At 45.3% G+C, this 286,668-nt stretch overlaps 5 protein-coding genes, 1 non-coding gene and 1 pseudogene across 11 annotated transcripts in view; 5 read left to right on the top strand and 2 right to left on the bottom strand.

Moving 5' to 3' along the window:
* Positions 1 to 2,088, bottom strand: part of CDS2 (CDP-diacylglycerol synthase 2) — a 69,290-nt gene extending 67,202 nt beyond the window's left edge. Inside the window, exon 1 of the mRNA XM_050745233.1 lies at positions 1,700 to 2,088. Coding sequence (XP_050601190.1) covers positions 1,700 to 1,756 — 57 coding nt within the window. The 5' untranslated portion in view covers positions 1,757 to 2,088. The remainder of the gene's footprint in view (positions 1 to 1,699) is intronic.
* Positions 1 to 67,790, bottom strand: part of CHGB (chromogranin B) — an 817,086-nt gene extending 749,296 nt beyond the window's left edge. Inside the window, exon 1 of the mRNA XM_050745210.1 lies at positions 67,781 to 67,790. The gene's annotated coding sequence lies outside the window, so the exon portion shown is untranslated. The remainder of the gene's footprint in view (positions 1 to 67,780) is intronic.
* Positions 2,218 to 18,499, top strand: PCNA (proliferating cell nuclear antigen). 2 transcript variants are annotated; one of them, XM_050745245.1, is made up of 7 exons: positions 2,218 to 2,334; positions 13,248 to 13,584; positions 14,297 to 14,394; positions 14,486 to 14,553; positions 15,825 to 16,019; positions 17,886 to 18,009; positions 18,091 to 18,499. In XM_050745245.1, the coding sequence occupies exons 2-7, from the start codon at positions 13,364 to 13,366 to the stop codon at positions 18,168 to 18,170; spliced, it is 786 nt and encodes a 261-aa protein (XP_050601202.1). In that variant the 5' UTR covers positions 2,218 to 2,334; positions 13,248 to 13,363; the 3' UTR covers positions 18,171 to 18,499. The 2 variants fall into 2 exon arrangements, with proteins under 2 accessions (XP_050601202.1, XP_050601204.1); XM_050745247.1 differs by lacking the exon at positions 2,218 to 2,334 and adding an exon at positions 6,491 to 6,581.
* LOC126929925 (small nucleolar RNA SNORA26) lies at positions 11,185 to 11,307 on the top strand. Its single transcript, XR_007717357.1, has one exon. It is a non-coding gene; the product is annotated as a small nucleolar RNA SNORA26 (small nucleolar RNA).
* On the top strand, positions 20,350 to 33,356 carry TMEM230 (transmembrane protein 230). 2 transcript variants are annotated; one of them, XM_050745266.1, is made up of 5 exons: positions 20,369 to 20,492; positions 21,800 to 21,905; positions 23,965 to 24,078; positions 26,820 to 26,942; positions 32,260 to 33,356. In XM_050745266.1, exons 1-5 carry the CDS (start codon positions 20,425 to 20,427, stop codon positions 32,398 to 32,400), a joined length of 552 nt encoding a protein of 183 aa, XP_050601223.1. In that variant the 5' UTR covers positions 20,369 to 20,424; the 3' UTR covers positions 32,401 to 33,356. The 2 variants fall into 2 exon arrangements, with proteins under 2 accessions (XP_050601222.1, XP_050601223.1); XM_050745265.1 differs by lacking the exon at positions 21,800 to 21,905 and having other exon boundaries at positions 20,350 to 20,492.
* A 50,614-nt stretch (positions 67,791 to 118,404) lies between the features above and the next one.
* Positions 118,405 to 131,513, top strand: LOC126964122 (40S ribosomal protein S21-like; annotated as a pseudogene).
* A 79-nt stretch (positions 131,514 to 131,592) lies between these two features.
* On the top strand, positions 131,593 to 282,922 carry SLC23A2 (solute carrier family 23 member 2). 4 transcript variants are annotated; one of them, XM_050745213.1, is made up of 17 exons: positions 131,593 to 131,708; positions 162,241 to 162,367; positions 203,178 to 203,437; positions 222,177 to 222,275; positions 232,087 to 232,203; positions 234,945 to 235,102; positions 248,505 to 248,593; positions 249,590 to 249,660; positions 250,587 to 250,768; positions 260,147 to 260,267; positions 260,756 to 260,912; positions 264,735 to 264,882; positions 266,929 to 267,034; positions 271,815 to 271,944; positions 272,644 to 272,781; positions 275,951 to 276,046; positions 278,109 to 282,922. In XM_050745213.1, exons 3-17 carry the CDS (start codon positions 203,330 to 203,332, stop codon positions 278,339 to 278,341), a joined length of 1,953 nt encoding a protein of 650 aa, XP_050601170.1. In that variant the 5' UTR covers positions 131,593 to 131,708; positions 162,241 to 162,367; positions 203,178 to 203,329; the 3' UTR covers positions 278,342 to 282,922. The 4 variants fall into 4 exon arrangements, with proteins under 4 accessions (XP_050601170.1, XP_050601171.1, XP_050601172.1 ...); XM_050745214.1 differs by having other exon boundaries at positions 131,608 to 131,708; positions 162,245 to 162,367; XM_050745215.1 differs by lacking the exons at positions 131,593 to 131,708; positions 162,241 to 162,367 and adding an exon at positions 176,810 to 177,036.
* Positions 282,923 to 286,668: the final 3,746 nt, after the last annotated feature.

Below are 286,668 nucleotides of genomic sequence, written 5' to 3'. Positions count from 1 at the left end.
GCGAGGTGGCGGGCGCCTGTAGTCCCAGCTACTCGGGAGGCTGAGGCAGGAGAATGGCGTGAACCCGGGAGGCGGAGCTTGCAGTGAGCCAAGATCGTGCCACTGCACTCCAGCCTGGGCGACAGAGCGAGACTCCGTCTCAAAAAAAAAAAAAAAAAAAAAAAAGTATCTTGTCTCTGCAAGCGACTGCTAAATCCTCAGCCCCAGTCCTAAATTTTCTCCAAAACATGTTTTTGTGTTTTGAGACAAGGTCTCAAACTCCTCGGCTCAAGCGATCCTCCTGCCTCAGCCTCCCTAGAAGCTAAGATTACAGGCGTGCAGCACTGTGCCTCGCCAAAATATATGTTCTAAAAATCAGTAGGAACAGTTATCTTTGGATGGTCCACTGTCAACTGCAATAACATGAAAGTTGTTTTAAAAAACCCATAATCTCATTATCTTTCACCCAAAACATTCCTCCTAGTGTAACTGCTCTGTTGACATCCTGTCAGCAAATCTTGTGTTTTCTTCCTTCTTCGTGTCTCCCTAATGTCCATTGCGTCCAGTCATCAAAAAGTCACAGGCTGCATTAGGGGAAGCCGTGAGCCTGGTGTAAGGCAACAGGGATTGGTGGGAACAGATAATCCTCAGCTCCAGCCAACCATTGATCGGGTGACAAAGTGATGATGGACCCTCCAATTATCTAAGACAGGCAAGAAATTTAGATTGTTAGGATAAATTTTCTGATTTTTAAGACAACATGTGGGCCAAAAGGTCACTCATGGGCAATCCCTGAGTGAACCAGTCTCGCTCAGTCTGGTCCAGGCTCCCTCAGTCTGGTCCAGGCTCCCTCAGTCCATATACATCACTGCCAGAGCAGTTTTCCAAATACAGGGCTCCTGATCACTGCTATCTCGGAAAGCACAACTACTGCTACAAAGTCCTACACTGCCATTCAACCTCCACAGCAATAAAACCAATCCCTACCTTCCTTAACTCCCCTACACAGACCTTTCACTTCACCCAAAGGAGTGTACTCCCCCACCCGTCACCCCCACCCGCCACCCAGGGCCACTGTCCCTGCCAAGATGGCCTCCTTCCTACTCTCCTCCCCTACCCACCAGAGCCCACACGGTGCAGGAAACCCATCAACCGGGAGGACGCCCTCCAACACCTGCTGATGACGGGCTGGCTCACTGCGTAACACCTCTCTGCTCAAAGTTGATGATTTCATGCCCAAGAAGGGATTTACATCTCCCAGGAGGCAAATGCTATGGCCTTGTCCTGATTCCCCCACCTCCCAAAATAATAATATTGTAAAACGGAACGGAGAGCCTAAGTTGCGCTCAGAGGAGCCGCCTCCCTAAGAAGGCTCTGCACATCTTCACCTCCAGGAAGGCCTCAGGGAGTTAGGGCAGAAGGGAATCCCCGCAGCCAGCCCAGCGAGGCAGGAGGCCGTACGCCACTCCTGGCGAGCTCCTTCCTGCGCCCCGGGGGAGCCACTCCAGCCAGACCCTGAGCCGGGACCCCGACCCGCCGACCCCTGACGCGCGCGCCGCGAGGGCCGGGCACCCGAGGACCCTTCGCGCTACCCGGGCCCGGGTCCGCCGTCGACTGCGACAAAAGGTCAGAGAACAAGACGACCCCTCTGCGCGCGTCCCCCGCAGGCCTCCCGGACGCGCTGTTATCCCGGCCGCGCCCACCCCGACGCTGCCGCTACCTTGTCCTCGGGTGGCGCATCCGGCTCATGGGCCACCCTCTGCCTCAGCTCGGTCATCCTGGAAAAACCGGCCCGACGTCGCCGCGAGCTAGCAGCGAAGCCGCCAGAGCAGGCAGCTCGGCGCGGGCACGCGCGGACTCCCTCAGCCGGCCCCGCCCCGCCCGAGAGGCGCGCGGTTCCGAGCGGCTCACAGTTCTCTTAGCAACCCAGCAGCCAGCCCTGGAGCTCGGCCCCACCCAGTGCCGTCGCCGCCCTTTCACCCGGGCCGAGCTGGGTCAGCCTTCCCTAGCCCCGACCGGCGAGCTCCCTCTCCCCAGAGGAAGGCTCGGAGCGAATGCGCATGCACAGCGTCGCCATCACGGTCCGGAAGATCCACCAATGGCGCAAATACGACAGGGAGGCGGGGCGACGGGGGCGGGGCGGAGCAGAGTCGAGAGGCGCACATTGGACGGCACCGCCAGGGCCGGGAAAAGGCGTGCGTTTCAGAGTGCGATTAGCCAATGGGAGCTCCCGCTTGACCACGGATGGCCGGAGCTGGCGCCCTGGTTCTGGAGGTGACGGGTTACTGAAGGCGAGAGGCGCCACCCGGAGGACAAATGCTTGCTGACCTGGGCCAGGTCTCTTCCCTTACGCAAGTAAGTAGATGTTATTTAGGTCGAATGGAGAGGCCAGGTGAGCCGACCTGATTAAGAGCATTTTATCACCTATCACATGATGAGAAATGAAACCCACACTTCAATCTGCGTTGCTTTGCCAAGCGGTCGCTAGTACTTATTGAGCGCTAATTGTATACTAGGCACTGAGCTGAGTAATTTCTTTAGTTGGCTTATTTCATTTAATCCACACATGGCTTGGAAGTGGGTATGATTTGCATTTTACAGTTAAGATCTTCCTCAGTGTTTTTGTTTTGTTGTTGGTTGGTTAGTTGGTTGGTTTGGTTGGTTTTTTGTTTTTTTTTTTTTTTTGAGACGGAGTCTCGCTTTGTCGCCCAGGCTGGAGTGCAGTGACGTGATCTCGGCAAGCTCCGCCTCCCGGGTTCAAGCAATTCCAAGGCGTGCATCACCACGCCTGGCTAACTTTTGTATTTTTAGTAGAGACGGGGTTTCACCATATTTGTCGGGCTGGTCTCAAACTCCTGACCTCAGGTGATCCGTCCGCCTCGGCTTCCCAAAGTGCTGGAATTACAGGCATGAGCCACCGCGCCCCGCCCTTCCTCAGTTTTTCAAATTTGTCTTCTGGACTATGGAAAGACCTTTTTTGGGACAGAAGTGCTGTCTACTTTGTTTACTGTGCATCATGTATGTCTTTGACACATCCATCTTAAGTACTTGTTGGATGGATTTAAAACTTTTAAAAGGACCTTAGCCAAGGTCTCCCAGCTAGAAAGTGCCTAGCAAGAATTAGAACACAAATAGGTTTGTTACCAGCCGACACTCTAACGACCATATTATACTGCCTGCCTGAATTTATTAAAATTTGTGTTGCTCCAGCATTGCCTTTGGTGTTTCCTGTTCTTTTCTATTCACTGCCCCGTAAGTGATGTAAAACACGTATAACATTGGGTCCCCAGTTTAAGCATATTGTAATCTCACAATGAGACACTTGCACACAAAAGAATTGCAATTTCCTTTTTTAAAAAAATATAATTTTTCTTATTTTCAATTTTTAAATTTTAATTAATTTATTTCTCTCTCTCTTTTTTTTTGAGACGGAGTCTCCCTCTGTTGCCCAGATTGGAGTGCAGTGGCGCAATCGCGGCTCACTGCAAGCTCCGCCTCCCGGGTTCACGCCATTCTCCTGCCTCAGCCTCCTGAGTAGCTGGGACTACAGGCGCCGCCAGCAGGCCCAGCTAATTTTTTTGTATTTTTAGTAGAGACGGGGTTTCACCGTGTTAGCCAGTATGGTCTCGATTTCCTGACCTCGTAATCCGCCCGCCTCGGCCTCCCAAAGTGCTGGGATTACAGGCGTGAGCCACCGCGCCCCGCCTATTTCTCTTTTTTTTTTTTTAGAGACAGGGTCTCGCTATGTTGCCCAAACTGGTCTTGAACTCCTGGGTTCAAGAGATCCTCCTACCCGGGTCTCCCAAAGTGCTGGGATTATAGGCATGAGCTACCACACCTGGCTAAAATCTCCTATTGGTAATTTTGACCTGAACTGTGAGTTTTGGGGCAGGTAGTGAGAATTCCAAAAACAGCATTATATATTCCTGGTTTCTATGTGAGTATATTCCCGAGTAGCTTGGGTTATAGGTGTGCAGCACCACACCCAGCTAAGTTTTAAATTTTTGTGTAGCAATGAAGTCTCACTTTATTACTCAGGCTGGTCTTAAACTCCTGGGCTCAAGCAATCCTCCCACATAGGCCTCCTAAAGTTCTGGGATTACAGGGATGAGCCACAGCATTCGAGCAAGATGATCGTCTAAGACAGGTGAAGATGTTAGTGTCTAGAACTTCACCTTTAGGGGCACATGGTTATGAAAGGTCATATCTAAGTGAGTGTCATGTCAGTCCTTCTAGAAACTCAGCTGTTCCTTTTCAAATCCAGCCTAATAAAAGGAGGCTTGAAGAACCAATGCACGTAAGTCAGAATTATAGAATGCACAGTGTGATTACTAGGATGGATAATATCCTAAAATGTGCTCTGAACAAACTTCTCATCCATTACACTCAGCCCTCTCAGGTTAATGGAACTCAGATCAAGTATATTCCTGAAGCCAGTGGATGGAAGTCTGGCGGAAGTCATGCTAATAGGCCTTTAGGCAAGCCTTAGGGCCTTTCTCTCTCTCTCTTTTTTTTTTTTTTTTTTCTTTTTTTTTTTGAGACAGAGTTTCACTTTTGTTGCTCAGGCTGGAGTGCAGTGGCATGATCTCGGCTCACTGCACCTCTGCCTCCTGGGTTCAAGCGATTCTCCTGCCTCAGCCTCTGTAGTAGTTGGGATTACAGGTGCACACCACCACACCTGGATAATTTTTTGTGTATTTTAGTAGAAACGGGGTTTCACCATGTTGGCCAGGCTGGTCTTGAACTCTTGACCTCGTGATCTGCCCGCCTCAGCCTCCCAAAGTGCTGGGATTACAGATGTGAGCCACCACGCCCGGTCAGGCCTTTCTCTTAATTGTAGAAAGAAATTAAAAGTAAAAGTCTCCCTCCACCTTCAGCTAAAAGAATTTTGTTACTTTACACTACCTTGCACCTCCTCTGTTCTTGATTTTTCTGTTATGTTACTTATATTAGCTTTTTCCTCCAGGCTTGGGGCACATCTTTTTTTTTTTTTTTTTTTGAGACAGAGTCTCGCTCTGTCGCCCAGACTGGAGTGCAGTGGCGTGATCTCCACTCATTGCAAGCTCCGCCTTCCCGGGTTCCCGCCATTCTCCTGCCTCAGCCTCCCGAGTACCTGGGACTACAGGCGCCCGCCACCGCACCCGGCTAATTTTTGTATTTTTAGTAGAGACGGGGTTTCACCGTGTTAGTCAGGATGGTCTCGATCTCCTGACCTCGTGATCCGCCCGTCTCGGCCTCCCAAAGTGCTGGGATTACAGGCGTGAGCCACCGCGCCCGGCCAGGGCACATCTTGTACACAGTGATTTCTTTTCATTGCACTCCTTGGTTAGTTTCATTATTTTTAGATGCTGTGTTGATTAACAGAAGTCACTAGCATGGGATTCCTGGTCCCCCAGAATATGCAGGCTGACTGCAAGCTCAGTATAACTGGGCAGCTGTTGCTATAGCTATTATAATTCTATAATGAAAACACCTTCCTTCATCTTGATACTGGAAAACTACAATGGTACAAGTGGCATGACAATTCTTCAGTTCCCTGAATAGTGATTTCCCTTCTTTTAAGAGGGGAAGAATTGTCACTAAACATTCCTTGAACACTAAACAATAAATTCATTGAAAAAGAATTTCTTTTTGTTTTTTTGTTTTGTTTTTTGAGACAAGGTGTCTCACTCCATCCCCCCAGCTGGAGTGCAGTGGGGCATGATCTCAACTCACTGCAACCGCTGCCTCCCCGGTTCAAGCTCTTTTCCCACCTCAGCCTCCCAAACAGCTGGGAGGACAGACATGTGCCACCACGCCTGGCAGATTTTTGTATTTTTAATAGAAATGGGGTTTCACCATGTTAGCCAGGCTTGTCTTGAACCCCTGACCTCAAGTGATCCACCTGCCTCAGCCTCACATAGTGCTGGGATTACAGGTGTGAGCCACCGTGACTGGTCTGAAGAATTGTTGATACACAAAATCAGGCTTTATCTGATCTGCTCTTTCTCTTGCCCCTTATATTGCCTTTCTAGTTCTTAGTTTGAGAAATGTTTTCAGATAGCTAAAACTTCTTATTCAGTTTAATGAAATGACATACAAAGTGAAAGTGAGAATAAGCTATGCAGAATTGTCTAACTCTTGTTTTTTTGAGGCAGGATCTTGCTCTGTCGCCCAGGCTGGAGTGCAGTAGCACAATCACAGCTGAACTCACTGCCCGGTCTTGAGTTACCTTCCCACTTCAGCCTCCCGAATAACTGGGACTACAGGCGCCATCACTACACCCAATTAATTTTTGTTTTTTGTATAGAGATGGAGTCTTGCCATGTTGCCCAGGCTGGTCTCGAAATCCTGGGCTCCAGGGATCCACCAACCTTGGCTTCCCACAGTGCTGGGATTAGAGGGGTGAACCACCATGCCCAGCTTTGTCAAACTTCTTACAGCTTCAAAAAATGCAAATCCTGCACTCCCATAAACCTACAGGCCTATTAGATTATGACATATAGAATCTGAATGATGTCAGTCTTCTCTCTGACAAACTGGAGGCCTCACTTTTTCGAACCAGTACTCTACATGGTGATTTTAAGCACAAATATTCATCTATTGACCACACATGCTGTAAGGTATGTCTCCGTCCTGATTATTCATTAGAATTACCTGGACAAGGCTGGGCGCACTAGCTCATGCCTGTAATCCCATCACTTTGGGAGGCCAAGGTGGGTGAATCACTTGAGGTCAGGAGTTCGAGACCAGCCTGGCCAACATGGCAAAACCCCGTCTCTACTAGAAATACAAAAATTAGCTGGCCTTGATGGTGGGAACCTGTAATCTCAGCTACTCGGGAGGCTGAGGCAGAAAAATGGCTAGAACCCAGGAGGCAGATGTTGCAGTGAGCGGAGATCACGCCACAGCACTGCAGCCTGGGCAACTCCATCTCAAAAAAAAAAAAAGAATTATCTGGACAGCTGCTAAAACTACTGATGGAGGGGCCACCCTAAAGTAAGTAAGAATTTCTGGAGGAGGGCCGAGTGGAATAGACTTTTTTTAAGCTCCCCAGGTGAGTCTCAAGTGCAGCCAGGATTGAGAATAATTCTGATACATATTACCTTGTGAAGAAATTTGCCAGATACTACATAAAATACTTGACAGCATTTTCTCTCAATATTCATTTTCTGATCAAAAATACATTTTTACTGAAGTATAGAAAACTACAAAAAGGTACAAGAAAAAATTAAAATTATTTGTGGCACCATCAGTCACAGATGTTAATATTTATATTCTTGCTTTTCCATTCCATTTACTGTACACATATACCTAGATATAACAGTCTTAGAAAATTGGAATATCTTTGTTTATTCTGTTTCATAATGTGATTTTTCTCTTTATCGTTAAATGCCTTTTGCAAATGGTACTTTAGAGGCTATACAATATTCCGTCTTACAAATTTATCATAATTTACCTAACAAATGCAAATATTGTTAGACCTTAAGGTTATGTCCAATTTCTGGGGAATTATTAATAATTCTGTAAGAGGCCAGACATGCTGGCTCATGCCTGCAATCCCAGCACTTTGGGATGCAAAGGTGGGAGGATCGTTTGAGCCCAAGAGTTTAAGATCAGCCTGGGCAACATGGTGAAACTCTATCTCTACAAAAAGTACAGAAAATTAGCTGGGATAGTGGTGTGCACCTGTAGTCCCAGCTAATTGGAAGGCTGAGGTGGGAGGATCACCTGAGCCCGGAAAGTCAAAGCTGTGGTGAACCAAGATTGTGCCACTGTACCTCAGCCTGGATGACAGAGTGAGAAACTGTCTCAAAAATAATAATCATCATCATAATTCTGTAAAAAACTTTTTTTTTTTTTTTTTTGAGACACTGTCTTGCCCTGTTAGCCAGGCTGGAGGGAAGTGGTACTATCTTGGCTCACTGCAACCTCCGCCTCCCAGGTTCAAGCAATTCATGCCTCAGCCTCCTGAGTAGCTGAGATTACAGGTGTGTGCCATCACGCCCAGCTAATGTTTGTACTTGTAGTAGAGACAGGGATTCACCATGTTGGCCAGGCTGGTCTGGAACTCCTGACCTCAAGCAGTCTGCCCTCCTTGGTCTCCCAAAGTGCTGCGATAAAAGTGCTGCGATTACAGGCATGAGCCACCATGCCCAGCCAAGAAACATTCTTTTGTTGTTGGTGGGTTTTTTTTTTTTTTTTGAGATAGAATCTCGCTCTGTTGCCCAGGCTGAAGTACAATGGCGTGATCTTGGCTCATTGCAACCTCCACCTCCCAAGTTCAAGCGATTCTCCTACCTTAGCCTCCCGAGTAGCTGGGATTACAGGCGTCTGCCACAACGCCTGGCTAATTTTTGTATTTTTAGTAGAGATGGGGTTTCACCATGTTGGCCAGGCTGGTCTCAAACTCCTGACCTCAGGTGATCTGCCCACCTGGGCCTCCCAAAGTGCTGAGATTACAGCCGCGAGCCCCTGCACCTGGCCCAAGAAACATTCTTAAGCATGCTTGATCTTGGTAAGTTCCCCTGATTTCTTCCGTAGGAAAAAAACCTAGAGATTGAATTTCTCTGTCTAAGAATAAGTAAAATTCTAAGGCTTTTGATACACTTTTCTAAGTTTCCACCAGAAAAATTATACCAATGTATACTCCCACTTGCAATGTATTAAAGTGCCTACTTCCTTGAATCCTTCCTAACACACTGGGTGTTCACATGATTTTAATAGGTTTAATTCGATAGGTTAAAATTCTGTCTCCATTGAATTTACATTTCTTTGCTTATTAATGTGGCTAATAAACTTTACTTATTTACTAAGACTAGGACTGGACAGTGGAGGCCAGATACCTCTGGCTTTTTGTTTAGATGAATAAATTTTCTTTTTCTCTTAATCCATTCAAGTTGAGTCTCTGTCACTGAAACCTAAACTACACTAACCAATATAATCCTCTGAGGCATACTGAAGTCTTAAAACTTGTATAGTCATTCATTATGTTTTATGGGTTTTTTCTTATGTTTAGAACCCATAGGAAGATCTCATGAATATTTACCAAAATATTTTTCCATTTCCTACTGGGTTAAGATTTGAATTTGAATTATTTATCTAGAATTTATTCTAGTGAATAATTATCAGGAAAAGTCTTTTTTTTTTTTTTTTTTTTTTTGAGATGGAGGCTTGCTCTGTCACCCAGGCTGGAGTGCAGTGGCGCAATCTCAGTTCACTGCAACCTCCGCATCCCAGGTTCAAGCAATTCTCCTGCCTCAGCCTCCCTAGTAGCTGGAATTGCAGGCGTGCACCACCACGCCCAGCTAATTTTTGTATTTTTAGTAGAGATGGTTTCACCATGTTGGCCTGGCTGATCTTGAACTCCTGACCTCAGATGATCCACCCACCTCAGCCTCCCAAAGTTCTGGGATTACAGGCATGAGCCACCACGCCCATCCAGAAAAGTCTACAGCTTTTATTCTTTTCTAATAGTTTTAACCAATTATCTGATCAAAATTTACTTCATTCTTCCACTGATCCAATAGTACCTTTACTCTATGTTAAAGTAGCCGCTTAAAATGTAAATTGGATCACATCAAAGACCTGCTGCTGACCACATTCCCTTGCACTTTTAGAGAGCCTACAAAGTCCTGCAAGAGCTCACCCCAGCCTCTCTGCAACCTCACATTGCACCACTCTTGCTTCAGACACATCAGTCTGAGTTCCACATCAAACTTGTCTGAATATATTCCAAGTATGCTGACCTTTATAATCATGCTATTCTCTCAGCCTAGAAAGCTTTCTTCCAACTCTCCAAACAGCTGCCTTCTCTGATAAGATGCTACCTCCTCAGAGAGGCCTTCTCTGACCACAGTCATAGGCATGTTTATGTCCTCATTTCAGTTTAACATAAAATTAACGTAACTGTACACCTCTTTATCATCTGACAGTTTTAGGAGCACATCACTTCTATAATAGCAGAAATAAACAGATTCACGTACATCGCGGGTCCCACATGGGTAGAGTTTAATTGACATTAAAATGTCTTCAAATCTATTACACTGTGATTTGGCATTAAACCAAAATGATATTATGTAAGCAGACAGAACTGAAACAGAGTAGTGGAGCATATGCATTTGTTTTTAGTGAAGCAAATGTTCCTCACTGGAGGAATGAACACATTCCACATTTTGCAAAGGAACTGAGATTTTAACGGACCCAAGAAAGGAAAATACCCACAAACAGATGATGCCGTATTATGTTTTGCTATTGAGATGTATGCAAATGGATAGTCCATCACACATAAAGCAAGAAAGTTCCAACATCAAAACTTACAAATGAGTAGCAGAGGCTTGCAAGAAATTCGAGAGACAATAGAATAGCACTATTGAAAAATGCTGCATCATCAATACCCTTGACAACACAGAGTAGGATATTATACAGAAAAACAGCAGTATCAGCAACTGAGTGGAGAAACAGTAGGAATGTCTTAATATTTTTAAAGTCTAAAAGTTATTTTAAAACAAAATAGACCTGACGTGGTGGCTCACGCCTGTAATCCCAGCACTTTGGGAGGCCGAGGCAGGCAGATCACATGAGGTCAGGAGCTCAAGACCAACATGGCGAAACCCCGTCTCTACTAAAAATACAAAAATTAGCCGGGTGCGATGGCGCTTGCCTGTAATCCTAGCTACTCGGGAGGCTGAGGCATGAGAATTGCCTGAACCCAGGAGGCGGACGTTGCGGTTAGCCAAGATCGCACCAGTGCACTCCAGCCTGGATGACGGAGCGAGATTCCGTCTCAAAAAAAAAAGGAAAAAAAGAAATTCTAAGTGATAAAGCATTGTATAACAGTTTGAGGCTGGGCACAGTGGCTCATGCCTGTAATCTCACACTTTGGGAGACCGACTGGGAAGATCGCTTGAGCCCAGGAGTTGGAAACCAGCCAGAGCAACATAGTGGGACTTCTTCCCTACAAAAACATTTAAAAATTAGCCAGGTACAGTGGTGCACCCCTGTAGTCACAGCTATTTGGGAAGCAGGAGGATCCTTCGGGCCTAGAAGTTGGAGGTGGCAGTGAGCAGTGATCTGGCCACTGCACTCCATCCTGGGTGTCAAAAGGAGACCCCCCTCTCTAAAAAATAATAGTTTGACAGTTTTCTTTCTTGTGCTACATAAAATAATTGTACACATTACAATTGAAGGCATCTTATAATAGAAATACCAGAAATGCCCTTTCCTGTTCCTTTTTAAGGCTGGCCCAGTGCTCTAAGAGGCTGATACAGAAGGATAAAGTTAAGTCTCCACAAAACCCAGGGAAGAGACTGTGAAACTCCTCTTAGAACCTTGTATGGAGTCATAGCCGAACTAGGAAAAAAAAAAAAAAAAAGGAAAGAAAGGCATTCCAGAGATAAAGAATAGACTAAGGAGAGGAGATACTTGAAGCCATAATGATTGAGAATATGTAAGACTTGAAATGAATCTTCAGTTCCTTCAACAAGATAAATAAAACTAAATCCATACCTAGATACATGGTAGAAAAACTAAAGAATTCCACTGACCAAGATATTAAAAGTAACTAAAGAGAAATGGTGTAAACAAAGCAGGAGAGAAACAACAAACCCTGTCCATCCTGTAACAATTGAAATTTTCTGGCTGGGTGCAGTGGCTCACGCCTGTAATCCCAGCACTTTGGGAGGCCAAAGCGGGTGGATCACCTGAGGTCAGGTGTTCGAGACCAGCTTGGCCAACATGGTGAAACCCCCGTCTCTACTAAAAATGCAAAAATTAGCCGGGTGTAGTGGTAGGCACCTGTAATCCCAGCTACTTGGGAGGCTGAGACAGGAGAATTGCTTGAACCTGGGAGGCGGAGGTTTCAGTGAGCCGAGATAGCCCCACTGCAGTCCAGCCGGGGCAACAGAGCAAGACTCCGTCTCAAAAAAAAAAAAAATTGAATTTTTGACACAGATGAGCAATGATTAAAAAATGAGATTGCTAATATCTGTAGTTAGGAAAATAAAGATAAATGAGCATGTTCATACACAGTCTTGGCTAGAATGTAAATTGCAAACTTTTAGAGATTTAGTAACATTTATCAAAAATTTAGCCGGGCATGGTGGCACATGCCTGTAATCCCAGCACTTTGGGAGGCTGAGGCGGGTGATCACCTGAGGTCGGGAGTTCGAGACCAGCCTGGCCAACATGGTGAAACCCCGTCTCTACTAAAAAAAAAAAAAAAAAAAAAAAAAAAAAAAAAAATTAGTCGGGCGCGGTGGTAGGCGCCTGTAATCCCAGCTACTCGGGAGGCTGAGGCAGGAGAATCATTTGAACCTGGGAGGCGGAGGTTGCAGTGAGCCGAGATCGCGCCACTGCACTCCAGCCTGAATGACAGAGCAGGACTCCATCTCAAAAAAAAAAAAAAAAAGAAAAGAAAAGAAAAAAAATTAAATGTGTACGCTCTTTGACTCAGCTGTATTACTTCAAGGAGTTGATAGCACCAAAATTGCTTAAGTGCTCAAAGGTGTTTGTAATTAACAGGAGATTGATAAGTTACATACATGTGATGCTATCTTTTAAAGAGGTACTGATATAAAAAAGATGTACGTGGCATAAAATTAAATGTACTTTATTAAGTACTTTTTCGAAGTGTTTACGGAATGAGTGCATTTTGAAAAAAAGTGTATTCGAACTTTCAAAAAAGCTTTAAAAGCTTTATACAAGGAACGATTGAGTGATTATAAGAGCTGGCAGTGGAATGTTAAGAGGTGAGAGGGAGCTAAGTTTAACATAACTCTTTATGGTGTGACACTTAGGAGCGCATCACTTCTGTAATTGAAAAATAAAGTGCATATTTGCAGCAGCTGTACTCTTCAGGCTACAAGGAGGCTTTTCCTCCCGGTAGGCTGGATTTGCTTTTCACTTTCACTTTCGTGGCTGGAAACTTTCTACCCACGGAGCTGGAGGCTGAGGAGGCACCATAAAGCTGGGGCTTGACGAACCGGTGCCTGGGCCGGATCCCCACATATGCCCGGACTTGTTCAGTGGTCAGGTTGAGGAGTCAGGCGAAGAGGCGGGGAGACCTGCGGGACGCTGCCCCGCCCTGCACCCGCTTCCTCCAATGTATGTCCTAGGGGGCGGGCCTCGCGGGGAGCATCGGCACGATTGGCCCTAAATTCTAACCCGCCCAGGCCGTGGGCCGGGCAGCGTGGTGACGTCGCAACGCGGCGCAGGGTAAGAGCGCGCGCTGGCGGACGCGGCGGCATTAAACGGTTGCAGGCGTAGCAGACTGGTAGTTCTGTTTCTAGGTCTCAGCTTCTCGTCACGACGTTCGCCCGCTCGCTCTGAGGCTCCTGAAGCGGAAACCGGCTAGACTTTCCTCCTTCCCGCCTGCCTGTAGCCGCGTTGCTGCCACTCCGCCACCATGTTCGAGGCGCGCCTGGTCCAGGGCTCCATCCTGAAGAAGGTGTTGGAGGCCCTCAAGGACCTCATCAACGAGGCCTGCTGGGATATTAGCTCCAGCGGCGTAAATCTGCAGAGCATGGACTCGTCCCACGTCTCCTTGGTGCAGCTCACCCTGCGGTCTGAGGGCTTCGACACCTACCGCTGCGACCGCAACCTGGCTATGGGCGTGAACCTCACCAGGTGAGCCTCGCGGCGCCTAGAAGCCGGCCCCGGCCCACCCCCACCTCCGGGGTTTGGCGGGATCGCTTCCGAGCCGAGCCCTCATTGGCTGGCGTGGACCATCCGCACCTTCTCATTGGCCTGCCATGCAGGGGGGTGGGGCCCAGCTGAGCGCGCGGTTCGGAAAAGCCCGCGCTGGCTGCTGCGCGAACCTGCTTTTTCGCGCCAAAGTCACAAAGCGGGTGGTGGCGGGAAAATGACTGGTTTTTCTGCAGTGCCAGGAACACTGCTCCAGAGCTTTTGCTCACTAAATCCTGTTGGCCTTGAATGGACGCTTTAGTTGTGGCTTTTTTGTTTCCGAGACGGTCTCGATGTGTTGGCCCGGGCTGGTCTCCAACTTCTGGGCTCAGGCGATCCTCCCGGCTCAGTCGCGATTGACTTTAAATGCTTTATAATGTGCCCTTGCGAGAAAAGTGTCAGCCTGTCATCCTACTTAGTGGCAGGAGATTGTTTCTATCCAGAAGGGAAACTGCTGGTGGTATTTTAGTATAAATACTGCCAGATGCATCCCAAAATGTCTGCATTAATATTCGCATCCTCCAGCAGTGCAATTACCCTCCACCAGTTCTGAGACGGCCTATGGGTGAGAGTGGTAACCCCTTCTAACTGCATTAGAAATACAGACCTTCAGTCGATGGTGTTGATTTTAAACCATGTGTCTCCTGTCTTCTAGTATGTCCAAAATACTAAAATGCGCCGGCAATGAAGATATCATTACACTAAGGGCTGAAGATAATGCGGATACCTTGGCGCTAGTGTTTGAAGCACCCAGTAAGTCGTACCTTTTTACTGAGTTATGAAGCTACAGAAGATCAAAACTCTGTGCCAGTGTTTCTCAACAGCATTTGCTTTTTTTTGGTAGACCAGGAGAAAGTTTCAGACTATGAAATGAAGTTGATGGATTTGGATGTTGAACAACTTGGAATTCCAGTGAGTATCAGTTTCTGATTGTAGCGACTGCTGTACACAGGCATGATAGTTATGTCATAGAATGTTGTTTATTTTTACAGACAGGGTCTTCCTCTTTTCCCCAGGCTGGAGTGCAGTGGTGCCATATAGCTAGCTCACTGTAACCTGGGACTCCTGGGCTCAAGCAATCCACTTAGTCTCCTAAGTGGCTAGGAAGGACTACAGATCTGTCCCACCACGCCTGGCTAATTTTTTTATTTTTGTGTGTGGGTGTGGGGGCAGTCTTGCCCAGGCTGGTCTGGAACTCCTGGCCTCAATGATCCTCCTCCATCAAGATAAGTTAATATAATTTAAGCCTACTTCATAACAGAACTTTTTCTAGAAACATATCTACTGGTGCGTGTTTTAAAGAGATTTTAGTATTTGGATAGTTGTTTACCACAAGTCTAAAACTCACTGGTTAAATTTATTGTTTGCTGCCAGTTGTCTATTTGCATTAATTTCCATGAACCTCTTTTAAAATTTGCTTCCTTCTAGGATGGTTGGTTTTGTTTTGTTTTGTTTTGTTTTTGAGGCGGAGTCTCGCTCTGTCGCCCAGGCTGGAGTGCTGTGGCCGGATCTCAGCTCACTGCAAGCTCTGCCACCCAGGTTTACGCCATTCTCCTGCCTCAGCTTCCCGAGTAGCTGGGACTACAGGCGCCCACCACCTCGCCCGGCTAGTTTTTTTTTTTTTTTTTTTTTTTTGTATTTTTTAGTAGAGACGGGGTTTCACCAGCTTAGCCAGGATGGTCTCGATCTCCTGACCTTGTGATCCGCCTGTCTCGGCCTTCCAAAGTGCTGGGATTACAGGCTTGAGCCACCGCGCCCGGCCCGATGCTTGGTTTTTATTAAGTGGGTTTGAAAGCTATCTTAGAAGAAATGTATCCAGGTTAGGTTTATAAACACCAAAGGAGAGAAGAAATGTTGGAATGTTGAAAATGCCTAATATCATATTCTCTCGTTTTCTTTTAGAAAATAGTTAGACCTGCTTGCGCCGTCATCATTTCTGTGGCATACTCTAATGTTCTCTTACTTTATCCCTGGAGGATGAGGAGGAGGAGGCGCTTGTTCCCTGGGCAGTGCATTTAATAGCCATTTATTTTTTTTGAGTGGAGTTTGTTAAGAAATTACACGAGTCAGTAATCAGAAAATCTTGATTCTGAGTTGTTTAGATGTTGCCTTTTAAGAAAGTGAGGGTGCCAAATCATTAAATTTCTAACAATTAACTTTTGGAAAATTTTTGTTCTTAATAGGAACAAGAGTACAGCTGTGTAGTAAAGATGCCTTCTGGTGAATTTGCACGCATATGCCGAGATCTCAGCCATATTGGAGATGCTGTTGTAATTTCCTGTGCAAAAGACGGCGTGAAATTTTCTGCAAGTGGAGAACTTGGAAATGGAAACATTAAATTGTCACAGACAAGTAATGTCGATAAAGAGGAGGAAGCTGTAAGTAGTTTTTAAGTAAAAAAAATAGTTTGAAGAGAATTGTAATACTGCTTATTAGGTTAATTGCTAAAATTAAAAGTAGACAGAATTGGATCCCAAGTAATTTCTGAAAATTGAGATACTGTTGAAATCTGCAACTGATTTGTAAGTGTCATCCAATTTAGAATTATATTTGCAAGAAGGGAATACAAATTCAGCACGTGTACATACCACAGAACAATGGTTTATGGATCAAGCCCACACAGGCTCTTAAGGGTAGGATTGGGAAGCTAGGCATCTAACCTTTAGCTTTCTGGAGATATTTACTCTTACGAAATAAGCATAGAACAGCAACTCTATAGAAGGGTATGGTTAGGAGTAAAAGTCTACCTGTTAGGAGCGCTTATGTAATCCTTATATTAGCGTACATGTGGGTCCAATTGGTAGCCCATTTTAAAGGTGGAGAAGCAGGCTGAGCAATCTTAAGTGACAATTTAGCCAAAGTCACAGGCGGTAGGAATCAAAGGTTAAACAGGAAGACTTCTCACTAAGGCTAGAAAGCAGACTCCGTGCAACTTTGAGAGTACTTAGAGAGCCCTTGCTTAACCAAAATAGAAAAAATTAGCCGGGCATGGTGGTGCACACCTGTAACCCCAGCTACTCGGAAGGCTGAGACAGGAGAATGACTTGAACTGAGGAAGTGGAGGTTGCAGTGAGCCCAGATCATGCCACTCCCCTCCAGCCTGGGTGACAGAGCAAGACTCCATCTTAAAAAAAAAAAAAAAAAAAAAAACTCGGTAACCTGAGAATAAATTAAAACTTGGTAAATCAAGGACGAAGGTCCTAATCTCATAAGCTTGTTAGGATTAAATATGGTAACATTAAAGAGCTTAGCATATGCTGTGTCTGGCATATTACAAGCTTACAATAAATACTATATATTGCTTTCTTGTCCCTTGAATGGGTAGTCAACATTTAGTTTAAATAAAGTTGTAAAATTCAGTTGGAAGTTGTTTTTTTTTTTTTATTAATAAAGGCTAGGAGCTGATTCTTTATCTGTTTCCTGAATCACATTTCCGCTCCTCTGCTAACCTTATTTTTTTCTTTTTCTGTTTTTCTTTGTTTTTGAGACAGGGTCTTGCTCTGTCCATCCAGGCTGGAGTGCAGTGGTGCAGTCATGGCTCACTACAGCCTCAAACTCCAGGGCTTAAGTTGATCCTCCTGCCTTGGTTTCCCTAGTAGCTGGGACTACAGGTGTGTGCCAACACACCTAGCCTGGTTTCCTCTAATTTCATTCTTCCCCTTCCATTACAGTCTATTTGTTGAAGAAATTAGATGATTTGTTAAGTTTTCCAGAGTTTGGATTTTGCTGATTGCATTCCTGTGTATATGTAAATTCTTCCACCCTGTGTCCTACAGACTGGTAGCTATAGCCCTGGAGCCTTGATGATATTCAGGATGTTTTGTTTCGGGCGGGGGTGAGAGAGCACGAATACTTTATAGGTGGTGGTGTGTGCCTCTAGTAGAAGGCACAAGGGGTCTGGATGTCTTCGCAGTGTTAGCAGCTATAATAGTCATTGTCTTAGATCCATTAAGTCATTAGAGTTTGCAGAGCTGAAATTAATACGTTTTATTCATTTATTAGCTGCTTATCAGAAGAATTTCCATAAAGAAAAGCTTTCCCATATTATATAATTCGGTTATCTAAATTATAGGAAAGACGAGCTAGATACTCGATTCTTTTGCTTTACGCATCAGTCTTCAGAATTTTCATAGCTCCCTCCAAAGTGACTAATAAAAGTGTTTGTGGGTTTTTATAAATGCAAGCTAATAGATTGCAACTTTCTTGATGTTTTTCAATGATGAATCTTCTGTTTTCTCTTGTAGGTTACCATAGAGATGAATGAACCAGTTCAACTAACTTTTGCACTGAGGTACCTGAACTTCTTTACAAAAGCCACTCCACTCTCTTCAACGGTGACACTCAGTATGTCTGCAGATGTACCCCTTGGTAAGATAATAAATTTGAACCTTGTTTTGTAGGTAGTATATGTGATACTCCTCAGTAATTAACTATCTTCCGGTCTTTCAGTTGTAGAGTATAAAATTGCTGATATGGGACACTTGAAGTACTACTTGGCTCCCAAGATCGAGGATGAAGAAGGATCTTAGGCATTCTTAAAATTCAAGAAAATAAAACTAAGCTCTTTGAGAACTGCTTCTGAGATGCCAGCATATACTGAAGTCTTTTCTGTCACCAAATTTGTACTTTTAAGTACATATGTAGATATTGTTTTCTGTAAATAACCTATTTTTTTCTCTATTCTCTGCAATTTGTTTAAAGAATAAAGTCCAAAGTCAGATCTGGTCTAGTTAACCTAGAAGTATTTTTGTCTCTTAGAAATACATGTGATTTTTATAATACAAGAGGGTCTTGACTCTAAATGCAGTTTTAGAATTGTTTTTGAATTTAAATAAAGTTACTTGAATTTCAAACATCACAGGGCAGTGCCTTCATTTTGACCAGGACTGTTGGAAGTATCCTACTGAATTCCCAGCTACAGCTACCCTTTCATGTAAATGGTTTTTCAGTTTAGAGCAGCCTGATGGAGATCAAAAGGATTTCAAATACAGTAGGTTACTAGATATTTTAGGGGGATTCGCTTGTCAAACTTGTTATTCCAATTTGAGGACGAGGAACAAGTGAGAGTAGTACAAATCCTGTGTATTTCATTTTACTTGGCAAAAGTTAATACTCTTCAGAAGCTTCGTGTACCCAAAGTCTTGTTGGCTTTATAAGGATGTTAATGGAGTGTTTCTTTTTAGCCTAGGGAGTCCTACAAGAGTCTTTGATGTTTCAGTAGATCTGTAATGGGGCCCAAGGAGTATGGTTCTGCAAAATTTCTCTATTATAAATACACTTTTTGCAACTTCACTCACATAAAGGATGAAGATGTCTTAAATTCCATGGATGTTGGATCCACCAAGAAAGTGAAAAAGCCCTGAAGTTACGAAGAAAGACTTAAAAACATTCCCATTAATAGCTGTAAGATAACTGTGCTGTGTATTAATTTTTTGCGTGGTGCAGTGCCTCACACCTGTAATCCCAGCACTTTGGGAGGCAGGCGGATCAACTAAAGTCAGGAGTTTGAGACCAGCCTGGCCAACATGGTGAAACCCCATCTCTACTAAAAATGGAAAAAAAAAAAAAAACTAGCTAGGCATGGTGGTGCATGCCTGTAGTCCCAGCTACTTGGGAGGCTGAGGCAGGAGAATCGCTTAAACCCGGGAGGTGGAGGTTGCAGTGAGCCGCGATCATGCCACTGCACTCCAGCCTGGGCAAGAGTGAGACTCCATCTCAAAAATACATATATATTTTTGGCTGGTTTGATAGTAGTAGGTTATCAGAACTTACATTAGTGTCACTAAAGTAGGTATACAACCCCCGCTGCTAAATTTGGCTTTAGAAAAAGCATTTTTTAAAATTGCTTTATCATAATCCTTTTTTCCAGTGCATTTTTGTTTGGTAGATTAAATGACTAGTTTCTTTATTAAATTAGTTGGACTGAGTTCTAGTTACTGGACATGAGAATTAACCATGTCCAGTAGTAAGTATTCATTTTCCTACAGTGTGCCTCTGAGTGAAGAAGGAAACAGGCTGCAAAAGAGGCTGATGGAATTTTGGGGTGATGGATGTATTTCCATCTAGATTGGTGATGGTTCTAGGACCATATGTATTTTCAGAGCTCATCTATTTGTACTTGTGTATAAATTATACCTTAATAAACAACTTTCTGAAAAGCTTCATGTGCAGCAAAATGTCCCTTGTGGGCAGGCCTTTTACCTGGACAAGGCCTGAAAATAAGCACAAGTTTGTGGAGCTATTGAAGGGAAGTATAGTGGTGTATTGACAGCACAGTTTACAAGTGTGCTATTCAAGGGAAGTGTGGTAGTGGGGTGTTGAAGGCGAGCGCCCGTGGAAGGCTGGCGCCTTGCAGCGGATATCTGGCCGCACTGACTTCTGGTCCTGAGGCTGCGACGGACTCGGCTTCTGCCTCCCTGGGAAGCCATGGCGCTCTCTAGCCTGGCCCGTTCTAAGGAAGGGAGAAACCACGTAGCTGGCTTGCCCTGGGCCTGACGGTGACCCAGGTGGGCGAGGACCCTAGGTGCTCGCCCGCCACAGTGGAGGTAGCCGGCGGCGGGCACAGGTCGTGGCTGCCTAAACAAAACCCACGAATCGGCATTCGGCCCGTGCAGCCCCGATGCCTCCTGCAGCTGATACTCGGTAAGTGATAGCCTGGGAAGCTGGTTGAGGAAACAAACGCTTCCGGAGACGCAACTTCCGACGCGCCTGTTTCCGGCACGCCACTTCCGGCGCACTGATCCTGGCTGGGGCAGGCTGAGTGGCCCTTAAGCGGGCCGTACCATGCGACCTCGTGCGCTGCCAACCGTGGGCGAGCTCTGGGTGTGCGGGCGGCCTGGCGCGGCGCTCCGGTAAGGCGTGTGTGCGACGGGGCGGGGACAGAACCGTCCTCTTGGGCTCTGGGCGTGTCCGAGACCGCGCTTCCCGCCTAAATCAAGCTCCGAGTCATCCGTGTGGGGCATTCGTCCTCCCTGGCACAGTTTGTTTTACGTCTAAATTCTCGTCGGTTCTTATTTATCTCTCTGGCAAGGTCTGAAGACGGGCAGGAGAATAACGTATGTAGAGACGCGTGATGCCAGGCACTGTGCCAAACGTCTTATGATGCTTTTAGAACTCTTAACATTCAGGTGCTGAGGGAGTTTGGGGGTAGCGGTGAGCTGGTAAAAAGCCTGTTGGGAACGAAGACTGATACTTTGAAAATGCTCGTTTTTCTTTTCCCCCTCTTTTAGAATCCTCTTTGCCAAGAGTAAACATTCGTCTCCCCTCTCCCTCACGCCCCTGCGGTGTGTTGTTTTGATGCGGATGTATGAATAATGTCAGGACGTACTTAACAAAAAATCTAAGTGCAAGTTAGATGTGGTTAAATTCCTTCAAAAACCACACATATTGGTAGTTTGAACTTTTATAGAATTAAATGCAGTCGGGATCACAACACTAAAAACCTAGTATTTGACGCAGTTTGATCCAATCTTTTTTGAAAAGTATAGAGATTAGCATTATGCTCATTTTTCAATACTTGATTTCTAGACCAGGATGTAATCAATAAAAAGGGACACTAATATTTAGCACCAATTATTTAATTATTTATGCTAGTTACTTTGCATTGACTGCAAGCCACTTAAAACAGTTTGTTAGGCCGGGCACACTGGCTCACGCCTATAATCCCAGCACTTTGGGAGGCCGAGGCATACGGATCAAAAGGTCAGGAGTTTGAGACCAACCTGGCCAATATGGTGAAACCCGTCTCTACTAAAAATACAAAAATTAGCCGGGCATGGTAGCAGGCGCCTGTAGTCCCAGCCACTTGGGAGGCTGAGGCGGGAGAGTCGTTTGAACCCTGGAGGCGGAGGTTGCAATGAGCCGAGATCGGGTCACTGCACTCCAGCCTGAGTGACAGAGCGAGACTCCGAGACTCCGTCTAAAAAAAAAAAAAACACCAAAAAAAGAAAACAATTTGTTAATTTTTGGAATTAAGTATGTGCAAAGTACTTAGAACAGCTGGCATCTAACAAAGACTAGGTAAGTACTAACCACCATTATTGTGATGATGATAATGATGAATTTTCAAAATGCCAACCCAGAAAAAAACTAGTCCTTTTTTTATGTTGCCCTTATGCCCTTATTGAAATACTTCATTTTATTGTTATTATTTTTTAAGACGGAGTCTCGTTCTGTTGCCCAGGCTGGAGCACAGTGGCCCGATCTCAGCTAACTGCAACCTCTACCTCCTGGCTTCAAGCGATTCTTCTGCCTCAGCCTCCCGAGTAGCTGGGACTACAGGCACCCTCCACCATGCCTGGCTAATTTTTGTAGTTTTAGTAGAAACAGGATTTCATCATATTGGCCAGGCTGGTCTCGAACTCCTGACCTCGTGATCCACATGCTTTGGCCTACCAAAGTGCTAGGATTACATAGGATTACAGGTGTGAGCCACGGTGCCCGGCCAGTTTTCTTTTTTTTAAGATATGTTTTTGAATTTAGAATTTAAAAACTTTGACTAAAATATATTTATCCATTTTGATCATACAGCTTTGTTACTTTATGGAGGAAAAGTGGACAAATAAAAAAAATTATTTTTATTTTATTTTATTTTTGACACAGAGTCTCATTCTGTCACCCAGGCTGGAGTGCAGTGGTGCAATCTCGACTCACTGCAACCTCTGTCTCCCAGGCTCAAGCGATTCTCGTGCCTCAGCCTTCCAAATAGCTAGGATTACAGGCATGTGCCACTGTGCCCGGCTGATTTTGGGGTTTTTTTTAGTAGAAACGGGGTTTCACCATGTTGGTCAAGCTGGTCTCAACTTACTGACCTCAGGTAACCCGCCCACCTCAGCCTCCCAAAGTTCTGGGATTACAGGCATGAGCTACCACACCCAGCATATTAATACAAATTGCCTTAATTTAAATGTTAGGATTTTTCAGACTTATCCACTGTCTCTTAAACTGGTGACATAATAGCCATGATTTCATTATCGCTGTCTGCTTTGAATATTTTGAACAAGAACCCAGGTTTTTATTCCATTTTTTTCTTTCTTTCCTTAAAATTTATTGTAAGATATTGTACCATGTTCCATTTCTTAAGGTTGGTACAGAAGTAATTAGGAAAATGAAGTACTACTTTTGGTGCTTGGGATGGGGCAGAGAGGTGGGCGCTTCTAGAGGCACTAGTATAGCCAGGCCCTTATCCAAATTTACAAGGGTCCTGGCATGGTGGCCTGTAATCCCAGCGCTTTGGAAGGCTGAGTTGGGCAGATCACTTGAGGTCAGAAGTTCAAGACCAGCTTGGCCAAAATGGTGAAACCCCATCTCTACTAAAAATACAAAAATTAGCTAGGCATGGTGGTGCATGCCTGTAATCCCAGCTACTCAGGAGGCTGAGGCAGGAGGATTGCTTGAACCCAGGAGGTGAAAGCAGCCGTGAGCGAAGATCGCGCCACCGCACTCCAGCCTGTGCAACAGAGTGAGACTCTATCACAAAGAAAAAGAAAAAAAGGAGTTCGAGACCAGCCCGGCCACCATGGTGAAATCCAGTCTTTACTTAAAAAATACAAAAATTAACCAGGCGTGGTGGTGCATGCCTATAAATCCCAACTACTCGGGAGGCTGAGGCAGGAGAATCTCTTGAACCCGGGAGGCGGTGGTTGTAGTGAGCTGAGATTAACCCACTGCACTCCAGCCTGGGTGACAAAGCAAGACACCGTCTCAAGAAAAACAAACAAACGAACAAAAAACCCCACAAATTTACGGCAAGAAACTTTACAAATCTTTTGCATTAAAGGGTTGATCTCTATTGAGGGGCAATAGGCAAAATGTTGATGTGAGTGTATTCCATTTCCTGCCCTCTTCTCCCTCCCTGTCAAACAAGAGAATCATTTGAATGCTCCTCTTGCTTTTTCTTAAAAGTGGGAGCAAGGGACAGGCAATACTGTGGTGTCAGGTGGACCTGGATTTAAGTCCTCATTATTCTACCTAGTCTCTATGTGACTTTGGAAAAATTAAAAGTCAGGGAATCTTAGTGCCAGAATAAACTGGAATGTGATTCTTGGTGAGTGTCTTCACTGTCATTCTACAAGGACAGACCAGACTAGATATTTAATATATAGTGAGAATGTTTTCACTGTGTCAGAGGCATATCTGGTTCTCCATATGCGTATGCCTCTGACACAGTGAAAATTTAACAGTGAAGTGTAAATTGCCCATTGCTAGTCTGACGTGGCAGCCCAGAACTCCAATGCAGAGCATCTAATAATCCTGAACTCATTGGCTCTAATGCACCTTTGTCACCTACAGACAATAACAGCGTTTTTTGTTTTCAAACCGTAGCTGTGTCAGCGTGTTATGATGCCGTCCCGTACCAACCTGGCTACTGGAATCCCCAGTAGTAAAGTGAAATATTCAAGGCTCTCCAGCACAGACGATGGCTACATTGACCTTCAGGTAAATGCAGACAAGAACTGCAAGACTGGCTGGCTGTGTTTCTGTTGAGTTAGCTGGAAGACCTTCCAAATGGAGGGTTTGCTAACTGTCCCTAGGGATTAGAGGAAGCAACAAGAGGAAAACTCAGCTCTGAGACCTTTTCAGCCATAAATGCAGAAGAGGGCTGTGGCAGGGTAGTTTCAAACCAATTCCAGTATTGTCCATCTCTAAGAATTTTTAGTTGTAATGCCAGAGCCTTGTAGTTACAGGTTTTATTTACTTTATTAAGAAACTAACTAGATTGTGTTTTGTTAAGATGGAGTTTGTTTGTTTTTTTTAAGGAACTTTAAAATTTTCGTTAGGTGAAATTTTTTTTTATCAGTGTTTATTTACACTTTAGTCAAAGCCAGTTCACCTTTTAAGGGAGAAACTTATTGCTAAAGCCAGCAGATTGTAGGAATCTTCCTTCTTTCCTGATGTCATGAGATCCAATTTATTAAAGGTATTCTTTGTGATAAATAGTAAGTAAAACAGAGTATTTATTAAATTTGTATCCTACCCTAACCATTTATAAACTAGTCAATACTATTATAGCATCTCCTTTTACGCACTTCCCCTTACAATAGAATACTCTAGGTGGAACTAGGGCCAACGAGGAAGTAGCAGGAACCCATCCTTTATAAATAAATAAATTACTCTTTGGACCCACATTTGAAGGAGAGATAAAAATAGATCTGGAAAGATCTGGAAAGCTTCCAGCCATTTTGTCAGGCACAACCATGAGCCAAACCTTAGAAAATTTGTCTCTGAATCTTAACCTTGAATTGAGTTTGTTCATAAGGCAGGTTTACTTGCTATGTGGAACAAACAATTAATGGTTTGGAATAAACTGAAATTGCCTTCTTTTCCTTTTTTTTTTTGAGACAGAATTTTGCTCTTGTTGCCCAGGCTGAATGAAGTGCAATGGTGCCATCTCGGCTCACTGCAACCTCCGCCTCCCAGGTTCAAGCAATTCTTCTGCCTGAGCCTCCTAAATAGCTGGGATTACAGGCATGCGCCACTATGCCCAGCTAATTTTGTATTTTTAGTAGAGACAGTGTTTCTCCATGTTGGTCAGGCTGGTCTTGAATTCCTGACCTTAGGTGATCTTCCTGCCTCGGCCTCCCAAAGTGCTGGGATTACAGATGTGAGCCACCGTGCCTGGCCTTTTCTTTTTTTTTTTTTTTTTTTTTTGAGACAGGGTCTTGCCCTTTTGCCCAGGCTTGGGTACAGTGGCACAGTCAAGGCTCACTGCCACCTTGACCTCCTGGGCTCGAGCAGTCTTCTCACCTCAGCCTCCTGAATAGCTGTTACCACAGGCGTGTGCCACCACGCCCAGCTAATTTTAAAATTTTTTGTAGAGACAGGATCTGTTAAATCCCCATAAATTAGTACAGCCATCTATATACCAGGCAGTTAATAAATATATGTCTACCAAATGAATGACCATAAAGTCAGTTCTGTTTTTGTTTATAAAAAGTTTCTTATGATACAATGAATGATTTATGGAATGAGATTCAAACTAGAGTGAATGACATTCCTCTGAGATTCCTTTGAGTAACTGTGAGAGCAATAACTAGAGCTTCATCTCTTGCATCTCTTGCCAGTCCCTTTTATTTCTCAGAGCTGCACTGGGTGGTACGACATACTTAAGACACATAAAGCATCTAGTTTGGTTCTTAATTACCCTCCCGTTTTTGTTGTTGTTGTTATTGTTGTTGTTTTTGAAACAGGTTCTGGCTTTGTCACCCAGGCTGGAGCGCAGTGGTGCAATCTCAGCTGGCTGCAGTCTTCACCTCCTGGGCTCAAGCCATCCTCCCACCTCAGCCTCCCAAGTAGCTGAGACTGCAGGCACATACCACCATGCCCAGCTAATTTTTGTATTTTTTGTAGAGATGAGGTTTCACCATGTTGCCCAGGCTGGTCTCAAACTCTTGAGCTCAAGTGATCTGCCTGCCTCAGCCTCCCACATTGCTGAGATTATAGGTGTGAGCTCTCCTCCCTGTTTTAAAGTGTTTGAGGCTGGGCTTGATGACTCACACCTGTAATCCCAGCACTTTGGGCGGCAGAGGCGGGAGAATTCCCTTCAGCCCAGGAGTTGGAGACCACCCTGGGTAACATAGTGAGACCCTGTCTCTACAGAAAATTTTAAACATTAGCTGGGCATGGTGGCATACGCTTGAAGTCCCAGCTACTTGAGAGGCTGAGGCAAGAGAATTGCTTGAGTCCAGGAGTTTGAGGCTGCAATGAGCTATAATTGCACCACTGCACTCCAGCCTGAGTGACAGAGCAAGACTCTGTCTCTAAAATCATAAAAATTAGGCAGGGCGCTGTGGCTCACGCCTGTAATCCCAGCACTTTGGGAGGCAGAGGCGGGCGGATAACCTGAGGTCAGGACTTCGAGACCAGCCTGGCCAACAAGGTGAAACCCTGTCTCTACTAAAAATACCCAAAAAATTGCTGAGTGTAGTGGTAGGCACCTGTAATCCCAGCTACTCAGGAGGCTGAGACAGAAGAATCACTTGAATCCAGGAGGTGGAGGTTGCAGTGAGCTGAGATCATGCCATTGCACTCCACCCTGGACAACAAGAGCAAAACTCCATCTCAAAACAAGCAAAAAAAAAAAAAAAAAACCCATAAAAATTAAAAGTAATTAAATGTTTGAACCCAGGTATTTGCATAACGTTCTTCATTGTCTTTTTTTGTCTCTGTTTCTCTTCCAGTTTAAGAAAACTCCTCCTAAGATCCCTTATAAGGCCATCGCACTTGCCACTGTGCTGTTTTTGATCGGCGCCTTTCTCATTATTATAGGCTCCCTCCTGCTGTCAGGCTACATCAGCAAAGGGGTAAGCTGACGGGCAAGTGGGAATAAGCTATGAGATTTTAAAAATGTTAGCCAAGGCTCTAGTGTGTATGTGTGTGTGTGTGTGTGTGTGTGTGTGTGTGTGTGTGTGTTTCCCCAGTGGTCTATTTTTTTTGAGACAGGATCTTGCTCTGTCATCCAAGTTAGAGTGCAGTGGCACAACCTTTACCTCCCTGGGCTCAAGTGATCCTCCCACCTCAGCCTCCCAAGTAGCTGGAACTACACGTGTGTGCCACCAAGCCCAGCTAATTTTATTTTTTATTTATTTTTGTTTGTTTTATTTTTTGCAGAGGCAGGGTTTCACTGTGTTGCCCAGGCTGATCTCTAATTCCTGAGCTCAAGCAGTCTGCCTGCCTCAACCTTCCAAAGTGCTGGGATTGCCAGTGTGAACCATTGCACCTGGCCAATTTTTTTTTTTTTTCAATTTTTTTTCCAATTTTTACGGGGACGTAGTGGGTGTATATACTTAGGGGATACATGAGATATTTTGATACAGTCATGCATTCATAATAATCACATCAGGCTAAATGGGGTATCCTTCACCTCAAGCATTCATCATTTGTGTTACATTCCAATTATACTTTTATTTATTTATGTATGTATTTGTTTATTTATGTATTTATTTTTGAGACAGAATCTCACTCTGTCATCCAGGCTGGAGTGCAGTGGCGTGATATCAGCTAACTGCAACCTCTGCCTCCCAGGTTCAAGCTATTCTTGTGCGTCAGCCTCCCGAGTAACTGAAATTACAGACGTGCGGCACCACACCCGGCTAATGTTGGTATTTTTAGTAGAGACAGGGTTTCGCCATGTTGACCAGGCTGGTCTCGTACTCCTGGCCTCCCAAAGTGTTGGGATTACAGGCATGAACCACTGCGCCTGGCTTACTTTTAGTTATACATATATATATATATATATATATATATATTTTTTTTTTTTTTTTTTTTTTTTGGAGACAGAGTCTTGTTCTGTCACCCAGGCTGGAGTGCAGTGGTACAATCTCAGCTCACTGCAACCTCCGCCTCCTGGGTTCAAGTGATTCTGCTGCCTCAGCCTCCTGAGTAGCTGAGACTACAGTGGCAAACCAGCACGGCTGACCTATTTTTGTATTTTTAGTAAAGACGGGTTTTTGCCATGTTGGCCAGGCTGGTCACGAACTCCTGACCTCAAGTGGTCTGCCCGCCTGGGCCTCCTAAAGTGCTGGGATTACAGGCGTGAGCCACCACGTCCAGCCTTAGTTATTATATTTTTAAATGTACAATAAATTATTCTCTAGTCATTTTGTGCTATCAAATACTAGAGCTTATTCATTCTATGTAACTATGTTTTTGTACCCGTTAACCATCCCCATTTCCCCCCACCTTTCCCAGCCTTTGGTAACCATCATCCTGCAATATCCATGAGTTCAATTGTTTTAATTTTTAGTTCCCACAAATGAGTGAGAACTTGGAAAGTTTGTCTTTCTGTGCCTGGCTTATTTCACTTAACATAACGTCCTCCAGTTTCATCCATGTTGTTGCAAGTGACAGGATCTCATGCTTTTTTGTGGCTGAATAGTACTCCATTGTATATATGTACCACATTTTCTTTATTCATTTGTCTGTTGAAGAACACTTTGGTTGCTTCCAAATTTTGGCTGTTGTTAATAGTGCTGCCATAAATATGGAAGTGCAGATATCTCTTTGACAGACTGATTTCCTTTCTTTTGGGTATATACCTAGCTGTGAGATTGCTGGATCATATGGTAGTTCTATTTCATACTGTTCTCCGTAGTGGCTATACTAATTTATGTTCCCATCAACTTTGTACGAGGGTTCCCTTTTCTCCACATCCTTGCTATCATTTGTTATTGCCTGTTTTTTTGGATAAAAGCCATTTTGGCTGGGTGCAGTGGCTTACACCTGTAGTCCCAGCACTTTTGGAGGCCGAGGCAGGAGGATCACTTAAGCCCAGGAGTTCGAGACCAGCCTGGGCAACATAGTGAGACCTCGTGTCTATATTTTTTAAAAAGCCATTTTAACTGGGATGAAATGATACCTCATTGTAGTCTTGATTTGTATCTCTTTGATCAGTGATGTTAAGCACCTTTTCTTATACCTATTTGCCATTTGTATGCCTTCTTTTGAGAAATGCCCATTTTTGACTGAATTATTAGATTTTTTTCCTATAGAGTTTGAGCTCCTTATATATTCTGGTTATTAATTCCTTGTCAGATGGATACTTTGCATATATTTTTTTCCATTCTGTGGGTTGTCTCTTCACTTTGTTGATTGTTTCCTTTGCTGTACAGAAGCTTTTTAACCAGATGTGATCTCATTTATCTGTTTTTGCTTTGATGGCCTGTGCTTTTGGGGGCATTACTCAAGAAATCTTTGCCCAGTCCAGCATCCTGGAGAGTTTCCCCCATGTTTTCTTGTAGTAGTTTCATAGTTTTAGGTCTTACATTTAAGTGTTTAATCCATTTTCATTTGATTTTTGTATATGGTAGGAGATTTGAGGGGTCTAGTTTCATTCTTCAGCATATGGATATCCAGTTTTCCTAATACCATTTATTGAAAAGACTGGTTCTTTCCCTAGTGTATTTTTTTTTTTTTTTTTTTTTAGAGAGAGTCTCACTCTGTCATCCAGGCTGGAGTGCAGTGGCACCATCTTGGCTCACTGCAACCTCAGCCTCCCAAGTAACTGGGACCACAAGCAGGTGCCACCACACTTGGTTAATTTTTTTTTTTTTCATTTTTTATATAGACGACGTTTTGCCATGTTGCCTAGGCTGATCTCAAACTCCTAGACTCAAGCAGTCCAGGAGTACAGTGGTGTGATCACAGCTGTCTGCAACCTCAATCTTCTGGGCTCAATCGATCCTCCCAGCTCAGCTTCACAAGTAGCTGGAGTTACAGGTGTGAGTCATCATAGCCAGCTAATTTTTTTGTTTGTTTGTTAGAGATGAGATCTCATTATGTTGCCCAGGCTGGTCTTGAACTCCTAGGCTCAAGCAATCCTCCTGCCTCAGCCTCCCAAAGTGCTGGAATTACAGGCTTGAGCCACTGCACCCCTATGGCTATGTTCCCCGTTGTGTGTTAATTATGGTCAGTGTGAGGCCCACCCTAGCCTCCCAAAGTACTGGGATTACAGGCGTGAGCCACTGCACCCGTTGAATGTAGAATTTTATCAAATGCTTTTCTAGCATTGATTGAAATAATCATATGGTTTTTGTCCTTTATTCTGCTTATATGATTTTATCACATTGATTGATTTGTATAAGTTGAACCATCCTTGCATTTCTGGGATAAATCCCACTTGGTCCTGATAAATAATCTTTTTAATGTATTGTTGAATTTGGTTTGCTAGTATTATCCTCCTTATTGAGGATTTTTGCATCAATGTTCATCAGGGATATTGGCCTATTTTTCTTTTTTCGACGTGTCTTTGCCTGGTTTTGGTATCGGTAAAACTGGCCTCATAGAATGAGTTTGGAAGTATTCTCTCCATGTCTGTTTCTGTTTCAGAATAGTTTCAGTAGGATTAGTATTCTTTTTTTTTTTTTTTTTTTTTTTTTTTTGAGACAGGGTCTCATTCTGTCACCCAGGCATAGTGCAGTGGTGCGAGCTCAGCTCACTGCAACCTTTGCCTCCCAGGCTTATGTGATCCTGCCACCTCGCTAGCAACTGGGACCACAGGCGTGTACCACCATGCCCGTCTAATTTTTGTGTTGCTTGTCAAGACGGGGTTTTACCATGTTGACCAGGCTGGTCTTGAAATCCTGAGCAAGCGATCTGCCTGCCTAGGCCCCCCAAAGTGCTGGGATTACTGGAATAAGCCACCATGCCCAGCCAAGTATTAATTCTTTAACTGGTATAATTCAGCAGTGAAACTATCAAGTCCCAGGCTTCTCTTTGCTAGGAGACTTTTTATTATGGCCTCAATCTCATTACTCTTTGTTTGTCTATTCGGATTTTAGGGTTTTTTTCCTGGTTGAATCTTTGTTTTTATATTCATGTCTAGTACAGCAGATTCCAGCAGAAAGAACAAAAAGATTTTCTTTTGCATTTTGTTCTCTGTTGGCAAAATATGTTTTTCTTCCTTTGAGCAACAGTAAACTTCCATAGTTCCTATAAGGGAGGTGGTAGCAGGTAGACAAACTTGGTCTCTGAGATATTAGACAGTTTGCCCTGTAATAGTTTGGAACAACATGGCTGAGCCTGGCATGCAAGGGTCCTGATTGGTAAAGGGCTGTAGCTGGAGCAGCATGCTGTCATTGTAGCTGTGTAGTGCCATGGACGTACCGTCAGTGTTTGGAGAGAAATAGCAATTCTGTTATATGTGTGGGGTCACTGTGCCTCATAAGTCAGTTCCTTCTTACATTATGTTTGGATGGCGTTCCTGTTGAGCTTCAATATGAAACCTTAGAAACCTAAAGTAGTTGGTGGTTATTTCTCATGGGCTGTCCCCACATACACAGTGTCTAAGTTGTCTTGAACCAATTCTGACTATAATTAACACACAACAGGGAACACAGCCAGCCAGGTGCAGTGGCTCAAGCCTATAATTCCAGCATTTTGGGAGACTGAGGCAGGAGGATTTCTTGAGCCCCCGAGTTCAAGACCAGCCTGGGCAACATAGTGAGACCTCATCTCTACCAAACAAACAAACATACAAAATTAGCCAGGTATGGTGACTCACACCTGTAACCCCAGCTACTTGGAGGCTGAGGTGGAGGATCACTTGAGCCTTGGAAGTTGAGGTTGCAGTGAGCTGTAATCACGCCATTGTAATTCAGCCTGAGCAATAGAGCAAGACTCTTACCTCAAAAAAAAAAGAAAAAAAACCCTGAAATTCTGAGAAAAACACAGAGTTTATTGTAGTGGTAGCTGTACAATACAAAAGGTGAAAAACAACCAAAGTGTCCAGCAGTTGTATGTGGGGCAGTTAAGTAAAACTGTGGCATGTCCATTTCAGTGGAATGTTACACATCCTTACAGTTTAAATATATGAAGAAGTTTTAATAATATTGGCCACAGGACACAGAGTATGTTGTGTTCACAGCTAAGAGCTTTAAAAAAAGGAAAAGAAGCTAAAATATCTGGATGAGAATGGGTCATTTTTTTCTTTATAATTGTTAGTACTTTGTAGTTTTTCTTCAATTTATAGTCAGGAGGAAACCTTTTCCCTTGGTAGTATACAACTCAAAGAAAATGTACTGAAGAGTATAAAATACTGATCTAAGGATTAGGTATGAGACTTTTTATTTTAAAATGTGTAACTCTTACGATACTAATGTGTTTGCCTCCTTCTGCCACCAGGGGGCAGACCGGGCCGTTCCAGTCCTGATCATTGGCATTCTGGTGTTCCTACCGGGTTTTTACCACCTGCGCATCGCTTACTACGCATCCAAAGGCTACCGTGGTTACTCCTATGATGACATTCCAGACTTTGATGACTAGCACCCACCTAATAGCTGAGGAGAAATGTCACAGTGGAACTGTCCAAGCTTTAAGATACCTAGCAGAAACTATAGCTAAGGACTAAGGAATTCTTCTGCTTGCAGATGTTTAAGAAAATAATGGCCAGATTTTATGGGTCCTTCCCAAAGATGTTAACTGAACCTACAGTAGCTAATTAGGACATGCTCTGTTTTTCATCCCTTGGCCCTGGCAAGAGCTCCTGACAAGTTTTTCCACAGGAATATGTATCATGGAAGAATAGAGGTTATTCTGTAATGGAAAAGTGTTGCCTGCCACCACCCTCTGTAGAGCTGAGCATTTCTTTTAAATAGTCTTCATTGCCAATTTCCTCTTGTAGCAAATGGAAGAATGTAGTATGGCTAATTTCTTATTACTAAGTAATTTATTTTAAAAATATCTGAGTATATTATCCTCTACACTTATCCCTACCTTCATGTTCCAGTGGAAGGCCTTAGTAAAATCAAAGATCGGTGAGTTCATCTGTAATGTTTTTTTTTACTTGCTTTCTTATTGACAGCAACCAGGAATTTTTTTTTTCCTGCGGAGCAAGTTTTCAAAATGTAAATACTTTCTCTGTTTAACAGTCCTTGGCCCATTCTGATCCAGTTCACCAGTAGATTGGACAGCATACAATTTGGATCATTTTGTCCCTTGTAAATCAAAATGTTCTGTAGATTATTCCTTTATTGGCTGGACTTTTGGCTGTTTCCTAATGAAACATGTAGATAAGTGGTTATTATTTCGAGTTTATAACCCTATTGCTAGCACCTTGTATGATGTCATCATTCTGCTCATGATTCCAAGGATCAGCTTGGATGCCTAGAGGACTAGATCACCTTAGTTTGATTCTATTTTTTAGCTTGCAAAAGGTGACTTATAGTCCAAAGAAATTAAAACGTTGAAATCCAAATCCTGGAATTAAAATGAGTTAACTTTAAACATTTCAGAAAACATTTTAATGATTTTATGATATCTTTAATCCCAGTACCCAGATCTACCTTAGTTTGTAGGTAGCTGGCATTATGGGTCACACTCTACTTTCCCTAACTCTGAGGTGTGGACTTGGGCAGCTAGAAGCATGGACATGCCATCAGCTGAGTTGGAAGGCTATGGGAAGAGCAAGTGTTAGATGTCTACTCAATATCCAAGTGGAGCTGTTGAGGAGGCAGTTGCGATGCATGTGTGTGTCTAGAGTTTTAAGAGTGGGTCTTGGATGGAAATAGAAATTTGGGAGTCAGTATTTGGACAGTATCTTAAAAATCAGAGGGCTGTTTGAGATCACCAGTAGAGCGAGTGTAGCTGGAGGGGAAAAAAAAAAAAGACTCAGGAAATGAGGGACAAAGAGAGGGTGACGTGAAGCAGCCTCCAAGATTAGGCACTTTTGGTAATGGGAATGTTGACTGGGGAGTCCAGTAGTCTAGAGTTCCTGATCTTTGACAGTGAATATGTGAGGTGATATATAAAGCTTTATCTTGGGGAGTGGTTGCCAAGCAAAGCTCAGATCAGAAGGTTTTGACCAAACCAAATGATTTGGTTTATTTATTTATTTATTTATTTTATTTTATTTTTTTTGAGACAGAATCTCTCTCTGTCGCCCAGGCTGGAGTGCAGTAGCCGGCTGGATCTCAGCTCACTGCAAACTCCGCCTTCCGGGTTTACACCATTCTCCTGCCTCAGCCTCCCGAGTAGCTGGGACTACAGGCGCCCGCCACCTCGCCCAGCTAGTTTTTTTGTATTTTTTAGTAGAGACAGGGTTTCACTGTGTTAGCCAGGATGGTCTCCATCTCCTGACCTTGTGATCCACCTGTCTCGGCCTCCCAAAGTGCTGGGATTACAGGCTTGAGCCACCGCGCCTGGCCTATTTTTATTTTTATTTTTTTTAAACAGAGTCTTGCTCTACTGCCCAGGCTGGAGTGCAGTGGCAGTCATGGCTCGCTGCAGCCTTGAATTCCTGGGCTCAAGTGATCCCCGCACCTTGGCCTCCCAAAGTGTTGGGATTACAGGCATGAGCTACCAAGCCTGGCCTATTCGGTCCTTTTTTAAAAAGTTGATGCTGCTGATCAAAGAAAATAAACAGAAGGGTATAAAGTGAAAAGTAAACATTTGGGCATGGAGTGGAGAGTGTGCATTCACTCCAGCTTACCTCTCAAGGTTTTCCAAATAAATTTCTTAATATACCCCTTCCTGAAATGCTCTAAGCACATATATACATACCTGGTTTTTAAAACTTGGTCTCCCATTGTATGGTTCTATAATTTTTTCCCCCCACTGATTCTATTCTGTGTATCTTTCCATATCCATGGAGATCAGTCATATTCTTGTTAATGCACATTATAAGTGTAGTTTTTCATCCTATGCATTTAGTAGTCATAGGATCAGAGCAGAAACCAACCAACTTCCTACCTGGGGTAGGAATCTCCTCTCCAGAGTTCCCTGAGGAATGGCCTTTGCTGCTCTATTTGAACATTCACTCTTGTCATCTTATTCCAGCTGGCATTGTTACAGAAGTATCATTTATGAAGCCAAACTCAGACTCCTTGCAACTTGTATGCTTTTACCATAGTTGTATTATTTGCTGTTTTATAGAAAAGACTTAAACCTCTACGGCCATACTACCCTGAATGCTCCCGACCTCATCTGATCTTGGAAGCTAAGCCGGGTCAGGCCTGGTTAGTAGTTGGATGGGAGAAAAGATCTAAACCTCCATAATAATGTTGAACATTTCTTGACCCCTTTGCCAGGTATTCTGCCAGATAGTTTCATTACATATCTCATTTTAATCCTTAGAAAAGTCCCGAGTTAGCCATGCACGGTGGCTCATGTCTGTAATCCCGCACTTTGGGAGCCCGAGGCGGGCGGATCACCTGAGGTTGGGAATTTGACCAGCCTCACCAACATGGAGAAACCCCGTCTCTACTAAAAATACAAAATTAGCTGGGCATGGTGATGCATGCCTGTAATCCCAGCTAATTGGGAGGCTGAGGCAGGAGAATTGCTTGAACCCGGCAGGCTGAGGTTGCAGTGAGCCAAGATCGCACCATTGTACTCCAGCCTGGGCAACAAGAGTGAAACTCCATCTCCAAAAAAAAATTCTGAGTTAGGTAAGATTCTTAGGTAGGAAGTAGGTGAGATATTTGGGATGAAAGTTAGTAGGCAAAGCCTGGGCCTGGCACGGTGGCTCACGCCTGTAATCCCAAAACTTTGGGAGGCCGAGGTGGGCGGGATCACTTGAGGTCAGGAGTTCAAGATCAGCTTGGCCTAAAAATACAAAAATTAGCTAGGTGTGGTGGCGGACACCTATATCCCAGCTACTTAAGAGGCTGAGGCAGGAGAATCACTTGAACCCGGGAGGTGGAGGTTGCAATGAGCCAAGATCACACCACTGCACTCCAGATGGTGACAGAGTGAGACTCCATCTCAAAAATACAATAATAAAAATTTTAAAAAGGCAAAGCCTGAATTCCCTTTACCAGATATGACAGCCAAATGCTTTTAGGTACTGGGCCAGTGAAGAAATGGGGGAGGTGGGTATGGACAGTAGAAGTAGTTGGGGGACCGTGGTCACTTGTCAGATGTATATTTTACCTGAAAGTAGCCTTCTCCCCGCTCCAAAATGTTGGCCAGACCATATATCCTAACTTTTTTAAAGGATGTTCTTATTTGTAACAATTCTTATGCCTCCTGTTAGTCATTTCCAAGGCTAAAAACCCTCTCCAGTTGCTTCAGCTATTCTGCATGTGATGGAAATTTCAGATCCATTGCCACTCTGGTGGGTCTCTTGGTTAAGCTTCACGTGGTCATATACCAGAGGCACTTCTGTTCTGCCAGGAATTGTGAGGTGCTGGAGGTACAACAGGAACAAATAGGACTTGGGTAGTGAGGAACACAGGTTGCAAACCAGCAGCCACATGTTGGCCTGCATTTGAGGATTTATTTTTTGAATTGTTCCGTTTTATCTTCTGACCACCTGTCCCCAAGTTCTGCGCATTTTGTTTCTGAAAAGGGAAATGTTCACATGATCTTGATTTTGGACTTGAAAAATCAGGTAGTCCTTCATTGCTGAGAGGCTCCAGCCAACTCAAATAAGGTAGTACAAGTTTTAGCTGAGCAGCATTCTCCAGTTCACCAAAGTTTCCACCACTCTTATTTTTATATCCAGCATGCTAATTTTCCTCACTAAGGACAAAGATTGTCTTAAACCCTCCCACAAATCCTAGCACAGTGCTTGTAGACACTTAGGTTTGTCAAATGAAGAGCTGGAATCGTGTGCATTTCCATCCCAGGACACTGTTCCTTTGAGGTATAGATAGGTAGGCAAGTACCGACCTACGTTTACTTCAGACTTTCCTAAATGGCCCTCCACCAGCTGCCTAGCGGGCCAGCTACTCTTCACACAGTTGATGCTGCCTGGTCAGTCATGCCTCTGCCTGGCACCCTCTGCCCAGGCCAAGGAGCCCATTTCATGACCTACCTATACCAGCTGGCACAGGAGAACCTCCTGCCACTGGTGTATGGTAAGGGAACCTGGTAGACGGACAGTAACAGCACTGGCTTTCTGCTTACCTTTGAAGGGTCATATACCAATCAATGCACCTTAGTTGCCTTGATTTCTCATTAAATTCCTATCCTGAGGCTTCTCTCCTAGATTCGGTCCCATAGGCTCCTGGCCTCACAGGTATGTAGTTCAGTGATGGGGCCTCAGTTTCCTTCTAAAGTGGGGATAAAACAGTTCCTACCTCACAAGGTGATTGTGAGGATTAAATAAAAACAGTTCCAGATGGTGGTTCACACAGCCTGGCACAAAGTAAGCTGCTGTTCAAGAAAGTAAAGAGGATCAATGCTTTGGCTTCAGGGAGCAGAGCCTGGGATGAGGCAGAGGTGGAGGGAAGAGAGACCATCTGTTACCCTCTTGCCATCTTGAGCCTGCTGTTCCATGGCAGAACCAACCGAGAGCCAGCGGCAGGGGCGAGGGTTGATTGCCCAGCCCAGGCAGGGCTCCTCTCCCTGACAGCTGCTGATGGAGGGTGTGAGGAGGTCTCAGGCCCCTGGTCCTTTACCAGCATTCGGCTGGGCCTGGAAGGCTGTGTGCTCCAATCCTCCGTAAAAGGTGAAAGGCCCTGCAGGGAAGTCCTTGAAGACAAAGAGGTTTTGCAGCTGGAGCATCATCAGATTGCCTCTCATGGAGCTTGTTTTTCCTCTATTTTTTTCACCTCCACTCAGTCTTGCTCCTTGCTATGCAAATACAGTCTGGTCTGTGGACTGGCAGCATCAACATCACTTGGGAAATTTGAAAGGCAGAATCTTGGGCTCCTCTCCTAAATCGGTATCTGCATTGTAGCAAGAGCCCTGTATGTCAAGAAGCCTACCTATTAGTTGCTTGTCAGTGTCTGAGAAGCACTGGCTGATGAGGGCTCACTTTCCCTCCTAGTCCATCTCCTCACCTTGAGACGACCTCCTCAGGCAATGCCAATGGGTGGCCCTGGGTGCAGGGGCACTTAGAAGGTATAGTCCCTCCTCTTTGATCCACTGTTATTCTCTAGCTAAGACAGTAACTCCCAAAGTCTGCAGAACTGGCAGAGAAACAATGCAGGAAGACTTTGTGAAGATCACTTTTTGTGATCAGTGAGAAATTAAGACAGGAGTCCCAAAGATGGGGAAGGTCAGTGGCAGGAGTGGAACATGCTTCGGTTCCCTGAAGGCCCAGGGAAGGGGACGATGTATAATTTATGGCCCAGTGAGAGGCAGGATAGGTTTTCTTTCTGTTTCTGTGGGAGGCAGGCCTGGGCTCAGGAGTTTACTCCAAACGCTGGAGGTGCTGGCTTGCCTCCATCCATGGATCTCTATTGCCTCCATTCTTTCATTCCTCTCACTAACACAAGAAGAACCAACTAGAAAATGCTCCAATCTGAGGGTAAAAGTTTCTTGGCTAAGATGCTAATCCTTCGAGAGGGTTTTCTCTAGAATTAATGTCTACAGAGTTTGCCCTGAGACCACCATCCACAGGGCTGCTTTTGCCCCACAGCTGAAATAATGGCAGCAGCAAAATCACCAGCACATCCTGGGAGGGTCTGTGGCCTGATAGGCTGAAGAAAACCAGTGCCCCTTTGTCCGTAGTTGCAAGGAGATGACTTGCATTGGGAAATAGGAGGTGACCATGAGGAACCTGGGCAGTAAGACCAACTGTCCCTGTAGCTGTGATCAGAAAAGTGTAAGACTTAGCTGACTGATGGCATTGGGCATGGTGGCCAGCACCTGTAGTCCTAGCTACTTAAGAGGCCAAGGTGGGAGGATCCCTTGAGGCCAAGAGTTCAAGACCAGCCTGGGCAACAGATCTACAAATTTTCTTTTTTTTTTTTTTTTTTTTTTGAGATGGAGTCTCACTCTGTCTCAGGCTGGAGTGCTGTGGCAGGATCTCGGCTCACTGCAACCTCTGCCTCCCATGTTCACGCTATTCTCCTACCTCAGCCTCCCGAGTAGTTGGGATTACAGGCACGTGCCACCACGCCTGACTAATTTTTGTATTGTTAGTAGACATGGGGTTTCACCATGTTGGCCAGGCTGGTCTTGAACTGCTGACCTCGTGATCCTCCTGCCTCAGCCTCCCAAAGTGCTGGGATTACAGGCGTGAGCCACCATGCCTGGCCAAAAAATTTTTTTTTTTTTTTTTTTTTTTGAGACGGAGTCTCGCTGTGTCACCCAGGCTGGAGTGCAGTGGCGCGATCTCGGCTCACTGCAAGCTCCGCCTCCCGGGTTCACGCCATTCTCCTGCCTCAGCCTCCGAGTAGCTGGGACTACAGGCGCCCGCCACCACGCCCGGCTAGTTTTTTTTTGTATTTTTTAGTAGAGACGGGGTTTCACCATGTTAGCCAGGATGGTCTCGATCTCCTGACCTCGTGATCCACCCGCCTCGGCCTCCCAAAGTGTTGGGATTACAGGCTTGAGCCACTGCGCCCGGCCTCAAAAATTTTTTTAAAAAAAAATTATACAGGTGTGGTGGTGTGTGCCTGTAATCCTAGCTACTTAGGAAGCTGAGGTGGGATCAGTTGAGCCCAGGGTTTGAAGTTACAGTGACCTGTGATGGTCCACTGAACTCCAGCCTGGGCAACAGAATGAGACCTTGTCACTTAAAAAGGCCAGGTGTGGTGGCTCACGCCTGTAATCCAAGCACTTTGGGAGGCTGAGGCAGACAGATCACGAGGTCAAAAGTTCGAGACCAGCCTGACCAACATGGTGAAACCCTGTCTCAACTAAAAATACAAAAATTAGGTGTGGTGGTGGGCGCCTGTAATCTCAGCTACTCAGGAGGCTGAGGCAGGAGAATCGCTTGAACCCGGAAGGCGGAGGTTGCAGTGAGCCAAGATTGTGCCACTGCACTCCAGCTGTGCAACAGAGCAAGACTCCATCTCACAAAGGAAAAAGGGGAAAGGAGAAAGAAAAAAACTCACTGATCGGATTTGTTGATAGCTCCAAGTTTCCCCCAGAGTTATTTCTAAGTATTTTACGTTTTGTATAGCCTTGATAAATGAGGCCTTTTAGGCTGGGTGCAGTGACTCATGCCTGTAATCCCAGCACTTTGGGAGGTCAAGGCAGGCGCATCGCTTGAGACCAGGAGTTCAAGACCAGCCTGGCCAACATGGCAAACCCTGTGTCTCTACTAAAAATACAAAAATCAGCCAGGCATGGTGGTGTACTCCTGTAATCCCAGCTAGTCGGGTGGCTGAGGCATGAGAATCGCTTGAACCCGTGAGGTGGAGCTTGCAGTGAGCTGAGATGTTGCCACTGCACTCCAGCCATCTCTAAATAAATAAATAAATCAGGCACAGTGGCTCATGCCTGTAACCCCAGCACTTTGGGAGGCTGAGGCAGGCAGATCGTTTGAGCCCAGGAGTTCAAGACCAGCCTGGGCAACATGGCAAAACCCCATCTCTACAAAAAAATTAGCCAAGTATGGTGGCATGCACCTATAGTCCCAGCTACTCAGGAGGCTGAGATGGGAGGATAGCTTGAGCCCAGGAGGTGGAGGTTGCAGTGAGCCAAAATTGCACCACTGCACTCCAGCCTGGGCAACATTGAGGCCCTCTCTCTACAAAATAACAAAATTAAAATAAAATAAAATATGAAATAAAATGGATTTTTTCCTATTCATTTTTTTCTTTGAATAGTTCTTTGTTAATGTATAGAAACACTACTGATTTTTATATGTTGCTTTTGTATCCTACAACTTTATTTAGTTCTGACAGGTTTTTGGTGGTGTCTTTAGGGTTTTCTATATATAAGATCATGCCATCTGGGCCGGGCGCGGTGGCTCAAGCCTGTAATCCCAGCACTTTGGGAGGCCGAGACGGGCGGATCACGAGGTCAGGAGATCGAGACCATCCTGGCTAACACAGTGAAACCCCGTCTCTACTAAAAAATACAAAAAACTAGCCGGGCGAGGTGGCGGGCGCCTGTAGTCCCAGCTACTCGGGAGGCTGAGGCAGGAGAATGGCGTGAACCCGGGAGACGGAGCTTGCAGTGAGCCGAGATCCGGCCACTGCACTCCAGCCTGGGCGACAGAGCGAGACTCCGTCTCCAGAAAAAAAAAAAAAAAAAAAAGATCATGCCATCTGTAAGTAGAGACAGTTTTACTTCTTCGTTTCCAATTTGGAGGCTTGTCATTTCTTTTTCTCGCCTAATGCTCTGGCTAGGATTTCCATTACTATGTTGAATAGAAATGGTGAGAGTGGGGATGCTTGTCTTGTTTCTAATCTTAGTGGAAGAGCTTTCAGTATGTTCACAGAGAATTTGTCATATAAAGTAAATTCCAAGGTACTACATCAGAGTACATTCCTTCTATACCTAACTTGTTGAGAGTTTTTACCATGAAAGGTTGTCAAATTTTCTCAAATGCTTTTCTACATCTATTGAGATGATCATGTGATTTTTGCCTTTCATACTCTTTTTTTTTTGAGATAGAGTTTCACTCTTGTTGCCCAGGCTGGAGTACAGTGGCGCGATCTCGGCTCACTGCAGCCTCCGCCTCTGGGTTCAAGCGATTCTCCTGCCTCAGCCTCCCCAGTAGCCGGGATTACAGGCATGTGCCACCACACAGGCTAATTTTGTATTTTTAGTAGAGACAAGATTTCTCCGTGTTGGTCAGGCTGGTCATGAACTCCCGACGTCAGGTGGTCTGCCCGCGTCGGCCTCCCAAAGTGCTGGGATTACAGGCGTGAGCCACCGTGCCTGGCCTGCCTTTCATTCTCTTTACGTGTGTATTACATTTACTGATATGCATATGTTGAACCCGGGATGTCAGAAAATGTCAAGTATTTTCCCCATTTAATGGGGAGTGAAACCACAGTGAGACCAAAAGCACCATGGACTGATGCTGGCCCAGGATCGAGGACTCCTCGTTCTGAACTCAAGATGGTCTTCCACTATGTATTTCTCCCTGGTGTTTTCATCTCCCCACCTCCAGCGAGGGGCAAGAAACTAACCTCTCTCTGCCAATCTTATCAGACCAGCAATAAAAGAAGGTCAGTATCTCAGTGTGTGGAAATTATGACTTTGCAATCTAGGAAAACAAAGGAGGCAGGCACAAAGTCTAGAAAGTCACATAGGGTGTTGGCAGAGTAAATTCACGTTTATATACCAAGTCCCAGGTCACCAAAACTTGAAACTTGAGAGTACTTTGGGAACAAAAATATCTCTTCATTAAAAAAAATAAACATTAACCAAAAAAGTAGACCACAGAACTTTGACTGCAGCTCTATCTTGATGTACTTAAGTTCTCCAAATGTCTTAACTACAGTGACAGCTCTAATCTAACCTTGGTTTTTATCTCTAGACTTTGATTTAAATTTGCATATCAAGTCACCTTGAATTCGATGTTTATGTTTATCCATGAATTATCTTTGGGGCATCTACTATGGACATAGCTTTGGCAGGTATCAAAAAGGAATCATCCACCATGCCCATCCTCCAGAAGTTTGCAATATACTTACGTAGAAATAGATCCATATTTGAAATAACTGAACAAATATAATAAGTAATATTAATAAATAAGTACAGTCAGCCCTTCATATCTTTGGGTTCCACATCTGTAGATTCAACCAACTGCAGATAAAAAATATTTGGGAGAAAAAACAACAAAAAGAACAATACCAGCTGGGTGTGGTGGCTCACACCTGTAATCCCAGCACTTTGGGAGGCCGAGGTGGGTGGATCACCTGAGATCAGGAGTTCAAGACCAGTCTGACCAACATGGTAAAACCCCATCTCTACTAAAAATACAAAAATTAACCAGGCTTAGTGATGCATACCTGTAATCCCAGCTACAGGGAGGCTGAGGCAGGAGAATCGCTTGAACTCGGGAGGCAGAGGTTGCTGTGAGCCGAGGTAATGCCATTGCACTCCAGCGTGGGCAAGAAGAGCGAAGCTCCATCTCAAAAAAAAAAAAAAACAAAAAACAGTAATAACAGCAAAAAAAAAATCCTTACGAAGAATAAAAAAAAATTAGCTGGGCTCTGTGACCCATACCTGTAGTCCCAGCTACTTGGGAGGCTGAGGTGGGAGGTTCGCTTGAGTCCATGAGTTTAAGGAGGCAGTGAGCCATGATCTCGCCACTACACTTCAGCCTGGGTGACAGCAAGACCCTGCCTAAAAAATTCAACAAGGCTTATCATGAAAATCAGTAGTTCTTGGCAACCACTCCTTTCTTTCTGTTGAAGAGACAACCACCTTCAGTTCTTCCAGATGAAGCTTTTAGTACTGACTTTCATGTCCATGTGAAATATTTTTATTACCATTTCACAGTTGTTCAGTATTAAGCCTTATCAACTGACTGTATCTAGTGCTGCAGATTGGGCTGCTGTTTGGTCATCCTTCATCACAGACACGTACTTTCAGTCCCTCCATTTGTCCATATAATTGTGTCATTTTGGTTGGATCAATATTAATGTTGATGTTACTAAGGACACACAAACGCTATTCATAGCTGAGCCAGAACTCTTAGTATGACTGACTGCTTTTCCTTCTGACACAACTTTTAGTTTTTCCTTGGAGTTAGTAATCACGTTTGTTTGCATGATTTTCTATGTATCTGTGTATCCCTAGTTAAGCCCAAACTGACCCCATTTGTATATATCCCCTAGTCTCCCATCCGTTTCATCTGAAAGAACTCTCTCCATAAAGGAGGGTGCTGCCCTGTCCTCTTCCTGCCCATTGTCCCTCTGAGGGGAGGAGGTGACTGTAGTGCCTTCTAGCTTCCCGCGTGACTTCTGATTCTTGGTTCTTCCTTTGTCATCATTTTTCTCTCTGGATGCTTGTAGAATTGTCTTCAGTGCTCTGAAATTTCACAATGCATGTCCTGCTATTGGCCTATTTCTATTAAGCACCCACTACCCATTGTGCCAGGTGCCCTTGGCCTTTTCAGTCTGGAAGCTCATGTCCTTTAGTGCTAGGGAATTTTCTGAAATTAATTTATTTGATAATTTATTTCACTCATACCTTGGTTTCCTATTTCTGGAATTTTTTCATTAGATGTCGATCCTTTTCTATTTTTCGTATTTTTGTCTCTTTTCCATATTTTGTCTTTTTGATCTCCTTTGTGGAAGATTTCCTCAGTTTTTTTTCTTTCAACTCCTCTGTCATATTTTATTTTATTTTATTTTATTTTTGAAACGGAGTCTTCTGCCACCCAGGGTGGAGTGCAGTGGCGCGATCTCATCCCACTGCAACCTCCGCCCCCCAGGTTCAAGCAATTCTCCTGCCTTAGCCTCCCAAGTAGCTGGGATTACAGGTGCGTGCCACCATGCCTGGCTAATTTTTGTATTTTTTACTAGAGATGGGGTTTTGCCGTGTTGGCCAGGCTGGTCTCGAACTCCTGACCTCAGGTCTCGGCCTCCCAAAGTCCTGGGATTACAGGCATGAGCCACTGTGCCCAGCCCTCTGTTATATTTTCTACTACTGTTTGGGTTTTTTTGGGTTTTTTTTTTTTTTTTTTTTTTTTTTTTTTTCTTTTTTAAGACAGAGTCTCACTCTTTTGCCCAGGCTGCAGTGCAGTGTGGCGATCTCAGCTCATTGCAGCCTTTGCCTCCCAGGCTCAAGCAATTCTCCTGCCTAAGCCTCCCAAGTATCTGGGATTACAAGCCTGTGCCACTACACCCAACTAATTTTTGTATTTTTAGTGGAGATGGGGTTTCACCATGTTGACCAGGCTGGTCTCAAACTACTGGCCTCAAAGTGACCTGCCCACCACAGCCTCCCAAAGTGCTGGGATTACAGGTGTGAGCCATTATGCCCGGCCTTCTACTCTTCTGTTACTATTTTTTTTCTTTTCTTTCTTTTTTTTTTTTGAGACGGAGTCTCACTCTGTTGCCCAAGCTGGAATGCAATGGTGTGATCTCGGCTCACTGCAACCTCTGCCTCCCAGGTTCAAGCAATTTTCCTGCCTCAGCCTCCCGAATAGCTGGGACTACAGGCATGTGCCACCATACCCGGCTAATTTTTTGTATTTTTAGTAGAGATGGGGTTTCACCGTGTTAGCCAGGATGGTCTTGATCTCCTGACCTCGTGATCCACCCACCTCGGTCCCGCAAAGTGCTGGGATTACAGGCGTGAGCCACCACCCAGCTCTGTTACTTGCTATCATGGTTTTAATGTCCAAGGACTCTTTTTTACATTTTACAGCAATCAATTTTTGTTTTATGACCATAACATTTTTATCTCAGTATATTATCAACATAAAATAGTCACTTATCAGCACAGCAGCGAGAATGATCCCTTTAAAATCTATTATACTAAGTTCCCACCCACACTCAGATGAACTTGATGTCATTAACAGTACCATTCCACCTGCTGCTTAGACCGCCTGTCGCCATTGCCTCCTCTACAGTTAAACCTGGTTCTGGGTTGGGCATAGTGGCTCACGCCTGTAATATCAGCACTTTGGGAGGCTAATGGGAGGATCTCTTGAGCCCAGGATTTTTTGTTTGTTTGTTTGTTTGTTTGTTTTTTGTCTGTTTTTGAGACGGAGTCTCTCTCTGTCACCCAGGCTGGAGTGCAGTGGTGCGATCTCGGCTCACTGCAAGCTCCGCCTCCTGGAACCCAGGAGTTTGAAACCAGCCTGGGCAACATAGTGAGACCCCATCTCTACAAAAAAATTTATTTATTTTTATTTTTTTATTTTTTTATTTTTGAGATGGAGTCTCGCTCTGTCCCCCAGGCTGGAGTGCAGTGGCCGGATCTCAGCTCACTGCAAGCTCCGCCTCCCGGGTTTACGCCATTCTCCTGCCTCAGCCTCCTGAGTAGCTGGACTACAGGCACCCGCCACCGTGCCTGGCTAATTTTTTGTATTTTTAGTAGAGATGGGGTTTCACCGTGGTCTCGATCTCCTGACCTTGTGATCCGCCCGCCTCGGCCTCCCAAAGTGCTGGGATTACAGGCGTGAGCCACCGCGCCCGGCAAAAAAATTTATTTTAATTAAGCCAGGTGTGGTGGCATGCACCAGTGGTCCCAGATACTCAGGGAGCTAAGGTGGGAGGATCCTTGAGCCCAGGAGGTGGAGACTGCAGTCAGCTGTGATCATGCTACTGCACTCCAGCCAGGTGAGTGCAGTAGGCTCATGCCTATAATCCCAGCACTTTGTGAGGCTGAGGCAGGAGGATTTTTTGAGACCTTGTGTCAAAAAACAAAAAAAAACACATGATTGCTTCCCTGTTGCTCTTCTGCTGACCTAGCTGAATTAGGAGACACGAACACAGCTTCATTTTTCAAATCTCTGTCTCCTATGGAAAATGCTGACTTTTTTTCCTTCTTTTTAAGGGAGGTTGGTTTGAATCAATTGTGTTTGAAACTTTTTTCTTTTTTTTTTTTTGAGATGGAGTCTCCCTCTGTTGCCCAGGCTGGAGTGCAGTGGCATGAGCTCGGCTCACTGCAAGCTCTGCCTCCCAGATTCAAGCAATTATCCTGTGTCAGCCTCCAGAGTAGCTGGGATTATAGGCATATGCCATCACGCCAGGCTAACTTTTGTATTTTTACTAGAGATGGGGTTTCACCATGTTGACCAGGCTGGTTTCGAACTCCTGACCTCAGGCAATCCACCCGCCTTGGCCTCCCAAAGTGCTAGGATTACAGGCGTCAGCCACCGTGCCTGACCTTGAAACATTTTTTTTTTAAGTATGTCCTGGCTGGGTGTGGTGGCTCATGCCTGTAATCCCAGCACTTTGGGAGGCCAACGCGGGCAGATCACTTGAGGCCAGGAGTTTCAGACTCGCCTGGCCAACATGGTGAAACCCCATCTCTACTACAGATACAAAACTTAGCCAGGCGTGGTGGTGCGTGCCTGTCATCCCAGCTCCTCCACCAAATGCCTCTTCTCATCTTTACCAAAGGAGCTTGTTTTTCTCTGGTGACAGAAGTTGTGATACAGGTTTCCTATTCTAATCTTCTAGTCCCAGACCAAAAAAAAAAAAGCCACACTTTCTTTGGGCCGATTTACCAGATTTAGGTGATAAGCTGAGAGTGAAGAGAAGGGCTGGACCCCCAGCTAGGGTAGGAGACGGGAAGCCAGCCTCTACCCAGGCCAGGGGAGAGGAGGTACAGGTTGTAGATCATACCACTGCTCCAACCTGTGCGACAGAATGGGACTCTGTCTCAAAAAAAAAAAAAAAAAATATATGTCCTCTTACTCCTTCCTTACTCCCATCCCCTACCTTAGCTGGGGGTCCAGCCCTTCTCTTCACTCTCAGCTGATCATCTAAATCTGGAAAGCACCTGGAGTGTACAAAGCACTGGGAAAGACCTAGCAGTGATCAGGTTCCAAAGTTCAAAACCCTGTGAGTAATTGATACTCTGGAGTGAAGGCTGGAAGGCAAGGTTGTCTTTTGTCTAAGAGGGAGACAGCTACATCTTGAAATCTGGACACAGTTGAGGCTGTGATGGTGTTTCTGTCTTCTAGGGTCAGTCTTGGGTTTTCCTATGTCATCTTCCAGACTTTGAAAAATGATTGTTGGCCAGGCATCGCGGCTCATGCCTATAATCCCAGCACTTGGTGAGGCTGAGGCAGGAGGATTGCTTGCATCCAGGATTTTGAGCCCAGCCTGGGCAAAATAGCAAGACCTCATCTCTACAAAAAATCAAAAATTAGCTGAGCATGGTGGTGCATGCCTATAGTCCCAGCTACTTGGAAGGCTGAGGCGGAATGATTGCTTGAGCCTGGGAGGTCGAGGCTCCAATGAGCCATGGTCACACCACTGCACTCATCCTGGGGGACAGAGTGAGACTCTGTGTCAAAAAAATAACTAAACAAATGAATAAGAAATTAGCCAGGCATGGCAGTGTGCACCTGTAATCCCAGCTACTTGGGAGGCTGAGGTGGGAGGATTGCTTGAGGCTAGAAGGTTGAAGCTACAGTGAGCTGTGGTTGTGCCACTGTACTCCACCCTGGGCAACAGAGCAAGACCCTACCTCAAAATAAAAAGATAAAGAATTGTTCACTTAAAGATGGAATTATATTAAGCAAAATATTAAAGACTCCATATTAACAATCTGTCATTGTATTCTTCCAGAAAAAAAGCATATATAAAAATATATACAGATACTTTTTTTTTTTTTTTTTTTTTTTTTTTGAGACGGAGTCTCGCTCTGTCACCCAGGCTGGAGTGCAGTGGCCGGATCTCAGCTCACTGCAAGCTCCGCCTCCCGCGTTCACGCCATTCTCCTGCCTCAGCCTCCCGAGTAGCTGGGACTACAGGCGCCGCCACCACGCCCGGCTAGTTTTTTGTATTTTTTAGTAGAGACGGGGTTTCACCGTGTTAACCAAGATGGTCTCGATCTCCTGACCTCGTGATCCGCCCGCCTCAGCCTCCCCAAGTGCTGGGATTACAGGCTTGAGCCACCGCTCCCGGCCTTTTTTTTCTTTTTTTGAGACAGTCTCAGTCTGTCCCCCAGGCTGGAGTGCAGTGGTATAATCTCTGATCACTGCAACCTCCACCTCCCGGGTTCAAGCAATTCTCCTGCCTCAGCCTCCTGAGTAGCTAGGATGCAGGCAGGTGAGATGTTGAAGAGTCCCTTATGTCATGGAAAGGAGCCTGGCCTCCCGTCCCCTACCCTAGCTGGGGGTCCAGCCCTTCTCTTCACTCTCAGCTCATCATCTAAATCTGATAAATAAGCTTAAAGAGAGTATGGCTTTTTTTGTCTGGGACTACAAGATTAGAACAGGAAACCCATATCACAACTCCTGATGCCAGAAAAAAAACAGGCTCCTTCAGGTAAAGATGTAAAGAGGAACTTGGCTCATGAAAAGATTCAGGAAGCCAGGCGCAGTGGCTCACTGTAATCTCAGCACTTTGGGAGGCCGAGGTGAGCAGGTCACTTGAGGTGAGAAGTTTGAGACCAGCCTGGCAACTATGGTGAAACCCTGTCTCTACGAAACATACAAAAATTAGCTGTGCATGGTGGCGCACACCTGTAATTCCAGCTGCTTGGAAGGTTGAGCCATGAGAATTATTTGAATCCGGAAGGCAGAGGTTGCAGTGAGCTGAGATTGTGCCACTGTACTCCAGCCTGGGTGACAGAGTGAGACTCTGTCAAAGAAGGAAGGAAGGAGGGAGGGAGGGAGGGAGGGAGGGAGGGAGGGAGGGAGGGAGGGAGGAAGGAAGGAAGGAAGGAAGGAAGGAAGGAAGGAAGGAAGGAAGGAAGGAAGGAAGGAAGGAAGGAAGGAAGGAAGGAAGGAAAAAAAAGATTCAGTAGCATGAAAAAAAGTGGAACAGGAGAATTGGAGGAGAGTTGCTACCAGCAACAGGAGAAACTTGTACAAAAAGAAGGTTCGTACCTATAGTCAGATCAGAGAGGTTGTTGTAGGGGGCGATCTGGAGTCCAAGAACATAGTTTTCAGATGAAATTCTGGATTCAGGGATAAACATTCAGATAACAGAATATTAGGTACAACCTTGTGTGTGAGTTAAAAAATGGAAATGAAATGAACTTTTTAAAAATAAATGAAACGGACTATTTTAAAAATAAAATATAAATTACTAAAATTGGCTCGGGAAGAAATAGAATATTGGAATAAACCAACGAACTCTGGAGGATAGGAAAAGGGTCACCAGAGATCTTACGTTGCATCAACAGTGGACTGGATAAAGAAAACATGGTACATATACAACATGGAATATTATGGGGCCAGATGCGGTGGCTTACACCTGTAATCCCAACATTTTGGGAGGCCGAGGCAGGCAGATCACCTGAGGTCAGGAGTTTGAGACCGGCCTGGAAAACATGGTGAAACCCCATCTCTACTAAAAGTACAAAAATTAGCTGACTGTAGTGGCACACACCTGTAGTCCCAACTACTCAGGAGGCTGAGGGAGAGAATCACTTGAACCCAGGAAGCAGAGGTTGCAGTGAGCAGAGATTGCGACACTGCACTCCAGCCAGGCAACAGAGCAAGACTCCGTCTCCAAAAAACAATAATAATAAAAATTAAAATAGAAAATTATGCAGCCATAAAAAGAACAAGATCGTGTTATTTGCGACAACACAGATGGAGGTCATTTTCCTAAGTGAATTAACACAGGAACAGAAAACCAAACACCACACATTCTCACTTATTATAAGCAGAAGCTAAACCTTCAGCACACGTGGGTACAAAGAATGGAACAGTTGACACTGAGGCCTGCTTGATGGTGGATAGTGGGAGGAGGGTTAGGATCAAAAAACTACCTTTTGAGTACTATGCTCATTACCTGGGTGACAAAATAGTCTGTATACCAAACCCCCACGATACGTAATTTACCCATGTAACAAACTTGCACATGTATTCCCTGAACCTAAAATAAAAGAGAGAGAAAAAGATCTTATGCCCCCAAATTTTCAGACCTAGTTGAACAATATTATGGAAAATTTCTACTAAACATTGAAGAAAGACTGGAGGTAATTTTGCATTCTAGAATCTAAAGCAAGAGAGGCCAGGCGCGGTGGCTCACGCCTGTAATCCCCGCACTTTGGGAGGCCAAGACAGGCGGATCACGAGGTCAGGAGATTGAGACCATCCTGGCCAACACGGTGAAACCCCGCCTCTACTAAAAAAAAAAAAAAATACAAAAAACTAGCCAGGCATGGTGGGCGCCTGTAGTCCCAGCTACTTGGGAGGCTGAGGCAGGAGAATGGTGTGAACCCAGGAGGCGGAGCTTGCAGTGAGCTGAGATCCGGCCACTGCACTCCAGCCTGGGTGACAGAGCGAGACTCTGTCTCAAAAAATAAAATAAATAAAATAAAATAAATAAATAAAGCAAGAGAAAAGTTTAGAAACATCACTATCCATTTAACAAGCCTAGTAGAACACTTATATCAAAGCTCATCCAAACCAATGTGTTAAGAAATGTACATGCCAACTTCATCTATAAATATTGATTTTAAGTTTGTAAATAAATTATAATAAGACAAAACCAAGCTGTGGGTTAAAACAAATAGGCAAAGTCAAAGGTCTATTAAGGAAATCTGTGTGTGCTTGATTGCCCTAATAGGTTGAAGGAGAAAAATCGTATGACTCCTTGATAGAAGCCAAAAACCGTCTGATAAAATTCAACATCTATCCCTGATTTACTAAAAAGGCATATTAAAATTCCCTAGCCAGGTCTTTCCTCTCGCAGGTCCCCATTCTCTCAATAGAGAGAGCTGTTTTTCTTTCTCTTTCTTCTATTAAACCGCCGCTCCTGGAAAAAAAAAAAAAAAAAAAATCTCCCTAACCAACTTCAAAAAGATGGGTCCTAACATCACCAAGAATATGAAGAATTAGGCCGGGTGTGGTGGCTCACGCCTGTAATCCCAGCACTTTGGGAAGCTGAGGCTGGCGGATCTTATGAGGTCAGGAGTTTGAGACCAGGCTGGTCAACGTGGTGAAACCCCATCTCTACTAAAAATACAAAAATTAGCTGGGCTTGGTGGTGTACACCTGTAATCCCAGCTACTCTTGAGGCTGAGGCAGGAGAATCGCTTGAACCCGGGAGGCGGAGGTTGCAATGAGCCAAGGTCATGCCATTGCACTCCAGCCTGGGCGACAAGTGAAACTCTGTCTCAAAAAGAAAAAAAAAAAAAAAAAAGAATATGAAGAATTAATCACAAATGCCGTAACTAATAATAAAATACCAAATGCATTCCCATTAAAATCAGAAACAAGGCAAAAATGCCCACTAACATCTGTCATTTTGATTGAACAAAGCCAGAGGAGGTATGAATGTCAGTATACAGACAGCCGTGCAAGAAATAAGGGTTTCCTTAAGGCTGGGCATGGTAGCTCAAGTCTGTAATCCCAGCACTTTGGGAGGCCAAGGTTGGCGGATCACTTGAGAGTCAGGAGTTTGAGACCATCCTGGCCAACATGGTGAAACCCTGTCTCTACTAACGGCACAAAAATTAGCCGGGTGTGGTGGTGGGCACCTGTAATCTCAGCTACTCGGGAGGCTGAGGTGGGGAGGGTTGGTTGAGCCCAGGAGGTTGGGCTTGCAGTGAGCCTAGATCATGCCATTGCATTCCAGCCTGGGCAACAGAGCAAGACTCTGTCTCAAAACAAACAAACACTATGCAGTTATTTTTTAAAAAACTAAAAATACAAAAAGTAGCCAGGCATGGTGGCATGCACCTGTAGTTCCAGCTACTCGGGAGGCTAAGGCAGGAGGATCACCTGAGCCTGGGAGGCAGAGGTTGCAGTGAGCTGGGATTATGCCACTGCACTCCAGCCTGGGCAACACAGCAAGACCCTGTCTTGAAAAAAAAAAAAAAAAAGACAGAGAGAGAAAGAGAAACAAGGCATTCCCATTTTTTTTTTCTTTTTTAAAAATTTCAGTGAATGGCTGGGCATGGTGGCTCCCAGCACTTTGGGAGCCTGAGGCAGGTGGATCACCTGAGGTCAGCTATTTGAGACCGGCCTTGCCAACATGGTGAAACCCCATCTCTACTGAAAAAGAGACACAAAAATTAGCTGGGCATGGTGGTGGGTGCCTGTAATCCCAGCTACCCAGGAGGCTGAGGCAGGAGAATTGCTTGAACCCGAGAGGCGGAGGTTGTAGTGAGCCAAGGTCGCGCCACTGCACTCCAGCCTGGGTGACACAGCAAGACTCTGTCTAAAAAAAAAAAAAAAAAAAAAAAAAAAATTCAGTGAATTTCAAACATGAGTGACCATTCTCCCAGGTGATGGAAATTTACTCCTGGCCATAATAAGAGTGTTCCCCTTTCTGACAGCAAGCAGGGAGGACTGTCACTTGGTGTCAAGGCCTCCAGAAAGGAGGAGCATCTAACTCTTGAGTGTCCACACTGGCTAAGATGTGTTTTGTTTTGTCTAGATCTTGGGTACTGGTGATACAGGTAGCTGTGGTTTTGTCCCCTGTTCTCAGCTATGAACATTCTTCTGATCTGTGTCTCTTAGCTCCTTCTGCACCCCATTTGGGCATGTGGGAGCTTTAGGTGGTGTGTGTGCCTACTTCGTGGGAGTGTTCAAGATTTTCTGCTGCCTTTGGGAGCATTTAGGAACTCCTGGACACACATCAAATTGTTCTGCTGCTCCCAGCCCATGCTGGGGTGCGTGCGTGAGAACCACGTGGGCTGCCAGACCCAGCTGCCCTGCTGTGCCCATAGCCTTTTCACTGTCTTGCCACTTACCAGACTCTACTTAGAAAAAGGGCATGGGTGCCTTCAGATTCCAGCTTTCTGGTTTGTCAAGGATATCTCTTGTTCTCCTGCTGGCAGCTCGCCCCTTCCATCCCCCACCACCCACTTACAGCAATTTTTGGGGCTTCTAGGGGAGGGGACAAGACGCAGGGGCACATCTCAGATTCAAACCCACATGCTTCTCTCTAACTCTCCTCTTTCTCTGCATCTAGAGACTTCTAGTTAAAGAAGCACTTATCAAGCAATCTATGATGGAAGACCAGTTTTGTTTTACTTCCAATTGTCATGAATTAATCTTTTTGGCCTATACACTGTTGAATGAGATGAGTCTGCCAATCATGCACTTGGATAGGGACAACATCATATTGCTATAACAGCTGCTAAATGTTCTCAATATCTGTACTTAACTCATCATGGACAGTAACAGACAGTTCATGGATCAGCAGGGGTCCAGGGGCTACAGTGTGTAACCTGGTATAGAGTCTCACTCACCTCATCTGCCATTTCAAGTCTGAGAAAGAAGCCTGGGCACAGTGACTGACACCCGTAATCCCAGCTTTGGGAGGCCAAGGTGAGCAGATCACCTGAGGCCAGGAGTTTGAGACCAGCCTAAGCAACATGGTGAAAATTAGCATGGTGGCGCATGCCTGTAGACCCAGCTACTGAAGAGGCTGAGACGGGAGAATCACTTGAATCCAGGAGGCAGAAGTTGTGGTGAGCCGAGATTGCGCCACCGCACTCCAACTTGGGCGACAGACTGAGACTCCATCTCAAAAAAAAAAAAAAAAGAGAGAGAGAGAAAGACTTTAGAAACTAAAAATTTCAAGAACTTGACTTCCTTTTTCTACATTCTGCTGTGTCATTCCTTCCCTAAGCCAATAGGCACTGAACACCCTAGCTGCTGCCAGACTGGAGGCAAGCAGTCATGGGGTCACAGAAGACGGTAGAAATTAAAATGTATTGGTTAACACAGCAACTTTCAGTCTTGCTGTAGAAATGAGAAGTATGAAATTGGTACAAAAAGAAAAAGGAAAGAAAGAATGAGAGACTAATCATAATTTGTGAACACATTCATTGCAACTTACAAAAACCAAGAGGATTTTTCTTCTTTTTTTTCAACCTCTACATTAAGGACACAGAGATTTTTTCAAACAGCTGTTTGCACTAATAAGAGAGTTCAGCAGCAGGATAGATGGTTACAAATAATATCAAAATTGAGAGAACTTCTACTCTACTAGAATAACATTTAGGAACATTGTCTCATTCACAATAACTATAAAACAAAATACTTGAAGATCAAATTAATAGAAAGTTACTGAATATGATAATCCGGCTTTTACTAGTTTTTGTTTGTTTGTTTGTTTGTTTTGTTTTGTTTTGTTTTTTGAGACAATCTCACTCTGCCGCCCAGGCCGGAGTGCAGTGGCACGATCTCAGCTCACTGCAACCTCCGCCTCCCGGGTTCAAGTGATTCTCCTGCCTCCGCCTCTTGAGTAGCTGGGATTACATGTGAGCACCACCACGCCCGGCTAATTTTTGTATTTTTAGTAGACATGGGGTTTCACCATGTTGGCCAGGCTGGCCTCGAACGCCTGACCTTGTGATCCGCCCGCCTCAGCCTCCCAAAGTGCTGGGATTACAGGCTTGAGCCACTGCACCTGACTACTAGTTTTATAAAATAATCTTTTTAAGTATCTCAGTAAGATGTTATGATTTTTTTTTCAAACAAACAAGCGAACAAAAACTATGCAGTTAGCTTTTTAAACTAAAAATACAAAAGTTAGTCAGGTATGGGGGTGCGTACCTGTAGTCCCAGCTACTGGGGAAGCTGAGGCAGGAGAATCACCTCAGCCTGAGAGGCAGAGGTTGCAGTGAGCCAGGATTGCGCCACTGCACTCCAGCCTGGGCAACAGAGCAAGACCCTGTCTCAAAAAAGAAAAGAGAAGGAGAAAATAAGGCTTTCCAATTTTTTTTCTTCTTTTTTAAAAATTTCAGTGAATTTCAGTCATGAGTGACCATGCTCCCAGGGGATGGAAAGATTATTTCATTCCACTAGTAAAAGCTGGGTGCAGTGGCTTGTACCTGTAGTCCCAGCTGAGGTGGGAAGATCACTTGAGCTCAGGAGTTAGAGGCTGTAGTGATCTATGACTGTGCCATTGCATTCCAGCCTTGGTGACAGAGCAAGCTGTCTCTAAAAACAAAACAAAAACCTAATGTCTCAATATTATAAAGAAATGCAAATTCATCTACAAATGCAATTCCATTCTAATCAAAATCACATAGAAGGAATGGGGGGATTTGACAAAGTGATTCTGAAATCTATCTAGAAATAAAAGATTAAGATAATAGCCAAGAAAAGGTCAAAGGAGAATCTTAAGAATACTTAACCTCTTTGATATTAAATGACATTATAAATCAGGCATGATGTCTCGTGCCTATAGTCCCACTACTCAGGAGACTGAGGCAGGAAGATCCCTTGAACCCAGGAGATCAAGGCCAGCCTGGGCAACATGACAAGACCCTGTCTCTAAAACAATACAATAAAATGGCATTGTAAACCTACAGAAATTAAAACAGGGTGATTCTGCATAGGCACCAAAAGAAAAAACAATGGAACAGAAACACTATGCAAAAAGGGTCACCAATATCAACAAAAGTTTTGTATATGATAAATGGGCAATTAAAATCACTAGAGAAAAGGATAGCTTATTTAATAAATAGTGTTGGAATAACGAATTAACAAATGTAGGCTGGGCCCGTTGGCGCACGCCTGTAGTCCCAGCTACTTGGGAGGCTGAGGCAGAAGGATTGCTTGAGCCCAGGAGGTTGAGGCTGCAGGGAACCGTGATCATACCACTGCAGTCCAGCCTAGGCAACAACGCAAGAGTCTGTGTCTCAAAAAACACAAAAAAACAAGTGGCCCAATTGTCTGGGCTCATGTTTGGATTGAACTTCCTCATCTCTTAAAGGAGGCTGACTTGCCATGTGACTTGCCTTGGCAAGGAAATGTGAGTTCAAGCAATATGTGTCATTTCTGAGTAGCAGCTCTAACCGCCAGTGCGTAATTTCCCTTGTTTCACTTTCCCTCTGCCACGGTCCTAGAGTGATGATGATGCACAACAGAGCCCCCCATTGACCCATAATGAACACAAAGTGTGAGAGTGAAGTACACACCTTTGTTGTGTGAAGCCACCGGATTTGGGGGTTTCTGTCATGCAGCATACCCCAGCCTACCCTGGATGACACAGTCTCTATCTCATACTTCACACCTATTAGAGGAAAAATGAGTCACATCAGTAAATTAGAAACAGGAATGATTAGCATTTGCTGGGAGTATCTGTGCTTCTAAAGAGGGCGATAGGGAGAAGGCACTGTTTATTCAAAAGAATGAAGGACCAGCTTCGTAACTTGTAACATGTGGGGCCCAGTGCAAAATGAAAATGCACAGTCCCTTGTTTAAAAACTGATTAAAAACTTCAAGAGGGTGACAGCAGAGCATTAAATCAAGCACAGGGTCCCTCTAAGCATGGGTCCCTGTGTGTCTACACAGGTCACACACCCAGGACACCATGAAGCATCCCTGGCTATGTCTAATTGATGTGTCTGCATCCTCCCTTTTCTCCTGGGCCAGTTTCTACTGCTCTGCCTCAGATTATACTTCCACGGGGCTGTGAGGTTGATGTCTGTGTGTCATTCATGAAGTCTTGATACAAATATCACTTCAGTGAGGCTAAACCCCCATGCCCCATGCTACTTATCTCTGATCCTGATTCATTTTTTTCCTTAATACTCACTACCATCATAGTATATATTTCACAAATTTATCTTATTTACAAGTATTTCCCCTAGTAAAATGGAATCCACAAGGGCACAGATTTTTTTTTTTTTAAATTAAGTCTAGCTGTCTTGCCCAGGTTGGAGTGCACTGATGCAATCTCAGCTCACTGCAACCTCTGCCTCCTGGATTCAAGTGATTCTCCTGCCTCAGCTTCCCGAGTAGCTGGGACTACAGGCTCCTGCCACCACACCCTGCTAATTTTTGTATTTTCAGTAGAGATGGAGTTTCACCATATTGGTCAGGCTGGTCTTGAACTCCTGGCCTCAAGTGATCCACCCACCTCGGCTTCCCAAAGTGCTGGGATTACAGGCGTGCGCCACCATGCCCAGCTAATGTTTGTATTTTTAGTAGAGACGGGATTTTGCCATGTTGACCAGGCTGGTCTCGATCTCCTGACCTCAGGTGATCCACCCACCTCCCAAAATGTTGGGATTACAGGCGTCAGCCACCACACCAGGCCAAAGAAACAGATTTTTGTCTGTTTTGGTCACTGTGTAACCTCAACATTTAGGCTAGCCTGTCTGACAGGCTACACATTGGTGAATCCCTCCATTCAACAGTATTTATTTTATTTTATTTTATTTATTTTTTTGAGATGGAGTCTTGCTTTCACTCAGGCTGGAGTGCAGTGGCGTGACCTCGGCTCGCTGCAACCTCCACCTCATGGGTGCAAGTGATTCTCCTGCCTGAGCTTCCCAAGTAGCTGGGACTACAGGCACCCACCACCATGCCTGGCTAATTTTTTGTATTTTTAGTAGAGACGGGGTTTCGCCATGTTGGCCAGGATGATCTCAACTGCTGACCTCAGATGATCCGCCCGCCTTGGCCCCCCAAAGTGCTGGATTACAGGCGTGAGCCACCGTGCCCGGCCAACAATAGTTAATGGTTGCCTCTCAAGTCACTGCATCATGTCATCTTCTGGGGCACAATAACACCAGACCATAGAAAGTACCCTTAGGACACTTCCTGTCCAGTAAAGGACTTGGGTGCTTGAGCTATTGCTGGAATTTGTTTTGTTTTGTTTTTTTTGAGACGGGGTCTTGCTCTGTTGCCCAGGCCAGAGTGCAGTGACACAATCTCAGTTCACTGCAATCTCCGCCTCCCAAGCTCAAGTGACCCTAACACCTCAGCCTCACAAGTAGCTAGTACCACAGGTGTGCACCACCACCCCCCACTAATTTTTGTAGATGTATTTTTGTAGAGTGCAGTGGCGCGATCTCAGCTCACTGCAGCCTCCACTTTCCTGAGCTCAAACGACCTTCCCACCTCAGTTTCCCAAGCAGCTGGGACTACAGGCACATGCCACCACATTCAACTAATTTTGTTTGTTTTTTGTAGAGATGGGGTCTCACTATATTGCCCAGGCTGATCTCGAACTCCTGGGCTCAAGCAATCCTCCTGCCTTGGCCTCCCAAAGTGCTGGGATTACAGGTTTGAGCCACTGCGCTCTGCCAATATTTGTTGAAAGAATGTATGAATGAATTTAAAGAAATAACCGGGGCAAGTTGGTTGCTATGTGGCCCAGGCTGGTCTCAAACTCCTGGACTCAAGCAATCTGCCTGCCTCGGCCCCAAAGTATAAGCCACCAAACCTGGTCTCATTGTTAGAAATCTTGACAGCAATTGCAAAACATGATCTCATAGGATGTCATGAGGTTGGGACCCTATAGGAAAAATATTATTTTTATTTATTTATTTGAGACGGAGTTTTGCCAGTCACTGCACCTGGCCTCTTTTTAGTTTTATTCTTTTAAATCAGCTTTACTGGAGTACTATCTATGTTCCATAAAATGTACCGTTTTGGGCCAGGCGCAGTGGCTTACGCCTGTAATCCCAGCACTTTGGGAGGCTGAGGTGGGCGGATCACCTAAGGTTGGGAGTTCAAGACCAGCCTGACCAACATGGAGCAACCCCATCTCTACTAAAAATAGAAAATTAGCCGGGCGTGGTGGCACATGCCTGTAATCCCAGCTACTCAGGAGGCTGAGGCGGGAGAATCACTTGAACCTGAGAGGTAGAGGTTGCAGTGAGCCAAGATAGTGCCATTGCACTCCAGCCTGGGCAACAAGAGGGAAATTTTGTCTCAAAAAAAAAAAAAAGGTACCATTTTAACTATACAGGTTGATGCACTTAGATAAATGTATATACCTACATTCTGTATGCCTTTTTTATTGTGTTAAAAAACATATAACATTAAATTGATGGCTAGGTGCGAGGCTCGTGCCTATAATCCCAGCACTTTGGGAGGCCAAGGCGGAAGAATTGCTTGAGGCCAGGAGTTCAAGACAAACCTGGGCAGCATAGCGAGACCTGTCTTTATTTTTAAAAATAATAAAAATAAAATTAAAAAATAAAAGAGGAAAAAAATGTTTTTATTATTTTTATTTTTCTATAGAGACAGGATCTCACTATGTTGCCCAGACTGGTCTCAAACTCCTGGGCTCAAGAAATCCTCCCACCTCAAGGTCCCAAAGTGTTGGGATTACAAGTATGAGCCACCACACCCGGCCAGCAAGAAAAAATTTTTTAAAACATTAAATTTACCATCTTAACCATTTTTAAGTGTACAGTTTAGTAGTGTTAAATGTATTCACATTGTGAAACAGATCTTTAGAACTTCGTCTTGCAAAACCGAAACTCTATACTCATTAGACATTAATTCCCTCTCCCTCTTCCCCGAGGAAAAGATTCTTTTTGAATCACCCCTATACAGTAAATGGAGCATTTAGTATATTTAAAGAACTCCCTAAAATAATCTCAAAATAGGGCCACTCCCAAAAAGAGCCAGTAAATCATTCAGGGCTCTTAAGGGTGCATTGTTTTTTTAATTCAACTCAAATTAACTAAGTAGTAAAAGAGGATTTGGGGACTCCTGTACCAGAACAGTCCTCTATCCAGGGCTCACATGATGACCACAGGTAGTTTCTCTTCCTTTCTGACTCGACACTGTCTCTGGATGTTGTCTTCACACACTGGCTGGGAGCAGCACCAGGGGTTGTTGTGGGCTATGTCTTTCCTCAATCACAGCCTTTTCTTCTTGGGCCTGCCAAGAAGGAAGCTTTTCATTCCTGGAAACCCCAGCAGATGGGTCCTCTGCTGGATCTGCTTGGGTTTCCTGCCCATGATGACCAAAGGAATGTCCATGATGTCTTAAACAAATCAGGGCCCATGTGGGAGTTTGGGCGGGCGTTGATCCTCCCTTACTGCATGGCTGAGAATGGGTGAGCCAAGAATTAACCAAGGCAAGTTGGTTGCAGGGATAAAAGGCGGTGGGGGATGCTAGGGAGATACTGTGATATCTTTATATATTATATTACTCAAGCATTCAGTATTCAGTGAGTTCCAGTTGCAAAATGATCATCTTGATGATGTTTGGGATGTGGATCACGCTGTCCCTGAATCAAAGTTTCAGGTGCAAATGGTTTATTAGAGAAGAGTGTGCTCCCAGGAGAAGCCTGTAAGGGGATGGAGTGACTGGACTGTGAATTATACCTCCAGGCGAAGGACCTGGGCTGTTGTCCTCCCATGCCAGTCTGGCTACTGGCCAGGGAGAAGGGGGAATTGAAAACTCCCAGACACTTCCAGCTCTCCAAGCAGTCACTGAGGCTCCTGTGCCCAAGTTGCCCGCCATTCATAGCAAGCAGACAGCAGATGGGTGCACAGAGCTTGGCAAAGATGAGGCTTCCACGAGTTGGAGGCCAGCCTGGGCAACATAGTGAGATTCCATCTCTTTAAAAAATACTAAAAATAATTTAAAAAAAAAAAAAAAAAGGGCTGGCCAGGCACGGTGGCTTACGCCTGTAATCCCAGCACTATGGGAGGCCGAGGTGGGTAGATCACCTGAGGTCAGAAGTTCAAGACCAACCTGGCCAACATGGTGAAACCCTATCTCTACTAAAAACTACAAACATTAGCCAGGTGTGGTGGTGGGTGCTTCTAATCCCAGCTACTCGGGAGGCTGAGACAGGAGAATTGCTTGAATCCGGGAGGCGAAGGTTGCAGTGAGCTGAGATTGTGCCATTGTACTCCAGCCTGGGCAACAGAGCGAGACTCCATCTCAAAAAAAAGAAAAAACAAAAACCATGTCTTCCATAGAATCTACTATAAGGCATTACCAGGGATCTGATATGAAAGCTGGTGCCAGGATGGGTGGGCCAGGGAGGCCCGGAGAGCTGGGGAGGGGGCAAGGCTTGTAGCTTGAGGTGAGTCACTGACAAAAGTGCCCACACAAAGGAGTAAACTACAGACCTGGCAGAGAGAGCACCTGGCCACAGGCCTGGAAGAATGCAGCTGTGGAAAAGAGAAGAGAAACGTGTGGTCTTGAGAGTGAAGAATGGAAAAACTTTTCCTCTACTCTTTTATTTCGAAATGGGGTCTCACTCTGTCACCCAGGCTGGAGTGCAGTGGTATAATCTCAACTCACTGCAACCTTACCTCCTGGGATCAAGTGATCCTCCCACCTCCACCTCCACCTCCAGAGTAGCTGGGACTACTGGCATGCGCCACCATGCCCACCAAATTTTTTCTTTTTTTTTTTTTTTGTAGAGATGGAGTTTTGCCATGTTGCCCAGGCTGGTCTCAAACTCCTGAGCTCAACTGATTCGCCTGCCTTGGCCTCCCAAAGTGCTGGAATTACAAGCATGTACCACCATGCCCAGCCTCCTCTACTCTTATATTCTGTAGCTGGGCCTGAGAGTTAAACTGTCAGAAGACAGATTAACAGGAGGAAAGTTTTATTTTGTGTATACATAGGGACTTCATAGAAAAGAAGTGAAAACCTAAAGAAGTGGTTAGGCCTGAGAGCTTATATATGATTTTAACAAAGGGTGATAAATTGTGGAGAGGTAACTAGACAAAGAAAAATGGGTTTGGGCTTCTAGGGGTTGTAAATTGTGGGAAAGTAAACATAAGGGGGAAACTATAGATAGGTTAGATAAGGGTTATCTAGTAAGGTTGGTTTATGCAGATTCATCTTGGTACCATCTCTAGTGATAATGGTGATTAAGAGTTATTCTACTCTTCCTGGTAGGGAGAGAAAGACACCCTTACAAATGAAACTTTACGTTCTGCTTTTAGGCAGAAACGGGAGGGGCAGTGATATGGTTTGGATGTGTGCCCCCTTCAAATCTCATGTTGAAGTGTGATCCCCAGTGTTGGAGGAGGGGCCTGGTGGGAGGTGTTGGGGTCATGGGGGCAGATTCCCCCATGAAGGGCTTGGTGCCGTCCCATGGTAATGAGTGAGCTCTTGTTCTGAGTTCAGGCAAGATCTGGTTGTGCAAAAGTGTGGCCCCTCCCCCGCCTTGCTTGTTCCCACCATGTGACATGCCTGCTCCCGCTTCACCTTCCACCATGAGTGGCAGCTCCCAGAGTCCTCACCAGAAGCTGAGCCCTGGCTCGTGCTATGCTTCTTGTACAGCCTGCAGAACCGTGAGCCAAACACACCTCTATTCTTTATAAATTCCCAGCTTCAGGTATTCCTGCAAACACAGTAACACGGGCAGAGAGTTCTTCCGGTGTCTGCTATTTCTTAATTGACTTTAGCTTAAAATAATTCTTGTGCCAATGTGGCATAGTTTGGGGTGGCATATTCTGATTCCCTTCAAGGAGGACAGTCTAAGAGTGAAGGGAAGAGAGAGGAAGCTGTTGTTCAGTCTCCCCCACTTTGCTGCATCAACTCCCACTACCCAAGCCTTAGACTAGCCCTTGGGCTTTCCTATCTCTGGCCTCCGAGCTGACACCTCGCATCACTGCTCTTCATCCAAGGCCCAGGCAGCCTCACCAGTACAGTCCCTGGTGCCAGGTATCAGCCAGGCCCTGGCTCCAGTCCTGCCCTCCAACAGCTCTGACCACACCCTGGAGTCCCAGCCAGTGGCACCAAGCCAGGATACACAGTGAAGTTCCCTCAGTGTGAGCCACCAAAGCCAAGCCCCGGGGCAAGAAAAATGCAGAACCTCCAGGCCGCTTCAAGTAGGGCTCCCTGTGTCATTGTCTTTGCGTGCTCCACCTTCAGAGCCTTCCTGGTTCTTCCCACACCTGTGACGTTCAGGAGAGTCTTTCTGGAGGTTTTGGAGCTGTTGTGTAAGCACTGGGATTTTATATTTACCAGGGTGATAGTGTGGGAGGAAGAAAGTCCAGATCTCTTACGTCGAAGAAGGATAACCCTGAGGTGTAATTGACACCCCACAGCTTCCCAAGGGACAAGGCTGAGACTGGAACTTCACATGAAATGCCACCCTAGCTCAGTTTTCTCCTTTTCCCTGACATGCATCCCTCATTCCCTTACTGTTTCCCCTGGAAGCGCCTCCTTCATAATCTCTTGGACATGGATCCTCACTTGTACATGAATCCTCACTTCACTTCTTGTGCATGAATCCTCACTGTGCTGTTTGGCTTCTGTTTCTCAAGTCATCAGTCTCCACAAGGAAGTTGGAACTAGATCTTCAGGAAACTTCAAGTTCATGTTCTTACAGTCTCACGGCCAAAAAGGAAAAAAACACTCTCCTACCAGCTCCAGGTAGAAAACTGCTGGGGAGAGTTCTTCTTGGCTAACATGGATGATGTATCCGTCCCTGGAACCATCACCATGGACAGGGAAATAGGGTCCTGCAAACTCGCCAAGAACTACATGATTCAAAAGGGGCTGAGTATGGAGGCTCATGCTTGTTTGGAATCCCATCTACTCTGGAGGCTGAGGTGGGAGGATCACTTGAGGCCAGGAGTTCAACACTAGCCTGGACCACATAGTGAGGACCCATTTCTACAAAAAAATACAAAAATTAGCCAGGCAAGGTGGTGTATGCCTGTAGTCCTGGCTACTTAGCCGGCTGAGGTGGGAGGATCACTTGAACCCAGGAGGTCAGGGCTGCAGTGAGCCATGATGGTGCCACTGCACTCTAGCCTGGGTGACAGAGTGAGACCCTATCTCCAACAAAAACTCAAAAAAGGCTGGGTCCGGTGGCTCACACCTATAATCCCAGCACTTTGGGAAGCTGAGGCAGGTGGATCACTTGAGGCCAGGCATTCAAGACCAGCTTGGCCAACATGGTGAAACCCTATCTCTACTAAAAATACAAAAATTAGTCGGGCGTGGTGGCAGCATGGTGGCACACACCTGTAATTGCAGCTACTGAGAGGCTGAGGCATGAGAATCACTTGAACCCAGGAGGCAGAGGTTGCAGTGAGCTGAGATCACACCACTGTACTCCAATCTGGGCAACAGAGTGAGACTCTGTCTCAAAACATGAAGAAGACATTTTTCTACTCTCTGTATATCTCTCCAAACGCACATATTAATGTCTATATTCACCTTGCTATATATATATCACTATAACTATAAATCTATGTACCTTTTTTTTTTTTTTTTTTGAGACGGAGTTTCGCTCTTGTTGCCCAGGCTGGTGTGTAATGGCACGATCTCGGCTCACTGCAACCTCAGCCTCCCGGGTTCAAGCGATTCTTCTGCCTCAGCCTCCCAAGTAGCTGGGATTACAGGCATGTGCCACCACACCCAACTAAGTTTGTATTTTTACTAGAGATGGATCTTCTCCATGTTGGTCAGGCTGGTCTCGAACTCCTGACCTCAGGTGATCTTCCTGCCTCGGCCTCCCAAAGTGCTGTGATTATAGGTATGAGCCACCATGCCTGGCCAAATCTATGTACCCTTACACGAATATTCATGCCCCCATCTTTCTCTGGCTTCCTGTCCCTACATGTCCATGCCCAGTTCCGCATATGTCTGTCTTTGTGTGCTCTTGATTGCCTCTGCCCTGCTTTAGGCCCCACATAGCCCAGTGATGCTGAGCTGAGGCATTCACTAATAACTAGAATCAAAGTTATCCCCACTCCCAAGCTTTACCATCATTTCTGGTGCATCTAAGGACATGGTCAGCTGACTTTTGAGTATTGAGTACCCCCCGGACAATGACTCCATTGCCATTCACGTGGAAATGGGGCATTGTTCGCTCCTAGAAAATAAGGAAAAACAAACAAACAAACAGAAGATTCTATACATCTTCTGAGAAGCCTATTTCTTTTATTCTGCCACATTTGTTTCAGAGCAACCAAAAAAAGAAAAAAAGAAAAAAAGTTAGTCAGGAGTGGTGTGGTGCTATTCCGGAGGCTGAGGTGAGAGGATCACTTGAGCCCAGCGGGTGGAGACTATAGTGAGCCTTAATCGCACCACTGTACTCCAGCCTGAGCAACAGTGAGACCTTGTCTCAAAAGGAGAATAAAGAACCAACCAACAAACAAAATCTGCCTGGTTATTTGCACAGGGTAAACAAAAATTCTTTTATGCAAATATTTGTTAGGTCTTCACCCTCTCAATAATTAAATACTGCTTTCCACTTATACATGAATTAGTGGAACCATGTAGTGAAAGGAGGCCACCTGTCACCTGCCACAGCTCTTAGCTCATCTGGATCAGGAATATGGCAGAGTAGGTAAGCTGGGCAGTGCTTTCTCACCAATAAGACTCCTGGGTGATCAAGACAACTTCCGGGTTCTCTTCCTGGCTTAGTCACTCTTCCGGTTCTCTATTTCTGCATTACAAATGGCCCCAACGCTTCATGAGTGGACAGTTGAATTTTGTGTCTTATGGTTCTGCAAGTTCACTGGGCTCAGCTCAGCAGTTCTCATGTGGGATCTCTCAGGTGATTGTTGCCAGATATTGGTTAGTGCTACAGTTAGCACAGGACTCAATTGTATGCAAATACAAGATGGCTCCTTTATGTGGCTGGTGGGTGATGCTAATTGGCTGCTGAGAACTCAGCTGGGACAATCAACTGGAGAGTTTATGCATGGCCTTTCCAAGTGGCTCAGGAGTCCACTTAGCATGGGGGCTGGGGTCTGAGAAGGAGTATCTCGAGAGCAAAGTTCCAAGACAGCTAGATGAGACCTGCAAGGCTTCTTAACGCTGTGCCCTGGAAGACACAAGATGTCCCTTCCACTCTTTTTTTTTTTTTTTTTTTTTTTTTTGAGGCGGAGTCTCACTCTGTCGCCCAGGCTGGAGTGCAGTGGCGTGATCTCGGCTCACTGCAAGCTCCGCCTCCCGGGTTCCCGCCATTCTCCTGCCTCAGCCTCCCGAGTAGCTGGGACTACAGGCGCCGCCACCACGCCCGGCTAATTTTTTTGTATTTTTAGTGGAGACGGGGTTTCATTGTGTTAGCCAGGATGGTCTCGATCTCCTGACCTCGTGATCCGCCCGTCTGGGCCTCCCAAAGTGCTGGGATTACAGGCTTGAGCCACCGCGCTCGGCCGTCCCTTCCACTCTTAAGTCACTAAAGTCAGTCCCAATTCAAAGAAAAGGGAATTTGCTGGGCGCAGTGGCTCACACCTGTAATCTCAGCACTTTGGGAGGCCGAGGCAGGCAGATCACTTGAGGCCAGGAGTTCAAGACCAGCCTGGCCAACGTGGTGAAACCCTGTCTCTCCTAAAAATACAAACAGCCAGATGTGGTGGTGCATGCATGTAATGCCAGCCACCTGGGTGGCTGAGGCACAAGAATCGCTTGAATCCTGGAGGCGGAGGTTGCAGTGAGCCGAGATGGTGCCACGGCACTCCAGCCTGGGTTACAAAGGGAGACTGTCTCACAAAGAAAGGAAAGGAAAGGAAGGGGAGAGGAGGGGAGGGGAGGGGAGGGGAGGGGAGGGGAGGGGAGGGAAAAGGGAAAGGAAAGGAAGGAAAGGAAAAAGTGGAGAGGAAAGGAAAGGGACTTAGACTCAGGAAAGGAAAGGAAAGGTAAGGAAAGGAAAGGAAAGGAGAAAGGGAAAGGAAAGGAAGGAAAGGAAAAAGTGGAGAGGAGAGGAGAGGAGAGGAAAGGAAAGGGACTTAGACTCTACCCCTTGAATTGCATTGCAGCATTCATCTATGGGGAGGGAAGGAAATGTCAGTGTCTGCCCTCTTCAGAGATAGTTTTACCTTGGTCATTTACTGAGTGACAGATCACAAACAACCATGCAATGAACAAGTACATCTTGAGCTCCTGCCTCACACAGGCCTCCAGGAAGTGTTGTGGAGCACCAAAATGCATAAAATGTGGTTTCTTGACAATTAGGAGTTTTTGAGGGTTGAAGAAGTGAGAATGGTGGAATTGAGAAGGGGTGTTTCTTTCTCAGAGTCTGGAAGCCACCTCACAGGAACAAAAGAAAGCTGACCACAAACACCTACCAGCATCCCATGGGTACATGATGGGAGGCATCAGTGGGAGGAGTCGCAAGGGAGGACTCAGTTCAAGGCTTCCAGAAAGAAGAGGAACGCAGGCGTCACCACCTGACTGAGGTTGGTGCCTCTAATTTGAGATAAGTATCTTAAGAGGGCTAAACTGAAAATGTCCTAGGAATAAGTACGTCAGCATGAAATGACTCTGATTGTAAAATGCAGCAGAGAGCTTCTCCTACTAAGAGCAGGATATGTGGAGGGAATGCTCTGTATGCCTAGAGGAGCAGGCCAAAGGAATTCCAGCTGCCCTCTACCCACTATGCAACTCCTCCTGTGAATGGTGAGAATGGTGCCGACCACTCCCCATGGCCCCACCTCTGTTCCTGAGGGTAGGAGGATTCCTGTCCCCTTCGTACCATCCTTGGTACTGAGAGCGATGCTGAAGAGACTGGGATGCTCATATTCTCACAAAGGGACTGCAGGGTGGTACAGATGGCTGGATGCCCAGTACTACATCCATTCTCCCCTTTTTCTTTAGTAATAGAACCACTGAACCTTAGCTGGATGAGTAATAAAACCACTGGATAATCTTGGCCTAACATGGTGATCTGATTTGGCTCTGTGTCCCCACCCAAACCTCACCTTGAATTGTAATCCCTGTAATTCCCATGTGTCAAGGGCGGGACCAGGTGGAGGTAATTGGATGATGGGCTGGTTTCCCCCATGCTGTTCTTGTGATAATGAGTGGCTCTCATGAGATCTGATGGTTTTATAAGCATCTGGCATTTTCCCTGCTTGCACTCACTCTCTCCTGGCATGCTGTAAAGAAAGTGCCTGCTTCTCCTTTGCCTTCCACCATGACTGTAAGTTTCCTGAGGCCTCCCTAGCAATGCAGAACTGTGAGTCAATTAAACCTCTTTTCTTTATAAATTATCCAATCTCAGATATTTCTTCATAGCAGTGTGAGAACAGACTAATACGCACAGCCATTAATAGAAAAACTACGTTTCCCGGCATGCCATCTAACTAGGTATGGTCATGTGACTAGGCTCTGGCCAATGGAACACAGGTGGAAGTTGTTGGCGAAAACGCCATAAAACGGGAACAGCTGCAATATCAGCTGCAGGATATTATTTTACCTTTCCACCTGCCTGGGACCTGGATGTGGAACTGCAGTGTGAACTTTGCAACCTTGAAGAGAACAACCTTGATAATGGATGGTGAAGCAAGAAAGAGGAGCCTGAGGCTGGGTGCAGTGGCTCACACCTGTAATCCCAGCACTTTGGGAGGTTAGGGCAGGCAGATTGCTTGAACCCAGGAGTTTGAGACCAGCCTGGATAACATAGTGAGACTCCATGTCTTGTCTCTACAAAAAATAAAAAAAAAAAAGCCAGGTCTGGTGGTGCATGCCTGTACTCCCAGCTACTACCAGGAGGTGGAGGTTGCAGTGAGTCATGATTGTGCCACGGCACTTCAGCCTGGGCAACAGAGTGAGACTCTGTGTCTTAAAAAAAAAAAAAAAAAAAAAAAAGGGGGGTGGGTAGTGGGGAGGCCAGGTGCGGTGGCTCGCGCCTTAATCCCAGCACTTTGGGAGGCCAAGGCCGGTGGATTATGAGGTCAAGAGTTCGAGACCAGCCTGGCCAACATAGTGAAACCCTGTCTCTACTAAAAATACAAAAATTAGCTGGGTGTGGTGGCGCGCACCTGTAGTCCCAGCTACTCAGGAGGCTGAGGCAGGAGAATCACTTGAACCCGGGAGGCAGAGGTTGCGGTGAGCCAAGACAGCACCATCGCACTCCAGCCTGGGTGACAGAGCAAGACCCTGTCTTAAAAAAAAAAAAAAAAAAAAAAAAAAACAGGAGCCTAAGCACTGTTGACATTGTGGCATATTCATCTGCAGCATGGTGGGCAGTTCTAGGACACCTGACGTGTTCCCACTGCAGAAACCGCACGGGTTTCTCCAGCACCACTGAAGCTTGCTCAGCCCGTGTAGAGTAGCCTGGACATACTGGGGCTTTATTTTCCTGAGGACAACCCTCAACCAGTGAGTGCCAGGGATCCGTGGGTAACTGCCCACCTGTTTTCCCCCCTCTCACCAGATAATTCTGAAGCATCTTCTACCCAACTCTGCAGAGGGTCCCTGCAGGACTGAGCCTGGTACCCGCAGTGATAATATGCACTTCAGTGCACCTTTTCTTGGCTTTCCACCCTGCCCTTTCTCACTTCTCCACTACTTGGAATCCTTTCCAAACAAACTACCCATACCTGAAATCTACTTTTACATAAACCCAAGCTAAGATGGTGAAATATTGCTTCATTTTGAAGTCAGTGGGATCAATTAAAACCTTAAAGAGGGATTTAGATGTATGTGGATTGGCAGCTGAGGACCCCAGGGGTGGGGACCAGAGACTGGAAACAGATGAGTCGGGGGATGAACACCCTCATGTCTGTGAGGGATGATGAGCATTAACCCGGGTCAGGAAAGTTCTGTCTGACCCAAGGGACATTCAAGGTGTGACCTCGTGAATCACAGGTGTGAATAACCAGAAGGAAGATCCTTGGATATGTTTGGGGTTTTGACTTTTTTGTTTTTGAGACGGAGTCTCTCTCGCTCTATTGCCTAGGCTGGAATGCAGCGGCACGATCTCACTGCAACCTCTGCTCCCCGGGTTCAAGCTATTCTCCTGCCTTCAGCCTCCCGAGTAGCTGGGACTGCAGGCATACACCACCACACCCAACTAATTTGTTTTTGTATTTTTAGTACAAACGGGGTTTCACCATGTTGGCCAGGCTGGTCTCAAACTCCTGACTTCAGATGTTCCTCTCACCTCAGCCTTCCAAAGTGCTGGGATTACAGGCGTGAGCCACTGTGCCTGGCCAACATTTTTGTTTTTTAAAAAACGTTCTCTTTCCTCCACTCCCTAGTTTTGCCTTTTCTGGGATGCTCCAGAACTCTAGGAGGACAAACAAGTCCTTCATGTCCCACATTAGGGGAAGGCAGCATCCTCCAAAGAAGAGTGACTCACCCTGACCAGCTGGCAGAGAAGCCTAAGGCCAGGTCCTGGGACGTGGAGAGCCAGTCCCAGCCTGGTCCGGAAGGAGGCGTGCCAGGGTGGCAATGATGCATCACCCACGTGGTTTACTGGCCTTGACTAACCTGACCATGACTTAGCAAAGCTGTGAGGTTTCCCAGTCTGGACCAATATGGGTGTGTGGGTAGAATACAGCCAGCAAGGGGAGGCGAAGGCCTGAGCAGCATGTCAAAACCAGGAACTTGTGGCCTCTTTCCCCGTCACCACAGCCCCTCTCCACCCTTCCTCACATCTGTCCCTGCTTCCCCGGTCATCCCAGGGACGGGGGTCTCCAGTGCAGCCCACTCCTCATCATGGTATTACTCCAGTACAGCTCCAATCTGACCTACAGTTGCGGTGTTTGGCATAGCAGGGGCATGATCCCTACTACCTACAACCAGTGAGTCACAGCCCTTTGGTCCAGTCTGTGCACTAGTCACTTCCTGTCCATCATGTGAGCTCCCACAGAACCCGGGTCCTGCCCCAGAGCCCAGGCATTAGACAGGCCTTGGCCTTAATCCGGTTGTCTCAGAGGCATCCCGTATGTGTCCAGGACACCTGGGAAGCTGGTGGTGGTGAGGAATGAAGTGCAGTAGGGGGCGTCTGCTCTGGCCCCCTGGCCTCCTGCAAGCCAGGAAAACAGGCCCCACTCACAGCCACTTCTCCCCTGCTGGCTAGTCTCAAACAGATCACTAGAAGGACTTTGCTGCCCATAACAACAAGGGTCACTGGTGAAAACAAGTAGCTCAGGGAGGTGGATCATGGAAATCACAGAAGCAGAGATTTCTCTGTTCTCATCCCCTAAATCACCAGTGCCCCTGCTCCTGACAATTGGTCACCTCTCAGCCAACATCTGAGCCTGTGGTGTCCCTTCCTAGTGACAGAGTTCATGATACTCATGGATTATTTCAACGTGTTGGGAAGTTAGTCTTTTTTTTTTTTTTTTTTTTTTTTTAAAGAGATGGGATCTGGCCATGTTGCCTAGGCCCATCTCAAACTCAAGCTCAAGTGATCTTTCCCACCTCGGCCTCCCAAAGTACTGGGATCACAGGTGTGAGCCACCACACCTGGCTGAGGAAGTTAGTCTTTAGAATGAGACTAAACCTGCTTTCCTATATTTTTCATCTTTTCATGTGCTTATTGGATATTTGCATTTCATTCATGAAAAAAATGATATCTTTTCGGTTTTTGTTTTTTTAATAGAGATGAGGTCTCCATTTGTTGGCCCAGGCTGGCCTCAAAACTCCTAAGCTCAAGTGATCCTCCCACCTCAGCCTCCCAAAGTGCTGGGATTACAGGCATGAGCCACCACACCTGGCTGTTGGTATTTTTTAAATCTGTTCAAGTATCTGTACTTTGGTTTTCTTTCTTACTACAAATGCTATGTTTGTTCTCAATTCTTTTTTTTCTTTGATCACCTTTTTCAAAAATGTCCATTTTATTATTTTTCCTTCATTGAATTAGCATTTGGTTTGATTGATAAAATTTATTATTGAGTTTTCACTTGATTTATTTTTGTTTTCATCTTTAATAATTTTTGCTTATACTTCCTTTGGACTTATTTTGCTATTACTTGTCAGCCTCCTAGGTAGAAAATTTAATTTACATAATGTCAGTCTTTTTTTTTTTTTTTTTTTTTTGAGATGGAGTTCGCTCTTGTTGCCCAGGCTGGAGTGCAATGGCGTGATCTCGGCTCACTGCAACCTCCGCCTCCCGGGTTCAAGCGATTCTCCTGCCTTAGCCTCCCAAGTATCTGGGATTACACCTATGCCCCACCACACCCAGCTAATTTTGTATTTTTAGTAGAGACGGGGTTTCTCCATGTTGGTCAGGTTGGTCTCGAACTCTCGAACTCAGGTGATCCACCTGCCTCGGTTTCCTAAAGTGCTGGGATTACAGGCGTGAGCCACTGCGCCCGCCCTGATAATGTTTTTGTTTTTGTTGTTTTTGAGATGGAATCTTGCTCTGTTGCCCAGGCTGGAGTGTCGTGGTGCAATCTCAGCACACTGCAACCTCCACCTCCTAGGTTCAAGTGATTCTCCTGCCTCAGCTTCCCAAGTAGCTGGGACTACAGGTGTGCACAACCACACCTGGTTGATTTTTGTATTTTTAGTAGAGACAGGGTTTCACCATGTTGGCCAGGCTGGTCTCCAACCCCTGACCTTAGATGATCTACCTGCTTTCAGCCTCCCAAAATGCTGGGATTATAGATGTGCACCACCGCACCTGGCCAGTCTTTCTTGTTTCGTTATCTGTGAACCTGTGGGCATGCATTTTCCTAAGTACCACTTTGGCCACATTTTCCAGATTTTGTCATACAGCTCTCTAATCATGTTTTTTTCCTGGGTTGTAATTTGTGTTTTTATTTCCCCTTGGAACCAAGAATCATTTAGAAAGCTTTTATAAACATTTCCAAGTTAACAAATTTTGGGATAATTTTTTGGATTTTTTAATAAATTCTATTTCACTGTGGTCAGAGAATACACACGTATGTGTACACCTATATGTATATGCAGCTTGTATGACTTTTCACTTTTCTGTAACTTTAATCCACCTGTCTCAGGTCTGTTCTCTGATCCCCCTCAAAGAAAGCTTAGTTCCTTTTTCACAGGGTGTGCCATTAAATATTTCATAGCAGGCCGGGCACGATGGCTCACACCTGTAATCTCAGTACTCTGGGAGGCCGAGTTGGGTAGACCACTTGAGGTTAGGAGTTCGAAACCAGCCTGGCCAATATGGTGAAACCCCATCTCCACCAAAAAATACAAACATTAGCCAGGTGTGGTGGTGCACACCTATAATCCCAGCTACTCAGTAGGCTGAGGCAGGAGAATCACTTGAAACCGGGAGGCGGAGGTTGCAGTAAGCTGAGATCATGCCATTGTACTCCAGCCTGGGTGATAGAGTGAGACTTCGTCTCAAAAAAAAAAAAAAATTCATAGCAGCTACTTAGTGATTCCTGTTGAGGGGGGTGGAGGAGGATTATGCATTCCTTCCCTGGAGACTTTTGGTCCTCTGGGACCTTCTTAAGCACTCAGATCCACCAGCCTCCCTTCCTCCTCCCCATTTACTGTGTTGAGACAGGACAGGAAAAGTTGCTCTAAGTTAGACATTCACAGTAGGACAGCCGTGGTCAGCCTTCACTGTCCTGGGGTCCATCTCTGAAGACACTGGAGTCTTTCAGTATCCCTCCCTCATAACTTATGAAACCAATATGGTGCTCAGAATGCAGGGAGCAGAGCATCTCCTCTCTTTGTCGCTGGAGACTATACTTCTCTTTATATGCTTCAAAGCTAGTATTGTCTTTTTCATAGCTCAGTCCATAAACTAAAGTCCCAAGTCAGTGTTTCCCACATTGTGTTCCATAGAATACCAGCTCTGTAGACATCAATAGGTAATATACAGTTCTGTTTAGGGACTGCTGATTTTTTATTTATTTATTTATTTATTTTTGAGACAGGGTCTCACTCTGTTTCCCAGGCTGGAATGCAGTGGCACGATCAGGGCTCACTGCAGCCTTGAACTCCCGGGCTCAAGTGATCCTCTCACCTCAGCCTCCTGAGTAGCTGGGAGTACAAGCATGCACCACCACGCCCGGCTAATTTTTTGTATTTTTGTTTTTAGTAGAGACAGGGTTTCACCATGTTGCCTAGTCTAGTCTTGAACTCCTGGACTCAAGCAATCGGCCTGCCTTGGCCTTTCAAAGTGCTGGGATTACAGGTGTGAGTCACTGTGCCTGGCCCATTGTATTGTCTTTTGTGTCTTGTCTTTTTCAGTTAACATTTTGTTTCTCAGATTCATCCACACATAGCTAGAGTTTTGTCATATCCATTATTGTGTAGCATTTCATTATGAATATACCAAAATTTATCAATCTTCCTTTTGAGGGACATTTGAGTTTTCAACTTGGGGTTATTACATGCAGTGCGTCTATCCATGGGTCTTGGTACACATGAGAATGATTACTGGGTTATAGAGTGTATGTGTCTTCAGTTGTACTGATAATACCAGATAGTTTCCCAAAGCCATATCAGTTCATGTTCAGACACTTTGGGAGGCTGAGGCAGGCAGATCACTTGAGCTCAGGAGTTCAAGACCAGCCTGGCTAACCAGGTGAAACCCTATCTCTACTGAAAATATAAAAATTAGCTGGGCATGGTGGTGTATTCCCATAATCCCAGCTACTCAGGAGGCTGACGCAGAAGAATTGCTTGAACCTGGGAGGTAGAGGTTGCAGTGAGCTGAGATTGTGCCACTGCACTCCAACCTGGGCGACAGAGCGAGACTCCATCTCAAAAAAAAAAAAAAAAGAAAAAAGACAATACACTGTACATTGTATGATTCTAGTCCATACATTTCAAAAATAGAAAAACCTATATTATTTGGTGATGTGTACACAGGTGCTAAAACTATTCTTTTTTTAAAGGCAAGGAAACAGGGCTGGGTGCAGTGTCTCACACCTGTAATCCCAGCACTTTGGGAGGCCAAGGTGGGAGGATTGCTTGAGGCCAGAGTTCAAGACTAGCCTGAACAATATAGCAAGAAGTCATCACTACAGAAGATTTTAAAAATTAGCTGGCTGGGAGCAGTAACTCATGCCTGTAATCCCCAGCACTTTGGGAGGCCAAGGTGGGTGGATTACCTGAGGTCAGGAGTTTGAGACCAGTCTGGCCAACATGATGAAACCCCATCTTTACTAAAAATACAAAAATTAGCCAGGCATGGTAGTGGTTGCTGGTAATTCCAGCTACTCAGGAGGCTGAGGCAGGAGAACTGCTTGAACCCGGGAGGTGGAGGTTGCAGTGAGCTAAGGTTGTGCCACTCTACTCCAGCCTGGGCGACAGAGCAAGACTCTGTCTCAAAGTCCTGGGCTCAAGTGATCTACCCACAGGCGTGGATTATAGGCATGGGCCACTTTGCCCAGCCTAAAACATGCATATATTTCTAATTCCATATAGCAAGTTGATTCTAACAGAATGTTTTCATTGATTTTTTTTTTTTTTTTGAGACAGAGTTTCACTCTTGTCAACCAGGCTGGAGTGCAATAGCGTGATTGATTTTACTTGTTCCATCATTCTGGATCACAGAGATTGCCCTAAACCTTGGTGTTATCATCTCTCTCTCTGTTTTTTTAGAGGCAGTGTCTCACTATGTTGCCCAGGCTGGTCTTAAGCAATCCTCCTGCCTTGGCCCCTCAAAGTGCTGGGATTACAGGTGTGAGCCACCGTGCCCAGCCATTATTATCTCAACTACTGATTGTTCCTTCAAGCTTAGAGTCATTTACAATTCGATAAACATTTCTTCCATTTTTTTCATTGATCATGCCACTGCACTCTAGCCTGGGTGACAGAGCAAGACCCTGTGTCAAAAAAAAAAGAAAACAATGTCGTAAGTCAGGCTCCCTAGAAGCAGAGCCTGAGGCAGGGATTCAGCTGCACATGATGTCTTCAGGGAGTGCTCCCGGGAGAAGGGAAGCCACATGCAGCAGAGGAAGAAGCTGAGCAAAGATGTCGTTTTCATCTAGAATCTAGCCTTAGCATAATCCCACAGAGAGCTCAGAAGTATGAACAGCATCACAGTGTTGGTCTCACTCTGGGGCAAGAGGACCAGCCTTTATGCAACAGAGTCACACAGCACTGGTTGCAGGCTGCTGGGGGTGGGTAACCTCCCAGGCAAGGCGACCCTAGTTGGCCAAAAATAACTCTCTGGAAAATGGGGCAGTTGTGAGTCATTATCAACCATCACCCCCTGCAGCTGGGGGAAAGATGCACCAGGCAGCCGTATGAGCTTAATTGTCCTCCAAAATGTCATATGTAGAAACCCTAACCTCCAGTGCCTCAGAATGTGACTCTGAGACAGGGCTTTTGAAGAGGTAATTAACTTAAAATGAGGCTGTTAGGTTGGCCCCTAATCCAATCTGACTGATATCCTCATAAGAAGAGGAATTAGGACGCACAGAGAGACACCAGGAATACACATGCACAGAAGAAAGAGCATTTGAGGACACAGAGAGACTATGGCCATTTGCAAGCCAAGGAGAGAGACTCAGAAGAAACCAATCCTGCACGTGCCTCGATCTTGGACTTCTAGCCTCCAGAGCTATGAGAAAACACATTTCTGTTGTCTAAGCCAAAGCTTGTGGTACTTTATGGTAGCTTGAGCTGACTGAGACAGCAGATAAACAGAGTCTGGATGGCACCAATGACATCCAGTACATCTTTTTTTTTTTTTTTTTTTTTTTGAGACGGAGTCTCACTCTATCATCCAGGCTGGAGTGCAATGGTGTGATCTTGGCTCACCACAATCCCCACCTCCCGGGTCCAAGTGATTATCCTGCCTCAGCTTCCTGAGTAGCTGAAATTACAGGTGTGAACCACCATGACCAGCTAATTTTTGTATTTTTAGCAGAGACAGGGTTTCACCATGATGGCCAGGCTGCCCCGATTTTTTTGTATTTTTAGTAGACACAAGGTTTCACCATGTTGGCCAGGCTAGTCTCAAACTCCTGACCTCAGGTGATCTGCCTGCCTTGGCCTCCCAAAGTGCTGGCATTACAGGCATGGGCCACCGCGTCCAGCCTCCACTACATCTTCATGTATGCTCTCCATCCAAATCATCTCTCCTTTCCTTCCCCACCTCCTCCCAAACACAGCTCATTTAAATCTGTCTGCCCTCTCTTCATGGGGAGCTACCGTGCCAATTACAGGAACCAGCTAATCTCCTGTATCAGCTGCCTGCCCCAGACAGGAGCCAACCAGTTTTCCCAGCCTCCTTTCAGCACTTTTGACCTCTCAATGAAAAGAGTGCCAATGGGCGAGGAATGGTCTTTTGGTTGAAATGAGCCATAAACCATCAGATAATTGCACAGGTTTCTGTATCTCCGCCTTTAATCCACCATTGAGACCCAGTTCTGACTTAGGGGCGCTATGTGTCCTTGCCCAGTCTGCAAAGAGCTTAAGAATTGTTGCCATGATCCCCATGGAGGGGCAGAGTGTCACAAAGGGAAGGAGACAGAGTTGGCTAAACTTTCTGAGGTGAGATCTTTAGTTTATTAAATCATTAAGGTTAATTTTCTTTCCAATGTTGGATTTTTCTTGTTGAACACTAACTCTGTTGATCCAGTTTCCACCTAACAGTGGGAATTCTGCAGCCTTCCAGTTGGCTGAACAAGTAGTGGACACCAAGTTTGTTAAGTTTAGGGTTGGTAAGTTTGAGTAAGAACTTTGGCTTTTTATCTGGGTGAAATCGGGAGCCATTGGTGAATGTAATAGTTTGCTAGGGCTGTCATAACAAAGTACCCCAGACGGGGTGGCTTAAACAACTGAAACTAATTTTCTTGCCATTCTGGAGGCTTAAAGTCCAAGACCAAGATGTCAGCAGGGTTGGTTTCTCCTCAGCCCTCTTTCCTTGGCTTGTAGAGATGGCAGTGTTCTTCTATAACTTCACACGATCTTACCTTTATGTGTGGCGTCCAATTTCCTTCTTTTTTTTTTTTTTTTTTTTTTTTTTTTTGAGGTAGAGTCTCACTCTGGCTGGAGTGAAGTGGCATGATCTTGGTTTACTGCAACCTCTACCTCCTGGGTTCAAGCAATTCTCCTGCTTCAGCCTCCAGAGTAGCTGGGATTACAGGCGCCTACCACCACGCCCAGCTAGTTTTTGTATTTTTAGTAGACACGGGGGTTTCACCACGTTGGCCAGGCTGGTCTCGAACTCCTGACCTCAAGTGATCCACCTGCCTTGGCCTCCCAAAGTGCTGGGATTACGGGCGTGAGCCACTGTGCCTGGCCTCTTCTTTTTTTTCACTGTAGCCTCGACCTCCAGGGCTCAAGTGATTCCCCCACCTCAGCCTCCCAAATAGCTGGTGGGACTACAGGTGCGCACCACCACGCCTGGCTAATTTTGTTGTTGTTGTTGTTGTTGTTGTTGTTGTTGTTGTTGTTGAAACGGAGTCTCGCTGTGTCTCCCAGGCTGGAGTGCAGTGGCCGGATCTCAGCTCACTGCAAGCTCCGCCTCCCGGGTTCACGCCATTCTCCCGCCTCAGCCTCCGAGTAGCTGGGACTACAGGCGCCCGCCACCGCGCCCGGCTAGTTTTTTGTATTTTTAGTAGAGACGGGGTTTCACCATGTTAGCCAGGATGGTCTCGATATCCTGACCTCGTGATCCACCCGCCTCGGCCTCCCAAAGTGCTGGGATTACAGGCTTGAGCCGCCGCGACCGGCCCTGGCTAATTTTTATATTTTTTTATAGAGTCGAGGTTTTGCTATGTTGCCCAGGCTGGTCTCAAACTGCTGGGCTCTAGCGATCTGCCCACCTTGGCCTCCCAAAGTGCTGGGATTACAGGCATGAGCCATTGCACCTGGCCTCAATTTTCCTCTTCTAATGAACGCATAAGTCATAATGTGTTAAACCCCACCCTAATGACCTCATTTTAATGTAATTGCCTCTTTGAAGACTCTATCCCCAAATACAGTTACATTTTGAGGTACTGGGGCTTAGAACTTCAACATATGAACTGAATTGGAGGGGGACACAATTCAGCCTGTAACAGAGGGTTTTGGACAGAAGAAGGACTTTGTAATGTCTTATCTGACTTGTTTTGCTCTGTTGCCCGGGCTGGAGTGCAGTGGCATGATCACAGCTCATTGCAGCCTTGAAATCCTGGCTCAAGCAATCTTTCTGCCTCGACGTCCAAGAGCACTGGAATTACAGGTGCGAGTCACCATGCCTGGCTGTCATCTGACTTTTTTAAAGGACCACTTAGGTTGTTGGGTAAGAAGGCAAGAGTATCAGAGCAGGGCCCACCAGGAGATGACTGCAATAATCCAGAGGAGAGAAGAGGGTGTCTTGAGTAGGGAGATAGCAGTGATAATACGCAGATAATAAGGGGAATCAGATCCTAAAATATATATATAGATACATTTTTTTTTGGAGACTGATATATATATCCATTGAGGTCAGGAGTTCAAGACCAGTCTGGCCAACATGGTGAAACCATGTCTCTACTAAAAATACAAAAATTAGCCGGGCATGGTGGTGGCCACCTGTAATCTCAGCTACTTGGGAGGCTGAGGCAGGAGAATCACTTGAACCCAGGAGGCAGAGGTTGCAGTGAGCCAAGATCAGGTCACTGCACTCTGGGCTGGGGGACTGAGTGAGACTCCATCTCAAAATCCCAGCTACTTAGGAAGCTGAGGTGGAAGGATCACTTGAGCCCGGGAGGCCAAGACTGCAGGTGAACCGAGATTGCATCACTGCATTTCAGCCTGGGCGACAGGAGACTGTCTCAAAATAAAACACACACACACACACACACACACACACACACACAAATAAAGGCAATGCATTAATCTGGGTGGAAATGAGACGCATGTTATTTAGGAATGTGAGGTAGCCATCCAGTGGTGTTTAACAGATGTTTGTACAGCCAACTTTCCAGAAAAAATTTGCATATGTATTAATATATACATTTATTACAAATTTCTCTGATATAAGGGATATATGGTATACAATTTACAGATGATAAAATACATTTATTTCTCTTTTTTCCTTTTCCTTTTTTTTTTTTTTTGACATAACGTCTGTCGCCTAGGCTGAAACGCAGTGGCACAATCTCGGTTCACTGCAGTCTTTTTTTTTTTTTTTTTTGAGACGGAGTTTTACTCTTGTTGCCCAAGCTGGAGAACAATGGTGCGATCTCGGCTCACCACAACCTCCGCCTCCCAGGTTCAAGCGATTCTCCTGCCTCAGCCTCCTAAGTAGCTGGGATTACAGGCATGCGCCACCACACCAGGCTAATTTTGTGTTTTTAGTAGAAATAGGGTTTCTCCGTGTTGATCATGGCTGGTCTCAAACTCCTGACCTCAGGTGATCCGCCCGCCTTGGCCTCCCAAAGTGCTGGGATTACAGGCGTGAGCCACCGCGCCCAGCCTGCAGTCTTGACTTCCTGGGCTCAAGTGATTCTCCCACCTCAGCCTCCTAGTAGCTGGGACTACAGGCACGCCACCACCACACCCAGCTAATTTTTTTTTTTTTCTTTTTTTTTGGAGAGATGTGGTTTCACTGGTCTGGAACTCCTGGGCTCAAGTGATCTACCCACGGGCGTGGATTACAGGCATGAGCCACCTTGCCCAGCCTAAAACATACATATATTTCTAATTCCATATAGCAAGTTGATTCTAACAGAATGTTTTCATTGATTTTTTTTTTTTTTTTTTTTTTTTTGAGACAGAGTTTCACTCTTGTCAGCCAGGCTGGAGTGCAATAGCATAATCTTGGCTCACTGCAATCTCCGCCTCCCAGGTTCAAGCAATTCTCCTGCCTCAGCCTCCCAAATAGCTGGGATTAGCCGAGATCGCACCACTGCACTCCAGTCTGCGCAACCGGAAACACTGTCTCAAAAAAAAAAAAAAAAAAAAAAAAACTAGTGAAAATGTTAATAAAAGTATGTCATATCTATAGCTGTAGCCTTTGCATTGGAATAGCATGAACAAACATTTGAGGAAATGTTCTTCCAGTGTTCATAATCTATTTTTTACAGCAAAGAAGTTCTCCTACCTCTGATTAACAAGTGAAGTTCTGAAATATATCTTTCTTGTTTTACTTTGTCTTCTTTGATAACATACATGAAAATATCAACCAACATTCATGTTAGATACCAGAGTTCAGCAAAAATCAGTGAAAGTGGCCAGGCACAATGGCTCATGCCTGTAATCTCATCACTTTGGGAGGCCAAGGTGGGCAGATCACTTGAGGAGTTCAAGACCAGGCTGGCCAACATGGTTAAACCGCGTCTCTACTAAAAATACAAAAATTAGCCAGGAGTGTTGGTGTGCGCCTGTAATCCCAGCTACTTGGGAGGCTGAGGCAGGAGAATTGCTTGAACCCAGGAGGCAGAGGTTGCAGTGAGCCAAGATCATGCCACTGGACTCCAGACTGGGCAATAGAGCAAGACTCTGTCTCAGAAAAAAAATAAATAAATTAAATTAAATTAAATTAAAAAGCTGGGTGTAGTGGCTCATGTCTGTAATCCCAGCACTTTGGGAGGCCAAGGTGGGCAGATCATAAGATCAGGAATTTGAGAACAGCCTGGCCAATATGGTGAAACCCCGTCTCTACCAAAAATACAAAAATTAGCTGGGCTTAGTGGTGGGCACCTGTAATCCCAGCTCAGCAGTGAGCTGAGATCGCGCCACTGCACTCCAGCCTGGGTGACAGAGTGAGACTCCATCTCAAAAAAAAAAAATAAATAAATAAATAAATATATATATATATATAAAAAAAAAAAAATAAATAAAAATAATAAAAAATAAAAATACAAAAATTAACTGGGCATGGTGGCGGGCACCTGTAATCCCAGCTCAGCAGTGAGCTGAGATCGTGCCACTGCACTCCAGCCTGGGTGACAGAGTGAGAGTCTGTCTCAAAAAAAATAAAAAGTAGGCCAGGCGCGATGGCTCAAGCCTGTAATCCCAGCACTTTGGGAGGCCGAGATGGGCAGATCACAAGGTCAGGAGATCGAGACCATCCTGGCTAACATGATGAAACCCCGTCTCTACTAAAAAATACAAAAAACGGCCGGGCGCGGTGGCTCAAGCCTGTAATCCCAGCACTTTGGGAGGCCGAGACGGGCGGATCACGAGGTCAGGAGATCGAGACCATCCTGGCTAACATGGTGAAACCCCGTCTCTACTAAAAAATACAAAAAACTAGCCGGGTGAGGTGGCGGGCGCCTGTAGTCCCAGCTACTCGAGAGGCTGAGGCAGGAGAATGGCGTGAACCCGGGAGGCGGAGCTTGCTGTGAGCCGAGATCCCAGCCACTGCACTCCAGCCTGGGTGACAGAGCGAGACTCCGTCTCAAAAAAAAGAATTAAAAAAAAAAAAAAATAAATAAAAAATACAAAAAACTAGCTGGGCGAGGTGGCGGGCGCCTGCAGTCCCAGCTACTTGGGAGGCTGAGGCAGGAGAATGGCGTGAACCCGGGAGGTAGAGTTTGCAGTGAGCTGAGATCCGGCCACTGCACTCCAGCCTGGGCGACAGAGCGAGATTCCGTCTCATAAATAAATAAATAAATAAATAAATAAATAAATATAAATTAAAATATTTCCCAAGCCCAGGGAGCTTATTCTTAGAGAAGGGGGAAGGATAATGGGGTGAGCAGGCATTCCAAAAAGTATTACAGCACCCTTGGAAGACAAGGAAAAACTCTGAGTCCTTTTAAACGCAAGCTGAATGTCACACATGGAGAGATGACTGAGATGAAAGGACGGCAGGATAAATTAGAGGAAAGTTGGATGATATCAAAAAGGATTGGAGGAAAACTAAAATTCAAGAATAGCGTTAAAATCCATTTTGGAGGATGACCTTTAAAAAAGTTTGCCTGGAATGCAATAAAAAAGAACAGAGTAATAGACAAAGAGGATCATAGCAGGCAGAGAACACAGAGCTGGGTCAGCGACACAGTGGAAATATCCCTTCTCTCTTTTCTTGACATTATTTTGGTTTTGTTGGAGGTGAGGCTGGTGTTAGAGAGGCCAAATTTTGATGATGATGAAAAAGCCAAGGGAATCAGGGGTTTAGGCTCCAACATCCTTATTCCACTGAACCACCCGCAACTGCTTATCCCTAGACATTTCATTATGTGAGCTAAATAAACACCTATTTTAAGCAACTGGTGTCTGAGGTTTCTGAAACATGAATTTCAGAAAATTCACGTTCCCTGAAACCCCTGATATGCTAGCATGCATATAATCAATGTTTCTCAGGCGAAATCAGAACAAAAAGGATTAGTCCTAATAATTGAAACTATAAGAGAATAAAATTATCCTGAGATAAAGAAATATGCAGATCAAAGAGCTTACTGTCTCCTGAATGAAATTAGAAGATCTACATTTAAACATGATTCACTGAGTTGGGCGGATCACTTGAGGTCAGGAGTCTGAGACCAGCCTGGCCACCATGGTGAAACCCCATCTCTACTAAAAATACAAAAATTAGCTGGGTGTGGTTGCACTCGCCTCTAGTGCCAGCTACTCCGGAGGCTGAGGCAGGAGAATTGCTTGAACCTGGGAGGCGGAGGTTGCTGAGATGGCATCACTACATTCCAGCTTGGGTGACAGAGCAAGACTCCGTCTCAAAAAAACAAGCAAACAAACATAAAGACCATTCAGCAAAGTATCTAAACTGTGAGGGAAAAATCATGAACTCCTGATAGGATCCATGTAGAAAAGATGGGAAAATCAAGAAAGAAATATATATAAGCCTGCCTTAATAGCAGCATGTACAAGAGTTTTATGGGGTAAAATATTGTGACTCAAGGATTTTATATCCAGTGTATATTTCATGTGTAAGGGCAAAAGAACATTCTCAGATATTCAAGGGCTAAAAAAAAAAGTCTGTCATATCTAGCATGTAGTAAAATACTATACAGGACTGGCAGGCGGATCACTTGAGGTCAGGAGTTTGAGACCAGCCCCGGCAATATGGTGAAACCCCATCTTTACTAAAAATACAAAAATTAGCCAGGTGTGGTGGTGTGTGCCTATAATCCCAGCTACTCGGGAGGCTGAGACAGGAGAATTGCTTGAACTCAGGAGGTGGAGGTTGCAGTGAGCAGAGATTGCACCCCTGCACTCCAGCCTGGGAGACAGAGTGACTCTGTCTCAAAGAAACAAACAAAAATTATGCACTTTTTTTTAAAACATGGAAATTTTTAAGGTAAAAATATGGAAAGATTCCCAAGATACATACTGTTACATGAGAAGAAGCAGCAGAACAGTCTGTACATCATGCTACTGTAAGAGTTAAAATCGGGGGGAAGCAAGAATCTGTATTAATATTAGCTTGTTTATTCATAAAGAAAGGAAGTGAAACATAAGATACTAAGAATTGTGGTTAATGGTTGTTGGAAAGATGGGAGACAAGGCTGGGAAGAAGGTTGACTAATTCTTCACATATTTTGGTGTGACTTTTGAAGCACGTAAAAGCATTACCCATTTGGGCCGGGTGCAGTGGCTCAGCCTGTAATCCCAACACTTTGGGAGGCCAAGCAAGGTGGATTACCTGAGATCAGGAGATCAGCCTAACCAATATGGCAAAACCTCGTCTCTACAAAAACTATAAAAAATGGCCGGGCGCGGTGGCTCAAGCCTGTAATCCCAGCACTTTGGGAGGCCGAGACGGGTGGATCACGAGGTCAGGAGATCGAGACCATCCTGGCTAACACGGTGAAACCCTGTCTCTACTAAAAAATACAAAAAAACTAGCCGGGCGAGGTGGCGGTCGCCTGTAGTCCCAACTACTCGGGAGGCTGAGGCAAGAGAATGGCGTAAACCCGGGAGGCGGAGCTTGCAGTGAGCCGAGATTGCGCCACTGCACTCCAGCCTGGGCGACAGAGCAAGACTCTGTCTCAAAAAAAAAAAAAAAAACTATAAAAAATTAGCTGGGCATGGTGGTGTGCGTCTGTAGTCCCAGCTACTCAGGAGGCTGAGGCATGAGAATTGCTTGAACCTGGGAGGCAGAGGTTGTAGGAGTGGAGTTTGCACCACTGCACACCAGCCTGGGCAACAGAGTGAGACTCTGTCTCAAAAAAACAAAAGTATTCCCCATTCAAAGATTAAACTCGAAATACTGTATATTTTTATTTTTAATTTATTTTTATTTTTGTTTTTTATTTGCATTACCCATTCAAAAATTAAACTTGAAATACTATTTTTTTATTTATTTTTTATTTTTTAGAGACAGGATCTCACTGTGTTGCCCAGGCTGCTGTGCAATGGCTTAAAATAAGTGTGAGTGTGTGTGTGTGTGTTTTGGAGACAGAGTCTTGCTCTGTCACTCACTCTGGTGTGCAGTGGTGTGATTCCAGCTCACTGCAACCTTGAACTCCTGAGCTTAAGGGATCCTTGCACTGCCTCAGCCTCCCATGTAGCTAGGACAAGCAGTCTTCCTGCCTCGGCCTCCCGAAGTACTGAAATTATACGGATAAGCTACCACACCCAGCAAATATATATATATACACATACACACATGCACACACTATTGGAATGCTGAGAGGTGGGAGGAACTCTTGACCCCAGAAGGTTGAGGCGACAGTGAGCCATGACTCAAAAATGTTTTAAAAATTATATTACTGGCCGGGCGCGGTGGCTCAAGCCTGTAATCCCAGCACTTTGGGAGGCCGAGATGGGCGGATCACGAGGTCAGGAGATCGAGACCATCCTGGCTAACACGGTGAAACCCCGTTTCTACTAAGAAATACAAAAAATAGCCGGGCGAGGTGGCAGCGCCTGTAGTCCCAGCTACTCGGGAGGCTGAGGCCGGAGAATGGCGTGAACCCGGGAGGCGGAGCTTGCAGTGAGCTGAGATCCGGCCACTGCACTCCAGCCTGGGTGACAGCGCGAGACTCCGTCTCAAAAAAAAAAAAAAAAAAAAAAAAAAAAAAAAAAATATTACTATAGTTGTATATTGTAGTTATATACATATAGTTATATCATTTATTTAACATCTGCCTGCAAAAAGTGGTGGCAGGCGTGGTGGCGGGCGCCTATAATCCCAGCTACTCGGGAGGCTGAGACAAGAGAATCGCTTGAACCCGTGAGGAGGAGGTTGCAGTGAGCCGAGATTGTGCCATTGCACCCCAGCCTGAGTGACTCCGTCTCAAAAAAAAAAAAAAAAATTATCCGGGAGTGGTGGCACGTGTCTGTAGTCCCAGCTACTTGAGAGGTTGAGGCAGGAGAATCGCTTGATCGCTTGAACCTGGGAGGTGGAGGCTGCAGTCAGCTGAGATGTCACCACTGCACTCCAGCCTGGGGCACAGAGCAAGACTCCATCTCAAAAAAAAAAAAAAAAAAAAAAAAAAAAAAATATATATATATATATATATATATATATATACACCAACTGGCTGAAAGAGGAAGCAAAATATGACTCTGAGAAATGGGGAAGTCAAGGTATAGAGTGGGTTGGAGCACACAGTCAAAGTCGAAAATCACAATTATTGTAGAGCTGATTTCAATACTCAATGCCAACATAAAAAAATTCTTGAATGAATACTCCACATCACTTTCAGGGTGGATTTTTCTGTTTTCGCAAGAATGTCATTGGGATTTTTGATAAAGACTATGTGACATCTATAGATCACTTTGGGTAGTATTGACATCTTAACAATATGAAGTCTTTCAATCCATAAACATAGAGTTTCTTTCCATTTATTTTTGTCTTTTAAAATTGCTTTCAGCAATGTTTTGTAGTTTTCATTGCACAAATCTTTCGATGAATATTTTATTCCTTTTTTTTTTTTTTTCTTTTTGAGACAGAGTTTCGTTCTTGTCGCCCAGGCTGTAGTGCAATGACGCGATCTCAGCTTACCACAACCTCCACCTACTGGGTTGGAGTGATTCTCCTGCTTCAGCCTCCCAAGTATCTGGGATTACAGGCATGTGCCACCATGCCCGGTTAATTTTGTATTTTTAGTAGAGAAAGGGTTTCTCCATGTTGGTCAGGCTGGTCTCGAACTTCCAACCTCAGGTGATCCACCTGCCTCAGCCTCCCAAAGTGCTGGGATTACAGGTGTGAGACACCACGCCCAGCCATATTTTGTTCTTTTTATGCTGTTATAAATGGAATTATTTTCTTAATTTTATATATAGTAACACAACTGATGTTCATGTATTGCTTTTGTGTCCTGCTGCTTTGCCAAATTTGTTTAGTAGTTCCAAAGGGTTTTTTTTGTGGAATCTTTAGGGTTTTCTATGTATCAGATCATATAATCTTTGAATAATAATTTTCCTTCTTTCTTTCCAATTTGGATACATTTAATTTCTTTCTTTTTTCTTTTCTTTCTATTCCCTCCTTTTCCTTCTTTTCTTTCCTTTTCTTCCTTTTGCCTAATTGCTCTATCTAGAAATTCCAGGACTATGTGGTATAGAAGTGGTGAAAGTGGGCATTCTTACCTTGTTCCTGATCTTAGAGGAAAAAGTTTGTCTTGCATCATTGAGTATGATTTAACTATGGGGTTTTCATATATGTCTATTATATTGTGGTGGTTTTCTTCTATTTCTAGTTTGCTGCATTTTTTTTTAACCATGAAAGTGTGTTGAACTTTTTCAAAAGCTTTTTCTGCACTGATTAAGATGATCATGTGGTTTTTGTTCGTCATTCTGTTACTGTTGTGTATTATACTTTCTGATTCTGGGGTTGATTTTAAAGCATTCATTCCTCCAAACACACTCCCAGGTTTAGGTCTCTTACCTCTGCATGTATTTAGGAAAAAGACATAATATGACCAACTTCCCAACTATTAGACCATGTTTGGGATAAACTGTATTTTGTTATGGTGCCTTATTTATTTATGAGACGGAGTCTTGCTGTGTCGCCCAGGCTGGAGTGCAGTGGCGTGATCTCGGCTCACTGCAACCTCCGCCTCCCAGGTTCAAGTGATTCTCCTGCCTCAGCCTCCTGAGTAGCTGGGATTACAGGTATGCACCACCACATCTGGCTAATTTTTATATGTTTAGTAGAGATGAGGTTTCACCGTGTTGGCCAGGCTCGTCTCGAACTCCTGACCTCAGGTGATCTGCCCTCCTTGGCCTCCCAAAGTGCTGGGATTACAGGCGTGAGCCACCAAGCCCGGCCTGGTGCCTTCTTTTAAATACTTTTTTTTTTTTTTTCCCGAGATGGAGTCTTGCTCTGTCGCCCAGGCTGGAATACAGTGGCGTGATCTCAGCTCACTGCAACCTCCACCTCCTGGGTTCAAGCAATTCTCTGCCTCAGCCTCCCGAGTAGCTGGGATTACAGGTGTCCACCACCACATCTGGCTAATTTTTGTATTTTTGGTAGAGAAGGGGTTTCACCATCTTGGCCAGGCTTGTCTTGAACCCCTAACTTCGTGATCCACCCGCCTCGGCCTCCCAAAGTGCTGGGATTACAGGCGTGAGCCACCGCACCTGGACCTTTTAAATAATTTTATGCTGCATACCATATTCAGCCTTTAGTATTTAGTAGCAGATGAATTCTTACTTTGTTGTTGCGTGCCCTGGAGAGCATAGTTCCTTGGAGACTCCAAAGGAAGATTTTTCCAGGAAGGTCTTCTGGGAAGGGGCCTCCTCCAAGAAGGGAGTGAGGAAGGAGGTGGATTGAGTCAATGCGCTTTTCCTCTATCTGGTCAGAGTTCCTGAAGGTATCTTTTTTCTGAACTTGGGTGGGGTTTGCCATGGGGTAGGGGAAAAGAGAAATGATTCTGACACGTACAAGAAAACGCTCCTTTGTGGGGCGCAGGGGCAGGAGCTGCTTCCAGAAGGACCCAACAAAGACTTGTAGGGAACGTTTAAATTTATCTGTGTGGGGCCGGACATGGTGGTTTATGCCTGTAATCCCGGCGCTTTGGGAGGCCAAAGTAGGTAGATCACCTGAGGTCAGGATTTTGAGAGCAGCCTGGACAACATGGTGAAACCCCGTCTCTACTAAAATTACAAAGTTAGCCCGGTGTGGTGGCACATGCCTGTAATCCCAGTTACTTGGGAGGCTCTGGCAGAAGAACCTCTTGAACCTGGGAGGGGGAGACTGCAGTGAGCCGAGATGCACCACTGTACTCCAGCCTGGACGACCAGAGCGAAGCTCCGTCTCAAAATAAATAAATATCTGTGTGAACTAGCACTTGAGAGACTGCAGCAGCCTCAGGCAGTTTTCAGCCCTGTGCACACAATGAAATTACCTAAAGGGCTTAAAAAAAAAGATGGAAGCCTGGGTCCCACCCCAGAGGCTCTGAGGGAAGTGACCTGTAGTGCAGTTTTTAACCATCCACAGGTGTTCGTAATGCAGCGCCAAGGTTGGGTAATGAAGAGCTGACGTTGATTGAGAGCTGACTCTGTGCCAAGCTCCATTCTCCAAGTTTTACTTCACAATAACCTTATGAGACAGGTCTACTGTTATCCTTCATAGAGAGCCATTGAGGCACAAAGAGGTTAAGTGCTGGCCAGGGACACCCAGTTCATAAGGGGTATTCTCTCCACTTGAACTTCAGAGCCCATGCCCCTTACCACAATGCTGTGCCAGCAAGGGTTGCATGCCAGGCCGTGCCATGATCCTGCCCCAATTACCCCTGGGGAAGAGAGATGAGCCAAAACCTAAAGGGCGGGAGCAGCTGGGCATGGTGGCTCACGCCTGTAACCCCAGCACTACGAGGGGCCGAAGCAGGAATATCACTTGAGCCCAGGAGTTCAAGACTAGCCTGGGCAACATAGCAAGACTCTATCTCTACAAAAAAAAAAAAAAAAAAAAAAAAAGTTTTTAATTAGCCAGGTGTGGCAGAGTGTGCCTGTAGTCCTAGCTCCTCAGGAGGCTGAGATGGGAGGATCGCTTGAGCCCAGGAGGTCAAGGATGCAGTGAGCCGTGGTTGTGTCACTGCACTCCAGCCTGAACAACAGAGTGAAAACTTGTTTAAAAAAATTAGAAATAAAAGCAGGAACATCTCCATCTCTATCAAACTGGTCCAGGCACCGAGGACATTGCTGATGAGCACAAAAGGGAACACAGGAGTCTGTTTTAAGCTCCTGATGCCAATGCCTCCATGAGCAGCCCAGATGTGAACACTGTACCCTGAGTGAACTGCCTCCTAGAGATGTCTGGGTGACCCTAGATCCCTTGGCTCCTCTTCAGCCCCTCCTGATTCTCATCAATGTTTGTTGCCTCCCAATCCAAAGAGCACATGGAATTCATGACGTGTAGTTTCTTACACGGGCCTGCAGGGTAGGAGACATCAACAATGCCCCAGCAAATCGAATATGCAAGCCAGAGCCTGTGATCCTACAGAGAACTGAAGCAGTTATTTTTCCCAGTCTCCTGGGGAATGTGAGAGTCGTTCAGTGTCGTCCTCACCCCAGCTGAGGATTCCTGGGGAGCCAGAAGGAAGCTGGGAATATAAAACGCTGGTGGCCCACCCACTCCCCAGCCAATGTGAAAATAAGTCCTAAGAGAAAAAGGGAAGCCGGGTGCTGTGGCTCATGCCTGTAATCCCAGCACTTTGGGAGGCCAAGGCAGGAGGATAACTTGAGCTCAGGAGTTCGAGACCAGCCTGGGCAACACAGTGAGACCTCAACTCTACAGAAAATTAGAAAATTAGCTGGGTGTAGTGGTATGTGCCTGTAGTACCAGCTACTAGGGAGGCTGAGGTGGGAGCATCCCCTGAGCCCTGGAGATCAAGGCTGCAGTGAGCTCTGATCATGCCACCATACTCCAGCACTCCAGAGTGAGACCCTGTCTCAATAAATAAATAAATAAATAAATAAATAAATAAATAAATAAAATGGAAAGCATAGAAGGCAAGAGAAAAAGAAAATAAACAGAACAAGATTATAGCTCAAAGTCCCCCAATGTCAGATCAAGAGTTTAAAAGTGAGTAATCAGGCTGGGTGTGGTGACTCATGCCTGTAATCTCAGCACTTTGGGAGGCCAAGGCGAGTGGGTCACCTGAGGTCGGGAGTTCGAGACCAGCCTCACCAACATGGAGAAACCCCGTCTCTACTAAAAATACAAAATTAGGCCGGGCACGGTGGCTCATCTGTAATCCCAGCACTTTGGGAGTCCGAGGCGGGCAGATCACGAGGTCAGGAGTTCGAGACCAGTCTGGCCAACATAGGGAAACCCCGTCTCTACTAAAAATACAAAAAAAAAATTAGCCGGGCATGGTGCCTTGTGCCTGTAATCCCAGCTACTCGGGAGGCTGAGGCAGGAGAATCACGTGAACACGGGAGGAGGCTGCAGTGAGTCGAGATAGCGCCATTGCACTCCAACCCAGGCGACGGTGTGAGACACTCAAAAAAAAAATTAGCTGGGCATGGTCGTGGGCACCTGTAATCCCAGCTACTCAGGAGGCTGAGGCAGGAGAATCGATTGAACCCGTGAGGTGGAGATTGCAGTGAGCTGAGAGCGCGCCACTGCACTCCAGCCTGGGCAACAAGAGTGAAGCTCCGTCTCGAAAAAAAAGAAAGAGTAATAAAGTGAGAAGCACAATGAACCAAGGGTTTACAAATGTTTAAAAGACTAAAACTGAAATGAAACATCTGTGATGAAAAGTTATGCATAACCAGCCTGGCCAACATGGTGAAACCCCGTCTCTACTAAAATACAAATATTAGCTAGGCCTGGTGGCGCGCGCCTGTAATCCCAGCTACTGGGGAGGCTGAGGCAGGAGATCTCTTGAACCTGGGAGGCAGAGGTTGCAGTGAGCCGAGATTGTACCACTGCACTCCAGCACCACTGCACTCCAGCCTGGGAGAGCGAGACTCTGTCTCAAAAAAAAAAAAAAAAAAAAAAAAGTTACGCATTAAAAGATCATCACTGAGGAGGTTAAATAGGATAGAGAGTTTAAAAAAAAAAAAAATCCTGCTAGCAGCAGCTGGGGAGAGACTCTTGAAAGAGGGTTTCTAGGACACGCCAAGCTTCTAGCAAGTCCTAAAATAGGCAGGAAACCCGCAGGCACTGTCAGCATCTGCAGGCTCCAACACTGTGAACCTTCACGCAGGGTCCTCTGGGCTGGGGCCTTCACTTCCATCTCAGGAGCCCTGGGGCAGAATTTTCTGGAAGGCTGCTTCTTTAAGCGGGGCCCTGGAACCAGCTGCATCCCAACACAGAAGCTTGTGAGGCTTGTAGATTCTCCGGCCACACCCCAGGCCACTGAGTCAGCATCTGCATTTTAACAAGATCCCCAGGGGATTCATTGTACATGAAAGTTTGAGAAGTGCTGCTTTAGAAAAAATACCACATCGCCTTCCTTTATTTTTAATTTATGAAGTATTATAAATAGCCAAAGAAATAATGAGAATATTATGGCAAACACTTAGGAACCTACAACTCAGATACAGCAAAAGTTAGCATTTTGACAAACTGCCTTCAGATCTATTTTCTTCTTCCTTTTGAGGCAGAGTTTCTCTCCGTCAACCAGGCTGGAGTGCCGTGGCGCAATCTCAGCTCACTGCAACCTCCACCTCCCAGGTTCAAGCGATTCTCATGCCTCAGCCTCCCGAGTAGCCGGGACCACAGGTGTGTGCCATCACGCCCGGTAAATTGTTTGTATTTTCAGTACAGATGGGGTTTCACCATGTTGGCCAGGCTGGTCATGAACTCCTGGCCTCGAGTGATCCGCCCATCTTGGCCTCCCAAAGTGCTGGGATTACAGGCAGGAGCCACTGGGCCTAGACTTTCTCTCCTTAATACAGCATTAGAGGTATAGTTTCTTCCTCTCATTGTCACCTTTCCTCACAGGTCTCTTTCCTTCCCTGGAGATTGCTGCTGCTATGATGTTAGTGTGTTTCTTCCCCAATTTGCACCTTTATTACAAATGCAAGAATCAATAAAGACAGTGTCACTCTGTGCATTTGATTTTACATAAATAGTCGCATACCCTATGTACCTTTCTGCAACTTTCCTCTTTAACTCAGCATTATGTCTTAAAGGTTTATGCATGTTGATAAGTTCACTCATTTTAATAGCTGCATAGTATTCCTTTGATTGTATGCTGTGAGATGTATTTATTAGTTCTCTTATTGAGGGATAAATAGGCTATTTCCAGTTTTTTGCTATTGAAAAAAAAAAAAGCTGAAATGAACATTTGCAGGTATCTTTGTGAACATGTATGAGAGCTTCCCAGCTGCAAATCTCTGGAAAAGCCTAATCTGGGTTGCCCACTATCTAGATAGTTATATTAACTAGTATTGGCAAATTGCTTTCCAAAGTGGTTGAGGCTATTTACACTCCTGCCAACCACGTATGAGCTTTTTTTTTTTTTTTTTTAAATAGAGACAAGGTCTCCCTATGTTGTCCAAGCTGGTCTCAAATCCCTGGGCTCAAGGGATCCTCTTGTCTCAGCCTCCCAAAGAGTGCTAAGATTACAGGCCTGAGCCACCACACCCGGCCCCTCCTTTTTTTTTTGAGAAAGGATCTCACTCTGTCACCCAGGCTGGAGCGCAATGGCATGATCATGGCTAACTGTAGCCTCAATCTCCCAGGCTCAAGCCATCCTCCCACCTCAGTAGCTAGGACCACAGTCACATGCCACCACCAGCTAATTTTATTTATTTTTTGTAGAGACAAGGTCTCACTATGTTGCCCAGGCTGCTCCCAAACTCGTAGACTTAAGTGATCCTCCTGCCTCAACCTCCCAAAGTACTAGGATTATAGGCATGAGCCACCACACCTTCTGAGCATTCTTCCATATCCAAATCCTCTCCAATGCTTGATTTTATTGGTGTGTTAGACACTGTAGGCTGGCTAACTCAACACCTGTCTAACTCTTTCTGCTTGGCCTACCTGTATTATACATATTCGAAAACGGAATACTCACATTCTCATCTCCCCTTCATCTGGGGTGGCCACATAATGCAATCCTGGACACTGTATCTCTCGTGTTTTATTAAGGAAAAAAATTAGAAGCACAATTGGTAAAACATCAGTGTTTGTTCAGAATTAATCATAGGTACACATGTGGGGGTTATATTATTTTCTGTTCTTTTCTGAATGTTTGAAATATTTTGTATAGCAAAAGTTGGCTAGAAGCCATTTAAAGCTTTTGCTTTTCTGACAAAGCACACTGATGCCTTTAGTCTTGCTCTTCTCTGATTGTGGCTTTAAAATAGGTGTGATGTCCGGGAGCACACCAGGTACCTTGACAGCATGTGGCTAAGCCATTGAACCGATGCCCACGTCACTTACCTCCAGACTTTCTTGTTTGTTTGTGTGTTTGAGATAGGGTCTCACTCTGTTGCCCAGGCTGGAGTGCAGTGGCACGATCACAGCTCACTGCAGCCAAAACCTCCCCGGGCTTAGGTGATTCTCCCACCCACCTCCTGAGTAGCTGGGACCACAGGCTCCCACTACCGTGCCCGGCTACAGACTTGTTATGTGAGAAAAAGAACTTCCTATTTGTCTGAGTCATTTAGTTAGATCTTCTACTGCTTGTAGCCTAATGCATTTCTTTTCTTTTCTTTTCTTTTCTTTTCTTTTTTTTTTGAGACAGGGTCTCTCTCTGCCCAGGCTGGAGTGCAGGGGTGTGATCTCGGCTCAGTACTGTGTCGATCTCCCAGGCTCAAGTAATCCTCCTGCCTCAGCTTCCTGAATACCTGGGACTATAGGTGCCCACCATCACACCCGGCTAATTTAAAAAAATTTTTATTTCCACCCAGCACAGTGGCTCACGCCTATAATCCCAGCACTTTGGGAGGCCGAGGCGGGTGAAGTGCTTGAGCTCAGGAGTTTGAGACCAGCCTGGGCAACACAGTGAAACCCTGTCTCTATTAAAATACAAAAAAATCGGCCAGGCATGGAGCGCATACCTGTAATCTCAGCTACCTCGGAGGCTGAGACAGGAGAATCGCCTGAATCCAGGAGGTGAAGGTTGCAGTGAGCTGAGATTGTGCCACTGCACTCCAGCCTGGGAGACAGAGAGGCTCTGCCTCAAAAAAAAAAAAAAAAAAAAAAAAAAAAAAAAAAATTTCTAGTAGAGACAAGGTTTTAATATGTTGTCCAGGCTGATCTCAAACTTCTGAGCTCAAGTAATCCTCCCCTCCCACCTTGGTCTCCCAAAGTGCTGGGATTATGGGCATGAGCCACCATGCCCAGCTGCCTAATGCATTTTTGATTAAATAGGCAGGCTTGCTAATATTTGCCGATCTGAAGAATGTAAGATGGTATCTCGGTGTGTTTTAATATACATTTCCCTAATTACTGCAGAGGTCGAGCTTCTTTTTGTCTGTTTATATGTTTCGTGTGTTTATTGGTCATAGAAATCATTCCTTTGTCATTTTCCTTTTGGATGGTTTGTCCTTTTTGCATTATTTGTAGGGTTTTTTTTTTAGGTGTGGTTCTGTTTTTTTGTTTTTGTTTTTTTAAGAAAGAGTCTCGCTCTGTTGCCCAGGCTGGAGTGCAGTGGCACAGTCTTAGCTCACTGCAACCTCTGCCTCCCGGGTTCAAGTGATTCTCCTGCTTCAGCTTCCCGAGTAGCTGGGATTACAGGCGCCCATCACCACGCCTGGCTAACTTTTGTATTTTTAGTAGAGACAGGGTTTCACCATATTGGCCAGGCTGGTCTGGAATTCCTGACCTCGAGTGATCTGCCTGCCTTAGCCTCCCAAAATGCTGGGATTAAAGGCCTGAGCCACCACGCCAGGCCTATTTGTAGGTTTTTAAAATATTTTGAAAAAAAATAATAAAAAACAAAAAAAGAAAAGTTTTGGATATCAATTCTTTCTTAGTTATATACGTTACCAATGTCTCTTAATTTGTAGCTATTTTTCTCATATTATTTATAGTTTTCCATGAAAATGTACAAAAGGATTTACTTTTTTTTTTTTTTTTTGGCTTTTTTTTCTTTGAGACAAAGCTTTGTTCTTGTTGCCCAGGCTGCAGTGCAATGGCGTGATCTCAGCTCACCGCAACCTCCGCCTCCCAGGTTGAAGCAATTCTCCTGCCTCAGCCTCCCAAATAGCTGGGATTACAGGCATGTGCCACCACACCCAGTTAATTTTGTATTTTTAGTAGAGATCAGGTTTCACCATGTTGGTCAGGCTGGTCTCAAACCCCTGACCTCAGGTGATCTGCCCACCTCAGCCTCCCAAAGTGCTGGGATTACAGGTATGAGCCACCTTGCCCGGCTTATTTTTTATTTTTTATTTTTCTTGAGACAGAGTCTTACTCTGTCGCCCAGGCTAGAGTGCAGTGAGGTGATCTTGGCTCACTTCCACCTCCGCCTCCTGAGTTCAAGAGATTCTCCTGCCTCAGCCTCCGAAATCGCTGGGATTGCAGGCCCAAAGCACTATGCCCAGCTATATTGCTACTTACTTTCTTTTCTCTTTTGAGACGGACTCTCACTCTGTTGTCCAGGCTGGGGTGCAGTGGCGCGATCTCAGCTCACTGCTGCAACCTCCTCCTCCAGAGTTTAAGCAGTTCTCTGCCTCAGCCTCCCAAATAGCTGGGATTACACTATATTGCTACTTTCTAATGGTAAAGTAACGGCCTTGCCTTCCTGGGATAAATACCAATTGGTAATGTTTGTTTTACGCATTGTTGTATTTGACTAGCTAATGTTTTATTCATAATTTTTACATCTGTGTAAGTGAAACTGAACTATTGGTTTCCTTTTCTTCTTACCCTTTTTTAATGTTTTTGGTTAGGTGTGAGATTTCCACTTACAGTAGCTAGTGACTAGATTCACATGGGTTATTGAATTTTGTTTCTTAGTTTGGGTAAGATGGAGGTTTTCTGTTCCTCAAAGTTATAGACGTTGCCTGTGAGGACTCCTGGGCTTGGTGAAGTGTTTTGTGGTTATAATTTTCTATTCTTGCTAGAATTTTTTATTCAGGTTCAATTTTACTTATATGTAAGTCTGTTCCATTCCTTTGTCTCCCAGGTTCAAGCAATTCTCACACCTCAGCCTCCTGAGTATCTGGGATTACAGGCGCCCGCCTCCACATCCAGCTAATTTTTGTATTTTTAGTAGAGAAGGGTTTCACCATGTTGGACAGGCTGGTCTCGAACTCCTAACCTCGGGTGATCAACCACCTCAGCCTCCCAGTGCTGAGATTACAGGAGTGAGCCACCACAGCTGGCCTTCTATGTTTCTTCTTGAACAATTTTGGTAATGATGTTTTTCCATGTAATTGTTCACTTTAATTTTTCACATGTAAAGTCTACCATACAGAGTCCAAAGCTTTAGAAGAATTCCTTATTTCCCTTCTCTTGTAGGGACTGGCCCAACACGGACAGGTGGCAAAAAAAAAAAAAAAAAAAAAAAAAAAAAACCTAAAAAAAGATGCTTTTATTTGTCTCTGATGAGTCATAACCTCAAAAAGACACGGGAAAGGAGCTGTTAATTTCCCAAATACTCCCACTTACATCCATTAAACACTATTGTTGGGCGCGGTGACTCACGCCTATAATCCCAGCACTTTGGGAGGTCGAGGTGGGTGGATCATGAGGTCAGATCAAGACCATCCTGGCCAACATGGTGAAACCCTGTCTCTACTAAAAATACAAAAATTATCTGGGTGTGGTGGCGTGCACCTGTAATCCCAGCTACTCGGGAGGCTGCGGCAGGAGAATCACTTGAACTCAGAAGTCGGAGGTTGCAGTGAGCGAGCTGAGATCGTGCCACTGCACTCCAGCCTGGCAACAGAGTGAGACTCCGTCTCAATAAAAAAAAAAAAAAAAATATTAAATTTAAACGCTCTGTAACTTTAACTATCTTGGCTGGGTACAGTAGCTCAGCCTGTGTAATTCCAAAATTTTGGGAAGCTGAGGCAGGAGGATCACTTAAGGCCAGGAGTTTGAGACCAGCCTGGGCAACATGGAGAGAACCCCCCCAACACTCCCACCATCTCTTTAAAAAGTAAAAAAATAATCTGGCCGGGCGCGGTGGCTCAAGCCTGTAATCCCAGCACTTTGGGAGGCCGAGACGGGCGGATCACAAGGTCAGGAGATCGAGACCATCCTGGCTAACATGGTGAAACCCCATCTCTACTAAAAATACAAAAAACTAGCCGGGCGAGGTGGCGGGCGCCTGTAGTCCCAGCTACTCGGGAGGCTGAGGCAAGAGAATGGCGTAAACCCGGGAGGCGGAGCTTGCAGTGAGCTGAGATCCGGCCACTGCACTCCAGCCTGGGCGACAGAGCGAGACTCCGTCTCAAAAAAAAAAAAAAAAATAATAATAATAATAATCTGGAAGTGATGGTGCATGCCTGTGATCCTAGCTACTTGGGAGGCTGAGGCAGGAGGATTGCTTGAGCCCAGGAGGTCGAGGCTGCAGTGAGCCATGATCTCACCACTGTGCTCCAGTCTGGGTAACAGGGAAACAAAACAAAACAAAATAAAAACCATTGAATATGGCCGGGCATGGCTCATGCCTGTAATCCCAGATCCCTGACAGGCTAAGGCAGGAGAATCACTTGAGGCCAAGAGTTCAAGACTAGCCTGGACAGTATAATGAGACCCCTGATTCTGCAAAAATACAAAAATTAGCCAAGTATGGTGGCGGATGCCATAGTCCTGACTGCTGGGGAGGCTGAGATGGGAGGACTGCTTGAACCCAAGAGTTCAAGTTTACAGTGAGCTATGATTGTGCCACTGCACTCCAGCCTGGGCAACAGAGTAATATCCTATCTCTAAATAAAATAAAAATTTTAAACCAGCTGGGCGAGGTGGCTCACACCTGCAATCCCAGCACCTTGGGAGGCTGAGGCAGGTAGATCACCTGAGGTCAGGAGTTCCAGACCAGCCTGGAACCCCGTCTCCACCAAAAATATAAAAATTAGCTGGGTGTGGTGGCACATGCCTGTAATCCCAGCTCTTTGGGAGGCTGAGGCAGGAAAATCACTTGAGCCTGGGAGGCAGAGGTTGCAGTGAGCCAAGATAGTGCCACTGCACTCCAGCCTGGGCAACAGAATGAGACCCTGTCTCAAACAAAACAAAACAAAACAAAACCTCATTAAACAAGGACATTCTGAGCATATAGGAGATGGGGTGAACAAGGGCCCCCGTGGCCCCATGGCAGGCAGGAAAACAAGGGTGAATTCAGGTGAAGGTGAGCACCAACTTGGCAGGAAGGAGGCTTCCCTGGAACGGGCAGAGAGATAAGGTAAAAGCTTACCTGGCAGAGATTGTGACCACGAGATGCCGACCTGGAGACCAGGTGGTCAAGGAGGGAGAACTTTAGCCTGGAGTAACCTGGTCTTCAACCTTTTGCCAGTTGTATCCCGGAGTAACCTCATCTTCAGTGTTTTACCAAATGCACCATTTTGTGTCACTCCTCCGTTCCCTGTCCCCCACCTGTCACCTTGTCTAAGATAAATGCACCATTTTGGAGAGAATTGGAGGGCAGAAGAGGGGGAAGAGACACCAACTGCCTTTTCTTACTACTTATAAACCCTGTTTTGTTGTTTTTTGTGTATTTATTTTGAGACGGAGTCTTGCTCTGTCACCCAGGCAGGAGTGCAGTGGCACGATCATAGCTTACTACAGCCTCCTGCCTCAGCCTCCTGAATAGCTTTGACTACAGGCACACACCACCATGCTCAGGTAATCTTTTTCTTTTTCTTTTTCTTTTTTGAGACAGAGTCTCACTCTATCACCCAGGCTGGAGTGCAGTGGTGTGATCTCATCTCATTGCAGCCTCCACCTTCCAGGCTCAAGTGATTCTCCTGCCTCAGCCTCCCGAGTAGCTGAGATTACAGGTATGCGCCACCATGCCTGGCTAATTTTTCTATTTTTAGTGGAGATGGGGTTTCTCCAGGTTGACCAGGCTGGTCTCAAACTCCTGATCTCAGGTGATCCATGTGCCTTGGCCTCCCAACGTGTTGGGATTACAGGTGTGAACGACTGTGCTCGGCCCAATTTCTTTATTTTTTAAGAGACAGGGGTCTTGATTTGTTGCCCAAGCCGGTCTTGAACTCTTTCAGCCCCCAAAAGTGCTGGGATTGCAGGTGTGAGCCACAGAGCCTAAGCCTGTTTGAAAATACAGTTTTAACTGGCAGAGAGGTGTTTACTCTCAGGTGTGAATAAGGCAAGAAAAATCAGAAAGTGGGGGATCTGGGCTGGGCTTTGGTAGGAAATGCTGTGACTATAGCCTTAGGACAAAAATGCAAAGGGTTTGGGAAATCCAGGGTTTTGCAGCTGTGTAATCTTGAGCAAGTTACTTAACTCCGAAGGCCTTGGAATACGAGAATAAGATCTCTGATTTTTAGCTAAGTTCCACAGTTTCAAATTCCTGTGGTTTGGACACAGGGACCTGGGGATCAGGGAGTCGGCGGGTGGATTTCAGAGTGATATTTTCCAGGGCCTCCTCTTTGACTTCAGTTAGCACCTATTAGATCTGACTTGTACACTGTGCACAGGGATCCGAGCAGTAACACCGTTTGGGAAGCCAAAAGATCCTGTGGTTTAAAAACAACAAATAGTAAACAGTAACTGCCATGGATATTCAACAACCACTGGAATTCTATAAACATAATGTACTAGAAAAATAAATCCCAAGTGATGTGCAAAATGGACGGGGGAGGAAGGAGACTGACTCACCCTGCTCCTCAAGGTGTGGTCTGTAGACCAGCAACACCAGCATCACCTGGAAACTTGTGAGAAATGCAGAATCTCATGCCCCACCAAGATCTACTGAATCAGAATCTGGGTTTTGTTGTTGCTGATGTTGCTGTTGTTTTTAAGAGATAGGGTCACCCAGGTGTGGTGGTGCGTGCCTGTAATCCCAGCTACTTGGGAGGCTGAGGCAGGATAATCACTTGAACCTGGGAGGTGGAGGTTGCAGTGAGCCAAGATCGTGCCATTGCACTCCAGCCTGGGCAACAAGAGTGAAATTCCATCTCAAAAAAAAAAAAAAGATAGGGTCTTGCTCTGTGGCCCAGCCTGAAGTGCAGTGGTGCCACCATAGCTCACTGTAGCCTTGAACTTCTGGCCTCAAGTCATCCTCCTGCCTCAGCCTCCCAAAGTGCTGGAATTAGGATCTGCATTTTCACTTTAGGTAATAGAACTACTTCAAGCTTGACTGGGATTGTTGGCTCACACTTGTATTCCCAGCACTTTGGGAGGTCAAAGTGGGAGGATCACCTGAGGTCAGGAGTTCAAGACCATCCTGGCCAAATGGAGAAACCCTGTCTCTACTAAAAATACAAAAATTGGGTCAGGCACAGTGGCTCACGCCTGTAATCCGAGCACTTTGGGAGGCCGAGGCGGGCAGATTACTTAAGGTCAGGAGTTCAAGACCAGCCTGGCCAACATGGTGAAATCCCATCTCTACTAAAAATACAAAACAAAATCAGCCGGGTGTGGTGGTGAGCACCTGTAGTCCTAGCTACTCGGGAGGCTGAGGCACAAGAATCATTTGAACCCAGGAGGCGGAGGTTGCAGTGAGCCAAGACTGTGCTGCTGCACTCCAGTCTGGGTGACAGAGTGAGTCTCTGTCTCAAAAAAATAAAATAAAATAAAACAAAACACAAAAATTAGCCGGGCATGGTGACAGGTGCCTGTAGTCCCAGCTACTTGGGAGACTGAGACAGAAGAATTGCTTGAACCTGGCAGGCAGAGGCTGTAGTGAGCCAAGATCATGCCACTGCACTCCAGCCTGGGGGACAGAGTCTGTCTCAAATAAATAAATAAATAAATACTTCAAGTTTGCGTTAATAAGGACCTGAACCAGGTGTTTCACATAGAGTCACCTGCTGGGCCAGAGAGGTCCCATAAATAAGTGAGGAGGCCTGTTTGTGGGGAGTGGTGAATGGCTAAGAGATGCCCCCACCCCATGGGGCCAGGGGATCCTTAGCTCTGGCCCAGGGGATTGTGACTGTGGTCATGCCAGAACAGAGGCATTGCTGGGACTGATGATTTTTTTCTTTTTCTTTTCCTTTTTTTTTTTTTTTTTGAGACGGAGTTTCTCTCTTGTTGCCCAGGCTGAAGTGCAGTGGTGCAACCTCGGCTCACTGAAACCTCTGCCTCCTGGGTTCAAGTGATTCTCCTGCCTCAGCCTCCTGAATAGCTGGGATTATAGGCGCACGACACCACGCCCAGCTAATTTTTTGTATTTTTAGTAGAATTGGGATTTCACCATGTTGGTCAGGCTGGTCTCAAACTCCTGACTTCAGGTGATCCGACCTCAGCTGACCTGCCCACCTTGGCCTCCCAAAGTGCAGGGATTACAGGCATGAGCTAACGCACCCAGCCTAATTTTTTTTTCTTTTTTTTAATTGAGACTATCATGAAACAGCATTGATTTTTCAAGAGAAGCATAAAGTCCAGATTCCAATGTGAAATCTCCTAACTTTTAAATCCTGATAGCCAATGTTTAAAGTTATGTTTAACTTTGAGAAATTAAAAAACTGAAAAGAGAATACTCAAACTTTTGTTCTTCTAACCTGGGATCAGGGTAGGGGGCAGATAATAGGAAGGAAGGAGGGAGGGAAGGGAAAAAAGAGCAAAGGACAAGTAAACTGTAGGTAAGACAGACGCAACTGGGAATGCCAGTCTGTAGATGAGGTAATTTACAGACTACACGCAAGAGTATGGGAACGAGTTAGGCAAGCCTCCCAGATTTCGGGAAGAGGCGCCTGGGGGAATGATGAAAGTAGAAGAGGTGGAGGGAAAGCAGGCCGCCCTCTGCGGAAGGATGGCTGGTCCTGTGTTAGGTATGAAGAATGACTTGCAGGCCATCTGGTTCCAAAGCCCAACTCTTACCCACATCCACGGAAGGGGATACTGTGCTGCCCTTAAAAAGAATGAGGCTTATGTCTGTAATCCCAGCACTTTGGGAGGCCAAGGCGGGTGGATCACTTGAGCTCAGGAGTTTGAGACCAGCCTGGGCAACTTGGAGAAACTCCATCTCGACAAAAAATAAAGAAAGTAGTTGGGCAAGGTGGCGTGCGCATATGGTCCCAGCGACTCAGGAAGCTGAGGAAGGAGGATCGCTTGAACCTGGAAGGTTGAGGCTGCAGTGAGCCCTGATTGTGCAACTGCACTCTAGCCTGAGTGACAAAGTGAGACCCTGTCTCAAAAGAAAAAAAAAAAAAACAGAATGAGGAAGCGTTGGTGTCGGGATAGGGGAGTATCTCCAGGTCATGTTAAATGAACCAAGCAACGTATAGAACAGTGCATACATGGGCTTCTCTTTGGGTTTCTCTCAAAGCAAACTCAGACAAGGATTCGAGTGCAAGTACTTAATTTGGGAAGTGAGCTGGCTAAACAGCAGGAAAGGAGTGGGGAAGTGAGACAGGGAAGGGAAGGCGGCCAACAACAGGTGGGTGATCCTACAAATAACTACTGAAAGCAACTGAAGGTGAATCCGGTGGAGAAGCGTTGGGCACTAGCGTAGAATTGGCTTCCCAGAGTTATTTTGCCAGAGGGGTGGGCAGGGGAGCAGGGGTGTTAAGATGCCACCACCTGAGAGCTTGGATGCAGGCACTCCAGGACGGGAGGGGAGTAATCTCAACCCCCACCCCCATGCACTGTCTGCCACAAGGCTGCTGAGGGTCTTCCTAGTTCCCATCAATCCCTCGGGTGCAGGGGCAGGTGCATACCTGCTGGCAGGAGAAAATCTGTAGGAGCACACTGCAAAGGTGACGGGAGAGCAGCCACAGCATGTGCTGCCCTATTGCTGTGTCAGGAAGTTCTTTTTCCTTGGCTATGCAACCGAATGTTTTTGTTTTGTTTTGTTTTTAGAGCTGGGGTCTCGCTCTGTCACTTAGGCTGGGGTGCAGTGGTGTGGACTCCTGCACTGCAGCCTTGAACCCCTGGGCTCAAGTGGTCCTCCCTCCTCAGCCTTCTAAGTTGCTGAAATTAATTATTGAACTGCATCCAGCTCAAGAATATACGTGTATAAATATATGTATTGAGAAGACAATACAAGAAAGCAGTAAGAATGGTTGTTGCTGGAGAGGGGAAAATGGGCAGGAGGGAGGCAGGGATGCTACAGAGACTTTCATCCTGGGCTTTTTTACCTTTGAATTTGGAACCAGGTGAATGTATTCCTTGTGTTTTTTGTTTGTTTGTTTGTTTGTTTGTTTGTTTTTGAGACGGAGTTTTGCTCTTGTTGCCCACGCTGGAGTGTAATGGCGCAATCTCAGCTCACTGCAATCTCTACCTCCCAGGTTCAAGTGATTCTCCTGCCTCAGCCTCCAGAGTAGCTGGGATTACAGGTGCCTGCCACCATGTCCAGCTAATTTTGTATTTTTAGTAGAGACGGGATTTCGCCATGCTCGTCTGGCTGGTCTGGCTGGTCTCGAACTCCTGACCTCAGGTGATCTGCCCGCCTTGGCCTCCCAAAGTATTAGGATTACAGGTGTGAGCCATCGCACCCGGCCCCTCGTTTTTAATCAGTACAATTACAGCATATAGTTTTAAAAAGTGGTCTGCAGGGGAAAAAATAAAAAGAGATAAAAGTGACTCGCATGTAGCATCTGAATGCAGGAAAACGAAGGTAGGAGGTGGGTCAGGAGAGCAGAGAACAGAAACAAACAGAAGTGTTCAGATAAACTGAAGTTATGTGTGTGTACAGAGACCAGATATCTCAGATCTCTGATTCCATGCTATTTTGTAGGTTTGTTTTTTCTTCTCTCTTTTTTTTTTTCTTCCGAGACAAAGTCTTGCTCTATTGCCCAGGCTGGAGTGCAGTGGTGTAATCTCGGCTCACTGCAACCTCCACCTCCCAGGTTCAAGCGATTCTCCTGCCTCAACCTCCCCAGTAGCTGGGATTACAGGCGAGTACCACCACGCCCGGCCACTTTTTGTATTTTTAGTAGAGATGGGGTTTTGCCATGTTGGCCAGGCTGGTCTCAAACTCCTGACCTCAAGTGGTCCGCCCACCTCAGCCTCCCAAGGTGCTGAGATTACAGGCGTGAACCATCGTACCTGGCCTATTTTGTATGTTTTAATAAGTTAAATATGTATAGCATATAACTATGTAATGTAATGCTTTTACCTTTATCAGACCATGCATTCTATTAATATTTCTTAGTACAGACAAGACAGTAGGGTCACCAGACCCATGAGATGGGCCAAACACAGCCACAACATTCTTCCTCAAGTATGTAAACGGTAACTGTTATAAATCATCCTTTCCTTGGTACCCCTAGGAGTTCTATTTAAAAAGTACCTGCATTCCTCAAATAGTCAAAACAACATTGAAAAAGAAGAGCAAAGTTGAAGGACTCATACCTCCTGATTTCACAACTTACTACAAAGCCACAGTAATGAAAGCAATGTGATACTGGCATAAGGACAGACACATAGACCAACAGAAGATAATGGAGAACCCAAAATAAACCCTTGTATTTATGATCAATTGATTTTCAACAAAGGAGCCACCTTTTAATGTAGAAAAGACAGTTTCTTCAACAAATAGTGCTGGGAAAACTGGATATCCACATGCAAAAGAAAGAAGTTGCATCCTTACCTAACACCATATATAAAAATATTACCCGGAATGGATCAAAGGCCTAAACATAACAGTTAAAACTATGAAACACTTAGAAAAAAATCTTTATGACATTAGATTTGGCAATAATTTCATAGATATGACTCTAAAAGTATAGGTAATGAAAGAAAAATAGATAAATTTGACCTCATGAAAATTAAAAAGTTTTGTACATCAAAAAACACTATGAAGGCCGGGCGCGGTGGCTCAAGCCTGTAATCCCAGCACTTTGGGAGGCCGAGACGGGCGGATCACGAGGTCGGGAGATCGAGACCATCCTGGCTAACACGGTGAAACCCCGTCTCTACTAAAAAAATACAAAAAACTAGCCGGGCGAGGTGGCAGGCACCTGTAGTCCCAGCTACTCGGGAGGCTGAGGCAGGAGAATGGCGTGAACCCGGGAGGCGGAGCTTGCAGTGAACTGAGATCCGGCCACTGCACTCCAGCCTGGGCGACAGAGCGAGACTCTGTCTCAAAAAAAAAAAACACTATGAAGAGAGTGGAGCCAGAAGGCGCATGTTCTTAGGAATTCTTGAGGCTGTGCCTCAGAAAAAAAAAATAGAGAGTGAGGCTGGTCATGGTGGCTCACACTTGTAATCCCAGCACTTTGGGAGGCTGAGGTGGGAGGATCACTTGAGCCCAGGGGTTCCAGACCAGCCTAGTCAAACCCTCATCTCTACAAAAACTAAAAAATATTACATATATATATATATATATGCCAGGCATGGTAGGACATGGCTGTAGTGCCAACTACTCCAGAGGGTAAAGCAGGAAGATTGCTTGAGCCCAGGAGGTCAAGGCTGCAGGGAGCCGTGATCATGCCATTGCACTTCAGCCTAGGTGACAGAGCAAGACTTCATGTAAAAAAAAAAAAAAAAAGAAAGAAAAGAAAAGAAAACAACTAGAGGTGGAAGGATCGCTTAAGCCCAGGAGTTCAGCAAGGCTGCAGTGAGCCATGATCACACACCACTGCACTCCAGCCTGGGCAACACAGTGAGATCCTGTCTCTAAAATTTTTTGTTTGTTTGTTTGTTTGAGACAAAGTCTGGCTCTGTCGCCCAGGTTGGAGTGCAGTGGCGCGATCTTGGCTCACTGCAACCTCTGCCTCCCGGGTTCACATCATTCTCCTGCCTCAGTTTCCCGAGTAGCTGGGACTATAAGCGCCCGCCACCATGCCAGGCTAATTTTTTGTATTTTTAGTAGAGATGGGGTTTCACTGTGTTAGCCGGGGTGGTCTCGATCTTCTGAACTTGTGATCCGCCCGCCTCGGCTTCCCAAAGTGCTGGGATTAGAGGCGTGAGCCACCGTGCCCGGCTTTTTTTTTTTTTTTTTTTTTTAATGAGATGGAGTCTCACTCTGTCACCTGAGCTGGAGTGCAGTGGCACGATCTCGGCTCACTGCAAGCTTCGCCTCCTGAGTTCAAGCAATTCTCCTGCTTCATCTTCCTGAGTAGCTGGGATTACAGGCGCCCACCACTACACCTAGCTAATTTTTTGTATTTTTAGTAGAGACGAGGTTTCACCATGTTGTCCAGGCTGGTTTTGAACTCCTGACCTTGTGATTTGCACTCCTCGGCCTCCCAAAATTCTGGGATTACAGGTGTATCCCACTGTGCCCGGCCTAAAAAAATTTTTAAAACCACACAGTAAGAAACAAGACAGTGAAAAGACAATTCACAGAATGGAAGAAAATAGTTGTAAAACATGTATTTGATAAAATATTAATATCCAGTATATATAAAGAAATTCTATGATTCAACAACCAAACAAACAATCCAATTCAAAAGTAGACAAAGAAGCCAGGCATGGTGGTAAGCGCCTGTAGTCCCACCTACTTAGGAGGCTGAGGATTGCTTGCTTGAGCCCAGGAGTTCGAGGCCAGCCTGGGCAACACAACAAGGCCGGTCTCAAAAAAAAAAAAAAAAAAAAAAAAGCAAAGCCTTGAATAGATGTTTCTTTATTCTTTTTTTTTTTTTTTTTTTTTTCCGAGACAAGGTCTCACGCTGTCATCTAGACTGGAGCGCAGTGGTGTAATCACAGCCTGCTGCAGCCTCCATCTCCTGGGCTCAACCACTCCTCCCATCTCAGCTTCCCTAGTAGCTGGGACTACAGGTACACACTATACCCAGCTAATTTTTGTATTTTATATAGAGACGAAGTTTCACCATGTTACCCAGGATACTCTCGAACCTCCTGGGCTCAAGCAATCTGCCTGCCTCAGCCTCCCAAAGTGCTGGGATTACAGGTGTGAGGCACTGTGCCTGGCCAATGTTTCTTTAAAGAAGATATAAAAATGACTGGGCACGGTGGCTCACGCCTATAATCCCAACATTCTGGGAGGCCAAGGCGGGCAGATCACTTGAGATCAGGAGTTTGAAACCAGCCTGCTCAACATGGTAAAACCCTGACGGTTTGAAACCATCTCTACTAAAAATACAAAAATTACCTGGGCATGGTGGTGCATGCCTGTAGTCCCAGCTACCAGGGAGGCTGAGGTGGGAGAATTGCTTGAACCGTGGAGGCGGAGGTTGCAGTGAGCCGAGATCAAACCACTACACTCCAGCCTGGGAGACAAAGCGAGACCTTGTCTCAAAAAAAAAAAAAAAAAAAAAAAAAAGAAGATACAGAAATGGACAACAAATAAGAAGATGGTCATCGTTACTAATCATTAGGGAAATTCAAATCAAAACCACAATGAGATGCCACTTCACACACACTAGGCTAGCTATTATAGAAAATAGAAAAATAAGTGTTGGCAAGAATGGGGAGAAGTTGAACCCCTTGTGCATTGCTGATGGGAACATAAAATGGTGCAGCTGCTGCAGAAAATGGTATGGCAATTCCTCAAAAATCTAAATCTAGAACTGTCATATGAGTCAGCAATTCCACTTCTGGGTACATGCCCCAAAAAAGTGAAAACAAGGTCTTTCAGAGATATGCGTACACCCACATTCATAGCAGCATAGCCAAGGGGTGACAGCAACCCAAGTGTCCATCAATGGATACACTGATGAAATGTGATATATGCATACAGTGGAATATTATTCAGGCTTAAAAGGCAAGCAACATGCTCCAATACAGATGAAGCTTGAGGGCATTGTGCTAAGTGAAATAATCCAGTTACGAAAAGACAAATATTATATGATTCCACTTGTATAAGGTGCCTGGAGTCACCAAATTCATAGAGACAGTAGAAGGAGGTTGCCAGGGACTGGTGGAGAGAGAAAATGTGGAGTTAATGTGTAATGGGTAGAATTTCAGTTGGGGAAGATGATCATGTTCTGGAGATGGATGGTGGTGATGGTTGCATCACAATGTGAATGTTCTTAACACCACAGAACTGTACACTTAAAAATGGTTAAAATGGACCTGGCGCGGTGGCTCCTGGCTATAGTCCCAGCACTTTGGGAGGCCGAGGCAGGTGGATCACCTGAGGCCAGGAGTTCGAGACCGGCCTGTACAACATGGAGAAATCTGGTCTCTACTAAAAATACAAAAAATTAGCTGGGCGTGGTGATGGGCGCCAGTGATCCCAGCTACTCGGAGGCTGAGGCAGGAGAATCGCTTGAATCTGGGAAGTGGAGGTTGCAGTGAGCCAAGATCACGTCACTGCACTCCAGCCTGGGCGACAGAGTAAGACTCTGTCTCAAAATAAATAAATAAATAAATAAATAAATAAATAAATAAATATATAAATAAGACAAAGAAACAAACAAACAACATACACATTGCAGTGAGTTGTGACTGTGCCACTGCACCCTAGCCTGAGTGACAGAGAGAGACCCTGTCTCTAAAATAATAACAACAATGAAACAAAACAACGATAATTTTTCCTGATATGATTCATTGGGAAGGATATGACATCACATCCTTGATTCCTGTCATAAATATTTAATCTAGATCATGATGAGTAAACATTAAAAAACCCAAATTGAAGGACATTCTGCAAAATAAGTTACTTGGAGTTTTCAGATACATCAACATCAAAAAGAGGTGGCCTGGCATGTTGGCTCATGCCTGTAACCCCAGCACTTCGAGAGGCCAAGGCAGGCTGACCTCATGAGTTCCAGACCAGCCTGGGCAATATGGCAAAACCTCATCGCTACAAAAAACACAAAATTACTAGGCATGGTGGCACGTGTGCTTGTGGTTCCAGCTACTTGGCAGGCTGAGGTAGGAGAATCACTTGAGCCAGGCAGAGGTGGCAGTGAGCCAAAATCACACCACTGAACTCCAACCGGGGCAACAGAGCAAGACCCTGTCTCAAAGAAGAAAAAAAAAAAAGAGGTAAGGTAACTGGCCAGATTAAAGATATTAAAGAGACATAGCAACTAAATGCAATAGGCGATCCTTGATTGGACTCAGGACCAAAAAGAAAACAAATCGGCCGGGCGCAGTGAATCATACCTGTAATTCCACCACTTTGGGAGGCCGAGGCGGGTGGATCACGAGGTCAGGAGATCGAGACCGTCCTGGCTAACACGGTGAAACTCTGTCTCTACTAAAAATACAAAAAATTAGCCGGGCGTGGTGGCGGGCGCCTGTAGTCCCAGCTACTTGGGAGCCTGATGCAGGAGAATGGCATGAACCCAGGAGGTGGAGCTTGCAGTGAGCCGAGATCGCGCCACTGCACTCCAGCCTGGGCGGCAAAGTGAGACTCCGTTTCAAAAAAAAAAGAAAATAAAAGAGAACAAAAGAAAACAAATCTACAAAGGACATTATTGGGACAATTGGAGAAATTTGAACGTAGACTGAATATTAGAGACCAGTGCTAATTTAACAATGATAAATTTCCTATGTGTGATACTACGGTTGCATAGGAGAATGTCTTTGTTCTTTTTTTAATTTTATTTTATTTTTTGAGACAGAATCTGGCTCTGTTGCTCAGGTTGGAGTGCAATGGCGTGATCTTGGCTCACTGCAACCTCCGCCTCCTGGTTCAAGAGGTTCTCGGGCCTTGCCCTCCTGAGTAGCTGGGACTAAAGGTGCATGCACCACCACATCCAGGTAATTTTTGTATTTTTTAGTAGAGACGGGGTTTCACCATGTTGGCCAGGATGGTCTCAATCTCCTGACCTCGTGATCCACCCACCTCGGCCTCCCAAAGTGTTGGGATTATAGGCGTGAGCCACCCCACCCGGCCCTGGTTAATGTTTGTATTTTTAGTAGAGACGGGGTTTCACCATGTTGGCCAGGCTCGTCTTGAACTCTTGACCTTGTGATCTGCCCACGGGTGACGGAGTGAGACTCTGTCTCAAAACAAACAAACAAATACAAAACTGGTGAAAAATGTAAAAAAAAAAAAATGACCACCTCTCAGGAAGGTACTAACTGGGAAGAGGCATGAGGAAAATTTCTCGAGTGATGGAAACGCTGTATGTTGAACACCGTAGTGGTCTCATGGGTGTATACAGGGATAGAAATTCATCCAGATGCACAAATTGAGCCTCAACAATAAAATGAAGTATTAATAGTATTGAAGACTGTTCTTGGGCTTTGATCCACTGGCCACAACTTCTTGTTGGCCTAAGGCCTTCATGCTTTATGTTTAAGTGTAGTAACACTCATGCTCTATGTTTGAGTATAGTAATACTCAAAAAAGGGTGGCTATTGCACCTTCGGAGCTGGGTTATGGCTGACCTCCCGGGCTCTGGGCAGCTACCGTGGTGCCCCACCTACAGGAAGAAGAGAGGAGCCAAGATTGAAAGGGAGTATTAACTCACGGAAAGGACAGGATTTACTAGCAGGAAAAGGAAAAGTTTTATGTAAAGCACATGGCACAGGACTGGGAACCTTGCGCTTCCTCCTTAGGGCTTTCTGACTCACGCTTCCCTCTACTCCGTTTCAAGGTCTTTGCACACCTGCCTCTTCTTGGTCCCAGGGCCAAGGTGCCGCCTTAGAGAGGGCTTCCCTGATGCTTCACCAAACATGGCACCCACCTCTACTCACTGCCATCCTGCTTCATTTAATTCCTAAGTCACAATTTGCAATGATCTCTCTTTTGTATTTGTTGACTTGTCCCTGACTCTATTTTAATTGCAGCCCCCTAAAGAGCAAGGACTTCAGGTACCACTGGGCTTAGCACGGTCCCCAACTGGAAGTAAGCACTCTGCCAACATTGATGGCATCAGTAAATAGTATCTGTTAATAAACTGGGGAAATTATTGCTATGGTTGAATCAAAGGAGTAGAGGGTGGTTTTGTTTTTGTTTTTGTTTTTTCTTTCTCTCCCTTTTTTTTTTTTATCCTGAGACGGAGTCTTGCTCTGTAGCCCAGGCTGGAGTGCAGTGGCGCAATCTTGGCTCACTGAAACCTTGGCCTCCCGGGCTCAAGCGATTCTCCTTCCTCAGTCTCCCAAGTAGCTGGGACTACAGCATGCGCCACCATGCCCTGCTAATTTTTGTATTTTTAGTAGAAACAGAGTTTCACCATATTGGCCAGGGTGGTCTTGAGCTCCTGACCTCAAGTGATCCACCTGCCTTGGCCTCCCAAAGTGCTGGGATTACAGGGGTGAGCCACAGTGCTGGCCTTAGAGGGTAGCTTTGAGAAAGAGCTTAGAGGAGACTGAGGAGTGGTAGAAGTCAGGGATTCATGGAGGGAAGCAGAGTGTGGAGGGGAGGGGAGTACAAGGGCGGCGAGAATGAGAACAAAGTCAGCAGGATTAGTGCGTGTTGACGGAGATTCAGGTTGATGGGAAATTTCAAAGCTTAGTGAAAATAGTTCCAGATCAACAAAGATGGGGGTCTTACTATAATTCCTATGGTGGTCTCAAACTCCGGGACTCAAGGGATCCTCCTGCCTTGGCCTCCCAAAGTGCAAGGATTATAGGTGTGAGCCGCTGCACCCAGCCAATAAGTATTATTTATGGCTGCCATTTAGTGTTTTCCACAATCTTTTGAGGAAAGGACTACCTGTGGGACCTCAAGCAAGTTGTTTATTGATTTCTTTATTTTGAGACAGGGTCTCACTCTGTCATCCAGGCTGGAGTGCAGTGTCTTGAACATGGCTCACTGCAGCCTCAACCTCCTGGGCTCAAGCAACCCTCATCCCCCCGAGTAGCTGGGACTACAAGCATTCACCACCACGCCCAGCTAATTTGTTTTGTAATTTTTGTAGAGACAGGGTCTTGCTATGTTGCCCGGCCTGGTGTTGAACTCCTGGGCTCAAGTGATCTGCCTGCCTGGGTCTCCCAAAGTACTGGGATTACAGGCATGAGCCACTGCACCGAGGCAAATTATTAACCTCCCTGAGACTCACTGTCTCCGTTTGTCACATAGGGGCAATAAACGTGCCTACCTCATAGGTTGTTGCGAGGATTAAGCAAAAATAACAGTTGCAAAGTCTTTGGAACAGTCTGTAGCTGGATCACAGTAAAGTACTCAATAAATGTCACTACCACTATCATTTTTTTTTTTAATATTTTTTATTTTTTAAGACTGAGTCTCCCTCCATTACCCAGGCTGGAGTACAGTGGCGCGATCTTGGCTCACTGGAACCTCCCTGATTCAAGCGATTCTCCGGCCTCAGCCTTTCAAGAAGCTGGGATGGACTACTGGTGCATGCCACCACACCCAGCTAAGTTTTGTATTTTTAGTAGGGACAGGGTTTTGCCACGTTGGCCAGGCTGGTCTCGAACTCCTGATCTCAGGTGATCCACCCGCCTTGTCCTCTCAAACTGCTGGGATTACAGGCATGAGCCACCGCACTCGGCCTTACTATTATTATTTTTTCACTATTATTGTAATTGACCCATTTTACAGGTGAATAATTTGATGCCCAGAGAGGCTAAGTAACTTTTCCTAGCTCGTGTAGCTGGGTTTTTTTTTCCAGTCTGGCTCGTCCTGTCTGTCCCCACTGCCACAGAATTAATTCATCACTTCCCACCCATACTTTTGCTTAACCTTTTCAGGAGTCTTCTTTCTTTTTTTTTTTTTTTTTTTTTTTTTTTTTTTGAGACGGAGTCTCGCTCTGTCGCCCAGGCTGGAGTGCAGTGGCCGGATCTCCGCTTACTGCAAGCTCCGCCTCCCGGGTTCACGCCATTCTCCCGCCTCAGCCTCCCGAGTAGCTGGGACTACAGGCGCCCGCCACCTCGCCTGGCTAGTTTTTTGTACTTCTTTTTAGTAGAGACGGGGTTTCACCGTGTTAGCCAGGATGGTCTCGATCTCCTGACCTCGTGATCCGCCCGTCTCGGCCTCCCAAAGTGCTGGGATTACAGGCGTGAGCCACCGCGCCCGGCCAGGAGTCTTCTTTCTATCTGTCTCTTCCACACCTCTCCACCCTCCATAGTGCAATCTTGGCTCGCTGCAACCTCCACCTCTTGGGTTCGAGCAATTCTCTTGCCTCAGTCTTCTGAGTAGCTGGGATTATAGACATCCACTAGCATGCCTGGCTAATTTTTTTTTTGTGTGTATATATATATATATATATATATTTTTTTTTTTTTTTTAGTAGAGACAGGGTTTTGCCATGTTAACCAGGCTGGTCTCGAACTGCTGACCTCAGGTGATCCATCAGCCTCGGCCTCCCAAAGTACTGGGATTACAGGCATGAGCCACCGAGCCTGGCCCCTAAGAAACCTTTTAAATGCCTACATGGAGCATTAGTGGACACTCCAGGTGCACCCTCCACATGCCGAAAGGTCCCATGACGATTTCTGTGGATCGCTGCCCTGGATTCTCTGAGCTTTTGTTTCCAAAGGCTTACATCTATATTCTCTTTGAAGAATCGTCCTCAGGCTACTTGAACTGCTCTGCCTAAAAACACAGAGAGGCTAGGAGCTGACTGTCTTACTGTCTTACTTGTCTTGTCTGACTAGTGCTGTGATATGAGGCCCAGCTCCCTTGCCTTGAGTAGGAACAAACTTGGAGATACAATTTGTTCTCCAGAACTCCATGCAGATCAGGCTAAGGCTGAGACCTTACCTAAAATTACCCATCTCTCTTTTTTTCTTTTTTAAGACAAGGTCTCACTGTGTCACTCGGACTGGAGTGCAGTGGTGCAATCATGGCTCACTGCAGCGTTGAACTCCTGGGCTCAAGTGATCCACTTGCCTTGGTCTCTCAATGTGTTGGGATCGCAGGTGTGACCCACCACACCCAGCCCATCACCCTCCTTTTAGCTCCTTCTCCTTTCCTATTCTACTTTCCTTACTGCTGAGAAATTCCCTTACCAGGGCAGGCGTGGCAGCATGCACCTGTAATCCTAGCACTCTGGGAGGCAGGAGGATCTCTTGAGTTCTGGAGTTCAAGACCATCCAAGGCAGCAAGAAAGACACTCCCTTACCAGTTTCTCTTGGGAGCCTTTTCTTTATATATCACTCACAACAAACCTTTATCTCAGATCTGCTTCTGGGGAATTTTATTTTATTATTATTATTTTTTTGAGACGGAGTCTCGCTCTTGTTACCCAGGCTGGAGTGCAATGGTGCAATCTTGACTCACTGCAGCCTTTGCCTCCTGGGTTCAAGCAATTCTCCTGCCTCAGTCTCCGAGTATCTAGGATTACAGGCATGCAGCACCACGCCCGGCTAATTTTGTATTTTTAGTAGAGACAGGGTTTCGCCCTGCTGGTCAGGCTGGTCTTGAACTCCCGACCTCAGGTGATCCACCTGTCTCAGCCTTCCAAAGTGCTGGGATTACAGACATGAGCCACAGCACCCAATCTTTTTTTTTTTTTGAGGGGGACAGAGTCTCACTTTGTTTCCCAGGCTGGAATGCAGTCATGCGGTCTTGGCTCACTGCAACCTCTGCCTTCCGGGTTCAAGAGCTTCTCCTGCCTCAGCTTCCCAAGTAGCTGGGATTACAGGCATGTGCCACCACACCTGGCTGATTTTTGTATTTTTAGTAGAGACAGTGTCTCACCATGTTGACCAGCCTGGTCTTGAACTCGTGACCTCAAGTGATCCATCCGCTTCGGCCTTCCAAAGTGCTGAGATTACAGGCATGAGCCACTGCACCTGGCCTAATTTTTAAATTTTTGTTGAGATGGGTTCTCCCTGGTTCTGCTGAGAGAGCAAAATACGGAACAAAATTAAAAAATAAAAAGAGCAAGATAAAACAAAACAGAAGCAGACGGGGTCTTCCTATGTTGCCCAGACTAATCTCAAGGTTCTGGACTCAAGCAATCCTTCTGCCTCAGCCTCCCAAAGTGCTGAGAGGACAGGCGTGAGCTACCTTGCCCTGCCATGAACCCAGTTTTGCACCATCATTTTCCTCTTTACTCCCTTTATCTGGGTGAGTACTAATTTCTGTGGCATGTGTTATTGGTGAAGTGTCCCCGTCAATGATGAAGATGGTGTCCTCCAGCATCTGGTGTTCTCTCCACGCACTATTCTCTCTCCGCTTACTCCCAGTCTCCTTTGATGAAGGAGTTCCCAGGCGCTCCTTCCTGAGCTTTTAGTGCTCTCCATCTGCACGCTCTCCCTAGATGATCCTTTTGAATTTCTTGGCTTTAAATATCACATACTGTTGATGACTCCCTTGTATATAACCATAACCCTAGCCCAGTCTCCTCCCTGTGCCTGTGTGAATGAATCTGGATGCAGATATTGAACTTCCTACCCAATGATCCCTCTGGGGTTGTCACACATGGAAGTCTTCTAGGCTGTCCCCCATCACAGCTGCATCTCCCTTCATGCCCCTGGTCTGTAAAATGGCCCCTCATCTACCTGGCCGCTCAACTCCAAACCATGAAGCTATCCTGATTCCTCTTTTTCTTTCATCTTCCACGTGTAGCCTATTAGCAAGCACTGTCAGTATTATCTTTTTTTATTTTTACTTTTCTTGAGACAGGGTCTCGGTCTGTCACCCAGGCTGGAGTACAGTGGTGTGATGTCAACTCACTGCAACCGCTGCCTCCTGGGTTCAAGTGATTCACCCGCCTCAGCCTCCCGAATAGCTGGGACTATAGGCATGTGCCACCACGCCTGGCTAATTTTTGTATTTTTAGTAGAGACAGGGTTTCACTGTGCTGGCCAGGCTGGTCTCGAACTCCTGACCTCAGGTGATCTGCCCACTTTGGCCTCCCAAAGTGCTGGGATTATAGGCATGAGCTACCACACCCGGCGTGTCTTTAAAGTATATCTTGAGGCTGGGCGTGGGGGCTCACGCCTGTAATCCCAGCACTTTGGGAGGCTGGGGCCGGTGGATCACCTGAGGTCAGGAGTTCAAGACCAGCCTGGCCAACACGGTGAAATCCCGTCTCGACTAAAAATAAAAAATTAGCCGGGTGTGGTGGCACGCACCTATAGTCCCAGCTACTTGGGATGCTGAGGCAGGAGAACGGCGTGAACCCAGGAGGTGGAGCTTGCAGTGAGCCGAGATCACGCCACTGCACTCCAGCCTGGGCGACAGGGTGAGACTCCGTCTCAAAAAAAAAAAAAAAAAAAAAAAAAAAAATGGCCAGGCGCGGTGGCTCACGCCTGTAATCCCAGCACTTCGGGACGCCGAGGCAGGCAGCTCGCAAGGTCAGGAGATCGAGACCATCCTGACTAACACGGGGAAACCCCATCTCTACTCAAAATACAAAAAATTAGCTGGGCATGGTGCCTGTAGTCCCAGCTACTCAGGAGGCTGAGGCAGGAGAATGGGTGAACCCGGGAGGCAGAGCTTGCAGTGGGCCGAGATCATACTACTGCACTCCAGCCTGGGCGGCAGAGCAGGACTCAGTCTCAAAAAAAAAAAAAAGGTATATCTTGAATTTGTTGCTTATTTCCACCTCCACTGCTCTTACCCCAGGCCAAACCACTGTCTTCCACCTGAACTCCTGTAATTCCTGTTCTATTTGCTTTACACTTGTCCCCTTCAATCCATTCTCCCTCCCCAGCAAAAGAGATCTTCTCAAAACCTAAATAGGTCAGGCATGGTGGGTGGCTCACACCTATAATCTCAGCACAGCACTTTGGGAGGCCCAGGCAGGTAAATCACTTGAGTCCAAGAGTTTGAGACTAGCCTGGGCAACACAGGGAGATGCCATGTCCCTATATCTTTAAAAAAAAAAAAAAAAAAAGTTTTAATTTTTTGTTTTGTTTTACCTTGCTCTTTTTCTTTCTGTTTTTGTTGATTTTTTTGTTTGTTTGTTTGTTTGTTTTTGAGACAGAGTCTCACTCTGTCACCAGACTGGATTGCAGTGGTGCGATCTTGGCTCACTGCAACCTCCGCCTCCCAGGTTCAAGTGATTCTCCTACCTCAGCCTCCCAAGTAGCTGGGACTACAGGGGTGCACCACTACACCCAGCTAATTTTTGTATTTTTAGTGGAGACGGGGTTTCACCATGTTGGCCGGGATGGTCTCCATCTCTTGACCTCATGATCCGCCTGCCTCAGCCTCCCAAAGTCCTGAGATTACAGATGTGAGCCGCCATGCCTGGCCTCTTTCTTTCTATTTTGTTGTTGTTGTTCTGTATTTCGCTTTCAGCAGAATCTGGGACACTTCATCTGGACAAAAATTAAAAATTAAGCCAGGTGTGGTGGCATGGACCTGTAGTCCCAACTACTAGGGAGGCTGAGGTGGGAGAATCGCTTGAGCCCAGGAGTTCGAGGCTGCGGCAAGCCGTGATCACACCACCGCACTGCAGAATGGGCAATAGAGTGAGACCCTGTAACAGGAATGACAGCAAAACATAAACCCCTGCTCACACCCTTTACCCACTCCCTATCATATTTAGGAGACTTGCTTTTCCTGGCCTTTTCATTACCTCTTCTGTAATCTCATCTCATCCCATTCTCGCTCCTGTCTTCCATGTTCCTATCACACTGACTGCTTTTCAATTCCTCGAACATGGAAAGTTCTTTCCTGCCTCAGGACCTTTGCTCTTGCTATTGCAATTCCTGAAATGTTCTTCTCCCAGGTCTTTGCATAATTGGCTTGGATGAGTCTCAGCAATAATCTCACCTTCTTCATCCTTTATCATCTTACCTAAGTTGCCTCCCAACTTTGATCAAAGCCTGTTCTTCTTGTTCTTTTTAAATTTATCACTAACATAGTAATAATAATTATTGTTTTTAGGTTTTCACTATTTATTTATGACAAATAGTCCACATTCAATATTCTCTCCAGTCAACAGTTATTTGAGGCCAGGCACAGTGGCTCACGCCTGTAATCCCAACATTCTGGGAGGCTGAGAGGAAGCATATAAGAGCCCAGATGCTGGTAGGTATGGGAAGACAGAAGATAACTCACTGCATAAGCAACACCTGGTGGGGCTCCTGGTACTCGGTGGACTTGTGTTCTAAGACATGAGATGGCAGCCAAGAAATAAACAAAAAATAATTATGTGCTTTCTCTGCTCATATGCGTTGTGGTGGCAACAGCTGTGGCCTCAACATGCAGAATAATGCTAGTGAGTTTGTGGACGTGTATGAAATGCTCCACCAGCAACTGCATCATCAGCATCAAAGACTACGCCTCCATCCAGATAAATGTGGCTGAGGTTGATAAGGTCATGAGCAGGTTTAACGGCCAGTTTAAAACCTATGCTCTCGGTGGGGCCATTTGAAGGATGGGCAAGTGAGATGATCTATTCTCTGACTGTCCAATGCTGATGACATTGTCTCAAATAACTTTTTCTTGGCCGGGCGCGGTGGCTCAAGCCTGTAATCCCAGCACTTTGGGAGGCCGAGACGGGCGGATCATGAGGTCAGGAGATCGAGACCATCCTGGCTAACACGGTGAAACCCCGTCTCTACTAAAAAATACAAAAAACTAGCCGGGCGAAGTGGCGGGCGCCTGTAGTCTCAGCTACTCGGGAGGCTGAGGCAGGAGAATGGCGTGTACCCGGGAGGCGGAGCTTGCAGTGAGCTGAGATCCGGCCACTGCACTCCAGCCTGGGTGACAGAGCATGACTCCGTCTCAAAAAAAAAAAAAAAAAAAAAAAAAAAAAAAAAAAAAAAAAAAAAAACTTTTTCTTTTTTTTTTTTTTTTTTTTGAGACGGAGTCTCGCTCTGTCGCCCAGGCTGGAGTGCAGTGGCTGGATCTCAGCTCACTGCAAGCTCCGCCTCCCGGGTTCACGCCATTCTCCTGCCTCAGCCTCCCGAGTAGCTGAGACTACAGGCGCCCAGCTATTTTTTTGTATTTTTTTAGTAGAGACGGGGTTTCACCGTGTTAGCCAGGATGGTCTCGATCTCCTGACCTCGTGATCCACCCGTCTCGGCCTCCCAAAGTGCTGGGATTACAGGCTTGAGCCACCGCGCCCGGCCTCAAATAACTTTTTCGAGACACCTCGCCCAGTCCTTCTTCGGTCTTCCCATACCTACCAGCATGCAGGCTCACTGGGGGCAGACCTAGTAAGTCTGTGTTTTTTTTTTTTGAGATGGATTCTTGCTCTGTCGCCCAGGCTGGAGTGCAGTGGCGTGATCTCGGCTCACTACAACAACCACCTCCTAGGTTGAAGCAATTCTCCTGCCTCAGCCTCCCAAGTAGCTGGGACTACAGGCGCCCGCCACTATGTCCGGCTAATTTTTGTATTTTTAGTAGAAACAGGGTTTTACCATGTTGACCAGGCTGGTCTCGAACTCCTGACCTCAAGTGATCTGCCTGCCTCAAGCCTCCCAAAGTGCTGATATTACAGGCGTGAGCCACTGTGCCTGGCCAATAAGTTTCTTTGTGTTCATTTGTTTGTTTCTTTTGTGACAGATTTTCACTTTTGTTGCCCAGGCTGTAGTACAATGGTGCAATCTTGGCTCACTGCAACCTCCATCTCCTGAGTTCAAGCGATTCTCCTGCCTCAGCCTCCCGAGTAACTGGGATTACAGGCATGTGCCACCACGCCCGGCTAATTTTGTATTTTTAGTAGAGACAGGGTTTCTCCATGTTGATCAGACTGGTCTCAAACTCACGACCTCAGGTGATCCACCCGCCTCAGCTTTCCAAAGTGCTGGGATTACAGGTGTGAGCCACCGCGCCCTGCCCAGTAAGTTTCTTATCCATCATTTTGTCAGTGGTTCTAGCTCAGTGCCTGCCAGGTAGCACATGACCAATGAAGAGTGGCTGTACTAACTTATAGGAGGTGAGTGAGTGGTGCAGCCAACCATCTGGGCACAAAGGACCTAAATTCCAAGTGACCTTGCAAACTAGAGACCTTATCAAAAACAGAATGGAAAAATATCACCTAGGGAAAGACTGAATGTTTGATATCATGGCTCAAAAACCAATTGTGGGCTCAGTTATACAGCTAGATTAGGCTTCTTATATGGTGTTTGTAAAGGGCTATAAAAAAAATCTGCAGGAAGCACATTCACATCAATTACCTCATTTAATCCTCATACCAACCTAGGCAGTATATAGGGTAGACGAAATTGTCTCAAGTTTACATACTAGGAAACCTATGTGTAGTTTGGTTATATGATTTCCCCAAGGTCACTGAGCAAGGCAAAGGCAGGGCAGGGACCCCGTGCCTTTTCTCTCCAAGGCTGCATGAGTTGTATAACCCATTTATTCTAGGATCAAAGAAATATTCAAATTTAAACCTTCACATCCTGCAGTCCAGACACATCCCTCTTTTCTAAAGCTCACATTCCTGGAGACAACACCTGTGACCCATTCAAGTCCCTGAGCCTGTTCTTGTGCCCCAGGCCCCACCTCAGAGAGAGACCAAGCTGTTTGAAACAGGGAACAAGCCCAGCCGCAATGACTCACATCTATAATCCCAGCACTTTGGGAGGCCGAGATGGGCGGATCACCTGAGGTAAGGAGTTTGAGACCAGCCTGGCCAACATGGAGAAAACCCGTCCATGTGTGGGCGCCTGTAATCCCAGCTACTAGGGAGGCTGAGGCAGGAGAAACGCTTGAACCTGGGAGGTGGAGGTTGCAGTGAGCCAAGACTGTGCCTTTGCACTCTAGCCTGGGCAACAAGAGGGAAACTCCATCTCAAAAAAAAAAAAAAAAAAAAAAAAAAACTTTTGTAGTATACATACAGAAAAACTTAAGTGTGCAGGTTAATGAAATCTCACAAATTGAATATGCCTGTGTGCCTAGCACCCATATCAAGACATCACACATGGCCAGCTCTTCAGAAGACCCTTGTGTCTCTGCTTAGTCACTATGCCCCTAGAGGGTGACAGCATCCCAAATTCCAGCAGGTTAGATTAGTTTGCCTCTTTTCTTCAAAAACAAAACAAACAAAAAAAAATTTGCTGTTGTCCACTTCCTGTTTGAACTTCGTTTCTTTTTTCTTTTCATTTTACCTGCTGCTCCCATTCAACCTCTTTTCTATTTTACATAACTACTGATGGAGTTTTGTTCTTTTCCTTATTTCCCCCTCAAAGGCTAAATGTGTCCATGAGGGTCAGGTTCAAATGATTCCCTTATTGAAAAAAGCCCGGTTTCTTTATTTTGAGACAAGGTCTTGTTCTATCTCCCAACCTGCTAGGCTGACGCAATCTCGGCTCGCTGCAACCGCCACCTCCTGGGTTCAAATAATTCTCAGCCTCCCCAGTAGCTGAAACTACAGGGCTGCACCACCATGACTGGCTAATTTTTTTTTTTTTTTTTTTTGAGATGGAGTTTTGCTGTTGTTGCCCAGGCTGGAGTTCAATGGCACCATCTCGGTTCACTGAGACCTCCGCCTCCTGAGTTCAAGTGATTCTCCTGCCTCAGCCTCCTGAGTAGCTGGGATTTTTGTATTTTTAGTAGAGACGGGGTTTCACCATGTTGGTCAGGCTGGTCTTGAACTCCTGACCTCAGGTGATCTGCCCACTTTGGCCTCCCAAAGTGCTGGGATTACAGGTGTGAGCCACCGCACCCAGCTAATTTTGTATTTTATGTAGACACGGAGTTTCACCACGTTGCCCAGGCTGATCTTAGACTCCTGGGCTCAAGCCATCTGCCCACCTCAGCCTTCCAAAGTGCTGGATTATATGTCTGAGCCACAGTGCCCAGCCCAAAAGCCCCATTTCTGTACCCTGGCATTGGAGCCTTCTTGTTTAGCCTGTAACCTATGTTTTCCACTTGGCTTATCTGATGGTTAATTATATGTATCAACCTGTCTGGGCTAAGAGATGCCCAGATAGCTGGTAAAACATTATTTCTGGGTCTGACTGGGACAGTGTTTGCAGAAGAGATAAGCATTTAAATCAGTAGACAGAAAAGTTCTGCCTTCACCCATGTGAGCAGGCATCATCCAATCCACTGTGGGTCCAGACAGAACAAAAAGGCAGGGTGAAGGCACATCTGCACCCTCTTCTGGAGCGGGGCCATCCATCTTCTCCTGCCCTTGGACATCAGAGCTCCAGGTACTCAGGTCTTCAGACTCAGGCTGAAGGACGCCACCAACTTTCCAGGTTCCCCAGCTTGCAGACGGCATACGGTGGGACTTCTTGGCCTTTAGAATCACGTGAGCTAATTCCTGCAATAAATCCCCTCTTCCATATGTCTCATATATGCCTCTGTATATCCTGTTGGTTCTGTTTCTCTGGAGAACTCTGGAGAACTAATTCAATTTCCAATCCTCCAGGACCCTGGGGGTTAATCTGAGTTCTTTCCCCTCACATTTCACCTCTCATCAGTGGGCAGCCCCTGTTGGTTCGGTGGAACAAGTGAAGTCATTGAGTACTAACTGAGTACTTCAGTACTAACCGAACTGAGTACTTACTGTGTGGTAGGCACCACATGAGGAGCTGGCATACAGAATTAAATAAACCAGGACCTCTGCTCTGGATGCCCTGACAACTAGTGAGGGAGAGAAACAGAAAAACAACTCATTTGCATACATTTCGTTCTAAACGCCGTGATGCACGGAGGGAATGTACTTGCACCAGCCTAGGGACTCAGTGGGGGTTTCAGGAGAGGCCAAGTTGGGACTTTTTGAGCAAGAGTGATCCAGAGGACATTAAGGAGATCCAGGCAGTAGAAATGGTGTTGGCCTTGAAGAGCTTTTGCAGGGAAAACAGAAATGGGCATAGCCACACTCTCCTTGTCCCCAACACCTTTTTTGAAGGGAGCAAGAGGAAGAAGAATCTGAGAAGAAAGAAAAAAAATATAGTCAGAGAAGTAGAAGAACCAGTAGGAAATGCAGTCACAAAGTCAAAAGAAGAGAGATTATCCTGAGAGAACACAGCTGTGCCAAATGCCTCCAGAAAATTCAGTAAGATGCATATGGAAAAGATTCCCCGGATTGTGCAATTTCGAGGGCATGGCTAATTTACCTGGGCAGTTTCAGAGAAATACGGGAATGCAGCCCAGATTGCCTGGGGGTAAAGAGAGGAAGGAAGTTAGGAGGAGGAAACAAAGACTGCACGTGGCTTTTTTGAGAAGCTGAGCTGAGAATGGGAGATGATTGCACGAACTGGGAGGATGTAAACTTTCCAAAGACAAGGGTGGTAGGGCTGAGCATGATGACACATGTCTGTAATCCCAGCACTTTGGGAGGCTGAGGCAGGAGGGTCACTTGAGCCCAGGAGTTTGAGACCAGCCTGGGCAACATAGTGAGACTCCCATCTCTAAGGAAAAAAAAGAAAGGGAGGTCAGCATTGAAATATAGAGGACACCCAAAGGAGGGGTCTTCAGTACTTAAGGCCAGGAAGAGGGGTCCCTCATGGGAAAGTGGGGTTGTGGATAAGGGGAGGTGGGGGATGAGGAAATGCCCCTCTCATGACCAGTTACCAAAAATCAGGAAGCAAGGTTATTTGCTGGGAGTAGGGGAGAATGGTTAGGTAAGGAATTTGGGGTCATTCGAGGGTAAGAGGTTACTTCCATTGGCTGGACTTCAGATCTGCTGGGGCTGCAGAGTGAACTGGGGTGGCGGAGGCAGAAGCAAACCATGCTTCTTTGAACCCCTTGTGCATAGATCCGTGCCCACCAGTGTGCCTTTGTGTCAGACAGATTCCAGAACTGATGTTCTGAGTTCAGGGTGTGTGCATTTAAATGCTCTCTTCTTTTCAAGGGGTGGGGGTTTGCGGGGGAGACAAGGTCTCACTCTGTTGCCCAGGCTGGAGTGCCACTTAATGCCACTGAGTTGTACACTTAAAAGTGGTTAAAAAGGTAAATTTTGGCCAGGCATGGTGGCTCACACCTGTAATCCCAGCACTTTGGGAGGCTAAAGCGGGTGGATCACCTGAGGTCAGGAGTTCGAGACCAGCCTGACCAACATGGTGAAACCCCGTCTCTACTAAAAATATAAAAATTTATTGCATTGGGAGTTATACCTGATGTAAATGACGAGTTGATGGGTGCAGCACAGCAACATGGCACAAGTAAACGTATGTAACAAACCTGCACGTTATGCACATGTACCCTACAACTTAAAGTATAATAATAATAAATAAATTAAAAAAAAAAAAATAAAGAAAAAAATAAAATAAAAATTAGCCGGGCATGGTGGCACATGCCTGTAATCCCAGCTACTCAGGAGGCTGAGGCGGGAGAATCGCCTGAACCCAGGAGGCAGAGGTTGCGGTGAGCCAAGATCATGCCATTGCACTCTAGCCTGGGCAACAAGAGCAAAACTCTGTCTCAAAAAAAAAAAAAAAGTAAATTTTATTATACATATATTTTATCACAATGAAAAAAGAAATGAAATATTGAAGCATGCTACAACGTAGTTGAAGCTTGAAAATGTGGTAAGTTAAAGAAGCCAGTCACAAAAGACCACATATTATTATATAATTCCATTTATACTAAATGTTCAGAATAGTCAAATCCATAGAAAGAGTGAAGATTAGTGGTTGCTGGAGGCTGGGGGAAGAGGAGAAATAGGAAATGACTGCTAATAGATACGGAGTTTCTTTTGGGAGTGATAAAAATGTTCTAAAATTAGTGGTAATGGTTGTACAGCTTTGTGAACATACTGGAAAACCACCGAATTGTATACTTTACAATTGTTTACTTTTTTTGTTTGTTTGTTTTTGACACTGAGTCTTGCTCTGTTGCCCAGGTTGGTGTGCAGTGGTGTGATTTCAGCTCACTGCAACTTCAGCCTCCCGAGTTCAAGCGATTCTCTTGCCTCAGCCTCCCAAGTAGCTGGGACTACACGTGTGTGTCACCAAGCCTGGCTAATTTTTGTAGTTTTAGTAGAGATGGGGTTTCACTATGTTGACCAAGCTGGTCTCCAACTCCTGACCTCAAGTGATTCACCTGCATCGGCCTCCCAGAGTGCTAGGATGATAGGTGTGAGCCACCAGGCCTGGCCACAATTGTTTACTTTAAAGGATATACTCTAAAATGTATACCTTAAAATGGAGTATTATGGTACATGAATTATATTTCAAAATAAATAAATAAATAAAAGCAAGCCTGGGGGCGAAGTGGGGAGAAGGCTACATGGTATACGTGCCTATCTCATAGATCATTCAGCTATTCCCTGATTGATGGATGTTTGGGTTGTTTTCAGGTTTTTTGTTTTTGTATTGCTACTTGAAACAATGCTTCATTGTGCATCATTGAACACGCACACACACACACATGCACACACACGCACACACCCATGTCATTTCAGGCAGGTCTTGGTCCTGCCATGCAGCCCCAGATCTGTTATGTCTTAGCATGAGACAGATTTAGAAAGTGTGAATTCTGCTGAAATCAAGAGATGGTGCAGGCCAGGAGCGGTGGTTCACTCCTATAATCCCAGCACTTTGGGAGGCCAAGGCAGGTGGATCACTTGAGGCCAGGAGTTTGAGACCAGCCTGGCCAACATGGTGAAACTCTGTCTCTACTAAAAATACAAAAATTAGTGGGGGGTGGTGGCAAACATTTCTAATCCCAGCTATTTGGGAGGCTGAGGCAGGAGAATTGCTTGAGCCGAGATTGCACCACTGCACTCCAGCCTGTGCAACAGAGCAAGACTCCATCTCAAAATATATAAATAAATAATAAATAAATAAATAAATAAATAAAAATGGCTTTTACAGATGAACATTTGCCATCAATCTGATGACAAGAAAGACTAACTTTGAACCCCAATTAAGCAAAATCTTATTTTCCCCACCCCCCAAATTCTATTATTTTCATTAGTAGACCGGTATTATAAAACTATTATGCTCAATTATTATTATATTTTGAATTTCATCAATAAGAAATCTGTGGAAATTTGTTTTCTATCACTATGTAAGTACTGTCACTTTTCTTTTTTTTTGAGACAGAGTTTCACTCTTGTTGTCCAGGCTGGAGTGCAATGGCCCGGTCTCAGCTCACTGCAACCTCCTCCTTCCGGGTTCAACTGATTCTCCTGCCTCAGTCTCCCAAGTAGCTGGGACTACAGGCATTAACCACCATGCCCAGCTAATTTTGTATTTTTAGTACAGACGGGGTTCACCATGTTGGTCAGGCTAGTCTTTGTTTTTTTTTTTTTTTTTTTGAGACAGAGTCTCACTCTGTCGCCCAGGCTGGAGTGCAGTGGCCAGATCTCAGCTCACTGCAAGCTCTGCCTCCTGGGTTTATGCCATTCTCCTGCCTCAGCCTCCCTAGTAGCTGGGACTACAGGCGCCCACCACCTCGCCTGGCTAGTTTTTTGTTTTTTGTTTTTGTTTTTGTTTTCAGTAGAGACGGGGTTTCACCATGTTAGCCAGGATGGTCTCGATCTCCTGACCTCGTGATCCGCCCGTCTTGGCCTCGCAAAGTGCTGGGATTACAGGCTTGAGCCACTGCGCCCAGCCCTGGTCAGGCTGGTCTTGAACTCCTGACCTCAAGTGATCCACCCACCTCGGCCTCCCAAAGTGCTGGGATTATAGGCGTGAGCCACCACGCCCGGCCCCTATCATTATATAAGTACCGTACCTATTTAATGTCATCAATTTTACCTCTTGGCCCACAAAACCGAAAACATTTATTATCTAGCTCTTTCCAGAAAAAGTTTGCCCCAGGTCTAGACTCCAGAGAGATGTTGAAAATAACATTGAAAAGTACTGTATGAAGATGGAATAGCCCCAAGCTACAATTACCTCTCAAAAATAACACAGCCTGGAAATGACTGAAATTTCAATCAAATTAACCAGGTCATGAAAGCTTCTTGATATATTCTGCTGATTTAGTTTAGAGAAGTTAAAGGAGGAGGAAAAAAACCTTGTTTGTATGAGCTGTAATAGAAAGGAAGATGAATGGAAAATAAAAGGAAAAGGAACTGAACAGGAAAATTTTGATGTATTTTTAAAATTGATAATGGTAAAAATAATTATATAAAAATAATGACATCGAACACCTACATATTCATGCACTGAATAAGCACTTTATATACATTTAATCCTTGTAACATCTTGAAAGACAGAAGTCAGAGCTGTCTGCTGATACCAAAGCCAGTTTGTCAGCAGTAAAATCTCCAAAAAAAAAAAAAAAAAGAAGAAGAAAAAGAAGCCTGAGAATACAGATTAAGGGCCTTGAATGCTACACTGGGAAAGGTTTATTCTTTCTTTATTTAGCTATTAAACATTTATTTATTTATTTATTTATTTATTCAGAGATGGGGTCTCCCCATGTTGCCTAGTGTGGTCTCAAACTCCTGGCAAAGGCAATCCTCTTGCCTTGGTCTCCCAAAATGCTGGGATTACAGGCTCGAACTACTGTGCCTGGTCTCCAATTATCCTTTTGACTGGGAGACCCTGAAGGATTTTCAGAAAGGGTGTGAGATTATCAGTTCTGTGCTCTGGGATGATAACAAGGATAGTTTCAGGAGATTCGTCTTGAGTCCAACAGGCCAGAGAGAAACTTTTTCGACGGTTAACAGTCCAAGAAAGAGCCAGTGAGGGTCAGTACCTGTGTTGGATGAGAAGAGAATTTCACAAATACTTCCCAGCTTGACCATAGGTGACAGAGTGGACATGTAGGCTGGGGGGGCAAGGACTCAAAGACCAGTTCGAAGTTTCTGGTAGCAAAATGAGAGAACTCAGATAAGAAAAGAGTTTATCTGGAGAGAGAATAATGTGTCAATAGTGGAGATTATTTGCAATTCCTGGAGAATATTCAGGGCAGGTTGTTCGAGGGACAATTGGAAATGTGTTTACAAGTTCAGAAAGATGTCTGTCTTGTCTAGAGAGAGGTTTGGGAACCACGAGGAGATGGCTGACCTTCAGAGGCGGTGAGAGGAGAGGGCAGGGGAGAAAGAAGATATGAGGGAAAACTAACATTTCTAGACTGGAATCTGAGAAACTCACATCACTGAGAGGGAAGGGAGGGTGTATGGATAGTTAGCGAGAAACAGTGGTATTATCACAAGAATAGAGTTTCAAGTGAGAAGTCAATGGACTGTTACAGAGCCATCAAAGAAGAAAAGGACTGTAAACCTGTAATTGGTTTTGGCAATTAGAAGGTCACAGATGACAACTGATAAAACAGGGAGGGACAGTGCCTGAGGGGTGACGGCGGGCGAAGTTGGGGAGAGGATGGGAAGCAGGACGGCTGGGGAGACTGGGACAATGGAAGGTTTTTCAGGATAGAGAAAAATGGTAAATGCCAAGAGAGGGAGAGGGAGACACTGAAGATTCCACAGTTCATGGAATAACAATGGGGAGGGGATAGACTTAAGAGCTCAGGGGGTCTTGACCCTGGAACTTCCCTTCCCTTCTAATCAGAAGACTCCACATTCCTTACTAAGCAGAACACATCGTATTTAAAAAAAAAAAAAAAGGTTGGCTGGAGTACGCTGTATGCTCTCACTGGTGTAGAATGATGGTTACGGGGCAATGCGTGAGTTTTTCTCTGGGTGCTGGTCACAGCATCTTTGTTTTTTTTTTTTTTTTTTTTTTTTTTGAGAGAGTCTTGCTCTGTCGCCCAGGCTGGAGTGCAGTGGCGCGATCTCGGCTCACTGCAAGCTCCGTCTCCCGGGTTCACGCCATTCTCCTGCCTCAGCTTCCCGAGTAGCTGGGATTACAGGCGCCCGCCACCACGCCCGGCTAGTTTTTTTTTTTGTATTTTTAGTAGAGACGGGGTTTCACTGCGTTAGCCAGGATGGTCTCGATCTCCTGACCTCATGATCCGCCTGCCTCGGCCTCCCAAAGTGCTGGGATTACAGGCTTGAGCCACCGTGCCCGGCCGCATCTTTGTTTTTTATTTTCTCCATCTTCCATGGGGATCAAAACATTCGACATTCCAGTGTATATCGAATTTTGCAATCCAACACTTTTTTTTCCCTACTTAGTGAATCCCAGTAGGAATTATGAACTTCAAATATCTGAGACAGGTCTCAGTCGATTTAGAAAGTTCATTTTGCCAAGGTTAAGGATGCGCGCCTGTGACACAGCCTCAGGAGGTCCTGACGACATGTGTCCAAGGTGGTCGGGGCACAACTTGGTTTTATGCATTTTAGGGAGACATGAGACATCAATTAATATATGTAAAATGTACATTGTTTCCATCCAGAAAGGTGGGAAAGGTGGAGAGCGGGCTACTAGGTCATCGATAGACAAAGGACAAATGGTTGCATTCTTTTGAGTTTCTGATTAGCCTTCCATGGAATCAAAGAAAGCAATCAGATAAACATTTGTCTCACGTGAGCAGAGGGATGAGTTTGAGTTCTGTCTGTCCTTTTTCCACAAGGAATCTCCTTGTGGACAGATTATAAGGGAGGTATGTAGCTTTTCTACCTTTGTAGCCATCTTATTTAGGAATAGAATGGAGGCTGGGTGCGGTGTCTCATGCCTGTAATCCCAGCACTTTGGGAGGCTGAGGCGGGTGGATCACCTGAGGTTGGGAGTTCGAGACCAGCCTGACCAACATGGAGAAGCCCGTCTCTACTAAATACACAAAATTAGCTGGGCGTGGTGGCGCATGCCTGTAATCCCAGCTACTCGGGAGGCTGAGTCAGGAGATTTAGGCTGAACCCAGGAGGCAGAGGTTGCAGTGAGCCAGGATCACGCCATTGCACTCCAGCCTGGGCAACAAGAGCGAAACTCTGTCTCAAAAAACAAACAAACAAACAAACAAACAAACAACCCAAAAGCCAGAATGGGAGGCAGGTTTGCCCTTCAGAATTCCCAGCTTGACTTTTCCCTTTGGCTTAGTGGTTTTGGGGTCCTGAGATTTATTTTTCCTTCACAGAATCAAGCCAACTCTTATATTAAAAAAAAAAAAATACTGTTATTAGGCCAGGTGCGGTGGCTCATGCCTGTAATCTCAACATTTTGGAAGGTTGAGGTGGCAGGATTGCCTGAGTCCAGAAGTCCAGGAGTTCGAGACCAGCCTGGGCAACATAGCAAGACCCCCTTCTCTACAAAAAATAAAAATTAGCCGGACCTGGTGGTGTGCTCCTGTCATCCCAGCTACTTAGGAGGCCAAGGTTGGGGGAATCCCTTGAACCTAGAAGGTTGATGCTGCAGCCTTGATTGTGCCATTGCACTCCAGCCTGGGTGACAGAGTGAGACTTTGTCTCTAAAAAATTAAATATAAGAAAATAAAAATGCAGTTATTAAATAAATGGGAAGACACATTATTGTCAAGACACAGACCACACTTGCCTATTTCATAAAATTCCTTTAGTTGCTGCTTCCCCAACTGCATTGACATGTGTGATGTCAGTTTCCAAAACTGTGTAAAACACATAAATAATTCTGATTATAAAATCAATTTCTCTCCATATGAGGTCAGACACCGTCTACAATTCTGTTTCTCAAGAGTTGCCCGGGAACTGGTAAATTATAATTCAGTTAGTAAAGCAACCATGACAGTGGTTTCAAGATGGAAGGTGTTAAGAAAGTACAAATTATTAGAACTTAAAAAAAAATGTATTCAGATTTCAGCAGTGGCTCCATACATGTGGTCCTCAGACCAGCAGCAACAGCATCACCTGGGAACTTGCCAGAAATGCAGATTCTGGAGCCTCAGGCCAGACCTCCAGCCTCAGCAACTCTGGGGGTGGGGCCCAGCCATCTGCATTTTAATGAAGTCCTCAAAGTGAAGCTGCCCAGCTCTGAAGACCGAGGGCCCAGGGATTTAGATTTGGCCTTTCTGTTTAGCGGTCCGAGAACCTCACCCGGGGGCATCACCTGGGGACAATTTATAAGTGCAGACTTTCGGGCTGCACCCTAGAGCCACTGAATGTGAACCTGCCCCTAGCCTAACACGACTCCCAGGGAATTCAAGTCTGAAAAGCCTTGGTTTGTATTACCATCTCTGCATGAGGTAAGGAGAACGTCTTCTCCAGTTAAGTTAAAATACCTGGCTACTTAAGTGGAGAAGCGGTGAAATTGTTTTAAAACATCTAACCCACTAAGCCGAATGCACCACAAACTGCCTGATTATCATGCTCGAGCAATGACAGGGCTTGGTGACAGGCGGTGTAAAAAGGGGGGACCTGGACCAGGACACTCAGGGACCAGCGCTCTGCTTGCCACGTGGGTCTCCCCGGAGCAGGTGTGACTGATGGGAAGGGTCGCGAAGGGGGGCGTTGTTTCCGCGCAAGGGAGGGAAATGAAAGGAACGGGAAGGGGACGGCTGGGTGCGAGGCCCGAGATGTTCCGGGGAGCGCTGCCGGGTGCCAGGGGGCAGCCCCTCCCGCGGGGGAGGCCCGAGGCTAGGGGTCGGGGGCGGAGAGGGAGGTGGGCCCCAGACCGGCGCGGGGGCGGGCGGCTCCGCTGCTCCCCGCCCCCGACCCGCCCCTCCACGGCGCCATTTTGCAGGCGGCTGTCGCGGGGACCGGAGGCGGCGGCGGCAGCGGGCACTGCGGCGCCGAGGCGCGGCGGCAGGACGGGAACCACGCGAGCTGCAGCCAGGTGAGAGCCGGGCCGCCGCGCCCCCTGCCCGGCCCGCGGGCCGCACCTGCCGGCCGGGCCCCGAGGTGTCCGCCGCGCCCACGAGGCCGGCCCCCGCGCGCTGTCACCCACCGGCCCCGCGGCGCGGCCTGCGCGCCCCCACCCCGACCCGTCTCCCGGGACCCCGCGCCCGCCGGCCAGCCTGGACCCGGGGTCCAAGATGCCCGGCGGCCCTCAGTTCCTGCCGCCCCGCCGGCCGGGCCGGGCCCCCGGGGTACCCACCCCTGCCTGCCGCGGGAGCCACAGCGCGCTCGGGCCCTCAGGCCGCGCAGCGGGGAGGCAAATGGGGCGCCCCCAGAACCCCACTGGCTGCCGCCGCCTCTTCCCGGGCTCTGCGTCCGCGCGTCCTGGGGTCGCTTCCCTCGCCCCTCCCCAGGTGGTGCGCACGGGTATCGTCTCGCTCCCTGGAATTCAGGGGCATCAGGAGGGGCGGCAAGAGGGTGCCTTTTACATTCTTGCTTTCTTCCCTTCTACAAAGACTGCGCGAAGTAATTTTAGAAGCAGCTCCTCCGACCTCGGGGTCTTTCTGGCCTGTTCCCCGGGGGTCGCGAGTCCCCCTCCTTGCCACCTTTAGGGTGAAAAAAATGACATTTCAAGTGTGACTACTTTAAGGCGCAGGATTTTCTCCTTCGTCTGGTCCTAGATGCCCCCACTTGGATGGGTGGCTGATAGGATGTCGGCCTGCAGGCTGGGGGTTTAAGCGTGACTGATGGGAAATTATGGATTGTCAGGGCAAAGGGTAAATGAGGGCAACTGCAGGTGGAAGAAAGTCACCCATAAGGGCTTTCTGGGTCTGCAGCGTTTGTGGTAGGTGCTACTTCTATTCTTGCAGAGCTGGGAGACGGGCGGGGGAAGATGCAGTCCCTGCTGACAATTGGGTCATCTGCGCGCAGAGAAGGCCCCGGGATGTGCGAGGACATGGGACCGGGAGTCCGGAGGCAGTCTGGTTTGAGCTGTCACTAATTGGCCATGTGACCTCCCTCAGCCGGCTTCCTCCTCTCTGAAGCAAAAGGCTGGAATCGGGGTGGCTGGAGCATTTTTATTTTATGTTTTTGTATTTGAATGCTGTTGGGTTTGGGCCTCACCATTTCTGGTTGTCTGCACCTGCCTTTTAACCGATGCAGGTCACGTTGCCTGCCTCTCCTGAAGGTGTTTGAACCTGATGAGATTTATAAAGGACCCTTTCAGCTAAAAAAATCAGAATTCTGTGCTGGGTTATGGTTGGCTCTATCAGGGTCACTTATGAATGTATTACTACTGTTCTCTTTTCATTCATTCCCCAATTTAATAGCTTTTGGGCACCGGTGGGTGTGCCCAGTGTAAGCTCTTATGGCACACCTGCTAGTTAAAGGGAGGCAGCGGGTGTGTCCAGCCTGTTCCATGTGACATGCTAAGCATGAGCTATCTGCTTTCTAGGCTATTTCTTTTGCCAAAATGGCAACCAGCTTCTTTCTTTTAATACCAAGGCATTTCTCTTTTGGTTTCTTTGCTTGGAGTGGAAGGTGATTTTTTTAAGAAAATAGGGATTTCAGGAACTTTTTATGTTGACAGTTTTTTAGATGGTTGCCTGGCAGTTGTATTCTCTGACTGTGGTACGGTCAATTAAGTCAATTACGTTTAAACATCTGTTGACATGTTTAAAAAATGCCTATTAAGGTACCTGGGCCGGGTGTTGTGGTTCACACCTGTAATCCCAGCACTTTGGGAGGCTGAGGTGGGAGGATTGTTTGAGGCCAGGAGTTCAAGACCAGCCTAGGCAACATAGCAAGACTCCTGTTTCTATATTAAAAAAAAAAAAAAAAAAAAGCTGAGTGTGGTGGCCAGCTTAAAAAAAACCAGTACCTGGCTAGAAAAATGTAGATGGTTTCGCTAGGTTTCATGCCATACTATCTATCTCATTTATGGAGCAAACTCTAGTCTATGTAGCATTGCAGAAATGAGTCATGTGTCCCAGGGGCAGGCAAGCACATGTAGCCACCCATTGAGTAGTCTGTCCATCTGTGTCTGCCCATCTATCCATCCACTTGGTGACCAGGTGCTGTTGAACAAATCGTTGTTGAATAAACTGTGTCTTTTGCCCTCACAGAGCCTAAGATCTAGTTTGTGGGGTGTCTGAAATCCCTAATTGCCTACTGTTGTCATCTTCAGTGTCTCTAAAGACAAACCAGGGATCTGTTTGGAGACCTATTTTCTGGTACCACTGGTAGCTTGAGGAATTTTCCCATTTTGGTTAAGGTAATTAAAAGCAGTAGGCTGGGGCTGGGTGTGGTGGCTCATGCCTGGAGGCTCATGCCTGGAATCCCAGCACTTTGGGAGACTGAGGCGGGCAGATCGCTTGAGCTCAGGAGTTCGAGACCAGCCTGGCCACCATGGTGAAACCTCGTCTCTACTAAAAATACAAAAATTAGCCGGGCACGGTGGTGCATGCCTGTAATTCCTGCTGTACAGGAGGCTGAGGCAGGAGAATCGCTTGAACCTGGGAGGTGGAGTTTGCAGTTAGTCGAGATCGTGCCACTGCACTCCAGCCCAGGCGACAGAGTGAGACTGTCTCCTAAAAAAAAAAAAAAAAAAAAAAAGGTCAACAGTAATAATTTGAAATTATATGGTGCTTTGTACATGTACATTGAAGCTTTTTAAAAACGTATTTATATTTAATCCTCTTAGGCTTTTTAAATTTAAACATCTTACAGTCCTTCCTGACCTGTTTCCTGGCCTTGCCCATAAAACTCTCACACACCAGTCTATTGGTTCTGAGTGCCCAGTAACCTCATTAATTCATTTTCATGCCCTGCTGTTCCTCCAGTTGTTCTCTGGGCTTCCTTTTATTCTTTCGGTAGGGAACCATCCTCCTCCAGGTCAAGCTGTGCGTTGCAGCCTCTGGGTTGAAACGAGCCCTTTGTGCGCTATGCCGTTCTTCTCATTTTCTCTCTGGCTTTGCTATTTTGAACCTGTTATTTTGTCACAGGTTCTAGGTTGTTGGCTCTCCTGTAATTGAGGTCTGCTTTCAGCTTCACCTTTCATAGGCCTTTCATACATTTATTACATTGTTTGAGTGCCTAATCTGTGCTGGGTAATATTCTTGGTGCTTGGGATGCTGCAGGGAGATTCCCAGCCCACATGGAGCCCACACTGTAGGGAGCTGGACAATGAGAGCTGGTGCTGTGAAGAGGAATCTGGCAAGGCTTGGGGGATTAAGTATGGGGATGGGAGTTGATATTTTGGGAAGGGTAGACAGGGAGGAAGGTATATTAGTCTGCTAACACTGCCACAACAAAAATAGCACAGTGTGGGTGGCTTAAACAACAGAAATTTATTTCTTACAATTCTGGAGTCTGGGAAGTCCAAGGTCAAGGTTCTGGCCTATTTAGTTTCTGGTGAGGGCTTTCTTCCTGGCTTGTAGGTGGCCGTCTTCTTGATGAGTCCTCACATGGCCTTTTCTTGGTGCCATTTATCTCTTTCTGTTCAAGCACTGTTGGTCACACCTGTAATCCCAGCACTTCGGGAGGCTGAGGCAGGAGGATCACTTGAGACCAGTCTAGGCAACATAGTGAGATTCTGTCTCTACAAAAAAAAAAAAAAAAAATTCGCTGGACGTGGTGGTGTGTGCCTGCAGTCCCAACTACTCAGGAGGCTAAGGTGGGAGGATTGTTTGAGCCCAGGAGGTTGAGGCTGCAGTGAGCCATGATTGCGCCACTGCACACCAGCCTGGGTGACAAAGCTAGACTTTGTTTAAAAAAATAAAGTTTTCCTATTGGATCAGGGCCCCATCCTTAAGAACTCATTTAAATTCGGTTACCTCCTAAAGCTTCTATCTCTAAATACAGCCACATTGTGGGGGTAGGGCTTCAACATAATGAATTCTTTCAGTGGTGGTGGGGGATACAGTTGAGTTCATAGCAGAGGGCTTGAGTCATCTTTGACTAAAGATGTGAAGGGAGTGAGGCATGTGGAGATCTGGGAGAAAGATCATTCTGAGGGGAGGAAACAGCAGATGCAAAGGCCCTGAGGCAGGAGGAGGGGATAATTTGGTCTGGAGGTCAGAGAACCCATGGGGGTCAGATCACATAAGGCCATGCGGACCACTGTAAGCCCTGCAGATTTTACCTTGAGGGTGGTAGGAGCCATTGGAGGGTTTTGGAGTAAAGAAGGGAGGTGGACTGATCTAGTTTTTGGCAAGCACACTCTAGGCACTGCTGTGTGAGAGAGACTGAAGTCAGGACAGCAAGGAGACCAGCCAGATGGCCAGTGCAGGGCTGAGGGGAGACTAGTGGGATTTCAAGGTGAGGTTGAGATTTGCTAATGAACCAGAAAGAAAATTGAGGAGGCCGCCGAGGTTCTGGTCTTAGTACCTAGAAAGAAAGTGGCCATTAACTGAGATGCTGGAGGAGCCAGTTTAGGCCATGTTAAGTTGTAATGCCAACCCGACATACCCAAATGCAGCAGAAAAGCAAGGGTGGAGATTTTTGGGGGAGGTCATCTTCAATGGAAATTTAAATCTTGGGGGCTTCTCATTGTCCTTTGTCCCAGTTTTCAACTTTGACCTGAGGTGACCTCAGCTAAGTCCGTGACCTCAGATTTAGGTGTCTCTGAGGCCCTCTATGGAAATTCCATCCTTAAAGGAGAGTGGCTTTCTCTGGTGAGTGATCAGGAAAATCTTCACTCATGAGTTTTTTTTTTTTTTTTTTTTTTTGAGACAGAATCTTGCTCTCTTGCCCAGGCTGGAGTGCAGTGGTGCCATCTTGGCTCACCGCAACCTCCGCCTCATGGGTTCAAGTGATTCTCCTGCCTCAGCCTCCCAAGTAGCTGGGATTACGGGTGCATACCACCACACCCGGCTAATTTTTGTATTTTTAGTAGAGATGGAATTTCACCATGTTGGCCAGCTGGTCTCGAACTCCTGACCTTGTGATCCGCCCACCTCGACCTCCCAAAGCGCTGAGATTACAGGCGTGAGCCACCGCACCTGGCCCACTCATGAGTTTTGCCCAAAGCAGCTGATGGCTCAGGCTTCCTTCCCAAAGGCATCATCTCACTGAGCACCTGGTGGAGGTCATCCATGTCTGTGTGTAACTCTTACAGAGTTGAATCCTTCCATCTTCTAAGTTGAATGGAAGTGCAGTTTGATAAGGGTCACTTCTCTGTTGGACCTTCTCCAAGCAATAGAAGGGACCCTAGAAAGACAAGAGATCCCCATGTGATAGGACCAAGGAAACAGTGATAGTGCCCATAGGTATCGATTATGTATTGGGCACTTGAAGTTATTATTGCTAGTCCTAGCAACTGGCAGGCACGGTGGCTTCTGGTCCTTCATTTATTGATGAAGGCTTGGGTACCTTCTGTAAGTTAATTCCTGAGTCTTGAATTCTGTTCCATGAAACTACTGTAGAACACTATTCCCAGCTCTCATCTGAAACTCAGGGTTTCTAAGTTCCTGTTAGTGTAGAAGAGGGCAGAGAAGCCAGTGTCAGTTGAGTGCCAGGGAGCTCTGCCCAGCACTCCTGTGTTCTCTCACGCGATCAGTCTCTGCAGCCCTGTGGGATGGGAATTAATCGCTTTTCATCCTTCAGCTGAGGATGCTGAGGTGTGGCAGGAGGGCAGCTCCTTACCTCGGGTCTTAGCGCTGCTAAGTAGAGTCAGGATTTGACCCTAGGCCGGTCAGTTGCCAAGCTTGAAGTTAGACTCAAATCATGCTGTGCTTCTGTGTTCCAGGATGACTTTTGGGGACTTGGGATAGAAAGTAGGGTTAGGCTAGAGAAGGTGGGAATGACATTCCAGATTGAGGGATCAGTGTGAGCGAAGGGCGAAACGGGAGAGGCATATGCCTGGGAGAGGGTAACTGAGTTAGGACAGTTGGAAGGATGTGATGGGGGTCAGGTGGAGAGGTCCTTTGATACTATATTACGGGGCTTGAATCCTTGTCTGGAAAGCCACGGGGAGATTCCCAGAAGGGGAGTGACTTGTTCAGATGTGCATTTTAGAAAATTTTGGGGTGGAGTAAAGGGTGCGCTGGGAGGAGGCTGAGGCTGAGTTGGAACAGGATCATCTCCTCTCTCTCGCTCCTGCCTTGTTTGCCTGTGGTTCATTCCTGGCTACAGTGTTTGCCTTTATGTACCCTAGCTTGGATTCCTTCTGTCAATTCCCCTGTTTGTTCCTGTAGGAATCTTCTATCCACCACCTCAACGCTCACACATTTTCCCCTCACCACTGGCTTTGTTTTGTTCAAGTGAATGTATATACATACCCCCACCTCCATTTAATTAAATTTGAATAGGCTTTTTCATTCTGGACCATCATTTCATCTCAGAGTTCTTGGCTTTGTGACTGAGGGTCTTCTCCACCCTGCTTCAGACCAAAAGCACTGCTATGTCCTTGGTCTTCATGGAGGAAACACAATTTCTTTTTTTTATTTTTTTGAGACGGAGTTTTGCTCTTGTTGCCCAGGCTGGAGTGCAATGGTGCAATCACAGCTCACTGCAGGCTCCACCTCCTGGGTTCAAGTGATTCTCCTGCCTCAGCCTCCCAAGTATTTGGGATTACAGTCACCTGCAACCACACCCGGCTAATTTTTGTATTTTTTTTTTTTTTGAGACGGAGTCTCACTCTGTTGCCCTGGCTGGAGTGCAGTGGTGTGATCTCGGCTCACTGCAACCTCCGCCTCGCAGGTTCAAGCAGTTCTTCTGCCTCAGCCTCCTGAGTAGGTATGCCTGACTAATTTGCATATTTTTGGTAGAGATGGGGTTTCACCATATTGTCTAGGCTGGTCTCGAACTCCTGACCTTGTGTGATCCACCTGCCTCAGCCTCCCAAAGTGCTGAGATTACAGGCGTGAGCCAGCGTACCTGGCCAACACAATTTCTTATACATTCTCCTTTAGATGGGATTTCAGCCTCAAATTTGGTTTATCTTTATTGACTCCTCTCCAGGGCTGGCTAAAAATCATTTGCTGTCTCCAAAGGCAAATCACCTAGCTGGGGGCTAACTACAACACCTTCGTCGCCAAACATGGATCTCATTCTGAAGATCTAGGGTGGGCCCCGAAAATGTGCATTTCTCACAAGTTCTCAGGTGACAGGGATGCTGCTGGTGGAGGAATCACCAGCATCTGGTTTTGTAAATAAGCTTTAATTGCAACACAGCCAAGCTCACTCAAGAGACGATGTAACTCTGGCCCTTTATAGACCCTTCACAGAAAACATTTGGTGATCCTTGCTTCACAGTAAGGTATATGTGATCAGTGCTGAGAATTTTCTATTGAATTCGTATATCTGTATCTATATATTTTTTGAGACAGGGTCTCACTCTGTCACCCAGGCTGGAGTGCAGTGGTGAGATCTCTGCTCACTGGCAGCTTCTGCTCCCTGGGCTCAGGAGATCCTCCCACTTCAGCCTCTTGAGTAGCTGGGACTACAGGCATGCACCACTACACCCAACTAATTGTATTTTTTCTAGAGACAGGGTTCCACCATGTTTTTAGAGGTGGGGGTCTCCTGTGTTGCCCAGGATGGTCTCGAACTCTTGAGTTCAAGCCTCCTAAAGTTCTGGGGTTACAGCCATGAGCCACTGTGCCTAGCCCAAGTTCATATATTTGTTATCAAGAGCTTCTTTGATATTTGTATTTATAGACATTGCTTCACAAATTTTTCCGCAGATGCATGATATGGGGGAATGTATGCATATTTAAAAGTGTTTGGAATATAACAAGCATGACACTTCTTTTAAGTCTTTTCTGTTTTATCTAAAATTAATGTGAATTTCTCATTCTGTTTCAGAAACATCAGTGCTTGTTTTAATATAAAACATTTTTCTTCCATATTCTTTGAGTAAAGTTGATGCTACTGTTTGTTGTTTTTGATCTTTACCTGCTTGAGAAACATGTACAGGTTGGATATCCCTTCTCTGAAGTGCTTATGACTAGAAAGTGTTTTGGATTTGGGTTTTTTAATTTTTATTTTGGCATATTTGCATTATACTTGATTTGTTCATCTGAAATTCAGAATGCTTCAGTGAGCATTTTCTTTTGAGTGTCTTGTTGGCACTCAGAAAGTACTGAATTTTGGAGCCTTTCAAATTTTGGACTTTTGAATTAGGAATACTCAACCTGTGTTAAGATTTGCATTTTTTTTTTTTTTTTTTTTTTTTTTTTTTTTTTTTTTTTGAGACAGAGTCTCGCTCTGCCGCCCAGGCTGGAGTGCAGTGGCGTGATCTTGGCTCACTGCAAGCTCCGCCTCCCGGGTTCACGCCATTCTCCTGCCTCAGCCTCCCGAGTAGCGGGGACTACAGGCGCCCGCCACCTCGCCCGGCTAGTTTTTTTGTATTTTTTAGTAGAGACGGGGTTTCACTGTGTCAGCCAGGATGGTCTCGATCTCCTGACCTCGTGATCCGCCCATCTCGGCCTCCCAAAGTGCTGGGATTACAGGCTTGAGCCACCGCGCCCGGCCAAGATTTGCATTTTTTTGTTCTACTTTGCAAATATTTTTTTCTATGCCTTGAATTTAAGTCTGTCGGCCGTGTGCGGTGGCTCACTCCTGTAATCCCAGCGCCTTGGGAGGCCGAGGCGGGCGGATCACCTGAGGTCGGGAGTTTGAGACCAGACTGACCAACACGGAGAAACCCCATCTCTACTAAAAATAGAAAATTAGCCAGGCATGGTAGCGCATGCCTGTAATCCCAGCTACTTAGGAGGCTGAGGGAGGAGAATCACTTGAATCCGGGAGGCGGAGGTTGCGGTGAGCCAAGATTGCCTCATTGCACTCCAGCCTGGGCAACAAGAGCGAAACTCCGTCTCCAAAAAAAAAAAATAATAAATCTGTCAATCTTTTTTTATTTCCCATGGCTTCGTTATCTCAAGGTTTTATAGGTATTCACTCATATTTTCTCTTAGGTCTTTAAAAAAAATTGGCTATAATTAGTGTGATACTTGTTTTGGAGTATTTTATGAAGTGAGGATTATTTGTTCCCTCTAGTTTATATTTTTTAGGTACTATTTATTAATTCATCCTTATTAACTTAAAAAATAACACCTTAATCATATGCTGAATCTGTTGTTTTACTCAGTTTATCTGTTCTTTTGCCATGATCTTACTATTTTGCTCATTATAATCACTTTATAGTAGGCTTTGTTATCTCGTAGTGCCTATGCTCGGTTTTTACTCCAGTGTTTTTGAATTTAGGGTTTCAAAATACTCTCTCCACCTCGAGATGGAGTCTCACTCTGTCGCCCAGGCTGCACTGCAACCTCTGCCTCCCAGCTTCAAGCGATTCTCCTGTCTCAGCCTCCCGAGTAGCTGGGATTACAGGCATGTACCACCATACCCAGCTAATTTTTGTATTCTTAGTAGAGACAGAGTTTCACGATGTTGGCCAGGCTGTCAAAATACTTTTAATGGGAAATTGCATTAAATGTATAAGTTAATTTGGGGAGACTTGTCATCTTTATAATATTGACTTATTTTGTGTATGAACAGAGCAAGTCAGTGTCTCTAGATTTTTCCTAATATATGGTCTATAGATTACTTATTATTATTATTTTTTTTGTGAGACAGAGTCTCTCTCTGTTGCCCAGGCTGGGGTGCAGTGGCATGATCTTAGCTCACTGCAACCTGCACCTCCCGGATTCAAACAATTCTCCTGCCTCAGCCTCCTGAGTAGCTGGGATTACAGGTGTGCACCACTACACCCAGCTAATTTTTGTATTTTTGGTAGAGATGGGGTTTCACCATATTGGTCAGGCTGGTCTTGAACTTCTGACCTTGTGATCCACCTGCCTTGGCCTCCCAAAGTGCTGGGATTACAGGCATGAGCCACCCTGCCCGACTGATTACTTATTCTATATTTTAAAGTATTTGCTGGACTGGACATGTGGCTTACACCTGTAATTCCAGTACTTTGCGAAGCTGACATGGGAAGATTGCTTGAGGTCAGGAGGTTAAGACCAGTTTGGGCGTCATAGTGAGACCCCATCTCTGCAAAAATTTTTACAGTAGCCTAGTGTGGTGGTGTGCATACCTGTGGTCCCACTGACTAGGGAGGCTGATGTGGGAAGAGAACTTGAGCCCAGGAGTTCAAGGCTGCAGGAGTTCAAGGTGCCACTGCACTCCAGCTTGGGCAACAAAGGGAGACACCCTACTCAAAAACAAAGAAAATATTTGGTATTTAGAATGTGATTATCTCCCCTTACGCCTCCTTCCCAACCGCTATTACTAGCAGGTATAAAGCAAGTATACTGCTTGCAGTTTGTATGTTGTGGGTTTTTTTTTTTTTTTTTTTTTCCGAGACAGAGTTTTGCTCTCGTTGCCCAGGCTGGAGTCAGTGGTGTGATCTCGGCTTACAGCAACCTCCATCTCCCAAGTGATTCTCTTGCCTTAGCCTCCCAAGTGGAATTATAGGCATGTGCCACCACGCCTGGCCAATTTTGTGTTTTTAGTAGAGACAGGGTTTCACCATGTGGGTCAGGCTGGGCTTGAACTCTTGACCTCTGGTGATCCACCTGCCTTGGCTTCCCACAGTGCTGGAAATTACAGGCATGAGCCACTGTGCCCAGCCTTGTTTTTAACAAGATAAGAGATGGAGGCCAGGGGCAGTGGCTCACGCCTGTAATCCCAGCACTTTGGGAGGCTGAGGTGGGCGGATCACCTGAGGCCAGGAGTTCAAGACCAGCCTGGCCAACATGGGGAAAAACCCCCTGTCTACTAAGAAAAAAAAAAAAAAAATTAGCCGGGTGTGGTGGTGCATTCCTATAGTCCCTGCTACTCGGGAGGCTGAGGCATGAGAATTAGTTGAACCCAGGAAATGGAGGTTGCAGTGGGTCCAGATCACGCCACTGCATTTCAGGCCAGGCCACTGAGTGAGACTCTGTCTCAAAAAAAATTAAATAAAAAATGAGATAGAGATGGAATCTTGCTGTGTTGCCCAGGCTGGGCTCCAGCTCCCAGTCTCAAGTGATCCTCTGCCTTGGCCTCCCAAAGCGCTGGGATTACAGGGATGAGCCACTGCACCTAGCCAGTCTGTATGTTTTATAACCGACCACCTGTATTAGTCAGGGTAGGTAATGCTAGTCAAAAACTGTGGCCTGACAAAGAAAACATTTATTTATTGCCCACATTTATTTTAGATGGTTCTTTTTTAAGTGGTGACTTGGGGATCTAGGCTCCTTCCATTTTTGTCACAACTGGCAAGAAGATGTGACCTGTAAGTTTGCCATGTAATTTTGTGCGTGGAAGTTTTTTTCATGGGCCAAGCTTGGAAGTAGTATGATTTCTTCCGAGGTCTGTTGGCTCTATTTTAGGTGCAGGGGGGCTGGGAAGTGGAGTCCTTTGGTGTATGCGTGAGGAAAATATAGTAGTACCGTGTCTGCTATACTACTTAACCAAACTCTGTTGTTCTTATTTTTCAGTAGATTCTCTTGAGTTTCTTAGATAGGCAATCATAATACATGTTGAGCATTTCTAATCCCCAAGTCTAAAATTGGAAACTTTTGAGCACTGACAGGATGCTACAAGTGGAAAATTCCATACCTGACCTCATGTCATGGGTTGCAGTCAAAACTTTATTTCATATGCAATTTTTTTTTTTTTTTTTTTTTAAGAGATCTTGCTCTGTCACTCAGGCTGTAGTGCAGTAGCAAGATCATGGCTCACTGCAGCCTTGATCTCCTAGGCTCAAGTAATCTTCCTGCTTTGGCCTTCCAAAGTGCCAGGATTACAGGTGTGAGCCATTGCACGTAGCCATTATACACAAAATTATTTAAAATATTGAGTAGAATTACCTTCAGGCTATGTGTATAAGGCGTATATTAAACATAAATGAATTTTGTGTTTAGACTTGGGTCCCGTTCTCAGGATATCTCAGTATATATATATGCACATATTCCAAAATCAGAAAAGATACAAAATTTGAAACACTTCTGGTCCCAAGCACTTTATACAAGGAATACTTAACTTGTGGTTGCAAATGATCATTTTGTCTTTTTTTCCCCCTTCCGATAGTTAGCTATTTGTTTTTCTTTTCTTTTCTTTTTTGAGACGGAGTCTCGCTCTGTTGCCCAAGCTGGAGTGCAGTGGCATGATTTCCATTCACTGCAACCTCCGCATCCCAGGTTCAAGTGATTCTCCTGCCTCAGCCTCCTGAGTAGCTGGGACTACAGGCACCCGCCACCACGCCCAGCTAATTTTTGTATTTTTAGTAGAGACGGGGTTTCACCACATTGGCCAGGCTGGTGTCGAACTCCTGACCTTGTGATCCGCACACCTCGGCCTCCCAAAGTGCTGGGATTACAGACATGTGCCACCACGTCCAGCCAATTTTAAAATTTTTAATAGAGACCGCGTTTCACCATATTGGCCAGGCTGATCTCGAACTCCTGACCTCAGGTGATTGGCCCCCTCTGTTTCCCAAAGTGCTGGGATTTACAGGCGTGAGCCACCACGCACAGCCAGCTACTTTTTGTTTTGTTTGTTTGTTTGTTTGTTTGTTTTTGAGATGGAGTTTTGCTCTTGTTGCCCAAGCTGGAGTGCAATGGTGTGATCTTGGCTCACTGCAACCTCCACCTCCGGGGTTCAAGCGATTCTCCTGCCTCAGCCTCCTGAGTAGCTGGGATTACAGGCGCCCACCACGGCGCCCGGCTAATTTTTGTATTTTTAGTGGAGACAGGGTTTCGCCATGTTGGCCAGGCTTGTTTTGAACTCCTGACCTTAAGTGATCCATCTGCCTTGGCCTCCCAAAGTGCTGGGATTACAGGCATGAGCCATCATGCAAGGCCAACTGTTTTTTTTTTTTTTTTTAATGCGTTGTAGAGTACTTGCAGAATAGGTTTAACTGTCCTAGTTCTTATTTTCACTTTTGACTCAAATGCAATATTGTAAATAGTCTTTAGTGGTATTCAAGAAGTGTCCTAATTACAGTCTCATACATAGTGTTTTTTTGTTTTTTGTTTTGTTTTGTTTTTTTGTGTTTTTTTGAGATGGAATCTCACTCTGTCGCCTAGGCTGGAGTGCAGTGGTGCGATCTTGGCTCACTGCAAGCTCCGCCTCCCGGGTTCATGCCATTCTCCGGCCTCAGCCTCCAGAGTAGCTGGGACTACAGGCGCCCACTACCACGCCCGGCTAAGTTTTTGTATTTTTAGTAGAGATGGGGTTTCACCGTGTTAGCCAGGATGGTCTCGATCTCCTGACCTTGTGATCCGCCCGCCTCGGCCTCCCAAAGTGCTGGGATTATAGGCGTGAGCTACCGCGCACAGCCACGTAGTGTTTTGTTTTTTAGCAAAGAAAGCTCAGCATCTTGACATTGACCCTGGAATCCTCACAGATATTCTTGGTAGTCTCTCCCTGATAGTGATAATTCTCTACATTTTTGTTTCCCTGCCGATTTGAAGATGACCTCAGATTTCTTGACGCGCGGAGTTTCGCGAGTGATCTTTCTTTAGGTTTGTCCCCAGGGCTTCTGCTTTAGCCCAGGCTGTTGGATTGTACAGCTGCTCGCATCTTCTGTGTCAGAGATCCTGACCTGCAGTCTTTGAAAATGTTGTCTCCCTCTGAGAAGTTTGATGGGTTCTTGTTCCTCTTCCTTTATTCTTTCATCCACTCAAAGATAAACTGAATAAGTTAGCAATATCGATTTTGTTCCTTCTCCTTTCTTTCCTCCAGTTGACGCTTGGCTTCTGTTTGAGTTCTTTTTGTGCTTGCTTCTGGACCCCTAGTGTGAGTTTGGGGCCTGCATGTCCAGGCTGCCCACCTGCAGCCCTGCAGTCCCCATTTCCAGTGATGGTGCACCCTTCCCTGTGGAGCTCCCCACGTGATCTGCAGTAGACTTCACCAGAAGGGGCCTGAATTTAGTGGGAGTAGGAAGCTCCTCTGAGCCCTGAGAGGTGGACGGAGGAGGGAAGCGTATTACTTGACTTACCAAAGTAGATACCAGGGTCAGCTTTACTTTTTCTGCTATTTAGTTCCATGCTTACAATGATGCTTTAAAGTGACTTCAGCTTTTTTTCAATTTCTCTTTTTGACTCTGAGATCTCACACTTACTGTTTTATTTCTTGAATATCGTCAACTGCTAAAATGTATTTTCCAGACTTTTTGTTTTGACTGACCCACTTCTCTCTATTTATATTCATCTGTGTGTGTGTGTGTGTGTGTATGTATCTCAGACAAAAGTTTCGAGGCCAGGCGCGGTGACTCATGCCTGTAATCCCAGCACTTTGGGAGGCTGAGGTGGATTGAACCAGATGAGATTCTGTGGGCATGGCAGGAGAGGGACTCCCTATATCCAGGAGTTCGAGAGCAGTTTGGCCAAAATGGTAAAACCCCATCTTTACTAAAAATACAAACATTAGTTAGACGTGGTGGCAGGCAGCTGTAATCCCAGCTACTCAGGGGGCTGAGGCAGGAGAATTGCTTGAACCCAGGAGGTGGAGGCTGTAGTGAGCTGAGATTGCACCACTGCACTCCAGCCTGGGCAACAGAGGGAGACTCCATCTCAAAAAAAGAAAAAGTTTCATGGCCGGGCGTGGTGGCTCACACCTGTAATCCTAACACTTTGGGAGGCCGAGGTGGGTGGATTGCCTGAGCCCAGGAGTTCGAGACCAACCTGGGCAACATGATGAAACCTTGTCTCTACTAAAAATACAAAAAATTAGCTGGGCATTTTGGTGCACTCCTGTAATTCCAGCTACTCGGGAGGCTGAGGCATGAGAATCACTTGAACCCGGGAGGCGGAGGTTGCAATGAGCCGAGATTGTGCCGCTGCACTCCAGCTTGGGCAAAAAAAAAAAAGGTTTCACACCACATCACATAACCTTTGTTTTTTTTTGTTTTTTGTTTTTTTTTTTTGCGGCAAAAGGGGTCTCTCTGTGTTGCCTAGGCTAGTCTGGAACTCCTGAGCTCAAACCATCCTGCCCCTGCCCCTGGGGTTATAGGCATGAGCCACTCCATCCAGCCAGATAAACCTTTTAGGCCGTGTCGTCTGAAATTTTCTATGCTGATTTCATGATGAAAATTTTGGTTATGATGTCCTAAATTGATATGGGCCTTTAAGTAGAAAGGTTAATTCTTCATACTATCCTATGGAAAAGGAACCAGACGAGATTCTGTGGGCATGGCAGGAGAGGGACTCCCTATATCCAGAATAACACGTAAGAAAGCGTCATTGAGATAATTTACATAAAATTCACTTATTTAAAGGATAGGCTTCAGTAGTTGGTAGCATGTTCACTGAGTTTCATAACCGCTACCATCTGGCTGTCATTTGTGGTTACTCTCCTTTCTCCCCTTTTCACCCAGCCCCTAGCGACACTAATCCACAGTCTATTTCTATAGCTGTGCTCTTCTGGACATATAAATGGTATCATACAATATGTGGTTTGGGCCAGGCACGGTGGCTCACGCCTGTAATCCCAGCACTTTGGGAAGCCAAGGTGGGCAGATCACCTGAGCTCAGGAGTTGAAGTCCAGCCTGACCAACATCGTGAAACCCCGTATCTACTAAGAATACAAAAATTAGCTGGGCATGGTGGTGCGTGCCTGTAGTCCCAGCTACTAGGCACACTGAGGTGGGGGTATTGCTTGAACCCGAGTGGCGGAGGTTGCAGTGAGCGAGACTGTGCTATTGCACTCCAGCCTGGGCAACAGAGCGAGACCCTGTCTCAAAAAAAAAAAAGTATTTTGGGGGCCGGGCGCGGTGGCTCAAGCCTGTAATCCCAGCACTTTGGGAGGCCGAGATGGGCGGATCACAAAGTCAGGAGATCGAGACCATCCTGGCTAACCCGGTGAAACCCCGTCTCTACTAAAAAATACAAAAAACTAGCCGGGCGAGGTGGCGGGCGCCTGTAGTCCCAGCTACTGGGGAGGCTGAGGCAGGAGAATGGCGTGAACCCGGGAGGCGGAGCTTGCAGTGAGCTGAGATCCGGCCACTGCACTCCAGCCTGGGCGACAGAGCGAGACTCCGTCTCAAAAAAAAAAAAAAAAAAGTATTTTTTTGTGATAGACTTTTTCACTTAGCTTAATGTTTTCAAGGTTTATCCATGTTACAGTGTGTGTCAGCACTTTCACTTTGTTGCTGAATAATATTCCATTGCATGGATGTATACCACATTTTGTTTATCCATTAATTAGTTGATGGAGATTTGGGTTATTTTCACATTTGGCTGTTATAAATAATGCTGTTATGAACATCTGAATACAAGTTTTTGTGTGATCATCTTTTTACTTTTCTTGGTAGATACATAGAAGTGGAATTACTGGATCATATGGTAATTCTATGTTTAACATTTTGAGGAGCTGCCAAACGGTTTTCCAAAGTAGGTTCTTCAGAATTACATGAGGGTTCTAATTTCTCCGTGTCCTTGCTGACAATTGTTATTGCTGCTCTTTTTGATTATAGCCATCCTAATGGGTGTGCAGTGGTTTTGGTTTGCATTTCCCTAGTGACTAATGATGTTGAACACCTTTTCATGTGTTTATTGGCCATTTGTATGCTACCTTTGCAGAGATGTCTATTCAAATTCTTGGCCCGTTTTTTTGTTTGTCTTTTTGTTTGTGTTTGAGGCCAGGTCTTGCTATGTTGCCCAGTCTGAAGTGCAGTGGCTTGTTAATAAGATCATAGCTCACTGTAGCCTCAGATTCCAAGAGATCCTCCTGCCTCAGGCTCCGGAGTAGCTGGACTAGAGGTATGTGCCGGGTCATCCAGCTTTCTTTGCCCATTTTATTAGGTTACTTGTCTTTATATTGTTGAGTTGTAAGCGTTCTTAATATATTCTTCACGACTCCTTTATCTGGTATGTAATTTGCAAATATTTTTTCCCCTTTCTGTAAGATTCTTTTTCACTTCCTTGCTGTGTCTTTTTTTTTTTTTAAATGTGAGACGCAGTTTCACTCTTGTTGCCCAGGCTGGAGTGCAATGGCGCGATCTCGGCTCACTGCACTCTCCGCCTCCTGAGTTCAAGCGATTCTCCTGCTTTAGCCTCCTGAATAGCTGGAATCACAGGCATGCACCACCATGCCTGGCTAATTTGTGTTTTTAGTAGAGATAGGGTTTCTCCTTGTTGGTCAGTCTGGTCTCGAACTCCTGACCTCAGGTGATCTGCCCACTTTGGCTTCCCAAAGTGTTGGGATTACAGGCGTGAGCCACCGCACCCAGCCTTGCTTGTTTCTTTTGCAGTTAAAAAAGTTTTAAATTTTGTTAAAGTCTCTATGTATCTGTTTTTCTTTTCTTGCTTGTGATTTTGGTGTCATATCTTAGAAACCACTGTCGGCCGGGCGCGGTGGCTCAAGCCTGTAATCCCAGCACTTTGGGAGGCCGAGACGGGTGGATCACGAGGTCAGGAGATCGAGACCATCCTGGCTAACACGGTGAAACCCCATCTCTACTAAAAAATACAAAAAAAACTAGCCGGGCGAAGTGGCGGGCGCCTGTAGTCCCAGCTACTCGGGAGGCTGAGGCAGGAGAATGGCGTGAACCCGGGAGGCGGAGCTTGCAGTGAGCTGAGATCCGGCCACTGCACTCCAGCCTGGGTGACAGAGCGAGACTCCGTCTCAAAAAAAAAAAAAAAAAAAAAAAAAAAAAAAAAAAAAAAAACCACTGTCTAACCCAAGGTCATAAAGATTTACCCCCTCTCCATTTTCTTTTAAGAATTTTACAGTTTTAGCTCTTAAAGTTGGATCTCTGATCCATTTTAAGTTAATTTTTGTATATGTTTGAGTTAGGGGTCCACCTTCATTCTTTTACATGTGGAGTTTTTCTTTTTTTTTGAGACTGAGTTTTACTCTTGCTGCCCAGGCTGGAGTGCAGTGGCGTGATTTTGACTCACTACAACCTCTGCCTCCTGGGTTCAAGCGATTCTCCTGCCTCAGCCTCCTGAGTAGCTGGGATTATAGGTATGTGCTACCATGCCTGGATAATTTTGTATTTTTAGTAGAGACAGGATTTCTCCATGCTGATCGGGCTGGTCTCGAATTCTCGACCTCAGGTGATCTGCCTGCCTCAGCCTCCCAAAGTATTGGGATTATAGGCATGAGCCACCGTGCCCGGCCACACATTTGAACTTTCAGTTGTCTCATCACCATTTGTTTAAAGGATGACTCTACCTCCCATTACATTGTCCTGATACCCTTTTTTGAAAATCACGTTTAGGTTTATTTGTGAATCCTCAATTGTATTCTCTTAATCTACATGGCTACCCTTATCCTAGTATCTTTGTATGTACTTATACCCCACTGTCTTAATTAATATAGCTTCATATTACTTTTGAAATGGGGTAGTGGGAGTCCTCCAATTTTGTTGTTTCTCAAGATTGTTTTGACTATTCTGGGTCCTGTGTATTTCCATAAGAATTTTAGGATCGGCTTGTCAATTTTTGCCAAAAAGACAGATGGGATTTTGAGAGTGATTGCATTGAATCTGAAGATCAGTTTGGGTAGTATTGCCAAGAATTACATATTTTTAACTGAAAAATTTCTTGAGACAATATTTATCTGCATGAGGAGCAGTACATTATGATAATTTCTTCCAGCCTAGTCTAGTCTACTTCATTCCATTTTTTCAAATTCAGAAATTGCCATCGGTCAGGCACGGTGGCTCATGCCTGTAATCCCAGCACTTTGGGAGGCCGAGGTGGGCAGATCATGAGGTCAGGAGTTGGAGACCAGCCTGGCCAACATGGTGAAACCCCGTCTCTACTAAAAATACAAAAATTAGCTGGGCGTGGTGATGTGCGCCTGTAATCCCAGCTACTGGGGAGACTGAGGCAAGAGAATGGCTTGAACCCAGGAGGTGGAGGCTGCAGTGAGCTGAGATTATGCCACTGCACTCCAGCCTGGGTGACAGAGCAAGACTGCGTCTCAAAAAGAAAGAGGCCGGGTGCAGTGGCTCATGCCTGTAATCCCAGCACTTTGGGAGGCTGAGGTGAGGTCAGGAGATTGAGACCATCCTGGCTATCACGGTGAAACCCTGTCTCTACTAAAAATACAAAAAAATAGCCAGACATGGTGGCATGCGCCTCTGGTCCCAGCTACTCAGGAGGCTGAGACAGGAGAATCGCTTGAATCCGGGAGGTGGAGATTGCGGTGAGCCCAGATCTCGCCACTGCACTCCAGCCTGGGCAACAGAGCGAGATTCCATCTGAAAGAAAAAGAAAGAGAGAAAAGGAAGGAAGGAGAAGGAAATGGAAGGAAGGAAGGAGAAAGAAATGGAAAGAAGGAAGGAGAAGGAAATGGAGGGAAGGAAGGAGAAGGAAATGGAAGGAAGGAAGGAGAAGGAAATGGAAGGACATGGAAGGAAAGAAGAAGGAAAGAAGGAAAGAAATTGCCAACCCCAGGCACTGATTTGAGTACTCTCTCTCATGGACCATTCATTTTCTATTGTTTGAAAAATATGCTTCATGTCAGTGGTCCTCAACCCTGACAGCAAATTGCAATCACCTGGGAAACTTTAAAAAACTACGGATGCTGGACACATCCATGAGACCGGGATGCCGTTGATGAGAAATTCAGCCCGAGCACTTCCAGGTGATTCCAGGGTACAGCCAGAGCTGAGCACCATTGCTATAAGTAAACTAAAATTCAGATATTTATACTGCTTTTAAAGCCTTTTCATAGTCGACTGAATGGGATGGAAATGTGCATGTTGCTAACTTACAGGTCCTTATGTGTCAATTTGATGACAAATGTATTAGGTCTGTTTGTGCACTTTCGCTTAATGTAATACGACCTGTGATGCAGTTCTCTTGAGAAATTGAATGATTATGTTGTTGACTTGCCTGTGGGTGTGTAGGGTTGTCCCTGGTCTATGTAGAGAGCAAAGACAGAGCTGAATGTTTGGAGATCATCTGTCATTTCTCAGGAATTTTCGTGTCTGCCTTTTTGCAGTAGGAAATGGATTGAGAAGAATATGTGGGAAATTCACAGCTATTTTAGGAATTGTCATATAGAGACCACTAAATCTATTGGTTAGAATTACTGTTGATGTATATGAAGCTATTGGTCAGAATTAAGGTCAGAATTAGTGGAAAAATATCTGGACTGGTGTCCTGTCTTAGAGAGATTAAGGAATATTAGGATTGTGGTGGAATGCTTATATATAAAGTAGCTTATTTTACTCATTGAATATTCTTTTATCTGGTTATATTTGAAAGTAAAATGTGGCTGGATGCAGTGGCTCACACTTGTAATCCCAGCACTTTGGGAGGCTGAGGTGGGCGGTTCACCTGAGGTCGGGAGTTCGAGACCAGCCTGGCCAACATGGTGAAACCCCATCTCTACTAAAAATACAAAAATTAACTGGGCCTGGTGGCAGCTACCTGTAATCCCAGCTATTTGGGAAACTCAGACAGGAGAATCACTTGAACCGGGTGGCGGACGTTGCAGTGAGCCAGGATTACGCCATTGCACTCTAGCCTGGGCCACAGAGTAAGACCCTATCTCAAAAAAAGAAAAAAAAAAGAAAAAAAGAAAGTAAAATGTGCAGATATACAATATATATAACTATTTTTTTTCAAAGTAGAGATTATACGGAGGGTATTTTTTTTTTTTTTTTTTTTTTTTTTTTTTTTTTTTTTTTGAGATGGAGTCTCGCTCTGTCGCCCAGGCTGGAGTGCAGTGGCGCGATCTCGGCTCACTGCAAGCTCCGCCTCCCGGGTTCACGCCATTCTCCTGCCTCAGCCTCCCGAGTAGCTGGGACTACAGGCGCCCACAACCGCGCCCGGCTAATTTTTTGTATTTTTAGTAGAGACGGGGTTTCACCGTGGTCTCGATCTCCTGACCTTGTGATCCGCCCGCCTCGGCTCCCAAAGCGCTGGGATTACAGGCGTGAGCCACCGCGCCCGGCCCATACGGAGGGTATTTAAGCCTGTTTTTTACTAAGCAATGTATCTTAGACATGTAACTAAATAGTCCTTTAAAACATGGTTATTCACAGCTCATTTGTGCTGAATACATCATGTTTTATTTGACACATCCTTCTATTAGGTATTTAGCTTATGAGCCATTTTCTGCTGTGGTAGACATAATACAGTGGTGAAAAGCATTGTACCTAAATCTGTGTGCATTTTCCTGAGTATTTCTTTAGACTAAGTTGTTGGAAGGGATATCGTTTGCATTTCTAAGGCTTTAACACATAAGTAACATATATGCCAGAGACCTCCTGCATTCAGGTTAACACACTGGGAAGTATTGCCATAATAAAACATTTTTTCTTTTTTATGCCAATTTGAGTGAAGAATGGAATCACCATGTTTATTTTGCTTTTCTTTGATGCCTAGTGAGTTTGAGCACTTTTTAATGATTCTTTTGGTCATTTATATTTTGTTTGGCTTCCTGTATTTTTTGTCAGTTTTTCCAGTCTTGTATCTATCTCTCTTTCCTGGTGATTTATAGCAGTTCTTTTTATATCAAGGACATGAACACTTTGATAAATATTATACATATTTTCCCCATTTGCCTGGTAATTTTGTGATGTATTGGAGAACTAAGTCTAATTTGCAGATCTTTTTCTTGATTTAATTTTCAAATTAGAAGTCTCATTTTTCAAACTTTAAAGTTTCAAAGGAAACATTTTTCTTAAAGATGAATAAAAATCTGTCAGAACATGATTTTGTTTAAAGTATTTTATAGATTTCTTATTTGCTTGTCTACTAAAATAACGCTTGGAACAATCAGCTGCCACCTTTGAATTTAAAAGAGAAGTAAAATTTGGAATTGAAGATTTTCCAATATTATTGTCTCTATATTTTAATTTTTTTTCATATATTTAGACATCTTTTTTGTAGAGGCAGGGTCTTTCTATGTTGTCTAGGCTGGTCTTGAACTCTTGGTCTAAAGTCATCCTCCTGCCAGGGCTTCCCAAAGTTTTGGGATTATAGGTATGAGCCACCATGCTGGCCCCATTGTCCCAGTAAATGTGAACCTTAAGTTTGGGCGCTTTTGGTGTTTAGACCCTTTGGGTACACATAATGTCCTTTGGGTTGATGGTGCTCTTTTGTGTTAATTTCTTTCTTTCTTTTTTTTTTTGAGTTGGAGTCTCGCTCTGTTGCCCAGGCTGGAGTGCAGTGGTGTGATCTCGGTTCACCGTAACCTCCGCCTCTCGGGTTCAAGCGATTCTCCTGCCTCAGCCTCCTGAGTAGCTGGGATTACAGGTACACGCCACCAAGCTCAGCTAATTTTTGTGTTTTTAGTAGAGACAGGATTTTGCCATGTTGGCCAGGCTGGTCTCAAACTCCTGACCTCGTGATCCGCCCGTCTCAGCCTCCCAAAGTACTGAGATTATAGATGTGAGCCCCCGCGCCCAGCCATTTGCAGTAATTTCTTAGTTTTGCTCCAGTAGTATTAAATTGGAGACTTTTGCATTATACTTAGATAATAGCCTTAAATAACTCTTTCTAATTTTATCCTGTAGGCTTCTTGTTTAAAAATCGGCATCTGTTTGTATTCCAGCTCTCGGGAAGCACTTGTCCTAGCTAGGTTTTAGGGGCTTGCTAGTCTTGTTGGCTCCTTGAGGTTGTGGAGGGGGGCTTAATGTGTGTAGCTTCATAGCATCTGGCTCAGCACAGCTCAGAATAGGTACTACACATGCCCTGTGTGCATATCCTGGCGTTTTCCCTTTAACCATCCCTAGGAGAAATGAGACCAGTATGGGTTCTGGTTCTGGGGCTGCCTCCAACTGGGTGTAAGACTCTGTTTCCCCTCTGTGCCTTCCATTGCCAGTGGTGAGCCGGGTTGCAGGATTTCTAAGCACCTTGTATTCATTCTTTCCACCCCCATCATTGAGCACTGTCTTTCGGCAGGGTGCTGGGGAGAAGCAGCCTGCCCAGGCTTAGCCATTTCTAGGTCGTCCTCGTTTTGAGTTCACAATTCTGACCTCTGGTTACTTTAATCTGGTTATTATCTAATCGTGATCACTCCTAGACATTTTGCAGAGGTTTAGAAAGTTTTGGGGCTGACAGACATAAAATAGGCTTTTCAGCTTAGTTGAAGGTCAACAATGCTTGTTCACACGCAAAGGCACAGTTTATGAAGGGAAAAATAGAACCATTTATGTTAACTGAGCTTGACTTATTAGCACCGATAGTTGCCATGGGAGTGTTTTTTTTTTTTTTGAGACGGAGTCTCGCTCTGCAGCCCAGGCTGGAGTGCGGTGGCCGGATCTCAGCTCACTGCAAGCTCCGCCTCCCGGGTTCTCGCCATTCTCCTGCCTCAGCCTCCCGAGTAGCTGGGACTACAGGCGCCGCCACCACGCCTGGCTAGTTTTTTGTATTTTTTAGTAGAGACGGGGTTTCACCGTGTTAGCCAGGATGGTCTCGATTTCCTGACCTCGTGATCCGCCCGTCTCAGCCTCCCAAAGTGCTGGGATTTTAGGCGTGAGCCACCGCGCCCGGCGGGAGTGTTTTTTTAAGTTTGTCATTTTGCCAGGAATGTAAATTGGGGCATTACTCCTTAGATTTTCATGTAATTAGGAGGATGGACAAAGCCTCTATTTTTCTTGAATCAGAAGTTTATTATCCCATTTATAATATGCAAGTAAGTAAGGAAAGGTGTCTTTAATTTTTTTGTTTGTTTTTGTAGAGACCCTTGTTATGTTGCCCAGGCTGGTCTTGAACTTCTTGGCTCAAGCGATCCTCTTGCCTCAGCCTCCTGAAGTGCTGAGATTATACAGTGTGAGCCACTGCCAGTATCTTTAATTTTTTGATGATAAGTACAACTTAGGCATCGAGCAAAACTATTTTTAGTGACTTGTCTTGCGTATATATTTATGAATTTTGAGCTTTTAAAAAATCACAAATAGGCCAGGTGTGGTAGCTCACACCTGTAATCCTAGCACTTAGGGAAGCTGAGGCAGGAGGATCACATGAGCTCAGGAGTTCGAGACCAGCCTGGGCAGCATGATGAGATCTCGTCTCGCTCTCTCTTTTTTTGAGACAGAGACTCGCTCTCTCCCCAGGCTGGAGTGCAGTGGTGCAGTCTCAGCTCACTGCAGCCTCTGTCTCCCCATTTCTTTTTTTTTTTTTTTTTTTTGAGACGGAGTCTCGCTCTGTCGCCCAGGCTGGAGTGCAGTGGCGCGATCTCGGCTCACTGCAAGCTCCACCTCCCGGGTTCACGCCATTCTCCCGCCTCAGCCTCCGAGTAGCTGGGACTACAGGCGCCCGCCACCACGCCCGGCTAGTTTTTTGTATTTTTAGTAGAGACGGGGTTTCACCATGTTAGCCAGGATGGTCTCGATCTCCTGACCTCGTGATCCACCCGCCTCGGCCTCCCAAAGTGCTGGGATTACAGGCTTGAGCCACCGCGCCCGGCATCTGTCTCCCCATTTCAAGTGATTCTCCTGCCTCAGCCTTCCCAGTAGCTGGGACTACAGGTGCATGCCACCATGCCCAGCTAATTTTTGTAGTTTTTTAGTAGGGTCGGGGGTGGGAGGGTTTCACCTTGTTGGCCAGGCTGGTGTTGAACTCCTAACCTCGTGATCCACCCACCTCAACCTCCCAAAGTGCTGGGATTACAAGCGTGAGCCACTGCACCCAGCCTGAGATCTTGTCTTTATTAAGAAAATAAATAAAAATATAATACGTGTTCATTAATAATGGGTAAAGTAGAAAAGCAAAAAGAAATAGGACACCACCTGCATCTGAAACCCTGGGAGGATCCAGTTAATATTGTAGTAAGTGTCCCAGAATGCCTGTCTTGCTGAAGAAGTCATGTTCATAAAGAGAGAGATGTTCTGCCTTTTTTCACCCCACTTTGTAATAGATCATAACTATTTCCGTGTGTCATGATAGAGTACTGCAGAATGGCCCAGTAGTATTTTATCATACAGTGTTTTACTATCATAATTTATTCATGTAGTCCTTACATAGTGGATTCTACTTGTCCTACAATTGAAGTGTATACAATTATATTCATCTAGTTACTTTTCTAGAACAATGATTTTACTGGATATGCATTTTTGTTATTTTTTTTGAGATGCAGCTTTGCTAAGCCACCCAGGCTGAAGTGCAGTGGTGTGATCTCGGCTCACTGCAACCTCCTCCCCCCACCCCCCGGTTCAAGCGATTCTCCTGCCTCAGCCTCCCAAGTAGCTGGGACTACAGGCAGGCATGCGCCACCCCGCCTGGCTACTTTTTGTATTTTTAGTAGAGACAGGGTTTCACCATGTTGGCCAGGATAGTCTCGATCTCTTGACCTCATGATCCACCTGCCTTGGCCTCCTAAAGTGCTGGGATTACAGGCATGAGCCACCGCACCCAGCCTGGATATACATTTTAAAGGAGGTGGACATTAAACATTTTAAAATTATTTTGACCAAAAACATCTAGCTGAAAATGGTGGTGAATATTTCTCTGATTTTGGAATGGGGAGGGACTTTCTTTTCTTTTTGGGATGAAGTCTTGCTCTTGTCCCCCAGGCTGGAGTGCAATGGCGTGATCTCGGCTCACTGCAACCTCTGCCTCCTGAGTTCAAGCGATTCTCTTGCCTCAGCCTCCTGAGTAGCTGGGATTACAGGTGCCTGCCACCATGCCCTATTACTTTTGTGCTAGAAAGTCCCTCCCTGGCCGGGCACGGTGGTTCACGCCTGTAATCCCAGCATTTTGGAAGGCCAACATGGGCAGATCACCTGAGGTCAGGAGTTCGAGATCAGCCTGGCCAACATGGTGAAGCCTTGTCACTACTAAAAATACAAACATTAGTCGGTATGGTGGTGTATGCACGTAATCCCAGCTACTTGGGAGACTGAGACAGGAGATTGGCTTGAGCCTGGGAGGTGGAGTTTGCAGTGAGCCGAGATGGCACCACTGCATTCCAGCCTGGGCAACAGAGTGAAATTGTCTCAAAAAAAAAAAAAAAAAAAAAAATCTAGGAATGGCAAGTGAGGTTAACATCGTATTCTTTCATTTTCTTTTTTTCTTACCACTGCACCAATGAAGAAATACATAGTTTTCTTCCCTTGTGCTTTGTCAGTAGGTCTGCTTTCCCAGAAAGAATTGGGAAGCATTTTCATTTCCCATTTCTTACGAGGAAGGCTGGGAAATAACTAAGAATTTGTCTGGGCCTAGCACCTTTTGGGGAAGAGTAATTTGCTTTTGTAATTTTCTCCATTTATTGTTACTTGTTTAGGTTTTCTTTTTCTTTTCTTTTTTTTTTTTTTTTTGAGACGGAGTCTGGCTCTGTCGCCCAGGCTGGAGTGCAGTGGCCGGATCTTAGCTCACTGCAAGCTCTGTCTCCCGGGTTCACACCATTCTCCTGCCTCAGCCTCCCGAGTAGCTGGGACTACAGGCGCCCGCCACCGCGCCCGGCTAGTTTTTTGTATTTTTTAGTAGAGATGGGGTTTCACCGTGTTAGCCAGGGTGGTCTCGATCTCCTGACCTCGTGATCCGCCCGCCTCGGCCTCCCAAAGTGCTGGGATTACAGCCGTGAGCCACTGCGCCCAGCCCACTTGTTTAGGTTTTCAAAAAAGTAGTTTTTGGCCAGGCATGGTGGCTCACACCTGTAATCCAGCACTTTGGGAGACTGAGGCAGGTGGATCACTTGAGGTCAGGAGTTGGAGACTAGCCTGGTCAGCATGATGAAACCACATCTTTACTAAAAATACAAAAATTAGCCAGGTGTGGTGGTGGGCACCTGTAATCCCAGCTACTTGGGAGAGCCCTGGAGGCGGAGGTTGCAGTGAGCTGAGATCACGCCACTGCACTCCAGCCTGGGCGACAGAGTGAGACTCCATCTCAAAAACAAAAACACCGAAAAAATAGTTTTCCCCCTAAAATTGCCTGTTTCATCAAGATTTTCAAGTGCATACATGTGCTGCTTTTGTAAGTCCTTGAAAAAAATACAAACATTGGGAATGATAGTATAAGGAGTTAAAAATAAACTTAAAAAACAAAATGTGTTTTGAATTTGCCCTTGTTTTCAGAAGATATTTGTCATATTCAGGAAGTATCTTTTAATTTGCATTGAAGATATTTGGTTTTTGCTTTTTAAATCAGGAGGAAGTGTTTTGTCAGCCTTTTTGGCATCTACTGAATTGATATAATGATTTGGCTGCTCAGAGGTTCTGGCCTGTTATGATACTGGCCCTGGCATTCTCTCCTTCCTGCTTTTGAAGAGTTAACATCCCTTTTTAAGGAAATGATGGTGAGTCAGTGGTAGATGTTAAGTAACATAGTAAGATACACAGATGGCAATTCTGTATTATTTCCTCCCCAGTTTTTTGTTGAATGTTTTCTATATGAAGTCAGTGTCTGGAAACCACAGCATGTAGTATGTACTTTTGCACATCCTCATTAAGAAGCAACAGAAGCACCGCGAACAGATTCTTGAGAGTTCAGCGGGCCTTGATGGGGGAAAGTCATGTGGCCGTCAATGTGTCCCAAGTGATGTTTCCTCTGACCTGCCACAGCACTTGGGCTTTGATCTCAGCCCTGTAGCCTTGCATGCAAAGAACAGAGTGTGGTGGAGCCTGCGAATGGGAGGTGCTTTCAGCGGAGAGCTCTGCCAGAAGTTCAAGGATGCTCACTGATAGCTCAGTCTTGTTTTTGTTTGTATTGTGATTCCTTCTGCTTAGCTCCTTCCTCAGAGATTCCTTTCTCAAAAATCTATTTACATGTTCCCAGTATTAGAACCTCTGACCCAGTTCTGTGGTTTGGTCTCAATACTTGCTCTGTGCAGTAGTAAGTCAAGTCCTTCCAGCCATCTTGCCACTCAGCTTAGAAAAATACTCTCCAAAAACATGTCTTTAAGGAGTCATAGTACTTTCGCTTCTCCATTCAGAATTTTCCAATGATTTGTAGCTAAAAATGACATTCTGTTAATTTGCACTTTGCCCTCATGGAGCCGTTTTTAATTAATAGTTTTTAAAAGGATTTGCAAAAGAAGCATACACATGTTGAAAAATAAGTGTAGCTTGTCAGACTCGTATTTAGTAAATTGAGAAAGTCACACGATCTTTTCTTATGTCCACCCCACCACTTCAAAGCAGTTTGATCTGTATCCTTGCCAGCCCTGTTCTGTGTACACAAATGCATACTATGTAATTATCTTCTTAATAAAAGTGAAATCATAACCACACATTGTACAACCTGTATTTTTCAAGGAACTGTATTTGTTATTACAGTTTAACTGAAAGTAAGCCATTCTTTTAAAGTATCTTTTTTTTTTTCATGTTTTTTCATTATTCCTCTTGACTAGACATTGATGGATGTCACCTTTGTGCCTCCCTTCTGACATTGCAAATTTCTGGTAAACATAGCTTAAGGCTTGGCATAGTGGCTTGTGCCTGTAATCCCAGCACTTTGGGAGGCCGAGGTGGGTGGATCACCTGAGTTGGGTTCAAGACCAGCCTGGCCAACATGGTGAAACCGTGTCTCTACTAAAAATACAAAAAATTAGCCAGGCGTGGTGGCGGGTACCTGTAATCCCAGCTATTCTGGAGGCTGAGGCAAGAGAATCTCTTGAACCCGAGAGTGGAGGTTGCAGTGAGCCAAGATTGCGCCCCTGCCCTCCAGCCTAGGTGATAGATCGAGACTCTGTCTCATTTAAAACAGCAACAACAACCCCAAAAAAACCCCGCAAAAAACCCCACATAGCTTAAGATAGATTTATGGAATGGAGATTTTATTTTGAGAAATAAATTACTTTTTGTTTTCCTTGCATGCAAAATGTTTTAGAAAGGGAAAGACATCAGTTTCTTCATTCACATTCTAATAATTTAAAGTGAGTATTTTTTCCTAAACAGCAAAAGACCAGTGTTTAGTTTCCAAATTAAAAAAAAAAGTAAAAGAAATAGGCTCATTAGTGGTTCATTGAAGACTGGACTGGGACCAGTTCGATAGCATTTGTGTGCTATTTAACTTGGGGCCATTGGCGATTGTTGATGCTAACTTGTCCAAGAACAAATGGTGAAAGTTGATGTCTCAACATAAGGATTTTCAAGTGAAAATCTGGCTAAACTGTTGGTTGCCTTTTTCTTCACAAGGGAGGACCAGGCTCATGGCTGGGGCTGTGATGACTGTTCCCAAGACAGCCACTGAGTCAGGCTCTGGGTTCCCTTTATTGTAGAACATTGCACAGATGCAAGAGTGGATAAACCATAGCCATTTAATAAATGGTAAAAGGAACATCTGTGTACATGCTAATACCCCGTTTAAGAAATAGAATGTGACCGGCTTTTTGAGAAGCACCCTCCCCATGTGCTAATCCATTTTTAAGAGGCTTTAAAAGAAGGTGACTTAATTTTTTTTGTTGTTAAATCAAAGGCCCTGTGCTGGGGAATATGGAGTTTAAAAATTATCAACGAAGAAATCCCAACTGATAGCAAATCAGTTTTTTTGCTTTTGTTTTGAGATGGGGTGTTGCTCTGTTGCCCAAGTAGGACTGCAGTGGCACAGTCACAGCTCACTGCAGCCTTGACCTTCTGGGCTCAAGGAATCCTCCTGCCTCAGCCTCCTGAGTAGCTGCGACTACAGGTGTGTGCCACCGCGACGAGATTTTTTTTGTTTGTTTGTTTTTTGTTTTAGAGATGAGGTTTCACTATGTTGCCCAGGCTGGTCTTGAACTCCTGGCCTCAAGTGATCCTCCCATCCCAGCCTCCCTATAGTTGTGAACAACCGTGCCTGGCCCCAAATTGCTATTTATTTATTTGTTTATTTATTTGAGACAGAGTCTCACTCTGTCAGCCAAGCTGCAGTGCAGTTGCACAATCACAGCTCACTGCAACCTCAACCTCCTGGGCTCAGGTGATCCTCCACCTTTCACTCTCCTGAGTAGCTGGGATTACAGGTGCATGACACCATACCTGGCTAATATGTGTGTGTGTGTGTGTGTTTTGTAGAGACCACCCTATTGCTCAGGCTGGTCTTGAACGCCTGGGCTTAAGTGACCTGCCTGCCTTGGCCTACCAAAGTGCTGGGGTTACAGGTGTGAGCCACTGTACCTGGCTGAAAATTGTTTTTTTATGGGTGTTCTAAAATACTATCTTTCAAAATACTTTGTAGAAATGGAGAGTGGATTTTTTTTTTTTTTTTTTTTTTTTTTTAAGACAGAGTCTTGCTCTGTCGCCCAGGCTGGAGTGCAGTGGCACCATCTTGGCTCACTGCAAGCTCTGCCTCTGGGGTTCACGCCATTCTCCTGTCTCAGCCTCCCGCGTAGCTGGGACTATAGGCACCTGCCACCACGCCCGGCTAATTTTTTGTATTTTTAGTAGAGACGGGGTTTCACTGTGTTAGCCAGGATGGTCTCGATCTCCTGACCTCGTGATCCACCTGCCTCGGCCTCCCAAAGTGCTGAGAGTACAGGCGTGAGCCACCGCGCTCGGCTGGAGAGTGGATTTTTAAAGAACTGAAGGTGCAGTTTGTGACCCTGCCTAGGGACAGGCTGGGGTCTTGGAGGCAGTCCATAAAAATGAAGAAGTAGTAATAGAGCAAATTCTAAGCTTGAACATGACTGGGTGAAAAATAGACTCCATTCATGCACAGTGCCTCCTGCTAGGTTTGTTATTACTTTAAGTTTACCATTTGCTTTTCTCCAGCTAGGTCTTGACTCCACTAACGGGGACTTCTCATACGGCTTTGAACTTGGACCTTGGCGCATAAGCAAATGTAACCCAGCGACTTGTAATGGAAAGCATATGGACAGGTCTACGCCACATCACTTAGGTGCGTGTAAAACACAATCTCCGGTTGTGTTTCCTTTTCTTTTCTTACTTTTTCTGAAACAGGGTCTTGCTGTGTCACCCAGGCTGGAGTGCAGTGGCACGATCGCGGCTCGTGGCATCCTTGGCCTGCTGGGCTTATGTGATCCTTCTACCTCAGCTTCCCAAGTAGCTGGGACTACAGACGTGAGCCACAGTGCCTGGCTAATTTAAATTTTTTTTTTTTTTTGTAGAGATGGGGTCTTACTTTGTTATCTAGGCTGGTTTCTAACTCCTGGGCTCAAGTGATCCTCCTGCCTCTGCCCCTCAAAGTGCTGGGGATATAGGCGTGAGCCACCATGCCTGGCTAGTTATGCTTCATGGTATAATTGGGCTGGCAGCTCTGTAGCATTAGAACCCTTTTGTACTTGACCTTACCTTTGTACGTTTTTTACCTGTCGAGAACAGTCTAAATGCACAGCCTTTGGAATAATGAATTGTTATGTTAATGTTAATGATAAGGTAATGGACTTCTTTAGGCCAAATTCCACGTAAGTAGATTAAACTAGAAAATAAACAGGCACAGTCTTGCCACTTATTAATTACAAAGTAGGAGGTAAATATTTTCAGTTTTCTTTCATGCTTTTGACTTTATTAACAGCAAAAATTTGTTGAGTACCTCCTGCTCTTGGGGCCCTCCATGAGATTTATACATGAGGACCCTGGAGTAGAAAGAGATTTAAGAATTGTTTCCTCGCCCCTTTTCAAGCATTCTCTGCAGTTTAATTAATGAGACTAACCACATGTACATTACTAAGGTGCATTCTTTTTTTCCTCCTCCTGCCGTTTCCCTTATCCTCAAAGCTTGATGAACATTTTGATTATTTTTAATTTTTTGCTATTATAAGCAATACTGCAATCAGATTTCTTCTTGGGGAAAACATCTTAGCAGTAATAGTGATGGGCACAGTTCATGACCTGTTAAAAATTTGATATATATTGATAAATTATCCTGCAGAAAAGCCGCAAGTATTTCACATCTGCTGACACATTCTCTCAGATACTCTGCTTCTGGGTGTGGTGGTGCCCGCCCATAGTCCCAGCTACTCTGGAGACTGAAACAGGAGGATCACTTGAGCCCAGGAGTTCAAGGATTTAATGAGCTCTGATTGTGCCAGCGCATTCTAGCCGGGGTGGCAGAGTGAGACCCTGCCTCAAGAAAAAAAAAAAAAAGGATGCTGTCAGATACATTGACTTGTTAAAACTAAATTTATTCAGTATGGTGGATGTAAAATGTTATGTCAGTGTTGTTTTAAAAAGTTTTATGTGCAGTAAAATTTACTTTCTGTGTACACTTATAAGACCTTTTACAAATACTTAGAGGGGATCACTCCTTTTAAAAAAATTTTTAAGACTTCTAATAAAGGCTGGGCATGGTGGCTCACATCTGTAATCCCAGCACTTTGGGAAGCTGAGGTGGGCAGATCACCTGAGGTCTGGAGTTCGAGACCAGCCTGTACAACACGGAGAAACCCTGTCTAAAGTACAAAAAATTAGCTGGGCGTGGTGGCGCATTCCTGTAATCCCAGTTACTTGGGAGGCTGAGGTAGGAGAATTACTTGAACCTGGGAGGCGAGAGGTTGCAGTGAGCTGAGATTGTGCCATTGTACTCCAGCCTGGGTAACAAGAGGGAAACTCTGTCTCAAAACAAAACAACAACAAGAAAACAAAAAAACACTTCTAATAAAGAAGTCTCTACTTACTACTAAAAACAAAACAAAGCTGGGCGTGGTGGTTCACACCTGTAATCCCAGCACTTTGGGAGGCCAAGGTGGGCAGATCATGAGGTCAGGAGTTCAAGACCAGCCTGGCCAACATGGCTGGTGAAACCCCATCTCTACTAAAAATACAAAAATTAGCCAGGCATGGTGGCGCACACCTGTATTGCCCGCTACTCTGGAGGCTGAGACAGGAGAATTGCATGAACTCGGGAGGCAGAGGTTGCAGTGAGCCGAGATCGTGCCACTACACTCCAGCCTGGATGACAGAGCCGGACTCAGTCTCAAAAAATAAAACAAAAAAAAAAAAAAAGAAAAGAAAAATATACATCCCGACATTTTTAATGATTTACCTTGTCAAGCCTTGTCAAATATTTACTTATTTCTGAAGGAAGAGGACACCTGGCTCTTTTCTTAGAGGTCACCTTTAATTCCAGGTCTTTCTTTGAAATCACTCCCTTAGTTCATCCTTTTTTCTCATTGGCACTTTACCGTCACAGTTGCCAAGGTCCTTTTCCTTGGATTAACACAGAAGCTTATTGATCTCCATTTTGATCCCCATTATCCTGTGGTGGACGACTGCTCTCCTTGCCTGCCCAGAAACTCATGTTGCATGAAGCCGTTCTGTGTTGATGTTCGCCTTTCAAGGCTACTTTGACTCCACAAAGGTTTTTCTTCCTTTGCTTCCCTGCCCTCTGACCTCCAGGTGCTGGGGTTAGGCTGTTGTGTTCAGCGCCCAAAAGCCCATCATTTGCCACCTACCTCTGGACCTCCCTGGTGGCATCCGTCTTGGGATTCCTGCCATCTTTCAAGACTGACCCTAATCTCACTTTGTAAAAGTCATTTCTGACAACTTCCAGCCTGGAGTTCCAGTGTCCCTGAGCTCTCCTGCCCAGTTTGATGGTTGTATGTGTTTTCTGTTATTTGCTAGGTGTCCGGGCTGTACCATCAGGTGGGAAAGAGCCTCAGCATAATGTGTCTCCATCTCCTTGCCCCAGCCCACCAAGGCAGTCAGGGATCTAGTTGGATGGTTGGTGTCATTCCATTTGCCTTGAGATGATCAGTACAGATGCTGAAATGTTACGCTCTTACTAAACTGAGAAAAGAGGAGGTTTGCTCATACCTTTCATTTTCGTCGTTAATATCATACAGATGACCGTTTAGTGCCTGGCTTTTATAGCTGAGAACACCCACTTTGCTTGGTGCCTGAAGCCTGCAGACTGGGTACCTGGTTCTGGTCGAAGGGTATTTTAGCATTTGCTAGAACCACCACAGATGTTGCAGGACTCAGATATAAACTGGATCAAAAGTTTTGAGCAGTGAAGAGAATTTTCTATTTTATTGGTGCCTGATTTCCAAGAAGCCTTGTATCGGGAAATCCTGGTGTTTTTGGTTTAGAGTCTTTGTGCTGTTGACGTCAGTGTCTCACTTTCTCATTACCAGACATGTTGTATAAAAATGCTGCGTTGCTTATGGTTTGATCAGTAGCAACAAGATAATTAAATATTTACTGGAGAAATTGGGTGGTTTCACAAACCTATGTAAACACTGATGGTGATTACAGAGCTTACATAAGAAGGTAAGGAAGGAAGATGGAACAGTTGTGTAACAGTTACTATGAAAGAGATTCCAAGCAAATTAGAACAAGTCTGGCCTTTTCAACTGGTTATTTTGAAAAATCAACATGTTAGTGTTGGATTAAGACCAGCTGTTTATAAATTGTCTAAGTTGTTTGCTGATTTTTCTGTATGGTATTAAAGAAAAAAATCAATAAATTTGTCTCGTGACTTCTAACGATAATCCTTTTTAAATACACATATTGTTTTGTTTTAGGTTTGCCGTAAACTGGAACTTTCAGATCAATAGCAATAAAGCCTTTCTGGATTTGAGTAGTGTTTACCTTTTGATGGGCCCTGTGTTTTATTTAGATTTCTCGTACTGGTTCTGGGCTTCCCTCGAAGAGCCCCTGCCTCCAGCCCTTCTGACCTTTTGTCTTGCGCTTCTCGTTAGCACAAGATTTCTGCTTCTGGATTTCTGCTTTGGTCTCTTTTATATCTGCCTCCTTCCCTCGTCTCAGTTCTGTGTGTGGAAAATTAGGTTATGGCACCTGCTCCCCATCATGTTATCTACCCAGCTGACTGTGTAGGATATTAATGATAGGGTTGGCTTTGATGTTTGGATAAAGATGGCCATGTCTCTGTGTGTGTTTATATGTGTGTGTGTGTGTGTGTGTGTAAAATCAAACTATCAAAAGTTTACACATTCATAGGATGTGGTCTTATCATGATTACCCTGGTTGTGTGCTCTGAAATAGCGTTTTCTCTTTCCCTGATATCCACATTTTTTAGACTAGCAGTACCTAATACCATTATAATGGAAGTCACATATGTAATTTTGAGGTAGCTACGTTAAAGGAAAACAAGAACAATTAATTTTAGTAATATATTTTACAAGCTGATATATTAAAAATAATTCAACACAATCAATATAAAATTATTAATGAGATAGTTACATTCTTTATTTTCATGGTAACCCTTTAAAGTCTATTGTATATGTTACATTCATAGCACACACCAGTTGGACCAACACGTTTGAGGTGCTCAGTAGCCACCTGGGGCTGGTGGCTCGCACATTGGATAGCACAGTTACCACATTGCTTTATTTACCACTGAGCAATATGTTTTCAACTTCCAAGCTCTTGGAGTTTTCAGTATTTCATAATGTAAGCCCCCTCTATTTCAGGGACTATGTAGTAATACATACTCACACTTGAACGGTGCTACTAAAGCTTCCCCTTCCTCACCTTTTTCCTTTCAAATTTAGATTTTCAGTTGCCTGGAAAATGCATATGAACCAGTTCAACAAGTAAATTGATCTCCCCTGCCGCCCCCTACCTCAGTCTATAGGTATATTTTTCTTTTTTACCCAAGAATCACAAATATGTTCTATAGCTTATAATTCTTTTTTTAATTTTCTTTTTGAGACAGGGTCTCTCTCCCTCTGTTATCCAGGCTGGAGTGTGGTGGTATGATTATAGCTCATTAAGATGGAGTCTCACTCAGTCACCCAGGGTGTAGTGCAGTGGCAGTCTTGGGTCATTTTAACCTCTGCCTCCCGGGTTCAAGCAATTCTCCTGCCCCAGCCTCCTGAGTAGCTGGAATTACAGGCGCATGCCACCACGCCCAGCTAATTTTTGTATTCTTAGTAGAGACGGTGTTTTTCTATGTTGGCCACACTGGTCTGCAACTCCTGACCTCAAGTGATCTGCCTGCCTTGGCCTCCCAAAGTGCTGGGATTACAGGCCTGAGCCACCGCCCCCAGCCGAGGGTGATGCTTCCTCTTCAGCTTCCCTGGTAGCTGGGACTACAAGCACACACCACCACACCTGGCTAATTTTTTGTAGAGACGGGGTTTTGCTCTGTTACCCAGGCTGATCTCGAACTTCTGGGCTCAAGTGATATGCCTGCCTTGGCCTCCCAAAGTACTGGGATTACAAATGTGAGCCACTGGGTCCAGCCAGTTTGTAATTTTGACAAATTAAAGTTTGGTTGCAATGAATGAGTCTCATTTCTTTTTCAAATAAAGAAGATCTAGGAAATGTGAAGAAGTATGATAACTAATATTAGATAAAAATAGCCCTTGGAAGAGTTGAGATCCAAGAATAAAAAGGATTTAAGGAAAATCAGGAATCCCTGAACACGGTAGGTTTACCGAATGTGAAGACCGCTTACCTTTTGACCACACCTTTGGTTTTCTAAGTTACTCAGGTGCCATCAGCACACCCTTAGGAATGAGAAATTTAGCCTCCTGGTTACCAGGAAACTCTAACCCTCCCAGCACTCTCTCCAGGAGTACACTGACTATATCAATAGGGTGTTTTTTCTCAGCACTGCTGTTGACTGCCAGAATTTCTCTTCTAGTTTGTCTTACCCGTATATTTATTTCAGTGTTGTCCTTAGATAATGGCTCAAGCTTTTAAGAATTATGAAAGTGACATATGTACACTGTAGAAAAATAAGGGGAAAAAACCACATACAATCCCATCATCTGGAGATAATCATTTACTATTTTGGTATCTTCCTTTCTTTTTTTCTCTTCTTTTCCCTTCTCTTCTAGTCTTCTCTTCCTTCCTTTTTTTCTTGTTGTCGTCGTCGTCTTTTTTTTTTTTTTTTTTTGAGACAGAATCTTGCTCTCGTCACCCAGGCTGGGGTGCAGTGGTGTGATCTCGGCTCACTGCAACTCTACCTCCCTGGTGCAGGGGATCCTCCTGCCTCAGCCTCCTGAGTAGCTGGGACTACAGGAATGTGCTACCACACCTGGCTAATTTTTTGGTGTCCCTTTGTTTTCTGCACGTGTGCACACACTGAAATGGGATTATCAGGTTTGTTTTGTAAACCTGCCTTTTTCTCAGTTTAATAATGCACTCCATACGTTGCCATGTCAGTCACCCATGTTTTAATCTCTGAAATATGCTCATGTAAGAATGTGCCCACAGTTGTACCAACCAGTCCTTTATTTTCGGCATTAATATTTTCCCGTCTGGTTTTGGATTACTCTAAGCATTATTTTAATGAACACTCACAAAATGAAAAATTTAAGCCTGTTTTAATTATTTTGCTAGGATAAATTTCTTCAGAGTGAAATTGTTAGGTCAAAGGCTATGTGTATTTTTAGAGCCTTTGGTGATGTTAAATTACCGTCTAAAAATGTTATGGCTGGGTGAAATGACTCACGCCTATAATCCCAGCACTTTGGGAAGCTGATGTGGTCGAATTGCTTGAGCCCAGGAGTTCCAAGACCAGCCAGGGTAACATGGCGAGACCCCATCTCTACAAAAAGTAGAAAAATTAGCGCGTGCCTGCAATCCCAGCTACTTGGGAGGCTGAGGCGAGAGGATCACCTGAGCCCAGGGAGGTCAAGGCTGCAGTGAGTCATGATCGTACCACTGCACTCCAGCTTGAGCGACAGAGTGAGACCTATCTCAAAAAAAATAAAAAAGTTAGGGCAGGCTGGGCGCGGTGGCTCAAGCCTGTAATCCCAGCACTTTGGGAGGCCGAGACGGGCGGATCACGAGGTCAGGAGATCGAGACCATCCTCGCTAACACGGTGAAACCCCGTCTCTACTAAAAATACAAAAAACTAGCCAGGCGAGGTGGCGGCGCCTGTAGTCCCAGCTACTCGGGAGGCTGAGGCAGGAGAATGGCGGGAACCCGGGAGGCGGAGCTTGCAGTGAGCTGAGATCCGGCCACTGCACTCCAGCCCGGGCGGCAGAGCGAGACTCAGTCTCAAAAAAAAAAAAAAAAAAAAAAAAAAAAAAAAAAAGTTAGGGCAATTATTACTCCACTAGCAGTATATCCAAAGTGCTTGCATGCTAAAGGAAGGTTAAAAATTATTTAGTAAATTTATAATTTGTTGTGTAAATTACAAATGGTACATTTTATTTTTGCCTTTTTGATTTTTTGCTTTTTTTTTGAGACAGAGTCTTACTGTGTCACCCAGGCTGCAGTGCAGTGGCACTATCTCGGCTCACTGCAACCTCCGCCTCTTGGGTTCAAGTGATTCTGGTGCCTCAGCCTCAGGAGTAACTGGGGCTACAGGTATGTGCCATCATGCCTGGCTAATTTTTGTATTTTTAGTAGAGATGGGATTTCACCATGTTGGCCAGGTTGGTCTTGAACTCCTGGCCTCAAGTGATCCACCTACCTTGGCCTCCCAAAGTGCTGGAATTATATAGGTGTGAGCCACTGCACCTGGCCAGATTTTTTTACATTTTTTAATAAGAAAGCTTACATATGGTCCTATTCCTGCTGGCAACAGAGAATCATAGTAAAGGAGTTATGGCAGCCTTAGGAATTCTTAGAGCCACGCAGACTACTTTTAAGTGTGTGTGGCTGTGACTAAGGGGTCCTGAAGCCAGCGTGCCAGAGCACCTGTTTTCCTGACCTGGTGGCTTGCTGGATACATTGTTAGGTATATGCCCTCCACTTATCTTCTGCTGATCACCATTTAGGAACTGGATAGACCCAGAAAACGTGGATCCCTGGCTTCATGAACCTGAGAAAAGCATAGCTTTGGATAACGAAGAACATTTGGCATGAATTGTGCTCCTTGCTTTGGGAGAATAGCAAAGAGTGCAGTGAGTGGTTTGGATTTTGAGGGGTGTGGAAAGGATTTGCTGAGGAATTGGTATTTAGATTCTCCAGGTGTTGCAGTATTTCCAGGTAGAGGGAATAGCAAGCAGGCTGTGTCCTCCAGCCTTAATTCAACTACTTTTGTTAGTTTTGAAGCCTTTTTCCTCTTTGCCATCATCTGGCAACTTTTTTTGAGACGGAGTCTTGCTCTGTCACCCAGGCTGGAGTGCAGGGGTGTGATCTCAGCTCACTTGCAACCTCCGCCTCCCTGGTTCTAAGCGATTCTCCTGCCTCAGCGCCCACCGAGTAGCTGGGATTACAGGTGCGTGCCACCACACCTGACTAATTTTGTATTTTTAGTAGAGATGGGATTTCACCATGTTGGCCAGGCTGATCTCGAACTCCTGACCTCAGATAATCCACCTGCCTTGTCCTCCCAAAGTGCTGGGATTACAGATGTGAACCACTGCGCCAGGCCATCTAGCAACTTCTTGACCTTTCTTTATGCCCCTTGAATGTTGGCTTCTGGCCTGCCACATTTTTTTCCACTGTGTCTTCTAGCATCATCTCTCAGTCGTTGGCTCATCCGGTCATGAGATCTCACTGTCCCTTTACCTTTTGCAGGGAGTTTTATTTCCAGTTTATATCAGCTCTCCCGGGCCCAGTCATCTCCCAGACAGCACTTTGGGATCCTGAGCTGGGAGTGTGTCTATACACCCTGTCCTACCTAGCTCTCATTTTTCCCCTTCACTGGTCCTGTGCTCCAGCTCTGTGGTGCTCTCTAGCTTCCTCTCGCCTCCCCAGTCCTTTTTACCTGCTGTGGACGCCACAGGAAATCACGTGGCTGCCATCTTACTAAATGGTCTCCTCCCTCTCTGAGCTGCCTCCAGAACGTGTCAAGGTCTCTCAGGCCCTGGTCCTACTATTCTGTTTTGTTTTGCGCTGGTTGAACTCTACTGGAGAGAAACCAGACAACAAGGTGACTTTCTCTATTTCACATTATGAGTTCTGGGCTCAGCTGGACTTTGATTTTTTTTTTTTTAATAATATAATTTTTCTCGTCATTTTTCTTCTTCCATAGCCACTTCTGTCCAATCAGATACCCAGCATTTCTACTCTCAGCCATGACCTCTGCTTCTTAGTTCATTAAGAAAACAAGTGATCAGATAAGCACTCCCCCAACTTCCTGCCCTCCTCTCACCTCATGCTGCCTTGCGTAAGGGCAACTGTCTGCATACATCTCTACCCACAGAGGCTATGAGGCAATCACTGGAGATGGTCTGTGTGGAACTGTCCGAACAAATTCTACAAGTTTTCCTATCAAGGTTACATGAGAACTGCTTTTCGCTCCCTGTGGCGTAGAGAATCTCTGGCTGAGGGGGATATGTTTGTGTTTTCATAAAAGACAGTATTTTAGAAGTGATATGACACTTGGAGGGGGTCAAATCATCCCCAAAATTAAATCCCCTCCCAAGATGATAGAACTCATCAATGGCACAGTCAGGGCTGGAATCTCAATCGTGTCCTCAGTGGCCTGTCCTTATGTGAAATAAAAATACTTTAGATCAAAGGTGTCCAATCTTTTGGCTTCCCTGGGCCACACATAAAATACACTATCACTAATGATAGCTGATGAGCTTAAAAAAATCGCAAAAAATCTCAAATGTTTTAAGAAAGTTATGAATTTGTGTTGGACTGCATTCACAGCTGTCCTAGGCCAAGGACTGGACAAGCTTGCTTTAAATAGGCCCCACTCTGGGGGCTGGAGGTAAAGAGGGCGTCAAACTTATTTGTAATTAAAAAAATATATAGATCAAGTGTGGTGGCTCACACCTGTAATCCCAGCACTTTGGGAGGCCAAGACGGGCAGATCACGAGGTCAGGAGATCGAGACCATCCTGGCTCACAAGGTGAAACCCTGTCTCTACTAAAAATATAAAAAATTGGCCAAGAGCGGTGACACGCACTTGTAGGGAGAATTGCTTGAACCTGGGAGGTGGAGGTTGCAGTGAGTCGAGATCTTGCCACCTCACTCCAGCCTGGGGGACAAAGCGAGACTCTGTCTCAAAAAAGAAAGGATGCATAATCAGAGAATAAGCCTTCTTCCTGTCTGGTCCTGGTCCCATTTCCATCTCTGGAGGCAGCCACTTTTACCAGTTTTTGTGTGTTCAGATTGTGTATCCTTTTAAAGATAGTCTTTGGTTAAACGTTTGTTTTTAATTGTGACATTTCAAATATAAAGAAAATAAAAGAATGAAACTTACCTGCTGGATACCGAGACCTAATAAATCTAAACATGTTATCATTTTTGCTTCAGGTATTTTGTTTTTGCTTTTTAAGGAAATTGAAACATTTCCGATACCTGGTTTGTCCTCTCCGCTAGCCTCATCTCCCTCTTTCTCTTCTTCTCAGAGGTACCTTTACAGTCCATATCTTTACTTTTGTGTTACACGCTTATATATTCACAAACCAACATATAATAATGCTTGCGTGATTTAAAACCTTAAATAGTAGATCTCGTGTGTGTGCATGTGTGTGTACTACCACCTACTTAATCACTCTGGAAAATGTTCCCAAATGTTGGTACAAGTAGCTAGAGTTCGTTTATTTTAACTACAGTATTTTATTTCATTGATTAAATGTAGCATAACTTACTTAAATATTCTCCTCTTGAAATAGCATAATGAACAGAATGACTGTCCTCACCTGGGTGGGTTTCTCAAGGGTAGAGTATGCTAACTGGCCTTGCTGGATCATAGTGCATACACGTTTTCAACCAACTAAATATTACCAGTGGTTCTCCCAAGTATTTGAACCAACTTTCTTCTCTGGCAACATGATAGAGGAATTCCTGTTTATTCACAGTCTTGCCAATACTTCATATTACTAAACTCTTATTCTAGACTTATCTGATGAATGTGAAATGATAATTGTGTTTTAATAGAGATATGCTATGTGGTTTGTGGATATTCACTAGTTGATGTTTACTAGTTCAAGGTGAATGTTGTTTCCAGGTTTTGGCTAGTATAAATAAAGTCACTAGAGGTCAGATATGGTAGCTCTCAGTTATAATCCCAGCACTTTGGGAGGCTGAGGTGGGAGGATCACTTGAGCTCAGGAGTTTGAGACCAGCCTGGGTAACATAGCAAGACCTCATCTCTACAAAAACAATGACAATAAAAAAAAATTAGCTGAGTATGGCAGTACACATCTGTAGTTCTCTCTACTTAGGAGGCTGAGGCGGGTGGATTGCTTGAGGTCAGGAGTTTGACGCTGCAATGAGCTATGAGCCTGTCACTGTAATCCTGCCTATGTGACAGAGTGAGACCCTGTGTCTAAAAATAAAAATAGCTGATATAGTGGCTCATGCCTGTAATCCCAGTGAGCCAGAGGCCAAGGTGGGAGGTTCACTTGAGCCCAGGCAACAGCCTGAGCAACATGATGAAACCTCGTCTCTACAAAAATTGCAAAAATTAGCCAGGTGTGGTAGCGCACACCTGTAGTCCCACCTACTTGGGAGGCTGAGGTGGGAGGAATCACTTGAGCCCGAGAGGTTGAGGCTGTAGTGAGCCATGATTGTACTCAGTGAGAGTGATGGCACTCCAGCCTGGGTAGCAGAGTGAGACATTGTCTCAAAATAAATAAAAATAAAAAATAAAACCATTATTAACATTTATGTACATGTTCTTGTCTGAACATAATGTTTCATTCAGCCATAGATACCCAGGAGTAGTATTGCTGGATCTTATGGAAATATATGTTTAACTTGATAAGAAATGACCGAATGGTTTTCCAAAGTAGTTGTACCATTTTGCATACCCACTCAAGAGTATGAGGGTTCCAGTAACTTGTCTTTTTTTGTTCTAACCATTTTAATAGGTATGTCATACACCATGTTTTTGTTTTTGTTTTTGTTTTGAGACAGAGTTTCGCTCTTGTTGCCCAGGCTAGAGTGCAATGGCACAATCTTGGCTCACCGCAACCTCTGCCTCCTGGGTTCAGGTGATTCTTCTGCCTCAGCCTCCTGAGTAGCTGGGATTACAGGAATGTGCTATTTTTTTTTTTTTTTTTTTTGTATTTTTAGTAGAGATGGGGTTTCTCCATGTTGGTCAGGCTGGTCTTGAACTCCCGATCTCAGGTGATCTGCCGGCCTTGGCCTCCCAAAGTGCTCAAAGTGTGAGCCATCACGCCTAGCCCTTTCATACAGCTTTTTAATCCAAAGAATGAAATTTAAAAATCAGATTATATTTTAAAGTTATTTAAAGTAATTGAATTTTGCCCTTCTTGCTCTTGGATGATCTTTTTTTCTTTCTCTTTAATTCAGAATCAGAGCATTGTGTTAGGGTAACCAAATAGTGAAGAGATGGTATAGTACAGCATAACATTTGCAACCACTCGGCCAGGCATGGTGGCTCACACTTATAATCCCAGCAATATGGGAGGCTAACGCAGGTGGATTTCTTGAGCCCAGGAGTTTGAGACCAGCCTTGGCATCATGGTGAAACCTTGTCTCTACCAAAAATACAAAAATTAGCCAGTCTCATAACCCAGTTTCCAAAAAAAAAAAAAAAAAAAAAAAAAAAGTAAATATTTGCAGCTACTGCTAGAAAATTAGATAAATGTATTTTCTTGCTGAGAAATACATGGAATTTTTCATTTACTAGTTGGACTATTTCTGGAAAATGTGTATTAAAACTTTATAGTGAAGAATGTTAAACCTCCATTTTAATGTTAAATGAACATTCTTCATTTATAGTGAAGAATGTTAAACCTCCATTTTAATGTTAAACCTCCATTTTAATCCTACTGGTGTGATTTCTCCCCCTCCCCTCCAGGCTTTGAATAAGAGTTAGTTTGAGGATACTCGTTCCACTACTAAAAACAAAAGTGCAGAAACTACAGGAGTAGGGCAGCAATCTTATTTTACAGAGGCATTTTCGGCTCACTGGTTAATGACTTTCCCTACACATACAGCACCATGCATGGTGTCCAGTGAGGGGTACAGATGCCAGTGCAGTGATGCTTCACCACTAACCCTTCTACTGCAGCCTGCTAACTAGGATACATTGTAATGTGAGTCTTGAGCTGGAATCGTGCAGGCAGTCTTCACAGTGGATTTGCTTTGAGAGTTGGATGAAGTGTTTTTGCTTCATTGCTGGAATTGTGGTATGTGCTTGTCAGCATACATTCTGAATCATGCCTTGAGATTATGGTTGAGTGGCCAGGCTTTAAGTGTCTGCCAGAGAAGCCCATAATAAGTTTTCGATAGTCAAAGTGAACAATGAATTTATTCATTTCACCCGGATGCTTAGCTTTTACCATGAACCTGCTATTTGGTTCGTCTGAAGAAAAATAACTTCAACCCTCTATTCCCCCACCATACTCCCCAGGTTAAGAATATGTACTGATCTTGTATTTCCTTTGAAAAATTTGGAAACTAGGGTTGTTCCAAATGTGATGTCTTACTAGTGCACTTTGCAGATTTTGTGTTGTTTTTTTTTTAATGTCCGAATTCTTATTCTTAGAATGGACATAGTATACAATTTTTTTTTTTCTTGAATGTCAGGTTTCTTTTTTTTTTGTTTGAGATGGAGTCTCACTCTGTTGCTCAGGCTGGAGTGCAATGGCCTGATATTGGCTCACTGCAACCTCTGCCTCCCAGGTTCAAGAGATTCTCCTGCCTCAGCCTCCCTAGTAGCTGAGATTACAGGCACACGCCACCATGCCCAGCTAATTTTTGTATTTTTCAGTAGAGATGGGGTTTCACCCTGCTGGAGGCTGGTCTGGAACTCCTGACCTCAAGTGATCCGTCCGCTATGGCCTTCCAAAGTTCTGGGATTACAGGCCTGAGCCACCGCACCCGGCCTGAATGTCAGGTTTCTTTTTTTTTTTTTTTTATTGAGACAGAGTCTCTTTCTGCCGCCCAGGCTGGAATGCAGTGGCACGATCTCAGCTGGCTGCAACCTCTGCCTCCTGGGTTCCAGCGATTATCGTGCCTCAGTCTCCCAAGTAGCTGAGATTACAGGTGTACATCACCACGCTTGGCTAATGTTTGTATTTTTAGTGGAGAGGTGGTTTCACTGTGTTGCCCATGCTGGTCTTGAACTTCTGGCTTCAAGTGGTCTACCCGTCTCAGCCTCCCCAAGTGCTGGGATTAAGGGCATGAGCCACTGTGCCCAGCCTGAATGTCAGATTTCTTTTTTTTTTTTTTTTGAGATAGTGTCTCGCTCTGTTGCCTAGGCTGGAGTGCAATGGCATGATCTCGGCTCACTGCAACTTCTGCCTTCTGGTTTCAAGGGATTCTCCTGCCTCAGCCTCCCGAGTAGCTGCGACTACAGGCGCCCACCACCATGCTTGGCTAATTTTTGTATTTTTAGTAGAAACGGGGTTTCACCATGTTGGCCAGGCTGGTCTTGAACTCCTGACCTCAGGTGATCTGCCCGCCTTGGCCTCCCGAAGTGCTGGGATTACAGGCGTGAGCCACTGCACCAGGCCTGTTGGGTTTTTTTTTTGGTGGGGAGTTATAGTTTTAGCTGCTGTAACATGCTGGGATGACACAATCAAAGTGTTTTCCTCACATAATCTGTCCCCTGCTTTAAAATTTCTAGAGTATTGATTTTTATTTTTAAAATTAACTTTTAGAGATAGTGTCTTGCTCTGTCATCCAGGCTTGAGTGCAGTGTCGTGATCATAGTTCACTGAACGTTGAACTCCTAGGTTCAAGCCATCCTCCTGCCTCACCCTACTGAGTAGCTGGGATAACAGGCACACCTCACCATGCCCAGGTAATTAAACAAAAAAAAAAAAAAAATTTTTTTTTTTTTTTTTGCACAGATGGGGGTCTTGCTATATTGTCCAGGATGGTTTCAAACTCCTATCCTCAAGTGATCCTCCTGACTCAAGACCCCCAAAACACTGGGAATATAGGCATAAGCCACCATGCTTGGCTTCTTAGAGTGTTGATTCTTTTACATAGTCCAAGGTGGTTCCTGCAGCCAGTAAGAAGAGGGAAGGGAGAGGAGAGGTCGTGCTTACTTTCACCCATATCCGTTGGCTAAGGTTGGCTGCATCTAGCTGCAAGGGAGGCTGGGAAATGTTGCCTTAATTAATTCAGTTGGTTGTGTGCCCCAACTTAAAACCAAGGATTTTATTAGTTGAATTACTAATCCAATGGCAGAGAAGGGCCCATGGAGACACTTGGTTGCCTCTGATACCTCTTAATGAAATATAAAGTTGCTACAATAATAAGAACAGTCAGCAATTGGAAACAAATTGAATATGAAATGAAAATGTGTTTTCATTTTGTCTACTTTTCTGTATGTTTGAAATTTTCCAAAAGAGGTTTTAAAAAATACTACATTTAGATTTCCTACTTCTACCAAGTGCCAGTTAGATTTTATAACACTAGAGGGTGCTGTTAATGCATTTGCTTTTAGCATTTCTAGCATCTGCCCCCTTGTCTTATTACAGAATCAAAGTGGGTTTTGTCCAGCTGATAATCTTGAATCTCTTTTGTTGTTTTACTCAGTTTTACAACAGCAGGGGCATGGAAATGTCAATATCTAACATTATCTGGAAAGACAAAAATGATGATTACCAAATGTGGAATTAAAGGAAAAACGTTTTAGATTTTATTCATAAAAGGAAAACAAATCAGAGATTATGTTAATCAGATTAGATATTTTCAAATGCAAAATTATTTCTGAAGACTCAGAAGTTTTTTTCTTGTATTTGTCCATGTTTAGCATTTTAGTTGTTTTGCCCTATTTTCTGTTCTGAGTTTACTAACCATACATACATACTAAGAATTGAGCTATTGCTAATTTTTCCTCCTAATATAAGGAGAGGGGCATTACTAAAATTTTAAGAATGTAGATAAACACAACAAGAAATACCTGTAACCCCTATATTCTAGAGATTACCACCATAAACTGCTTGGTGCATAGCCTTTTTTTTTTTTTTTTTAAAAGCACAATTGCACATGTATATATACAGTACTTTTTTTTTTTTTTTTTTTTTTTTTTTTTTGAGACAGAGTCTCGCTCTGTCGCCCAGGCTGGAGTGCAGAGGCCGGATCTCAGCTCACTGCAAGCTCTGCCTCCCGGGTTCACGCCATTCTCCTGCCTCAGCCTCCCGAGTAGCTGGGACTACAGGCGCCCGCCACCTCGCCCGGCTAGTTTTTTGTATTTTTTTAGTAGAGACGGGGTTTCACCGTGTTAGCCAGGATGGTCTCGATCTCCCGACCTCGTGATCCGCCCGTCTCGGCCTCCCAAAGTGCTGGGATTACAGGCTTGAGCCACCGCGCCCGGCCTATACAGTACTTTTTTTAAGAAAATTATTTTTGAGACAGAGTCTCACATTGTTACCCAGGCTGGAGTGCAGTGGCACCATCTCCGCTCACTACAGCCTTGACCTCCAATTGGAGCTCAAGCAATCTTCCCACCTCAACCCTTCAAGAAGCTGGGACTAAAGGCACACCCCACCATAACCGGTTAATTTTTTTGTATTTTTTGTAGAGACGGGGCTTTAGTATGTTTCTCAGGCTGGTCTCGAGCCCCTGAACTCAAGTGTTACTCCTACCTTGGCCTCCCCCAAGGATTACAGGCATGAGCCATCGCACACAACCTATACAGTACTTTAAAGAGAGGGGAATCAGGAGTTGGTGCTCATGTATGGGAATTTTTTGTATATTCATTTTATAACTTACTATCTTTCTGAAGTATCTTATTCTAGGGTGTGTGTGTGTGTGTGTGTGTGTGTTTACTCATTTTCTGGGTAGACAGACACATTACCTATAAATAATTCTTTTGCTTTCCCTTCTCCATTATTTGAATGTTCAAAAATTTTTTTCTTCATTTTATAAATAGGGTCTTAGTCTGTTGCCCAGGCTGGATTGCAGAGATGCAGTCATTGTTCACTGCAGCCTCAAACTCCTGCAGTCAAGCCAGTCCTCCTACCTCAGCCTTCTTAGTAGCTGGGACCACAGGCGTGCACCACCATGTCCAGCTAATTAAAAAAAAATTTTTTTTTTTAATAGAGACTAGGTCTTGTTATGTTGCCCTGGCTGGTCTTGAACTGGCCTGAAGTGATCCTTCTGGCCTCCCAAAACAATGAGATTACAGACCCGAGCCACTGTGCCCAAACAAAATCTTTTTCTTTTTTCTTTTTTTTTTTTTTTTTTGAGACAGAATATCCCTCTGTCGCCCAGGTTGGAGTGCATTCTTCTGCCTCAGCCTTCCGAGTAGCTGGGACTACAGGCACGCACCACCACACCCAGCTAACTTTTGTATTTTTGGTGGAGACAGGGTTTCACCATATTGGCCAGGCTGGTCTCGAACTCCTGACCTTGTGATCCGCCCTTCTCGGCCTCCCAAAGTGCTGGGATTACAGGCGTGAGCCACCGTGCCCAGCCCAAAATCTTTTTCTTATCGTCCTGGTTAGAACTTCTAGAACAGTCTTCTATAATGCCACCCACCAGACTCCTATTTTTGTCTTTAAAGGGCACCCTTCAGGGTGTTGTTTGAGTTATGTATCTCATTGCCTTTGGTATGAGATTGGGGTTCTTTTCGAGGACTTTTTTTCTTCTATGTCTAATGTGCTAAGAGTTTTATTCAAAAATTGACATTGAGTTTTATGCCTTTTTGGTTTATTTCTGTTTTTTTCTTTTTTAAGACGGAGGATCGCTCTGTCACCCAGGCTGGAGTGCAGTGGCGCAATCTTGGCTCAACTGCAACCTCCACCTTCTAGGTTCAAGCAATTCTCCTACCTCAGCCTCCTGAGTAGTTGGGATTACAGGCGTGTGCCACCAGGCCCAGCTAACTTTTTTTTGTATTTTTAGTAGAGACGGGGTTTCACCATGTTGGCCAGGCTGGTGTCAAACTCCTGACCTCAGGTGATCCACCCACCTCAGCCTCCCAAAGTGCTGGGATTATAGGCGTGAGCCACTGCACCTGGCCTGCCTTTTTGGTTTCTTTTGACCTTATAGTTCTTCTTCCTATCTGTTGATGTGAGTTATAAAAATACTAACTTTTCTCTTTTCCTTGTGCTTTGTCAACTTTTGGATCAGGGTTATACTGGATTTTGATAAGCTTCTCATCTTTTTCCAGTGCTTTGCAGCTCTCCGAGTAGCATGCAGTGTGACTATGCCTTGATATTGTGGATATTGATGCCGTGGAAATATTTGCCTGCAAAACCACCTAGGCCTGGTGCCTGTTTAAGGGGAAGGTCTTTGCTCTCTTCGGCCTCTGGAGGCTTAAGAACACTTTTGGATGTGTTTATCAAATTTATCAGTTTTGTTGCTTATTTTCTAGCTAATTTCCCTCTCTTCTCTTTAATTTCTTTTTTCCTTCTTAGTACATTTTGTTACTTATTTTTTCTTCTTTAATGTAGAGATATTTTTATAGTTTTCAATGTCTCCTTTGACTCAATGGTTATTTAGGAAAAAGATTTAAAGTGGAAGTTGTTAAAAACTTTCTTGATTATTTTTATTTCTTTCTGGCATTGTGATCAGGCAATGAGAAATAGGAATAGGAACGTTCCTTTTTTTTTTTTTTTTTTTTTGGAGACCGAGTCTAACTCTATCGCCTAGGCAGGAGTGCAGTGGCATCATCTCAACTCACTACAACCTCCGCCTCCCAGGTTCAAGTAAGTCTCCTGCCTCAGCTTCCCGAGTATCTGGGATTACAGGCGCCCGCCACCACGCCTGACTAATTGTTTGTATTTTTAGTAGAGATGGGGTTTCACCGTGTTGGCCAGGCTAGTCTCAAACTCCTGACCTCAGGTGATCCACCTGCCTTGGCCTCCTAAAGTGCTGGGATTACAGGCATGAGCCATTGCGCCCAGCTGAAATGTTCCTTTTTTTTGTGGGGTTTGAAATTTTGCTTGTGGCATGATAGATGGTCACTTTTCGTAAATGCTCTTTAGCCATTGAAAAGGAAGCTATTTCCTGTGGGGTGCAAAGTTTGATATCTATTATATTAGCCTTATTCATTTTATTGGTCAGATTCTGTAATCAATACAAAATAAAATTAATATGGACATGGGGCCTATGCTTGTATATCCTCCCTACCCCTATCTTCTTGGAGAGAGATATGTTTATGAAGTGTTGGTCATTTCTTCTCTATTTCTAGCCATTATGGGCTTTATTTCAGTGAAAGAATGTTCAGAATGTAAAGACTGACATCACATTCTTCTTGTGAATTTTATCCTTTAGCAGTGTAAAATGACCTCCTTTTTCCTGCTTAATACTTTTTGGCATGGATTCCACTGTGTCTGACATTTAAAAAATAATTTAAAAAATAATAAGGCAGCATTAGTGTTACTTTTTTTCACTTTAAGGTCTAACTTGGCATTTATTTTATTTTTATTTATTATTTTTTTGAGACAGAGTCTCTGTCTGTCGCCCAGACTGGAGTGCAGTGGCATAATCTCAGCTCACTGCAACCTCCACCCCTTGGGTTTAAGCAAGTCTCCTGTCTCAGCCTCCCAAGTAGCTAAGACTACAGGTGTGCGCCACCACACCCAGCTAATTTTTGTATTTTTAGTAGAGATGGGGTTTCTTCATGTTGGCCGGGCTAGTCTTGAACTCCTGACCCCAAGTGATCTGCCCACCTCAGCCTCCCAAAGTACTAGGATTACAGGCATGAGCCACTGCATCCGGCTGGCATTTATTTTTTGATGGAATCTGAGTATTTTTAATTAAATGGGTTTAACTCATTTATAGGTCTAGCTGTGTTTTAGTCTGTGTTCTGTTTCAAATTCTAATACTGGTTTTAAGTGAAAAACAAAAAAAACCTCATTTCTCTAATTGTCATAGTTAAGGCCTATCTATGGTTCTTTCTCTTTGGGAGAAGGGCTTTAGCATCTTCTTACTGTCTGTTTTCAGTCTTTATTAATGTAATCTTTTCTGTCTGCTTTATTTAAATTACATTTCTTTTTTTATTTAATTTAATTTTATTGTTATTATTTTTGAGATGGAGTCTCTGTTGCCAGGCTGGAGTGCAGTGGCACTATCTCGGCTCACTGCAACCTCCACTTCCTGGGTTCAAGTGATTCTCCTGCCTCAGCCTCCCGAGTTGCTGAGATTCCAGGCGTGTACCACCACTCCCAGCTAATTTTTGTATTTTTAGTAGAGATGGGGTTTCACCATGTTGGCTAGGGTGGTCTTGATCTCTTGACCTTGTGATTCGCCCGCCTTGGCCTCCCAAAGTGCTGGGATTACAGGCATGAGCCTCCACACCTGACTTTTTTTTTTTTTGAGTCTCGTTCTGTCACCCAGGTTAGAGTGCAGGGGTGCAATCTCGGCTCACTGCAACCTTTGCCTCCCAGGTTCAAGTGATTGTCCTGCCTCAGCCTCCTGAGTAGCTGGGATTACAGGTACATGCCACCACTCCCAGCTAATTTTTGTATTTTTAGTAGAGATTGGGTTTTGCCATGTTAATCAGGCTGGTCTCGATCTCCTGACCTTGTGATCCGCCCGCCTTGGCCTCCCAAAGTGCTGGGATTACAGGCTTGAGCCACTGCACCCGGCCTATTTAATTACACTTCTTTTTTTTTTTTTTTTTGAGACGGAGTCTCGCTCTGTCGCCCAGGCTGGAGTGCAGTGGCCGGATCTCAGCTCACTGCAAGCTCCGCCTCCCGGGTTCACGCCATTCTCCTGCCTCAGCCTCCCGAGTAGCTGGGACTACAGGCGCCCACCACCTCGCCCGGCTAGTTTGTATTTTTTTAGTAGAGACGGGGTTTCACCGTATTAGCCAGGATGGTCTCGATCTCCCGACCTCGTGATCCGCCCGTCTCGGCTTCCCAAAGTGCTGGGATTACAGGCTTGAGCCACCGTGCCCGGCCTAATTACACTTCTTATATAGCATATATTTAGAGAGCAATTTGGCTTATGCATTAAGTTTTATAACCAGATTTACACTCATTATTTAGCTTTGTCCCTACCTTGATGGTTTTAGCGTCCGTGCTTAGCAGCCTTGTATACTAGTTAGTGGCCTCTGTGAATTTCACTTCTATATTCCAACCTGGTTGGATACAGCTTCAGGCTTTCTTTCCCTCCTTTTCCTTTGAGCTCATGCACATCTAAAACTGTCTTGTTTGGCTTTCACACATGAAGGGCACCTTATCTGGGTGTAAAATTCCTTGGTAAGACCTTTCCCTCAGTTTGTGTTGGTGTTACTGTCTTCTGACATTTAATACTGCTATGGACAACCCAGGAGCTAAGCTTAATTCAAGCTAACATTTAAGCAAACCAAACATTTTCTCCTTCTCCCTGGATGTGTCTACGATTCTTTCATCCTGTGGTTAAATTATTTTGCTAGGATGTGTCCAAGTATATGATTATTGCATGAACCTAGAATGCCCTTGTAGTCCCTTTGCTCAGATTTTTCTTAATCTCAGAGTAATTTTTTAGTCTGCATTTTTTATATTAGGTTCTTTAAGTCTGCTCCATTTGTTCTTTTTTTTTTTTTTTTTTTTGAATCAGAGTTCTGCTCTGTCACCCAGGCTGGAGTGCGGTGGCGCAATCTTTGCTCACTGCAACCTCTGCCTCCCAGGTTCAAGTGATTTTCCTGCCCTCAGCCTCTCAAGTAGCTGGTATTACAGGCACGTGCCATCACACCCAGCTAATTTTTGTATTTTTAGTAGAGATGGGGTTTCACTGTGTTGGCCAGGTTGGTCTCAAACTCCTGACCTTAGGTGATCACGCCTGCCTCAGCCTCCCAAAGTGCTGGGATTACAGGTGTGAGCCACCATACCCAACCTCATTTGTTTTTTTTTTAAAGTTTTATTGAGGTGTATTACACACCATGATAGTCATCATCTTAAAATATACAATTCAGTGGTTTTTAGTATACAGTTATTCACAAAGCTGTACAGCCATCACCACAATACAATTTTAGCACTTTTTTTCATCCTGCAAAAAATCCTAAAACCCATGAATAGTCACTCCCATTCCCACCCTAGCCCCAGGCAACCATTGATGAACTTTCTGTCTTTGTGGATTTGCTTACTCTGGACATTTTGTGTAAATGGAATCGTACAGCACAACTGGCTTCATTACCCCTTTTGTTTCTAAGTCTGCTTGAAAGACACTGATGAGTCACAGTTTGGCCTTGCTCTTTGCTTTTTCCTGCCCAGCTCTGTCTCGGAATAGCCTTAGCCTTTCTGTACTTTTCCTTGTCTCTCAGAGTTTCTCAGGTCTGTCACCCACCTCCCGTTTCAGTCTTTTGTGACGCCATTTCTCTCGCTTGCTTTTGAGTTAATGCTGACTCTTCATTTCCCTACAGTTCTTCCCTACCTCAGCTTCTTGTTCTTGATTCATTTTCTCCATATAATTGTCGATCTTGTTTCCTTTTTAAAAAAAATACTAACTTAAAAAATGTTTTTCCTCCTTTAATCCAACTGTGGGTTTTTTTGTGTGTGTTTTTGTTTTAGTTTTCTTTTGGCTCCTGCAACAAATCTTCTCTGATGTTAGTCTTCACAGCATGTCCTGAATACAGTTCTCGGCTCCTCTAGACGTGTTGAGCTGATGGGCTGGATGTGTCATGTGCCGACCTTGTTCTGGGCATTTGTGGTGGTGGGTCTCCTGCCCTAAGCAGTTGAAGCGCCTTGCTCCCAACCTTCTCCCCAGTTTCTACTAAGGCATCACTTCTGGTTAGGTGGTGTTATCCTCTTACCCCACGCTGAGCTCCTCAAAGTTTCCGTGAATGAGGAATACTTACAGCTGCTTTTCTCCAGGAATTGTCCTGGTTCTTTTTCTGTCTTTATCTCAGGCACTCCCATTTCTAAGATGTCCCTTGCTGATGGTCGATGCCCCTTCTGCCTGGCTGTTTGTCATCTGAGCCTCGAGTTCCCTTTCTGGATTTGGGAAGGGCAGTCTGGTGTTAGGGAGTTGGAGGCAGGTATTTGCATATTCCACAGGGCAGAGGGTGCCCACTGCCCAGGTTCCTGGCAGGCCCTGGCCTGGAGTCAGGACTGGGAAGGGCAAAGTCTGGCCACAGGTGTGATTTCTTTCCTAGTCCTGATGTTAGACTGTCAGTGTGCCTTCGCCACTTTTGTCTGCATGGGTACGTCCACTGTTTGGTAGGAATCAGTGGGGACCTGCATGCCGAATGCCATGTTGAACTGGACCCCAGCAGTCAGCTCTCCAATGTGACAGTTATTTGTTGGCTTTTCCTTTAATGATGAGCTCCTACCTTGAGATCTGAATTTTTTTGAGCTTTGAAAACAATTGTCTTTGGACCCTGATTGGGGAAATGGAAACTTACCAGGGAGTAAAATTAACCCCCCTTTTCACTGAGCTGGAAGCAGCCTGGGTGGACTTACTCATCTGAACTGCAGGGTTTATAAAGATAGGTTTTAATTTTCCTTGTTAGTGCAGGTTTGAGACATATATTCTCAGCAGCTGCTTGGTTTCTACAATAGACTCTCCAGCCTGCCATGGAGAAACTGGCTGTACAGATTGATGTTAAGGAGACCGTAACAGAGGCATGCAGTAACGTTTGTAACCGGGTGGTGGCTGTTGTGTAACACAAATAGCATTTCTGATGAGGTGGTGCGGTTATACAATTTTGGCCAGCCTGTGTGGGTTATAAAAGCTGAAATTCCTTCAGCACCTGAGAGCATCTCATGCTGAGTACCAGGACAGTCGCAGGGTTGTCCAGACACCAGCACAGAAGTGGTGGGTGAGGCACTGATTAGAGGCCATTTCTGTGGAAGGGTGGAGTTTCACTTTGACGGTAAGGCCATTTGGCGGTTCTGCTTTGGGGAATGAGTTGTGAGGATACACAGATTGATTAATACCTGTTTGTGTCTGCGTGCATTCGGGTCTGCGTGTATCTGTTTCTGTGTGAGTATCTGAGTGTATCTCTGGTGATGTTTCTGATTTTCTGCATGTATGTCTGTTTCTGTGTGTGTGTGTGTGTGTGTGTACTAACTGTGCCTGTGTAGGTGGATGAGAAGTCCCCAATTTTGCACAGCTGCATTACTAGAAAATCTCCAAAGGGTTTCTTAGTGCTGTCAGACAGAATTTAAATATAAAAAACGGAACATTAACATTTATGCAATTCTTAGAAGGCAGTGCCTTTACTTAGGTATGTGTGAGAGAATAACAATAAAAACTTAACCTGCAGCAAGTAAAATTTCTGTGTTTTTCAGGTACTTATTTACCTTTCAGAGCAAATAAAATAAAAACTATATAAGTAAATTATTTATTTTCAGGGTCCAATCCAGTGCCAGGATTGCCAAAGCTCTGCTGTGTGTTCTTTTATGTTTTCTTTTCTTTTCTTTTTTTTTTTTGAGACCGAGTCTTGCTCTGTCACCCAGGCCAGAGTGCAATGGCACGATCTTGGCTCACTGCAATCTCCGCCTCCCAGGTTCAAGCAACTCTCCCACCTCAGCCTCCCAAATAGCTGGGATTACAGGTGTCTGCCACCATGACTACTTTTTTTGTATTTTTAGTAGAAATGGGGTTTCGCCATGTTGGCCAGGGTGGTCTCGAACTCCTGACCTCAGGTAATCCATCTGCCTTGGCCTTCCAAAGTACAGGGATTACAGTTGTGAGCCACTGTGCCCAGCCTATATTTTCCTTCTATATGGAGTTTCAGGCATTTGATGAAAAGTAAGTATACAACCAAAAAAGAATATAAGTGAAACAAACTTCATGGAGAGCTAGAATCTCTTATAGCTGAGTGCAGATAATATTTTTAATTTTTTAAAGGTCTTTGGGTTATTAAAAAATGTCAGGTTCAGACACCAGAAAAAAGCAAGACATCTGTAGCATACAATTTTAAGTGATTGCAGTCTCTGTATTTACTGGATGTATTTTTAATGAATTGCTTAGGAAGAACACACTCCTTTGCAGGAAAAAGAATGTATAGCATATAGGCATGGAATGTTTAAAGCCTCCCATTTATTAAAGATCAGGGAAAAGCTTTGCAATAATTTTGATCACCATGTATGTGGTGTTATCCTGGGGAAGAATTAGTGTTCCAGCCCCAGATAATTGCAGTGCAGTTTAGGCAAACCCACTCTTCAGCCATTAGGTAATCCATCAGAGCAGGTGAATCCATCAGAGCTCCCTTTTCCTTATCTTGGGAGAGTCTCCAGGGAAGAGGAACTCTTGGTATACTGGACTAGCGGGGAGCAGGGGTGGAGTGTGGTGGGGAGAAACGATATGCAAAAGAGACTTGCAAATGGAATGTCTTCCAGATGAGAGCAGGAAAGCTGGTGGTGTTGAGAGGACTGAATAGATGGGCCAACGTTCAGCAAAACTGAGCAGGCGTAATTGGGTAGTTAGGAAATAGAGGCAAAGTGGAACTGGACCTTTCTCTTCAGGTGGAAGAAGGAAATTTGGCTTTGGTCCTTGGGGAATCATGTGGTCTGAAGAGCAGATCAGAGAGAGGTCTGGTGAGTCCGTTGAGTTATTTGAGATGCTTCTCCCAGCACCCGAGCCTGCCTTCTCCCAGCAGGGGCAGCTCTGGCAACAGTAGCTGGAGGTGACCAAGTGTCCTGCTGAGGCTTCCTCTTTAGGGGCTGTGCTGGAAAGAGGATGGAGCAGGGATCCCAGACACAGTGGGACTGAATCAGCAGGGCAGAGCCATCTCCTTGAAGATACCCAAGCCCCCAAGGTTTTTGTATTGGGCAAGCCGGGTGGGGGGGGGAGCATCAAATGACAAAAGGCATCTGGAGACCTGGAAGAGAAGAAAGCATTTTTCCTATTCCCTGAAAGTAACTCACAAGTTTTGCTCGGCTTCCTTCAGAATGACCTTTAGATATTACCTTCTCAGGCCTGTTCTGGTCTTTGGGAGTTTTCTTCAGAGCCTTGTTCTCTTAGCGTGGAAGGTAACACAAGCAATGTTTGTCTTCTCAGAATGGTTGTTGGACCCACAACATTGGCCCTGAGCTTTTGTGCAGAGGTAAATCAGCCTCTCTGTGCCCCAGTTTCTCATCTGTGAAATGGAGAGAATAACAACCCCTTCCAGAGTTTTTGTAAGGGCTAAGTGAAACCATGTTTGTGTCTGGGACTTGATAGTTGATTATGCATATGTTTTTATCTTGTTGTAAAAATTCCATATAAAATTAGCTTTTCAGTGGCTCCTGTGATGATTGATGATTAATACATTTTAAATAGTGTTTAAATAAAAAGCACCATGTGTGCAAAAAGTGATGTGTTAAATCACGTAGTGGAAATAAATGCAATAAAACTCATCTTTGTTCTGCCTTAGTTTGCTAAAATGTACATTCATATTTTAATTTTGTCATGCAGGCTGCACTTTTTGCTATACTGCCCCTCCCTTTCCCCTTTCGTGTCCCAGCCACAAGATTTCCCTGAACGAGTCAGGGATTCTCCAAGTATTTGAATGCCTTTTATGCATTGGACACTGTGTCCCTGCTGCCATCTCATTCTGGTGGGGAGTGTACAGGAAGCTGGGAACCATGGAAACACAGGACAGCTGACCCAGGAGTGCTCCTTGGAGGAGGAGGCATCTTGAGCCCAGACCTGGGAACTCTGGAGGTCAGTGTGGGCAGCACCTGGCACCCAGGAGAAATGGCCGGGATGACGAGGCTTAAGATGGTCTTGTTATAATTGTATTTAAATAAAGTTTTGGAAAGAAAACTGCTGCTGCAAGATACCAGGCACAGCAGGCCCTGTAGCATCTGTTTGCTATCGCATTAGGTTAGAAAAAGAAGGATTGCGGATGACTTTGTATCATAAACCCTCAAATAAACAAAGCATCCACCACTCTGACATTTTACTTTCTCAGACTCCATCGCTCTTCTGAACAGGCAGTCAAGTGAGTGTCACCTAGATACCATGGTGTCACCTAGATACCATGACCGTCATCTCTCATGGCTCATGCATAATTCCATGTCAGCAAAATGATGTGTCTCAGGTTGGATTCAGGAGCTTTTTTAGGATTTAGCATTGCATTTGGGACTAGAGCTTGTCTATACCAGTGCTTCTGCGACCAAGTCTTTGGGCCAGACTGAAGGGATCTTCTGCAGGCAGAGCCCATTCTTTAACATCTTGTTTCATTCTGTCAGTTGTGCATTTTACTTTATGCACCATGAACTATTTGCTGTCAGTTAGGAATGACCTCCCCACCTAACTCACCCCACGGATGTTTCAGGAAAATTTCTCACGTTTATCCAGTGGCATTGCATCCTCTCTGGCCCACTGGTGAGGACCTGAGAACCCATTTTTAGATTATTCCTAACTAGTACAGTGTTTGCCCAGGGACCCTTTTTTTTCCTACCATCGGAGCAGGGTTGCTGCTGTCAGGGCCCCTCTTGGGACGCTGGGAGTGGCCTCTAAGGGATCATTACTCCTGGTGCTTGCTACAGATGGAAACTGGTTTCTGAGGTGGAACTTGGCAGTGGTACCTAGGTTCCCTCTCAGAAATCCAGGTTTTATCTGACTTCCTTTAAAACATTTCCAACTCTTAAAAGAATTAAGTCCACAAACCGAGACAGTGACAGAAGGCTGAGATGGCACATTAGGGTGCAAAGGAGATTCCTTCCATTGCAGTCATTGGAGGTAGTTTGGTTTAGGGCTCTGGTAGATGATCGTAATTAATTATAAGGCCACCCTCTGGCTGCGATTCTGGGTATTCTCTCCATCACTGTGGCGGGGGAATATGATGATATGTTGTCGTCAGTGCCATCATCTTGCACCGCTTTCTCACTTTGGCACAATATTTCTATGGGCATGTTAGTTTAAGGTCAGTAAATAATCTGATGTAAGTTGGGCACTTGGAACATGCCTTTCATGTCAGTGTGCAGAGCTTTTACATCAGTGACTTCCAGACTCTTTTCCCCTGACCCACAGCATGAAGCATTTTGCCTTGACACTCTCGGTTACCCCTGTCTTTTGAGATTTGCTCTGAAGTTTTTTGTTCTGTCAAATGCCATTGTTTTAAGAATTCTGGTCAAGATGCACTAATTTAATTTCATGACCCACTAGTAGGTACTGACTTGCAGTTTGAAAAATGAGCGCTGGCTTGGCATGGTGGCTCATGCCTGTGATTCCAGCACTTTGGGAGGCTGAGGCGGGTGGATTGCTTGAGCTCAGGAGTTCGAGACTAGCCTGGGCAACAAGTAAACCCTGTCTCTACAAAAAATACAAACATTAGCTGGGCATGGTGGTGCATGCCTGTGGTCACAGCTACTCAGGAGGCTGAGGTGTGGCAGGTTTCAATGAGCTGTGATTGCTTGACTGCACTCCAACCTGAGTGCCAGAGCCAGACTCTGTCTCAAAAAAAAAAATAAAGAGAGATCAAGAGTTCCTGCAGTGTTTTGGAGAAGACTGCAGGATGATTTTTTTTTTTTTATTTCAGTCACACGCTGTGAGCATAGTTGTCATCACAAGATCAAATAATTACCACTGTTTACAAGTTCCTTCGTTGCTGCTTAGAGCTTTAAATGGAATAATTATAGCTAGGATCAGCATCAGAATTGCAAACTCCCTGAAGTTGGACTCTGTGTATTAGGTAACCAGTTAAGTCATTTCATTCAAAGGAAGTTGATCATATACAAGTTGAAGTTTTTTTTGTTTTGTTTTTTTGTTTGTTTTTTTTTTGAGAATTCAGAGCGTTTCATTCAAAACCAGCCCTCACCACACCTACAAGTTGAGGGTATATGTTCCAACAATCTTTTTTGACTTGAATTAAAAGCATTTAGGTCAAATGTTAGCATTTAACAGAACTTAATGGGGCAGCCACAGTTTGACTATAATCCCCTTATGGGATTTAAGCTGAGAGCCATGGATTGGCTTTTGAAATGTGCTTCATCATTGAACCTAGCCGACCCTGAAAGCTCTTGCGTCTTGGTGAGAACCAAAGTAGCACTTGGCAGGTTGAGGTTTTGAGTGTCCTTATCCCAGAGGGCACTCCTTCTTAGTCATATTCTTCCCCTGTCTGGATCGGTTTAAAGAAGTGGTGACAATAGCTCTCTCCCAGCCGAAATTGCCTATCCCAAGGTGTGGGTGATCTGAGGACCTCTAGCATGAGAATATTTGTGCATTTGTTAAAAATATAGGTTCCTGGCCGGGCGCGGTGGCTCACGCCTGTAATCCCAGCACTTTGGGAGGCCGAGGCGGGTGGATCACGAGGTCAGGAATTAAAGACCAGTCTGGCCAAGATGGTGAAACCCTGTCTGTACTAAAAATACAAAAATTAGCTGGGTGTGGTGGTGCATGTATGTAATCCCAGCTGCTTGGGAGGCTGAGGCAGAGAATTGTTTGAACCCGGGAGGTGGAGGTTGCAGTGAGCTGACATTGCGCCACTGCACTCCAGCCTGGGCGATGGAGCGAGACTCCATCCCAACAAACAAAAATACAGGTTCACAAGCCCCCAAGGTAGGTCTACAGGATTAGAATTTGAGAAGGGGACATTTTTAAAATTGGTGGGATTACAGGGGTTTTTGATTAGTCTTCTAAAGTCAATTTTATTGCGATAATGTTTACATAGAGTAAGTGGATATACATCCAAATGGAGCCACCAGAATCAGTCAAAACAGCAGATTTCTGTCACTCCAAAGGTTCCATCCTTTCCCTGGGGAGCCCCTTCCTCCGTTCCTGCCCTAGGTAACCACTCTCTGCTTCCTGTAGAATGGTTTTGTCTTTTGAGAATCAGACTGCATGTCTTGTGTCTGGCTGCTTTAACGAAACATCTGTGCGACTCCCCTGTGCTGTCAGGCACGTCAGCAGACGCTCTCCGGTTTGTTGCTGACTAGTATGCCTTTTGATGGACCCACCATGGTTTGCTTACCCGTCCACCTCTTGATGGCTCTTTGGATGTTTCCAGTTTGGGACTGTTATAAATAAAACAGTGTCGAGGATTTTTGTCTTATGTGCATTTGTGTCAAATAAATCTGTCGTGTTTTTTTTTTTGGATACAGAATCTTGCTCTGTTGCCTGGGCTGGAGTGCAGTCATGCAGTCTCAGCTCACTGCAACCTCTACATCCTGGACTCAAGCCATCCTCCCACCTCAGTCTTCTAAATAGCTGGGACTACAGGCAGATACCACCATGCCTGGCTAATTTTTCTATTTTTTTGATAGAAATGGGGTTTCGTCAGGTTGCCCAGGCTGGTCTTGAACTCCTGGGCTTAAGTGATCCGCCTGCCTCAGCCTCCCAAAGTGCTAGGATTGCAGGTGTGATTCGCTGTGCCTGGCCCAGATGTCTGCATTTTAAATAAGCTTCCCAAGTGAGTCTTAAGCACACGAGCCAGTGATTCTTATTCTAGCTATTCCTCTCTCTCATATCCTTTTGGGGAACTGTAGGTTTTTATGTCTAGAGCAAATGATGGATTTGCCATGGATTTGTATTTCTGATGTAGTATTTATTCAGTGCCGTTTACGTGGAGTAAATGTAAATTTCATTAGCATTTATGGAGCATCTGTCTTCTCCCCGCGCCGCCCCCACCCCCCCACCCCGCCGTACTTCCTTGTAAAGAGCATCTGCCTATTCTGTGCTAAGAGCTGGGAATATAAAGATGAATTTTATTTTTTATTTTTTGTAGAGTCAGAGTCTCACTGTGTTGCTCAGGCTGGTCCCGAACTCTTGGCCTCAAGCAGTCCTCCCAGCTAGGCCTCCCAAAGTGTTGGGTTTATAGGCATGAGTCACTGTGCTCAACCTTAAAGATGAATTTTACATAGGGGGTTTCTGCTCTTTGGGAATACTCTTAGTGATGAACTCATTCAGCCATTGGAGGCTTTGTATGTTACCTGCTGACTCTGCTAGATACTGATGATGAAAGGACAGGTTTTTCTTAGGGTTTGGTGGTTCTTTCGAGAAACACAGAAGGTTTTGGTATTTAACTCCAGGAATAGCTCAGCCCTGAAAACTTCTGGACAGTGCCATCACATTTCTCCTTCAGGTGGCCCTGCTAAGTCACAGTGAGAGGGGTGACTCTGTTTCCTCGACAGGGAGAAATGGTCAGATAAAATGAAGCTCAAAAGAAATCGTTACAGGCTGAATAGCTGATGAAACAAGTACTGATTAAAAGCTGCTGTTATTCTGCATTTGTGCATGATTGTTGGTGGCTGGAGAGTTAGTGATTCAGTCCTTAGGGAATTGAAAGATTTATTACACATCTAAATATTTTATTTTACTTTTCTACTTTCTCGTAACAGAATTTTCCAGATTGGTGATTTTTTTTCTCTGTCAGGTGTACATTTATTTCCAGGTGCCTTTTTTTTTTTTTTTTTTTTTTTTTTTAAGACTGTAGTGATCTCCTTCCTCTAAGGTAGTGATTTTTAACTTTGGCTACAGGGAGCTTTCAAAAAATCTAGATGCCAAGTATAATTTGTAGAACCTTGGCTTTTCTCCACTCTCTTCTGAAACCCAGTTATTTTAGAACTTTAAACATGAGGACATTATTCCACACTGCTGGATCCTGAGCTCACAACAGAAAGGACTGAATTGATTTGCTTGCATTACATTGTAAAGGAGGTAGATGCCGTAAGGGGAACCAGCCTTTCCCCTGGACTTGATTCTGAGGAGTAAGGAGGAACTGGTGCTAATGTGGACACCATGAGGCTCTTAGGGGAGAAATTTGGGCCCATCTTTTGTTGTCAAGTTAGTTTAGAAAATATAGAGGACTAAAAAGAGGAAAATATGTCATTTATGTTTCTATCACTCAACATTTTGGTTAACATTTTGGTGTGTGTATACATGGCCACATACTTTACACATGCACAGTGGGTTAATGCTGTACATAGCGTCTGTTTCATTATATATGTTGCCTTTAATTCTTTTCACTTACAAAAGGACTTTTTTCACTCAAAACTAGTATCTTCTACCATTCTTTTTATTTTTTTTATTTTTATTGTGATAAGAACATTTAACACGAGATCTACCTTATTAACAACCTTTTTTTTTTTTTTTTTTTTGAGACAGAGTCTCGCCCTGTCACCCAGACTGGAGTGCAGTGGTGCGATCTTGGCTCACTGCAACCTCTGCCTCCTGGGTTCAAGTGTGTCTCCTCCCTCAGCCTCCTGAGTAGCTGGGATTACAGGCATACTCCACCACGCCTGGCTATTTTTTATATTTTTAGTAGAGATGGAGTTTTACCATGTTGGCCAGGCTGGTCTCGAACTCCTGACCTCAGGTGATCTGCCCACCTCGGCTTCCCAAAGTGCTAGGGTTACAGGCATGAGCTTCCACGCCCAGCCAACAACTTTTTAAGTGCACAATATGATATTTTTTTTGTTTTCTGGCTAACTTAAATAATTTCATTTTTTAAGAGATGGAATCTTACTATGTTACCCAGGCTGATCTTGAACTCTTGGCCTCCAGCAATCCTCCCACTCTTAGCCTCCCAAAGTACTAAGATTATAGGCGTGCGTGAGCCACCGTGCCTGACCAAAGTATTGTTAATTATAGGCACGGTGTGGTCCAGCAGATCTCTACAATTTGCTCATGTTGTGTAACTGAAACTTTTTGGTATTTTTTTTGAGACAGAGTCTTGCTCTGTCGCCCAGGCTGGAGTGTAGTGGTGCGATCTTGGCTTACTGCAGCCTCCACCTCCTGGGTTCAAGTGATTCTTGTGCCTCAGCCTCCTAAGTAGTTGGGCTTACAGGTGTGCACCACCATACTGAGCTAGTTTTTGTATTTTTGGTAGAGAAGGGTTTTCACCATGTTGGTCAAGCTGGTCTTGAACCGTCGACCTCAGGTGATCTTCCTGCCTTGGCCTCCCAAAGTGCTGGGATTACAGGCGTGAGCCACCGTGCCCAGCAACCTAAAACTTTTAACCTGTTGAATGTCAGTTCTCCATTGACCCCTCCCCCAAGTCCCTGGCATCCACCATCCTACTCTGCTTCTGCATTTGACTATTTTAGACGCCTCACGTAAGTGGAATCATGCAGTATTTGTCCTTCTGTGACTGGCTTGTTTCACTTCATGGAAAGATGTTCACCCTGTGTTGTGTAAAAAGGCAAGTTAAAAAATAGCACATATATAACAGGGTGAACATCTTCCCATGTCAATAAATATTTCTGTGCTTTCTTAACAAGGTTAAAATGTAGACCTTAGGTCTTACTTTTTCTGGATTTTACTATTTGTTAGTAACCAATTGTCTTGGCATGTATATTGAAAAATCCGTAGTTTGTTTTATGATTTGAAGTGCTGCCGTATCATATGTTCATCAGTTTTGTTTTTTTTGTTTTGATGACTGATAGTTACTTTGTTTTCATACTTGTTGAACTTCTGTTTATTACAGCTTTACATTAGGGCTCTTATCTCACTGACCACACTCGTCCTGTTTTTCAAATACTTGTGGCCATCCTTGCTTATTATTATTGTTACTATTTTGAGATGGGGTCTCACTCTGCCGCCCAGGCTGTAGTGCAGAGGCATGATCTTGGCTCACTGCAAACTCTGCCTCCCAGGCTCAAGTGATCCACCTCAGCCTCCCAAGTAGTGGAGACCACAGGTGCACGCCACCATACCTGGCTAATTTTTTTGTATTTTTGGTAGAGACAGGATTTTGCCAGGTTACCCAGGCTGGTCTCAAACTCCAGAGCTCAGATTATCCACCTGCCTCCACCTCCCAAAACTGTTGGGATTAGAGGCATGAGCCACCATGCCTGGCCCTTGCTTATTATTCTAGAGGAATTTTTAGCAAGCTCCTCTGACTCGTTGGGGGGGGTATTAATGGATTTTTATTAAATCTGTATAGATTATGTTAATTGGAAAATGAATATTCTTACAGTACCTTTCCTATCGAAGAGTGTCCTCTGTTTCTTTGGTTATTCAAATCCTTTTTATGTCCCTCGGTAGTTTTATCATTTTCTTCATAAAGGTCACACATATTTTTATTAAACTTATTCTTAAGTATTTAACGTTATTTTTGCCATGGTGAGGAGGATTCTTTTATCCTGTTGTTGTCTGGCATGGGCAAACCTTTCTATAACTGTCTTTGGTCTTAGGGGCCAGGTGATCTCAGTCACATGTTCTTCTTTGCTGTTGTTCACAATCCTTTAAACATGTAAAAACCATTTTTAGCAGGGACCTTAACAGAAACAGGCCAGGTGGTGGCTAGCCAGCTTCTGATACAGATGCTTGTCGCTGGCCTTTGGGAAATGTTTGATTCAATCACATTGAAAGAGGCTTGTTCATGGGTTTTGTAACTCGCTATTTAATTGTAGATTCTCTGAGATTTTTCGTATCTTTTGATATAGTTATAATTTGGGCTTTTCTAATACTTCCCTCATCTGTCTTGGTCGGTGTCCGTCGATGGTGGTGACGTTGACACCCCCGATTTGTTCTGACGTCTGTTGTGTCACAGATAGGTTTGATGTAGTAAGATTATTAAACAAAACCACTGTGACATTATAGCACATGCCTTAAAAAAATCATTTATCAATCCACAAACTTTGGAGAACCTTTAATATAGACGCCAAGTTCAGCACCAGGGGTGGAGGTAAGATGGTGAGGCTGTGATACTGTTCCTTTCTGTTTCCCACAGCTGTCTGGCTAGGCAGACAGACAGACATGATCTTGCTTTGTTACAATCATCTTTTTAAATTTTACCTTAATTTTTTTTTGTACAGATGGAGTCTTGCTCTCTTGCCCAGGTTGGTCTCAAAGTCCTGGCCTCAAGCAGTCCTTCTGCCTGGGTCTCCCAAAGTGTTGAGATTACAGATGTGAGCCATCACACTCGGCCCTCCACATGGTCCTCCGACACCATGATGAGGTGGTGATCGGAGGAGGGATTGATGGGAGTCACCCCAGTGAGAAGGGGTGAGATGAAGGGGGCTTATTTTGGAGGGATGGCATGAGCAGGGTCCTGAGAGATAGGAGAGGTCTGTGAGTAATCACAGTAGGGTCCATGAGGGACTGAGAAAGGGGACCTGGATAGGCCCCATAGTCACCTCTTGTGAAGGAATTTGGGTGTCACTCTAAATTAGGAAGCCATCAAAGAGCATGATAATTTTCTGTTGAAGCATCATGCTGCTTACCATTTGGACAAGTGTTTAGAACCGTCAAGATGGAATGAGGGGCCGAGTGTGGTGGCTCACACCTGTAATCCCAGCACTTTGAGAGGCCAAGGCGGGCGGATCACCTGAGGTCAGAAGTTCGAGACCAGCCTGACTGGCCAACATCTACTAAAAATACAAAATTAGCCAGGCATGGTAGCGCATGCCTGTAATCCTAGCTACTTGAGAGGCTGAGGCAGGAGAATTGCTTGAACCCGGGAGGCAGAGGTTGCAGTGAGCCGAGATCACGCCATTGCACTTGAGACTGGGGGAACAAGAGCGAAACTCCGTCTTAAAAAAAAAAAAAAAAAGATGGGATGAGGGCCAGGTGCAGTGGCTCATGCCTGTAATCCCTCCACTTTGGGAGGCTGAGGTAGGAGATTGCTTGAGCTCAGATGCTCAAGACCACCCTAGGCAACATTGTGAAACCTCATCTCTACCAAAACTAGCCAGGTGTGGTGGCACATGCCTGTAGTCCTAGATACTCAGGAGGCTGAGGTGAGAGGATCACCTGAGCCTGGGAAATCACAGCTGCAGTGAACTGTGATTGCGCCACTGCACTCCAGCTTGGGCAACAGAGTGAGATCCTATCTCAAAAAAAATTTTTTTTAATTAAATTTATTCTTAAGTATTTAATGTTATTTTTGCCATGGTGAGCAGGATTCCTTTATCCTATTGTTGTCAGGCATGGGCAAACCTTTCTATAAATGTCTTTCGTCTTAGGGGCCAGGTGATCTCAGTCACATGTTCTTCTTTGCTGCTGTTCACAACAGCAATGAGAACACAAGTTAAGTGGCTGTTGTGATGTTGATGAGAGACCATGGTGATGTGTGCTAGGGAGCAGATGTGCAGGTGAATAGAAGTGCGTATGTTAGAGAGTTCCTAGTCCGAGGAGGGTGGGTATCAACCCTGGAAAAGGAGCTTGAAGGTGATTCCTGCGCCCCAATGCCCCCTCAGAAATCACAAGGAGGGTAAAATCACCAGCAAGTCCCACAGAGGCAGTGTGTATAGGCCAGCTGGCCTGGGCTGTGTTTGTCCAGGGAGAACAGCTGTAAGCTGAGCATTAAAAGGACAGTTTTATGTCTTGCTTGTATAAACAGTGTAATGGCAGGTTCAAATTACTGATTCAAGTTTGAATCCTGTTCTACTGCTTATAGTAGTGTATCCTTTGGCAAGTTATTTTACTTCTCTGAAGCTCAATTTCTACTTTTGTAGAGTTTGTGCGGAAACCAAGTAATATTATGCTTACTGGCCAGAAATAACTGTCATTTATTTAGTAAGAGGTCAGAGACGTGCCTGGCACACACGGACACTTAGCAACTGGAAAACTGCAATTATTACTGCCATTGTCGCCATCATGATCTTCCATCGCTCCACTCCTCCTTCCCCACTGTCATGTATTACGGCCAAGACAGTGAGTGGATTTGCTCATTCTCTTTCTCTCTTTTGCAAGGGGTAGGAAAAGGGGCAGTGAGGGACCATGGGTTGGGTTGGCACAGTTTCCCCCGTGTCAGATTCCTGGGGAGATTTTGCTTCTTGTTTTAATACAGACGTTAAACTCCACTCTTCCCTCACCTCTCCCCTTTTATCTGTTGCATTTTGCCGCTGGACCTTGGCATTTATGCACACCATGCTCATCCTGTGTGAATAAACCCTCTGATCTCGGGTTGTCGCATACTTTCTGACCTTGAGAGTGTCTGCATCATCCTTGTGCACTGGGGTGTGGAATACTCTGTCCTTTTGGGCTTTTTATGGCAGTGTCCAAGGACACATTTCTTTGTTCAGCATTCACCCCTTCTTCCTTCTTCCTCCTTGTACTGCTCCTGATGAAAGGTGCTCCCCTCTTCCTGAACCCTGCAGTCCTCTTCCCTGACGCCTTTCTCAGAACATCACTGCTCTGCGCTTTCTGAGCCTCATCCTCTCCTGTGCTCTTTCAGGTCTAAGGCTTCAGGATACTCCAGGCACTACTCTGGAAGGGGTGGGTGAAGAGCATTGGTGGTTCCCCCACTGTAGCTTGTGAGGTTCAATTAAATGCGTGGTGGAGTAAATGGAGCACAGAGTTACTTGCTGGAAGGTATTCTTCCTGGGATGGAACTGTCTCTGTTTGTCCCTAGTGCTGGGGATGGTGGTGAGGGGTTTGCTGCTGCAATGGATGTTCATGTCTGGAACACCAAGATGAACTTTAACCTAGGAGAGTAAATTTATTCTGCTTTAAATAATCACATCAGTTTCCTTAGCCAGGCATGGTGGCTTGCACCTGTAGTCCCAGCTATGTGGGAGGCTGAGGCAGGATGATCACTTGAGGCCAGGATTTTGAGACCAACCTGGGCAACGTAATGAGACCCCATCTCTTTAAGAAAAAAAGTCCCATCATTTTCCCTAAAGTTGATATAGATAAGGGTGATTTGAAAGCTCTGCTGACTTGCTAGATGTGGGACAAAGAGCTTATTGGTCCCTTGAAATATGACTATATGGCATGTGGCCGGGTAAAAATCTATCAGTATTTCACTATCCTCTTTTATCTTCTGAAAAAATAAACTTCTGGTGGTCTCAAGGTAGAGGTCCACTGTGGCTCCTTCAGGCAGATTTTATTTGTAGGTGTGTTTATTTTCACTCTGGGTTTTTTGCAGATTTTGGGAAGATGATGGGTGGCAGTGGCTAAATCACAGTGTAAAAGGCTGATGGATTTGGCTACACAAACATGATGACAACTCTGGCAGCTCAAAAGGTCATCCCCCAAATTCAGAAACAAAAAGTGGGGATAAAATGTTTGCATCAAATACAACAGAGATTTAAAGGATTAATATCCTTAAAATAAAGACCTGTAAACGTTATAGAAAATAGGCAAAAGACGTAAGGGGATAAACCACAAAAGAGGCTCTGTGGTTGCCAGCAGACATGAAAAACTCATGAATCAATGCATAGCAACATATCTGAAAAATTATCCACTTGCACAGATTTTATATATGTATATATTTATATATAAAAATACATATATTTATATATAAATATGTGTATATATGTTTATATATATTTATATATAAATATGTCTATATATGTTTATATATATTTATTTATATATAAATATATATATATTTTTGAGACAGAGTCTCGCCCTGTCACCCAGGCTGGAGTGCAGTGGCACAATCTTGGCTCACTGCAAGCTCCGCTTCCCGGGTTCACACAATTCTCCTGCGTCAGCCTCCCCAGTAGCTGGGACTACAGGCGCCCGCCACCATACCCGGCTAATTTTTTGTGTTTTTAGTAGAGACGGGGTTTCACCATGTTAGACAGGATGGTCTCAATCTCCTGACCTCGTGATCTGCCTACCTGGGCCTCCCAAAGTGCTGGGATTACAGTCATGAGCCACCACGCCTGGCCTGCACAGATTTTATGTATTAAGGACTATCAAACTTTGTAGTGTCGTAGTGATCCCTGCAGTAGAGTTTCATATCCTTATTAAACAGCAGAGTTGTGATGGATGAGTTAGGACCTGTATGTGGTGGGGGCTGTGGCAGAGTGGTGGGACCCCTGAGGTGGTCCGGATGTGGCATTTTAGGCTTTTCATTCATTTCTCTCTGGATGCTGTAAGCATCACTTTTTCCTCCAGTTTTTACTGTTAATGATAAGAAGTCTGATGTTAATACTATCTTTCCTTTGTCAATAAGCTGCTTGTATTTGTATGTTTTGGGTTTTTTTATGACAAGAAGTTTCAAGATTTTTTTTTTTTTTTTAAACGGAGTCTCACTGTGTTTTCTAGGCTGGAGTGTAATGGCACAATCTCGGCTCACTGCAACCTCTGCCTCCCAGGTTCAAGCGATACTCCTGCCTCATTTTGCTGAGTAGCTGGGCTTACAGGCACCCGCCACCATGCCCGGCCAATTTTTATATTTTTAGTAGAGGCAGGGTTTCACCATGCTGGCCAGGCTTGTTTTGAACTTCCGACCTCAGGCGATCCGCCCACCTTGACCTCCCAAAGTGCTGGAATTACAGGCGCGAGCCACCACACCTGGCCAGAAAATTCTTTTTATAATGACCAAGCTAGAGTAAGTCCCACAGATGTGCTTCTGTGTGGGCTTCGCTATATGCATGTTCCTGCTCCTCTAACTGCCAAGTGTATCCCTTGGAGGACCTGATCTTGTCCTTAGAATCAACATGGCACATCTGGGATGCCATCCTCGGGAGAAGGGAAGTGTCTTTAAACGAAGATTTCACAATCTCAGCCCTCCTGAAATCTTGGTGTGGGATCTGTCCTGTGCATTGTAGGATGTTCAGCAGCACCCCTGGCTTCTACGTACTAGATGTTAATAGCTCTCCCCCAGTTGTGATGGCCGAAGACATCCCCAGACATTGCCAGATGGCCCCTGCAGGGCAAAATTACTTTGGATTGAGAACCACTGCTTTAAATGAATGTGGATAGCATGTGAATGAAAATGCAAAATGTGCATGAATATGCAAACGAGAACGACCACCCCAGAAGAATTTGATGTGTGTTCCTAGCTCTCTATATTTCACTTATGGAACTTCATGTTCTGGCAGTGGTTTCTTTTGTTTTCCTTTTTGGCCTTCTGATTGCTGAACTCTAAAATTTGTGTAATTCTTTCTCTTTTTTATTTCTTTACATTTCATTTTTCCCCTGGCTCATCCAAAGTATTTATTGAACGAAGTATCCTATGAAGAGTTCCTTGAACAGCAAGTTCTGTACTTGTATTTCCAAACTACTTGCAGGCCTGTCCTCACATTTGCAGGACAGCTTGGTTGAATTCTTTATTCCTGGTGGGAGGATAATTGGTGGTAAGATCTGATGTCACCCTAATTGGAGTACCAGAGGATGCGCTCTGCCCTTCCCACCCCTACCTGTTTGCATTATTTTTTTCTTTATAAAAATTCAGGTATAGGCCGGGCGCGGTGGCTCAAGCCTGTAATCCCAACACTTTGGGAGGCCGAGACGGGCGGATCACGAGGTCGGGAGATCGAGACCATCCTGGTTAACACGGTGAAACCCCGTCTCTACTAAAAAAATACACACAAAAAAAACTAGCCGGGCAAGGTGGCGGGTGCCTGTAGTCCCAGCTACTCGGGAGGCTGAGGCAGGAGAATGGCGTAAACCCGGGAGGCGGAGCTTGCAGTGAGCTGAGATCCGGTCACTGCACTCCAGCTTGGGTGACTGAGCGAGACTCCGTCTCAAAAAAAACAAAACAAAACAAAAAAAAACTTCAGGTATAGCTAGGCATGTTTCCTTGTATGTTTGCCATTCCTTGGAGGGATCCTCTGTGCCCTCTCCTTTTTTTTTTCCTTTTGAGACTGATTCTCACTTACTGTGTTGCCCAGGCTGGAGTGCAGTGGTGCGATCTCAGCTCACTGCAACTTCCACCTCCCAGGTTCAAGTGATTCTTCTGCCTCAGCCTCTCGTAGCTGGGATTACAGACATGCACCACCACTCCCGGCTAATTTTTTTTTTTTTTTAGTAGAGCCACGGACTACAAGTAGCTATCTTAAATTTCAATTAAAATTAGATACAATTAAAATTCACTTACTCATTTGCACTAAGCACATTTCAGGTTCTCAGTAGCCACATGACTGTTGGACAGGACAGATATATAACATCTCCCTCATTGCAGAAAGTTCTATTAGGTAATGCTGGGTTATAAGATATAAACCATATGCATATCAAAGAAGTACCTTAGCTATTTTTTTTCTCCCTAGTATTGTGATATTTTTGATAATTTGGTTTAGTGGTCCCCGTCTCTAGTGGGCAATTCAGAATCAGTGGGTGACTAAATGAAGAAGGGATGGGTACCTGAAAACTGTATTTAGGTAAAGTATTTTTTGGATGCTTGTGGATAATGTGTAGTATGACTTTTTTTCTGTGCAAGAAACTCAGTGACGGCATGGCCTGTGTTGTTTTCATGCTTTGGGGTGATTTGGCTGTGCTCTTCTTTTCTAGGTGCTAAGAGATGCCGTTTGCGGGCCTCATCTCTGCCTGAGAATCGGGGGCTCCAGGCACTAGAAGACCCGGCTGATCCTGGGCTTCTTGCTTAAATAAGCCTTCACTTCCAGCTGCTCTCCAACGGCTGTGCAAACTACTCGCTTCTCTTAATGATGGGTATTGGTAAGAATACCACATCCAAATCAATGGAGGCTGGAAGTTCAACGGAAGGCAAATACGAAGACGAGGCAAAGCACCCTGCTTTCTTCACTCTTCCGGTAATCATATTCTCTGTCTTTCTTAAATCTCTTGAAAGTAGTTTCCATATGGAATCGACATAGGATTGGCTTTAATGCTTATGTTTTCAGTGAAGGTTAAGGCATTTGCAAACCAAATACTTTATATGTGAGATAGTCTTTGGGCTAACTCTTGGGTTTTAGCTGTGCTGTCAGCCTGGAGTCATCTGCTGGGATTAACTCCAGGAAGGAAGCATGCATTGCTGTTAACATTTTAAATCTAGCCCATTGCTACCTGTGTCCTGGAGGATGTTGAAGGCTTAATTTTATCTTCAAAGATGTACTCTTAGGAAATAATGTGCAACCCAACATCACACTCATATTGCAAGCTGGGAGGATGAATGACTTACTGCTTGGAACCCCACTGTCCATATGTATTACAGTAGCAGTGTCCAGCATGGAGATGGTTTTATCCGAATAAGTGATAGCAGTCAGATAAGGCGGACTATACACATTCATTTATATTCAGTAAGAACATTTTTTCCCAGATATAGGATGATGATTTGTATAAAGTTAACTATAATGTGTTGTTTTAAAAACAGAAAAATGCTCTTTAGAGTGATCTTGCCTCAAGATGTTTTCCTCTTAATATTGGAGATGTGGTTAATGGCAAGAATAGTATTCTAGGATTTTTTTCTTTTTTTTTTTGTTTTCTCTTTTTTTGAGGCAAAGTCTCGCTCTGTTGCCCAGGCTGGAGTGCAGTGGCGCCCTTAAAGCTCACTGCAGCCTTGACTTCCCAGGCTTAAACTATCTTCCCATCTCAGTCTCCCAAGTAGCTGGGACTATAGGTGTGTGCAGCCTGTAGTCTACTACAGCTGGCTAGTTTTTTATACTTTTTGTGGAGATGGGGTCTCGCTGTGTTGCGTAGGCTGGTCTTGAACTTCTGGGCTCAAGCGATCCTCTTGCCTCAGCCTCCTAAAGCACTGGGATTATAAGCATGAGCCACCACGCCTGGTTTCAAGATTAGTTATTGTTATCAATGTTGTGTCTGAAGCTATTGGCATGCCCCATGGCCTAATGATAAAAGGAATCAACAGTAAGACATTTGAGGGAAGATGGATCTACAGAGGTGTCAGGATTATTTTTTAAGACTGGATCTCACTGTGTTGCCCAGGTTGGAGTGCAGTGGCACAATTAAGGCTCAGGCCTCCTGGGTTCAGGCAGTCCTCCCACCACAGCCTCCCAAGTAGCTGGGACCACAGATGCCTGCCACCATGCTCAGCTAATATTTTTTATTACTTCTGTAGAGACAGGGTTGTTGCCCAGACTGGTCTTGAACTTAAGAGCTTGAGCTCAAGCAATCCTCCTGCCTTGGAGATTGAGTCTCACTCTTGCCTACACTGGAGGGCAGTGGTGCAATCATAATGCAGCTTTGAATTCCAGGGCTCAAGCCATCTGACTCAGACTGTCGAGTAGCTGGGATTATGGATGCACGCTACCAACCCTGGCTTGAACGTGGTATCTTTTTTTTTTTGGAGACAAAGTCTTGCTCTGTCATCCAGGCTGGAGTGCAGTGGCACCATCTCAGTTCACTGCAGCCTCCACCTCCCGGGTTCAAGTGATTCTCCTGCCTCAGCCTCCCAAGTGGGACTACAGGCTGGGACTCCCAACTGGGACTACAGGCACGTGCCACCACGCCTGGCTAATGTTTGTATTTTTAGTAGAGATGGGGTTTTGCCACGTTGGCCAGGCTGGTCTCGAACTCCTGATCTCAGATGATCCACCTGCCTCGGCCTCCCAAAGTGCTAGGATTATAGGCGTGAGCCACCATGCCTGGCTGAACATGGCATCTTTAAGTACATTGATTGACTACTTTCATCCACACTGTATTTATTTGTTTATTTCTTTTAATTGTATTCTCAGAGAGGTGTTTAATTTTACAGCTGGCATTACTATTTTCTTTTTTCCTATAATGAAAAATTTTGAAACTGGATTTTCTTCGCTGTTGAAGGCTTAGGGTTGACACAGGTTTTCTAGGGGAAGAGGCATCAGTCAGTTGTTCAAGATTAAATTACATCTACTTGAAGAGTGAATGGGAAGGTCTCATGCATGGGGGTTGCCTCGTCTCTTTTGTGGCTTTATTTTGTCTTACAGCCCAGGATATGATTCACTCTCACTTCCTTTCACTTTGGGGACAAGAACTTGAGTATCTCTCAACCACCTGCCTTGTCATTATTCCAGAATTTAAGATTTACTTATTCTAGGTTAAGCTTGTAGTATTTTATCGTTAGCAGTTGAATTCGTCATTGTATGTGGTCAGCTTCCTCATTCCTTGTTGTTTCTTGTGTTCTTTTTCTTCCCTTTTAGTTTGCTTTTCATTTAAGATACACCGATAGTCTGGTCACCATCTTAGTCTTTGTACATCTGGAAATAATTGTAGTTTGCCCTCCACTATTATACGGACTTCTGTGAATGATACACACCAACCTTCCAGCCTGTCCTCATTTCTTTTTAGCTGCTTTCACTAATGATTTAGGTATCCTCTTCCAGCACTGCCTTCTGGATGAATCCTTCAGTATTTTCCAGTTTACTTATTTTTTTGTATACAGTCATGTATTTGTGTTGAATTTTTATTGCAATATTATACTTCTAAAATTTTTATTCAGTTAACTTCTGCCTATTTTTGGCCCTTAATTTCTTGTACGTATGCGTTTCTTTTAACTGTGACTTCATTTAAATCATTGGGAACCCTCATATACTTATGAAGTCCCTCCCTAGTTCTCTTTCCATCTGGAATCTTCTGGGAATTTCATCTCTTTCTCTGTGCTCCTGTGGGGTTTGTGTCTTCTCATTATGGATCCAGTCCAGAGGCAAACCCTAGGGTGGAGCCCTCATTGTCTCCCCCAGGGTTGCCAACCATGGCATGGAAGAGTGGGGGAAGCCTGCCTGTCCTGGTTCAGCCCCCACCTTGTTCCCCTGCTGGAGCCGAGGCTGCCTGGCTTAGGGCTTCCAGGCTCAGCCCAGCAGGTCCCACTGTCAGCCCCATTTTTTTCCATAAGTGTTTTTTTCTCTTTTTCTTTCTTTTTCTTTTTCTTTTCACACAGGGTCTCATTCTGTTGCCCAGGCTGGAGTGCAGTGGAGCGATCACAGCTCACTGCAGTCTTGACCTCCTTGGCTCAGGTGATCCTCCCACCTCAGCCTCCTGAGTAGTTAGGACTGCAGGTGTGTGCTACTGGGCCTGGCTAATTTTTTTTTTTTTTTTTTTTGGTAGAGATGGCATTTCTGCATGTTGCCAGACTAGTCTGGAACTCCTGAGGTCAAGTGACACACCTGCCTCAGCCTCCCAAAGTGTTGGGATTACAGGCGTGAGCCACCGTGCCTAGCCCATACATGTTTCTTGTGTATGGAAATGTTTTTCTTTTTAAGCTTGCCTATTTTGAGGTTTTTCCCTCTATCCCTGTACATTTTTTAGGGCAGGGTTGGGAAGGAATACTGCTCAAAGCATTAATTTCCAGATCCAACCTAAGTAGGAGTCCTTGTGAGAACATGGGAGCTGGGAATGTGGATGTAAGCCATAGTTGGGTGTAAATATGATGTTAATTATAAAGTTGATTTAACAGTAGAGCCATTTAATTAAGGATGTTATGGAATTTTTATCCCAGTCTAGGGCTATAAAAGGAAGCCTTAAAAGGGGGACGAAAATAGTTTTAAAGTTATGCTAAATTGAACTACAAAGAGTAGGAACAGAGTTGGAATCATGGGATGGAGCTGCTGGGAGGAGAGAGATGCCAAGGATAGAGGTGGCAGAGTCCAAACTTGAGCTCCCAGGATGATTTGGCTTCAGGGATGCCAAGGTGGGCCTTAGTCTGAATTCCTAAAGCTCAAGATGAAGTCGATTACATAAAAGAAGGAAAACACGGAAACAAAACTTCATCAAAGAATGTTCACAAAGGAATAGTTCGTGGGATGGAGTTTTGGGTTGTGGATAGTTTTGTTAGAAAATATGTTATAGGCTGGGTGTGGATGCTCAGGCCTGTAGTCTCAGCACTCTAGGAGGCCAAGGTGTGAGGATCACTTGTGGCCAGGAGTTCCAGACCAGCCGTGGCAACATAGCGAGACCCTCATTCATACAAAAAATTTAAAGATTAGCTGGACGCGGTGGTGCGTGCCTATAGTCCTACCTACTTGGAAGACTGAGGTGGGAGGATTGCTTGAGCCCAGAGGTTCGAGGCTGCAGTGAGTCAGCAGTTGTATCATTGCATGCCATCCTTGGTGACAGAGCAAGACTCTGTCCCCAAAATATATCTAAAATAAGAACAGGAACACAGTACTGCCCGTATTGAATCACTAGTGAAATTGCTACCGTAGGTCAGCTTTTAAAGTAGAAGAGCATTTTGAATGATTTGCCCATTGACAGGAGAAAGGTGAGGGGCTCAGTTACAGTGGGTGGCTTCCCACTGCCTGATGGATGGGATTAGTGTGGGGGCAGCTGGTTGGAGGCAGGGGCAGTGGAATAGGACAGGAAGAATTGGTGGGTCTAGGAGATACCAAAGGCGTGGGAATAGTAAGAACAGAGGTGAGTCTGATAGAAGAGATGATAGGAGGTTTTGAGGGCCAAAGATGGAGATGTTTCGGATTCCCATCAAAATTCTATACATAAGAACCCGATTGGGTGTATGGTGGCTTTGGAGAAAATATGAAGTCTAGGGAAAACTCTTAAGTTTGGAGGTTGGGGAAGATGGAAGATGATGGGTTTTACTTGAGAAGTTGTGGATTTGAACTGTGGTGCTCCTAGAGCCTGCAGGCACTGGGGGTGTGGGACTTGGTGCACACAGAGATCAGGAGAGCTGTAAAGACTCACTGTGACGGCTCATGTGGGTGGTGACTGATCCGTGGGAGAGGGTGCTGCTGCCGGGCAAAGCTGGCGGAGGAAGATAGGGTTGAGGGTCTCACTGTTGGAGATACCCACAGATGAGTGACTGGGAGGATCATGCCAGGACATTACTGCCTGCTAGTGCCTTGTTTCATCCTGGCCTTTGCAAAGGTAAATATTGAAGAATAGCCAGCATGACAGCTTTGGGTTTTATCTTTTTGTCTGGATCTGTGCTGTCCAACATCATGGCTGCTAGTCACACGTGACTGTTTACATTTAAATTAAATACTGTTAAATGAAACCTGAAATTCACTTTTTTGGTTGCACTCATCAAGCACTCCATAGCCACACGTGGCTAGTGGTTAGCCCATCTCTGCTTGCTGGTTAGGGCATTGCGAGGCTGAAACGTTGGCTCTTTTGCCTTAGAATCCAAAGCTGGGCTTTAGGCTGTCAGCTGTTAAGGCATCTAGAGAAAGGTGTGCTGGAGTGCAGCGAGGTTGAGCACCAGTAACCAAATCTGGCTGTTCCTGAGAACCAGGCTTGTAGGGTGTCTCCTGGAAAGGGAGGCCGGGGTGTGTGGCTGATAAGGATCTCATCTTTAGAGATTCTCTTAGGCATCCTGTGTTGGATGAGTGGAGTGCTTCCCATATCTTTTTTTTTTTTTTTTTGAGACGGAGTCTCGCTCTGTCGCCCAGGCTGAAGTGCAGTGGCGCGATCTTGGCTCACTCCAAGTTCTGCCTCCCAGGTTCATGCCATTCTCCTGCTTCAGCTTCCCGAGTAGCTGGGACTACAGGCACCCGCCACCACGCCCGGCTAATTTTTTTGTATTTTTAGTAGAGATGGGGTTTCACCGTGTTAGCCAGGATGGTCTCAATCTCCTGACCTCGTGATCCGCCCACCTCGGCCTCCCAAAGTGCTGGGATTACAGGCGTGAGCCACCGCGCCTGGGCGCTTCCCAGATCTTTAAACAAAATAAAACAAAACACCCACACAAACATTTTACAAAGAAAAAGAACAAATCCATACTTAGAAGTAGAATGTCCTCTAGGTCAAAGTAAGAACAAGAGACATGCCAAGCCCCAGGACCCATGGAAATTAGGTCATGTGGTCAGAGTTGATATCAAATAGGGGGAACATAGCAAAAGATCTTCTTCTTATCCCACAGGACTCTAGTTAGGCAAATTCTTGTGTTTTAAAGTCAGCTAGGAAATGCTTAAATAGAGGTGAATGCCCATGGGAAGAAATAGGAACCAGAAAAAAAAAAGTCCTGATGAACGATCATACCCTGGGGACATTGATCCCAAAGTACAGACAGGAAGCACGGCCAGAAAAAGGCTGTGTGTTTGCTCAGCAGTTCTTGGACCACCTAAACCTGGAAGCCCAGTTAACAGCCCAAGCTTCCTGTTAGCACAGGCACGGCTGTGACACACACAGCCTGTTGTTTCAGCGCGTCGTCATTCAGAGTCAGGGAAAGCGTTTAAGCTTCCTTAAGCTTCTTTAACAGCCTTTGTGAGAATATTTGGGTATCAAGAGTAGATTATTCTGTCTGGAGATATTAGCGGCATGGACTGAGGAGTAACTTTATGAGGTTCAGTCTTAACAGAGAATGGGAGAAATACTCGTGGGTGTTCATAAGAACCGACCACTTCTCATCTTCCCTGGATGTGTGTTCTTCAGAACATGTAATGGGAAGAGCCCACAGCCTCATGTTCCTCCATTGATTTAACGTGTCTGGTAACCAGCTGCTTACAGCCCAGTGGGGGACATATGGCAAGACAGCCAGCATACCATCAGTGTTAGGGTTTGAATTCCACATGGGTGCTGTGATAGTGTCCATGTGAGACCCTTGCCCAGCTGTACTGTGGGGTAGGCCTTGCCGGTCAGATGAAGGTTCCCAGGGGAGATAACATGGAACTCCTAAAAAACGTCTAGGTATAGCAGGTCAAGAGGAGGGAGACTGAGGGCCTCTCAGCTTAGGGTGGGCATGGCAGTGACTTGCTTGGGGCGCATGTTTAGTGCAGAGTACAGTGGAGGTGGAGATGAGCGGTGGTGATGCTGAGGAGAGGTCATCGTAAATTCGCTTGTTTTGGGGTAGGAAGTTCCTGCGGTGGGTGCTGGGGCAGGAAGGGTCTGGAGATAGGAAGGCAAGTTAGGGTGCTTATGCAGTCCAGGTGTGAGCCGATAGTGACCTGACCTGGAAAGTGCGGAGGAAAGGAATTCTTCCATTCAGCAGATGATTATTGGGCACCTGCTTCGTGTGAGGCTCTGTCCTGGAATTGGCCTCCTAGTGATGGTGGGAGGAGAAAAACAGTAAAGAAACAAGTAAATACATCAGTCTTGTGGCAACCGGCCACTAATTCTGTGAAGAAAAATAAATCAGGGAGGGAAATACTGATAAATAGAATGTGAGGCCAGACAGTGATCATACATAACTTGCAAACCATTCATTAATTTGTCCTATTAAAAGTAGGAACTGGGTGCCACTCACAGGTCTGGCTCTAGAGAACAGCAATGAATAGACAGACAACAATCCCTGAGTTTCCATCTTTTTTTTTTTTTTTTTTTTTTAAGGCAGGGTCTTGCTCTATCACCCAGGCTGAAGTGCAGTGGCATCATCATGGCTCACTGCAGCCTCAGCCTCCTGGGTTTAAGCCTTCCTCCCACCTCAGCCTCCTGAGTGGCTGGAATATGGCACATGCCACTGTGCTCAGCTGATTTTTATTTTATTTTATTTTTTTTTGTAGAGACAGGGTCTTACTATGTTGCTGATTTCAAACTCCTGAACTCAAGCAATCCTTCTGCTTCAGCCTCCCAAAGTGCTGGGATTACAGGCAGGAACCACTTTGCCCAGCCACAGGGCTTCCATTCTGGTGTGGGAAACAGGCAAGCCACAATAGAAATAAGTCAAATGTATAGATGTTCGATATTGACAAACACTGGGGAAAAAAAGTAAGGGAGCGGTATGGATGCTGAAAATTCAGGAAGCCAGGAAAGGCTGTACCAAGAAGGCGGCCTTTGAGTAAAGTCCTGGAGGAGTTATGGGAAATCTGTGTGTGGGCTTCAAGGGCAAAGGCCCCATGGCAGGGGGGTGCTGGTGTTACTCCACCAGGGTGAGCATTGACCAGAGATTCTATAGGCCTTGTGGGCCTGACCAGGATGTTGGCCTGAGAAAAACCTTTGGAGGCCTTTGAGCAGAGATGTGACATGCTCTGCCTAGTGGGGAGTAGGCTAAAGAGGAAAAGCAGGAGGCCAGGCAGGAGCTGGTGGCCCTAGGACAGGTGTGCTGACAGCAGCTGTGTCCTCGGTGCTTGCCCTGTGGAGGTGGGAGAAGCCCTCAGGCTCTGGAGCAGACCTGGTCTCTGTGCTTTTGGGCTGGATGAGGGTGGGAGCAAGTCCCTTCAGAAACAAACACCCGTTCCAGGCGTTGAAAAGTATGTCAGGAGAAATTCTGACTCTGGAGGGAGGGCAGGGAGGAGCCACAGTGGAGGAAGGGTTGGCTGGAGGTGTGGCCCAGAGCTTTGAAAAGAAGGGGCGAGGTGCTGTCCTGGAAGAGACTCCTGGAAGGAGCTTCAGGAGGAGACCTGGGGCCTGTGGGGCTGTGTCCTGATGGGTGTGCCTAGCAGGCAGGAGGTGAGCAGGACAGAGTAGTGGTGCGGCTCAGAGTTGCCCTGTGCAAGGATGGGGGGATGCGAGGATGCCCCGGAGCAGGGGGGAGGAAGGCAGCCACCAGGACCAGGGACCCATGCTCCTTTATTTCCTTTCCTGTTTCCCTTCCCTCCCTTCTTCCTTCCCGTCCCTTCTTTTAAGACAAGTGACCTTGGCAGAAAGATGTAGGGAGGTACAGTGAAGAAACCATTTAATGGCTGCTTCGGTTCCTCTAAACCCCTGACTATATGATGACAGATTTGAATATGCCCATTTTCATCAGTGAAAAGAAAGCAAAAGGTTTTTTGGTGCAAATACTTTTATTCTAAAAACCAAGCAAGGAAGCCCAGAACATGTCCTTGTTCTTGTGACTTTAGTACCGGGTTCTGTGAAGTTCCTTTTTGTACATCCCTAAATAGAGAATTTGGAGTACTTAGCTCTTAAAATGAAAAGTCTCAGTTGGATGGTAATAATAGTTGTCTGGGAAAATGTTCTTTCTGTAAGAATAATAGATTTTGGGATTGACTATGATTCCGAGAAGGGCCTAAGGATGAAGAGAGACTGTTTCCTGGAGTCGGCCCAGGGAATTGGTTTAATTCTCCTGTTTCTGTAAGATGAGAGTTTTAATATACTGCATAATGGCCATGATTTAGGCGGGGGATGCCCTTAACAGCTTGAAGTGGAACAACCAAGATGAGCACCCTTTTCTCTTTTAAAATTTGTAAGTTGCGGGAAAAAGTGTTAGAAAAGGAATATGCCAATGTATGCTTTGAAATGAAAACATCAAAACGATGGGATGCAAGTGAAGATTTTTGTGCATGGTAAGATATTCTTTTCCTTATCCACCCGCCCTCCCTCCCTCTCTGCCTCCTTCCCTTCGAGATGGGGTCTTGCTATTCCTGCCTGTGCCTTTTGCATTTCCAGGACTACTTCAGATTTCCTTTCTTCTAGGTGAATCCCCACCCCCACTAACTTTTATTTGCCTAAGCTAGGTAGGCAGGCTTCTTGGTTTTAATGATTAGAGATAAAATATTTCAGATTGATTTCTTTACCATAATCTAAGCCCATAATTCTATTGGAAAAAAAGTTCATTCCTGCTAGGATTTGATAAAGTACTTGAGGAGGAAGGTATGATATTGGAGGTTTCGAGGCAGTAATCACTCAGTTGTCACATTCCCCACCCCCTTAAATTGCCCTTAAAATGGATGTTTTTAAGCATCCATAGTTCTCCCTAGGTTTTACGGGTCAAAATACATTGTTGGGGTGAAATGGAAGAAGCAAGAATGCTGGTATGTTCTTCTACTGCCTCTTTTTTTATAGTTCTCATATGTTCATTTTCTGTCCCTTTTTCATTATTTGTGTAACTTTCTTCATTTACAAGAGAAATAAGTTCACTGCAGAAAATACAGAATGGTAAAATGAGGAAAACAAATAATTTAAAATCTCACTAGCCAGAAAAACGACACTTTTCTCTTATTTTGCTAGTAACAGAAAATATTTTGCTGATATTTTGGTGTATTTCTTTTCTTTTGTTTTTTTGGTTATGATTGTTGTTTGAGATAGGGTCTCACTCTGTCACCCAGGCTGGAGTGCAGTGGCATGATCGTAGCTTGCTGCAGTCTTGACCACCTGGGCTCAAGTGATCCTCCCATGTCAGCCTCTTGGGTAGCTGGGACTACAGGCATGTACCACCACACTCGCTAGTTGTTGTTGTTGTTGTTTTTAGTAGAAATGGGGTTTTGCCATGTTGCCTAGGCTGGTGTCGAATTCCTGAGCTCAAGTGATGGTCTCCCAAAGTGCTGAGATTACAGGCGTGAGCCACTGTGCCCAGCCTTGATGTATTTCTTTCCAGAGATTTAAAACAAGTGTTTGAGTGTTCTTTTATAAAATTCTCATCAACACATAATCTGCTTTATAAAGCCTTTAACTTTATATGATATCATGCCATCTCAATATTATTAGAAACCGAACTTGTAATTGTGACATATAGCAAATCATGGATCTAACTTTTTTACTTTCATTGGGACTTTGGATTGTTTCTAACGCTTTGCTCTAATAAATGACAGCCTAGTTTATATTGACCTTAATGTATCTGATTGCTCTAATTTTGACTTTCAGTGAAGCCAAACACTTCTGCCAACATTCCTTGGCCATTTATATTCTTTCATTGTGTCTATTCTTCTCTCTAGCCCCTTTATTCCTGCAGAGCAATACTGGTGATCAAAGATACTGCATCATACAGAACAATTGCAGAGAAGATCCCTGGATCCGATAGCAATTTGAGGGAATAGAAGGAGAACCAGCTGCACCACCAGCCAGATCTGTGCCTGTCATTACTGGTAGCCCTAGGATAGGGAGATGTTTCCTCTGTCTCTGTTTAGGGGGAGCAGCTTTTGTTGTAGAAAGAAGTGTCTGTATCTACAGATCTGTGTCTGTAGCTCCGTTCTTGCTCGTTTCACTTTCTGATATACAGATGATGTTCTGTGTACCTGTGTCAGTGTATAAGGATTATCTTCATTGTTTTTTATAACTGCAAAGTGATCCATGGTATGGATATACCATAATTTATTTAGTTATTGCAGATAGACCTCTAGACTGTTTCTAATATTTTGCTATTACAAATAGCATTGCGCTGAATAACCTTGCACATAAGTTGTTTCACTCAGGTGTAATTGCAGGATAGATTTCCAAGAGTGAGATTTTTGAGTCAGAGGGGATGTGCGTAAGTTGAGGGGGCTACTCACCAAATTGCCCTCTGTTTAGGAATTTCATCAGCAATGTGTGAATGCCTGTTTTTTTGCATGCTTGGCAGCAGAACATATGGTCAGACTGGGCTTTTGCCCAATTAAAGAGTTTTCTCGTAGTTTGGTGGAGTCTCGTTCTACTGCCCCGGCTGGAGTGCAGTGTCATGTTCTCGGCTCACTGCAGCCTCCACCTCCCAGGTTCAAGCAATTCTGCCTCACCCTCCCAAGTAGCTAGCATTACAGGTGCGAGCCTCCATGCCCAGCTAACTTTTATATTTTTAGTGGAGATGGGGTTTCACCATGTTGGCCAGGCTGGTCTCGAACTCCTGACTTCAAGTGATCCACCCATCTTGGCCTCCCAAAGTGCTGGGATTACAGGTGTGAGCCACCGCACCTGGCCTCTCATCACAGTTTTAATGTATATCTTATTATGAGTAAGGTTGAGCATCTTTTCAGTGTTCAGGAAGCATGTTTATTTCCTTAGTCATTTTCCTATTGGGATGTTAGCCCTTTTCTTGTTGGATTTGTGTCCCTTCCATATTCTTTACATTGTAGAGACATGGGTTTGTTATCTGTAATGTGTTAGCAGCTGGAAAGAATGGGAGAGGGCGGTCCGCTTCGGGTGGAGTGCTGTCATGTGCTGCGTGGCCTCCGGAGCTGTTCTTGCGTGGCCTCCGGAGCTGTTCTTGAATCCATCTGGGGACGGAATCCCCAGGGACATCTCTTAGAAACCTCACCTAGCAGGAAGATGTTTGAAGTGCCCAGCCTAGTGCCAGGCATGAATATGTGCCAGGCAGACAGTAGCAGCCACCAGCACCACCTGCCTGGGGTGTGGGAGGAACAGACACTGCAGAGTATTTCAGCGTGGGCCCTGGCAGACACATCACCCGCCCGAGCTCTGCTGTGGGCCGGCACGGGGAGAGGTAAGGCTCCTTCTGCCTCCTCTTGTCGCCCTGCTGGGGGACAGGTGAGATGCAGCTGGAACCCCCAGGGTGCTTCTGGCTGCCACAGCCTTAGCCTTCTGGAGAAGGCGGCCCTAGGAAGACCAGGCTGGGTCAGGCAAGTGGTGGAGGCCGAGCCATCCAGCAGCATCACCTGCACTGGGGAGTTACAGGAGCCATCCTGTTGGAAGAGGCAGTGAAAACAAAATTAGAGGCTTTGCTGCACGAGCCAGGTGCAAGGTCGCTAGTGTCATGTTAGATCTATCTGCTGCCGCATCTTTTAGAGATGATGTAATCTAAGATTGACAAGCTTTGGATGTTTAGAATATGTTGTACTATACTCACTTGAACTTATTTTTTATAGTGGTTAATTTTGAAATTTCTAATAATATTGAAAGTAGGTGGGAAGTCTTCATGTTCATAGTAAAGGAGCTTGGAGTAAAGGCTGGGAAACACTAATCTATTATCTTTATTCTGTATTCAAAACACATTTTAATTGTGGAGTAGATTTGGATACAAGAGGAAATAATGGTGTGTGCATGCATTGAGGAGAGGTATTGATAACAGTGTGTGTTACCTTTCTGTTAAAAGAATAGAAAGCAGAAATTTGGGGAACGATTACTATTCTGAAAGTGATTGGCTTAGTATAAAGGGGTTTTCTTAGTGGCCAGACATGTTACAGTGTGGATGAATTATGACCACATCCTGAATAAGTGAGAAATTGAGTTCTGAACACTCTCATAGGAGGTGTGGGGTTTCGCAGGTGCCAGTGCCCTCCACTTGACAGGTGTCAGTAAGCAGCACATGCACTGTCACTTCTGCTTGAGAAATGTGGGCACATACAACTGTCAGTTTCACCTGGTGCTGCTGTGATACTGACACCCCTAGGCAATGACTTCTTTCACTCCTGCTTCCTACACCTCTGACCATCTCAGGAGAACTGTTTAGAAATAAATACTTTAATACCATTATCTTAGTTTAGTAGAAATAAAACACAAGCAAAAAAGACATTGTATTTATTAAGCAATGGTTACATTTCCACACTCAAAGTCAAAGTGTAAGACTTGACTTTGAGTGTGGAAATGTGTCCATTGTTCAATAAGTACAATGCAAATACAATTGCATATTGGAGACAAACAAAATCATCTGATTAGGCAGAGACAACCTCCTTTCATAGCTAATTGAGTGATTGTACAATATTAGTTTAGGAGACAAAACTTAAGGCCATGAGTTTAGTTTAAGACAGTTTTGGAGAAGAAAGGACATCTTGTTCCCAAAAGGGTTATACTAATCTGCTGGTATTTTTATAAAAACTTGATCAATTTCCTGAGGTGAATGATGCCAAGATTCTTCTGTTATCTATTAGTTACCCAAAAGAAAACCAGACTTTATTAAGTTTAGAAACCTTCCCAAGACATGTTTTATTTCCTAGTTAAAATAATATTTACAAGTTCCAAAATTGGAAGCTTTGATACTATCATCAACATTTTAATCCTTTTCCCATAAAAAAAATTCAGTCCTCAAGAACTGATTTTTACCGTTTGATTTTTAAAATTAAATTTTGCATTAAAAGTAGACCATTAGAATATCTATTTTAATAAGCCAAAGGAAAAAATATTAGTAAAATAGACTAGTACTTCCAGTAGAACTCTTCATCTGTAAGAACCATTTAGGCAGGAATCATTTAGGCAGCCCCCTGCACGCAAGCAGATGAGAGACCAGCCAGTAAGAGAAGAGCATTTCCAGCTAGTGTCCCCGTCTAATTACAGGTTTCCTTAGAGGACAGGGGTAGCATGGAGAGAAGAGCTATGTCTCAGCTGTGCAACAGGAGGGTAGCAGGGGGAGGCTGGGCTCTGAGGTCCCCAGGGACAGCTGGACCTGTGCAAACCATAGGTTATCTAGGTCAGTAGTATTTACAGTTAAATAAACTTCCTGGACTAGCCTGGCAAAGTAAAGCTTCCTTTTTCAGATGATTCCTGTGGGTCAAACACATTTTGAATTGGCTTACAAACACTCCACCCCTACCTCCACCAGTCTCTTTGGGACTGGCACCTCCGTCCACCCAGCTTCCCAGCTGAGAAAACTAGACAGGAGCCTGGATACTTTATTCCCCATGCCCCCTGCTGTGCTGTGATGGTATCTCTCTACTGTACTCACCACAGAGCTCCCATCCAGACAATCTTCGGGGGGCATTAAGTCCACATCATTGCTCTCTCCTGAAGCTGACTGTCTTTCCCAGACCGCCGTTAACACCTTGGCCCTGCTACTGTCTCCTCGTGTGCCAAAGAGTCATTCCTTTACCCCACCCTTCCACTCTCCTGCCGCACTGAGTGGCTGTCCAGTGCAAGCATCTGATTGTGGCACTCCTGTTCTTGGCATTTCATTGTGACTACTGACTGCCTCCTGTGTAACAGCAGAATTCCTTGGCGGGGCACTCAGTCTGGACTGAGCTCCTGCAGGGAGGCAGGACTGCATTCTCACTGCCTGGGATACAACCACAACTTGTTGAATGAATGAATATGTGAGCTTTTTTTCTAGGTTTCGGAGTGTCTGCATTTTATAATACAGATGTTCCTTGACTTATGACAGAATTACACTCCTAAAATGCATTTAATACACCTAACCTACTGGCATTTCATAGCTTAACCTCACCTACCTCACATGTGCTCAGAACCCTTATATTAGCCTGTAGTTAGGCAAAAGCATCTAACACAAAGCCTATTTTATTGTAAAGTGTTAAATATCTCTTGCAGTTTCTTGAATACTGAAGTGAAAAGCAGAGTGGTTGTATGGGTACTTGACAGTTTCTACTGAATACGCACCACTTTTGCACCACTGTAAAGTCAAAAAATCCTAAGTTTAACAATTGCAAGTTGGGGATCATCTGTACTTTATTTGTGTGTGTATAAGTAGGGAGTGGAATGTGTCAGGGGAGCAGTAGGAATTGCTGACTCATTCCAAAATCTGTATAATTGGTGCCATGTATACAGATGATTTTTTTTCATGTATCGAGGTGAAGTTTGCATAACATGAAATTAAAGTGAACAATTCGGTGATATTTTAACATACTCACAGTGTTGTATAGCCTCCTCCGTTTTGTTCCAAAACATTTTCATCTCCCGCAAAGGAAACCCCGTACTGGTAAAGTTGCTGTTCCCTGCAGCAACCCGAGATAAATGCAGTTGAAGGTTAGTTTGGCTAGAGTAGGACTTTCAGTCATATCTGGGTTTTTCTGATGATTTAGTAACTAATCCGTGTTTTAAGAGAGTTCATCCTGAGAGCGTGTTGCTCTTGGCTTCTCAGTGGGTTGAGCACTGCTGCGATGTGACTTGGAGCACAGTTCTCTCTTAAGAGTTTCATCTCGTGGACCTGAACTTGGCCAGGAATGTGTATCCTCCCAGCAGCTAGTTTTTGTAGGCAAACCAGCTCCACAAACTCAGTTGGCTTGTGTAAAAAACTGTAACATATTTGAGAAATAATTTTAAAAGCAGGTCTTTATTTGAAGTAATGTAAAAGAATTCTGCTCTGTATGAGTATGTACTAATTAATTGAGATCTTTGGCATATTTTTTATTTTTATTTTATTTTATTTTTTATTTTTCAAGATGGAGTCTCGCTCTGTTGACCAGGCTGGAGTGCAGTGGCACAATCTCGGCTCATGGCAAACTCCACCTCCTGGGTTTAAGCGATTCTCCTGCCTCATCCTCTCGAGTAGCTGAGATTACAGGCGCCCATCACCACGCCCAGCTAATTTTTGTATTTTTAGTACAGATGGGGTTTTGCCATGCTGGCTAGGCTGGTCTCGAACTCCTGATCTCGGGTGATCTGCCTGCCACGGCCTCCCAAAGTGCTGGGATTACAGGCATGAGCCACTGTGCCCAGCCTCTCTGGCATACTTAAAAACCCACTTCAGACCTGGGTTATAATCTGTATGACCTTGAATGAGAAATCTAATTTTTCACTGCCCTAATTTCCTTGACTACAAAAACACATGAAGTGGGAATCTTTCTGGACCTCCTCAATCCAAGCTGTGCTGCTAGGATTTTAGTCTTAAATTTCTTCCCTGTTATCAAAATAAATTGTACTTATTCATTTTAGGAAATTACCAAAATATAAAAAGGGGAAAAAGTTGGCAAAAATGGCCCTACCAATTAAGGACAACCACTGTTAGCATTTTGGAGTGTGTCTTTTTTTTTTAATTATCCGCTTTAAAAAAGCAGTATACAAATAACACAAATACATCCTGATCCCAAACACTTACAAAAGTTTGGGAGTAAAAAAATGAAAGGTGTCTGCTATTGCTGTTCTTGTCCCTAAGGCAGCACCCTTCCTACTGGTTGTGATTTTCCGGTATCCTTTTCTGTCCTTTTTAGACAAGTGGTAAGGTCATTACAATTTTCTTTTTTAGCTCAGTTGGGATAATTCTAGGCTTATTGTTTTATGACTTTTTAAAAACAGTATTTCTTGGAGTTCTTTTTTTTTTAATTAGTACATCAGCTATTTATTTATTTATTTATTTATTTAGAGTTGATGTCTTGCTCTGTCACCGAGGCTAGAGTGCAATGGCGCGATCTGGGCTCACTGCAACCCCCGCCTTACATGTTCCAGCAGTTCTCCTGCCTCAGCCTCCTGAGTAGCTGGGACTACAGATGTGCAACACCATGCCTGGCTTATTTTTGTATTTTTAGTAGAGACGGGGTTTCACTGTGTTGGCCAGCTGGTCTCGAACTCCTGACCTCAGGTGATCCACCTGCCTCAGCCTTCCAAAGTGCCAGGATTACAGACCTGAGCCACCGTGTCCAGGTGCTGTATTATTTTTAATGGCTGAATATCTCCTCTAAATGAGTGTATAATAGTGTAACCGTGTCTTTTTGATGAACATTTGTGTTGTCCCCAAGTATTCAATATTTCATAAATTATAGCAGTGATCATCCTTGAACCTACATATTACCTGCATGGGTATTTCTAGAGGATAAGCTTCTATCAGTATAATTGCTGGATCCACAGAAATACCTGTTTTAAATCCCATTGCCAAATTATCCCTCCATGAAGGCCATTCCACCAAGAGCAGATTCTCTCCAAGGACACAGGAGAGTAACTCTCCCCATACCTTGGTCAACACCTGATTCCGTTTTTTAAGTTTCTCTCTAAATTTGTTTTTCTAAAAATAAAATTTTAATCATTATTTCCATAATTTAAAATGATATAGAACAGCTTTTCATGTGTTTTATTGTATATATGTTTTTCTTCTATGAATGATATATTCCTAGCCCTTGCCCATTTCATCTCCATCTTTTTTCCTTAGACCTCTCAGGGATGAATTGGATTGTTTGGTTTTATTATTGGTTTGAGGTGTTCTTTATGAATATTGATACTGACCCTTTTTGTATCTGCTGCAGTGTATTTTCTCCTAGGCCATCACTTGTCTTCTGCTTGCTTTTAGTGTATTTCACAATGCTGGAATTTGAACTTTTTGTATACTTTTTTAATCTGTAGTTTTTAAATGTAGTTGCACTGTCAACCATATATGCAGTTACCTTAATATTTATTACATGTGCGTTTTCCTTGATGTTACCCTGTGTAAAAATCTTTTTCCTTGTAGTATTCTGGGTGTCAGTGGCCTGTAACTAGTTATTTGGGACATGTGCGGTGGCTCATGCCTGTAATCCCAGCACTTTGGGAGGCTGAGGTGGGTGGATCACCTGAGGTCAGGAGTTCAGACCAGCCCAACCAACATGGTGAAACCCCGTCTCTACTAATAATATCAAAATTAGCTAGGTGTCATGGCGGGCGCCTGTAATTCCAGTTACTCAGGAGGCTGAGGCAGGAGAATTTCTTGAACCTGGGAGGCGGAGGTTGCAGTGAGCCGAGACTGCGACACTGCACTTCACCCTGGGTGACAGAGCGAGACATCATCTCAAAAACAAAACAAAACAACAACAACGACAACAAAACCTAAAAAACAAAAACTAGTTATTTGTTATTACAAACAGTGATTACTTTCTTTGGGTTAAAGCTTTTGTTCTCAATATTGTTCTCCAGGATAGATTCCTAGAAGTGGAACCATTTGGCTAAAAAGTAAAAACATTTTATGGCTCTTGCTACTGTCTGGCAGAACCCGGGATGATGGTGTAGCCCCTTAGTGAGGAGTGCTCTCCCGGGGGCTGGTTTACTTCGGTGAACATCAGAGTTTGAGTTCCTCCAGCTAGAACATTTCCCCTTCTAGGGGCAGGAAGTCGGCCTCAGGTGGTTATGTGGGCAGGGATCTTAACTGAGACAGCTCGGGGTACTCTCACCTGTTCAGCCAGGGCCTTGTCCACAAACAGCATGGGCCTCTGAGCCAAACTTCCCTTGCCCTGGAGGATGTGGGGGTGCCCCTGCTGAGGTTGTCCTGGGGTTTTATTTCTGTTTTCCCCGGCTGAGCCTTCTGCTCAGGCAGCCTCCCCATCTGGTACATGGAGTATGTTTCTCCATCAAAACCATGACTGGTCATGTACTCACCAGGAGAATTACAAAAGGCTTTTGGGGGGGAAAATGTGGTTCACGCTGAAACAGCCTCTAAGTGGATTGTCTCTGCAGGTGGTGATAAATGGAGGCGCCACCTCCAGTGGTGAGCAGGACAATGAGGACACCGAGCTCATGGCGATCTACACTACGGAAAACGGCATTGCAGAAAAGGTACCCCTTCCCTCACCCCGTGTCCCCACTCCCACCGCCATCCCCTCCCACAAGTGCTGCCCCGGATCCGGATCCCTTGCGGGCACCTGCGTGTCCTTCATTTGGGGCTTGGTCTCTGATCCCCAAGGGGGTGTGTTCTCTTCATCAGGTAAGCAGGAGGAGCCATAGGGAATAGAAATTTAAAAAGGCCTCGGCCAAGACGCCAGAGGGAAGTGGTTAAGAGCTCGAGGTCTGACATCAGGTCTGAGTGCAAATATGAGTCAGAATGAGGAAATTATAGAAGTTTTCTGGGCCTCAGTTCCCTGTCTCTAAAATGGGAATAAAAATATCAACATCTATCTTAGGGTTGTTGTGAGGATTGAATCAAATAATATGTATGTGAAGTTATTAGCATCGTGCCTGTTACATATACATGTGCAGTAAATAAGAGAATAAGGGAAATCAGCAAGTGGTTTATGCAGCCTATGAAAATGACTTTGAGCTTTGACCTTAGCACTTTTGGCACCTTGTGTACCAATGGAGATGGCACACTAAGGTGGGGAGAATCGTGTTTGTGGTTTTTTTGGTTTATTTTTGTTTTGCTCTGTGCCTCATTCCATCTCCTTGAATGGTCAGACTTTGTGACCATAGAGGTCAGGAAAGAGTTGCCCACAGTGGCTCCAATCTGTGCACAGTGGCTCACACGTATAGTCCCAACACTTTGGGAGGCTGAGGCGGGAAGATTGCTTGAGACCAGGAGTTTGAGACCAGCCTGGGCAACATAGCAAGATCCTGTCTCTACAAAAAAATAAAAAAGAAAGAAAGAAAGGAAGGGAGGGAGGGAGGGAGGGAGGGAGGAAAGGAAAGGAAGGAAGGAAAGGAAAGGAAGAAAGGGAAGGAAAGGAAGGAAAGGAAAGGGAAGGAAAGAAAGGAAAGGAAGGAAAGAAGGAAGGAAGGAAAGAAGGAAACAAAGAAGGAAAGAGAAAGAGAGAGAAAGAAGGAAAGAGAGAAAGAGAAAGAAAGGAAGGAAGAAGGAAGGAAGGAAGGAAGAAAGAAAGAAAGAAGGAAATAATTATCCAGATGTGATGATGTGTGCCTAGAGTGGCAGCTACTCAGGGAGCAGGAGGTTTGTTTGAGCCTAAGAGTTTGAGGCTACAGTGAGCTTTGATCATGCCTCTGCACTCTACCTGGGAAGACAGAGTAAGACCCTGTCTCTAAAAAAACAAAATAAATAAATTCATAAATAAAAATAAAACAAAGTAGGTCCAGATATCCCGGTTTCTTTTTTCCTTGTATCTGCCATGGTGTCTAACACATGAAAAGTTAAATAATCTGATATTTCCAAATTGTAACACAGCTCTAAGACTTTCATTTGAGTTTTACTTGTAGATTTTAAACACAGGTTTTATTTATACTATGAAAATTTACTAATTTTCAACTTACATAATAAGAAACTAAACAATTTATGTAATGAGAAATTCTATTCTGGAACCACTGTATTATACTGTAGACAGTGTATACTGTGTATTCTAATGACAGACCACCCAGAAGTTGACACATACAAATATAGTACCTGACTTGGGTATTAGCATGGTGAGTTCACAGTGTAATCACTAAAGTGATTAAGAACAAATACATTGTATTGAAAGTCTAGAATAACCAAATTTTATGCCCTTTTAAACAAAATTCCGGTCTGGGATATGGAAATTTCTTTTTTGCCTCTCAACTCATATTGTTACTATTTTCCTACTGCTTGGAGCTATTATAAATTTTATGGAGGTTAATTAAAGTAGATTCATGCAGAGATATTGAAATTCCAGAAGTGCGGGGTTCCAAGCTGCTCCCCAGAGGTTAGTGCAGTGGTGTTTGGCATGTGGATCAGTGCTTGCGGTCTGCAGCTGAGGCATGTCCCACACCGCCGGGCCGCAGCTTTCACATGGCCTATGTTGTAACAAAGGGCTTCTTCACAGACTTGGTGGGGCCACATATAATCCCGTATGCCATGATTCCAGGCTGTCGTGTTTTCAGACTTCCTCCTTCTCTGTCTGGAGACCGTCTTTAGAAATAAATAGTAACGAGCATTAACACTTTGGGGCTTAGCTTTACCTTGTACTGATGGGAGGGATCCAGTTGTAGGGAAAATGTCTCTAGCACATTTATGCTAAATGTTTATTTTCCGGTTTGGATGAACATTTTTTCATTGTCTAAACATTGACACATTTGCATTTCCTTGAATACCGATCAAATGGAGTACCTTCATATTTTCCTGGCCATTTTTCTTACTTTATGAAATGAAGAGGACAGTGAGAAGAGCTGCCACATATTAAATCGTGCTAGTTGGGCTGGGCGTGGTGGCTCACACCTGCAATCACAGCACTTTGGGAGGCTGAGATGGGTGAATTACTTGAGGTCAGGAGTTCAAGACCGGTCTGGCCAACATGACAAAACCCTGTCTCTACTAAAAATACAAAAATTAGCCGGGAGTGGTGTCGCACGCCTGTGGTTGCAGCTACTTGGGAAGCTGAGGCAGGAGAATCACCTGAACCCAGGAGGGAGAGGTTGCAGTGAGCTGAGATGGCGCCACTACCCTCCAGCCCAGGTGACAGAGTGAGACTCTGACTCGAAATAAATAAATAAAATAAAATAAAATGCTAATCATTAGGCCAGACCCTCAGCTGACTGGTTTTTTTTTGTTTGTTTGTTTTTGTTTTGTTTTTTCCTTGAAACAGAGTCTCACTCTGTCACCCAGGCTGGAATGCAGTGGCCCAGTCTCAGCTCACTGCAATCTCTGCCTCCCCGGTTCAAGCGATTCTCCTACCTCAGCCTCCTGAGTAGCTGGGACCAGAGGCACACACCATCACACCAGGCTAATTTTTTTGTATTTTTAGTAAAGTTGGGGATTTACCGTGTTGGCCAGGCTGGTCTCAAACTCCTGACCTCAGGTGATTCATCCACCTTGGCCTCCCAAAGGGCTGAGATTACAGGCGTGAGCCACCATACCCGGCCAAAAATTGCGGAAGGCTCTCAGGAAGCAGGATTACTTTGTAGAATCTCCCTCAGCTTAGGTTTGTCACTGTAGTTTCATCCTGATTTTTCATTAGTGAGGCTGCATCTCTTTACACATGCTCAAGAGCCACGTGTATATCCTTTTCTGGGCCAGTTTTTCCTGACACTTTCAATGTTTAGCTTCGGGGCTGCTGTTATCTCAGGAATTGTATCTTTAAATATTAATTCCAGTCTATTCTTTTGGTTTCTGATTTGGGAGCTGCAGTTATGCATGTTTTGTTTGTTCTTTGCCTGCCTCCTCCACCTATCAGTTCTCTTTAACCTTTTCTTTTTCCTCTTAGCACCGAGTTTTTTCATTCCAGTCTCTGACCCTTACTCTGTTTCTCAGCTTATCAGTTCTTCCTTGTGCTTCTCATACTTTCACATTTTTTGTATTTTTCTTCCTTTCCATCTGGCCAAATTATGTAAACTCATGTTTATTTCCAGTTTTCCTTAAATGTCTGTTTGAATTTTAAGGTCTTCCTTAGTAAGAATGATTGTTTTATTGTGTTTTCAAAATGCATTTTTTCATTAATCTATTGAATACTGTAGTATCCTTCTAATTTGTTAACATGTCCTTTATTTCTTAAATTTTTCTTATTTCTTTTTTTTTTTTTGAGACGGAGTCTCACTCTGTCGTCCAGGCCGGAGTGCAGTGGCCGGATCTCAGCTCACTGCAAGCTCCGCCTCCCGGGTTTACACCATTCTCCTGCCTCAGCCTCCCGAGTAGCTGGGACTACAGGCGCCCGCCACCTCGCCCGGCTAGTTTTTTTGTGTGTGTGTTTTTTTAGTAGAGACGGGGTTTCACCGTGTTAGCCAGGATGGTCTCGATTTCCTGACCTCGTGATCCGCCCGTCTCGGCCTCCCAAAGTGCTGGGATTACAGGCTTGAGCCACCGTGCCCGACCTATTTTTCTTATTTCTTTGGTTAATTTCTATATTCTTTTTTCCTTGTTCTGACATTTAACACTTACTCTTATTTATATTTGTCTTTTTTTTTATTTTTGAGAGCTACCTTTAACTTCCAACCCTTCTGTTGAGTTTTAAAAAACTATCCTGTGCTTAATTTCTGAGACCTCTTTTATTGTTTTTTGGTTTTGTTTATTGGCTAAAGTATTTAAAAAGCATTCTTTGTCTCCCACAATTGAAGTAACTTTATTTTTCTGAAGATAGTCTTTATTTTAAGCTTTTTAAAAAATACTACATTGATTATATTTTGTTTCTTTGCCTTCATTTTTTTAGTCTTTCTTCACTGTCCCAGGATAGGAGGCAATAAAAGATAGGATCGTGAGGTCTTTATGTGTGATGAAGTTTATCTAATTGTGGGCCTGCCCTTGAGTGACCAGGTGGAATGCCGTGTTGTCTCTGCGGGATGTATAGATGTCACTGTCTTGTCTTTGGGGCTGATCAGCTTTCTCTAGAAAGGAATTGTGTAGTCTCCTGTGGGTATAAGTCTGGTTTCTGTGACCTGGGTTTTGGCATTCTGGAAGCAGATGAGTATCCTGCTGCTGATGTTTTCCTTGATTGCTGTGTGGTATTCCTCAGCTGGAGGGCTTTCCAGTTCATATTCTTCAGACCATACATGTTTGTTTCTTGAAGGAGGAGGACAGCAGTAGTTAACACACTGTCTGACCAGTTTGCAGGGTTAAGACCTGTCCTCTCCCCATTGCTACCCTGTCTAGTGCTTGCAAGCATAGCACTTTCTGGGGTTCTGCTGGTCAGCCAGCCCACCTCCTCATAGCATCCTTCTATGAGTACCCAGCTTGTGCATTCTTTCCCTCTCCCAAATTGGTCACACAGCATCTAAACACTTTCCATATTAAAAAAAAAAATTGTTAATCTCATTTTCTTGATCTTCTCTTTGCTTTGTCCTTGTAGATGTGTATCATATTTATTCCTTCTGAGTTTTTAGGACTTAGAAGAAAAGATACATGTGGTCAATCTACCATGTTTAACTAGAACTCAAAAGCTGGCTTGTTGAAAAGAATAATGAAATTGATATTTTTGGGTTTTTTGGTTTTTGTTTTTGAGACAGAGTATCACTCTGTCACCCAGGCTGGAGTGCAGTGGTGCGATCTCGGCTCACTGCAGCCTCCGCCTCCTGGGTTGAAGCGATTCTCCTGCCTCAGTCTCCTGAGTAGCTGGGACTACAGGTGTGTGCCAACATGCCCAGCTAATTTTTGTATTTTCAGTAGAGACAGGGTTTCAGGGTTTCGCCATGTTGGCCAGGCTGACCTCAAGTGATTGGCCTGCCTCGGCCTCCCAAAGTGCTGGGATTACAGACGTGAGTCACCAGCCTGTTTTGGTTTTTTGAGATAAGATCTCTGTTGCCTAGACTGGAGTGCAGTGGCATGATCACAGCTCACTGCAGCCTCAACCTCTCAGGCTCAAGTGATGCTCCTACCTCAGACTCCTGAGCAGCTGACCACTGGCATGTGCCACCACACTCAGCTAATTTTTGTTTGTTTTTGGAGACAGGGTCTCTGTTTGTTGCCCAGGCTGGTCTCAAACTCCTGAGCTCAAGTAGTCTGCTGACCTCAGTCTCCCAAAGTGCTGGAATTATAGACATGAGCCACCATGCCTGGCCAAAATTGATCTTTTGTGGCCCCGATTAAGAGAAAAAAGTAGAAAGCACAAATATACATTAATATAGTAAAAAAGAGAAATGTATAAGAGAATAGTACATGCTACTTTATGATAATCAGTTTGAAATGCTACAGCAGGGATTGGCAAGCCAAATTTGGTTTAATATCTGTTCTTCTCAGTAGACTTTTGCTGGAACACAGCCATATTTCTTTGTTTACCTGTTGCCTAAGGTTGCATCCATGCTACAGTGACAGAACTATGTGGCTCCCAAAGCTTGAAATATTTACTGTATGGCCCTTTATAAAAAATATTTTCTTAATCCAGTCTGTCACTGATGGACATTTGGGTTGATTCCAAGTCTTTGCTATTGTGAATAGTGCCGCAATAAACATACGTGTGCATGTGTCTTTATAGCAGCATGAATTATAATCCTTTGGGTATATACCCAGTAATGGGATGGCTGGGTCATATGGTACATCTAGTTCTAGATCCTTGAGGAATCACCATACTGTTTTCCATAATGGTTGAACTAGTTTACAATCCCACCAACAGTGTAAAAGTGTTCCTATTTCTCCACATCCTCTCCAGCACCTGTTGTTTCCTGACTTTTTAAGAAAATGTGGCACATATACACCATGGAATACTATGCAGCCATAAAAAAGGATGAGTTTGTGTCCTTTGTAGGGACATGGATGCAGCTGGAAACCATCATTCTTAGCAAACTGTCACAAGAACAGAAAACCAAACACCGCATATTCTCACTCATAGGTGGAAACTGAACAATGAGATCACTTGGACTCGGGAAGGGGAACATCACACACCGGGGCCTATAATGGGGAGGGGGGAGGGGGGAGGGATTGCATTGGGAGTTATACCTGATGTAAATGACGAGTTGATGGGTGCTGACAAGTTGATGGGTGCAGCACAGCAACATGGCACAAGTATACATATGTAACAAACCTGCACGTTATGCACATGTACCCTAGAACTTAAAGTATAATTTAAAAAAAAAAATGTGCTGACTCTGCTGTAGAGGAAATGATTTCCTAGAGAAAGAGACTACAGTCGACCCCAAAGGTGCTAGATTAGATAAAGAACCGCAGAGGAGATAGCAAAGGTAGTTAAAAGTGTTAAGAAGGCTCCAGGCAGAGAACAGCATTCTGAGTTCACTCTAGTCTTTGAAGCACAGGTAATTTTTTGTTCTTTACATTATTTCAGATCATAGAATAAGATGGAAAGTCTTTTTAAAGTGACATAGTTATTTATGTAGTCATCATTTGCAGAAACCTTGTTGTTAGAGGTTTTTGGTTTTGCAGTATTTGAAATAGCTCATGGTTTACACAGTGATCACTGAGCGTGGCTCCACAGTGCGCAGAGTGCACAATGGCCAGACCGGTCCTTCTGTCATCAGGCGGGGCTGCACAGCATCTGCCTCACAGTGTTGTCTGATCCCCTTGACCACACAACCCCCCCGTCCTGTATCATTTTAATACCAGCTGTGGACCTTTACACTAGTTTTGTTTCTGAGTTGTAGGGCTACTCTCACTACTAAGAAAAGTCTGCATGTGTGCATGTGCATACATGTGCCTGTGTGTACATCTTAACCTCTGCCTGGATGTGAAAAGTCTTGTCTTTTTGTGTGTGTGTGTGTGTGTGTGTGACAGAATCTCGCTCTATTGCCCAGGCAAGAGTGCGGTGGCGTGATCTTGGCTCACTGCAACCTCCGTCTCCTGGGTTCAAGCAATTCTTCTGCGTCAGCCTCCGGAATAGCTGGGATTACAGGCGTGCGCCACCACACCCAGCTAATTTTTGTATTTTTAGTAGAGACAGGGTTTCACCATGTTGGCTAGGCTAGTCTTGAGCTCCTGACCTCAGGTGATCTACCTGGCTGGGCAGGTGCTGGAATTACAGATGTCAGCCACTGCACCTGGCCAAAAAGTCTTTTCATCTGCCTTATAATTAACAATCATGGTTTTGGAATTGTTAGAAAAATGTTGCTTACATTATTGTGTGACAGGTTGTACTAGTCTATGATAGTGTTATGTATTCTGTCTTCAGACATTTCTCTTTGTTATGAAATACTTTGTCATGTTACTTTGTGAGCAGCAGCACTGCCTGTGTGGCTGCAGCTAATGCGGTGCTGCTGAGCTGACCTTTGTGTCTTGAGCCCCAGCTCTGTAATTCCACCGTGTTAGCAAAATGATGACCTCAGTTCAGAAGGTCCCAAATCAGGTTCTGAGATTTATGAGGAAGACTCAGAGAATTCAGCAGAGCTGTTTTACTCACAGTTAAGGGTTTTTTTGTTTTTCGTTTGTTTGTTTTTCAGAGAAAGGATACAGATTAAAATAAAAAATGGAAAAAGGCACAGAGTCAGGGTCTAGGAGACACCAGGCACAGGCTTGCAGCCATCCTCGCCCAGTGGAGTCATGGAGGCAGTGTTCAGTTTTCCCAGCAGTGATATGTGGTAACACTCATTCAACCAGGGAAGCTCACCCAAGCCTTGGGGCCCAAGGTTTTTAAGTGGGGATCTGTTGTATAGGTATGGCTAACTGCCTGTGTGGCTAACTTTAGTTACTCACCAGCCCCTCCAGAGGTCAAGCTGACACTGTGTGGCCAAGTTTCAGGTAAAAAAAATATGTATAAACTGGAGAAGGGGCCTCATTATGTTGCCCAGGCTGTTCTTGAACCCTGGCCTCAAGTGATCCTCATACCTTAGCATCCCAGAGTGCTGGGACCACAGGTGTGAGCCACTGCACTGGGCCTAAAAAGACACATTTAAGAGGCAGAAACCCCAAGAGCTCAGGTTATCCCCCACATGCCAGGCAAGAGTCAACCCTTCCTTTGAAATGTACAGGGTTTGAACAACCCAGACCTGCTGAGTTAATCTTTATTGTACATCACTGCATGCCACACCCCTCAGACACAAATGTACTTTTTCTACCATTTCTTCCAACAAGTTGTTAAAGACATCCATAATCCATCGTAACAAATTCAACACAGTGTAAATTTGCCAGTATCCCTTGTGAGGACGGAAGAGAAAGTTTTACCCAAAAGGTCATATTCAGTTACATTTGGTTTAGATCAGATATCAGCTTCTATCAGACGTTTACTTCCGGCTGTGGAAGGTGAGGGTGAACTGTGTCCCTTCTTTTGTTTAAGGGTATTGGACCCCAAACCCCAAACACCAAACCCCTGTTACCTCCATGTGGAACACATGGAATCAGCATTTTCCCCATGTGGGATATCTTTTCATTTTATTTCTGTTAAGCACTTTGTTTGCTAGGTTATAAAAGTTTTTTCAAATGAGGTACATGTCTTGGATTCCAAGAAATGACTGTAGAAATTCCAAGAAAAGATTCTTTGTGTGGTGTTTGAAACCAGAGCAGTTTTGAGGTTCTCTTGGGGAACTCAAGGCTACCTTGAGTTTTCTGTTTGGCTCAGATACTGCCTGAGTTCAGAACTGATGCTGGGGGTGATTGGAAGAGGCTGGACTCTAACCTAAAGTGACTGGTCTTTATGATGATTTTGGCTTAAAAACCATGCTACACTTAATGTTTTAAAATTTTTTTTTACTAGTGTTAGGGGAAAAAGAAGGAAAAAACCTGTCAGCTAAACTATCAATACATTTTTAATGTTTTGTTTTTTAAACAGAATTCAAATCACTGTGTTTATATACTTCTGAATTTTCCTCTTTTCACCTAAGAGCAATAGTGTTTGGATAGAAAGGTGTAGAACTTCAAAGTACAAAGATCCTGCAGGGATGAAGTAGGCTGGGAGGGGCAGATCAGTGTGCTGTCTCTTCGAAAGTGCTTAAAATTTGCTAAGATTTCTTCATCTGGGGCCTCATGCAAGGACTGCTCATGCCAAGGTATCGTTTTGTGGTCTCAACCTGGGAACATCTCTGTCCATGCAGGAGGATCCCCAGGCCTGGGGAGAAGCTCTGAGCAAGTTTGGTGTTCTCGGGGATGAGTTGTTGACAAAGGACACTAACCCCCCAAATTCTGAGGATTGACCATTCCAGTGGGCGAGTGTACTTGAGCCCAAGAGTGTACTTGGCTTCAACGACAGCCAAGGCTCAAAACTGCAGGAAAATGGCAGCCACTTGATAAAGTTGTTTTTCTGTAATAGTGGCCTGCACGTGGCCAAGCTAACATTGGTGTTCAGGTTTAATGAGTACCCTCCTTTCTCCTTGTCGCTCACAGAGCTCTCTCGCCGAGACCCTCGATAGCACTGGCAGTCTGGACCCCCAGCGATCGGACATGATTTATACCATAGAAGATGTTCCTCCCTGGTACCTGTGTATATTTTTGGGGCTGCAGGTAAGATGGTTGCTGTAGGATATGTAACTACCAGCAGGTGTTTGCGTTGTCTGCCATCTGGAATTGTTTACAAGTTCAAGTTTGATTTTTGTTTATTGAAGACTTTTATAAATTCCTCTTTTTAAGAGTGATGAGTAGGGACAGCATGGTGGCTGATGCCTGTAATCCTAGCAGTTTTGGAGGCTGAGGTGGGCAGATCACTTGAGCCTAGGAGCTCAAGACCAGCCTGGGTAACATGGCAAAAGGCCACCTCTACAAAAATACAAAAATTAGCCACGTGTGGTGGTGTGTGCCTATAGTCCCAGCCACTCAAGAGGCTGAGGCAGGGGGATCGCTTGAGGTTGAAGTTGCAGTGAGCTGTGATTGCACCACTCCACTTCAGCCTGCTTGACATAGTGAGACCCTGTCTCAAAAAAAAAAAAAAAAAAAAAAAAAAAAAAAGGGATGAACGGGAATTGTTGACATCATAGCAGGAGGAGGAAAAGAACAGGTAGAATGGATTACCAGGGAAAAGAAAGACGATGTTCAGGGGCACGCAAGAGCAGTGACATAAAGGAAGGCAAAGGAGATAGAGTTATAGAAAGAAGGAAGAATAGAGAAAGGAGAAAAGAGGAATTTATTTTCATCTCCCATCCCTGGCCTAGTTAACCCACCAAAATCATGGTATCCTCTGCCATGAAACATGAGTTACCCTGAAAAGAGCCATGTCGGCCAGGACCTAAATGGTAGATTTTCAGTCTTTTTTTTTAAAGGAAGGGAAACTCGCCACAGTAGCGGCAGCTTTGTCTGCTGTAGCTTCCAGTGGGAGGGGAGGGCAACCAGGCTCAGGGACAAGGTGGGTGGTGACATAGCTGATGCAGGCCTCCAGCGTCTTTGATACCTCCCTCCTCTGTCTTCAGCACCCTTTTCCCTTTCATAGGATTAACGCAGGACGTTTTGGAGAAAGGGGACAATGTGGGGAAGGTCTTTTCTTAGATGTACACCCCTGGGCTGTATTTGCTTTGGTTTTAAGTTGGACTCTGTTCTGAGGTCTGGTTTACTATTTTTCCCTTCTCAAGTGTGTGGTTCATTCAACTTAAGGTATCTCAGGTGCTGAGAAAATCCATCTTATTGTCCAGAGAGGTTTATTCACCCTGGGATGGGGCTGTGCCTGCCAACAGCTGGGTACTTTGGTCGAATTTCCAGTTGCCTCACCCTTTCCACACCCCCTTTCAGGTATCAAAGCACATGGTAACCCCAACTGGCAGGTGTCTGTTTAGTAGGGGAGGAGTCAGAGCCAAAGGAGCTGAGTGGCCTTGGCAAATAGTCTACTTTGGGCCGAGCATTCTGAACCACATTCAGGAAACACAGTTTTTGAAATGTTTATCCTATAAATGTTTCTAGCAGTCTTCCCTGGTCAGGTAGGAGTGGGAAACCCTGCCTGCATCATGCCCTTCCTGACGGTTCAGAGAACATAAACTTGTGAGCAGCCCTGAGGCATCCTGAACAGGAATGTTTCACCTCAGGAAACTCCTTTACTGTTGGGCTTCTTGGGCTGCATGTGGCGTGTTTGGCGAATGTGGGCAGGAATGGGAAGCTGCTGGAAGAAAAGTAGGAAGTTTGCAGAACAGAAATAAGAACTGGTCAACGGGGGAAGGGAGGGAAGTGAGTCCGTGAGTGCTGGAACTATCCTACCGAGGCTACAGGTGTGGCGTTGGGCAGGCGTGGGGGGGTCCCAAAGGAAGGTGGGATGGGGTTCTTTCTGGAAGATTCCCATGGCTACCATATGCCCTTAATCCTGCCCTGACTGGAACAGATGAATTCTTTGTTTTCAAAAACAATGCCAGCTCACAGAAAAAGACAGAAAACACTCCATGCGTATGTAACTTATGACACTTATGTAACTTTAATCCCCAGACATGAAAGAACTTTTTTAAAGAAGTAGACTAATTAACTTAGAAATGTAGATGCAGAATTGTATATAAAATATTAACAGATCAAATTGCAGAAGAAAAATACAGCATGACTGACTAGGGTTTGTTTCAAGCATGCAAGAATAGTTCAGCACATCACAATTCATGATAACAGATTAGAGGAGAAAGGCCTTATGGTTTTAGCAATTTATGCCAGAAAAGCGTTTTGGGGAAAAAGCCCCAAATATTTCTAATAAGAATTACATAATTAAAATATCACCAGGGCTGAATATTGACTGTTTCCTTTGTGAGGTATGGATTCATCCAAGTAGTAAGTAATAATGACAGTGTGTAGTAAGATAAGAAAATGTAATAAAAAGGAGAAATGCAGCTGGGCACAGTGGCTCACGCCTGTAATCCCAGCACTTTGGGGAGGGAGAGGCAGGCAGATCACTTGAGCCCAGGTGTGTGATACCAGCCTGGCCAACACGGTGAAAACCCATCACTACAAAAAATACAAAAATTAGCTGGGCGTGGTGGTGCGTGCCTGTAATCCCAGCTACTTGGGAGGTTGAAGCAGGAGAATTGCTTGAGCCTGGGAGGTGGAGGTCACAGTGAGCCAAGATCGCACCATTGCACTCCGTCCAGGGTAGTGGGAATGAAACTGTCTCAACAACAAAGGAGAAATGCTGAAAAAGAAGGAAAAAAAAATGGCTTGCTCTAACAAACCAAGGAGATTCTTTATGGGGGCTATTTTTTAATGACAATAAAAGAGAAGAATTAGGATGATCTCAAGAATAAATGAGGAAGGGCTTACTGTTTCTCCTCTGACCCTTTTCCTGCCCACAGCACTACCTGACATGCTTCAGCGGCACGATCGCAGTGCCCTTCCTGTTGGCCGATGCCATGTGTGTGGGGTATGACCAGTGGGCCACCAGCCAGCTCATTGGGACCATTTTCTTCTGTGTGGGAATCACTACTTTGCTACAGACAACGTTTGGATGCAGGTGAGATTGGGGTACTAATGGGGGATGCCAAAGTCCCCAGAAGGCGTTGAGCTGGGCCGTTTGCCTAGGGCTGTTTGCAAGGACAGAATGGAGGCAGGGGAATGTCCTAGTGGCCATTGGTCCCCACCCCCGCAGTGTTCCTCCCAATCATTTCCTCTCTTGGTGAACGGTCCAAGCTGGAAACTCAGCCTCACCCTCCTTCCCCTGTCCCCTTGGCAAGTCATGCTCGCTCCCTAGCACCCCTCTGTGCCCCCATTCCTTGAGTTCAGACCGGAGTGTCCCACCAGGCTCCTTGTTGACTTCCCTGCCTCCAGGGCACTGCTCTTGGACTCACTTTGTGCCCCACACCCAGTGCCATCTTTCTACTTCCACACCCTCCTCAGGGTGAGCCACATTGCAGCTCTCCTCCCTTTTTACACACCAGGCTGCACCCAGCATTTAGGCTTGCCCTTGCTCTCTGCCCCACCTACATTTCCAGCCATGCCTCTGAGCCCTGTCTCCTGCCTTCCCTGGCCTCACTCCCGAGGGCCCACTGTCTATCTTCCTGTGTGTCTTCTCCCCACCCGCCTGGCACACACCAGCTCATCCTCCAGACCCAGCTTGTCCTGCCCTCCCGACTCTGTGGAGCCCTTCGTTGTTCTCTGAATTCCCACCTTGTTTTCATCCTTCCAGTGTGGCCCCTATTCCAGTTTGTCCTTTTTGTTTCTATGTCTTTTTCCCACGGTGCTTCCTCCTTGATGCCAGGGCTTTGGCTTGTTCACTTTTGCATTTCCAGCCACCAACTTAAATGGTCATGAAGCTGGCACAGGAAGAAGAAACATCCTTATCTACCTTCCTACCTCCTCCTGCAAGCTTGCCTTTTCCTCTCCTTTCCTGCTCTTCTACCCTCTTCTCAGTGCAGCCTCTTACTTTACCCCAGGGCACTGCTCAGGAAGTGAAGCCTGCTGTGGCAGGACTGTCCTAAGTTCACCACCAGCTGTCTCTTGCTCCGTCAGAGACAGGCTGAGTAAGGCCTGGCCCTTCCTGCTGTGGGAGGTGGGTGTGAGCTGAAGTCAGGGACTGCATTCTGATGAGTTAGAACCCTTCGGGACCTCGGGGTTGCCCTAACACGGCACGGGGATAGGGAAGCCTTGGAGGGCTGTGAGCCATGTGCAGGTGTTCTGGTTGCCAGGGTGGGCCACACCCTGGGAGGGCAGGCCGCAGGTCTGCTGATGGAAAGAAGCTATGTGGACTAAAGGCTTCGGGGCTGGCAAGCTCTTAGGGTTCCCAGATCCCAGCCCTTGCTAGTCTGCCCACAACCACCAAGCTGGGCTGACGGGAAGAGGGTCTCCTCAAGCCCCCCAGGGGGCAGGGCAGGGATATCACTGACCAACTAGGGGGAGGAGATGTGGTCTGGGCCTTCCAAGAAGGGCTCAATCTGACTAGCACCCTCTTTCATTCTTTGGGCACAGTGTTCAGGGCTCTGTGCTTCAAGGCCAGAGTGCCCGGCAAAGCTTTTGTTGGCTGGCTCAGGATCCTTACCTTGCCCATGGAGCACTGGCTCTCTGGAGAGATGTTCTTTTTCTAAACAGCTGACTTATCCATGGATTTGTAGGCACAAATCCCTCTGTGAATTTGGTCAGTGTCTCTAGTTGAGCATTATTGCTTGACCTGAATAGGGAATGAAAGCTGTCTTTATTGCAGTGAAGTGTGCACCGTGTGCAGCTCTGCCCCAGCTCATGCCAAAGAGGCCAGGCCTGGCCAGCAGCTGAGCCTGATGGGCATAGTTGCTAATGGGACACAGAAGGGAGGGCCTGGGGGAACTTGGGGTAAATACTTTTGGTCACGGAGGGCATCATCTTGCCCACTGTTGGGGCACAAGACCTAAATCGAACTACCCAGGTCAGCGTGGTTCACCTCCCTGCTGGCCTGGGAAGCAGTTTGAGCTGAGTAAGAACAGGAGAGGGCATTTGACACCCTACTGAGATGGCTCAGGGACCCAAAATGCAGAGCTGTGGCCTGGAGGAGGGTGTGTGTCCGTGTGCCCCATGTCCACGAGGCTGGGTGAAAGCAGCCTTTCTTGCCGTGTTTGTGAGGAGTCAGAGTGAGTCCCCCATGACCTCTGGCTGTGCAAAGAATGGCAGCCCCACCCCTGCTTCCATCCTCCCCGCAGTGTGGCCATTTGCTTAGTCATAAATCAGGTGGTGCTGACTCTAATCACGTCAGCAGCTGTGTGCTGCTGGGCAGGTGAGGGTGTGCTGGGGACTTTGGTGGGGTGTTGGGCTTGTGATAGGGGTTTTCTGTGGTTGTCAGGGTGTGGGTGGTACTCGTCCTCTTAACCTGGACAAAGCGAAAGAGTACTGGCTCAGCCCTGCAGATGTTCAGTGACTGGTCTATGTAGCAGGTGCGGGGCCTGGCTGTCGTGGGGAGCAACGGTGACATCGAAGCACATGGCCTGCAGCACGAATGGCAGCACCATCAGGGAGATGCAGTGCATCCTCTAGGGGACTTGGTGGGAATCCTGGAGGAGGTGGGGTTTGAGACAGAGCCTGCAGGCTCCAAGAGCTCTGCCCGGGAAGGCTGAGGGAGCAGCTTCCATCCCAGCAGGGGCAAAGGCAGGAAGTCACAGCCTGGCATGATCCCCCTGACCAGGCACACAGAGGCTGGGGCTTGGGACTTATCAACAGGCACAGGGAGCATTCAATGGCTTTGTTAGCAGGGGACACACCCTCTGGGGCTGTGCTTTGAAGGATGTTACTTAACCAAGTATAGGGGGTGAGGACCATCCCAGGGGATCAGTGACATCCATGAGAAAGGTGACGGGGCCCAGGCAAGCGTCAGGGGTGTGGGGTAGGAAGGTGACTGTGCTGGGGCTGAACTCATCCCCCAGTCTCACTCTTTCTCGTTCTGGGGGTCCCTTCCTGCTTTGAATCCTTAGCTGGAAAGAGAAGCAGCACGGAATGGAATGTGCTTCATGTGTCCTGATTAAAGAATCTTTCTAGCAGAGTGGCTTAGAGAGAGCCTTTGGGATGGGGGAGGGGAGCGTCCCTGCTGGCACCTTGCGGCTCGGGCCCTCCAGGCTGAGGGGGGCTCTTGCTGTGAATCTTCTGAGCCTTCTATGTGTTGCCTGCACCCCTTGCTTCCTCTCCGACCAGCAGCTGGGCTCAGGTGGGAGCTCCTGCTCTGCACGGCCTCAGACCATGTTTGCAGACCTTCTGTGTGGGTCCTCAGCACACTTGGGGGCTTGCTATGCAGGGGGCTGCGTGTCTGAGACAGCAAAGGGGCACTGAGGCAATGAGACAAGCTGCTATTTCCCCCCTTGACTGGCCAGTCACCATGGGGGGCATGTTTGCTGCACCCCATGTTTGTGTGTCTCTTCTTTTCTCCACCCCATGTCTCTCCACCCTCCATCCCTTCCTGCTGGAACCCAGACTCCTCCACCCGTCCTCTTCCCATCTTTGCACTAGGCCAGAAGAGGCTGGGCTACCTTGTCAGCTGCACCACCTCTCACAGCCTTGCCTCAGGTTTCCTGTGGGGTTAGTGAGGGAAGAGCAGAAATCCCCAAATGGCCAACTACTCCTTGAGCATATGCCCTGTTCCCATCCAGCAGAGCAAGGTTGGCAGCCAGACCTCAGTAGGGTGAGGCCCCCTCTGGTACTTGGACACCCAGATCTCACTCAGGACAGCATCTGTTCTAGGGGTGCTCACCAAGATCAGTGCTGCCAGAGCTGGACGCATGGCCATTGCAAGTGAAAGTCAGATTTTGGGATACTTTTATGGAATTCTAACCCCTTGGGTATCAAACCTACACTTCTGAGGATAGAGAGATGTTTACAGCATGTGGCGTTATGACCTTGGACAAGTGACCCCTCCAGCCCTGTTTCCTTTGTGAAAATGAAAGGAGGCTCCTCCCTCAGGTGTCCTGGGAATGATATATTTTGCCCTATTTTAATGCATCTATTGTGTTGTTATAGATTATTTTGTTTCTTAAAATAGTTTTTGGGAGTTTCTGCATACGAAAATGTGAACTCATATTTTAGACTTTTAGTTCTGCTAGTTGCTTAGATAGATCCATCATAGGCTGTGAATTATCATTTCTTTTAGACTTCTGTGCTTATTTTCTGTTCAAAAGAGGATGGAAGAAATAGCTAGAGCAGTTGGGGTAGAGAGGCTGCGAGCAGGGAGCGAGGTAGAGAGGAAAGGCAGACGCAGCTGGGAGTGTGGGCCTGCCTCCCAGCAGCACCGCTGGAAGGATGGCAGATGGCCTCTGTGGGCTTTTGTGGGTTGTGTGTTTGTTTTTGGAGAAGCTCACCACTCATTTCCTTAGGCTTAGAGCAGAAGGAAAAATTTTTCATGTCCAGCTTTTGTGATTTCTAAGACACAGTCTCAGACTTCTCCAGCTCCGGTCGTTCCCCTGTTGTGTTTCAGTTCTGTATCCAGCTTTGTGCATTTGACTGCCTCTTGCTGAGTACCCGGTATTTCTGTCGCGCTGGATGTTGTGGGTGAAGGAAGCCTGAGGACAAATCATGGCCTGTGCCCTTCAGGGGCGGGCCCTCTATTCTGCACAAGCGTCTAGAGTACAGGAAGGAATGAGGTGCTGTGGTCAAGTCATCCCCCTCGTTTCACATGGGCTCTTGATCTGTGTGGAATGCTATCCTGGAAACCTGTTTCATTCTATAAAAATGACCAGAGTTGATGGGAAACCCGTGAAGGTGAAACAGATGTGTGTCTTTGCAGACCTTACCCAAGCACAGAAGGCCGACTGTAGATGCCACAGCATGGGGGCACATTTCCCAAGGCTGACTGACTGAGACCACATGAAGCATGTCTGAGTTGTGCGGGCTGCAGACCCTTCTTCCTTCACTGCACATCTCCCCTGGCATGAAAGTTTTCCTTTTCCTCCAGGGGCCGTTGTCTTTTTGCACTGGAGGTTGTGGGCCTTAGCCCCGGTTGTCGAGGCCTTTAGGAGGCTTTGGTGCTTTCCAAGCCTTTGCTTAGGGAAAGGCGGCTTCCTCGTGGCCCTTGCTCATGGCATTCCCTCTCCCTCTCCCTCTCCCTCTCCCTCTCCCTCTCCCTCTCCCTCTTCCTCCCTAGCTTTTCCTCCTCCCTCCTCTTCTTTGACCTTGATCCCTTGAGCTTTGCATCAAGGAGGTCTTCATTACCGAGTTCCCCTGAGCGAGGATTCAACAGTTCTCATTTTGGTTGGTCTGTGATGTCAATTCCAGTTAACCTTTGTTCTGGGAATTAGTACAAAGCCTTTAAAATCCAGAGAAATGAGGGCAGCATTTCGAGAGTCCCCTAACCAGCCTGCAGCTGTCATTCTTTTGTGGCACCTCCGAGCTTCCCAGAGTTCCCACCCCTGACCTTTGGTGTCTCTAGGGCCCTCCAAGACCCTGCCCCGCTGTCACCACACTGACTTGCCCACAGGCTGGTGGAAGGAGTCTTACGGTGTCTGAGGGGCCACCCTCAGCCTTTCACTCCAGGCCCTTCTTAGAGGCATCACTCTGGCCTCTCCAGCAAAATGAAGGATAGGATGTCCCTCTCAGAGGACCCCCTCCTGGCCACTCTCAGGCCTGCTATAGGCACACAGCACATTCATGTGCTGAGAAACAGTAGGGTTTGGCCAAGAGAGTCATTGTAGCTGGTTTAGGAACCTGGCCTCTAACCAGATTGCCCTAAGGAGAGAGAGTTCCTCTGTCTTCCGTCCTGTCAGGTTCCTGGGGCCCGTAATGGAACCTTGTCCATGATATGTGCTCACTGAGTACAAGGGGTGGCTCCAGGAGACTTTAAGGTCTTAAATCTGGGGGCTTCGAACTTATGATTGTTTATGAAACTTAGAAGCACAGAGGGATGCGGTGATTAGATTGGGGCAGGGGAGACCCCGCTTCTTTTTCTGTATATGTATGTTGGGGTACAAGTGTAATTTTTTTTTTAATTTTTGAGCCACTTGAAAGTAAAGTTGCAGGCTGGGCAAGACGGTTCAGGGCTGTAATCCCAGCACTTTGGGAGTTTGAGGCGGGAGGATTGCTGGAGCCCAGGAGTTTGAGACCAGCCTGGTGGACAACATAGTGAGACTTTGTCTCTACAAATAATAAAAATAATTAGCTGGGTGTGATGGCGTGCACCTATGGTCCCAGCTACTCAAGAGCCTGAGGTGGGAGGGTCACTTGAGCCCAGGAGATGAGGCTTCACTGAGCCACGATCAAGCCATTGCATTCCAGCCTGGGAGACAGAGCGAGATCCTGTCTAAAAAAAAAAAAAGAAGTAAAGTTACAGACAGCATGATGGCTCACCCCTACATACTCTCCTAGCAATGCGGGTGTCTCTTGTGTATCGCAGGAGACCATTTGTCACACCTAACAACATTAACAATCACTCTGTTTCATCATCTCATATGCAGTTCGTATTTAACTTCCCAGTTGTTCGTAAAATACCTTTCCCAGTTATTCCCTCTCTAAACCAGTCACCTTCGTGTGGTGCCTTTGTTTGTTGTGTCTCTTTGCTGTCTCCACCTTTTTCCTCCCCACATCATCATCTTTTTTAAAAGATTCCAGACCTGATGTCTCGTGAGTGTCTGATTTTGTCTTGATTGTGTCCCTGTCACATTGTTTGATTTGTCCCACAATCCCTTTCATTTGTTGTCAACCAGAAGATGGGGCTGGAGGCATGATTGATTTAGGGTAAACATTGTTGCCAAAATTACTGTGTAGGTGATCTCAAATCCTTTGTATTCTGTCATGTCAAGCAGGCAGGCACATAATGGCACATTATAGGGTTTTGTGCCCAAATAAAAAATTTTTACCATTCATTTAACTAAAAAAGAATTTAAAATTGTACATTAATATGGGAGACCGGACTGGGTGCGGTGGCTCATGCCTGTAATCCCAGCACTTTGGGAGGCTGAGGCGGGTGGATCACCTGAGGTCGGGAGTTTGAGACCAGCCTGGCCAACATGGTGAAACTCCGTCTCTACTAAAAATACAGAAATTAGCTGGGCATGGTAGCAGGTGCCTATATCCCAGATACTCGGGAGGCTGAGGCAAGAACAATTGCTTGAACCCAAGAGGCAGAGGTTGCAGTGAGCCGAGATAAGGTAGACCAGTGAGAATGCAGAGGTGATGACCTTGGTTGAGGGTCTCTGCCCTGTCTTCCCTGCCAGCTGCACTGAGTCCTTGGACGCAGAGGCAGCTGGGCTCCCTTTCCATCATTCAGTACTCACGCAGCTTTGGACAAGCTCTCCCTAGATAAGTCTCTCCAAGCCCTGTTTCCTCAATGGTAAACTAACCATAAGATTGTTAGTGAGCTGGACACCGTGGCTCATGCCTGCAATCCCAGCACTTTGGGAGTCCGAGGTGGGAGGATCATTTGAGCCCTGAAGTTCAAGACCAACCTGGGCAACATAAGGAGACCTTTGTCTCTACAAAAACATTAAAAAATTTAGCCAGGTGTGGTGGTGCACACCTGTGGTCCCAGCTACTCGGGAGGCTGAGGTGGGAGGATTGCTTAAGCCCAGGAGGTCAAGGCTGCAGTGAGCTGTAATTTGCGCCACTACACTCCAGCCTGCGTGACAGAGCGATACCCTGTCTCAAAAGGAAGATTGTTAGCGAGCATCAAGTGAGATGATGCCTGGTACCTGTCCACACTCAGTGGCTGACTCTATTTATCTTAGTTTTCTCCACTGGGAGGGAAGGAGGCAGGTACTGTAGTGGGTGTGCAGCGAACAAGGGCTGGGCAGCCTCTTGAAGCAACGCGGACCTGATGAGTGCAGCAGGGCTTGGGGTTGGCCACACTGCCAGTGTCCCTGGCCAGGGTGGGCCCCACTGACCCTGGAATCTGTGTCAGAGGCCATCAGAAAACTGTAAGGGCATTTGATCCAGCCCCTCCTGAGGCTGGAGACCGTCTTGCCTCAGCCGAGCTTGTTCTCTAGGGCGGGTCTACTTGCTTTTGTCCCTGCAACTCTAGCTTTTCTGGGTGGTCTCCCTTCAGTTACTCCCCCCTTGCTCTGTTAGCTGGTATTTGTGATGTTTCAAGGGCCTAGGAATCTGATTGAGTCCTCTTGTTACATGTAAGTTTAATGAATTTGGTTCTCTACAACTTTTCTTCTTCGACTGGCACGTCCTTCTTGTCCCAAACATTTCCCCAGGCTCTGAATTGTTCATCCTCCTCCTCATGGCCTTTTGCTTCCACCACCTCCCCTCCCCTAACCCCCATTCTTCCTTTTTAGGCAGGTGACTGCCCTGGCAAAAGCAGCTCTACACAGGAGTGAACAGTACTTATCACCAAATAAGGATGGAAGCTCTTTTCCTGTTTTAAATTTGGGGAGTTTTTTCAATATTTGGCATGACTCTGGTGTTTTAAGGAATATGTCGTCATCTCCTTGCCTCTGCTGCCCCCACCCCCCTAAGTCCCACCCCCTGAAAACACTTGATAGACTGATAGAGTTTTTTAAAATGTCGCCTCTATTGAGGGGCAATAGATATGCAGTAGAATTCACCCTTAAGCTGTACAGTTAGATGAGCTTATACTGATGTGTGCAATCACATCACCATCACCATGAACAGATAGGACAGTGCAGGCTACTTTCCAGCAGTTCAGCCGGTCAGTGGATGGATGGATGGATGGATGGATGGATGGATGGATGGATGGATACAGTAAATGATAGAACATGTCATCAATTAAAAAGTTTTCTTTAACACATTGTGTCTTTCTTTTCTTTTTGAGATGGAGTCTCGCTCTGTTGCCCAGGCTGGAGTGCAGTGGCGTGTTCTAGGCTCACTGCAACCTCCACCTTCCATGTTTAAGCGATTCTTCTGCCTCAGCCTCCCAAGTGGCTGGGATATAGGTACCTGCCACCACGCCTGGCTGATTTTTGTGTTTTTAGTAGAGATGGGGTTTCTCTATGTTGGCCAGTCTGGTCTCGAACTCCTGACCTCAGGTGATCCTCCTGCCTTGGCCTCCCAAAGTGCTGGGATTACAGGCATGAGCCACCATGCCTGGCCTTGCTTTTCTTTAAGAGTACTTTTTACACACACTCCTAGTGGTAGATTCGATAATGAACTTATGGGTCCTCAAAGCCAAACCTGTTACATCTCTTAGGGATTATTTTTCAAAAAATTTTCCTGCAGTTTAGACTCTTGAGTGTTCCTTTGACAATGCAAGGTTTTGTACCAACTTTGGTGGTTGTCTTGTAGATTAAGAAGCCAGGCACAGAGTATATATGCTCTGCGTTGGTGAATTTTGTTTTTGTTTTATTCAGTTTCATTAACAGTTTAGTTCTGGCAGATACATTTTGTACCTTCATGGTGCTTCCCATAGGAACCATTGGCTTTTAAGCTTTCTCTGATGGCACCATAGGAGGACTGCAAGCTGCCTGGCGACTGGAGGCTTATCTGGGTGAATCATGAAAACCCATGCACATTTCATCCCCAGCTCTGAGCGCTTTTAATCTAATCACCACTCTTCCAAATTTGCAGTCAAAATCAACTTGCCAGAAAGACTTAACCTCTTATTTTTAGTTTAATAGAATTCCTTTCTGAGAATATTTGTAAATAGCCCCTTCATTTCATTAAGTATTCATTGGTGCTGAGGATACATGGTGGGTCAAGACGGTGGGTGAAGCCAATCCACTTCCTACTATCGGGATGCCTACCTCAAAGTTGAGGTGGGCAGGACAGCTCATGGGAAGTGCACCAGCACAGACAGCAGCAGCCCGAGGAAGGGAGCAGATAGAGGCTGGGCGCATGTGGAGATCTGATTCAGGCTGGCTTGTCATTCGAGCGGATGCCAAAGGGAATTAAAAAGCAAAGACGACACACAGAGCCATGCCACAGCCTGTTGGGATGTCCTCGGTGGCTTGGTTCCTTCAAGACTGAGAATAGCTTCAGGGTTAAGGTCACCTCTCCCAGTTCTCCTACAGTAGTCCTTTCAGAGCAGGTCCTTCACTCGTTTTCCTCTTGCTGCAGGAAGAACACAGGGCATCTGTCATTTGGTCCCCACTGACCTTCACCATATGAGCTCCCTGTGCTTTCGCCCAAGTGGAGAATCTGCAGTCCTCTGAGGGTTCCTGGGTCCGTCCTGTGGCTCTTGTTTTGCACCTCTCCTCTCTCTGCCCGGAATACCTGAAACCCTCACACACATGGCGAAGCACTTCTCATGCTTTAAGGCTCGCTCAAGCGACTGCACCTGCAGAGCCCCACAGCATTTCACACCATCACATCACCGCCCCTCATATGTGACCGTGGTTAGTGTCTTCTCCACGCAGCAGAAACAGAAGGGCTCAGGAAGTGTTTTCCATCGTCGTATCTGCTTATAATTGTGCTGGTGTGAAGCAGATAGCCAAGAATCGTTTATAAAGTGACAAAATGATAAATCCCTTTACCTGGCACAGGGGTTGTCAGTCTCAGCCACCCCTAGAAGGCATTGTTGAAAATGCAGATTTGGTGCCACCCACCCCTGAATCTGGCTAACCAGGACAAGACGCAGAAACCACCTTTAACCAGCACTCCCAGAGAACCCTGAAGCAGCTTCCTGGTAACTTGGGAGGTGACTTGCAAAAATCTTGACAAAAAGCCCTAAGTTGTAGGGGAACACATTACAGATTGAAAGGAGATCCTGGAATATTTACTGGAGGAGGTGATATTTTCTCTGTGCCTTAAATGACAAATGAAAACTGAACTCGTATGAAGGAGCTGGTGAGAGATACCAGGCTGGGAGTGGGGTTCAGGTTACCTGGGCACCAAGCTGGACATGGCGGGGCTCTGGCAGGGTTTCGAATAACGTAAGGACTGTGGGGGAGTTGCTTAGGTTCTCTTGCTGTCCTGAGGCTGGAGCCTGACATGGGATCTCATCATGTCACAGTTGCTGGATTTTGTTTTTTAAACTAATGTCTAGTGGCCACTATTAACTGTGAGAATTTCCAGCTGCAGAAACCCACTGCCTCTTCACATATTTAAGATATATTTTCCCTGTAGACAGGTCAGAAAAACTTCTTTTGTAGAAGGCCAACAATAAATAGCCTAGGCCTTGCGTGCCTCTGTTAATGCGCTGAGCTCCACCGTGACTGCATGAAAGCGGCCGTTGACCATGAGTAAATAAATGGCTGTCCTCTATTCTAGTACAGCTTTACTTACAAAACAGGTAGCATCCTAGATTTGACCCACTAGCTGGTTTGGCAGCCCCTGGTGTAAAGAAAAGCACAGTTTAATGTATTTCCTTTCCAGTCTTTAGTACAAAATAAAAGAGCAGGCAGTCTTGGCCTGGGGAGACCCACCTGGGCGCCTGAGGTTTACGTGGTCATAGGGGCCGTACTCTGGGTGCGGAGAGAAGAGCTGAGAATTGACCAGCTTCACACTGGGCAAGCACCTAAAAAAGTCACTGTTATCACCTTCAGTCGTTTTCTTGGAAAATTGGCTTTGTTAATTGTGATCTAGGGAAGCTCTCGTTTGTTTAACGTGTTCATATGCTCTTGTTGCAACTTTCCCCGAGAATGTTTCAGTCAAGCCAATGACAGAGCCCACACTTAGTGCTGGCGTCTTAACAGCTTGTGTCAGGCGATGTTGCTTGGCTAGATGTGAACACGTAATGCTGGCATGAGCAGCCCTTTCCAGATTGTCTCGGGAGACTTTTTCTATTGTCATCTATTTCAGGGGGGTCCCAGCAGCTCGCAAATGAGCGAGTGTCTTTGCAGCAGCGCTCTCGAGACCTTTAGTCCTAGTTAAGCCATCAAATGCTCACCCCAAAAGGTGGCCAGGTCAGATGCCAAGGTCAGGTTCAGGCTGAGGTCTGACTAAAGAGTGGAAGCCAGATCCAGTCTTTCCTTTTGCCATTTCCAGTGAATCACCAATGCAGTGTGATATGTGATGGCCACATTCCTAAGGATAAAATCTCTAAACGCAGTTCACCATTTGTATTCCACTGCCCTAGGATGCATTGGTTGAAGTCGGAAACCATAGTAAACCAAATGGCATTTGGACCATTCCATACAGCATCCATCCCTAATTATATGTTGTCCTTTCAGTACAGTCCTGAAAATTTGTGCTTATGGAATACTTAGAAGTCAAACAGTGTTTTCCCTTTGACATACATTCCCACTTCAGGTGTCCTTCACTTCTGCTATCCTCTGGGCCCCTCTGGCAGGTAATTATAACTGGATGGTTATTGAAGGGCATGCCTATGGGAGTGGCCATCAGCAATGCATCTGGTTTGTGTGGTGTAGCCTGCCTCTGTGCCTTAAAGCCAGCACCCTGCATACTCTGGATTGATGTCATTGCATGATTAAACAGCCAGGAGAGCATCTGTAACAAGGACGTCTTGACCTCCCTGGCTCAGAATGGTGTGTGCTGGGCTCTGGACTTGCAGCGAGACTGCTTGTTCTTTAGCCAGAGCCAGTTGGATTTCTCAGTCCAGTTCCTGTTTCACTGTGGGTAGGACTTGCTGCCAGACCGCTCAAAGGGAAGGATGCTGGGTCCCTGTGTTGCTGGCAAGGCCACTGACTAGGCTCCCTGGGGCCTTTCAGGATTTGGATGTGTGAGAGTTCCCAGCCCTGCAAACAGGAGGAGCCAGTTTAATATTTTACCCTCAAAATTATATTTAAAATAGTGATTAAGTTCTGATGCTAACCCATAAAGCCACTTTAATGTGACTTAGCTGAAATGCTGTACATTTTCATTAAAAAATGGTAGTCTTTTTGAATAGCTTAAGTGTTCGTGAAGTCAATGTGAAATATCTAAAATATAATCAAATGTCATTTGAGGATCTCTGCATTTAGTTTGAGGATGTGGGCAGCAAATTTAATGGAGATTCTGCAAGTTTTCTGGGCCCTTTAAAATATGTTCGAATACCTTTAAGTATTTTTATGATTAAGCAGAATATTTATTATGTCTGCTATCACGTTGTAACTTACAGCTCTGTAGATCTAGATCACTATTATGATTTATCTGTAATCGGTGATTAGGGCAATTTTTGATTCACAAAATGAAACAACGGAGGGAAATTTTTTCCTATGATAACCAATAATAATTTTAAAGGGAGGAGGAGGGAAGTAAAAAAGCAGAAATACACTGATGTTTAAAAAGGAGTTTATAAGCTCAGCAGGGAAGAGGGAACCTCAAATGCCCGCAGTCCCCCACCTGCAAGAGGAAAGGTGGTGATGGCAGGGGCCGGTGTTGGGGTGTTGGCACTGACCACGGGGCCCACCCTGGAGCTGCCTGGGTGGGAGGAGAGTGGCAATGGGGAGGATGAAGAAGCCACTGGCTGTGGCTGCATGGCACAGGAGACCTTTGCAGACTGGGGCTTTTTCTTCTAGGTGTGCCTGCATTTACTCATGTGCTGTATGTCTATGGAAAAGACTGTTAAGCTGTCAAATAGTGAACTACCTCGGTAGTTCCCGATGCCGTGATCATGGTTTTGGTCTCGTTTCTTTTAGGTTACCCCTGTTTCAGGCCAGTGCTTTTGCATTTTTGGCCCCTGCTCGAGCCATCCTGTCTTTAGATAAATGGAAATGTAACACCACAGGTAATTGCAGTTATTTCCACATATGTCATTGGGGTCCCTTAATGCAGGTGTAAAGGGAGGCCTGGACATGCTGTCCTCAGCAGCGCTAAATCCTTTCTGGAATTAGGGACAAAGCACACAAACCCACAAACAGCTTAGAATGCTCCATCTGTGGACCGTGTCTGTCTCTCTCTTTCTATCCACTTGTTCATCCCTAACCCTAGAGCAAGAAAGGATCAGAATTGACCTCATTTCTCTGTTAATGAAATTGACAAATATGGGAATGGAATAGAAAAATATTTGTGCTATTTTTCTGCCTCTCTCTTTCAGTGGATTTTATGACCCACCAGTAATCACTCTCTTTGCTGCGTCAGCGTCCCTTCTCTGAAACGTCTTTGCTTTTTAAGGATCTGGCTACTGTGGTTTGCTGCAAATGACTTTCATTCCCCTTCCTTAGTGATTGCAAAGATCCTTAAGGAACCCGATAAGGTCAGGAAAAGATAGGGAATTTGAGAAAATCAGAGTCAGACCTGTACTCTCAAAAATACAATTACATTTTGACCTTCTAGGAGCAAAGTTTTCCAGCCTTCATTTCCTTCCTTGCTCCTAGGAGTTACTTTGTGACCACTGATTTGATCTGGGAACTGGAAAAGGCCCTCTGTTTTATCTAAGTTTTTCAAACCTCAGTCCAGCAACCTTGCTGTCGGGCATTTCAGTGAGCTGTGTGCAAAGGTTGGTTTTTTTTGTGTGAGGCTGGTACTAGTAACGTGTATCACCACTTCAGTTAGCTTTTGACAATTTGGGGAGCTCTCAGTCGATGAATTCATTTGGTTAAATTAGCATTTGAGGATCCACCTTTCAGTAAGATAAGCTGTACTGTTAGAGGTTGAATTTTAGGGATGGGGATTGACACAGATACAGTAAAAACAGGCAGAAAATTCTTCTTAAAAGGTAAAATGAGTATGTCATGTGAGACATCAGTGTCACTCCAAGAAAAACTTTGTTTTTGTTTTCAAGATGTTTCAGTTGCCAATGGAACGGCAGAGCTGTTGCACACAGAACACATCTGGTATCCCCGGATCCGAGAGGTAAAAGACAAGCGTTGTCTGCTTTTGGCTTCTTCATGTTTCTTCTCAGCTTCAATGTTGGTTGACCCAGGAAATAGCAGTTACTTTTACTGAGCCCTTCTTTTCTTTTTCAATTACTGATACGTTTATTTCTCTCGTTAAAGTAAATGTAGTTAAGCAACACTCTAGAATAAAGCATATGGAAATGTTTTGGGCAACCAGAAGGAATGGTTTCCTCCCTCCTGCACACCCACAGACCTGTGCACTCACACCCGCCAGCACAACTAGCTGAGGTTGGTAGCTCCCTGGACAGAGCTACAGAGGCTCATCATCGACAGATAGAATTGTTCACCCTGGCCTCAGCATCTGCCTGTGTTCATTGAAAGAGCTAAAGATATTTGTCTGCCAAAGTGCAATTGAACAGAAGCAGACATGAAGTACAGCTGACAGTGTATTAATGTTTTCCAAAACCTGTGAGATAATTCACCATCAGTTCAGAATGAGCACAGATGTGGCCATTCTGCACACTAAAAACATCCCTTTAGAATTTCTGTCAACAACACTGTCTTGTCGACGTCCTGGTGGCTCACTCTTTAAAGCTGAGAGTCTTTATGCTGCAGTGTTCCTCTAAGGCTGGTCTTTAAATGTTGTGTTTCTTAAATGGGAATTACAAATTTTTGCCTGCATCATTTAGCAGTGGAAAAGGCATGTGGGCCGTGTGTCCAGGACCTATTTCTGTAATACACCTGCCTCAGGAATGCAGGCCCCAGTTAGCGCCCACTGAAGTTTCTTGTCAGGTCCTGGGGAGTTTTCCAGCTGTCTCTCCCAAGGTAGATGATGTAATAACTTACCGCCTTGCAGAATTATCAGTCGTGGTTGTAGGTGACATTCTGAGCGTGCAATGTACAAGCAGCTCACTCTCGTGTCTGTGCCATCTCTTGTTGCAGATCCAGGGGGCCATCATCATGTCCTCACTGATAGAAGTAGTCATCGGCCTCCTAGGCCTGCCTGGGGCTCTGCTGAAGTACATCGGTCCCTTGACCATTACACCTACGGTGGCCCTCATCGGCCTCTCTGGTTTCCAGGCAGCAGGGGAGAGAGCCGGGAAGCACTGGGGCATTGCCATGCTGTAAGTGGAAACATCTCTCCTCGTCCCACCACTGCGGGGCAGCCTTTAGGAACATTCACATAGACTTCAGGAGATAATGTTTTTCAATAATAAGAATAGTCTGACAGTTTCAACTTTATTTATTTCAAGCTAGGGAATAGTCAAAGGATTTTTGACCCAGAGTTTGGGAAGTGACATACAGTTGAGGTATTATAGAGACACACTTAGCAGCCGTATGAAGAGTGTGGGTTGTAAGGTTTTAAGCTTTGGTAATGGGGTAAGGTGGTGGCACCATTTGTTTTTGACTTTTGAGGTCTTGCCAAGTCTCATGTGCATGGTGACATACTGAGAAGCCAATTTTAAAAATTTTTTTTTGAGACCGAGTCTTCCTCTGTCACCCAAACTGGAGTGCAGTGGCACAATCTCAGCTCACTGCAACCTCCACCTCCTGGGTTCAAGCGATTCTTCTGTCTCGCCCTCCCGAGTAGCTGAGACTACAGGCACATACCACAACACCCGGCTGATTTTTTTTTTTTTTTTTTTTTTAAGTAGAGACGAGGTTTCACCATGTTAGCCAGGATGGTCTCGATCTCCTGACCTCGTGATCCGCCCGCCTCGGCCTCCCAAAGTGCTGGGATTACAGGCGTGAGCCACTGCTCCCGGCCGAGAAGCCAAATTTTTATATCATGAGACTCAAAAATATTCAGAGTGGCAGGAGTCTGGAGTATTTCCAGAGAAGTTGCGGGAAAGGTCTGTTGGCATTGATGATGTGGCTCTTCTCCCCACGCCACACTGGGCTCTGCACTCCTGGCGGGTGGGTGGTTGGGGGAGGGACATGGTTTCTGCCGGGGTCCTGCTAGTCAGTGCCTGTCCTTTTGTATAGAATGTCACATCCATTAAAGATGTCCCTTGCCCTTTAAGTAAAGTTAACATTTTATGTTAATGAAGTCACAGGGGAGTTTGATAATATTACTGATGATTAGAGCCACAGAACTCTTTGTAACACAGAGCCCACATTCTCTGTGTGTCTGCAGAGCATGTTTAAGAATTGATTATGTGTGGGTATATGGTTCCATTACTCTGGAATTTAACCAGCCAGTAAAATTCCTAAAACAAAATAAGTCATCACATAAGAGGATTTTTCATTTGTTTTGTTTTGTGAAATATTCTGCAGTTATTTAATAACAGGTGGTATTTATTGATCTTTTACTACGCATCAGTCCTTTATATAACACTTGTATATAGTATCAGATAAGGTACATCCTAGTGTAATCCCGTTTAATAGCAGAGGACACTGAGCACCACAATGTAATGTTATTTGCCCAGAGTCATACAGTGAGTTAAGTGGCCAACGTGGGTTTCAAAACCCAAGTGTTGGAAATGGGCCTGAACCCATCCTACTCAATCCTGTTCTGTGTATTAGAACATGACGTACAAATAAAAGTGAACCATAGCAGAATTGTTTTCTACACTTTACAAATTAAGGTGTGTGAAAATACCAAGTTTTTTTCTTTAAACAAGGTTTGAAGGAGGCACATCTCACACATAAGCATGAATATTCATCATCATGCTTTCCCAAAACTGTTCCTTTTTTGAGATGGAGTCTTGCTCCGATTCCCAGGCTGGAGTACAATGGCGCTATCTTGGCTCACTGCAATCTCTGCCTCCCGAGTTTAAACAATTCTCCTGCCTCAGCCTCCCAAGTAGCTGGGATTACAAGCACCCACCACCACGCCCAGCTAGTTTTTGTATTTTTAGTAGACACGGGGTTTCACCATGTTGGCCAGGCTGGTCTCAAACTCCTGACCTCATGTGATCTGCCCACCTGGGCCTCCCAAAGTGCTGGTATTACAGGCGTGAGCCACTGTGCCCAGCCCAAAATTGTTCTTAATATTCTCATTTCTCCAAATGTTGGTCAAAACATTCTTCACACCAGCAGAGGTGGGAAGATGGCATGTAAGAATATTCTTTCAGCAAAATATAATTAATGCCAAAACGGAAAAATAGTAGGTATAGTACAGTAAAATTTGAAACCAGTAACAAAAGAATGAACAAAACCCACAAAGCACTTAGAAGCTTAAAAAAAAAGTGTTAAATATCTCTCTCAGAGGGGAAATTGAAAATTTGCAATTAATTACTGATAGTTTAGGAAATGATGGCAAGAACAGCACCAGTCACACTTAGTAGCCAGAGGTGTTCTCAAGAAAATTCACAGCCTTTAAAGCAGATACAGCACATGAAGAATTTCACTAGCTAAGAAAACAGTACAAAAAAATGAACCTAGTAAAAGCAGGGGGAATGAATTAATAAAGATACAGAAAATGTGAAACAGATAGAAGTGGTAAATCTGAAAGCTGGTCTCTTGAGGGGAAAAAAAACCCAATGTAGACAAACTTCTGGCAAAGCTAAGCAGGATAAGAGGATGCCTGTGCAGGTAGATCTGCCACAGATCCCGTCAGAGGGAGCTAAACTGTTACCTCCCCCCAAATTAAAACAAAAAGTAAGAAAATAGTGGTTTTCAGAAAAGCCTAAGTAACCAAAATTGATTCCTCCTCACTGTAAGTATGGGGGTGCCTCCAAACTTGATCCTGGCCCTTCTCTCCATGCACTTCCCCCGAGGAGATCGCATTTCTTTGAAGGTGAATATTTCCACGGAAACCTGTAGTGTAGTCAGACCTGTGAACTCCAGATTTACAGAGCCAGCCCCCAGCTTGTCCTCTCCACTTGCTGTTACACAAGACATCTTCAACTGTAAATGAAAAAAGCCCCAGACTTTTGACTCCTTTCCAACCCCCGAAACCAGTTTCTTCTGCCTTCCTCCTTTCGGTAAATGGCACAACCATGCTCTCAGTTGCTTCAGCCAGAAATGTCTATCTGCTCTTGAGTCTTCGTTTCCCCTCATCCCTCACACAGCCCGTCCTGCCCTTCCTCCTCCAGAACAAGTTCTAAACCTGCTCTCTTTTCCAGGCCTTCACTGCCACCACCGTCTGCGAGCCTCGCCCTCGGCCGTTGATTCCTCATTGTCCCCAACTTCTCCCTCATGTCTCCCAGGGGTCCTCCTCTGTCCCCTCCTTTTGAAACATCAGTTAGACACAAGCTAGAATTCTGGAAGCTTTGGGGTCTTCTTACTGTTCCAATGTGTGGAGCCTCACGTGCTGCCCTTGGTGGGTGTGTGTGCATCTCTTGGCCTGGATACCTGGAGCCCCTTTGCTCTGGGCACCCAGGCATGCAGAGGTGGGACATGATCTTGAATTATTTAGATGCCTTCCTCCACTCCACCCTTACTTGTCTCTTTCTGTAACCTCTTCTTGAAGCCTCCTGGACTCTTCCTCTTTCTTCTCCTGTTTTCTATCTCTTTGTCTTTCTTCTCTATTTGTGAGAACTATCTTTTGCTTTATCTCTTATTCCTTCTGCCAAGACTGTCATTTATGCCCTGGTGTTTTTTCAGTTTCTAAGAGCTCTTCTGTGTCCTTGGGCTGTCAGCTCTGTGAGGGCAGGGCCTATGTGCTGGGCGGGTCACTTCGGCACCCCCAGCACCTGCCCCTCCCATGGCTGAGCTGGCGCTCAGTGAGCAGGTTGTGAACTAATGAAGAAAGGCTCAGGAAGCCCCGTAAACCCATGACCACAAGAGCAACCAAAATAGTTATTGAAGGACTCTGATTCCTAAAAGAAGCCCTGGGTCCAGATGGTTAGACAACAAGTTCTTTCAGTCTTCAAGGAGGAGAGAATATATGCACCATTTAAACTGTTCCAGAGCTCTGTGAAAGGAGGGAAACTCCCCAGCCAATCTTAGCAGCAAATTCTGACTGAACTAATACAAAAGGAGAGCCATGGACCATCGTTTTCTTTCCTGGGGTTGTGTTAAAAACAAACAGATCCTGAGCTGATGGATGTATTGTGGCACATTCTAAGCAACGAGCCCTGAGTTCAAATGTCTTCAGGTAGCATGCTCAAGTTCTGCATCATTCTCTACTGTAAGGCTCCTTCCAATCTTTAAGAATGCAAATGTGCAAAAGACTCTATTCACCTTCAGAAAAGGGCCTTAGTGTCCAGCCCTGTCCACCCTTCATTTGTTTTTTAAATGCCACACATCTATAAGCATATCTTGGTAGACTATTCCTTAGAGCATGTTTGGGAAGATGCTGCTACGGATAACACAATGAAAGAACAAGGCATAATGTGTCATTTCAAGAATTCACAGATGGTCAGATATTAAAGTGTGTTGAAATCGATCGTGGCTGCATGGTAGGTTTTACTTTATTTTTTTTAGTTTTGAGACAGGGTCTCACTTCATCACCCAGGCTGGAGTGCAGTCTCACGATCTCAGCTCACTGCGGCCTCTGACTCCTGAGTTCAGGCGATTCTTATTCGTCAGCCTCCCAAGAGTACCTGGGACTACAGGGTAGATTTTACTAATAAGCTCTTATTGATAAAAACTATGGTAATAGTCCCCTCCCCTAAATTTTATTTGTAAAATTCAACCTACGTCCTTGCTGCAAACTTAGCAATGTGAGAACAGAAGGAATTTTTTTTTTTTGAGACAGCGTTTCAGTCTTGTTGCCCAGGCTGGAGTGCAATAGGGCAATCTCGGCTTACTGCAACCTCCACTTCCCAGGTTCCAGCAATGCTCCTGCCTCAGCCTCCCAAGTCGCTGGGATTACAGACATCTGTCACCACTCCCAGCTAATTTTTTGTATTTTTAGTAGAGACGGGGTTTCACCATGTTGGCCAGGCTGGTGTCAAACTCCTGACCTCAGGTGATCCACCCACCTCAGCCTCCCAAAGTGCTGGGATTACAGGTGTGAGCTACCACACCCGGCTGTACAGAAGGATCTTTATGTATAAGATAAAAATGCCTCATACTTGAATGATGAAATATTCAAATCAGGAACTTAAATAAGCTTGTTTATTATCACTGGTATCATTTAAAGTTATTCTAGATGTGCTAGTCAATGTATAAAACAAGAAAGTAAAATAATGTGGATCCATACCAAAAAGATCAGAGAGGAGAGGGGATGGTGACTTGCCTGTAGAGGAATTAAATACATTCCACAGCTTCATAAATAATATGGTGGTCCTGGGACAGGGATAGACATCGGTAGAGCAGAGTAAGAACAGAATCAAAGAAAAATAAGTATTTAGTATAGATGACAGTCATATTTGAAACCAGTAGGGAATGGACAAATTGTGTAGGAAAAACTAACTTTTTGGGAAAAAGTTAGACTCCTAATTTATATCAAATTATATTTCAGTTGAACTAAGACTTAAATATATAAAATAACCACGAAAGTGCTAGAAGAAAACCTAAATAAGTATTTAATCCTAAGGGAGGGAAGATCTTTCTTAAAGCAGATATTGAAGAGAGAGAGAAAGAAAGATTTTACTACTGACACATTTAAAACATCAAAAAGCACTGAATTAAAAACAAATCTGGTATGGTGGCTCACACCTGTAATCCCAGCACTTTGGGAGGCTGAGGTGGGCAGATCACTTGAGCTCAGGAGTTCTCAACCAGCCTGGCCAACATGGTGAAACTCCGTCTCTACTAAAAATACAAAATGAGCCAGGTGTAGTGGCAGGCGCCTGTAATCTCAGCTACTCCGGAAGCTGAGGCACATGAATCACTTGAATCCAGGAGGTGGAGGTTGCAGTGAGCCGAGATTGCACTTGAACCCAGGAGGGGAAGGTTGCAGTGAGCTGAGATTGCGCCACTGCACTCCAGCCTGGGCGACAGAATGAGACTCTGTCTCAAAAAAAAGCTGGGAAAATACTCATAAAAATGTCACAAGAAAGGCTAATATCCCTAACTTGTAAAGAGTTCTACTGGTTAAAAGTGAGAGAGGCCGGGTGCAGTGGCTCCAGCGTGTAATCCCAGCACTTTGGGAGGCCAAGACGGGCGGATCACGAGGTCAGGAGATCGAGACCATCCTGGCTAACACGGTGAAACCCCATCTCAACTAAAAAAAAGCAAAAAACTAGCCGGGGACATGGCGGGCGCCTGTAGACCCAGCTACTCAGGAGACTGAGGCAGGAGAATGGCATGAACCCAGGAGGCAGAGCGTGCAGTGAGCTGAGATCCGACCACTGCACTCCAGCCTGGGCGACAGAACGAGACTCTGTTTCAAAAAAAAAAAGTGAGAGAATCCCAGTGGAGTAATGGATGAGGAGTGTGATAGGAGTAGCCATTTAGCAAAAAAGGAACTACACCTAGCTCATTAATGTGTGAAAAAGGTTTATGCTCCCAATTTATTAAAATGTGTATTACCTACATGATTCTGTTGGAATTGAGAGTGAATGAGTGGTACAAACCAAGTCACTCCAATACAGATGGGGTTTAGAGACGGAGTCTCAGGGAGGTTAGTGCGGCCGGTCAGTGACTGCTCTTTCTGGCACAGTGCGTGTGTCCTTGGTAGGACCTGCATTTTAAAACTTTTTTTTTTAAATTGACTTTTCTTATGGAAAATTTCAAACCTATCCAGAAGTGAAGACAATAGTTTAATGAACCGCCATGTGTCAATCCCAGGCACTCCAAAACAGTATACTTTTATCTATAGCCCACTGTTTTTCATCCCCCTCCAATTCAGTTACATTCTAGGTATTTGAAATTTAACAGTGATTGAGCACAGAAATCTAAAGTAAAATAGTCACCTCCTACTCTATGTCTCAAAAAAAAAACTCATGATTGTTAACTAGCAAAAAAGTTTGTTTTTATCCTTACATATTTTTATATTTTTATGCAAATAAGCACAAACTAGCATATATACAGCTTCAACATAATTTTATTTGCTTTTACCCCAGTAATTTGTTGGGTTTACTGCTCCTAGACAGCATGTTTACACTGATCTCTTTCTTTCTAAATCTGCACAGTGTTTAATATAGTCTATAATTTATTCAACCATTTCTCAATTGATACTCATGCATGTAGCTTAAATTTTTGCTGCTACAAAAAAAATTGTTGAAATATATACCTCAATGTGTAAAGACTGAGTATTAGAAGCAATGATGATACAGTTTTTCAATTAAAGCTGTTTATGTTGCTTCCGATGTCATACAGTATGGGAATTGTTAAACAAGCTGTGGTGTGTCCATAAAACAGAATACTAAAGCAGTTACTGAGGTGCTAATGCAAATCTCTGTCTGATGAGGTGGAAAAGCAAATAGGTGAGGCAGGTCAGGAAGCTGCTTAAAACTTGATGCCAGTTTGGCTTAGATGATAACCTGTTCATGTCTGGGGACAAGGAAGATGACAATGTGTCTTCCTCCAGCACCCAGCAAATATCCAGGGAATGAAGGCCATTCAGAACAGATAGACCACAATATTATATGGTTTTATCACTCAAGGGGGATTATGGATGATCTTCAGGGTTTTATTTTTTCTTTCTGCTTACCTGTCTTTTAAATTTTTTCTACAATTTAGTGTGCATTACTTGCATGACATTTTAAAGTAAAAGTTAGCAAAGGTAAACAGGTGAAAAGCATGCAGTGGAGTAGACAGCAGCCCATCCTGAGAGCTGAGGCTGAAACGCTTCATCCCTTTGCTCAGTTAAGATGTGTGGACATGGGCAGGTCTGCATCTCTAAGCTGCTGCCTCTCTGTCCCAGGGTGCCCGCCCCCAGGTGTATTTGAGACTAAAAATAAACTCAAAGTAGACAGGTTTTAGAGCAGAAAGAAATAGTCATGTTCATCCGCTGCCTAATCTGCTTTCTAAATTTGAGTTGCCGATTTGGGCCTGAGATCTGAGTGTCCCTCCTCAAATTCTGTGTGGTCTCAGTCGCCTCTTAAATGTGCAGGTGTGTTGCCTGAAATAATGATGACGAAAATAGCAGACTTGGGGCATCTTCGGATCTCCTAATATTCACTCTGAAACAAATAGGTAGCATTTTTTTTTTCCCAACATGAAAATTATATGTAGGTCTAAGTTTAAAATATTCCAGTTTTAGTATCCCTTGTTACCATATTGTTTTGTGTTAAACTTCACTATCCCGGAGGAATTGAAATAACATGGGCACTGTGTGCGTTTTCAACCTTGAACTGGTACTGGCGGAGACCCCCGATGGATCACCAGTTCACTGAAGTGCCTGAGTAGGCGGGGAGACCCGTGGAGCAACACACGCCTGTTCTCCAGCCGGGATGCCATCCACACCTCATGAGGAATGTGACAGTGGAGTCACACTTGACCGGCTGTCGATGGAGCTAATGATGCCATCTCAGCAGTTGGAACTGTGCCCAGGAACAATTAAGCTTAGCTTTGACTGAGAACCTACTCTTGCTGCCAGCTCTACTTCAGGTCTTAAGTGAAGGAGCGAGACCACGTGGAGGCTTAGACGCATTGTTGGGCACCAGTTTTGTTTTGGTGATGAGTAAATCCACCTGGGGAATGGGAAGTGGCCCCACATCTGCCAGCTCCATGGGACACCAGACCGATGTCACGGACTGGTGTGTCAGGAAGTGCCGTGGTCCTGCTGTGGAGGAGTCGGCGCCTGTCGCTGCCTCCCATAGCACTTAGTGCAGTTCAGTCAGGACCGTGAGGCTCAAGGAGAGGGACTTCTCGCAGCCCAGCCTCCCTGCCCTGTGACCAGGGTGCCAAAAGGAAAGAGTTCAGTTCAAGCCACAGAGCTAGATTCCTGGCCTCGCAATGCTGCAACCCTAGCCGTGTGATCTTGACCTCTGGCTTTGTCTCTGTGAAAAGGAGACGATCATAGAAGCCACCCCATAAGGTTGAGATGATGCACAGGAAGACATTAGTGTAGTGTCTGGCACACAGAAGCCTCTCAGGAATGTTATTAATACTGAATTCTACTGTATGTAGTTTTCTTAAACAGTGAAGCTTCACTTTTTGCTCTTTTAAAAGTAATTTATGCGTGCTGTAAGTAAATTGGAAAATACAGAAAAGTGGGAAAACTAGTTGCAAATCATGTAACTACTCAAAGCGAATCCCTGGGAGAATTTTGGATCATGTCCTTCTTACCTGTTTGTGTGTACATGCAGTAGTTTCTTGGTTTGCTTTGTAGTTAATTCGTAGTTCGAATCTTACAGTTTATGTTGTATCTGGCATCCTTTCCCCTTCCATAGTGTAAGCTTTTCCCATCAATGTATACATTCTTTGGGTTCTCTTATTCTAGTTAGGAAGAGCTGTCCTAAGGCATTTACCTCAGAATTTCATTTCAGTATCAAGAAATGCTAGGCAAGTTAGTTGTAACATCTTCCCCTAAAGTAGTGTTTCAAAAAGATGTACGTTCCAATAGATGTACTGTTTCTCAAATAGTAGTTCAGAGGACTAGCAGCTTTCTAGGTAAATAAATTGAACACTATGTCAGTTTTGCCATAGAAGCTTCGAGTGTTATTTTACAACAGAGACATAACAGCTTTTGACCTAGTTTGTTTTCTTTCTCTCCTCAGGACAATATTCCTAGTATTACTGTTTTCTCAATATGCCAGAAATGTTAAATTTCCTCTCCCGATTTATAAATCTAAGAAAGGATGGACTGCGTACAAGTTACAGCTGTTCAAAATGTTCCCCGTGAGTAGCTGGCTTCTTCCCCCGCTGATATTTTTGCCTTTGGATAATACGTAAGATGATTAAGGGAAAGGAGGGTTTTAAGCAGGCGCCCCTTGGGGGATCACGTCTGTGCAGTGATATCAGGGTACTAATGACCACTCAAATCATCATAGACTTAAAGGTTCTGATTGTGAAATGAGAGCACATCCTTTTAGCAGTGCCACAGGAAGGGGACACTGTCGTTGGGACTGAGTGAGATTCGACTCCACGTGGCCTCTGCAGGCACAATGTCCATACTTGTTTTACTAGCCAGACTTTGGAATGGGTAAGATAAATTCACCTGAATGAAACTGCTCTCTCAGTGAGATTCCATTCAAGGAAGAATACGTCTGCAGAGTGCTGACTGTGGTGGGCTCTGGGGTGTGATGTTCAGACCGCGGGAAGGAGTGTTTTTTGCCAATACCTGTGAGCCCTGCTGGCCTGACAGAGCTTCCCCTTGACCACTCCAGATCATCCTGGCCATCCTGGTATCCTGGCTGCTCTGCTTCATCTTCACGGTGACAGACGTCTTCCCTCCCGACAGCACGAAGTATGGCTTCTACGCTCGCACGGATGCCAGGCAGGGCGTGCTGCTGGTAGCCCCGTGGTTTAAGGTTCCGTACCCATGTAAGTATTCTGATGGCCAGAGGGGTCAGGAGCCCAGGAGGGCCCAACCGAGAGGGGTTGGAAGTTGGCAGAACAGCCTTCTTTGTCCCAGAATGTGTCCTGAGGGTCTTGCCATTCTGGTCAGGAGAGGATTAGACAGCAAGTAAGGGAGGCCCTGTCCCCAGAGAGCAGAAGCCAACACACAGAGACTGACTGGCTCCCTTCTCAGATTAGCTAGCTGTCTCTTTTGGATCTGCTAGGATGAAATCCGGGACAAGGTGTCTCTTGCCAGGTTGAGGCTCTGGTGGCCAGGATTTGAGGGCAGCTGTTTAGATAGGCAAGTATAGAGCTGCTTGGTCCCAGAGCTGCCAAAGTGGAAAGACGTGAGTGGGAACAACCTGGGGATTAGCAAGCAACCTGCTCAAGCATGATGGAATTTATATAATCTCTTAATGGGCAGCCATAATCTTTTAAATTTGGCCACAGCTGTAGAGGTAAGTTGATAGTCACTAGTGGCCAAAAGCTGCATCTTAATTTGAGTGTTGTGTAACTCTTGGGGGTGTGAATGCATTCCCTAGCTGGGGTGTCACCTGGACTGGTAGCTAGCCCTGTCTAGGTGATCCCAGTGGTTGTTACCCACTTGGTTCCATTGTGAAGACTCTAGTCCCAGCGTTTGGGTTTTTATTAGAATTGGGGCCTGAGCTTAGTCAGGTTCAGCCCACTTCTTTCCCTGTTTAACCATCTTACTTTCATTTTTTATAATGACAAGGAGAAAAAGAGAGAAGCCAAGAACTTTAAGGTTGGGTTAAAGAGGACTGCTCTGAGCATGTTGAATGATGAGTGTTGGCTGTTCTTTTTGTTCTTAATACACTTAGGAAAGCTTTAAAAAGTTTCGTCTTTCAGGCGGGACACGGTGGCTCATGCCTGTAACACCAGCACTTTGGGAGGCCGAGGCGGGAGGATCACCTGAGGTCAGGAGTTCAAGACCAGCCTGGCCAACATGGTGAAACCCCATCTCTACAAAAATACAAAAATCAGCCAGGCATGATGGCGGGTGCCCGTAATTCCAGCTACTTGGGAGGCTGAGGCGGGAGAATCGCTTGAATCTGGGAGGTGGAGGTTGTAGTGAGTCGAGATCGCACCACTGCACTTCACCCTGGGAGATAGAGCAAGACTGTCTCAAAAAAAAAAAAAAAAAAAAAATATTATCTTTCTAAAATAACTTTCTATCAGATGGTATGGTTTAAGTATGCACTTATACAGACCTGTTCTTTCTCCAAGAAAGAATGTGCATGGCTCATAAACATACCTATAGTCTGAGATAAAATGAAATTACAATTAGTTGATGAGGCAGTCAGGGCAAGGAGTGGGGGGAGGCGGGGGTGGCGGGTGGGTAGAAGCACCCACAGCACTTACACGGTGGTCTTCTGCTTGTGTGGGCAACTCCCAAGGTGGGTGCCAGTGGGAACACAAGCTGGGCTGTCCAGGAAGGGCAGCTGTACAGGTGCTGGGGCCAAAGGGAGTTCACTAGGACCCAAGGGGCCCTGCACAGGAAGGCAAAACTTAGAGCATCTGAGGTTGTGCTGGCCATGAGCGAGCACGTAGGGCTCCTGGCCTGCTGAGGGCTGGTGCGGTACCAGAGCTCCACTAGCTAGAAGGCCACCCCCAGGGATATAGTCGTACTACTCTGTACATATGTAGTGCTCTCCAGTGCTTTGTCTCAGTCCGGAGAGAGGCTTTCGAATACCTGAGCCGTACTTTTCAGTGTTTAGTACACTAGGCATAATCTGGACTCATAATCTGTAATATAGATACCTGGAGCAAAATGTCAACAGTGCTGAGGTTGAGAAGCCCTGCTGTCAAGTAACAAACTAAATGGAAGTTTCTTGGTAAAAGGAGATATGAAATAACAGATTCAAGATAGAAGGCTGGAAGTCAACAGGGTCTTTAAGAAAAAAATATATATATAGATATAGATCCAAAGGAAAAAGGATCAAAATAAGAATCCCCCCTCAAAATCAAGACACTAAACTGTAACCAGAATGCTACAACAATAACATAACAGTATAAAAGATAATTTAGAAAAAGCAAAATGTTGCTTGGTATCGAAGGCCTCTGAACAAGGAAAATCCATTCCAAATTAACCTGGAGCTGATATGTTGAGCAGGCCTCTTGCTGGTGGCATAGGGTGTGTCGAGCCCCGTCCATCAACCTGTGTACTTTGTACCCCTGACCAAGGGCCGCCTCTGCATCCCCTGGCTGCTCCCACAGAGTGAACCAGCCCGAGGCAGGAGCAGTTCTGCCCTTAACCACACTCCAGGCTTATTCTGCACGTCTGACTTTGTATCCTTTCTCTTCCCAATCCAGTGGTTGCTCTAGGCTACCTACAACACAGGCCAAACCCCTGAGATGGCTTAGATGGCTTTTGGAACCCTTCCCGAACTTGCCTCCTGTCCCATGCTCTGCATGAGAGCTTTGCATCCACCAGAACACCTTCTTTCAAACCTCACCCCCCCGACCCTCCCCATCCCTGGAGGGGCACCTCCATTCCCCCTCCCTCAGATCCTTCGCTGGCCAGGGCCTCACTTTGCCTTTTCCTGACCTCCTCACTGGTGTTCCTTGTGACCCAGCTCGGCTTGCATCCACTTTTGAAGTTGAGCCATGGCCCTCTCCCCGGATCTTTTGGAGTGTCGTGTGCCCCCAGCTACATTGTTGGCTCCTGCGTGAGAGACCATGTTTTAGCCATCGTTCTTTTTCCACTGTGCTTTCTCCTCAGTGGGTGTATTATAACTAATGCTTCAAGTAAAGAAGGGCTACTCCTTTATCAAAGGAATCTATTCATTCTCACACTGAAAGAGACCCATGCTGTTTTTATTAAATAAGATCTATGGCTTTCAAGTCCAAATAAATATACTTGTAAAGAAAAACATATCTAATGAGGGATTAAGTAAATGCCTCACTTTGCTTTCTGAAACTATTTAATTTCATAACTTGGTTTATGATTTAAAAATAAGGTTCTGGTATTATAGTAGAGAAGGACTATCCATACATTATGGATGTTTTACTGTTGGGATTTAAATTTAGCTGGTGATTTCTCACTGCTTTTTCACTTGATGCCCTCCCCTGGGGAAGGCCACTGCTGCTTTGTACCCTGCTCTGTGCAGCAGGGTTGTAAATCCCTCATGCAAATTTCCCAACACGGCAGGCCACTTTCAGTTGTTATTTAGTAGACGCCGAGTGTGGCTTGGAAGCAGGAAAGAGAAGTTACAGCCTCTTCCAGCCCAGCGTTCTTCCTGTTTTTGTTTTTGTTTTTTTTTTTTGAGATGGAGTCTTGCTCTATCACCTAGGCTGGAGTGCAGTGGCGCAGTGTTGGCTCACTGCAACCTCTGCCTCCTGGGTTCAAGTGATTCTCCTGCCTCAGCCTCCCTAATAGTTGGGATTACAGGCACGCGCCACCTCACCTGGCTAATTTTTGTATTTTTAGTAGAAATGGGGTTTCACCATGTTGGCCAGGCTGATCTCGAACTCCTGACCTTGTGATCTGCCTGCCTTGGCCTCCCAGAGTGCTGGGATTACAGGCATGAGTCACCGCGCCCAGTCACGATGTCTTCTTTTAATTAAAGACACAGTGTGGATCAGTCTTCATTATGGCCCTCTTCATCTAACTTAGCAACTGTCCCAGGCCTCTGGTGCTTAAGATTTTAAAATGAACAGTTTCCACCAGCTCGAGAATCTGAGTGGATCTTGTAGAGTCTTGCAGCATTCAGAAGGACTTTGGTTAACTGGTCCTGGTCACTTTGGCCTGCTTCTCTAGGAGCATTCATGGTTGTTTTCCTCCCACAGTTCAGTGGGGACTGCCCACCGTGTCTGCGGCTGGTGTCATTGGCATGCTCAGCGCGGTGGTCGCCAGCATCATCGAGTCTATTGGTGACTACTACGCCTGTGCACGGCTGTCCTGTGCCCCACCACCCCCCATCCACGCAATAAACAGGTATGTTCCTGAGAAGGCGAGTTCCTGATTGGTCCCAGCACCTTGTTTCTTTGTTGTTAGGTTCAGATTACCTTGAAGACAAAGCCAAGAGTTTCAGCACAGCCCAGCCAAGCAGCAGGACTCTCATGACTGTTTGACACATTATTGCCCTTGTTCACTTTCATCTTCCTCGTCCATGACGTGGAACAGAATTCCTACCCTTCCTTAACTGCAGTGACATCAAATAACACACTCTCTGCGAAACCACTGTAAGCCTTAAATTCAAAAACCACACGCCAAGCACCATACTTGTTCTTTGCTGTGTGTGTGTGTGTGTGTCATTTGGAGAGACAGATAGGTAAAATCAGTGTAGCTCTATGTGTATATATATATGTGTGTGTGTGTGTGTATATATATACACACACACACACACACACACACACACACACAGAGAGAGAGCGCGTGCTACTTTGAGTTTCTGTTATCTTGCTTTTCCAACTGTTCTTTTTTTTTTTTTTTTTTTTTTACACAAACTGAAATTTTTCTTGCGAGCAAAACAAGCTCTTCACTGTTTACAGGTTTTTTTTTTTGTTTCTTTTTGTTTTTAATTAAAAAAGACCCAGGGTCTCACTCTGTTGCCCAGGCTGCAGTGCAGTGGCTGTTCACAGGCACAGTCATAATGCACCACATGCTCGAACTCCTGGGCTCAAGCAATCCTCCCCCCTCAGCACCCTGAGTAGCTGAGACTGCAGGTGTGCACCACCATATTTGGCTATACAGCACTATTTCTACGTCGCAAAAATTACCTGTTTTTTTCCCCTGTGTTTCCCCACCCAATCTTGGCTGCCACAATCAGACAGACAGAAAGCAAAAGGATATCATTTTCTCTCCCCTGTAGTGGAAACCTTAGCAGCAGGCAGTAGTAACTGCTCCAAGTCTGTCAATTAGATACATTCCAACTGTCCCCAAGGGTAAGCACTGTGTAATCTATGCTTGGTTACAGTTTATATAAACAGGGACAGGGATAGCAGAAATGAATGAAATCTGGGGGATCTAGGGTTTATGAACTATGGGGTTTATGATCTCAAAACATTTGGTCTTTAGCTTTTGGAAGTTGTTAGATAATTGCCCCTGAGGAGTCTGCAGAGAAAAGAAAACAGCCCAAATCCTCTTCTGTTCTCCAGCCAGCTCTGCCACCCCAGAAGGGACTGTGTGTGATGAGATCAATGGACTGGGCCTTGGCTCTGTTAGAGGGTTTTCAGTCCTAATATCCACATCTTTCTCTAGTGGAGCTGCTGCATATGATTAAATACCTGTATATCAATATGTTTAAAAGTGTCAGTACTTGTGAAATTATAAACCATTTCCTTCCTGATGAGACTGGATTTTAACAGTAAAGGATCACATCAATGTTTTATTTCCATAGACGGCCCATGTTTGTCTTGATGGCTTTATTTTCTGGCTAAAATCCTTTGCTTTCATTTGCAGTGATTTTAAAAACACTCGAATCTAACGTGTGATTTAGAGGGATACTTCTCAAAATGGAATGAGCTTTGGGGGTTCTATTAAAATGCAGATTCTGGCCGGGCGCAGTGGCTCACGCCTGTAATCCCAACACTTTGGGAGGCTGAGGCAGGCGGATCACCCTGAGGTCAGGAATTCCAGACCAGCCTGGCCAACATGGTGAAACCCCGTCTCTACTAAAAATACAAAAATTAGCCAGGCATGGTGGTGCAAACCTGTAATCCCAGCTACTTGGGAGGCAGGAGAATCTCTTGAACCCAGGAGGTGGAGATTGTAGTGAGCCGAGGTTGCGTCACTGCATTCCAGCCTAGGTGACAGAGATACTCTTAAAAAAAAAAAAAAAAAAAAATGGAGATTCTTTTTTGCTTCAGCAGGTCTGGGGTGGGGTCTGAGATTGTATTTTTAATCCCCCTCCCAGGAGATGTGGAAGCTGCAGGCTCTGGACCACATTTTTGGATTGCAGATGTGTAGAGGCTATTTCAGAATGAATGCATTATCCCATTGAATGAATGTTTTTCTTTCCTCCATTTCTTTACATTTTAGGGGAATTTTCGTGGAAGGCCTCTCCTGTGTTCTTGATGGCATATTTGGTACTGGGAATGGCTCTACTTCATCCAGTCCCAACATTGGAGTTTTGGGAATTACAAAGGTACACAGATTTTTCTAATTAAATGATTGGGCTTCTAAACATTCATCCATTTCATTGATCGGTCTGGCCACTGCAAGTTCCAAATGAGTGGGCCTCTGATTCTAAAAAATTATTTCTCTCCATCTCCTTTTTTTTTTTTTTAAGTGTTTATAATGCCTGTTTGGAAGTCTCTCCTCTCTTGCTGGTCCAGGTAGGGAGGCACTCCGTGCTGTCACTCCATCACGCAGTGTAGATATTTATAAAGCACCGACTCTGCCAGGCCACTGTTCGAGGCACTTGGGATACATCAGTGAATTAAAAAGTGGAGTTTACATTCTAGCAAGGGAAGATAGACAACCAACAGTCAGCATACTAAGTCCATAAATGACGCAGTATGTCAGCCAGTGACAAGCACCGGGGGAAACATGGGACAGGAAGCTTGGGGAGAGGGGGATTAGGTGTCAAATAGGGTGATCAGGTGACCTGAACACAGACCTGAAGGGTGGAGGGAGGGAGCCTGCAGATAACCTGGGGAAGAGCCTTCTAGGCTGGGGTGTGGCCAGGGCAGAGCCCTATCCTGGGAGTAGAAGGTCAGCAAGGAGGCCAGTGCGGGTCAGGGAGTCAGAGCAGGTGGGGTCTGCCAGGTAATTGAGGACCAGGTTACACAGGCAGGCAGGTAGGTAGGCAGTCACAGACTGCCTAAGTGGAAGGGGGTGCTGCAGGGAGCAGCTTGGTCTGATTTTTTTTTTTTTTTTTTTAAGGATGGCTTTGACTGCAGTGATGAGAATAGACCATGGGGGGCTGGGCAAAAGGAGAAATGGGATCTCAACTGGGAGGTGTCACTAGTTTTAAATTAAGAGATGACCCACCATTGGCCATTGTACGTTGTGAAACTAAGACCATGAAAATTGGTTCACTGTCCTCGATGGCCTCCGTCTCGCAGGTCTCCCTCACCGAGGACTTGGGGTGAGCCCAGAAACCTTCTAGAACTGGTTGACCTCTGTCAAACTGGGAGGAGGGAGTGGATTTCGAAAGAACTCTCGCTTGCCATGTAAGATTCTATAATCAGATAAAGAGAATCAGATACTAAGTTTGATTAATCTTGATTGCAAATCCAGGTGACAGGGAGCCGCCGGGCATGCACGCACATGCCTGGTTTGTTTGTTGGTTTCCCCAAGTTGGCAGGACCCTGCCAGAGCTCAGCCTCAGGTGTGCCAATGGCCCCATCTGCCTGTTGCTCCTGGTATGGGGGATGCGAGGAAAGGCTGTCTGAGGGGCACTTGCTCCAGCATCGTCCTGGGAGTCCTATTGCTGCCCATGGTGAGACGCCAGTGCTGAGCACGGGGAGATGAGGGAATGATCTCATGAGCACAGAATGGGGCCTAAGCCATGCCACTCTTTAGCCAGTTTGCTGCCATGAGCTTGCAGGCATATAACTAATCCCAAATAAGATAGCCAACCCTCTGTATCTGTGGGTTCTACCAACTTCAAGTCAAAAATATTGCTTCTGAACTAATATTGTTTGTTTCTGTACTGTTCTGCATGAGCATGTACAGACTTTTTGTTGTCATTATTCTCTGAACAATGCAGTCTGACAACGATTTACAGAACAATTACATTGTATTAAGGATTGTAAGTAATGTCGAGATGATTTAAAGTATATGGGAGGATGTTGGCTGGGTGCAGTGGCTCACACCTGTAATCCCAGCACTTTGGGAGACCAAGGTGGGCAGATCACCTGAGGTCAGGAGTTTGAGACCAGCCTGGCCAACATATAGAACCCCTGTCTCCACTAAAAACACAAAAATTAGCCAGGCATGGTGCCTGGTGCCTGTAAGCCCAGCCACTTGGGAAGCTGAGGCAGGAGAATCACTTGAACCCAGAAGACAGAGGTTGCAGTGAGCCGAGATTGTGCCATTGTGCTCCACCCTGGGTGACAGAGTGAAACTCTGACTCAAATAAATAAAAAATGAAAAAATAAAGTATATGGGAGGATGTATGTAGACTACATGCAAATACTACACCATTTTATATCAGGGAGTTGAGCATCTGTGGTTGTAGGTATCTGAGGCGGGGAGAGTGGCGGTCCTGGAACTAATTCAAGGATCCCTAGGGACAACTGTGGGAGTAAAATTGTTGTAGATGAAGGCACTCTTAGGGGAAGATGGTTTAACAAGCCTCCTCTTTCTGCACCCCTTTAAAACACATCATCATATAATGTGACCACCAAGGTAGTTTGGGAAATCATTCTTTTTATTAAAATTTGAAGGGTGCTAGCTTACTCTGACAAGTTACCTTGCCAACACTTTTTAATGAGCTGATGTATCCCAAGTGCCTAGAACAGTAGCCTGGCAGAGTGGGTGCTTCATAAATATCTACATTGCATGAAGGAATGATGGTACCTGAGGGCCTCCCTACCTGGACCAGCAAAGTCCATCATTATCATTAATTTTCATTATCGCTATTTAGCCCTTAGTTTATTTCTAGGAACAGAGCAAGTAGTATCTCGCTGACTGTCATCTCTTTGGTGGTGTCCAGAGGAAGGTCATTTCTCCTTGCTGCATTTTGCACCACCGTTGAAGACCAGAAACCCAGGATCTATTTTTCCAAGGTCCTAGAGGCAGAGCCACAGTTCAGGAGGGAGGTGCCAAGGAGATTCCAGGGAATGGACCCTGTGAGAGGGGACACAAAGGTCCTGGGGAAGTACCAGGAGGGCTGGGATTTTAGAGCTCTATCTCTGGTAGTTAGAATAAAACATAATAGGTACTTGGTCAGTATTCACTAAACAGAAGAATGGCTTAGTTGCTGCATATATTTTTGACAGCGTCAAAGGCAGATCAGTCTTCCAGATGTCACTTTCGTGTCAGATTTAGTTTCAGGTATCCCTGGGGCCAGTTTGGCCCCTTATACCTAACAGGCCTGCCTGGCCCAGCCGGGAGTCTTTGCATAGGCTCTTTCCTCTGCCTGGATGCTCTTCCACTAGCGAACTCTTACTCACCCCTCAGGACCATCTCCAACAACCCTCCCCTACTCTTCAGATGTTCTCTTCCCTGTTGCTGGGCTCCCCCAACAGCAGGAACAGCACAGCAGTGAGATTATTTGATCAAGCTTGTGACTTACTCATCTTTGCATTCACCTGCCCCAGTCTAACAAGTCACAAGCTTGATCAAATAATTACATAGTTCCTCAAAAATGTTTGCTGAAGTTGGGGCCGTTAGTAAATGAAAGCCTTCCTTATTACATAGTAACAGGCAAGCACAAGTCACTTTTGCTTGATTTGTCAGTTTGAGTGATCTTTTCCATTGCTTCCCTGCCTTCTGTGGTGTGGGGAGTCTCACGTTGGGATAATGGGACAGTGACTGAGTCCAGCTGGGCGGCTGTCTCTCATGTGCACAGCCTCAGATCAGGCTCTGATCAGGCTTAACCGGCTGACCCTGGTCCTTTGAGAGTTCTGTGCAGTGGTCACCATGTCACACACAGCTGCACCAGCCACGTGTGCCTGGTGGGCACTTTAGATGTGGCCAGTGTGCGTGAGGAATTGCATTTAAAATTTCGTCTTATTTTATTTAATTAAAATGTAAGCAACCCCCTTCTCCTCACTGGGGTCATACATAAATCCTGTGGACACTCCCCAAACACTCTAGAACCTGCTTTACCCAGTTTTACATTCTTAGGGTGTTTTCCTGGAAGAGGAAGCACAGAATAGGGGCCCATAGTGCAGGATTCTTGAGCCCGATGCCAGCACCACCTCCCACTGTCCGGGTGACAGCAGGCTAGACAGAAGCTGCTTCGAGGCAGAGATCAGGAGTAGCAGATACACGCCCTACGTGGTGCTGTGGGAGCCTGTAATGGGAGAATAGTCCTGGAGTCAGGATGCTTTTCAGAGGAGCATTTGGGTGATGTTTAAAACGATGCGTCTGGGATCTGGCTAGGAGGGGGCCACAGGGAAGGGTGTCCAGGTAGACAGGCCAAGGCCTGCCTGGCTTGCTTGGAAAGAGCCTCAGAAGTGGGCTTTATTTCATGAGTACCAGAGGATGCAGGCAGAGGACCAACCTCCCCAATTCCATGTGTTAGAAAGGTCACCCCGTGGCAGCATGGATGGGTGCAGGAAAGGCCAGAGGCAGCAGGCCCATGTGGGCGGCTCTCAGGTGGCATTGCGTGCCAGCTACCATTCAGGCAGTTTTATGCAGGTCCTGTTTAATCCTCAAAACAAAACCACGAGGCTTGTGCATGACTGAGATGAAGATCCTGAGACTCTAGAGGATATGGGACTGCCCGACCATACAGTTAAACGCGGGCTGGGAGAAGAGCCCGCCGTCAGGCTCCAGATGTCCTCACCTGTAGCCCCTTCTCTTTTCCACCTCTCACAGGAAGGGCGCCATGAGGAGAGGAGGTTCCAGACATGTCTGGGGGTTTGGTCTGATTTCCGGTGTGGGGAAGTTGGCATTGAGGCTGAAGCGCTTCAGGGAAAGTTGCCTTGGTGACGTGTGGTGCCGGGAACCCAGGGGATAGGCAGGGAAAACTGTGGCCTTTGCATTTGAGACACAGAGGGCCATCCCAACCCATGACTGTGCCAGGGCGGTAGACCCCAGGGGCTTGAGTGCAGGGAGTGTCACCAAGGCGTGGAGATGCAGAGGGCGACCCTCAGGGTCCCCATAGTGGAGGTGAGAAGAGTGGGCTGAGGAGGAGGGGAAGGTAGCGAGCCAGGCCATGGGTATCTCCGGTCTGTGTTCTTTAGTAACTCCTGGTGATTTTGCATGGAGATCAGTCCCTGTTTCCCGGTCTCCCGTGTGTCCTGCAGGTCGGCAGCCGCCGCGTGATACAGTGTGGAGCAGCCCTCATGCTCGCCCTGGGCATGATCGGGAAGTTCAGTGCCCTCTTTGCGTCCCTTCCAGATCCTGTGCTGGGAGCCCTGTTCTGCACGCTCTTTGGTAAGACTCCCCTCTCTGGCTTTTTGCTTTACTTTTCCAAATTTTTAATAGGGATCATGGTGTTTTTGCTGACTCCCTTCAGTAAGAAGGTAATGATAAATTTCTGTTTTAAAATACAAAGGATATGCCTTCAAAAAATGAAAAATTTTATCACTCTCTGAGTTGAAGTTATATTAAAGATGGAACCAACAGTAAGATGTAATTGTGCTATGAACATTTAGATTAAATTTAATCTCTTTAGTATTTCTGGCCAGTTTAACTCAAATACCATCCCTCTGAATGGGCCACTTAAAACTGACCATTTTTACAGTGGGACTCTGGATTTGATCTCTGCGCCATTTCGCTGTAATAACCAGAGACATGCACCAGATATCTGGGTAGGTCTCCTTGTTTAATCACAATGTGTGTGTAGAGAGGGAACCAATGTCCTTAGTTTTCTATTTGACAAACAAAATGCCATGTGGTGTTTATGCTCCTATATAAGCCTAAATAGTGCTTAGGCTGAGGGTCATTTTGCTCAGAGCCTGGGGTGGCCACAGTCTGACCCCACACATCCCCCTTCCTGTCCCTGCACTGGTCTCATTGGTTTTTGCTGGACAGAGAAGGGGTGCCAGGGAGCCTGCCCTCACCTGCCCTGAGCAGTGGGCTATCTGCGCTGCAGTGGTGCTAGAGCTTGTGGTCTGGTTTGTTTTTCTCTAGGAATGATCACAGCTGTTGGCCTCTCTAACCTGCAGTTCATTGATTTAAATTCTTCCCGGAACCTCTTTGTGCTTGGATTTTCGATCTTCTTTGGGCTCGTCCTTCCAAGTTACCTAAGACAGAACCCTCTGGTCACAGGTAAGGAAATGGGCTTTACATCTTGGAGTGGGAGCTGGAACCACAGCCACCAGTCCACACGCAGCTCTTTGCCCATTGGAGAGGACTTTGGGCCTCCAGGAACTGTGGTGCAGATGCGTCTGTGGATCTCTCTTGAATCTCACTTTTCGGCAGTTACCTGGAAGCCCTGTGGGCTTCCCACTGGTGTGTACACGTGACAGTCATGGATTCTGAGGTCTCTTTTTCACTGGGACCCTCTCCTTTGAGACAACACCTCTCTCTAAATCCTTTTGATTTCATTAGTCTATCTTAATAGACTAATGCTCCATTAAGATATTTTTTTTGAAACTCAACTTCATAGACTTTGAACACATTATTCTATAATTTTATATCCATCCTATTAAATCCTCAGAGCAAAATCACGTGGCTTGTGCATTCAAGATTAACCTTTTTAACTCCTCCTTTTGTTTTAATACTGCAATGTCGTGAAGAATGTAGAAAGGAGGAACCATCTCAAGACACAGCCATTGCTACTGGTAATATCTTAGCCAGTGCAGAATTGAGGAGCATTTGTTTATACAGATATTTTTTGTGGGTGAAATTCACATAGCAAAATTAACCACTTCAAGCAGTTCAGTGGCATCTAGTACAGTGTTGTATAGCCATCACCTCTGTCCAGTTTCCAAAACATTTCATCACCCCAAAATAAAACCTCAAACTCATTAAGCAGTAAATCCCCATCACCCCCTGCTCCCATCCCCCGGCAGCCACCAGTATGCTTTCTCTTTCTATGGATTCACAGTCTATTCTAGGTATAGTCATAATATGTGGCTTTTTATGTCTGGCTTCCTTCACTTAGCATGTTTTCAAGATTCATCCATGTAGCATGTAGCAGTACTTCATTCCTTTTTTTGAGATGGAGTCTCACTTTGTTGCTCAGGCTGGAGTGCAGGCCTGGGCGTGATCTCAGCTCACTGCAACCTCCACCTCCTGGGTTCAAGCGATTCTCATGCCTCAGCCTCCCAAGCAGCTGGGATAATAGGCACCCACCACCACACCCAGCCAATTTTTGTATTTTTAGTAGAGATGGGGTTTTACCATGTTGGCCAGGCTAGTCTCGAGCTCCTGACCTAAAGTGATCCACCTGCCTCGGCCTCCCAAAGTGTTGGGATTACAGGCATGAGCCACTGTGCATGGCCTCATTCCTTTTTTATGACTAGATAATATTCTACCATGTGTATATACCATAATTTGTTTATCCATTCACCCACTGATGGACATTTGGGTTGTCTCTGGCCTTTGGCTATTGTGAATATTGATGTGCAAGTACAGTCAGTTATCATTATTCATGAAGTTATGTTCCGTAGAGTTGCCACAGGCAGTATTAGCAAATGTTGAACCATTGCTGGGGAAACACAGCCAGCAATGCCACAGCTCCTGTCTGGATGGATCTTCTGTAACATACACCACAGCCACCTAATGTGTAGGAACATCAGGGAGCACTTCACACCACTTGGTGGACATTTTAAACAGTGAGATCACCAACGGAAAGCACACGGTATGACAGACATGGCACTACATAGTCCGCAAAAAGGACTCTTGTTTACGGGATGAGACCAGAACAAGGCAGAGCGTCACCTTGTTTGACATCAGCCAGGAATGTGTGTGGCATGGCTCAGATTTTTCACGGCTCTGTATACCCATGAAGGCACCAAGGGTATTCATTTTGGGTTTACAAATAAATTTTAGTGTATAGGCAATTTCACAAACACGTAATTCACAAATAATCAGTGTGGGCCATATTTGAGTATTTGTTTTCATTTTTCCTGGGTATATACCTAAGAGTGGAATAATTGTTGGGTCATGTGGTAATTCTATTTTTAACCTTTTGAGGAACCACCAAACATTTTCATGGCGGCTGCACCATTTTACTCTCCTATTAGCCATGTAGGAGGGTTCCTGTTTCTCCACATCCTCACCAATGCCTATGATTTTCTGTTGAGGATCATTCTGTCTTCAATGTGGAAACTGTGTGGATAAACGAGATTCTTGCTGCTTTTTACATTTAATATGTCATACTCGGGGCCAGGCACGGTGGCTCACGCCTGTAATCCCAGCACTTTGGGAGGCCGAGGCGGGCAGATCACGAGGTCAGGAGATCGAGACCATCGTGGCTAACATGGTGAAACCCTGTCTCTACTAAAAATAAAAAAAAAATTAGCCGGGCACAGTGGTGCGCACCTGTAGTCCCAGCTACTGGGGAGTCTGAGGCAGGAGAATGGCGTGAACCCGGGAGGTGGAGCTTGCAGTGAGCCGAGACGGCGCCACTGCACTCCGGCCTGGGCGACAGAGCGAGAATCCATCTCGAAAAAAAAAATCATATTCATGGGAGGACATCTTTTTTTTTTTTTTTTTTTTTTTTTTGAGACGGAGTCTCGCTCTATCGCCCAGGCTGGAGTGCAGTGGCCGGATCTCAGCTCACTGCAAGCTCCGCCTCCCGGGTTCACGCCATTCTCCTGCCTCAGCCTCCTGAGTAGCTGGGACTACAGGCGCCCGCCACCTCGCCCGGCAAGTTTTTTTTTTTTTTTTTTTGGCCGGGCGCGGTGGCTCAAGCCTATAATCCCAGCACTTTGGGAGGCCGAGACGGGTGGATCACGAGGTCAGGAGATCAAGATCATCCTGGCTAAAACGGTGAGCACATCTTTATAAATCCAGTTGCTCCTGATTAAAAGCAGCTGAGCACTAACTGGTAACCCAGGATACTGAAAAGTCTTGTATGATTGTACGTACCAGAAATATTTTTTGTCATCTTATTATTCACTTTGTAATTTTTTTCTCAGCCTTATGACTACCATTTTCTTTTTATTTTGAATTTTTTTAATCCACCGACTACACCCCTGTGGCTTCACAGTTCGTTGTAGGGTGAACGCCACTTTTAGATTCACCTTCTATGCACCACTGTTGGGAATTCTTCTTATGAAGATACCTTTGGATTGTTGTTGAAAGTGTTCATCGTAGTTTAAAACATTACCAGCAAAAATTCATCTACACGTGCACAACTAAGAAATTTACACTTTCCTTTACTGCTTTGATTGGCGGAGTTCTTCCCACATCATTGTCCCCTTCCCAAGTCAAGGGCAGGCTCACCGCTGCCATGGCACTGACCTCTATGGCTGTGTTCTCTTTCTAGGGATAACAGGAATCGATCAAGTCTTGAACGTCCTTCTCACAACTGCTATGTTTGTAGGGGGCTGTGTGGCTTTTATCCTGGATAACACCATCCCAGGTATGTGGTATATATCAAACACACTTTTTTTTTTTTTTTTTTAAACATATATGTTACTTTTTTGCCAAATAGAAATGGAAAACGGGAAGAGTCAGTGAGTTCAAAGCCATCACTAATTATAACTGTTTTCTAAAACAGTTGCGATGGCACTCCCAGCCTCTGCGTATGGATCAGTTTTTTGCTAAATAAACTGATTAATTTTGTTTCTCCTGAAGGACTTTTGGGAGGCAGCAGGTGAGTTTGCTGCGTGTGGTGAGATGGCAGTGGGATGGGTACAGGCCAGGTTCCTGCCCCCCTGCACAGCCTGTGCCAGAGGCCCTGCAGTGTGGCTTTCGTCTGATCTGAGAGAGGTGGGCACAGCCTGCAGCACTTCTACCTGGGGAGACTGTCCTTTAAATGAGTTGTTACTAAGGTGGGCTTCCAACCAACTAAAACCAAAAGGCAGTAGAAGACCAGGGGCAAAGGCTGAGATCAGGGGTCTAAGATCATTGACAAGAGATGCCTGGAAGCAGCTGCCTCTCCAGTACCCATGATCCCTGTTTATGGATACATCTGTGCTGAGCTTGGGGTGGCAGACGAGGATGTTATGTGGGTCCTGCCTTGGAGGTGGCTGCTGTGGACCACTGTAAAGTGCTGCCATGGACATACTGGCAGATTTCCCTGCCTTCAAGGAAGGGTGATACTTATTCTTAGGCTTGAAGGTTTTGTTGACATTTTCCCCTTGAAACAACAAATAAAAATAAAAATCTCCAAAAAATAACTTCAATCAAGAGATTGCTGGGGAAACCAAGGCAGAAGGAATCACACACATGAATAGATGGAAGGCACTGGATTTAAGAGAGTCCATAACGACTACCCTCTTTCTGTCCTAAGCCAGAGGGAATTGAGAGAGGGGTGCAACAGTCAGGCTGATGGAAATTAAAGTCAGCTTTATTTCTGAAATACTAATGAGAGAGCAGAGCTTAGATATAAAAAAAAACATGAGCTTCCTTGCTGAGCCCTGTGTGCTCAGAGCTTTCTCCCTGACCCATCTGTCAGGGTGCAGAGTGGCCAGGAGTGTCCAACTGGTGGATATTCATCCCCATGGAAGCACGACAGATACATGACCTGTGTGTCCCCCACAGCACCAGACACACTAAAATGGAGCAAAGCAGCATGAAGTGTGGGTCTGTCTGGATGGGGGGTGAGTGTGCAGTGACTGGTTGATGAAGGCATAGTGTGATACAATAAAGACTTAGCCCTGTTTTGCAAACTCAGATTTGCATTTTAAAGAGGGTTTTTTTTTTTTTTAACTCAGATTTACATTTTAGAGAGTTTTTTTGTGTGTTTTGTTGTTGTTTGTTTTGTTTTGTTTTTAAGACAGAGTCTTGCTCTGTTGTCCAGGCTAGAGTGCAATGGCATGATCTCAGCTCACTGCAATCTCTGCCTCTCAGGTTCAAGCGATTCTCCTGTCTCAGCCTCCTGAGTAGTTAAGATTACAGGCGTGCACCACCACGCCCAGCTAATTTTTGTATTTTGAGTAGGGACGGGGTTTCACCATGTTGGCTAGGCTGGTCCAAACTCCTGGCCTCATGTGATCCTCTCACCTCAGCCTCCCAAAGTGCTTGGATTACAGGTGTGAGCCACCACCCCTGGCCTAGAGAGGTAGTTTTTGAACAGACTTAGGGCAGGAGGTGCTGAGCCGGAAGACTAGGTAACCAGTTGGGAGACCAATAGAATGAACCAGGAAAGCAATAACATGGCCTGGGCTGGACCCTAACAGTGATAATTGAGAATATGGGTCACACAGAAGAATAGGGAGGTCGGAAGACCATTAGGTGATTGCTTGAATGAGGGACATGGAGGGGATAGTGCTTCTTAGACTTCTGGTTTGGGCACTGGATAGCTGAGCACCTTGAACTCCGCAGGTGTTCTTTGCTGTCACCTGGGCAGGTTTGATCTGTAGGACCGTGTGTGTGTGTGTGTGTGTGTGTGTGTGTGTGTGTGTGTAACGACAGTTTCATTCTCAGTAGAGCTGCTAAACGAAGCATTCCTTTGTTTTATCTTGGGATGTGTGTGACAGGTACTCCAGAGGAAAGAGGAATCCGGAAATGGAAGAAGGGCGTGGGCAAAGGGAACAAATCACTCGACGGCATGGAGTCATACAATTTGCCATTTGGCATGAACATTATAAAAAAATACAGATGCTTCAGCTACTTACCCATCAGTCCAACCTTCGTGGGCTACACGTGGAAAGGCCTCAGGAAGAGCGACAACAGCCGGAGTTCAGACGAAGACTCCCAGGCCACGGGATAGCCTTTGCTGTGCCCTGTGGCCCGGCCGCAGTGAGGCATGTATCTGTAGTTCCTTGCTGGGTAACAAGAAGTAAAATACATGTTTGTATATCTACATTTACATTCTGCGCCCCAGAGCTAAGACAGACTGCGAATCACTTTTCTTCTGCGGGGGTGTTAGTGCCTAATACGGTGTCTCGCCTATCTCCTTATTTAAGCCCTTGACCCCTTGCCCTTTGAGTGTCCATTGCTGGCCGTGGTCACTAAGTTTGAAGTTCCAGTCCTCCCTTGGGAGTGGGCATTTAAAATCTGCAGCAATTCCTTGCTTCAGTTCCCTTCCACTGCCCGGGGCTGGCTTTCCTGTAAGCCACCTCCAGGGTCCAGTCCAAGGGCTTTCTCTCTCTCTCTCCAAAGCCCCTGGACCTGCTTCCTTGTCATTTGACCTCGTTTGTGCCCGCAGAGACCTCCTCTGACCAAGGGGCACCAGTATCCTCGCGCTGTCATGACTGACTGGCCTAGCATGATTCTGTTGTCGCTGATCTCCTGGAGGAGGAGGCTGCTGACCTGAAAACAGTGGCGTGGCTGCCCTGTGCCCAGGTCAGGCCATGGGTAAGCCCTGCACAGATGTTGAATGAACATCTGTTTGGGGCATTGGAGGGAAAAGGAAAGGACCCTGAAGCCAATATCTGATTCTTGGCTGCGCCTTCTCTTGGCCACCCTGGCCCTGACCAGGCCAGCACGTGCACACTGGCCTCTTTTCACTTCACCAGTGGCCGAGACACCCTCTCTGGCATTTATCACTATTGGCCGGTGTGATGAGTGTAGAGTGCCACCCAAGGCACCAGTCACACAAGCTGATGGGCGTCTTGGCTCTGCCGTCATGTGGATGTTATTGTCGCGCGCGTCTATAATTACAAGGTTTTATTCCTATTTAATGTTATTGACTATAGCAGATTTTGGAAATCAGTGTTTTCCATGTGACCCTTTTTCCTTGCATCTCTATTCCTTGTCCCCCACCCCACTCTTCCCACCATCAAGAAAAGAACCAGCATTTGTAAAGCTGTGGATGCCATCAGGGAAGCTTGTTGTAACGGCTTTTGAAGGCCAGTAACCATTGTTGTGGTTGTGTTTTGTATTGCTTGATACCATGAAAGTGTAAATACTGTAATGCCTAATCTATTTATCAAAACTGACTACTGGACCAGAGCCCAGAAACCATGGGTCAAGTTACACGTGAATTTGTTTTGTGAAGAAGGGAAGCTGGGGCAGGTAACATGCAGAGCCGCCACGTGGAACCGTCTGTCGGCCAGCTGGTCCCACTTTCCAGGGCTTCTGTTGAAAGTCGCTTTTGGCAATCGTGGCTTAAGGAGACTTCCTGTGGGTTGCCATGTTGCACGTCCATTAGATCTTGATTTTACAGGTGAAGGTCATGGCCAAAGGTGATGATAAAAGCAGCCAACAGGCTCCATCTCACTTAAGAGAGTTCTAATTAATAACACTAAATCCTTCCTGAGAAATGACTCCTATTGGTTTGGTTTGAAGTTTTTCAGAGAAGGAAAAAGCCTGAGATACGAAGCAGTGCCCCCGCTTCATGAGGTGGCCGCATCTTCAGTGGCCGTTGGCCTGGTCGAGCTTTGGTCAGCTGCGTGGGTGCCTGTCTCCTGTCTCCAGCGGCAGAGCATGGTTCTTGGCAGCCTGGTGTCCACACGGTGCGTTCCTGTCCCCCTCGGCCGCAGGCTGGCTCAGCTCTCCAGTGCGGCGGCGCTGTCTTCGCGGCATTGCCATGTCACTGTAGCCCCCTTCACTCCTGGAAGTTTGGGGCTTCAAGGTTTATTCTGGCAAGAACACCTTGGAGCCACTGCATTATTTTGCCAAAACCTTGCTGCAGATTAAGTAAAGAACTTAGATGCTAAATTACATCTAATTTTGTATGTTTTTTTAAATGTGTCTTTGATGCATACATTAGAAGCACACTGGCTCATGGTTTCCATCCCTCTTGCCTTGGGACGCCCTTGAGGCTGGCAGCCCTCCTGCACTGGGTTGCTCTCAGTTCCTTCTGTTTGGATTTAGCTCAACATCTCCAGTTTCTCTGCTCCGAAAAGTGGGGTAAACTGCTAAACATCCCAGAGATTTGCAATCTTCTAGCTCTCCAGGTGAGCAGAAAGACCAAATATCCAAATAAAAGCCTGAAAGCCATTGGTGATCCAGGGGCAGCTTCTCTTCAGCTTGACTGGGCGTCTTCCACTGTATAACACTCAAGGTGTGTGCTCTAGCCATCCAGAAACCCACTCCCTTCTGAAGCCCCTCCTTGGGCCGGGTTTTATCAGGAGGCTTCAACTCTGCTAACGTGTGGGGTGCCCTCTGTGGGCCTTCACACGGGGAAGGAAGCCCTACACTTTCAACTCCTGTTGGAATGAGAGTTTCCTGTTCTTATTCCACTGGGGCCAACCCGATATTCTGTCCGAGGAGGGTTAAGGGGATAGGAGGTAGGGTGCAAAGAGGGCAGCCTGACTAGATACCCCTGCTGAATCTGGTACTTTGTGCACAGCCTTGAGTGATTGGAGTCCCCTAATGACTAATAAACTCGAACATGTAACACACACACACACACACACACACACACACACACACACACCATTTTAGGAAGTGGTTCTCCTGCTGGAAAATATGCTACAGAATGAAAGTTTGTAATTGAAAGAAAAAGAACGTATTCATCTGCTTCTTGGGTTTAAGCAAACACCTGAAGGGGAGATATCGGGGGACACGATGGCCATCCGCAGTCTGCGTCATGACACTTCCCATTCACATCATTGGCCTGCATTGCTGGGGCTTTGAACCACCACCCCATACTTTGTTTTGCCTGTAGAGTGTTCTAAAATATTTTGGACGTGAATGTTCTTGCAGGCCAGTTAGTCTCCAGTTTCCACAGAGACCACCTCCTCACCACCTTCCCAGGTCACCTGCCTGGTCCCTAAAAGAAAGCATTTGTGTGGGTGATCCCAACATGAAACGTAGACAGTGTGAATACGGACAGGAGGTGATGCCATATTCACAGTGGGGGATGGGGAACCCCCACCCCTGCTTCACAGAATAATGGGAAGTGACTCTAGTCTTTGTAAGCAATTTTCATTCTCATTAGGGAGTTAAATGTAGATTCACTGATACATTTACTTTCAGAATCTGTAAGAGGATTTCAAGTGCTAACTTTTAGTTTCTTGGGATTGATCAAGGCAAGCCAGAATGAAGCATCATAGGTCCTGATGGTTTCCCGTTTTCATGGTAACAAATTCACACACAGGTTTTGCTTTATACTGTAGAATACTGACTTTCATGATGACAACTTGGTTTATGCATGAATATTGCAGTATTTCCATATAGCAAAATAACATTTCTACCCAGGATAATAGTCACAGTTTTCCAGGGAGGGAATGATATAATTTTCATGACAATGTCATGTGATGATAGAATTTCTCCATTGATGAATCTCTAGTATGTGTGTATACTTTATTTCCCATACGTATGTTTTATGACCATGAGCTAAGTTGTTATTTCTTTCATTCATGTCCCTGCTGAAATACTGGTACTAGCAACTTAAAGTTGGCAAGTCTCATCTTCAGTAATACGGATGCCATGGGAGCGGCCAGGCCAGATTGAAGGTGAATATGGAGCGATAGCAGAAGCCTCATTCCAGAACCCATCTGGCCAGAGAAGAAGTAGCATCCTGGGGGTGGCCATGCATGGGGTGTACACTCGCTACAGGCACAGGCCTGGCATGGCTGTCGCTGGACGCCAGCTGTGCACGCCCAGCCACACCTGCTGCACGCCGCATTTGTGTGCGGCTCCGGGCCTGAGCATTCACAAAACTCGCTTCTCCAGGGAGCCTCCCCTTGGCTTTAGAAAAGAGCCCAGGGACTTACGTGCTGCCTGTTGTACTCTGTCCCCTCATTACTTTTTTAGACACAGGGACTAGGACATCGACCACCCTCTGCCCCTCCTGCAGTCAAAACCTGAGTAGTGCAAGAAGGGCCACCTGATTTTGCCAGCGTTGGGGGTCTCTTTTCAGCAGCCTCACAGACATTCCCATCCTTTCTGGTTGGTGTTGACTGTGTTTCAGCGTCACTCTACCCTCCCACGTCCTTAGCATTGCTGTGCGTGTTTCCAGGCAGTTAGGACACCCTTCCCCATGTTGCCATCTTACTGACAGTTAAATGACTCTCCTTTTCTGTTCGTTAGTAACAGTCTTCATTTGACACCTTAATACATTTCTGACTGTTCTTAAAACAGTGGGGATGCCTATATTTTCCTTGAGTTTTTGTGACTGACTTTGGCTATGTATACCTTTCTGGGGTTTTGTTTTTTTTATTTTTATTTTGCATATCGAGGGTATTTGGGGTGGGGTTGTTTTTTGAGATGTGTAATTCTTTTATGGAGTTTTTAAAAAGAATTTTCATATTGTTTTTTCTAACATGGCTTCATTAAACGTTTAAGTATTTTAAAAATATGTAATATTTGGACCAGATGTTGTGAATAATAGTAGAGATAAAGCTATTTTATTCTGTATTTTTAAAACTGTTCCGTACAAATAAAAGCTCTCCTGGACACAGTTTTGCTCTTCACGTGCCTCCTTCTTGGGCTACTCTTTAAGAATAAAGGGTCGTCCCTCAGAATCTGTGGGGGATTGGTTCTGGGACTTCCTCAGATACCAAAATCCGAGGCTACTCAAGTCCCTGATATAAAATGGCATAGTAAGTCAGGCACGGGGGCTCACCCCTGTAATCTCAGCACTTTGAAAGGCCAAGGCGGGAGAATCGCTTGAGCCCAGGAATTCGAGACCAGCCTTGGCAACATAGTGAGACCCCCCCCCCGTCTCTAAAAATGCTTAGGCACACATGGTGGTGCACACTTGTGGTCCCAGCTACTTGGGAGGCTGAGGTGGGAGGGTTGCTTGAGCCCAGGAGCTCGAGGCTGCAGTGAGCCATGGTCGTACCACTGTACCCCAGGCTGGATGACAGAGTGAGACTGTCTCAAAAAAATAAAATGGTATAGTGTTTGGATATAACCTATGCATATCTTCCTGTATTCTTTAAATCATCTCTAGATGACTTACAATATCAAATACAATATAGAGGCTATGTAATAGTTGTTATACTGTATTGTTTCTATATTTACATTTTTATTGTGTTATTTTTTATTGCTTTTTATTTTCAATCCTCGGTTGAATCCAAGGATACGGAAGCCTCAGGTACAGAAAGCCGATGGTAATTAATTAAAAGTCATCACCTAGGGGAGGAAATCAACTGATAAGAAATTCAATTCAACAAGTTCATGAGCGTTATTCATTGTCAGGTGCCTGGCAGACTGATCAATGAAAGCTACAGGAAAGGGACAATCAGTCCTCGTTCCCAGAGAACCAGAGATGTGGGCAGGACTCTTGCGAGGATGTGGAAGGAGGAAGTAAAGTCTCAGAGACCTCAAAAAGAGAGTGCGCCCATTTTGGACTTTGGGGGCGAAATTCTGAGTCTGTTATTACAGTAACACATCTGGAGGTGGAAGACATTTTGGGAGTGGTGACCAGAGAGAGGGTCTCACCAGCCATGCCCACTTTGAGGCTGAGTATTCAGACTAGGTCAGGAAATGCTGAGTTTTGGGGGACTGAGAGCAGCTCCATTCCATACACAGGCTCGCTCCCTGGTGGGGTATAATGATGGGTCCAGAGGTGATTAGATGTGTTTTTTCACTTAGAGCAAGCTTGTCCAACCCACAGGCCGCAGGCCACATGCTGCCCAGGATGGCTTTGAAAGCTGCCCAACACAAATTTGTAAACTTTCTTAAAACACTGAGATTTTTTGCGATTCTTTTTTTTTTTTTTTTCTTGAGACGAAGTTTTGCTCTTGCTGCCCAGGCTGGAGTGCAATGGCACAATGTTGTCTCACTGCAACCTCTGTCTCCCGGGTTCAAGCGATTCTCCTGCCTCAACCTCCCAAGTAGCTGGGATTACAGGCATGCACCACCACACCTGGCTAATTTTTTATATTTAGTAGAGATGGGGTTTCACCATGTTGGTCAGGCTGGTCTCAAACTCCTGACCTCAGGTGATCCACCCGCCTCAGCCTCCCAAGGTGCTGGCATTACAGGTGTGAGCTACCATGCCTGGCCGATTTTTTTTTTGGCTCATCAGCTGATGTTAGTGTATTTCATGTGAGGCCCAAGACAGTTATTCCAGTGTGGCCTAGGGAAGCCAAAAGATTGGACACCTCTGGTTTAGGGCAAACCTAGAACTACCCCATTCCCATCTCCACCTGTGGTTCTTCTCTGGCGCCTTGAGCTATGACTGACCACTGCAGCCACTCCTGCAAGACCTGCAGCCAGCGCCACCATTCCCAATATCCTGACCTATGAACCGCTGCGGGTGAGTCCATCATGAGGGGGATTATTTTACCTGAAGTTAAGTACACGCAAAAGATTTTGTAAGGTATTTAAAAAATAAGGAATACCCACGTTTCCACCCCCGGCTCTGACCACAGCATATTAACAGAGCTTCAGACACCCTGCCCCCCTGAACCCTTCTCCTACTGCATCTTCATTCTCATCAAGAGCTGCTACCCCTAAATTTTGAATGTATCCTTTCCTTTCCTTCACAATTTTGTCACATAACAGTACCCCCAAGTAATCTATTAAGCTTTGCATGGTTTTGAACATGATGTAAAAGGAATAAGATACGTGTTGTCATGCTTTGTTCATGAGATACGTTTATGTTGATACATCTCTTTAATGTAGTGCATTTCATTTGCATTACTGGGTAGTAAAATTTAAGATGAACAAAGACAACATTCTGAAAGCTTCCAGAGAGAATGAACAGAATCAAAACCTCAAGAGCTCTGATCCAATCAACATCGGATTTTTCAGCAACATTTTTTAAGAACTGAAGGAAAAGAACTTTGAACTTAGAATTTTATGTCTAGCTACTTGAATGCCCACATTTTAATATTTTGTGGTAAAATACTTAAAGAGAAACAAACCTAGGAAGTGCTGTAGGAGATAACTGAAGGGAAGGTAAGCAATAAATATCTTGGTAAGCCTGATCATTGGAAATTAGCCAGGACCACAGGAAAGAAAAAAGAAATATCCATAATATCACAATGTAATTGGAGGCCCAGTCACTATGGTGTTGGAAAGAGGACATATAGATGTGAGATCTAGAAACAGGCCCAAATGTACCAATAACTATAAATGAATCAAACTCATTAGTTAAATGATTGTCAGATTAAATGTCAAACCAAAATCCTCATATGTCCTGTTTATGACACTGGTGTTCCAAAGTGTGGTCTGGGATTGTTAAAGATTGCCACAAAATATGTTCAGAAATGGAGTCTTAGCAACTTCATAAAAGTTTCTAAGCAAGTTCACAGTCATTTTATGCGTGCTGACTGTAATACTAAAATACCTGGGCTTATTTTTTGCTTTTTTTTTTTTTTTTTTTTGAGATAGGTTCTTACTCCATTGCCTAGGCTAGAGTGCAGTGGCACAGTCTCAGCTCACTGCAGCCTTGACCTGGGCTCTGGTGATCCTCTCACCTCAGTCTCCCTGGTAGCTGGGACTACAGGCACATGCCACCATGCCTGGCTTTTTTTTTTTTTTTTTTTTTTTTTTTTTGGTAGAGATAGGGTTTCTCTATGTTGCACAGGCTGGTCTTGAACTCCTTAGCCCAAGTGATCTGCCCACTTCAGCCTCCCAAAGTGCTGAGATTACAGACATGAGCAACCATGCCCAACGTTATCTTTAACTCCATAGTTTGTTTTTAAAAATATTTTACAGGCCGGGCGCGGTGGCTCAAGCCTGTAATCCCAGCACTTTGGGAGGCCGAGACGGGTGGATCACGAGGTCAGGAGATCGAGACCATCCTGGTGAACACGGTGAAACCCCGTCTCTACTAAAAAATACAAAAAAACTAGTCGGGCGAGGTGGCGGGCGCCTGTAGTCCCAGCTACTCGGGAGGCTGAGGCAGGAGAATGGCGTAAACCCGGGAGGCGGAGCTTGCAGTGAGCTGAGATCCGGCCACTGCACTCCAGCCTGGGCGACAGAGCCAGACTCCATCTCAAAAAAAAAAAAAAAGAAAAAAAAGAAAAAAAAAAATTTACAAAAGTCTGTGATATGTGAGGAAAAGCAAAAAACAACTGATCTCTACAAAAAATTGAAAAATTATCTGGGCATGGTGGTGCATGCCTGTGGTCCCAGCTATTCGGGAGGCTGAGGTGGGAGGATCACCTGAGTCTGGGAGGTTGAGGCTGCAGTGAGCCAAGATCCCGCCACTACAGTCCTGCCTGGGTGGCAAAGCAAGACCCTGTCTTA

This window comes from Macaca thibetana, chromosome 10 (assembly GCF_024542745.1).
Source record: "Macaca thibetana thibetana isolate TM-01 chromosome 10, ASM2454274v1, whole genome shotgun sequence".
Classification (NCBI taxonomy): domain Eukaryota; kingdom Metazoa; phylum Chordata; class Mammalia; order Primates; family Cercopithecidae; genus Macaca; species Macaca thibetana.
The sequence above is the reverse complement of the archived record's forward strand: the minus strand, read 5'-3'. Positions and strand labels throughout refer to the sequence as shown.

What these genes read in the sequence shown, in the direction of transcription:
- PCNA (XM_050745245.1), top strand. Translation starts at nt 13,364, where the DNA reads ATGTTCGAGGCGCGCCTGGTCCAGGGCTCCATCCTGAAGAAGGTGTTG. An exon ending in GCTAGTGTTTGAAGCACCCA is followed by an intron (nt 14,395 to 14,485) that starts GTAAGTCGTACC and finishes TTTTTTTGGTAG; the next exon opens with ACCAGGAGAAAGTTTCAGAC. An exon ending in GTCTGCAGATGTACCCCTTG is followed by an intron (nt 18,010 to 18,090) that starts GTAAGATAATAA and finishes CCGGTCTTTCAG; the next exon opens with TTGTAGAGTATAAAATTGCT.
- SLC23A2 (XM_050745213.1), top strand. Translation starts at nt 203,330, where the DNA reads ATGATGGGTATTGGTAAGAATACCACATCCAAATCAATGGAGGCTGGA. An exon ending in AAAACGGCATTGCAGAAAAG is followed by an intron (nt 222,276 to 232,086) that starts GTACCCCTTCCC and finishes TGTCGCTCACAG; the next exon opens with AGCTCTCTCGCCGAGACCCT. An exon ending in GGTATCCCCGGATCCGAGAG is followed by an intron (nt 249,661 to 250,586) that starts GTAAAAGACAAG and finishes CTCTTGTTGCAG; the next exon opens with ATCCAGGGGGCCATCATCAT.
- TMEM230 (XM_050745266.1), top strand. Translation starts at nt 20,425, where the DNA reads ATGCGACCTCGTGCGCTGCCAACCGTGGGCGAGCTCTGGGTGTGCGGG. An exon ending in CGGCCTGGCGCGGCGCTCCG is followed by an intron (nt 20,493 to 21,799) that starts GTAAGGCGTGTG and finishes TTATTTTTTAAG; the next exon opens with ACGGAGTCTCGTTCTGTTGC. An exon ending in CAGGCTACATCAGCAAAGGG is followed by an intron (nt 26,943 to 32,259) that starts GTAAGCTGACGG and finishes TTCTGCCACCAG; the next exon opens with GGGGCAGACCGGGCCGTTCC.